The sequence below is a fragment of the Melospiza georgiana genome, chromosome 5 (assembly GCF_028018845.1).
Source record: "Melospiza georgiana isolate bMelGeo1 chromosome 5, bMelGeo1.pri, whole genome shotgun sequence".
Classification (NCBI taxonomy): Eukaryota; Metazoa; Chordata; class Aves; order Passeriformes; family Passerellidae; genus Melospiza; species Melospiza georgiana.
The window spans coordinates 3672501-3904008 of NC_080434.1; the positions used below are offsets into that span (position 1 = coordinate 3672501).

A 231508-nucleotide genomic window follows, 5' to 3' on the forward strand; every position below is an offset into this window, starting at 1 on the left:
TTTACCCTCTGACTATTTATAAACTGACTGTGGAGATATTTGGCAACTTTTTCATTTGTTAAAAACGAACGAAAAGTGTACTGGTAATGTTCATCACCAGACTGATTCTTGCAAGTTGTATGTAATTTGACAGGATATTTATTGCTATGGTAGTAGTATCTTAGGGTCTAATTTTGCCAGTGTTAATATTGTTGTAGATCATTTATGAAGAAAGGAATTATGCAAAGTAAGAAAATTTGGCAAAATCTGAAGGCACTTATGGGAGTATTTTTTGCCTCAAAGGAACATGTTGATGAGGTAGCATCAGGAAACAGCAATGACAGAGTAAATCATGCTTGCTTAATTGGAACATGTAAAACTTGTAGTTTACATACTTAAAGTGTCTCTTTGCAGTTTGCAAAAGAGCTAAAATAAAATCCCCATCACTGCATCATATAGCTTGTGGACATCAGTGCAAAACTTAGACAAGGAAAGAAAGTTGCTGAATTTTGGGAGGAAAAAAATCCAGATCACCAGAATCCACAAGAAATCCAACTGAAGTTCTGGAATTTCTCTCCTGGACTGCTCCTTTCTTCTCCCTTCACCTCTGGCAGCATTTTAAAAGCTAACATTAGTTTTTTTATGATGTCAGGGTTGTCATCATTGTAATGGGATGAGCATGAAGCTGAAGTTAAAGCTGTATAAAGCAATATAGTAACTTTATTAGATGTTACGGATCAGGTTGGAAGGAAGCAATCTTCAGTGAAGAGAAACTCACAGCCAAAATCTCTCAGCAAGACCAATGTGTTTTCACACTCAGATCTTTCCTTCATTACCTTCTTTTCCTTTGCTCATTCCATGACCCTCTGCTCAGAAAAGAGGCCACACCCATCTGTTATGAAGGGACCATGTGTATTGCAGGATGTTAGCCTACTAGTGGCTACATCCTAAAATTAGATCACCTTTGAGCACTGGCATTTTTAAGGAATAAACATTCCTTTGAGTTTTCAAGGAAAGGTCTCTGCAAGGTGCAAATCTCTGCAAGATTTGGCAGATTTTGCTGGATTTAGTACATGTTTTACCAAAAAAGTTCCTTCTGAAGATTTTTTTAATCTTGCCCTTATCCTTTCCTTTCTTAAAGTAATCAGTATTTTCTCTGATTACTTCATGAACATGTTTTTTATAGACCATTTCAAACATAAGGAGCAGGACAGGAGGCACAATGTGATTGATATTTCTGAGAGAAGCCCAGAGAGACCAGGAGAGTCTTAGAAAACAAGGGCAATGACAGTACAGCATGAATTTACATATTATGATGAAGGTATCATAGTTTATCTACATCTGTTGGTGCAACTTTTGTCTCATTTTGAGATTTCAAAAGAGGAGTTCTTTTAGTCTTCCCAGCTTCATCTTTACTTTTTTCCCAGGTTTTGCTCACAGAATCAGCTCATTAGTCACATTACTAAAGCATTCTAAACTTCTACACTCCTTCTAAACCTCAAGCAAGTTTCTAGTGGGACCTGAACCATTTGTGGGTCTCATGATGGTCTTTTTCTAAATAGCTGTTAAATTTCTTCCCTATTAAGATGAAAATACTTTAAAGGGGTGCTGTTGTGTATTTGATTTTGCTTAAAAGTCATGAAGTCATGCTTACTCTGCACATGCAAGATTTCTAGAAGGAAATTTCTATTACTTTGATTACATTAATAAAGAAATGTGGAAAGACCACAGCATTAGGCATTTTTAAATTTTTTCTGTGTTGTGCATAACTGAATGACCATTTCAAAGACATTTTATTACCAAAAAAAAAAAAAAAAAAAAAAAAAGATACTGAAAGCAATGGCTAACAAGCAAGACAGAGAAAGTTATATTCAAGTTACTTTGTGTCCTCTGTCCCTGTGACCTTACTGTGCTGAGCCATTAGTATCCTGTCCATTTTATTTACTACTGGAGGGTAAAAAACCAAATCCTTTTGTGTTCTTGGAATGGTTCCAAAACAGAGCACATATTGCCTCCTGAAGGTGACCTGTTTTAGGGCTGTTTACCCTTGCTAGATTCTGGTTTCCATTATTAAAATGCCACAGTGAACCATTTACTAGCTTTGTCCCTATATTTACAATACCTTTTGACAGAGATGTCTAAGAGCTTTAAACATATGCTTTAAACAGTGGATGGTTGGCTCTGACATTTGTTACAAATCTTTTCAGAGGGCCATGTGGAACTGTTCTAATCCAAGAAGAGCCACTGACTCGCTGTGTGATCTGACAGAGTGACATATCACTTGACCTCAGTCACAGCAGCTGTAAAATGGATTGAAAATACCGGGAGAAAAACGAAGGATGCCCTTTGGCAGAGCTTTCTTGAGCAAATAGGGTTCAAACCTGTGGCTTTGCTTCTTTCTTATTCCTCCAAAAGTTTGTCATTAGTTTTAGATCAGGACTAAGTTTTCCAACATTTATTTGTAATTCCTTTTGACAGTGGCAGTATTCCTTGTGCAGTCACCTCATCCTGCGTGCTCTGGGTGGGAATAGCTGCTGGAGCCTGGGGTGTACAGACGGTCTAATGAAGGCCTCTCGCGGTGGGCCAGTTTTGCAGGACACCAGCAGAAACGTTTCACACACAAATCTTCCTCCCTTCCTGCCGGGGCACAGCGGTGACCGCCACCGGCGCCTGGGCCCGGCAGCGCCGCGGAGGAGCGGCCCGCGCCGGGGCCTGCAGGGGGCGCAGCGGCGCCGCTCCGCCGGCACGGCACGGCTCGGCACGGCCCGGTACGGCACGGCACGGCCCGGTACGGCACGGCACGGCACGGCACGGCACGGCTCGGCACGGCCCGGCCAGGCACGGCACGGCCCGGCCAGGCACTGCACGGCACTGCACGGCACGGCACGGCACGGCACGGCACGGCCCGGCACGGCACGGCACGGCACGGCTCGGCACGGCACGGCACGGCTCGGCACGGCTCGGCACGGCACGGCACGGCACGGCACGGCGTGGCCCTGCAGGGCGGGACAGCGGGCGCTCTGCTCCCGGAGCCCCCCAGACCCGTGATCCCGCACCTCTGCACTCCGGGACACCCCACCCCTGCTTTCTCGGGGACCCCAGAACCATCGGCCCCCGCAATCCCGAACCCCTGGCTCCTGCACCTCTGGGACCTGCACCTCTGTGTCCCCGGGACCCTCCCCTCTGTACTCGGGGACTGAAGAGCGAGAGGAGGAAGGAAATAGTTTTGGTTTGATAAGCACTTCGTGAAGTTAGAAAGAAACACTTCAGCTTTCCCCCTGCATTTTGTGGGGGAATACAGTGTTTGGTTTGGGGGGTTTTGTGCATCTGTGGGAGTTATTTTGTTTGTGGAGTTATTGTTTGTTTGGATTTTAGTAGGGTTCATGTTTTTGTTTTTTATTTCATGTTTTTGTTGGTTGGTTATTGTGGGAGTGCTGGAAAAGTTTGAAAATCGCAGCCGATGCAGAAGGCCGTGTTTTCTGTGAGATAGCTGTGGATGCTTTAAACAGCAGCTGAAACTCGATCCCGTTCAGTTCAGACGACTCCAGGTATGGGAGCTCAGTAGAAATCCCATGCTTGGGGCAACAAGGCTTTCCCCTGACCAGCTTTGTGACCAGCATTCAGATCTCATCTAGCACGTGTCTGAGGATAACCTTATGCCAGAGCCTGTTGCTGCCTGTTCAGTACACTCATTTTTATGCTTAGATTTGCTGCTATTTATTTGTGTCAAACTTCCCCACCATAGCTGTTCTTCCTACAGTTGGGTAAATCTTGAATTAACAAACATCTGGAAAGGTGCTCTAGTTTGCATCTGGAAGTCCCTCCTCTGCAAAGAAATTGTTGGGCAGAATGCTTGTGCTGGTGGAACTCCTCTCAGGGGGAACTGGGCTCTAGTGAGCCTTGTTTTGGAGTGTGACCTGCCAAAGTTGGGAGGTGGAAAAAGAGGAGGGATAGCTTTTCCAGATAATGGAACTTTTAAACAGACATAGGGCTGCTGTCAAATCTTTTAAACCCAAGCTGGTTTAAATCCCATTTTAACAGGAGACTAAGGGACAGACAGAAGGGCCCAGACCCCATCCTCAGGCATATCACATGCACAGCTGACATGAAGCAAGCTAAGCTGGAAATCAGTGCACTACAGGAAGGAGTCAGTGCAGCCTGAGCACAGTTGCTGTAGCACAGCCTCTGCTGGAGCTGCCTGGCACAGCCCCTGGAGCTGACGTCCTGCTGGAACTGTTGGGTCCCACTCGCATTCCTGAGCGTCAGACAGCAGCACGTGGATGTGCAGGCAGCAGTCAGCAGTGCATGCCTGGCAAGTCTGTTACAAAAATAGAAATACAATAGATCTTTCTCCTTGCCAGTGTGTCTTTCCCAGTCCTTACCATTTTTTACTGCCAGTGAAATACAGAGGCCTGTGAGGTGCTGTGTCCCAGCTGCACCTGACCTGTGCACATCTCAGGGTATTGTGATCTAGTTTTAGTCCATGCAAAACGAAATAATTTTATTTGAGTCTACAAAAAGGTTTAAAACAATCATTATTGTAAATGGGATGTTGGAATGGGCCTTTTCCATAATTCTGTTCATAATTTGCTTCATCTTATTCTCCTGTAAATCAAACTAGATCAGTTTGAAAGACCGAAGTGATTACAAGCCAAGGAACTTTGGCGTGGGGAGATAAGGCTGCTCCTTTGCCCAGCCATCTTACAGTGCTCTCATTGCCATTAGTGACCTGGCACACTTGGGTGCCTGATCTGCTGATTTCACCTCCATCAGCAGCTGATGCATGAGCACGAGAATCACCCTGGGCCAGGAGTACACAGTGTGCATTGCTTTCATAAGGCCGTCACTTCCTTGGGATGGTTGCACCAACTCATACAGTTTGAAATTTCCTCTATAGGAATTGCTTCAATTTCTCTGGGACTGGTAACAATTAGGTGATTGTTATTGGATGCTTCATCAGAAAACAGTAATTTAATGTGCCTTGTATGCAGAAATAATCTAGTTAATTTCTGGGTTTGATTTTCAGACACTTGCTCAAGAATAGCCAATAGACCAAGAGCAGCTGAGGTCTATAAAATCTGGTTTTCACTTTTAGTTCATAATTTCTTGCTGCTTTTTTAATGTGACTTTGAATTATCACTATAACCTCCTGTGTCTCTGTAAAGAAGGAGAAAGAACTGGTTTCCATCCCAGGGATATGTGATGTCATACCTGCTGTTTTCCTTTTTTTTCTTAGATTATCTAGAAGATGATAACAGTTCTAGGAGAAACTCTTGAATCATTAAACAAAGCACCTTGGTGTGTATTTACACTTGACTTTTGATTAACCCTTGATGTTTGCAACATCTCAGTAGTCAGGGAGACCTTGTGAAACTGTTTTCTTCCACTTAGTAGCCTCCTGTAGGATGTGAAAGAAATTATCTCGAAATTGTTTGTGTTTTTTTCCCCCGATAGCTTATAATCAGTATGAAATGTGAAAATGCCATTTCTTCTAAACAATAATATATTTGATTGTCTATAAATTATATTTTTGTATGCTTCATTCAGATCAAAGTATAAGAAACAATATATACATTGTCTGTGGAAGGGGCAGAGTTTCTCTGGAATGATACTACTTCTGTAGACTTTCTAAGTGCTCTGTGCTGATGCTATCCAGCAAAGTAATTTACTTTTTTGATTTCTTTTCCTCCGTGTCTTCCCTTTAAATTAAACCAAAGCAAATTTTGCCAGACTGCTTCCCTTGAGAAGAAGGCTACAATATGCATCTGTGCTAGCCAAACAGCTAATTCCCTGGTTCATTTCCTGAAAACACCTAAATAGGGCTGGACTGCAGGGTGTCTGGACTTCTCTCTACTGTCTGTATTGTATATATTATCTCAGACCCTGTTCACAAGACTATATGAAAGAGCAACAGCAGCTGTGACCAGCCACATAGTAAGTGGAAGTTCATCCTTCCTCCATGAACATATTTAAGCTTGTTTAGTATTATAACATTTGAAAGAAGGCCAGTCTTGTTTAATGTTGTAATATTTGAAGGAAATCCAGTCTGTATTTTTTTAAGACTAAGCAGAGTTTGAAGGAATGGATTTGTTGCTAGTTCAGCCTAGCAACATCCCCGTTTTGGGACTAGTCCCCTTTGACTTTTGACGCCGGGGACTAACACAGTGTTTCAGTTTCAGAACTTGCACATTTTGAGTGGTAGGGAAAATATAAAGGGGTCTTGAAAGTACTTGTGTGGTAGCAGCCGTCATCATAGACCAGATCCCAAAGGGCAGATTTGCATTGCACTTGCCACCTTAGTCTTTGTGTTGCTGAATGTCTGATCAGCCAAGTCAAAGTTCCTATTCTCTAGGAAGGGCTCTTTGGGTCACTTGCTGATATATTTATTAATGCAAACTATCTGTTCCACTCTGACAGGAATTTTATAGCAATGTCTTTCTTGACATTGTTCTACTTTTGCACATCTTTTTATGATCTTGTACATTTTTCTCCCTTTATCCTTTATGCTGAAAAATGCTAAAACAAGAGTTATCATACATTTAAATGGACTTTGTCTCCTTCTTATTAAGGAGAAATCTTTGGTTTTTAGTAAAATCTGTGGATCTGTTTGGGTAAGTCTTTTTTCAAGGAGACAAAAGTTTCATTGGAAAGGTAGCGTAAAACTCTGGTTTGTCTCACTTAGAAGTTACCCTTCCTTGAAAGCTAATCCAGCTGAGAAAATCTCTGGTACCATCCTTTACCTTCAGTGTTGTGAAAATGCAAGGGACTTCAACACCTTGGCTGCCTGAACTAGGATGGTGCTGAGAAGGTCTAGGCAGAATGGCTCTGTGGGTCCACATCTTAAACCAAAGGCACAATAGCAATAACAATAGTACTTGATACATCTTAAATACAAAAGCAATAGTTGTTCAGGTCTCTGATTTACATACATGAAAACAGAAGCAAACACTGTGCCTGCACTCATCCTTCAGTGCCCTGGACAGATGGTATTAGAGCACAGCCTTACTAACTCTGAGCTTAACATCCCATACTTATCCACAGCATCTCTGAAGGAAAGAGTTCTTTTAAACACAAAATGTTAGAGAAGCCAGAATTTAATAACAGTAAGCAATATAAGATATTTTTATACTTTCACTTCAGTCTTGTACTCTACATGAAAGGCTAATAAAACCTCTGATAATTTTATATCCTATAATTTGCAACCACTTCCAGTAGGACTTGGTAGTTAATGACAATGGCACTAGCTGATGGGATCCTATTCAAGACTAAGCTTCAGAGTCTGGTGGTTCCTGGAAGAATCTCCTTTTGGGGCTGGGTTGTGTTAATTCAGCTCCTTGCCCATTTAACTGTGCAGAGCCCCAGAAGCAGCAAGATGTCCCTGTTTTAGTTTGCCCTTATTTCATTTATTAGCCCTATGAATCTAGTGTCTTTGTAATCTACAGTATTGCTGCTCCCTGAAGGAGTTGTACTATCAGCTGCCAGAAAACATGAATGAATGGCAGCTGTGCATCCAGCAGGGAACAGACAGAGCAAAGGGGAAGGTCTCCTGGGCATCCCTGAGCAGCGTATGCTGGTGAGTGCTAGGACACTTTAAATCACCTTTTCCTGTGTCCTCCCTCTGGTCCTGCATGAGCCCTGCCTGCAGAAGGTCATATTTCCATTCTGGCTTGAGGCAGCCCTTTCCACTTATGTAGGTAGCCAGTTTGTTTCTCCAACAGAAGGCAGACCCACAGCCAGTTTGACTCTTCTGTGTAAAACATCAGTGAGACATTAAGCAAAACTTCTTAATTAGCAGCAAAAAAAGGATTTTTTTTTTTTTTTTATTCCGCACAATTTTGGAAGTTCATTCCACACCAGAAGTGGAAAAATTGGAACATAACACTGAAAGTATTCTACTTTCAGTTTTAATAATACTGATGGAAATACTGATATTTTATCTAATGACTGTAACACCAAAAGTGGGCAGATAAAAATGAAATTTGCCTATGAGATAAAGCTGTGAAACATTGTCAAGATGATGAAGTCAGAGACAACACAGAAGGTGAATTGGATGGTCTTGGGGACAAGAATAACACTAGATCATGGCCTTGCATACTGATAGTATTTCTCTTATGAGCTGGGACTCAATCCATTTGAAATGATGACCAAGAAGAAGCCTGGCCTGTGCTGCTTGTTTCTGATACAGCTGAATTCTCAATGCTATTTAACTCTGCTTTTCCCTCTTGCCATTTTAAAAGGCACTGTGACAGCTGATAGACGAAGAGCATAGGTCAGCAGGCTCCCTGCTTACTGTGTGTCACAGCTCTCAGTGGGCTGCAGAAGGCAAGTGGTAGTGTATCAGTGACCTGCTGGCATTCACTGTCACTGAATTCATCCTCACACATTACATTCAGGGGAGAAAGGAGGACTTTATCACTCCAGGGAGGAAACAGACTTTCTACGTGGCCTCTGTTGTGCCTGTTTTGCATGGCTTGAGAAATTGGCCCATTGAGCTTTTAATCTGAGGTGATATTTTAAATTTAGTAATATTAAAGATATTTCTTCTTTAAAATGTCCTCTATTTTTTCTTTAGTAGCCCATTCTTCAATAGGACATGATGAAGACTGGTTTTGAGAAAGGGCCTAAGTATGGCCAAGAGGAGGGAAATCCCATGTGCAAAGCAGAAGTGGATAAACCTGCCTGTCTGGCTCCAAGGTGTATCTCATGGGGCAGTTTTATGATCCCTATCATAGCTACTGATGCTTGTCCTGAAGAAAGATAATGCATTATGATCTTTCCTGACCAAACATCCACAATCCCTTTCTGGAGTTAGTAAAAAATCTTCTTTAGCAGCCAACCTATGAGTGTATCTCTGCAGAAGGACATAAACCCCAGCAGGACTCCCTTATCACATGGCATTAACTGATGTGATGCTGTCATTTTCGATATGTGTGACTTCTTGCCTCCAACCCCCATGCTGAGATCTCGTGTTCCTTTTTTCCCCAGGGTCATGTCAGACACAGAGTCCCCACTGTGGCTTTGCTCTGCTGGGTCAAGGGGAACATGACATGACAATTTACTCTTTCCTATAAATGGTTAAATGTGGACAAGAAAAAAAATGAGAGGCGTTTGTGGATTTCATCTTCAAGGCAGAATTTATAAATCAGGGAAAAATGTAAAGACAGACCCTCTCCAGGGCTTTTGACATCCTGTACCTTTAAGAGAGGAGTAGCAGGGTGGCATCTTACAGGCCCTGTAACTGTCCCAGATTTTAACTGTTTCCTCCTGAATAGCAAATATGTGATTCAAAGAGTGCAAAAGATTCTTGTATTGTAGCAGCACTGGAAAAATTTCATGTACATATAAGATCCAGCATCCATGTAGGTTGTTGTTTTCTGCAACTTTTTGTAAGTTTGGGGAAAACTTAATAAGTACTGTTTCTCTTTCTTTCTTTAAAAAAGACAGGGAGAGAAAGCCTGCATTTTCTGCCATTTCCCAAGAGGCTTTTTATCTGTTTAAACCAACTAGGGATTTTTCACATATTGACATAAGCATTCATTTGCTAATTTGCTGGACATTAAACTGCACAGCATTCTTGAATGAGACTGGAATACTTGGGTACTTAGTGCTGCTCAGACCCCGCATCATTCCCAGTACACATATGGTTTTCCTCCTCTATCTCCTAGATAAAAGTCACTGTTTGATCGCCTTAAGGAAAAGAATGAGTTAAATGGACCAATATTCTAGCCTTGGCTCTAAAACTGGGCCTTTTCAGAAACTCCTCAGCACCTGCAGCAGCTAGGTCATTTGCACATACATAAATAAATAAATTAACAATGAATAAATAATTTAATCCCACCACACAATGCCACCTTGCAGATCTGATCCTTTGCTCCCAGTGAATTTGTCCATTCCTAATTCTTTTTGATAAAGTCCTCAGATACTTGCTGACTGTCAGTCTAATTTTCTTATTGTTTTCGCTTGATTAGTTCTGTATGACCTAAGGTCGCCCTTAAAATCCACATCTCTCGTGAAGACTCCGAAAGGCCTTCTTTTTTTCAAAGGGATGGAAAGTGCCTGCCATTTCTCCGGACAAAAGCCTGGAAGGTTTTCAGTTATTAGCCTCCTGAAGCAGCCCTTTCGCTCATCCAAGCGCAAAAAAAACTCATTAGGGGGCACCTTTCTTTCTGGCTTCTTTATCTGACGCATGTCGGGTTTACGTGTCTCAAGATCTGCAGGTCTCGGGTGGATTTGGACGGCCTCGCTTTTAACCCCGCTGCACTGTGGCTGTGCCCACCGCAGACATTTGCCTCAGCTCCGTGCCCTTAACCAGCTGGAGGTGCTTGGTGGCTCTGAAAGCTGCCTTGCACCCGCTCTGCGGGGCTGCTGCGGCGCTGGGGAGGCGCGCTGCTCGGGCAGGGAAGGCAGCGTGCCTGCCAACGTGCTGTATCTGGGCATCTCGCCCTTCAGAGGGCACAGGCAAAGCTGCCAGCTCGAGGTTATAAATCAGAACAGCATCTGATCTGCTGGGTCTAAACAGTGCTGCCCAGCAACGCCACACCTGGGGTTACTTTTTAAGAATTAAAATCACTGGAAATTGTACTGGCAGGTTGTGAGAACCCAAGAAATCCCTCTGGCTGCCCTGGAGAACGCGAGACCCTGTCAGGGGGCTCAGAGACCTTGGCACAGAGCCCTAGACCCCTGTGCCTTTGATTTAGCCCTTAGAAAAAACAATTACCAACCTTATATGAAGAATTACAAGCCGCAAAAGTTTAAGTAGAATGATAGTGAATTTATCGCAAGGTGAAAAATAGATTTTTTAGAGTTTTTAGAATGGGGATTCAGAAAGCAAGATAGAAGAATCTAAGCATATTGAGCCTTTCTCCTTCTTCTTCTTGGCCTCCATCTTCTGCTGTGATGTTGGCACTTTTAGATTGGTTTAAAGTAGAAGTCACTGTCTAACATAGGTGATAAGTATTGGAAAGTGATTGTAAATATTGTACATGTACTTTTTGGTATAAAAAGATACCACCCCGGGGGCAAGCAAAGTGCCTCTGGCTGTCTTGCTGAGTGGACCTCAGCAAGTCAAGAAAAATAATTTTATAGATAAGATACAATGAACAACCTTGAGACTGAGAAATGAAGAGCTCTGACTACTTATTTAAGCACTGAGCTAAGAAAATAGACTTTCTAACATATCTCAGAGTCACTCTGACCAGCTAAATACCCCAAGAGCAGGTATTACAGTGACTAATGTTGCTCACTTGCCTAGGCTCCTGTATTTTGTTAAGGAAGGACCTCATGACTGAAGAAAGAGGAGCAAACTGATTGTTTCTCTTCCATAAAAGGGCTGCCTGGTGTCTCTGATGAGACGCCTCAGTTGAGGCTGGGATCTGAGTCTAAAGAGAAGAGTGATTCACAGAATTAGAAGGAAAATAAGCAGATCTTAAAAATGTAGAAGCCAGGAAGATAAGCCAGGGCAGGTACAGAAAAACGGATGTCTTGCTCCTGCAATGCTACTTCTTTTGGTCCTGAAGGACAGCTTGTCCTTCACTGGGTTAGAAGTGACTGATCCTTCTGGGTTAAAATTCAGTAGAAAAGCTCAGGGCTGTAGCTGAGGGCCTACTTCCAAGCATGCAGGATGGCAGTTTTGTAGCCATTAACTGTTGTCCTGGCTGTTTCCAGGGACTGAGTCCTTGTTGGGTTCCAAGAATGTACCATTATGGCCACTGATTTTTTCCAGGCCTGCCAGCTCCTATGATATTTCTGTGGTATTGACACTTCACCTCAATCTAGTTTTCCTCTGCAATCTGGTTCCTCTGAAATCTGAATGGGGCAGCACTCAGTAAAGTAATGGAAGTCATGTGCACAAGGCTGAGCTTATAAGCAAATCCTTGCAGGGTCAACGCTGCATTATCAACAATGCATAATATGCATTATTTTTTCAACTGGCGTAAATTTTGAGTAGTGATTAATTGGATATAATGTCAGATACCATGAAAACTATGGGGTCTACTCCATAGTTCAAAGTAATAGTTACATTATGGTCTGAAGAATGGCAGAAACAAGGAGAAATTAGAAATTAGAGAAGAATTTGGGACCACAATCTGGCAGTTATTTTGAAAGTATGAAATGGTTTCATTTAAAAGGAACATTAAAGATCATCTAGTTAATCTTGACTTGGGGACCTCTGCCAGTAGAGTCCTGCCTGCTCTCTTTAATGTGTCAACTGGTTAATCTCATCTCCTAGAAAACTTCAGGATGATAGTGGGTCCTGGAATGCATCATTGGGACCACATAGAAATTGTGATAATGTGATATATTGAGTCTGCTGACGCCTCTGAAGGCACCAGAAGTCAACCCACAAAGAGAAATTGTACCAATCTGGTAACAGGAAGAGTATTTTTAATAGCTTTTTTGCATTGGTTTCATTTTCTGCCTCAAGATAAGCAGGAGCATTTTAAGCTTACAGAAGAAATACTATGCAGTGATAAAGAAGGAATTTGGAGATTGAGGTGAAGGTGACTCTCAGTGTCTCCCTCAGGACACCATGTATCTTATGCCGAAGTAATAACACAATACAGCCTTGGAAATCATGGTGACAATAAGGCTGAACCATGATGATGGTGACATCTCTGGAGATCCATTAATATCCCTCATCCATAAGATCTGAGCAAGCATCATTTAGCAGTGTGGTGTGTTAGCATGTTAACTATGATCTGTAGAAAAATTTCTGAAGTTATCAATAACTTTGCTGGGAGTTTGCTGGATACGTACGCAGTTATTTGGCTAATGATTAGAATAACTTCCTGTTTTTCTTCAAAATGGTCATTGTCTATTGTTGGGGCTGTCCTGCACAGGGCCAGGAGTTGGACTTTGATGATCCTTGTATGTCCTTCCAATTCAGGACATTTTTTATTCTATAATTTAGTATCCTTACACTTTTTTAAAGTCTGATTATAATCATGACACATTCTTTTAGGGTATGTAGGGAAGGTTTGACAACCAGTCTGAAATAGCCCTGGAAATCTAGTTATAGGGACAACACGTTTTCAGGAGGTTGTGAGACATTTGACTACTCCTTGAGCTCAGCACATTTTCCCAATGCCAGGCATTGTCCACTCTGAAAAGGAGCCAATAATTTAAGATCATGAAGAAGCTCAGCTGTGATTCTGACATGCTGGTAGTCAGGTGTGGGCAAATATAATTTCTTTCAATTGGGAAAAATATAGTGGTTGTGAAACTGTGTTCTAATGCGGAACTGTTCCAAAAATGGAAAGAAACTGGATGAGTAAGGGGTTCAGCACCAAAATAGCACCTTGTCTAAGCATAATCTTTCTTTTTAAAATGTAAAAAGCACAAGCTTCAGCATCAAAACTGGTTGCTGAAGAATTCTAAATAATAATAAATTATTTTTCTAAAGATAGGTTTAAAGATTGGCTATGCTATGATGTACCTATTTGTAATGAAATGCCAACTCCTAAGAGTCATGAGAACACAGCATTATTCACTTCACTTGTGTTAGCAGCCAGAGCTGGTAAAATTTCAGTGACTGTAATGAAGGAAAAGAAAAGAGAGGAAAGGGGAAAATAATTTATTTCCATTTAAAGCAATGGAAAGCAAAATTCTCCCCTAGTATGCATGTGCTTAATAATATAAATTTTCTTATTTTACATGTAGATACTTTATACATAGAGTCCTTGAAGCCTTTGCTTCATGGTGGCAAAGGTGGCAGGGAAATAAGGTGCCTGTAATGATGCAGACTTTCAGAGCTGAACCAGTGCTGTGGAGGGGATCAAGCTTCTGAGCCTGACATTTTGACAACCAGATTATGGAGAAAGGACGCTGGCCTTCAGTGGATGGCTAACAATTTTGTTTGCAACAGTGCTTGCTGGAGGAAAATGGTAAATAACCCAGTCTTCCCCAGGTAAAATTCTTTCCATCTGGTCTGTAGTACATGCAACTAGTATGTAAAAAGTATTTGTCAACTGCACAGCTGTTTCATTTCAGTGATTGAACTTGTTACACCTTCTGACTGTATAACAAGCACACAAAATATTGCATTTTTTTAATTAAATGCAATATTTTAGCATGGAGATGTCTAGCCCTGTTTGAAATATCTGAGCAGATAAATTAGGCTACTTGCCAGGCAACAGTGAGGGTGGGATTCAGCTGCCCTGGTTTTTTCCCCTACTTGTATATCTGAATCTGACCTATTGATCCCACATTCCCTCAAAATTAAAAGGGAAAATATATATATTCCAAGGAAAATGTACTTATTTTTTAAGGGAGAAAATAAAATCAGTCTGATAAATTATCCTCAGGAGCTGCCTGTTTATTCCTCTTGACTAGAAAGATTGCTTAGAATGATTAATTCATTCTCAGACCATTTCCTTTGAGACAGTGAACAGCTCTTTCTGGGACTATAAAGCAAAGCTGACTGTAACACAGTTGTTAACTATGTGTAATATACAACAAACAAAGAAAATCAAGGAAAATTCTGCCCCTCTGCTCTGGTGATGTTGTTGTTATCTTATTGTATTTCATATTTCTAGAGTCCCATACTCTTGTTATGATATTCTTAAAGTCCATGCCTTCTAGCTCTTCCTCATAGCTGTGGCTCATTTGGAATAACTAGGACCCACTTATCCAATACATAGGACTCTCACTACATTTCCCCCTTTTCTCTATTACTAACAGATGTATTCAAATACAATATAGATATTCAAGTACAATATATTCATTTCCTTTACAATACATGTTTTATCCCAAGACTCAAAGGCCTCATACACCATACAAGTACAATACACACAATCTTCCACAGCTCTTCAGGCTGCTACAGCTCTCAGGCTGTCCTATTTTCCACAGCTCTTCAGGCTGTATACCTCCATCACGTCGGGGTCACCAATTGTTCTTGTTACCTTATTGTATTTCATATTTCTAGAGTCCCGTACTCTTGTTATGATATTCTTAAAGTCCATACCTTCTAGCTCTTCTCTGCTGTGCAGTTCCTCACAGCTGTGGCTCATTTGGAATAACTAGGACCCACTTATCCAATACATAGGACTCTCACTACATGGTGAGACACCACCTGGAGTGCTGCATCCAGTTCTGGGGTCCTTAGCACAGGAAGGAGATGAAGCTGTTGCAGCAAGTCCAGAGTGGGGACACCTAGTTAGTTAGAGAAATGGAGCACCTCTCCTAAAGGCAAAGGCTGAGAATTGGGATTTTTCAACCCGGGAAAGAGAAGGCTTTGGAGTGACCCAATTGTGGCCTTCTAATACCTGAAGGGAGCCTACAAAAAAGATGGAGAGAGACTATTTACAAGGGCATGTGGTGACAGGACAGGGAGGAATAGCTTCAGAGTGAATGTAGGTTCAAATTGGATATTTGAAAGAAACTCTTTACTGAGAGGGTGGTGAGGCACTGAAACAGGTTGCCCAGAGAAGTTGTGGATGCCACACATCACTGAGGTCTTCAATGCCAGGCTGGCTGGAGGTCTGAGCAGCCTGGTCTTCTAGTGGAAGGTGCCTCTGCCCATGACAGGGAGGTTGGAATGAGATGATCTTTAAGGTCCCTTCCAACCCAAATCATTCTGTGATTCTGTATTAATTTCCTGAAAATTTTCCTGCAGAAGATTAATTTCCTGAAAAGAAGATGCAAAGCTGCAGCGTGGAGACTTGCAAATAACTTTTGAGAAGATGCAATATTTGGTGAAGAACAGCATACCATATTGCTGCTTGAAACCTCCTCACCGTGGAAAGACCATTTGACCTCACAGAGCTGGATTAGCTCCTCCATATGCACACTGAGGGAGGCTTGCCTTTCCTTTAAGTGTAGACTGTTGTGCCCAGTCGCAGCATTTTTTCTTAGAGGAATATTTTATGCACTGAGTACCAGAGGCAAAAGGACCTGTTCTCTACATGACTTCCCTTCCATGATCAGCATAATTGTGTGTTTAAGACAAGATGAGGTTATTTTCTTCCCATGTATCTTTATAAACATGTGACTGCATAGTTGAACTAACAAAATGAGCATGAGGAGCCACTGAAATATGTATTGCTTACCTATTTGGCAAGGTCTCAAATGATGCAACTCCACTATGTCTTCTTCTTGTGGAAGCAGCTATAGCTTCATGGATGTCCAGGGATCTGCCACCTGAACTAGCTGAGGAATACAGGCAGTATATGCATATAGCTAACAAGCATGTGGGAGTCCCTTATTTGCTTTAACATACTCTCTTTTCTGCAGATGGTGCCTTGAAAACAGTGGTACCTTTATCATAATTGTATTCATTTTCCTAGATCTTTGCTGTCCAGCAGGTTTTGCATTATGCAGTAAATTATATATTCTTGTTTACACTTTTTTCCCAATTACTTTATTGCCTTTTCTAGACATCAGAGAGAATTTAAAACATTAATTACTATTACTATTATTACAGCAATAATTCTGGCAATTATTTCAGTAATAAAACTCCAAGAGTAGTTTTTCTATCATTTCTTCAAGAGAGGAGAAGGTACTGTACAAAAACAGTTTGTGGCATAGAAAAATTACTACTATATCATATGATAAAAAGGCATTTTGTAATGGAATAGGAAAGACTTGGGTTATATTGATTCCCTTTGAGCATTCCAGTGTATAATTGTGTTGGATGGGATACATACTGTCTCAGGGTTTCCTGAGGTTCTTAAAGTTTGGTTATCTGTTCTCAGTGAATGTCAGTGATCCCTGTTACACTTTTCTCAGTTTAAAGCCATGTGGTGTTGGTTTGTTCAATAGGTTTTGTTGTTATTGTTCCTTCTGCATATTCCAGTCCTGGAACCCCAGCAGCAATGTCAGTAAGGGTAAATTATTTCCATACTACCACGTTTAGGGGAAAAGTCTGTACCCTAACCTTTATTCATGACTGTAGTAGTATCACTTCTTGTAGTGAATAAGGTTGTACAGGTGTATCAAAAACCTGTCAGGGCAAACCTTGAGGTTGCCCTAGGATATATTGAAGGACATTTTAGTTTGGGGGGAAAAGTAGAAAAGACTAATCCTATATCTTAGTCATAAAAGACTGACCTTAAAAGGCTAATTTCTGTGAATTCTTCCCCTGGAATGGCACTAATGTAGCATGCATGGGAAATTGTGAGGATTGAATAAAGCCACATTTAAACAAATAACAGCCAAACCAAACTAGGAATTACTGAAAAAAGCTAAACTGAATCCAGGTGTACTATGGAAGAGGGCCTGTACAAGCTTCCTCTGTGTGTAGTACACAGTGGTATACACATGATCACATGTACCTCCAGAGGAGGAGAATGGAGGGAAAGGCAAAAGCCACAGTCTCCACTCCTCCCTAGCAGTGAGAAAGCACTGAAGCCATGTCACAGCTTCCTGCTAATGCCTCTAAACTGAACATCTCCTTCAAGCTGACAAGACCAAACCCTCCCCTGGCTGACTACCATCTGATTTCTCCTTTGAAAAGTTGTACCAGGACACAGTGGTTTCTTAAAAGAACATAGAAATTGCTTCTTAGGGGCAGAATGGTTATAAGAAGGTGCCCTCAAAGAGGAGCACAGTTTTTAGCATTCATCCTTGAGACTTCAACTTTCTGGAAGAATGTCTAAGCCTCAAGCTGGGAACTAAGGGCAGGTAGATGGAGATACAGGTTGAATTACAATGAAGGCACTTTCTGCCATGATCCTGGCCTTAAGGGCTCCAGTTGGACTGGGCCCTACTCTAAATACTTGCACCCTTTATGGGACTGAAAGCATAATTTTGGTGCTGGAATTCACAAGAGATGGAGATGAGCTCAGAGCTCAGGCACTGCCTGGTTTCCACAAAGCTAGTAGGAGACCAAGATTCTCTAAACAAGTGCTGCAGGGTTAGCTGGTGTAAATATTTCTACATGCTCTGGGGGTAAAAATAACTTCATAATGTTCACCAAAAGCATAAGAACTGAGTCACAGACCCTGTAATGAATTCCCTGTTGCCTTGAAGGACTCCCTTGTTTGAAGGGCCTCATTTTTTAATTGCACAATCATTACATCGACTAGAACTGCACTTGGAGGTGTTGTATTCTGACAGTAATTAAAAATTAAATTGCCTTTAACTTTTCAGACCATACATACTAAAGTTTAGATTTCCTGTTAGCAAAAGTGGGTTTTTTCAACCTAATTACTTGTATTACTTCTGATTAAGCATAATGCACATTAACATTCAGTTGCTGTAGCTTGAAGATAAATGTTAAACAATCTCTTTCCTGAATTTAATATTTTTTGTTTGATAAATTTCCTAATGTAATATTCTGAATTTGAATCTTACAAACTACTCCTCCTTCTTGCCATGTGATGTTTCATCCAATAGTCTTCAATGTTGCTTTTTCTCATCTTTTGAAACGAGTTTTGTTTGTTTTGATATGCCTATGTTAAATTCAGTATGCAGTATGTTGCATGGGTAGATATCCAAGTTTTAACCTTACATACATACTAAAATGACTTTTCTTGTACTTCTTTCTATAATCCCTTTTCTCTTCAAGAGAATTTAGTGTTCTTTTCCTAAAACAGCCTTCATGCACTATGCAGGAAATTTTGCTAGAAATAGACATGATGATTTCAGACTCACTCAAGGCAGGAGGCAAATCTGTGGGATCAGATGCTCAGCAAATATGGAACTGTTGGCTGGAGGGTTTCCTTCCAAAAATCTGCCTTTGCAAAAGGGTTGCTGGACAAGCCTGCAGCTGCTTCAGTAGCTATGTCTAATACACAGACTGTTCCACAGGCAAACAGAAGGTTTCCTCCTCCTTATAATTGATTCAATTTATAATGGAAAAACAATCCCTCTGGACTTCTAGGCACTATTCCATTCTCTCCAAGAATGTGGCAGGAGGGCAAGAAGCTGATCTGATTGGGGTGATCATTGTACCCTGGCACCTAAGACCCTCTGCTCTCCTAAGCACTTCTGGCATGGTCCTGGTCAAGTCATGCAGGCTACCTTTGAGCCTGGGGAATAGCAGCAGCATTCCACAGAGCTGTGGGACCACAAGACTTATAAACTGGCAGGATCTTCACCATGGGAAAGGGATCATACCCATACCACTAGGAAGCCAATTATTGTGGGCATCTCTACTGGAGCAGATCTGTAATGAAAAGCCTTTGTTGGTGCAGTTCCTTCTCTTTCCAGCAGTTGTTTCTTTTAAACTCATGGCTCAGTCCCTATAGGTGTAATGATGCAGCTCTTTGTAGTCACGGACCCAAAGTACAATAAAAATACTCTTTTCTAGTTAGCTACTGACCTGATTGATAAGATGCCCCAAGAATGACTGTGTTGTCCTGAATTCGGGGACTTTGTTCAGTGGCATCAACTCTTTTTTCCAAGGCTGGAAACTCCACAGTGTGGCACTACCAGCAAAGCCCCTAGGTCTTTGAATAATGCATTCAGACTAGTGTAAAACCATGGGAAGAAAGAAGAGTTCTGATCTGTGTTATATATGCTCAAAGTCCATAAACATTTTTTACTTATTTAAACAGGAAAAGTGAGACAGTAGAATTTCCTCCAGGCTTTGCCTGTTGCCTATTGAAAACATAAAGCTTTAAGATGGAGAGTTTATGCACAGGCTTCTTATGTCCCTTTGATCTAATTGGTGATGTTTTATTTAAATAATAATGCAAATAAATCCTTGGGATGAATTAGGGAGTTGGAGATGTTTTCAGTAATGCAATATACCAAAGATCAACATAAACTCTTCTACTGTCTGAGTAAGTAGCAAGAGAGAGTCAGTATCAGATTCAGAACTGTAAACTTACATTTTGCTGTCCTTTGATCCCAACATGATTATTTGCTCTCAACATAAAGAAATTACTGAGGTGTGACCATGCTGTACAACTATTTTCTGGGGCGAGAAGAATTGCAGTACATGTAGGACGTGGAATGTGTGAGGAAAAGAGAGGAATTCCAATAGCAGGAGGTGGAAAAGAGGGTATTAAAGGCATGGGAAAGGAAGGCAAGGCAAACTGTGGCAAAAGAGATGTGAAAGTCTAGGAATGAGAAAGATGCTAGCTGAAGGAAAGGAATAGGACATGATAGAGCAAATCATTCACCATTAAGATTTTTAGCCAAGCAGGTTCATAACACAGAATCTAGTATTTTGAGGGCTTTGGGAATTAAAGTAGTTTATTTTCAGGAACAGCTCCTCTCTCTCTATTCATTCCCTGTGCTAGCTGCTCCTGGACACCAGTAAATGTTAGTCCTATGCCAGAAAATGAGCATTGCCAGCCCAGAGAGGCACCCTACCTGGGACCAGGTACAGCCTTGATCAGGCCAGCACAGGTGTCATCCAGCTCCCACCTGCTCCCAGCAAGGTTGGAAGGTGATGCTCATGGCAGAGCTAAAATAAATCCCAGGGGGAAAAAAGGCTAAAAGTCTCTGTCTGATAGGCACAGAAATGCAAAATAAAATCAAGACAAATGAGCTGAACCTCTGTCAAAAGACAGGGGATGCCTGTCCCAAGGGAGCTCTGTACCCCACTGCCTATGCTGACCCACCTGTGTGCACAGAGCATGGTGTGCAGGTGTGGGTCTGAGCTGGGAAGGCAGCTCAGCTCCCATGCCTGCTACAGCTGACTTTAGCAAATTCCAAAATAATTTTGGGGCCAAAAGCAGGAGGGTGAGCTCAGACCCCTGAAAGAGTGGAGGGAGGGGAAACTTTTATCCTAAAGTCATTGTAAAGCCAAAGAGGGGTTTATCCTCCACAGCTAAATGAAAATGAAAAGGGAAAAAAAAAAAAAAAGAAAGAAAAAAATGCAGGATAGCAACATTGGAGAGACAAAGACTGTCATGGACCAGTGCGAGTTCGCAAAATTATATGCAAATGACCCCAGTTTTTACCATGGTGGCCCTCTGCTAATCCCACAGAGAAAATCTACTTAGCAAAGGAAAGTTTTGTTTAATTTGGTTAACAGGGACCAAAATGCTGAATATATTTATATTTTCAGGGAAATGCCATATCTTTAATGTTTCAGGCACAAAGTGGGATCACAAGAGCTTAAAGCTCACAGAATATAAGTCATATAGCATTTTGACCATATTCTGCACCCAGCGCTGATAAAAATGAGTGCTGGACATGTGTTTTCATAATAGGCACCAGCCATTCCTGCTGCTGAATGTGTTTGGTTGAGTCTGTATTGTTCTGTGTACGCTGACCAAAGGAGAAGTTCCCTCTGGATTTACCATCCTAAAGGTGTCCCGAGGAAATGGGGGTGTTTTTCTCTCCTCCCTAGCTGACTCCTCACCATCCCGCCGTGTGACCTTTTCCCCATTAATCTGGGATAGGAGCTTTTCCTGTATTTACAGGTTAAATGGAAGATACACATTCCACTTTTTACTCATTGTAATGAAGATCTTTTTGTCTGTCTCCGAATAAAGGGTCGGGTTGGTTTACAAATTGCGGGTCAGCCCATTCCGCGACCTGGGCAAACAGTCCAGGTCAAATCTCCTCAAAGCCTCCCCACCCAACTGGAATAAGTTAATTTACCCCTCGACGGCTCGGGCCCCGCCGGGCTGCCCGATTTCCAGGGGCTGTGGAACACCCGGGACGCTCGGTTCAGGCGGGGCTGGAATCGCCCCGGCGGGAGGGAGCCGTGCGCGGCTCCGCGCCAGCGGCGAGGCCGGAGGGACTCGCTCCCGGAGCTTCCATTGGTTTTATTCTCAGCGCCTGCCCTCCCCGCCCCGTCCTGCGCCTTCACCGTAATTCATCCTCCTCTGAACGAGCTGCGCCGCAGAGAAATTCTCTGAGAGAGCCCACGGGAGATGCGGTTCGGACGCGTGCCCCTGGAGCACCCCTCCACGGGCGCGTGGGAGGGCAGCACCCGCAGGGCTTGGAGCGAGGGCGGCATCCGCCACCTCCGGCGTGCGCCGGGGCTCCCTCCCAGCCCCCGGCGGCGGCCTGCGAGCAGGGGCCGGGCGGCACCGACACCCCGCCCGCCACGTCCTGCCCCGCCTGTCCGGAGCGTGCCGCAAGCTCCCGGGCCCTCGCTGACCGCGTCTCGCTCGTCTCTTTGCCCTGGTGGCTACGTGGGGAGACTCCCACCGCCACCCGAGGAAGCTCCCTCACGGAAACAAAAAGCAGCGGCGGGTATAAACTTTTATTCCGAGGCATCACTTGTACAGGCACTGGACCCCGAGGTGGGAAGACGAGCGGGTGGGGGCAGCTTCAGGCCCTCGGAGAGGGCGGGCGGGGGCAGATCCGGGCCCCCGGGGGCTCCTCCTCGCCATCCGGGACCCCTGCGCCTCTCCCTGCCCCCGGCAGCCTCCCCGTGCGCCCGGGTGTGACCCGCAGTGTCCGCGGTCATAAATAGGCGTTCTTTCAGGTGGGACGAGTCTCTATAGCATGGAGGGGGGCTGGCCCGGGGGCAGCCCGAACGCGTTGGGGTGGGAATGGCCGAGGAGGTTGAGGTAGTGGCGGTCCAGCCCCTGCACGGAGGAGAGGAAAGTGCTGCGCTGCTGGCCGGGGCTGGCGAGGGGTACGGCGGCGCCGGGCAAGTGGTAGGGCAGGGAGGGGCTGCGGGCGGCGCCGTGCCAGGGGAATGGCCCCCCCGAGGGCGGCTGGAGCACGCCCTCGGCGGGACTGTGGACGTGCCCGGGGCACTCGGGCCCGGGATGCAGCGGGTAGGAAAAGTCCGGCTCCGGGAGGGAGCCCAGGGACGTGAAGAGAGGCTCAGTAACGAAGCGTGCTTTGGACTGGAGAAAGGCCAGGATGCGGGCGTACTTGGTGTCTTTGGTCTCCATCCTCTCCACCGTTGTCAGGTAGTGGACCAGGTTCTTCATGCACTCGTGGTAGCCGTAGTGGAAATAATTGGCGAACTCGGAGAGCAGCTCTGCTGGAAAGGAAAGGGAAGGGAATCGAGCTCCTCAGGGTCGGGAGAGGAGCGGGGAAAGCCGCCTCCACGCCACGGGTGACCCGGCGGGGGCCGCGGGAGGTCGCTCCCGCCCACCTACCCTTCTCCCGGCTGCGGGGAAAGTCCGCCGAGTGCAGGGCCCGCAGGTACTGCACCGTCATCTCCAGGATCTCCGCTTTCTCCAGCTTCCCCGAGCTCTGCAACGGGCAGGGCAGGTGGGCATCACCTCTCCCCTGAGACTGCTCTGCGTTCCACTGGGCCGCCCCCTAGCCCCGCCGTATGGGGGGATATCGCGGCGCACCGGGGAGAAAAGGGCGTAGGGGCCGCTCCCCCTCGCCTACCTGCTTGGCCAGAGCCATGGGCACCGTCTTCCCCAGCTCGGTGAGGCAGCGGTTGATGCGGTCCCTCCTCCGCTTCTCAATCACTTTGTGGGAAACCGGCGTCCTCTGCAAAACATATGGGGCGCGTTAGTGGGGGAAGAGAAAACAGACGGATCCAGTCTCGCTGTGACAGCTGCCCCTGGCCCCGGTCTCGACCCCTCCAGGGAAGGCGGTCCCCAACCCCGCTCCGAGCAGCGGTGCCGGGCGCGACGCGGTCTCGGGGAGGATGATGATGCTCCGGTGGCCGGTCCTCTCCGCGCGACCCTGGTGGCTCCCCGACCGCGCGGACGGCCCTGGCAGGGCAGCCTGTTTCTGTGAGGGGGCTGTGGTTGTTTTTTGTGGGGGGGCTTTTCAAAGGGAAAGGCGGCGAAGGGCTCTGGGCTAGGCCGGCTTGGCGGCCCCGCAGACCCGTGCGCGCAAGGCGGGCGACGACTCACCCTCCGCTCCTTGAGCTTGGAGGCCATGGTGGGCTCTGCATCCCCTCTCTCTCCGGCCCCCTTATAAAGCCATCACTACTTGGGGGGGACCCCGGGGGGCCTCCACGGGCCCGCTGATCCCATAGGATTACGGGAGAGCGGCGCCGAGGGAGTGTATGCATTAAAGATCAGGGTGGAAGGGGGCGAGGGGATGAGGGGCTTTTTTTCTTCTCTCTTCTTCCTTTCCCCCCCTCCTCGCCCCCGTCCACGCAGCCGGGGGCGGCCCAGCTGTGTCGCCCCACGTGGACCTCGGGGACACACGTGACTGTCCCACAATAGCGGCGGGGACGGGGCCGGGATGCGGCGAGCGGGGCGCAGGATGCGGTATCGCGCCCTGCGCCCCGCTCGCCACATCCCCGGCCCCGTCCCCGCCGCCAGCCTTCAAATCCCCGGCACCCCCTACCCCTCCCCTTAGCCCCGGAGCTGACTGCATTTTAAAGCCTGTCCAGAGTCATTAAAGTAATTAAGTAAGCCCTTAATAGGCTGTTCCGCCCAGTTCAAGGGAGAACCCTTGGAGACGGAGTGGCCCCGTTTGTTCTCAGGCTTTTCTCACACGACTTGGTGACACGTCCATCTTTATAAGAGATGGCAGCGAGGATTTTTTTGTTTACACCGCTTTATGCGCCGGGGACACCCCGGCAGGTGTGGGACCGGGGGGCTGGCACACGATATCCCCCCCCATCACCCCCCCCCTTTTCTTTTTCCGTCGGCCCGGGGAGGCTCTCGCCAGCCTTTGGCACACGACGCTCCTTTTTTGTGTGGTGTGCGCGTCTGTGCGTTGTTGTTTTACCCCCCCTGCTCTCCCCCTCTCCTTTGGAGAGGCTCAATTTGTAGCCTATTATCCTATAGGAAAATGTCCCATTGAAAAGTATGAATAGTTTCATTGGGCCTAAATTTTAATAATGCGGGTCAAAGAAAAGAGGGGCAAATAAAGAGGGGATCGCAGCTGGTCCGAGAGTGCATTATTCGGTGTCACCTGCGAGCGGGATCGCCGACAGACCCCCTATTCATTTGCCTAATTTTGGTCAATTTAACAAACTTCAGGAGAAATTATTGTGGCATTGTTAAGGAGGGTAAAGCTTTCTGATCGAATTAACAGCATGTTTTGATCCGGTAAATGTCATTAAAAAGAAAGAAACAATCGCGTTTAAAGGGGGGCTCCGAGTTAAACGCGCCAAGTGGAGACGCCGGAGCGCAAAGCTCACAAAGGGAGCAAGTAACTGCCACAGGGGAACTTTTGTACGCTCACATTGCTGAGGTTTTTTACACAAAAAGGCATTATTTCATACTTGAATACGTTTAATCCAACAATTGTCTATTTTCTGCAAACATATTTTCACAGCATTGTTAGCTTTCCTCTCCGCGGCCCTCCGCCCGGGCAGCCGCGCTCCTCGCCTGGCGAGCGCACCGAGCCCCCGGCCCGCCCCGCACGGCCCCGCACGGCCCCGCACCGCCCCCGCCGGGGCCGCCCCGCCGCGCCGGGGGGGCCGCCCGCCCCCGCCGCCCGCCGCCCCCCCGACAGCGCGGCGGCGGCCGCGGCCCCCCCGGGCCTCTCCACGGCCGGCGGTGCGCCTCCGAGCCCGGCACGGACCGCGGGGCCGCCCGCCCGTCCGACCCCCCCGGCTCCGCCACAGCCCCCGGGCCGGCTCTGCCGCGGGGCTCCACCACCCCCGAGGGGGAGGGAAAAGCCGAGAGCGGCCGGGCCGGCGGCGGGGCCGCCCGGAGCCCGGCTGTGCCCTCACGGGCCACGCCACCGAGCCCCGGGCAGGGCTGCGGTAAACAGCCACATCCCCGCCGTGTGAGCTCGGGCAGTTGTTCTCTCGGAAACTCCCACGTCCTCTCCCGTATTCCGCGTTTTTCCACCCTTTTCCCTTGGCGATTTAAAATTGGGAAACCATCCCTACCACATGTGCCCGGGTGAGCACGGCGGGTGGCACCGCCGCTCTCGCCTGTTCGTTTTCCCCAGAAGCGGCCGGAGGATAGGCGAGGTGCCGGCCCTCGCCCCACTGTCCCGGGATGGTTCCCACCTCTCCGGGCCGGTCGGGAGCGCCGAACGACTCGGCGGGAGGAGGCGGTGGCAGCCCCGGGGCGCGTCTACCCCGGTCGGCGGGACGGAGCGGGCAAGGCCGGCTGCCCGCCTGGGCACCCCTGCGTGCCATGCCGCCGGCCGCATTATTCTTCCAGGAGCCTTGTAGGTTTCAGTATATTCATTCTCGTACAATGGGATTAAACACTAACCGTTATCATCCAAATTAACTAAGTTCTGAATAGCAAATGAGGGGGCTTTTATTTTTTTTCTTCCTCTTTTTGCTGCACTGGCGGAGATGGAGTTGATCCTCTTACTGTCTGTGTTAACCGCCAGCTGCAGGCACCTGCAAGGCAACTTCTTACACGAGGGAAGTTGTTTATTTGCTCGCTGGCTGCTCCCCTCGTCGGTGCCCCCGCGGGCCGGGCTGCCCGGGTCAGCGGCGGGGGGCGCGGGGTGGCCGTGGCATCCCCGTGTGTACCGAGGCCTCGTCCTCGGAGGGCTTCGGCGGAGCTGGGGCCAGAGAGAGATCACCCGACACTGCTGCTGTCGGACTGCCACCCTTGTAGGGAAGCCAGGAGAAGAGAATACTCAGCTTTGAGTATTTTTTAGTTTTTAGTTTCCCTCGAGCGACTGTTGGCTCTCCTTGCGGGACGCGCGTGCACGGCTCTTTGGCAACCCGCGGGCGACACCCGCGTCCCCATCACCGTCCGGCGGTTGTCGCCTGTCGCCCAGGAGCCCCGGGGGCCGCAGCCCTCTCCCCAGGCAAGGCGCTGGCCGGCGGCCGGGGCGCACAGCCCTGCCCGCTACGCGCGGAGCGGGAGCAGCTCGCCCTTGCCCCGGAGGCTGCAGGAGGACGGGCGGCAGGGCCAGCACTGCCCCGGAGGCTGCAGGAGGATGGGAGGCAGGGCCAGCACTGCCCCGGAGGCTGCAGGAGGACGGGCGGCCGGGCCAGCACTGCCCCGGAGGCTGCAGGAGGACGGGCGGCCGGGGCAGCACCGCCTGCCTCTCCCTGCGACTCTCTCCCCCTCCCCGCGGCCGGCCCGGGGGTCCCCGCCTGGAGGGGCTGCGCCCCGAGGGAGCGACCCGGCTCAGCCCCCCGGTTCGCCGCCGAGGTGCGCAAGGGTGCCGCGTCTCAGCGGCGTGTGGCCCCTGCGCCCTGGGCACTGGCGCTGCCGACATCTGCCAGACATGGGCTCTGACAGGGAGGTGGAGATCCTCTGGAAGTCGTCAAGCTGCTTTGAATTGGCATCTAGGTTTGCCTTTTTTGTGAAAACAGATCGTCTTCCCTCTGTTTCTTCACCCTCTCTTTTCTTTTTTGATTCCTATGTAATGTTGAGGTTACCTGCAATTACTTCACCAAGTAATCAAAACTGTGGACATTAGATTTGACAAGAATTGTCGCTGTGTGCAAGCAAGAAATCAGATAACCAGTCTCCCATGGAAAGAGCTGTCCATGCAACTGGTGAATCAAGTGCAAAGTCCTTGTTTGGCTAGGGCTGGGGTTGGCCCTGCCAGCATGGTTCAGCCCCATACTGGAGATCCTGCTGTGTGATGTGGAGAGGCACTCACACTTCTGGATGATCTCGTGGCTGCTAGGGAATGGGAGAACACACAAGGTGCAAAAGGTCCTACTTATAGAAGTGATAGCTTCATTACTTGGCAATCCTGCATCTGGAAAGAACCAGTGAACTCCACTCAAGAGAAAGCATTTTGTTTAGGGGCTTAACCCTCAGCTGTATATAGTCCATCTCGTGGTGCCAGCTTTTGCTGTGAGTTAGTTTACTCTTGCACTCTGAGCGAGGCTAGGCTAGGTTAGCAAGTTGCCAGTCTTTTCATAGCTCTTAATGCACTCTGCCTCTGTGCATGCTTGGTCTGTGTCCTGCTCCTCAGGTGCAGAGGTATTCCTTACCTCAATGACACTGCTTGTTCCAGCTGTACTCCACATCCGTGTCTTCCTTCCTAATGGAAGCACCACGCTCCTCTGTTTGCTCACCTGCCACAAACAGCGGTGTCAGCAGGGGGGAGGTGATAACATGATAACATGATAGGTGATAACATGATAACATGATAGGTCGTGGGACTCCATGTCGATATGGTCCTTCACAGAAGAAGCCATTCTTGTAACTATGAGTCTCTTGTATTGTTGGGTAGATTCAGAGTCAAAATCCCAGAGTGCTCAAAGAGGTGCTGTTTGTGCTGCAGGAGATGATGCTCTTCTCATTCTGTGAGATATGGTAATATGCCCACAAGCCAAACTTTGATCCTAAAATCTCTAAAACTTTGATCTTTGTCATAGGAATTTGTCAAGTATCTCTGTGGTGGAAGACAGGACTTCCAGGTCAGTAGTGCTCCTGAGTGCTGCTATGTGCTTGTAAAATTCCATGTCTGAAGAGGCACAGTTTACTGTAAGTATGTTTTGTGGTGTAATTTCAATATAACATACTCTGTTCTTCATGATTAAAAGCTTTTCAGGAATGTAAACTCTGATATGGATTACTTTTAGATTACTCTTTGTGCAAACTTTTTTGAGTACGGATTGCTTGAAAGTAATTTTCGTATGTTCCTGTCATTTGTAATATTTCCTTTGTTGACTTTTTTCCCCCAGATACAAGATTTTAAGCTTATGTTTAGATTTATATGTAGTATAGCTAATGTATTCAGAATTACATTGGGTAAAATGTTTCACTGATTAAAATCAGGTGTAGTTATATATGTTATAGCCATTTACAGGGGCTGATTTACATCAACAGAAGACCTGATAGAGCTTTTGTCCATCAAATGTGTGTACATGGCAAAACTTAAGACTGTTCACTGCGTGTTTGTACAAGGTGAGTCCCCCCAAGACAGCAGATAGAAGTTTGCAGTTTTCCCAGTGACAGCTATCTTCTCAGCCACCTCACTATTGAGACAGAATATGTTGCTCTTTAAATGACAGCCTGTCAGAATGAGAACAGAGTGCTAAAATTAATTTCACTGGGATTTAGGTAATCATGAATCAGTGGGGAGGTGTACATTAAATTGCTTGTGACCAAGGTGTTCTAAATAGCTAAATAGGTAGATCAGTGACTGGCACAAATAAAGGCAGAAAATACAAGGACTTTTTCTGCAATGACATGTCTAATGCTGAAAAATGTCTAGCCCCTCCTCTCCAGTCTTAGTAAAAACTAAAACCAAACAAGTGTAAAAACTTTTGCTCAGCATGGCTTTACAGAGGTGAAGTTACACTTAATCCACCCAATAATCTTCTATGATGAAGTGACTGGCTTGGTGGATAAGGAAAGAGCAGTGGATACTCTGAAGAAGAGAAGGCTTCAGGGTGACCTTATTACAGCTTTTCTGTACCAGAAAAGAAACTAACAGGAAAATGGAGAGGGACTTTTTACAGGGGCACATAGTGACAGTACATGGGGTAGAGGCTTTAAACTGAAATAAAGTAGGTTTACATTAGTTATTTGAAAGAAATTCTTTACTGTGACGTTGGCACTGGAACAGGCTGCTCCGAGAATTTGTGGATGCCTCATCCCTGGAAGTGTTGAAGGCCGGATTGGATGAGGCTCTGAGCAACTTGGTCTAGTGGGAGGTGTCCCTGACCACAGCAGGAGGGTTGGAACAAGGTGATCTTTAAGATCCCCAAGCTATTCTATGGTTCTGTGGTCTGCTTGGCTTTTGATATTGTCTCCTGTAACATCCTTGAAGAGAAGCCAATGACGTGCAGGCTGGATGAGCAGAACTTAAACTGGCTGAATTGCCCAGTTCAGAGAGGGATGATCTGTGGCACAAAATCTAGTGTCTAGAACTCCTGGAGTACCCTGGGGTTCAGAATTTGGTCTAGGCATGTTTAACATCCTCATTAATGATCTGGAACGTACCCTCAGCAAGTTCACGGATGACACAAAACTGTGAGGAGCAGCTGATACACCAGAGAATCATTCTGATCAGTCATCCAGAAGGGTCTCAACAGGCTGATGAAATGGCCTGTGAGGAATGACATGAAATTCAGCAAAGGGAAACCAAAGTCCTGCACCTGGGAAGAAACAACCCCCTGCACCAGTACCTGCTGGAGGGCTGATTGACTGGAAAGCTGCTCTGTGGAGAGAGGCCTGGGCGTCCTTGTGGACATCAAGCTGAACATGAGCCAGCTGTGTGCCCCAAGAAGGCCAGTGGTGTCCTGGGGGTCATTGGGAGGATTATTGCCAGCAAATTGTGGGAGGTGACCCTGCCCCTTGACTCAGCACTGGGCGAGTCCACATCTGGAGTTGTGGATCCAGTTCTGGGCTCTTTAGTACAAGAGAGAGATGGCCACACTGAAGGGGCTCCAGGAAAGGGCCATGAGGATGATCAGGGGATTGGAGCACCTCATGTAGGAGGAGAGGCTGAAGGAGCTGGCAGTGCTCAGCATAAGGAAGAAAAGGCTCAGGAAAAGTTTACTACTGTGTTCAAATACCTGAAAGAAGGGTGTAAAGAAGTTGGAGCCAGGCTGTTTTCAGTGGTTCTTAGTCATGGGAACAGAGGCAATATGCACAAACGAAAACACAGGAGTTTCTGTCTGTAATAGAAAACAACTTTTCTGCTGTGAGGATGGTTAATCACTGACACAAGTTGCCCACAGATTTTGTGGGGTCTGGATGTGGTCCTGGGCAGCTGCCTCTAGGTGGCCGTGCTTGAGCAGGGAGGCTGGACCAGATGACCTCCAGAGATGTCTGCCAACCTCAACCAAGTTCTGTGCACTTCCTGTGTGAACATTTAGTTTTGGTGTAATTCAGCCCCACTTTGGTTTGGCATAGAAGAAATGTATTTTTTCTTACTCTACACAGCAGCTTGAGCTCTTTTACTCTGTTCTCAACAGGACAATTATTTTAGATTCAGGGTTTCTACACCTGTGTCAAGCAGAATAAATGGGAGGGAAGCACAGTCTTTCTGTTAATTGTACTTCACTACGTGTTGTATTGCAACTTGGCCCATTAAAGACTCATTAACATCCATTATACTTATGACTGCTTTGTAAACAATGCTAATTCAATAGGACTTCAGAGCTTAATTCCCTCTAGAGTCCTTTGTAACTCCTAGCCATTACTTTCTTTCTAGTTGAAGTGGAAAAGGGGACCCCTGTGAGAGATTTATGGACTCTGCAAAGCCTATTAATTTAGTAATGCCATAGTTCAAGCATCTTATTATTATGAACCCTCAGTACTGAGCTTATTGAGTGGACTGGGGACTTATAGGACTTTTCAGCAAAGCAGTATTCTTTGGTTCAGCCCAGCTTTGCTCTGATTCCCCAGAGATTGAGTGGACCAAACACTAGTCCCTGCTACATTGGCTTCTAGAGAATTATTTCTGAAATGTGCCCTTGTTGCTAAACCAGAGAATTAGGATGCTGCATTATGCACAGGCTGTGCCAAGCTTTTTAGGTTTAAGGTTGCCCTGTATAACAAGGAGGTGATATCAATGCTGCACTGGTGGCTGGCTTTTGTGAGGTTAATCCAGTGTTAGCATATGGCAAGCAGCATCAGTCTGAAATCTCAGAGACTTTGTGAAGGCAGATAATATAAAGTTTATACTGTGAAATAAAAAAATAGAGAGGGACTGATGCCTCAGTGCTCCTGCAGAGTCTGCCTGCCTTCTAGACAAGAACTGCAGTTCCATCCACTTCCTTTTGCAGCTTCATTTTTGCTGTGCAGGTGGGGTGGCCAGCCTCCTGCTGGCTCTCTATCATGGATGCTGAGTGGTCTCTGTGGCTGAAGGCTGACTCTGCATTTGTTTCTCTGTATCCCATAGCAGCTTTGAGTTATCTAGAGGCTTGCTTGTCTCCTTTATAAAAAGAGAGGAGAGATGGATACAGCCAGGAAGGGAGGAAGATGCAGCTTGGAGGCCCTGTTCTGTCTCCTGCTGGAAAAAGGTACATTTCAAGAGTTAAAGGCTTTCCATTGCAATCTGACTTTTTGTTCTGTGAAAGTCTTACCCTTCTGACTGAGCACTGAAAAATGTTCTGCTTCTGGAAAGTTTAGGTTGCTTTTCTTCAAGTAAAGTTCTTTGTCTTGCACACTGCCAATAGCCCTCGCCTCTTTCTGAACTCCAAAAGGTTACAATAACATGTGAAGATCCCACAAATTCCTCAAAAATAAGTATGACATTTGCTTGCATGTCCTGGCTTTAAAATGATCACTTCTTGCATAAGTATACCTTTGGTGATAGCAGAGGGAGATCTCTTCTGCTAGACAAACAAAACATGACTGTTAAATGCAAACACTTTCTTTAAAAGCTGTCAAAGTATTCTGGGCAAGCATCATCCCCTGCTCGCCCTGTTCTTTGACTCTTTCTTAGTGCATGTCTATCTAATGTCTGAGAGAGAATAACATACCTTGTAGGGACATTCTTCTGCCAAAACTGTGTATATCTGACACAGGGATAGCAGATGGTGACCAAACATTTTTGCAACTCTCCCTTTCTGGGTAAAATTAAGAGCATATTGAAATCCTAGCATTCATAAGTCATGAGCCCCCAAACTCTTAAGATAAGTGAAAAGTCAGGAACTTAAAATTGTCAGCAATAACAACAAGCTGGTTAGTTAGAAGGTTGGTTATTTCTGCATTATGCATAACCATTAGAATAGAAAAGTAATTTTTATGAAATCCTTGATCCTGAAATGGAAATGTAAAGCACAACTATAATTAGATTTTCTAAGTGAAAACATAACAGTTTTAGGAATACTAGAAAGTGTATTTAGTGCTAGATATGGTGCCACCCATTTTTCATTTAATCTGGCTCATTTTTAAATTAATTATAGCAGACAGGGAAGAAGTACCCATGTCCCCTCTGGCTTTAATGCCATGTCCATTTTGATGGAAAGCTACTTTACATGTCATGAGCGTGTATAACCATCTTGTGCATGGTCTGAGGTCCCATTCTTCCTTCACATTCATATCCCACCCTCTTGATGGCACAGATAGGAGTGTGTCTGGGCACTCAGCCTGTTGGGGTGCTTTGAACATTAGTTACTGCTTTTTCTAATAAATTTGGTTTGGTTGTGGGGCAGGGGAAAATAGAACATGAAAGTGTCAATGCTAGGAAGGAGAACTGGGAAGAGTTTCTCAGTGACAAGCATTGGAATCACTTACTCCATTCTACTGATTTAGCATTGTTTCACCCAATATACGTATGTACATGAAAATACCACATAAATGGCAGTGATATACAGGACACTAACTTCTGCACTGTTACATGAATATGTGAAGATCCATATTAAATGCTGATTGGAATGTCACTGTGCCCCATGGCACATGGGGCTGACAAGCTAGGAGGGAGTGGAGAATAAGCCCCACAGTTTGCTCCCGGCATTTGCAAGGTGGGAACATCCAAATTCTTCTTCCCCAGCCCATCTGTGGTGCTGAAGATAGGCACCACTAGATAAAGAAACGACATTGCCTGTATTACTTGTCACCACGCACTTTTAGCAAATAGCTTAATGTCGAGCAGCGTTAACCCTCGTGGCAAACAGGCAGGGTTTTCTTCCATCTCACCAGCATCGTCACCGGGAGGAGGATGCTCCGCTCGCTCCCCTGTGGAATCCCACAAAGATTTGTGGAAAACTGGGGGAGCATTAGGGGTTGGCTACTGCCCTCTAGTGATCGTCACCAGCGCCTGAGGTCTCTAACTCGCCTTTTATTTTCTAGTCAAATTGCTAAAAATAAGCTTTGTGCGTGTTCAGATGCATGAAATTCAGTATTATGAAACAGTGCGTGATTCATCAGATCTCAGAATTTACACCAGATGATGAAATGTTGCTAGCATGGACACCAGCTGATACAGCTCTAAAAATACAGTTAATGCAATCCGAGAATGTTGTTAGGCATTTATATTATCACCTAAGTTAATATTTCCCAATTCTTAAGAAACTGATTTACCTTGGTTAGACTAAGCTTATTAATAGAATTTTTGCCTAAATAAAAACATTGCTGCATTTTAAATACAGCCTTTCAATAATAAGCAAGTCACCCTTCTTTCAAAGAAACCCTCAACATAAACAAACAATGACTATGGGAAGCTTTATAAAACATAAATTATTGAGAAACAGAGTATATGGTTCAAGTCATGGTTTATCTGAATTTGTGAGTAGCACTAGACACCTCTCTCCATTTTTCTTTTTTTTTTTTTCCTCTGTGCTAAAATGATCAAATATCTGCTAGTTAAGAAGTAGGATGATGTGTGGTTCTTTGCTCTAGTTATTGATGCAAAGTGCTCAGCTCCCCAGTTGAGTTCTCAGCAAATGTTACCTGATGGAAGGGCTGCTTGAGCAGAATTCTGATGCTGGCATTAGAGGGCAGCCTTGAGGATTTATTTGATTTTGTTTTAAAATATATCAGTCTGGCTAGGATCTAATTTAAAGCAGCTTGAGGCTATTTTTGCTCTAAAGGCAGAACAGTCATTTAAAACCCCCTTTGTCATTAAGTCCAGCACCCAGCTGTGCTGCTCACTGCTGAACATCAACCAGCCGGGTTGGGAGCAGCCCGAGTGCTCTGCAGGTGCAACAGCTGCAATTTCCAGATCCTCAGAGCAACAAGTGTGGATCTGATTGGCCTGTGCATGAAACACACCAGGCAAGGGAGTCACCTTTGCTTTTATCCTGCAGGAGTAATTGAGTGGCTCTGACTTCTTCTCAGGCCAAGCCTTTTGGCCTCTTGCTTCCATGAGCGCTGCTTACCATCATCTGCAGGTACCACGTCTTCTCATTTCACTGCTTATCCTTCAGACTTATGTAGGGCAAAGGTTACAAAAGTTCTTGGCATCTGCCATATCATGTAGGAGGAAAGCTGCATCAGCAGAGAGTCTCTTGTGTAATCTACTGATATTTTTGGAGATATGTTTGGGTAATAAGATGTTCACTTTGTCTGCTGGTCAGGCTGCCTTCTATACAGTAAAAATTGTGTGTTGTACAAAGATGTCCTTAAGGAAGCTTTATAAAATAAAACCTTACAAAGGCATGAGAACAATTTACAAAGGCCAGATTTATATTACTTATAAGGAAAGGTTCTGGAGCAAATAATCTTCAATTAACATCGGACTGTCAGAAGATAATGATTCATACATCAGCTGAGGGCAGGGAAAGGTTAAAAAAATGTGTGGAAAAAATTATGAGCTAGAGGAGAACGTATTTCAGATCATGAATCACCTCTGCATAAACCATGTTGATAGCTATCTGTTTCTTGATGGTTGTTCCAAATTCAGCAGTCACTTGTCTTGAAATGATCTTGAATGGTCCTAAAAATAGCTTGATACTGGAGATGCCAATTTTTCCAGTAATTTCCCCAAAATGACAGCAGAATTATTGGTTATGTAAAACAATACTCTGTCTTCATCACTATGGGAAGATGATGTTTGTCTGCTGCAATACACTACTTTCCAAAACAGCATCCTCTCAATTCCTATGGGTTTCGTTGTGTCCTAGATACCTTTGAAGATAACCCCATTTATGGCTGACAACTGCAAAGGCAGGAAAGTCTCATGTTCCCTGAGCTGGTACCTGGGCCATTTAAAAAGGTGAACAGGGATCTCACCAGGTTCTTTGCTAACAGATTTTTCCAGGTAGTGAGGTAAACCAGAAAATTTTTAGGGTAGCTTCATGTTCTCTAAAAACTAGCTAAACTTGAGTCAGGCCGATTTTTGCCCCTTGGTCTCCTGAAAACCTTTTTCCCCTGCTGCTGCATACATCTATGCAGAAGAAGCTTGCTAGGAGTTTTTCCCACTCTTATCAGAGTCATACTGATTCCAGCAAAAGCTAGGAATTTGGAAAGACTTGATTTCCACTAAAATCAGCCTACAGCAATGCCTTTTGATACTAGATACAGAGGAATCTCTTAAGTATCATTAGGAGTTCAGCATTTGAAATGTGAAAATCCTGACCATCTCATATGGTTCATTGCTCCAGGTGCATCAGTCAGCTTGCAGTAAGCGTGCTTGGAAAACAGCCAGAAAGTCCACAGGAGAATGGTTCCAAATCTTTGAAAACTTAATAAACAGCAGCTCAATGAAGCAATAGACTCTGCTGCTGCTTGAGCACATCCCACACTGCTGTTTCAGTGGAGGCACTTGCAGATGTTTGGCCTACAAGTCACACTTACATGACCAATATCTTACAGCATAGAAGCACAGAATATCCTGAGCTGGAAGGGACCCACAAGGATCATCAAGTCCAGCTCCTGATATTGCACAGGACACTGCAAGAGTCACATCAGGTGCCTCTTGAGAGGCACTGAGAGTGCTGGTCCAAACACTTCTTGAACTCTGTCAGGTTGGTGCTGTGACCACTTCCCTGGGAAGCCTGTTCCAGTGCCCAACCACCCTTTGGGTGAAGACCGTTTTCCTCATATCCCACCTAAACCTCCCCTGGCACAGCTTCAGGCCATTCCCTCAGCTCCTGTCACTGGTCACCACAGAGAAGACACCAGTGCCTGCCCCTCCTCTTTCCCTCATGAGGAAGTTGAGACCACAATGAGGTCTCCCCTCAGTCTTCTCCAGGAGGAACAGACCAAGTGACCTCAGCTGCTTCTCATACAGCTTTCCCTCAAGGCCCTTCACCATCTTCCTTGCCCTCCCTTGGATGCTCTCTAACAGCCTTATCTCATTCTTACATTGTGGCACCCAAACTGCTCCCAGCCCAGTGCAGAGCAGAGCAGGGCAATCCCTCCCTTGCCTGCCTGGCCATGCTGGGCCTGGGGCACCCCAGGATGCAGTTGCCCCTCCTGGCTGCCAGGGCACTGCTGACTCATGTTCAACCTGCCATCAACCAGCACCCCCTGGTCCCTTCCCATGGCACTGCTTTCCAGCATTCTCATTCCCCAGTCTGTATTTTCAGGGTTTCTCTGTCCCAGGTGCAGAATCCAGCACTTTTCCGTGTTGAACTCCATGTACTTGGTGATTTCCCAGCTCTCTAATTGGTTGAGGTCTCTCTACAGGGCCTGTCTGATTTTGAGGGAGTCAACAGCTCCCTAGTTAGTATTATCAGCAAATTTAGACTACCTCTCAATCTTGTATTCAAGTTGTTTATCAAGATAGTGAGGAGAACTGGCCCTAAAATGGAATCCTGTGGAACCCTACTAGCGACTGATCACCAGCCAGAATATGTGCTGTCACCTAAAACCACACAGTGGAAGAAGAAAAATAATTCACCCCAGGGAACAGCATCTCAGTAGCTTTCTCCAATGTTATAACTGGCCTCCTCCCTTTGGAGATGGTGGTCTGCAGAGCCCTATCTTTCTTCAGGCTGTCCTTCCTTCTGACCTGCTCCTGGTTGCCAACACGCAGCTCCTGGGAAGAGAGAACCCTATGCATATTAGCAAGTGATAATAAGTGACTTTAATCCCTGCACCTGAATTGTCACAAGTTATTCTATCTGTCTGGTTTGATACCTGGCAATCCCATGTGAAACAACTCGTGTGGGGACAGAGTCCTGTCCCAGCAGATCTGACTCAGGGGCTGGGCTGGGTTGCACAAGGGAGGCCCAGGGAAGCTGCCAGCAGCCTGCCCCACTGCTCTGCTCAGCTAACTGAATAACAAGGGAGGAGGATGATGAAAGATAAAAATTAAAGCTGGGGGAGTAACTGGTGTTTAAACATTGGAAGTTTTTCTCTGGTATCTGTTGCTCAGGCCTGCATAAAGCTGTTTGTATGCAAATAGTGGACTTGCCCATGCTAACAGCTGCTCAGAATCTCTTAGCACAAAGCCCCAGTCTGAGGAAACTACCACAACACTGCAGATCAGCAGGAAGGAAATACAGCCTTTTATTAATGAGGCATCCAGGAGAATTTTGACAACCATTTAATATTGATGTAATAAATAATGTTTAGCACCACTGACATAATACATCGGATACTCAGTGGCAGTTGGATAATAGATAGACTGGGAGAAAAGATCATCAAGATTATAAAGTTTATTTTCCCAGATTTTTTCTGTCATCTTTCATTACTTCTTTTTCTCTCTTTTGTGCTTTGGAATCCCTTCCTCTACTGTCCATCTGTTTCCGTGTGGCCAGGATATACACAGTCAGTCTTCTGCATATTGCTATTTCCTCTTACCAGTGTTTTTGTGGCAGTGAAAGCCACAGCCTCCCCCATTTGTGTTGGACCTGTGATCAAAAACCTACAGGAAACATGAGTTACTTGACAATTTGAGATGAAGATTGTCCAAAGATAATCTCACAGACACAGGTTATTAATTCAGCATGTGTGCAGGTTGTTTAGAGTATGTTATGCTCTATCTGTCTGAAAGAATTTGGTTTGAAATAATTAGAGGGGAAAAGTGGCTGTCTTGCTCTGATGGTACTCAAGGGCAAATGTGCAGTGAAGAGCACTGCCAAGCAGAACACACAGCGCTGCAAGAAATGCATTTCAGTACATTTGTTGTATAAAACACAAACACCACTTATGGCTTTGATCCTGTTCTTCATACTGCTAAACTAAACAGATTTACCTAAAATCAGAAGGGGCACGTGAAGTGATGTTGCTATGGTCTGCCTTTTTGAGATATATCAGTGGCATGCATCAGCAGATTGTTCTCATAAACCTTCAAACTGGCTTGAAAGCTAAAAGCACTAATAAATCTGGAAGTGAAATTAGGTGAGTACAGGTTTTTTTGTTGCTTTTTTTTTTTGTACCTCCATATTTTAAAAAAGTATCTTTATTTAAAATGTCATATTAGCCAGATGAAATTGCTCTGCAGGATGGGAAGGAGACTGCCAAGAAATATGTTGATGAACTAATAGACTGATGAACACTGAGGGGCTGTTTGAACACTAAGGGGCTGTTTTAATATTAATTTTATATTCCCATCAAGGTAAGAAGTCTGAGCTGTCCTCTTGACCATTATGACAGAAATGGGGGACATTCTTGACAAGTTGGTCAAGAATGTCTATGAGATGCTGGATGCACACAACTGTGCCTGCTGGCACTGGGAACAGGATTGTTTAATTCTGAAGTACAAGGATGCTATTTTTATTAAGCAATGATTTTTATCCACAGCTTTGTAAGCCCCTGCATTGCAAGTTCTGTTACTTGGATCCTCACCTAACATTGGCTTATAGATATTTTCCTTTATATATGGTAAACACAAATGATACCATATGTGTAGACTACTTACACTAACCAAGTCATTTTGCCACAGATGTCAGCACTAGAGCCTTTAGGCACAGTTTCTGGTCTTTATTTACTTATTTCTTCCTCTTTCTGTGTGAGCTGGCCTTGCTACTGCTTGCATCTCAAACCATTCCCATTCTGTGGTGGAGGAGGTCTTGGAAGTCACCCTAGTCATGGCAATGTAAGTGTTTGGGGTATTGTTATATTATTATTTTAGGCCTTCTCCCTTTGGCAGTGTTGCCTGGGTGCCTCTCAGCTCTCTGCAGAGGAGTGCTGAGGCTCAGCAGCTGGGACTGCAGGCACTGACTGCACAGTGCAGGGCAATGAGCAAAGGAGGAAAGGGGCTATGGCTCCTGCCACTCTTGATTTTGAGTCTTTTCTTCCAGACCAAAAGTAATTTTATTTCACTGCTATTGGGCCTCTTGACTCCAAAACGGTCTTTGTGAAACTATTGGAGTAATTCCATTAACACCAGAGGGCATTAAATTATGGCTCTGATGGCACTGGAAACTTCTATTTTCACTTGTTAACAGTTTCAGCCTACTTATTATTTTTAAACTTGCATGTTCATCTTGGTCATTTTCTAAACATGGAGTTAAAACACTGAAGTGTCAGTTCATGCTTTCTGTGGTAATGATACTACTGATTTTTGCACTGAATATTTATTTCCGTGAAAAATACAACTTTATTTTTAAGGCAGGTAATGTCTGAAGAAGTCTGTGGTTTTTCAGATATGTGTGGATAAAAAGATTTTATTTACCTCTGTTATATTGCTGCTGAACTCAGTGAATTTACATTAGTGTTAAATTTGAGCAACAACTGTCTTTCCAGACAACTGTCAATCTGCTCTAGTCTTTAACCTCACTGTTAAAAAAACCTCTTAAAGAGGTTTTGGAGATGTGTTTGGTTAAGAGAGAGAGATATTTCTCCTTTATTCCCAAATAGGGAATATATAACATAAAAGAGCACTTGAGCTGCAAAAATGTCTTGTAATGTTGATGTTCAAGCACAAGCAATTACAGGATGGGTGCCAGGAGAAGAAAGATCTGTAAGGAAATGAAAAGCCCCAGAATGTGTCCCATGCAGCAGGACATGGTGCAGGGAGCCCACAACTAGCACTAGCAAAATCTATGAGAGTCCAGAAAAAGAAAAAAAAGCAGGTTTCATTCATAGTTTTTATACAGACTCTTGTTACTGGAAGTTGGGGCACACCTTCTTTTTCATTCAAAACACTTTTTTATGTGCCACTGTTGTGTTATCAAAGTGATAAATTGTGGTCTCAGGCAAAACAGTTAAAGGGAGAAGGAGGATGACATTAAAAGAAAATTTAGGAAGAAAACCAGACTAATTTTCTTGATTTGATCTATTATACTAAGGCATAATCTTTCAAAGTTGCATTAGCAGTAATCTTTAAATGTCCTGGGCAGAAAGCTCAGGGGAACACCGTAGGGAATTTTCCAGCCCTGGTAAAAGGGAGAAATAAATTGCTTAATAAGCTATTCTCCATTTGTAATCCTTATTACATTTCACCCTAATCACTGGGCATTAACAGCAACGGCTGTGATAGCAGAAGTCATACATTTCAGATCAGACAGTTTTCCCTCTTTTTCTGAGAAATTCATTTTCCAGTACTATTTTGGGGTTTGGGGGGCTTTATTTAGCAGTGTAATTTTTAGTTTCCAGAAGCACAGAAGCTGATTTTGTAATAAACTTGCTGAAGGCAAATTGCTGATAGTCAGTATCAATGAGATGCATTGTCAAGAAGTTTAAGATTTTTAGAAATTTAAAGGGCCAGATAAGCTCAGGTGCTTCAAGTATTTTGCTAAATAAGATTATATTTAAGACTGCTTCTTTTCCAGTGGAATTTGTACTCTTCAGTCAGTGTGAAAGGTTTGTCAATTGAGGGCTTAACCCGATAAGCAAAGAGTCAAATACCTAAATCAGCTCTTGCTAAGGGGGTGTTGTTTTCCTGTGGTTCTGGGAAAACATACATGAAAGGTGATACAATTTGACCTCCAAACATGCTGCAAAGATTGGTAAACAATCCAGGCCATCTCCTACAGACTGAGGAAAGCTCTTCCAACAGATAAAGATTTGTTGCAGCAATACTAGGTTTAGATTAAACAGTGGATTTGAAATTTTCTACTATTTGACCTAATTTTTGTTGTTCTGGTAGAAAGTAGTGTTTTCTCTCTCTGACCTTTCTGGCATTTGTGAGCTGCGTTTGGAAATGAGCCTTGAGCCTCACCCCAGGTATCCCACTGGAGAAATGGAGACCTGACCCTTGAGTTAATCCCAGGGATGTCCTGTGCAATGCTGGAGATATCAAACATCCCTCAAAGCAGCACCCAGAGTTGAGCTTGCCAGGCACATGGGAGACAGCACTTACCTTCCTGCCACCAATGCACCCATGCCTGCTTCCCCTTGGGAGGTTTTTCCCACATTTTTCTTTTGTTTTCTCTGTTGGGTATGTTTGCTCATGCAGCACCATTAATGTCATTTTCCAGATGAAACATTTCGTTGAGGTTTTGTAAGCTCTTCACAGTTGCCATTCAACTTTTTCTAATGCAAGGAGTTATCTCCCTGATTCCCTCAAATGGAACCTGGGTTAAATCTGAGGGTTCTTCTTTAGATCTGTAATAAGGTCACAAAAGTACTGGTCTGGCTATCCCATGCAAGGACATTTGACAGTTTTATTCAGAATTTGGTCCATGACACAGCTGCAGTTCACAGTCCATGAGAGACCAAACAGTGTGTATTTGACTTGGACTGACATGTCAGCTCAGCTCAGGATTTTGCCCTTCACCAGTCTTCCATTCTGCATGTTTTACAGTTTTGCAGTCTAAATCACAAGTAATCCATTTGGGGATTAAAAAAGTCAACATTTTTCAAAGGAGCAGGGGAAGAGGGAGATCCTTTCAGCAGCAGCTTGGCATGATAAGAACAGAGCAATGCTGACATATATCTCCTCTAGACACATTTAAAGTCCACATGGATGTGACCCTGTGTGGCCTACTCTGAGTGAACCTGCATTGGCAAAGGGGTTAAGAGAGCCAGAGAGCCCTCCTAACCACAACCATTGTGTGATTCTATGATGAAGTATAGAAAAAACTTCAGCACTGAATGTCTTTCCAGAGTATTCTCTGATTTCATGTGGATTTTGGCACTGCTGTCCTTCATGGCTCTGATTCACATGTGCTTTCATCTGCTGCTTCAGATCTGTGCTCACAGTACCAGAGCACTGCCATAGGTCAGTGTGATGGCTGTGCCTTTCTTTGGCCACCAAATTCTCTTTGCTTTGTCCAAAGTTAATTCTGAATCTCCCTGTACTATTTTGTTAAACACTTCTTGTCCCAAGTATAATTATGTCTCTTGTTAAAAATTCACCAAACTTCTTAGTGACAGATCTGCTTGCTGTTTCCTCTTTCTTTAAACTATACTGCTTACATGTGTCAACTTTATAAGGCACCTTACTCTTCATTCTTTTTATAATCTTTCACAGTTAAGTCCATTTTCTTTGGTCAGCTGGAAGCTCTTACAAAGTAGTTTTGAGATGCCTATTCCTAGAAATTAGACTTATTTCTGATTGTTTTCCTTTCTGCTGGGACTCAGGGCTTGTAGGTAAAACATAGGTTGTCTTGTCTGAGGTGATTCTCCTGGTTTCTTTTCCTGGGTGCAGTATACACTAGGAGTTGTGACTCTGATGGAGATCTGTCTTTTGGGTGATTCTCCTGGTTTCTTTTCCTGGGTTCAGTATACACTAGGAGTTGTGACTCTGATGGAGATCTGTCTTTGGGTGTCTGAGCTCTACCTGTGCAGCACTAGGACTAATTTCGCAGCAGTTTTGTAAAGGTCTTTTTCCCTGCGAGCATGGCGTGCTGCTACCCTCCCACTCTGCACATGGATATGATGGACACCTCAATGAGGACTGGAGAAAAAACAAGAGATGGGATGGCTTAAGAGGAATTGAGCTATGGAGGAAGTGTGGCTGGACTGATGTATTTTATTTGGTAAAAAGGTGAGCTGACCAGCCCCTGGAAGATGTTGATGGAACTGGTAGATGTTTTTAGTGGGACAGCACATTTTATTCAGGAGGATCCCCAAGGAGCAAAGCTGAATTGTTTTGACAAGGTAGCATTGAAAAAGAATATTGATCCACCTGGTAATCATACCTCCTTATTCTGTTTCTCTTATGCCTCAGATGTTTTTTTTTCTTTTGTGAGTGTGATAGGAAAGAGTACTAACCTAAAATATAGTGTAAACATAACATCTTAGGAACTACTTGAGGTGGGATGCCTAGAAGAAGTATTGCGACTGAATTTTCTGACAGGTGTTTCTTTTGCATTATGCCTTTCAGCTAGAGACTCCTTGGTAAGAAAGGTGGTGAACCTCAGAGCAGTTTGTTTACTTGATTTGAAAGTAGCTTTTAAGCTAGGTACTTAATCCTCTTCTGTTACTCAAGAAACTATCACTGAGACCAGGAGTTTCAGCTGAATCATTGCCATGATTGAGTCTGTCTGCACTTTGTATTTTAGATAAAATTGAAACATCTTAAGATGAAATTTTTACTAGTAAGTCTTTAAATGTAATAAAGTATTTTAAAAACAAATGGATATTTGTAAATATTAAATATATATAAAGAAAAAGTTATTTTAAAATGCCATTATGATTGGCGCTAAAACAGCCTTGGGACACCTCTGTCTGCATACTCTCCTGGAAAAGTGTGAATCTCTGTTTTATATGAAATGGCAACATTATTTACAGAGTTTTTACAAATAATAGAAGACAAATAATCTTTACAAGCAGTAGACATGTATGATGTATTTCAAAAGGATAACTGGTTTGAAATTGTATTGTGAAGTGATGCAACATGCACAGCTTCCATCAGCAATACATTGAGAACATTTTGTGACTTGGGAAAAAGGCTCTTAGAAGTATTTGAGTGGGACCAAAGAGTTGCTTTGTCTGCCAACCAGTTGTGCAGGGGCTCCTTCAGTCTTTAGCCAGGTTGTGCAAATCCAGTCTAATCTGGTTAGTCTTGAGATATACGGGTCCACCTATAAAATACAGCATATATAATCATGTTTATGTGGGCTCTGGGCCAACAGTGAGGAGCATGGGTGAATTAGCATATTGAAATGCACAGATGTGGATATTAATATGCAAGATCATGAATGTTTTTGTTTCAGATTATCTCATTAAAAACTGTGTTCTGTATTTTGGGAGACTGAAGGGTTTTTGTTTGTTGTTTGGGTTTTTTAATGCAGAATCACTTGATGGGCATACTGTGCAGGTTGTACAATCATTGTGAAAATGAGAGTCGGCCTTTTGTAACCTCCTCCCTTCTTCATTAGGTTATCTCTTGCCTCAGTGATTCTCTCCTAATGAATTCTAATTCTCTGTAGCAATGGGAGCAGTTTGATCCTATTTTGCCCCCTCAGGGCACCTCAGCATATGTGAATGGTTAACTCTGATCTCAGATAACTGGTTGCATTCTTTCGGGAAGCCCAAGCCAGTGACATTATTTTAACCTTTTACCTACTTAACTTTTCCCTAACAACTGTAGTTCCCTCTGCTCTACCTACCTTGCACAGCCAGCAAAAGGCTCAGTTATTCAGAGAAAATACATAACAAATAATATATAATGATGCAAACACATATGCTTGTAACTTGCAAAATGCTAACATTCTACTCCATGTTATTGTCCAGTCTTGGCTGCTGAAGGAACTGCAGGGATGACCATTTTAAATAGTTTTTCAGTTGGAATTGTGCATGTCTCTCCAATGTGCAGTGTCACAACGGGGTTGGCAAAGACAGCCTGAAAGCCAGCATGGGCCCAAGTTGCTACAACAGGCTGATGAAATGCTGTGGAAAAAGCAGTGTTGCAAGTCAGGCAGAGGTGAGCAGCAGGCACGGGGGGGTCTGGGAGTGTGGAGAGCCCAGACTCCAGGAAAGCCAGTCTGCTGAAGCCCCAGAAGGTGCAGGGGCCATGCACTCAGCCTCCAGTGGGGAAGCTGCCTCTTGCCCAAGGGTCACAATGGTGCTGAGGACCTGGGGAAGGAAGCCAGCTCAGCCTGGCTGTGCAGATGTAATGTGATCTGCAAGGTCAGGATGCACCTTAGATGTCTTTTGCTCTTTGGTATGTTTAAAATACAGCTTGCACCCATGCCAAAGTTCATGGATCTGACCTTGTTGGCTCACAGAAGCTCTGCAGAGGATGATGGGTGATCATGGGCACCTGGAATATCTTGGCTGCAGCACGCCCAGATCATAGGGATGTGGCCATAGGGTTTGCAGGGATGTTCCCCAAGAAATCTGCCTGCACAGCTCTGTGCAGAAACAGTTCTTGGGCAAAAAGCCCAAGGCTGTGCTTTGATGGAGCCACCAAGGTGTGCTGAAGAGGTAGAGGACCATTCAGTTATCTGCAGGGGCATTCTTGTGGCAATGGCATCAGTAATGTTCATGGTTTTTTCAACACTGGAAACCTGGAGAAGATAATGCCCTATCCAGACTAAGGCAGTTGCTTGCAAATTACAGTTTTACTAATAACAATATTTGGGTTAGTAAAAATGCGAGAAAAACTGGAGACACAGAAGTAAGTTTTTTCTCCCCTCTTCTTTCTTTTTTTTTTCCCTGAAACATCCCACAAATCTCCACTGGTCCAGGATAAAAACTCAAAGAAATGTTCCTTTTTGTTTTCTATTTATTTTTAAATTAAATTTGGGTTGAAAGAGCAATTTGAAATGACAGGCTGAACTTTTGTATTGAAAATGTCAAAAGGAAAAAATAAAATGTAGTGGTGAGTAAATGGTGAGGTGGAAGCCTGAAACTGTTGATATAAATTTATGACTAGTTTTGAGCTGCAGGGAAAAACACAGTGACCTGCAGATCATGGGTTTGAAATCTCTGTGTACTGGGCCAGGGATTAAAACAATAATTGTTGAGACACAATTATTTTCAGCCTGAAGGCAGTTGTCTTCAAGGAACACTGCCATTCTGCTTATTCATCTTGAGATTTCTGTGCAGTGTCCTCCTTTTCCCCCACTTTGCCTGAGGACCAGTAAGGCAGCTGAGTAAAACATACTTGAAAACAAAATAGGAGGGAAATATCTCCGTAAATAAAGTTGTCAAGCATGGAAATGTTCTGCCATAGGTGTCTGAATTGTTGTTATTGATTGCCAGAGCATAGAAGATTGCTTTTGGACTGAGTGCTAACAGATTCTGAGCAAACAAATGTTCCTACCCCGAGGAGCTCGGTCTGTGTCAAAGCCCACCCTGAGGAGCTTAGTCTGGGTCAGAGGCTAAAGGCATTTTGGCAGGATAGGAGGAAGCTGAGAAGCTGCAGTACAGCCTGATAGACAACAATGCCAGCAGATCTCTTCTAATGGTCTTCCTGAAGGCCTTCTTAGTGAAGCAGGGCTCTAAAAAAGCATTAAGATGGAAGGAAAGCATGGAAGCACCTCGGAAAGGCAGTGACTGAGGGTGGATGTCAATAGCTGGGAGAGGCTTTTAGCTTTGCACTGCAGGAAGAATGGCAGGCTAGGTCCAGGGAGAGGGGAGGGGATGGGCACAGGTGTGAGTTACATCCATCTGGATGGGATCACCATGCACTGAGAAGTTGAAGAGCAGTGTAATAGGGAGAAAATGCTTTTAAGGATGTAAGGGAGCAGCTAGCCCTGTGCCAAACAGGTGTTGGAAGTAAGCCCAGGAATATGATCCCCAGCTGATATATTGGGCCCCAGTACAAGAGGAGCAGGTAGGATTTGAGGCTTTTCTTAGAGCTGCTTGCTTGCCCAAGGAAGAACTCTGGAGAAGAATTGCATTTGTAGCTAATGGTTCACCTCACCACTGAGGCTTACTTGGAAAGAATGCTGAGGTATTTTGTTCAGGAACTGAATGCTCTTTATACTCTCTTGCTTATGAAATAAGCTCTGGCTGACAGAGTTTGTCTTCTTGGTTTCTTTCGTTTTGCTATTTTTTTTTGGGGGGGGGGGGGGGGTTGGTTGTTGTAGTGGGAATTGTTTTGTTTATTTTGTTCTGTTGTAGTGGCAATGGCATTTGTTGTCCCAGGCTGGAAGCAAGATCAGCCCCTGTGAACATGAAAAATTCTAATCTGGTGATATGGAAGGATTAAAGGAGTTGTGGGAAAATTAGTATGGTCAATTTTTAAATAGATTAAATCAGCAGCAACTTGTGCAAAGAAAACTGGTGGGAGGATGTAATGTTAGAGGCAGGAGCCAAACTGTAACAAGGGGATGGTGTTTCTGAAATAGGACAGAACACTGTTGTGATAAGGAAGACCATCCTTCCTGCAGGATATCTCTCAGAGATGAGCTATAGTATCAACCCAGGTGACAGGTGTTGATAAACTAGTAGGAGAAGTCGTGATGGATGAAAATGGGAATTAAACATAGAAGAGGATATGGAATGGTGAGAAATAATACTGTGCTAATGGATAAGAGAAGGTGAAACCAAGAAGGAAGGGCCAAAGTATAACAATTCCTTGCAAACCACATCTCAGAGGATGGAGTGTCTTGGGGAAAAGCTTAGGGAGCTGGTGACCAAAGAACAGCTATACATTAAATGAGGAAATGGAGGTGAACCGTTGGCAAAAAACATCTTAATGCAAGACCCTTCTTTTGAATGGAAGTAAAAAGGGCTGTGAATTTCATGAAGCTGTGATAATGATAAAACATACAACTGAGGGATGGAATGGTTCCTTGAGAAGAAAATGGAATTACCGTGGATGAATGTGACAAATTGAGAAAACAGAGGAAGAAAAGTCTTGAATCAGAAGGCTGATGGAAAATACCTAGTTGAAGTTCAGGTAATAACATGACAGAGAAGAGACTGTACAGGGTTGGATGAGAATGATAGAGATGGTGGAAATTGTAAACAGCAGCAATACAACAGGAACTACCCACCTCCTGAAGTCTGTTCTCCTCCCTTTCTTGGGATTGATCAAAGATGAGAAGGATGAGAAAAAGCAGATACTCTACTGGATTGTCAGGTCAGGGTATATTTGCCTTTGCAAGTCTATCTGTAGGGCTTGAAGGCAGAAGCCTTGAGTTTGATTAAGCATCCCTTTCTTGACTTATTTTGAAATGCAGGGATTGTCTTTCAGCCAGAGTGGGTGGGGGTTTGGCATAATTTGGGATCACTTTGAACTTTAACTGCAAACCAAACAATGGCTGGCTTCCATTGACCTCACAATTCATATGATAGTTTTACTTACTCTAAAGTTTTTCCTGTGCACTTTTGAATCATAAACAGAACAGATATTTTCTCTTTGTCTCTCTGAAACCATTCTCTTGTGATTGTTTGGGAAATAAAGTAAGAATCTAGATGCTAGCTGTGAGATAAAGCATATCTATGGTGACATGTAAGAGCTCTAGTGTTGAGAACACATACACTGGTGTGTTACACTCATCTTTCTTTGGAACCAAACTAAACAAATAAGATCATGCAGTGAATTAGAATTAGTTTTGCAAGAATACCCATATAACCATTCCATAAACCAACTTAACAATGCAAGAAAGATGCAGAGAATGATAATAGCCAGCACTCCCTTGGCCTTCTCTTACTCAATTTCTCTTGAGATGAAATCTGATTTAATAAAATAGTATCTGCAAATACATAAGAGCTCAACAACAGCTCTTCCTCTGAGCATATACTCTGCTGTTACTGTATGTGATGCCAGCCTAAGTGTTCTTATACTTTTACTAATATCCTCACAGGAGGGTTGTACAGATTTGTAAAATGAAACCACTTTGAAAACTATTGTGGTCTAATTAATTGGAATTCTTAGTGCTGACAAACTCTCAGTTTTCATATAGTGACATGTCTGCACCATACTCAGTCAAAATGCTCTGAGAGTGGTGAGTACAAATACATGTAAGCATAACATTAATGTCACACCCAACCAACTACAATTAATCAGGGAACATGACCCCTTTTGAAGGTCAGACAAAATTCAGGGTGCTTCTGTGGACTGTGACACCAGTTCAAGGGACTACCTCATCACTGTTAGGTAGTATGGGCACAGTAGCCTGCGAAGGAGAACTTGCTTGTTACTCCAATTTAGAGCAGGGGAAACCTGACTGTCTCAGGAGCTCTGAGATAACCCTGGGTCTCAAGGTCATACCTGAATTTCTGTGTCTTCATATGTTAAACTACTTGGTAGCATCTAAATTTGACATTAGATTGTAAGCAAAGTTGACTGTTGCTCCAGAGTAGACAGACATGCGTGGAAAAATGATGTCCTGACAAAGGAGTTGGGGTGGAAATAACACGCCAAGTAGTTTTCCACCTTCTTCTCCCCTGGTCAGCTGTACCATATATATGTATTTCAGATGTGATGGGGTGCAGAACCGAAAAAAAGCTGAGTACTGCAGGCATTTATGTGTGCAAAGAGCTAAACTAGACTGTGGCCTCCTTTCTGTGATCAGGGAGCTCACCCAGCTCTCGTACCATGAACCTCTCTGAGGCAGTCCTGTCAGAGCCCTTTTGCCACCGCTGTTCAGTTGAATTTTGACTTGTCCAAAAGCAAGAGCAAAGTGTGCCCTTCTGCTTCATCCTCAGAGCAAGCATGGCTCAACTTTGCCTAGACTGCTGAGAAGTGCTGAGCGTGCAGATCTGACCCCCTGAGATTGGTACAATGGGGCTGCCAGAGCAAAGTCAAATCTCTGACTACACGGAAGAAGGAAACAGAAACCTTTGGACTTGAAATAGTGGACTTCAACGCTGTTAATTTGGTGTAATAGACTACAGACCTAAGCTGGCAGAAAATCCATTACAAGCTTGGTGAGCAGAAGAAATAAACCATGCTTTGAGAGGCATTGCATTTAAGAATGTTTGCAATGCCTTATTCTGTGTGTTTCAAAAGATAGTCAAAGCATTTAAATGAAATATTTAAATTTTTCTGATGGTATTCAGGATCAAAAAGAAGCCATGAAGCAGTAAATTATCTTCATAAACAAAATATTCCTAGGAGGTATGCAGCATAATATAAAAACGTATGACTCTGTGTCACATGCAGGTTTTCAATAACTGACCATCTTCAGAAATTTAGCATTCTCTTCACAACAAAAAGAATCCCTCTCAACACAAACAGATCTCAGGACAATGTAAACAAATTTCATGACAGCAATAGATCAGGAATAGAGGCAATTTCATCTATTCCTCTGAGGATGTTACATCATTGTGCCTAGGATGAGAGAGTTAATGTCTTTGCAAGTGGTCCATGGTTCATTTTATCTACCATTAGTTGATCCCTGCCATCCATTGACAAACCTGTGCCACTCTAATGCAGAGAGGATCAGGAGAGTCTGGCATCCCATGGCAGCTGAACTCTGCTAGACTACAGAGTCGTGTGGTCACCCCACCCATTTCACTCCTCACCTGGAGCTGAAGGCAGAAGAATTTGAAAAATCTGCACGATGGATTTCATGACCTGGATGGAGTATAGCACATCTATGCATAAGATCCATGGATTCTGGTGGTTCTGTAACAAGAGAAAGTGGCTTATAGATAAAATACACCAAATAAGAGATGTGCTGGAGAGGTTCCATCCAGAAGTCTCCTCAAAGGCTGTAAGATTGTTCTCTGAGATCAGGGCTAGCTGTAGGTAAGAGTATCCTGCCTGGGTAGCAGCAGAAGGATCACTGAGGGGCTTCAGGTCTTGGAGGCATAACTTTTTCTCATCCAGCTCTTTTAGAGCTGTCTTGTCCTTCCTGCAGACTCTTCTCTTCCTGATGGCTGAGGGGACAAGGTGAGATCCAAGAGCTGACAGCTGTAAAGAGCTTCTGAGAGCCAAGTTGTCAGACCTTGACTGCTGTGAAATAACTCCATTTGGGGTTGTAATGGACTCTCTTCAGTACTCAAAAGCCATGAGGGCCTGCATGATCACTTCAGTATTTCTGTAGTAGCTGCAAGTGATCCAAAAGACAGCTGGGTAAAACTGTAACTATGAAATTGCCCACGACTTGCTAAGTATGGACTGGCACAGACAAAAGGCTTCAACACAATGCATAAATATCTCTCAGTCATGTTTAAGCTTTGGTGAGTAAAACTGCCATGATCCCTACCAATTTTGAGAGCCTCCAAGCTTGGAACAAGAGAACCTAAAGGCAAATGGTCTTTCCATGTTAATTTGAAATTACTTGTGTTACATCTGGTCTAAAAGCTGTATTTTGGTCATTTAAGTTATACCAAGAAATCTTGCAATTAAGTACATTTTCTAGAACAAATAGGTATTAGAACACTTGTGAGGAGTTTAAGAAAGAGTGGCTTTCTTGAAATTCAGACTTAAGATTCAGTTCACATTGTTGGTGGTTCTGTGGGAGGGAGAAAGGGAAAGGGTGTGTGTGAGACAGGCTTGATCAGATTTGTATTCAAATCAGATAACAGCCCTGGTGGCAGTGCCCTGTGTCAGTGACCATGGCTTCCCACAGGCTGTGGGGAAGGCATGCACAGCAGTTCAGTGTGGCTCAGGCACAGGAACAGCAGCACACAGACCAGCTGAGGACAGGCAGCTGCATTTTCATCCAGTGCCCTGGAACAGCTGACATGGAGTCCATGACATCCATGCTCTGATGTCAGTGTGACAGAGGTGACCTGAGCTAGCCCAAGGCCTGCCAGGACAGTGTTAACTTCTCACAGTTTCTCAGAGAAATCTAAGTTAGCACACCTGAGGCTTCTGCCATCTGATAGGAGATCATTTTTAATTGAATAGCAGGAGTTGTGAAACTCAGTTTATTGTTGTGAAACCACTACCATGTCTATACAGTCATATCTAGGGTGGTGACAAGCTGCTCTTACGAAAAGCTTTTGAATACTCTGTATGGAAAAAAATATGGGATCAGTGCAGAGAAAGTGTTCTTGCAACTGCTGGGGCTGCTTCTCCAGTCTTGCTGGGCACAAAGGGCAGATGCTCAGATACATGCAGGCCTGGGTAGGAATGGAGGGGTCTCCTTGTGTGTCCCAGGAACCAAGATGGCTAAATATTTTTCAGGGAGTCTTTTACAGCTGTGCAGATTCTGCGTTTTAATTGCCTGTGATTTCCAGGGTTAGAACCTGGACTGTGTTCTTGCTGACTTCAGAGAGAGCATGACCACAATAATTCACCAAGAGCAGCAGCCCTGGAGAGCTCCCTGTGCTACAGCCACAAGAGTAGTAGAGGTCTACATGTCACCTGGATTTTAAATAAGGATCTGTTCTGCACTGACTGTGTAGAAACCTATGTGTCAGATAAGATTATGAGATGATTGAAAGGCTGCAGTGCAGGAAGGCAGAGGAAAAAGAAGGTTAGACCTGAACTTACTCTATCTTTAGGAGCCAGGAGGTTTAAATTGCATCTAATACTGGCAAATAATTTATTTTAAATGGCACTCTCTGTGACCTGTAGTATATGAAAGAAGCATAGCTCACTCAAATGGCAGAGTATAATTTTGAATTCAATATTGAGCAATTTTATCAAAAATAAAGTCCAAGGGCATGTAAGGGGTGTGGAGTGTATGTGGTGTGTGGAGTGCACTTGTATGCATGGACATTCCTGTGCTGGGAATGGAGAGGACAGCAAGGAGCAGGGAGGGGTAGGCTTGATTGGATGTGAATAATGGGCTTGATTTCCAGGCTTTTCATCATGAAGCCTCTTCCAGACTGAAAACTTTCCTGTTCTTCCTGTCTTAAAGCAGATTTCATGGCAAAACAATTCCAAGACTTTGGCGGTCGTCCAAACATACTTGGAGCTGTAGTATTTTAACTGATCAGCAGGCTCCTTTAATTTTTTCTGTCAGGCTGCCAAGATCTTGCTGTATAAAGATAATCCCCAGTTCAGCTTTACCATCTGAAAATACTTACTACTTAGGAAGCAGTGTTGTAGGAAAAGTAGTGTTTGGCCTTAGTGAATCTGGGACATTACAGACACACAATTCTGATTTTTTATATATTTCAGCTTATTTGTGTATGACTCTTAAAAGGAGTTTAACAAATTGATAGTAAGTTCTGCCTAAAAATAGTGGGTGACTGATATTTACATCAATTTCTGTAGCCAGTGGGTATGGAGACTCTTCCTTGTATTTTTAAAAAGTCTTATTTATTAAATCATAGATTATTATACACCTTCATCGTAGGCAATGCTAATGTGGATTTGTGGAAAGAAAAGTCATCTGATAACAAATTATGTGAAATGGAGTTGCAAATTGTACTGTCACCTAACTTTTTAATTCAGACTGCATGAGTCTTGAATTCTTTCTCCTTAAGGGCAAGATTCTGAAGTCTTTATTCATAAGAAGTAACCTGATTGCAGGCAACAGGATTGCTCCTCATAAGCTATATTACCTGCAAGGGCATGATTCACATATCCTGAAATTACAACAGATTAGTTGGATGATAATGTATAGGAGAGTAAATTTTGAGGTTATGCATGTCTTCTTAATTTGTTTTTGATCCATGAAGCTCAGTTCCCTTGTTCTCCATCATTAAAAGGCAGGGAGGAGACAGCATGATGAGTGAGCACAGCCTGGCAGGGCAGGGTGCTGGGGGCTGTGCCTATGGACTGTGCAAGCTTGGACCACCCTGACAGTGCTGGGCAAATGCTAGATGCTTGCAGAGAAAAGAGAAAATTTCCAATATTTTTATTTTCTTTTTTTTTTTTTTTTTGGATGGGTGATGGCAGGAGGGGAGCTCATGTCACTAAAACAAACAATAGTTTAAAAGGATTTGAAATCACTTGATGCATGCCTTATTCTGGGTGTGGATTTTTACCCCTACTCTAACCACACTGCTCAGAATCTCAGTGAGCTTTTGTGTCTGTTTTGGTTATTTTGCAAGGCCTTGGGCTTTAATGGTCAATGCATGTTGCAGAAAGCAGCAATAATTGAGCAGTTGTAGTGATCTTTATTACAGGCATCTACATTTTGACAGCTACTATATTATATAAGTCCCTACATGGTTTCTGTCCTTTTCAATGACTGGCTATGGGGAGACTACATTGCCTTCAATAGGGAGGCTACATTTTTTTGCATAGCAGTAAAATTGGATTATGTTCATGTCCAAAATTCCTTTGGGCTATCTTTTTTACAGTCCTAGGATAATTGTGTGCTTGCTCTAATGTTTCCTGATGGATTGTACCAACATGGCTTTATAAATGGCATTTGGACATTTGGAAGGTACTGGGTTTTTTTTCCTTTTTATTTTTTTCCTCATCTGGCCATAACTGTGTCACATTCAAAAGAGGGCTTTCCAAGAAGAGCAAGGTTCCCACTGTGCACACTTAACAGGGTGACATTTTAGTGCTTACTTTTTAGCAGTGTTGTTACTTTGCAGGTTTTGTAAACAGTGAATATCAAGTATGTGAGGAAATGCTGACAGTGGCATTGTAGTAACTTGGAGGAATTTTTACCACCTCTGAAGAATATAAACTTTTCATTCATGATCTTTTCATTCATTAGAAAGTTTCTATGTTTTTAGAAAAATAATACTTCTGTTTAAAGTGAACATGACTCCTATTCTTCTAGTGAGAAAACTGGCTCAGGAATCCTCACTGCATGTATAAACTAAGTTTACTTTTACTTTTACTTCACATCCTATGGGCTGTGTTTGGCTTTCTTCCCATTTTCTTGCTCATCCTCCCCCTGTGTTTTTCAGGTAGATCTCAAATCTGACACGTTTTTCCCAGAATCTTGTTCTACTGATCATCTCTGCTGTTCTTATAGTGTGCAGCCCAGTAAAGTCTCAGGTCTGTTCCTGCTGTTAAGGAATCCTCAACAAAGTAGTTGAACAAATGTTCAGGGAATGCCATGTAAGATGTGGAGAACATCTTATCATTCCAGTGATACCTGAGTTTTTATCCAGATCTTGCATCTGTGGGTCCTTTTACTACTGTTTTCATCTTGGCTTTATGTGGTATTCACTACATCTTCTTGCAGGACTCTGTTGCCATTAGTGGATCACTAAAGAAAAATCATGCTCTTATTTATCCTTCTATAATTTACTCTCCCTCAAACTGCAGAAAGGAGTTTGTCCATAGTGGATCAATGTAGGATGGAGGCTTTACCCTGAAAAGCCACTAATTTGAACAAGTTTCCAATATATCTCAAGGTATTCAAATGACCTTAAATTCCTTTAAAAAAATCAGCACAAGTGACATCCCTGCATTTACCATAAAAGTAGTTTATGGAAAGACAAATGTACACAAAAGTACATGCCAATGCTGAACGTCCAGATTTCTGTTCAGCAGTTTGAAGAAAGAGTATTTCTTGGAGTTTACTGCTATTACACAGGAGGTTTATAGTCTCAAGGGGTAATCTGAGAATGAACTTCAAAATGTGCTTCTTATCACTCAATTTTCACTACTTCTGGAGAATTTTTCTGTATTTATGCCACTGCATCTGACAGATCCTAACACTAGCTCTTATTGTTACCCCTTCCCCAGCAGTGTGCATTCAGACAGCAGAAAAGAGAGTTTCCCCCTCCTCAGATAAACTCTGACCCAATTTGGGCTAATCTTGGGAAGGGCAAGTGCTGCCAAAAGCTGCTGGAGAGCTTCAAGAGGAAGAGGACACAGAAGAACTTTCCATGACATTTCAATATAAGTCAAAGCTTAGTCACTTATTAGCTCAGCATTGATGACATTAGCCACTCTACATTCAACCTCAGCCTCATTTCTTCAGAGGTTTTATTGTTATGGAAGGTTTTTTAATGGAGAAAGATATGATAAAACATCAGCTTCAGCACATAATTATCCTTAAAGTAATGAAAAATACCCAGAGTATAAATTTCTGTCCTACCATAGCTTTTGTCTGAGCAGGAATATTGTAGAACTTTTTCTTGAAAGTTCAGAGAATGAATTTCTATTTGTTTCCATTTGTTATGATCATCATATAGAGCTGAATGAACATGATCCTTTTCTGACTCAAGATATCCTGTGGGAATCCTGGGAGGTTGTAGAGGGCACAAAGCACCAAAAATAATTTTAGAAACAAGAGGGAAATGATTTGGTCTCAATGCTGATTTCTTTCCCTACTTACTAAAGCAGGGAAAACCCAAGGGTTAAGTTTATGACGTTGCTGTGCACTTGAATGTGAGATATGCTAGCTTTGATGCTGTCAACAGTGTGATTCAAGATGTGGTGTTCCTGCATAATTTTTGAGGATATCTGCAAGAGGAGAAATTCAGGAATTTGCCAAGCTGTGAGCAAGAAGAGCCTAAAAAAAGTGAGTGCTATGGTTGGAACAGGAAGAACTAGTTTTTATTGACTCCTGTTGCAATCATCTTAGATACTGAATACCTTCTATACCATTTAAAAACTCAAAACTGGCAATTACAAAGTAAACTAGAATACTGACATTCTGCTTTGAAAAATGTTTTATCACTTCTTATGTTCTTTAAGAAAAGTACTTGATATTGAGAAATGTGTAAAAGAGAACATACATAGAATGGGTGGGGTTTTCTCTGGTTTTTTTTCAGCTACCACTCAAGAAGTGACTTTAGCACTAAAGGGAGTTGTGGAAACTTCAGCTGCAGCAGTTCCATCCTGAGTGGAGCAGCACAGCCAAAGCTGGTGAAGGAGTGTGTTGTCGGGGCCCTTAATAACCAGAGCAGACATGGTAAGACTCCCTATTTTTCTGGATGAAATAAACCATGCCAGTTCTTTCGAGTCATTGTGTTGTCACCAGGGGCCCTTACCAAACTGTTGATAAGGGATTTTATCTTTTGCCACCTTTCCCTGAATTACATCTGAGAAGTTTTGCAACTTATATCTGATCTGTTTAATGCAAAATAAAAGTAAAGATCTTCTTTTTTTTTTCCCAGGTTTATTCTCTAATGAGCACACAACAGAGTAACAGTGAACAAACACATACTTTTATCTTGCCACTTTTCATTGAAGTCTTAGTAGTAGGTGTAGAGGGAGAAACATTTGGAGGTTAAGAATATCTTATTCTTGATATTCATTTTGCTGTGTTGGCAAATCAGTGCATTTCTCTTTGCCCTTCTTTCTCAATCTGTGAAACAGAGATACTTCTGCTCTGAGAGTTGAGATGGCTGGGCAGTGCCATTGTGGTCTAAATCCCAAAGCAGTTTCAGAAACCTGAAGGAATCAGCATCACTGTGACTTAGTTGGGAACAATCCTGGTTTGGTCTAGGTATGTGTCAGCAGAAAAATTGACCTCAGGAGGGTAAGACTGAAACTGTGACTTTTCTACTAGTGATGATAATGCTGTGAAATGCAAGGAAAGATCCACACTGTTGAAGGAGACGTGCTGTTGGTACATTCAAAGATGTAAGTGTCTTGTGGTTACTTCTGTGGTAGCTGTAGGCCTGGAAGGAAATTAGGAAATGTGATTGTGAAAGAAAAAAATATGTTGACTGGAGCACTAGGAGAGAATTACCCTCTCTGCTATAGGATAACAGGAATTGACTACTTTCTTTTATGATTGGATAAAAGAGATATTCTGTTCCAAAGAGACTTCTTGAAAGGCTGGCTCTGTTAGTTATAGCAACCTCCCTTCAGTCACACTCCAGCCTGCCCTCTGGGCAGCCCTGTAATGTGTCCATGGTTTGTTTATAGTCTCACTGCCCCTTATTTAAGGCTTGGAGGATATGCTCAGAGGAAAAATGTCAGGCTGTACCTGTGCTGTGGGAAATTGTCTTTCTGCCACACTAGAGGCTCTTAAACCCTTGTACTATTGCTCTTGTTCCTTTCTGCTTTGAAGAGAACAAAATGACACCACTTCAGGTTGTAATGCCGATTGTATTTTGTTGTTTGGTCGATTTTTTTTTCAAAATTGCCCTAGCAGCAAAAAGAGATCACCCAAAATCTCTGCAGAGGAGGTTTAATGTACTGTAGGGCTCTTGCCTAATTTGACATGTTACCTGAAAAGTAAAATCCCAGAGAACACTGATTGGAATGACAGGAGACTGGTGTCTTCACAAGCCCTTGTTTCTGGCTCTCCATTCCCCATGCAGGCCCTGCAATGACTCCATGCCAGAGCTTTTGCTGCATTGCTGCTAGCTGATGTAGCTGGTACATTCTTATTTCTCTCTGGGAGGTGTTTGGGGTAGGTAGGAGTCATCAGAGAACTGATGCATACAAAGAGTGAAATCACAGTTGAATATGGTCACCTCCCAATTTCACACCGTTAGGATTTGCAGGACCCCATTAATCACAGTTGTCTGGCTGCTCAGCCTCCAGGAAGTTTCTTAACACACCAGAAACTTGTGCTGACACAAAACGGGCCAGGACTTCCTCTTCTCTCTGACTGCATCACATGCATAGGAGCCTGATGATGCCTTGCAGCATGCAGTGGAAGCAGGTGGCTTTCCTGGAAGGGGCTGTTGCAGATGTGTGTCTGGAAGTTAGTCCCAGAGATACTCCTGTGGCATGCCCTCTGTGCTAATCTGGAGTGGGAAGGGAACTGGGGGTCTTTTTTAAGGGTGTTACTACTCCCCTCTCTATGTTTGGACTTCTGCTTAGAGCAGCAGAAAAATTGTGTTGCCAAGTTTGTGGGTTGTCTTTTTGAAACTGGGGAGTGTTGACCATGCTGATGCTGTGCCTGTAAGAAGAGTTGGGTGTGGGAAGGAAGGCTGGGGTATGTGCTGGTGTGAGCTGACTGCCATTTCTGAGGGAGAGCAAGCAAAAAAACTACTGCCAGGAGAGAGGAAGTGTGTGCCTTGGGAGAAATGGCAAGGAGGAGGGACCACTTACCAAGAGAGGAGACTATAGCAGGGAGCACTTGGTGTAGAAACAGTATTTGTGATCACTGATCAGTCATAGCACCTTGGAGTAAGAGATTAAAAAGCTCTCTGCTGACAAAGAGCCGGATTGGAAAAATGAGTGCAGGCTCCACAGTCAGGCGGTTTGTGCTCACAGGCATGGTGGGGCTCAGGGGAAAGCCAGACTATTTCTCTTCTGCTCTCTGACCATTGGCCAAACTACATATTTGGAACAAATAATATTTAAGTGAGCACCAAGTTTTACAGCCTAGATTTATGCAAGGGTCAAATACTACCCTATCTCCCAGATTCCTGATTTCTGCATCAGGTGTTATTTCTGTTCCTGTTTCAAAACTATGACCAATACTTTAAGAAAGAGACTCTCTGTAATTGTTCTTCAGACGTGTCTGAACGTTTCTGACCTTACTGTAGCACATAGGTGCCTTTTGCTTCTTACTCTGTTTGTCCTTCTCTGATGATATTGGAAACTTTCTCCCTTCCTCCCCCACTCATGTAAATTAGCTGTGCTTATCAGAGTGCTTGAAGCATAGGCAGGGTGGTTTGAGCTCAGGATTGCAGCAGCACTGCTTAATCAGGTCAGACCTCTGATTCTCCCCACCTTGCACCACACGAGCTCTCTGAAGCAGAAGGGGTTCCTCCTCAAAGGCAGCTGCAGTATTAGGATACCTTCATGTCACAGAGGACAGCTCAGGAGCTCTTGTTTCTTTAACACATCCTTAAACAAATATGCCAGTGCATGTATAAACCTGAGTAAATACTATTTTTCTTGGACTTTCATAGGGAGCATGGAGGAATGTGTGGCTCAAGCACTCACTATATCAGACTGTTCTGGCATAAAGTGCTTCATAGCAGCATGGCCATAAAGCAGCAAAGCTATAAAACATCACTGCAGAGAGAGGTGGTGAGTTCATAACTCAGCTGCTCCATCCTGTCTGAAGAGGTGTCTGCTCTATAAGTGAACCTTTCAGTGCTAAATTCCTCTCTCCAGACAGGAGAAGCAGGGAATAGCCCAGCTGGAAACAAACTAACCCTAACAACATTTCCCTTCCCAACTTATTAACATATAAAATCCTTGAACTGACCCTAGGGTAGATTTTAACCCAGAAGTGAGGGCAGGTGCCAAGGGATTAGTGGACTTTTACCACTATTGTTGGATTAATGTGGGAAATGATCTGGTGTAGATGGCAGTGATCTGTGGTGCAGAAATAGGAAGAGGGCTGCTTTTGCAGATAGTGGCGTGGAGTTGTGGGCTGGTGGAGTTCCACCCACCACGTGCACCTGTGTTAGGGAGAAAGGAAGCAAGAAGTATGTACTTATGAGAGGGTCTGCAGTTAGAAAATAATTTCCTGCCCATCCATCATCTTTAAATTACTTTGTAAGCTTTGCAAGTTCCCAACTCTGCTGTCTGTAGACACCACACCTGTACAGTGTGGATGTGAGTGGGTAACCCCACTAATGTAGAATTAGCAATCCGCATTGAATAAAAGGATGAAGTTAATCCAAGGGAGCAGCAGCTATTTGAATACCTTCTTTCAAGATATTACTGTAGCCAACCTTTTCTTTGGGTAGTCAGGGAGTTTTTGCTCCTAGCTGAGCTAGTCAGAAGGAAAGAGACAGACGACTGTGTGCTATGTGAGAAGGTAAGTCAGAGTTGTGCTTACTGCCTATGGAGACCAATGGCTTGTTTAGAGATGTAGTTATGACTGTTTTCACTGTTGTGCTCCTCTCCTGTTGTGGCCTGACTAATTGTGTGTAGTGGGCTATGTCACAGATCTTAAAACAGTTCTTTCCATCTCTTTGTGGGTATTCTCTCTGGTTTTATGTGTTTGCAGTGCTGTGTGCCTCAAGGGGTAAATGATCGAGCACTCTGCTACTGTTGTGCCACAACTAGCTGAAAAATCAGTCTTGCTTTTAATTTTATCCATCTCAGCCAAGCCTCCAGTGCCCTTCTTCCTGTGCACTGGAGATTTTTAACTTGTTTTATTTAAAGTGATAAAGCCTTCATAACAAAATCCAGGCTTGCGTTTTTACCTGCCATAGAAACGAAACCTAAATAACTGTTAAGATTGTTAATGGTTTGCTTAAATGTAACACTTCCAGATGAGCCCTTCTTATCAGTCAGAAGTTTCTGGGACCTTCTGTGTTCAGTTCCAGCCTAGCACTCCTGTCTCATTGAGGGCTTATTATTAATGCTTGTAAATAGCTCTGATGGTAACAGACTGCAGATGTTTGAGATATGGATATCAATATTGTACTCAGAATTTATCAATCAACCTATCTGTAGATGCTTTGTACTATTTATCTCCTAATGAAAATGGAAGTGCAACTCCTGGAAAATGGTAGGGGACTTGAAATAAGGAAGCTTGCCAGCAATCCTTGTGAGCCCAGGGTTGTTGAGCCTTACACTGTGTAATAGAAATTGATGCTGGTTTTAGATGTGAAAGTGAACATGATGTTTCACTGGAGATATGAGGAACACAAGGTAGCAAAATAAAAAGATTCAGGTAAGGTGTTATTACAACACTTCCACCAAAAAAACACTCAGATGCTTGGTCTTTCAACAGGGGATGTCTGCAAGCAGCACAGTGCACTTGTGCATGTCTGAGGTTTCAAAGTTTAGTTGCTGGGTAAGTGAAGTTGGGTAGGGGGCTGGAGAAGAGTAGCTGGTTACAGCAAAGTGTGATTTCATATGTCTTTGGAAGCCTGGAGGTGATTAAGTTTTGCTTTGGGCTCAGCTCATTACACAGAAGAGAAGATTGCTAGAAAGAACAATTATTGATCTTAATTTCTTCTAGAACTTAAAGGTTAAAGGAGAAGTTTAGTCTGTCTTCACATAAATGAAGATTGCAAGCTTTTTAAGGAGAAAATGGTGTGCATTCTTGAAGGAATTGTAGAGGAGTCAAATGCAGTGACACACAGTATTTGGCACTTGACTACTCCTGAAGTCACTGCAAGGTGTGGGATGCTGCACAGGGCAGACAGAGTTGGAAGAATTCCCTGGAATTAGAAACACTTCTGCTTTTCCCTTCCTGCAGGACATAGGGTAACCTACTTCTCATCTTCTAATGACCACAAAAGATAACGAACAGCCCTCTATGGCTGTGCAGTGGCACTGGCTTGGAACTCAAAGTGTTCCTTTTATTGCTGCTGTTGTTGCCTTGAAAATGATCCACACTGAGTTTTGTGAAGCCTGCTGTGAGGACTCTTGGATCCTCTGTAATGGAGGGGAATAAAGCTAAAGCACAGACTGGGGCACAGTATGAAGAGCTGCACTGTGCTGTTTTCTGCTGTAACAATGAGATGAATGTCCACTGATGGCTGGGCCTCTCTAACTCCCAGTGACTGCAGAGAGGGAGCTGCATTTGTTGCACTTCTCAGGTTCTGCTTGCTCTATGCAACCATGATGGATAATGAGCTGTTCAAAGCCATTTGGACTCATTTGTCTAAGTAGAGTGTCAGCTCCAGGCTAATCCTGTGAATTATTTAATAATCTTCTACCCTGAGAGCACAAGTGCGGAGATATCTCTGGAGCACTTAATCATTTGCATGGTGTTTACTCAGTTTATACCTATGCTTCCATTTTTTTGCTGTACTGTGTGAAGATGCATATGAGCTGCCTGCAGGGCCTGGGTGAACTGAAGGGAAAGGTCCTGCAAGCCTTCCCTTCCCTGGGGTTTTGCACCCAAGGTGTGGGGGGGAGGCTTCATCCATGAGAATGATGATTTTCCCCTAGTTTGAGAAAAGCTTCTTGGTTTTCTTTCTTTGTAACCATGCTTAACCCATCAGCTGCTTGTGAATGTTTTAATTCCTGATTTATCTGTATCACAGTCATGCTCTTGATTGGAGCTGATTCCCAACCTAGATGTGATGGTAGCTTTCTGCAGAGAGAGAAGCAGAGCATAGAGATGCTTCTAAGTAACCCAGTGATGCTGGTTTCAGAACTCCTTGCTGGTTTGCTCTGTTTATGCAGCCTGGGATTTGGATTACCTAACAGTGTATGTGTCAGCTCAACCCTGTGACTGGTTACACACCAGGGTCCCCGACAGGAACCCCAGACAAATGTTGTTTTAAACACTGCATCTTTCAACTTGGTCCACAATCTGCCAGTGTTATACATCGCCTGTGTAAAACTGTTCATTTCTAATCCTTTAAAATAATTTTTGATGCCTAGAGTGACCTGTTGTCCTGGTGTGGGACTTGTGGAATAACTGTGTGGGGTAGCAGTGTAGTGGAGGAAAGGAAAAATGAGATCATGGTGTGACAACAGCATGCAGACTGTCAATCCAGAGATTCACAACTGAACAAAAATTTTGGAAGTAATGATTAAGGTATGAAAACAAATTTTCATCAAGTAAAATTGCTTACCTTGATGATTTCTTCTTCCTAACCACGATCCAAAGATTTTGCTGTTGCTGTTGATTTTATCTGGAGAGCACTGTCAGTATTATCATGACAATTAGCCTGCTGAAATTTATGATGGATATACCATTCTGTGCCTGGTGCTTTAGTTAGTGAATACTTACTACATCCTGTGCTTATTTGCAAGCCCATTCACTCAAGGCAAGATGCCAGTTGCATGCTTCTTCATTGGGTAGAGATCTTTTGATTAGTTATGTCTCATAATCTTTTTGAATTTCACTTGTACGAGGTATTTTCAGATGCTGTGCATATAAATGAGAATATTTTCCACTTTGTTGGTCCCTTGACAAATGTAGATATTGGCTGAACAATTCTTTTGCTTTCCACTTAACCCAGGTATTCTTGTGAAATTTGTAGCAAGTCTTATATCACTGTACACATGTAATTTTTGAAGTCTATTTCAACTGTATGCACACAAAATGTGTATGAACAAAACAGATAAGGAAGTTGAAATTCTCAAGATCACATCATGTTGAAAATGAATGTTTCATAACCATTCTGAAACAAAGTGTATGAGTTCTGGACATTGCAAACAGGAAAGAGAAGAACTTATCCTGACTAATGTCTCCAGGCAAGTGATTTTCTATGACCTGAAGGACTGAAATTTTTTTTTTTTTTTTTTTTTTTTTTTTTGCTTGCCTTGGAAAAGAATCCATTTTTCTGCATTGAAGGAAGCAGGACAGAAATGTGGCTCCTGAGGAAGAAAGGGGAATTTATCAGCGGTGAAATCCCTTTGGTTCTTCCCACTGATCACATATTCTCACTCTTGATCCTCTTCCTGCTTAAAAGCCCCAGGTCCTAATAGAAGTTTTTTAAAAGAACCCTCACACTTTCCCTAACTGAGAAGCTGAAAAGCTGAAACACTTTTATGCTAGAAGGTTACTGAATAAGCAAGTGTACACTGAGCTGAGCAAGAATGACTGAGGAAGAACAAACTCTTTTAAAGTTTCTTTTATTAGGGATTTAGGTCTGAATTTAGAGTTGCTGATTTAAAAAGGAAATATTAGGTAAGTTGGTGATGACCTTCTTTTTACCAGATCATATCATGTGGAAAGCCAGGGGAATCTTATCCTAGATTTCAGTGGAAGTAGGGCTGAGAGTCCCTCAGCATCAATGATAACTTGTTTCTGTTGGACTGGGAGTTATTCACAAGAATTTTGATGCAGAAAAATAATCACATAAATCTTTAATCTGGAGTATTATCTGAAAGACATTAGTAGCTTCTTATTAATGAAAATAGTATTTTTGACCTTCCACTTTGAATTTGTTTCATGTTTTTATTTCTAAAGGGTAATGAACAAATTACTTTCACAGTTGTTTCAAAAGACTTAAAAGGTGTTGCTTCCGAAAAAAAGATACCTTGAGTATACCTGCTTCTGCAAATTCAGACTGCTCTTTTTCAAACCAGGATCTGTGGTTGCGCATCTCCACAACTGCATTTTGGTGAGGAGGCCCATCCATACTTTCCTCTCCTGCAGAAAAGACCCTTCTTAGTGGGAGGGTGCTGCTGCTCTGTCAACATGCCACATGCACTATCAGTGGAAAAGCTCAGTAAAGGTTCTTTCTTCAGAGATACATTTGATACCATGAAGAGTTTAGATACTTAAAGTTTTAAAATTTTCAGAGACACTTTGGTCAAAGCCATTTGCATTGGGACTGTAATACTCTTTGGGAATCATTTGTGGGTGATTAAGTGAATTTTTTACTTGCTGGAGAACTTGCACTTTAAGATATGCAAATTCTGTAAATTGTATGTGCATTTAAAATCTGAGTGTACCAAGGGTAAATAAAACTGTGAAAAGCCAGTGCCATTTTACTATAGATAAAAACTCACTAGGCAGCAATAGATCTTCTAGGCAGTACTCAGTGTATAATTAATAGCCTAATCTAGATTCTGCTGAAGCTAGGGGAAAGATTTTCACCAACTCCAGAAGAAGTTAAATAAGGTTATTAGCTGACCACAGTGTTCATGTGTCCATGTAATCATGCTAAAAGACTTAAAAAAATTCAGTGCTGCCTTATTAGTTACTATAGTGATAAGGACGAGACCATTACTGAACATTGGCCTATTTGGACTAGTTGAAAAATGGTTGAAGATGATTTCTGCATTCCTTCTGCTCCCTTTGTATTTCTATTTCAAAATTCTTATTGAATTAATGTCACAAATGTCCCTGTGGTTCACCACCCTATGCTGCATAAGGTGATAACATATGTCAGGATCCATCTGTTGATGTGCTTCAGTTGGGTGCTTTTCCTGAAGTTTAGATTTATGCAGCTTTCACTCTGCATTCTCAAGGATTGTCAGCACCCAGCTGGACACCAACACACCATCATGGCATTCCAGGCAAGCTCAAACCCCTTCTCATGGGAGGGATAACTCCTTCTGCATGGGGCAAAGCCATGCCCTCCACTGCTTTCTGGGAAGATGATGAAGGTCCTTTCATCCCTGTGGAAGGAAGATCTCGGATAACTCAGCATAGTTTGGGACTGTGGCTGCTCAGCGTTTATAGTGTGAGCTTTGAAAGTTCTTTTTCTCTGCTCGGTGGGGTAGACAACAGTTGAGTGGAAGTTGCATTCAACAAGTGTTTGAAGGTAAAAAGAAAATATTGAATGTATTGAAGGAAACGGAATGAACCTGTATTTTTAAAAAGCTAAAAGCTTTCAGCTTCATCACTTACCATCAACAATCCAAGATTAGTGTGTCCTTACTAAGAAGGACATGCTACTAGACACACCTGGTGTTGTTTTCTTTGCTTTCTTTCTGAAGGGGGTACAGCATATGGGGATCATGCACCCTGCAGCCTTGTCCAAGGAGGCCACAGGCCAGCTGCAGGCAGAGCAGTGCCATTATGGACAATAAGGCACTTGCCATGGAGGTGAAAATATTATCCCACTTTCTGGAAAGGTTATTAGCCTTTGGAAATATTTTTGTTTTGTTTTTGTTAATTTTAATTTGAAATTTCTAATTTCTCTAATTTGTTACCAGCTAATCTCTAAATTGTTATTGAAAAGTTACCTCTGCTTCATGTTGCCAGTTCAGGTGTGTTAGCCAAAGAGAGAAGAGGGAAGTTTGGATTTGTCCTCTTGGAATGGGAAAGAGCCTATGTAAGCTGCACATTTGCAATCCATTTAATGTCAAAACCTGAAGGGGAATAATGGGGTAAGGAATTCTGGAGTTTGTGGTTTCACTCTAGGACACCCTGGGCTGTATTTAACCTTGTAGGCATCCAGTTAACAACTTAAGAACAAATACAAGAAGCAAAGGCTTCCTTCTATGGGCTTATGAAATAATTTTCAGCTTGTTGTTAACTCTGTCAAGCCAAACAGATATCTGTTAGTCTTCAATAATTTGTGCCAAATCATATGTTTCAACCCATAGTAATTTCATCTAGGAGTGTGTTTCAATCTTACTTTGGGTTTTGTTGTTGGCTTTTTTTTTTCTTTAATGTACTCAGTGCTCAAAGCTCATATCCCTGGGTCATCATTCTCCATAGTCACATCAGGAAATTAAAATTTGAAAAAAAAAAAGAACTGCCCTAAATGTGTGGGTTTTTTAAAGTTCTGTCAGTAAACGCTTATGTAATGGAAACTTCATGTGTAACTACAGCAGTACCTGCTGCCATGCAGGTGAACTGGGAACATGAAGTCAGTTTTCCTTCCTGGGCAGCTGGAAGGCACGGGCTTCTCCATGACCTTGGGGTGAGCCTTGCCACCTGTTGCCCTTTTTATACCAAAGCAGCCTGTGCCAGCCAGCAAGGGCAAGCACTGACCTCGCTGGGAGAAGCAAGAAGAGCTCAGGAGGGCAGTGCAGCAGCTTGGCAGAACAGTCTGGTTTGGAGCACGTGAAACGCTTGTGAGTGGGACGAGAGCCCCAGGCCTCGCGTGCTGCCAGCTCTGCTCCTGCCCGCTGGCCCTGCCAGCACCTGCACCTGGCACTGCCACTACCATGGCCACATACAGCAGGCACTGCTGGCTGCTGCTGCAGGGAGCCCGGCTTAAAATTACTCTTTCAAAATGATTGAGCGTATCATCTCTCTCCAGGCATCTTTGTAATAGTAATAATTTCAAAAAACAATTAAGGGAGGATCAGATAGGAAAAGAAGCCATAAAATGTTTATATAACTTCACATAAAATAATTGCCTTTAGTTTGGCTAATCTAAAGTTTGGCTAGATCAGCTTAAATAATTTTTATTTAAAATTAAGCTTGAAGTCTGAACTTAAAATCTTTGCTCTCTTCATCCATCATATTCACCTATCAATTTCTTAGCTTCTAACTGTTTACAGCTCTCCTGCATATCTATATGCTGCCTTTGCCTTGTGGAGAAAAAGAGTCATTATCTAAATAGTGACCCAGCTACTGGGTTTTCTGCTTATATATCAGCATTCAGGCTGGTAGTGATTCAAGGCTCAAAATGCATGTGAGATGTGGTCGGATAAAATTTGCATTATCACACAGAGGTTAAACAACCTTGTAGTAGGATCTGTCACTACTACATAGAAAAAAATATAAGAAAGAAACTTGATGTATTAATTTTTGGGACAGATAAAGTTGGGGGATTTTCTGTCTGGTAAATTTTTGTTTCTGCTAGATACTTCTAGACAGAGATTTTGAAAAATCAGTTTTCTAAAATACCAATATGTAGGTGTCCATGAATGTTATGTAAAAATAAAGCAAAGCATTTCAAATAATAATTTTTAGTACCATTAGGTGGTTTGTTACAAGAAGCAGCAGTCAAATATTCCTACAGGCCCATCTCTATATAAAGAAATGGGAATTTCATTACCAGGATGCATAATAAAAGATATATTTCCAAAAATAAATAAATGCGTTCTCATCACTCTAGGAGTTCTGCATCTGAAAATATAAGAAAATAAAACAGAGAACGAACTCTGCTCCAGCTGGGCTGTGGTGTTGCATGGGGCAATGGAGGGTTGGATGGATGGCAGGCCATGGCTGGAACAAGGAAAGATCAGGCTTATGATAAAGTGAGATCTCTCCAATAGGTAATTGGAGTGGTAGGTGTTGTAAGTGGGATGTGCTGGGGAAGCAGAAGTGATGGCCTGAACAGTTCATGCTGTTCAGGAATAGGATAGGGAAGCATCATTTCCAAGAACTACTTGGTGTCCCAACTCTAAAAGTTTCTTGGGTCCATGCATGGTGGCAGAGTTCATGCTAGCCAGCACTCACCTGCAGGGAAACAGTGCCAATACCTGGTACCTGTTTTGTGTAGACAACTGGATACATGTGCTACAGATAACTTGATTTATGGTGGTTCCTTATACCACAAACATGGCCAAAAAATGCTTATTTTCCTCTTATAACCAATGTTTAACTAAGGAGAGGCATATTTAGTCTGTTTTTCATGTGTATTTCCCATAAACACAAGTTTGGGTAGGCAAGTTTGCTATTCACAAGCCAGACCTACTTTTTTTCCTTGCAGCAACTCTGTGAATCACCCCATTGCAGTGGAGGCAGGAGGGTGGAATTGTTTCCACACATTTTCAGAGACAATGCAGGTGATTGATGATGAAGGGCATTGACAGGTTGTTCACTTAATCCCTGGATTGGCTTTTATCCCAAATGAAGATGTAGTTTACTGACATACCTTGCTGTGGAATACTTTCATGAGCTGTATGATGATCTTATCCATATCCCTCAAGCCTTTTATTGAAAGTATTCCCAGGACTTTTCTTCACCACAACATTGACTCGTGAGCTGGCTCTATCTCTCTCCATGTCTAAACACTGCTTTGCACTGAAGCGGGAAGGAGTGTGCAGCCTCAGCTTTGTAGGTGTGAAGGAGCATGAACCAATACCTGAGCTACTCCAGCTGCCAGCCTGAGCTCCCTGCACTTAGTCCCCTGTTCCCACAGAAGCTCAGCACTGGAATGGGGCTTGCCACACATGGGAACTGTAAGTTTTTTCCAGAAGCCTGTGCTTTGGCACCTGTTTGTGCTTACAGGGGTGGCTCCTGTGCATCCTCTCCATCCATTTAAGGCAGGCAGCTGATAACTTCCAATGCCTGCTTGTCCATTGTTTTGGTCTGGCATCTGCAGGCTTGATTTGTTTGGCATTTGATGGCCTGGGGCAGATGAGATGTGGGGTCAACCTTTCAAAAATAGAGTTCTGTTTATGCACGATTTAAGTATTGTGACATAAGTGTTACATGAAAATGCAAGTGACAGGATTAATGTACATGTTCCAGTCTGCAGATGAGTTTTGTAAGAAATAAGAGGCTTTTTGGAATGCTAGGCACTAATTTAAAATCAGAGCCTCAAAATCACTATGTACAAGCTCTTTGGCTTTGGGAGAAAGATTGGGGCTCATGAATTCATTCTCTTTTCCCTTTCTGTCTCCTGTAGGCACTAGCATTGAGTTGGAGGAGTCCAAATGAATCCTTGCAAAGGTGGAGCATGCTTTTTAGCTGACAGCTTTGGGGAGGTGAGCAGACTCAGGTTGAGACATGCTGTAAAGGAGATGTTCCTTACCATGACATCTGGCCTGCTCCTGGGGCTGAACTTGGCTTGTGCATCAATTCTCATTAGAGATAGTTGCAAGGAGGTGTGGGTATGTGAAGAATGTGAGAACATGTTGTGCATTTAGAGGTCATTGCTGGTGAGGGATATTCAATATACTGTAGTCTGGCACAATCTGGGGTTCTCCTGTTTGGTTTTGTGTCAAACATGGGTAAATTCTACTGAATAGAACAACTTACTCCTTTTGTCAGCCAGAAAAGACTGTGATCAGGATATGTTTCAGCAGAATAGATGGTATTTTATTTTTCATACACTTTGCTTCTTAGTTGGAGTCTAAACATAATAAATATTTAACTTCTGAGCTTTCTTGCTCTGATTATTTCTGTGTAATATTTTACTTGATATTCAGTTAAGCAGATGAAACATTATTGTTGGTTCATCTGTTTTAGCAATATAGCTTTATACATTTCAATATCTGTTCTCAAGTAGTTATTAGAAGTAAAGACCATATACTTTATCTCTTTTGTGTGATGCCTTTAACCCTCAAAAAGATTGATACAGAGAGGAATAGTGATTGGGGAAAATTTTTGCAACAGAAAAAGTGAACAAGTCAGATCGTTCATATTGCATTGTCATAAACAACCAGCAGAACATTCTTGTTATATTTGTCGTTTCAGTTAACTAACTTTCAAATTTGAAAAGCTTTCTGTTGTTCATTTTGATGAGGTAAGTAGTAAACTTGCTAGTAAACTTGCACCTGTGTACAGCTTAGAGGAGGAAAGAGGTGTTCTTTCTCTGAACTGTGAACCAAAGTTCAGAGAAAGAAGAAGCACTGGCAGTAAATGAACTGGCACAATTTAGTCTGTTGCTGTTTAGGCTGACTTTTCCAGTCCTGTGTCATTACATAGGCACCTTGTCATTTGAGGAAATAACATTTTTGTTAGCCTGACATAAGCAAGCTGAATCAGTTATGACCAGATTGTCCTGTTTTTACTGGACAGAATACTGTTTCCATGGAACTCCTCTGTCTCCTTCATATCTTCTGGGATTCAAACTGACACCTTAATGCTGTGCAAAGGGCACTTCCTGTGTGCTGAGTGTGAGCTAAACAGAGACCTTTTCCAGTGGAATTCAGAAGTTCCTCAGATCCCAAACCATAAGATACACATTTCTATTATAGAGGGTAGGGAGCAAGAGATGGAGAAATATTTGATAAACAGAAGCAGCAATAGAAAGTGGAAAGAGTAGTAAACATAGATGAAAAATCCTTCCTGTATTCAAAAAAAAAAAACCTGCAAAGTCTTCAAAACCCAACAAAGTCATTACATGCTTAAAAACATGGAATTGCTATTTAAATTTGCTTTGTAATTTCTTTCCTTTTTTTTTTTTTTTTCTGAAAAACTCTCTAGATATCTTTTTGTATGTATGTATCTGTGTGTATATATATATCGGGTCTCCTTTCTGGTGTGCCATAGAAATGTCACAATTTTTTTATCTGTGCCTTTATACAGAGGATTTTTAAACATTTTATTATTCTGGTTAGGTATCTCATTGTTCAGAAGACTTAATACTCAACACACTCATGACTTCCTTACTTCTGTCTTTCTAAGCTGAAGAACTATTTAAGGCAACATACTGAGGATGAGTGAAGCAAGCTTTAGGCTGGCACTGCACAGACCTTTATCTAGGGCCCTGCCAGTACAGCTCATTCATTAACTCAGTTTGTCTGAGTTTGTTTTCATCCATTTGAAAGGAAGGCAGGTGACTGTAGTCTGTGGGAATCCCTTAACATATATTTTTCATCTCTGACCTAGGACAGAGTTTCTTACTTCTGGGTCTCTCTTACCTTTGGGACGTTTGGTGCAGTGCCCAATATGATATGTTGTTTCTTAGATGAAACTGCATTTGTATGATGATGACATAGATCAGGAGAAAAAAAGGGTGTAGAGATAACCAAATTCAGTTGTCCTCAACAAACCAGTTCATCTGTTGCAAGCCTACAGTATCTTATTCCAGTATCTTCTTCACAGACTACCTTTTTATCCCAGCTCTAGTTGTCATAGAATCGTGGAGTCATTTAGTTTGGAAAAGAGCTCTGAGGTGAAATCCAACCATTATGTAACTGTCATATAACCTCAAACTTAGGTCCCCATGTCACCATTGTCTTTCGATATGTGGCAGGAATATTATGTGCACTTGCAGCCCAGAAAGCTGACCACACCCTGGGCTGCATCAAAAGAAGAGTGGCCAGCAGGTCAAGGGAGGTGACATATGTCCTAGTCTTGTCCTTAGTCCTAGTGTTGGTTCCTGCTGTTCCCCACTGCGCCTCCACATAGACCCCAGACATGACTTGTCACCTGAAATTGCCCAAGGCTGTTGGTTAAACTGCTTGGTATCACCTGTCGGGGTGCCCTGGGGGACAGCAGAGCTCCTGGGGAAAAGCATCTCTTCTGCTGGAGTTGTCCTCAGGTCCTGCTGGTTCCTGACTCTGGAGGGACTTTCCTGCTCCCTGGCGTTTCCTGTCAGTACTGGGATTCCATTTCTCAGGTGTATGAAATTTACACATGCAAAACAAGCATTATTCCATTTCTCACTAGGAAGAGGGTTGTCAAGATAGAAGCAACTATTCCTGCTCCATAGACCCAGTAGCTCATGTGTTTTAGTTGCTATATGTGTTAGACATTTTGAAGTGCTTATTTATATAACATTTCTTTGGTTTTCTTCTCTTGAGATTGCACCCAAGTGTTAGCAGATGCAGATACAGTATGGTAGAAGGCTAAACAGTCTGTTTTGTGTAAAACTGATACACTTGGGATGGGTCTGAGATTATACACTTAGGATTACCCAATTCAGTAGAGTGATCTGCATACCCTGTAGAGAAAAATAAAAAGACTACAATTAAATAAAAAGAAAAGAGTAATGACAAACAGTACATATATATAAGAACAGTACTCTGATATCAATATTACAGGGAAAAATTACCAAGCTGAAAATTCTATAATGTTCATATGCTGAAATGGAAATCCTTTGTTTTGGGTAATCTCTTTATGGGATAATTATTAACAGCTGTTAACATTGTGTTACTATTATGGTCCTGGAGAAAGAAGAGATCCAAGAAAATGGATTGATTTTTCTAAGGATCACCTTCTCCAAGCTCAAGAGTAGTCCATCCTCACATGCAGTGAAGCAGAGATGATCATCCCCCTCTACTCAGCACTGGGGAGGCCACAGCTGGAGCACTGCCCACTCTGGTCTCCTCCATACAAAAGAAACATGGAATACTGGAAAGAGTCAAGTGAAGGGCCATGACTATGGTAAAGGGACTGGAGTTTTTGTTATATGAGGTGAGGTTAAACTTCAAGAAGGAAAAACCTGGGCCTAGGGGAGGATCTTGCTGGTGTGTAAATATCTATTTTACAGGGAAAGATGGAGGCAGACCCTTCTTGATGAAAGGACAAGAGGCTGTGGACACAGACTGGAATACAGGGAACTTCCTTTAAACAAGAAAGCCAGAATCTCCTTTTGGATGTCTTTATTTACTTATTTGGTGTATCTGATGTACTTAAAGAGCTGATTTCCATAATGAAATAGGTTCAGAGCCTGTATGCCCTGTACACCAATAAAAAGAGTCGGTGAAACCTCAAATATAGTTAAAATGTGTATGTAATTGCTAAAGGGTCCTAGACCTTCCTGATCCAGAGGAACACCAGGTTCCTTTGTTCCCCTGTGTAAGACAGTCCAATATTTTCATTGTAGATTTTATGCTCCTACTTCTGTGTTACCTGTGTTTTTCCTACACAGTTTGGTTGACACTGGGTTCCTGTCTTTTCTGATCAGCTGGCAAAAAGCTGATTTCAGAGAATAGTCCCTGGATGTATAATGTGGTGAGCATCAAGGGGCATCAGAGGAATGATACCTGGCACTACTGAGGTACCTATTTAAATATTGTGTTGCTGAGACTTTTGCAATTTCATGTTGCTGACAGAATTCATTAAAAGGTACAAGACATAGAAAGAGAGAGAGATTTTTTTAGAAACTCTCTTTCCAGTGAAATACAAGACAAAACCAGTTCACTAAAGTTTCTTGGAAGAAGCACTAAAATGTGGTTTATGGCCTTTAGAAACTCAGATATGGAGAAACATGCTAATAAAGGATTAACTAGCATAGTAGATAAAATAACAGTAAGCTTTGGTGTTTGGCAGATGGAACATAAACACATTCAGGACAAAGCATGAAATCACCTGTGCCTGAGATATGTATGCAACTCTATCTCACTTGTTTCTTTCATCCAAAATTGTGGACAAAATGCAAAAATCATATGGCAGAGTCTGGCTGTGTCTACATGAGCACAAAGTATGGTGCAATGTTGCAGAAAGAGCCATTTGTCGGGGATGAGCCATTTGTCAGGTGCAGGGAAAACTCGGACACTCAATATGAGTGTTCAGCAAGTTCTGTTTATTGAAGAGAGCATCAGACACTTATACAGCAGGTAATAAGCTCATGAATATTCTGTAATTTACACTGTCTATTGGCCCCACCACAACATCAGCTCTTCCCCATTCCTTAGGGGTTACATCTCTCTTTTCTCATGTCTCTTTCACTATTTGTTATTATATTCTAGCTAGGCCCAAGGACACGCCATCTTGCAGGTGCAGGACTTGGAATTAGCCACAGCCTTGTGCTTTTCTAATCTCTAGTCAGCTAAATTCCCAACAGTGCAATAGGAGGGAAGCAGGACAGCCTACCCATGGCGGAGCAGCTGGTGTCCATGCTGCTTGTGCTCTGGGGCTTTCCTCAAGGAGCTTTCGTGTGGTACTAGAGACTCTGTGCCCATTAGCAACAGCAGTCAGTGAGTTGCACTCTTGGATTAAATGCTTTCACTTCCTTTCCTGGGAAAGCAATTTATTTTGAATTTCTGAGTCACTCCATAGCGTGAACCAAGTGCAGTTACGTGGGGACTATCAGCAGCTTCACAATTGCCCTCCTCCTTTGTGCTAAAGAGTGAATATAGGCTCCTTCCTTTCTTAAAATGCTGTTCTGTGGGAAGTCCTTTGCCTGGTTTATACTCCAGTATAAACTGAAGCATTAGGAGACTCTAGTTGCCTTTATGTAAAACAAAAGTACCTCCAGTAATTTATAGAATACTATATATATTTGTGTGTGTGTGTGTATGTGTGTGTATCTCTGTATGAAAGTGTACAGCCTTAACACCCATACGCACACTTAAAATAAAGAATAACCAGGAAACATAGGGAAATTATGGCAATGAAGAATGTGCATCATAGTGGGACTTTGACATGTGAGATGATGATTTACATGTCTAATGGACCAATGCAGCACACAGCCAAACCGAAAACAGTTGAGGTAACTTAACTGCCATCCAGAGGGGCCTGGACAGACCTGAGGTGGAGCCATGACCCTCAGAGAGCTCAACAAGGCCAAGTGCAAGGTCCTACATCTGGGTTGGGGCGATGCCAAGCATGAATACAGGCTGGGCAGAGAACAGATTGAGGTGTAGCCCTGGGCAGAAAGACTTGGGGGTGTTGGTGAATGAGAGGCTGGACGTGAGCCAGCAAATGTGCACTTGCAGCCTAGAAAGCCAAATGTGTCCTGGGCTGCATCAAAAGGAGTGTAGCCAGCAGGGTGTGGGACAGGATTCTGCTCCTGCACTGCTCTCATGAGACGCCATCTGAATACTACATCCAGCTCTGGGGTCCCAAGCACACGATGGACATGGACACCCTCAAGCAGGCCCAGAAAAGGGCCATGAAGATGATCAGGAGCACCTCTCCTGTGAAGACAGGCAGAAGGAGCTGGGGTTGTTTAGCCTACAGAAAGCTCTGGAGAAAAAGTACAGCAGCCTTCTAGTATCCGAAGGGAGGATGTGGGGTCTGCAGGACAGCTGGAGAGGGTCTTTTTCACGGGCATTTAGTGATAGGAAAATAGGTTATGGATTATAAAATGAAAGCGGGTGGGTTTAGATTAGATCTGAACAAAAAATTCTTCGCTACGAGAGTTCAAAGACACCAGAACAGGTTGCCTGGCGAAGCTGCGGATTCTATATCCCTGGAAATGTTCAAGGCCAGGTTGGATGAGGCTTTGAGCAGCCTGGTGTATGCAGGCAGAAGTTCCAGTGGCAGAAGTTCCAGTGGCAGAAGCATTGGAACTAGCCGATTGTTAAGGTTCCTTCCAACGCAAAACATTCTGTGATTCTATGATAACTACCAGGGTCCTGATCAAGCCCCAGCCACCTCAACATGCCCCTCAAATTCACAGCACCTCACAAAAAAAGTTTGGCAGAGGTAAGCAACAAATTGCAACAAGGTCGTTGTCCTCTTCCAACACCTTCATACTTCAAGTTATGTCCGTTTAGCATATTCATACTGGATGAAGATGTCCTTTCGGGAGCCGTAAGAAAGCCCTTGCTTTGCAAGCTGTCACATCAGACCTGAAAGGTGTTAAGTGGCAGTAGTGCCAGTGCTCCCCTCAGCTCCCTGGCCATCTCTGTCATTTGTGCCCGCCCAGTACAACATTTCCACCGCCCTCCCGGCGGGTTTGTGCGAGTTACTGTGGGCAGGGGCAAGGGGAGGGGCAGGGCCGCGAGACAGACACGGGCAAGGCCGAGTGGCAGCCCCCGCCGGGCGGCGCGGACGGGAGGAGGCGGAGGAGGCGGCGGCGGAGGCGGGCCCGGCACACGCACACGCCGATCCCGCCGTGCAAGGCTTAAAAAGGGCGGCGCCGAGGCCGCGCGTACAGCCGTGGTCGCAGCTGCTGCCGGGAGGTGAGCGGGACTCGGGGGCTCTGCTGCCGTCGGGGCCGGGGGCCGTCAGGGACGCGCCGCTGAGGGAGGCGGCCGGGCCTGCCGGAGCGGCCGCCGCGGGGCCGGGGTGGTCTGCGCGGCTGCTGTCACCGCGGGGCCCGGCGGTCCCTGTAGGCTGTCTTTGCGGGGCCGCGGGGCTTTCCTCCCGGCCCTCAGTGGGATCAGCGTCCCCCGGAGCCGGCTGGGCTTCCCCTCGCACAAAAGCCTTCAGGAAAGCGTAGCTGTCTGTCTCCGGCCTCCCCCCGGCGCTGCGGCAGCTCGGGCTGGCCGGGCATTGTTCGGCGCCGGCGTTGCCCCCCGGCCGGGCTCGGCTCGACCTGGCACGGGGTGAGCGGCTCGGCCGGGCCGAGCCGCAGGTAGCGGGCAGGGCAGCGCGGTGCTGCCCGCTGGCCCCGCGGCTTCGCGTTCCTTTAGCTGCCGGACTTTGCCTTCGAGTACGGTGTCTTTCGGGCGTGAATGCAGCGTGTACTTGATACAGCTTTTTTTTCTTCTTCCTTTAAAGCAGTTTAGAGTACGTGTGGAAATGCAGCGTGAGGCAAACTGGCCTAAAATGGAAGGTTGAGTGGCTTTGACTTTGCAGGCCTCCTCTGCTGCTAGGTAGGACTTGCAGTGCTACAGCACAGAGATTTAGCCTGGTTTCCCGACGCTTTTGTTCTAGGATGCATACGTTTCTTGTTCCTGTTGAACAGGAATTGCAACACTTGAAGCCTTCTAAATTTCTAAACGGCATGTCTGTGAGCTGTCTGGAGTATTACGGACACCCTCCTGGACTATGTAATCTAAACATATGCCTCACTTGGGTTAGCGTCCAAGGTATGATTGTCAGGTTCTTGATAGGAAAGAACAGACCTCATCCATGTGGTGTTAATAGATTTCCTTTTTCATCTGCATTGCTTTACAGGGAATCATGCACTCTCCTGAGCCTGGTCAGGAAAGTTTATTATTGCCTCTTTGCTTTGGAACGTGCTCTCAAACTCACAAGCTGAGATTTCTCAGCACCAGGATTTGGATCAGATTTCTTGCATCAAGAAATTGAATATAAGAGGGCATCTAGTTTACTGAAAAATACCTTTCTTTTCCTCTTGCAACAATAGCAGTGTTAATAATGCAAAAACTGATACATAGAGTTCCTCATGGCCTCTTGCTGTTACTGCCTTTTTAAAGTTTAAGGATATGTAGCTTGTCTGTATTGGGATGGGGAAATGTTTAAAAGATGGCTGATGGGAAAAATCTAAAGCTTGTCATTCCAAGTAGCTGTTATGTGTAGTGTTATCAATTCAAGGTCTTAAGCAAACAGCCTTAGCCTAGTGTGAGGACTGCATGATTACAATGAATTTACAAAGGTAGCTTCTAAATTTGGTAGATGTTGTTTTACAACTACAACTTGAGCAACATGAGTTTGGAAATAAGTTTTCAGTTTTTGAGAAGGAGACACCTAAGCAGCTTTTTGCTTCAAGGACAAGTACAAGGTTGATATTGGTAGAAAAAACAAACCCAGCAATTTATAGTAGATGGTAAGACAACTTTGAAATATTTTTGTGGGTAAGTGACTTGCCTGTCTTTTGAGCGAAGTCCGTGTAGCTGGCTCTCCTATCTCCTTGCTCCACTAGAAAGGAATACTTCATGGGATTTTTGGGAGGAGGCAGAGGTGGGTTGTACCTTCCCTGTTTTGTGCCCCTCCAGTGGGGCAGAGTAAAATGTTTCCATTCCCTTTCTTATCCTTCCAAGAAAACAGCACTTTTACTAAAGTGAACAACAGAAGGTAAAAATAGATTTTTGTGTATTGTTTTTCTTGCTAATAGGGCTGATGGAATTGGGTAGACTGAAGAAAATTAATAGCAGGAAATTTTTTGAATGTGCAGCAGAGACAAGAGAGATGTTCTGGCCCAAGGGATAATTGCTTGATAAATTTGGCTTCTGGTGGTCTTATGAACAGACTGCCTGCCATGTCCTGCTTCCCTGCTCTGCTAAATTAAAAGTTCAGATATGTTAAACCTTTCACTATGGTAAATATAACCAGCAGTAACTCCCTAGAAATCCTCACCAGTAAGAGGGGTGCTGGTTTATGCATTGGTGCCTGGTTTTGTGGGGGAGTTTACAGTGCTGTGTGGCTCAGGGAAGCTCTGCTGTGCGGCGTTGACCTTTCCAGGCTGTAGGCTGAGCCCTGGCAGCGGATGTGGGGCTTGCGTTTCCGCAGATCCCACCTGACTGCTGCAACAAGGACACTTGATAGTATGAGGCTTCTGCTCTCTTGCTGCCTTTTGTGTTGAGAGTTACTCATCTACACAGAGTAAAATATGATTTCCTACCCCTGGCAGGGAGTTTGGAGGTAGATAATCTTTAAGGTATTTTTCAAACCAAACCATTCTGTGATAGTAATTTTTTTTTTGTTAGGATTTGAACCTTAGTAGTACTGGTAGTTTGCTCAAGACTGATTGAAAACAGCTTGCATGATTTTATAGAGGTGTAGAGGAAAAATGGATTTTGCTTTTGTAGTTGAGCCATTTAAGTGCTATACCAGAGGTGCATGATGTTGTATTTCCAGAAGAGGATTTCACCTTTTTTTATGAATTATTGTTCTTGAACCCATAACTCTTAAGCTTTTTAGTTTGATACTGCATGTGCCATGTTTTGGAAATTTGGCTTCTGCAGTCAGACTGCAATAATAGCCTAGTAAGGTTGAATTAATTTCCTAGGAAAGCAAGACAAAGATGCTTACTATCACTGACTCAGAGTAGATGCAGGCATACTTTAATACCTGTGGTCAGAAGATTGTTCTGTTTGTCATACTATTTTTTGGGCTGCTGGTGTTGGGAGGTCACTCAGTGAGCCAATTGCTTCTCCTAAGTGCTTACTGATCTTGCAGTCTCAGTGTGTGAAGGGATTTGATTTTTTGTAACAACCTGCTGGATGTAAACCCTATCTAGTGCAGTGTGGTGGGGCAGGTTGCCTTCAGCAGGAGTTCAGATATCCGAAGTATGAGTGAGAAACTCCTTCTCACAGAGTCTCAAGTGAGCACTTAAACCATGTGTTAGCTTGATACTGCATACTGGGCTTTGTGAATGGTAACCTTTTCCTGGGAGGAGTAGAATGAGTAAGTTGGTATGATCTACTCACCTTGAGTATGGTCTACTCAGCTTGAGTAGATCATACCAGGAAAAAGCTGTTTGGTTCTATATGGTGGTTTTCATCTAAATGGTGTTTGGAATGAGCTAGATTGACAGAGTAGTGCCATGCAAATCAGAGTTGCAGGAATGCAGTTCTAGTGGATAGCAGCGTAGGCTGAAAAATAAATATTTGCAGGCATCTTATCTGGTTTTTGGAGATGAGAAACCAGCAAGATTGCTCAGTGCCATGATGTGTATGTACAGGCATGGATTAAAGGTAACTCAAAGCAATCATTCTCTGAAAGGTTTTAGTGGTAAGTGTTGATTTTCCTTCATACACAGGGTTACCAAATGTTGTTGGAGGACTGTAATTGCACAAAAGGCATTGAGCAGATTCTTGTCACGTGTTTCAACTCCTGAACTGGAATAAACTCCAGTGACCTCACCAGTGTGCACTCAAATTACTTACTGGACCTCACTGAGAGGCAAGAATCCAGGTGGAGTTCCACTTGATTGCAAGGGGACTGAGGCCAAATGTCTGAGGACAGGCCTGTGACTTTCCTTGTTGGTGTGAACAGAACCTTGACCCATTTCAGATTTAGTGCCCCTTAAAGGTTGCAGCCTTAACTTTGATTGCACTTTATGAGTAAGTCAGTGTCTTAACTTATGGGTCTGAATCCAGCTTGTAGGGTGTTTCTCTCCAGTTCTGCCTTGTCCCAAATGCAGGAAGAGAATCTGAACCAGCAGAGGGAACGAACCTAAACCCCAGTACGTGATGCCCCATGGTTGCTGAGAGCCTGACTTAGGGAGCTGAAGAGGAGTTGGATGTGAGGTGTGCATATTAAGGACCTGGTGGTTCCTCCTGCCTGGGATGTGTTCCTAGTTCTCTAGTTCTTTCCTCTTCACTCTTGCAGGAAGGTAAATAGGTCAGTTACTGCTTTAAAAGAAGGGTTTATAGCTCTCAAGCTTGGCTGGATAAACTAGGTGATTTCTGGGTAAGATTTTTTAAAAAGAAAAGTTGGGGAGGTGCCGAGGGATGAGGCAGAGGAGTGGATTAGACAGTTCAATGTGTTTGGGGTTTTTTCAGGCAAATTTTCTCTGCCTGAGGAGTCATATATGACTCCTCGTATATGACATGACAGGCTGCACCACAGTAGGCATCTTGCTGTCTTGTTTGTTATACAGAGCTTAAACTAGGATTTCTCCTTCAGGTCTCAAATACCAAAGCTCCTTTGCTGTGTCTTGAAGGTGGTTGTGGTTTGCTTGCTGGTTAGTTTGGCTATGTTACAGGTGTTTGCAAGAGCTCAGTCAGATTCCCTCTGACTGCAGGACAGGCAGAAAATCCTGGGAGGATTTGTAAGCAGTGTTTACAGTTTTGTGCCTGATGTGTAGTATTACAGTAGTTCACCCTCTTCCCCAGCTGTGCTGTTGTTTTCTTCTGGGAGCTAATGGCTATCTGGTCATTGAAATGAGAGTTGATCTAGTTGAGAACTTGCATCAGGAATAGTATAGAAAGATTGTTTGCCAGATCACCTCCCTTGTGACTGCCTGGCTAGTGTGGAAAGGGTTGTGGCAGCATCTTACCTAGGACAGGGTGGACTGACTCAAATTTAAGGTGATTATAAATGCAATCTGAGATGAGGATTATGTATTCTGTTCAGACAAAAGGATTTCTTGGGTTAATAGCCAAAGCTGTTTGTTCTACCTGGTTTTTTATACATAATAAAGGGGCTAGAACATGATTCTGCACTTGGTCTTTCAAAGGCTGAGGGGAGAAAGGCTTAAGAAAAGAAGATCCATGGGAGCTGAGCAGTGTAACCTGTAAGAGTAAGTAAAGAAAAACAGACTGCAGTGGCAGGTAGCTGTCAGGACAACTCAAAGGTATGTGGGTGGCTGGTTCCCTGTTTCAGCACATGATAATGAAAACATCATAATGCTATATTGCTCATAATAAGAGGCGGCGTGTCTTGTAGATTTCTCCTCCCTGCAAGAGGCTGCAGAAATAACACAGCCTGTTCTTTTACACCATGTGACGGACCTGCCTTTATGGCAGTGCTAGTGTGTTGTTTATCTAAATATTAGCACAGAGAGAAAGACAGGCCATTGGTTGTTGGGGTTGTTTTCTCTGCGCTGCAGAAGCCGATGGCTGCTCTCCTGTTCTCTTCCGCTGCGCTCGGCCCATGCCTGGCTGTGGGCAGACAATGGGCAGGCTGCTGCCCACTGTAAATAGCCCATTGTACGCCCGGAGTGGGGGCAGCAGAGAGCGCCTGAGCCCTGCCAACTTGGGTCGCTGCCTTGAGATACTGGCTGTGCTGTAAGGAACGAGTCTTGGGTGCTGCAGGGCGGGTGGGTGTGTGTGAGCAGAGAGCTGCCTTTGTCTGAAACTTACAGAGCTCCTTAGCCAAATTGATACGGTGAGTGCTGAGGGGTGCCTTTTTGGGCTGCACTGGGGGAATTGTTTCTTTGGAGGTGGTCAAGACAGATAATTGTCTCTGAGGCAGTTTTGGCTCATTACCCAAACTTCTTTCCCTCTGGTCTTTAAAAAAAAATAGCATGGTCTATTGATGGCATTGAGAAAAAAGTGCTTTTGACCTCAGATGTTGATTCTGCTCTTCCCTCCCCTACATGTAGCAATCTGAGTATTACAGACTGGTACTTTCCATCTGGCATCTCCTTCCTTTTGGTCTTCAGCTGTGTCTCACACTGGGGCTTTGTTTGAGTCTGTCCTGTGGGATCTCAGCACCTCAGGACTGATGTGCAGAGTGGCCGAGACCACCCTTGGGGGGCTTGGGAGTCCTGGGATGTTGCCAGAAGTGTCTGGTGGCTGCACTTTGATCCTACACAGGAGACGACACCTGTATGAGGATGGGAGGATTTCACTGGGGTAAATGGTGAAGGGATAAGTTAGAGTGTAAAACACAGGGTTTAGGATTTCTGTACAGGGGGGTCTAAAGAAGTAAGATGGAGGAATTGGGGCGTGTCCTTCTTCTTCTTCTTCTTCTTGGCCTCCATCTTCTGTGGTGATGTTGGCACTTTGGGATTGGTTATTACTAAAAGTGCACTGGTTAATAAGGGTAAAAGGTATTGGGGAAAATTGATAAATATTGTATACGTAATTTTGAGTATAAAGATAGGTGACCGCCCCGGGGGCTCTCAGTGTGCTCATGGCTGGCTGCTGTGCAGACCTCTGTCGGGCTGAGAGAAAATCTTTTAGATAAACCCTGAAGCCTCTTCTCGTCCTTTGGAGCGCGGGCTGCCCAAGGCCACCCCGGGCCTTTCCAGGTCTTTAAAACAGCTGAGAAACCAACATGTCCCTTGTGTTCCAGATCCTGCTTGGTAAGAAAGAATTGCAGGACAAGAATTTGTGAAGAGAGCGTGGCTTTTTTTACTTGCCTTGAGTGAGCAAACTTAGCTGGGCCCTTCCTTGAGGAAAACAACTGAAAGCTAGAAGCAAGCTCCACTTTGAGGATCTTTGTATCTCAGTGTGAGGACTCTAAACCATTCTCCTTGGTCATGATAAAAACCCAGGGTGTCTGATGATGTTTGGAGCGTGAGCCAGCTAGATACTGAGATGACTTGAAGGCTGGGAGGCATTGAAGCCACTTTTCTTGATGGGGTATATTTGGATGCATGTGTTAAGAATGTGAATTTATTGTCTTGGTTACAGTTGGCTTTGCCCTAAATGCAGAAGATGAGCTCATATGACTTAACAGATAGTGTTAAAGCTTGCAATGACTTAGTCTTGCAGAAAACTGTGTCCTGGTCTTTTGTGTGGATGAGGCAGGAGATACAGTAAGATATTATCTCAATATAAACATAAGCAGCAAAATGTATCATTGGATATCTGATGGTATAACTTGTGGTATAACTGCTCAAGAACAGTTTTATGTTGCAGGCTTCCCTAGAAAGAGCTGGGCAAGGAAATGAAAAGCAGAGGTGTTTCTCTTCTCTTCACCCAGGCTGAAATCATAGCCAGTCCTTGACTACAATGGGACTGTTGTGTGAATTAAATGATGTTTGTTTCTGTTCTTGTTACCTGTAAAGGCATCACAGCCTTTTGAGTAATTCAAATTGCATTGCATTCCTAAATCATAGTGTGTGTGCAGGACACCTCATGACTAATACAGACAGGAAAACAGTTCTAAAAGTCAAAGGTGCTCATTGTGGAGCTTGCTCTTAGCCATTACCCATATCATAGACCCCCTTGTCTAGTTTTATGATGTGGTGTCTGTGATAAATGTGAAATTAACTTTTAAGTCCAGACTTCCTAGTTGGTGAAGAGGTTTTTTTATTCTTACTGTTCATCTGTGTATAGTAAAACTTAAGTAGTAGTTTTCACACCTGTAATGCTAATGAACATGATTAGGGGTGTAAAGAGCAACTGCATGGTGATCATAACTGTTAAATCAAGAACTGATTCCTTTTTTAAAAAAGGAAATTAAGAGCTTGTTTATATATTCAGTTCATCTCTACCTTCAATTGTTACAGCCTGATGTGTTGTGGATTTTGATGATAGTCTGCTGTGTATCCCTGCGCAGATAACAAGAAGACATTTCTGTAGTGGCCCTGCAGTGCCTGCCAGGGTGATGCAGCCCTGTGCCCTAAGGCTGGGCCAGAAGAGAAGGGTGTGTGGAGAGAGCAGTGCCTGCTGCCTGGGGATTGTCTATGGGTCTAGGGCTCTTCCAGAGATGGAACTTGACTCCATCCCAGCTGCCCCCATCCGTGACCTTGCTTCAGCCTGCCCTGTTAACATTGTGAAAGCATGGGCCCTTTGAACCAATTTTATTACTATTTTGCTGTCTCTAGCAAATCTTGTCCAAATACTGGTTAGACTTTTTGTGAACTAGACCTCATTTCTGTTGTCTGGCTGAATAACTGATTGCAGCAGTAACGATCTCAAGGTCAGACTGTAAACTAGAAATTTTCCTGTAGAAATATGAAATGTTAACCGGGTATACTTGGTCTTAAAACGTCTAAACATAATTCGGCACGTTTGGGTGTCAGTCTCATGTGTCACCCTCCTGCAGCGGTGGCTCCTTACACATTGACTGTAGCTGTTAGCTACCTCTTTGACATTCTCTAGGACATTTGTTTCATTCCGTTGTCCGTAGGACATGGCTAGGACCTAAATTACCTAAGTAAATCCATGTCTTTGTTCTTGAAGCCGGCGGGGCAGCGCTGAGCCGTGCCGGGGCCGGTGCCGGTGGGGTGAGCGCTGCCCGCTGCCATTGGCCCCGCGCGGGCCGGCCGCTCCCGCTCACCTCTCCCCTAGTGGGCACCGGCCGGCCCCTCGCCATGTGACACGCGTCCCGGGAGACCTTGGCTGTGCAGGAGAGCACCAGCTGAGCGGACTGCAATCCCTTTTTTTTTTTCTGCAGCTGGTTCTTGCTGTGGAATATCCGTGTCAGTGAGTGCTGGCAGGGAGCAGCTTCTTCCAGCTCTTCTTCTGTGCGAACGTGACAAATCAAATGTGCTTCCTGTGCTTGATTGTATTGCTGCGTGCTGCTGCCGTGGGCCTCATTTGCCACTGCCTCGGTCTGCCTCATGACCAGAGATAAATTACTGCATGGTGCTGGGAGAAATAGGAAACTTGCTAAGTACCATGGGGGAGCTATGGGAGGATATTGGCTTTGAAAACAGCTTGCTATACTGACCTTTCTGTGCATGTCTGAAGGGAGAGTAGAAAAGAGTTTATTTTACTGGAATTAGGACGGGAAAAATCTGCTCCTGCTATGCTGCTATAGGATTGGGATACTCTGTTACATGCAGGCAGGATAACATATGTCCCTGCCCTTCATTTCCCAGACTTCCCTGCTTGATGACTAACTGTTTAAACAGTCTTACAATACATCTGCTCTACAAATAACTATTTTACCTTTGTGAAATTCTCTCCTTTAACAAAAGGTCATCTTTTTTAAAAAATGAGTGCGGTCTCTGCTGAAAGCAATACTAAAAGCCTGAAGAAATTCCCTCTTCTCAGCCCCATCTATTTTTCTGGAATATCAACTAAAAATTGCTTGCTTAATTGCAGCACAGATTTCTAAAGATATTGCCTGCCTAGTGGTGGGTCAGGTTATTTTGACAGTGGGAAGCCAGTAGGACAAAGCATCCATCACTGCCCTATAGCAACAGCGAATCCAAAGCGCATTTCAGATTTTTTTGTGCAACTTTTTTTCGTACCGACAGATTCCAGCAGTGAAACAACTGCAGTGAAGCACCATGCAAGCACACGAGCTGTTCAGATACCTACGGATGCCCGAGCTGGGGGATGTCAGGCAGTACGTGCGCACCCTTCCGACAAACACCCTGATGGGCTTCGGTGCCTTTGCGGCCCTCACGACCTACTGGTATGCAACAAGACCCAAGGCAATCAAACCACCGTGTGATTTAGCAATGCAGTCTGTGGAAGTGGAGGTAAGTGCCACTTGATGGATGCTGTAGTTCGCTGACGTTTGAACCATAATGCAGCACTGAGAGAGACCGAGCACTTGATTTACATTAGGGTGTTTCTAAACCTGTAATGTGGGAAAAATACATTTCTGAAATGTGGCTTGAACTCATTATTTTGGCTTGCTGAATATGAAAACCAGCTTGAGGCCTGAGGAAATAACTTCTCACAGGAGAAGATTCTGCTGAGACAACTGAGCTTCTGATCTCACTAGTGACAAAACTTGTTCATATTACAATTGGCAGAATGTAGTTCTCAATTTCTGGCCGCATGATGACCTATTAAATTAGGTCTTGGGGTCAGAGTATGTATACTGGTATATACTGATTAGGCTAATAACTCTTCTGCTATTTTTAGTGTATAATAGCTGACACATGACACTTTATATTGTGTTACAAGCATCAGGAGAGTACTAATTGTCCTCAGATGATCTGTGGAAAGAAATACTAGTCTGCCAAGATCCCAGCCACAGAGTTAGTTGAAATTAAACCAGCCACCTGCTAAACTCTGGATGTTAGCTTAGCTTTTGTCTTACACTTTTTAGAAACAGTTACTTTTAGGTGGTGGCTTTTAAAAAGTGTAGTCAAATAGTCTGAGTGGGAGAAACTGTTGCTTTGTGAGCAAATACAGACAGCAGATTGCAAGGCTGGTTTTTTGGTTGTTGTGGTTTTATTGATTCTCTTGCTCACTACAGAGTCAAATAATAATTCTTTCAAGAGTGTTCTCTTTCTTCAGGAGAGACAAGGTGTTTTCTCCTTTTGAAGGCAGGGGAGTTTTGGAAGGTTGTGATCTTTCAGGGAGATAAATAGAAAATGTAGAATTATAAAGCTGACAGTTTCTTGGTTTACTGATGATAGAGATTACTACTATAGATTTTTATACATATGTACTTGGCACTGAAGTCTCCCTTTACACTACATTCTTCTGCATGGATAGACTGCATCTAGTTGTCCTGTATCAAATTGAATTAACATGACTTTTGTGCTTAAGACCAGATATGATTACAAACTGATGTAAACAAATGTGGCAGAGTAGGTCAACTCATGAACTCTAGGAAACTCCTGTCCTTACTTCAAATTGGGCACTTTCTTCAGTGTTTTATTGTTTTGAAATTGAAGAATGACACATTAGTTGGCCCCTCCATTCACAGTTTATTTCCTGATCTTCTCAGTGGAGCATGCAGCAAGTGTAGGGACACATCATGTTACTGTAGCACACAATGGTCTGCCATGAGAGGTACACAAAAGGGAAACAAAAAATGCAGTTGCAATGTGATAATTACCAGAAAACACCTAAGTTCAAGCAATGTGTAGAGTGAGGATCTAGGAGTTAGATCTCACTTTGTGGTGAGATTTTCCAGGTCTGTCAGCAGACGTGTAGACGACAGGTAGAATAGTCTTGTAAACCAGCACATCTTGGTTGCTGGAATGAGCTAGCAGTGCAAGTTTTCCAGCTGGGGAGTGCCTCATTAGGCAGTGTAGACTTCAGCAGATTTTTGGGGGGCATTGCATTTTAAGATGGTAAGACAGTAGCTTTTAGCTGGCCATAAATCCCATGACAAATGCTTATTTGCTTGAGACTCTTGACAGCAGTCTCAGTTCACTGCCTTTACTTCTTCAAGTTAAATTACTTGTCACTGTTGGATTCTGAGATTGAAATCATTGTTTGGCAGTATGAGACTTCACTAAGCTACTTAATGCATCATTGATCCAATTACACTAATTGGCTCTCTGATCAGAGCAAGATAGGTATAACAGTATTATTTTTCACTGCCTCTTTAGAAAATGTGTTTTAATGGGCTAAATACTAGTTGGACTTAAATGAAGAACACCTGAATGTGTTAGCATGTTGCAGTGATAAGAGCTCAAACTTAGAGAATATCTTGAAATGAGTTATGATCTGTCCAATTTTGTTTTCATTAATAATGAACTATTAATAATGTTTAAAATGGTAATCAAATGAGAATGTATGCTTTGAATCAAGTTTCAAGTGTATGTTGGAGTTACTGCTCCTATAACAGTGAAAAGACTTTATTACAGTGCTCAGGATTCAGGTTCTCACTACATTTTGCTTAAAATTTAACTTCATATACTCAATTTTCTTATGTATATGTTGAGATGGGTTGTCTTCTACAGGGGGAAAAAAAAATCAAAATACTGCTCTGAAATTGTCTAAACTTTTTTTTTCTGCCTGAACAATAGGATTTTAAAAGGCCTGAGCAGTTGCTCCAAAAAAGACATGTCAGAAGGCAATGCCTCTTTGCTACTGTTTTACTGTCCAGTCTACTTGTTCATTTACAGAAAGAAATTTGAAGTAGACATAAGCTTCTACATAATTCTTACTTGACTTAACTTTGTTAGATGCCAAGGAAATAAAAGTGAGGTCAGTGACTGGAGTAGGGTTTCTACATGTTTTGATATTTTACCTTCATAACTTCATATGGGAGAAAGAAGATCCTATTTACTGTTCAGGTCACTTCCTATCTCTCCAAAACTTTGATTTGGTAGGCCAGCACTGTATGACCCATTATAACAATCCCTTGATGAGCAAAAAGATTGTACACGTAGTTGAAAATGAGTGCAAAGAGTTACTGAAGGGGCAGGGGTTCCCCAGAGCCCCTGTCAGCCTGGCCTTCAACACTTCCAGGGATGTCATCCTCATCTGGACCTGTCTGCCTGTAGATTGCTTCCCTTCCACTGCTGACTAACAGCTGAGTAACTTTGGCTGCTGATTTTGTGTGCAGGTGTATGGCTGTCAAATATATTAAATCTTGCTTTAAAAACTTTTATTTGTTCCAACTTATGCTATGTAGAAAAATAGGATAGAAATAAATATTAGGATGTCAGTATTTTCTAGGAGTAAGACTGGATTTGACTGGCTTTTTTGTTCCCTTAAGAAAAAAAATTCAAATATGGAGAGAAGTATTCAACTCATGAAAACTTTTTAAGTCTTCTTATGTTTTTCTGATTCATTGCCAGAATTCTAGCATGCCTTGTCTTTCAAGAATCACTTGATTACACATGTGCTTATCTCCCTATGAATGATCAGTTTTAGGTGCTGTATGCTTTCTTAGGGAATAACATACTTAGAACTAAATGGCTAGTTTGAAAACTCTGGTTTGTACTACTTGCTGCTCAGAATAAGTATGTTGGTGACCTAAGCACCACTTGCTAGTATATTTTCCCTCCCAGGTAAAGGGAAATTTCTCTCATCCCTGAGGCATGGTGGAGTCTTCAGCATGCCTTCAACATTACTGCTAATCCTAAGAACCCTGTGTCAAGTCCATGGCTTGAACAAAAGCAGTTATTTTATATGACCTGAATAGGCCTTGATAGAGTAATATATACTCTGTTGTAGAATAAATCTGTTTCCTTCAGATGCTGCTATTTTTAACCAATGCCAAGGTTTTACTTAATGACTAGCACTTGATGTGCAGTAGGGTAATTTCCTGCAAGTCCCTGAGCTGCTGCAAGGGCTGCTTTACATAAGTTACTAGAATGTGTTCTCAAATTTATCAGATTTTACTGCCTGGCTATTTTAAGGACAGTTATTAAAACTGGCAACCCTTTTGACTGCTTATCTTTTTACTGGATAAACCTATTCAAACTAACCTGTGTGAAGTCAGCCAAACATTCCAGTCCTAGGATTCAGATACCTGATGGTAATGACCAGTGATTTTTTTAAAAAGTTTGCTGCAAACAGAACTTTCCCTCATATTGCACAAACATTCTGGATAAAGGACTGTTTGGACTAGATCTTAAAACAGTAGTTCTTGCTGCTTTCAAGCAAAATGTAGATGAGATCTGTTGCTTAGTGGATGAGTCAGTTTAGATCTTGCATTATGCTCCTGGTTTGACCTTCAACATACCTGGGAGTATTTCACTGCATCACTGATGTTGAACTCCTTATGGCCTTCATACAAGGAGATGGATGTTTTTCTGAAAAACTTTTATTCTAAGACTGTTGAAAATCTAGTTAATTCTCCTTTACTATAAGAAAAAGAACAAAGTAAGCAAAACTGAAAGGTGATTGTTTCCCCTTACTGAAAACTTATAAGAACCAATGGCAACTTTTCAACAGCAGTCTGTTAGAGAGTTCCTCTTTTTTCAGGACAGTGCCATCAGTCTTGTATCTCAGCAGTGTACTGTCTGATAACTCATATTCAAATTTGGTTAGTGCCTCAGGCCCTGGAAAAGTTGCTTTTGTGGTGCTGTGTAATAGGGTGTGTAAACAAAACAATAGTAGCCACATGAGGAGAAGCAAATACTTCTTGACTCCTCTTGCTGAGGAATGGCTTAGGCTATTGTATTTCACCTGATGAGGGAATTATAGCACGTCAGATGTGGCACATGTGATACACTGCACTTGTTGATGTTACCCGTGGCCATGGCAACAAACTATATTGTGTGATCTTTCTTAGATTAGCTCCAGAGTGGCAACACTGGGAAAATCTATAAGATGACCTTGATTATCCAAGATCTGAGAACCCAGTGAAATGAAGCAAGCAGTCTTGCTTTTCTTTCCGGGCAGAGACATGTGCTAGTCGTCTGTTAATTTCCTGTAGAGTAGATGTTGGTTTGAGAGCAAGCAGGCTCTTGAATTTCTAATGTTACGAATTTTTAGAGGTAAGCTGCTCATTAAGTTGTTCTGGGTCATGTTCACAGTGTACGTTTCTGCTTGCTGTCAAAGGAGTGGCAAGCTCTGCATTACTCATACTGTTTTGCTAAAACAAGTTAGGCTTGTTTTAGTGTAAAAATATTTTTCCTCTCTGTGCCTTTTGTGTGCTAGCTGATTTCTACAGACATGGGTGATATGACATCTTCTGTACACAAACTTGGATTTATCTAGCTTATACATGAACAGAGGGTGTCTGGTCTTCCAGAATACTTTGAAAACAGGAGAAGAATCTATGACTGCATATGAAGAGATTTGAGTTGTGGAGGATAGACTAACTAAATCTGTGCCTGAATTGTCTAGGGTTTGACTTTCTGAAAGAGCCAGAAATTTATTACACTGATAGAGAAAATCTTATGCAGTGTTTACTCAAGATCCTCTGTTTAACCAGCTGGGCTGTTCCTGATAAAAACTTGCTTGTAGGTGTCTGTCATCATAACAGGACTAATTAAGAACTGTGGCCTAATAGTAATTGCATAATTGTAGTTTGTGAAACTTGATTGCTCTCTATAAAATGAGGTTATTTAATCAGTCACTCTAAAAAAGGCAGTGTTATATCGGAATTATTAGATTCTTGTGTTGACTTCCAATTTTAGCTTCTCTAAGTGCTCAACAACTAAAAAAAAATGGTGATTTCAATTTTCAAGATAGTATTGTCTTGACTGCATTTAAATAAATCTTTTTTGTAAGATGCAACTTTTAATTGGATTAAAGGACTCTATCTGGAACAGAGTATTTTGCTTATGAGAACACTTGTTTAGAGTATTGGTGGCCATGCTTAAAATCATTTAGTGTTTGAAACCACATACTGAAGTGTGATTATGTTCTGTCGTCTTAATTAGAAAAATATATTGGGATTGCACCATTAATATTCTGTCTAGACTGCTCTGAGACTGGATTTAGGAAGCTGGATGAAATTAATTATGGCCTATATTGCACTAATGGAGTAAAATATTTCTTAAGAAAGTGCTTTTGACAAAATGCCCCTTCTTAGACTTTACTATTCTCATTTGTTCTGTGCTATCATAGGTAGCTGGGGAATAAGATTTTGGCAGGTTTTTAGTAATGTAGGGAGCAGTTTGACTCTTAAAACAATGTCCTGGAAAACCTTGCATAGTTCTCAAGCTCTCTCAAGAAGAATATTCCTCCCAGCCCCCAAGGGTGTCTGACCTTTCTGCTTGCCTTTCTTAGGGTGGTGAGCGTGCTCGAAGGTCTGCTCTTCTCAGCAGCGACCAACTGCTGTCCTACTACTATGATGATGTGAGAACAGTTTATGATATTTTCCAAAGGGGTGTACAAGTATCAAGTAAGTCTAAAATTAAAGATAATATTTTAAATATGTCAGGAACTACGTATTTGAACTCTTTTGAAATGCAGCTGGGCATAGGGGGTCTCAGTCTAGCAGTATGATGGATGTATTGGATGTGAATTTTCTTGAGGACAAAGGAAATGCTATTTTGTGAAAGAGTTCTGTGAATAAAGTCAGTGCTGTATTCCTTGGCCTAAACTTTGTAGCTTTTGTCATTCTCAGCTTCCTTCCCTGAAAAAAACCCATTTTTCATCTGAAAGTGTCTGCTGAGAATCTAGGGGCTTAACACCAAGAGTGGTATCAGGACAGAGGAGTTGGAGTTGAATTTTGAGGGACTATTTCTTTTTTTTTTTTTAGATAATGGTCCATGTCTTGGGTTTAGAAAACCAAACCAGCCATATGAATGGATCTCCTATAAAGAGGTAAGTAGTCTTTTAGTGCTAGACTTGCTTTTGTTTGCTGAGACCATTGATACAACATCCAGTAATGTGATATAACAAATTTGAATTATTTATATGTTTTCAAGTAGTAGCAGAATATTACAGAAAGTTGCTAGTTCCTATTACAGTGTCTTAAAGGAACAGCCTTAAACATGTGCAAGGGAGAGAAAGAAGAGCACCTCCTGCACCTGTTTTGTGAACCCCGAACAATTCTGAAATAAAACTTATCTTGGCATCTCAATGCTGAATTGTTTAGAACTTGGGCGAAGCTCAGCTCTGAAGTAATGTTCAGGGGCTCAGACTGTGCTTGCTTCCAGGAGGCTCACTTTACAGGAGTTCTGTCTACAGGTGATGTTTGGGCTTCCTGACACCTTGTCTCCATAGTCTGAATGACAGCTGTGTAGGGTGCTAGCAGATGTGCTTCTAACTAGCAGCATTCTGCTTCTTGATCCCTGAAAATATCTGCATGCAAATCTCCATTAACAGCTGTGCACACTTAGGTTGTTCCTGATTTAATCAGTTGGTCTTCAAATTTGCATAAACCTTGCCTATTGCATACTGTTAACGTCATTAAACACCTTCTGTGTACAACAGACCTCACTTTTTTCCCAAGGTGACTTTGCTGGGAATTTGTTAGGCATACCTCTTTTATTAAAGCTTTGCTTTTGGGGTCTTGTGACTAATATGGTTTCAGGTCATGTGCTATACAAAAAGAATTTCGAAAATTGCCTTCCCAAGCTTTGTTAATAGAACTAAGTGGGTTTTGGCTCCTTGTTCTATTGTTTTTTCAAGGGAGAAATGCTACTCTCATAGGCACAAATGAAGTAAAAGAAGGGTGAATGTAATGCCTGTGATTAAACAGAAATATTATGTATAATCATTCCAGGGTGACTTCTTGGGTTTAACAAACATACAGCAAAACAGCCTTTTCTGTGTTTGTGTGCTGAACCTCTAAACTTATACTTAACACTTTCAAGTTTGACTGGATCAAGTGTTTCTTCTGCTGCATATTGAGTGCAAGTGTAGTAATTACAGTCAGTGCCATGTAATGGCACTGCAATGTTTAGGTTATCAGAGCCACAGAGGGCATCCAAAATAACCTCAAAAACTTCTCTCTCATTCATACCAATTAATTGTTGAGGAGAGTTAGCAATTATGAGCTTGCTCTTATTTTTTTTTGTTCCTCCTCTTTTTTTGCTCCTCCAGGCTTCAGACAGAGCTGAGTATGTGGGTTCTGCATTACTGCACCGAGGCTTCAAACCATCTCATGTTCAGTACATAGGAATCTTTTCACAAAACAGACCTGAGGTAATTAAACTAACATTTTGTGTATTTGTGGTCTGACCATTACTAAAAGGGCCTACTCCTTTGTCTCTTGTCAGTGTACTTCCTACTGAGAGCCTATTTGGTGTTAGGAAAAGCCTAAAGGCTGACATTGTAGACCCATGAGCTATAGACATGGCACCTTTTACCTAAGAACCAAAACTAGTAGTTGACATAATGTCATATGTGGTTGTGTTTTCGTTGGGGTATTTTTTGGTTTTTTGCCCCTAGAGCTAAATGCAGAAAACTAGAGAGCAGAAAAAAAAAATCAGGGAATTCAGAAGAACCTAATTACCTTGTTTCCATGTTATAGAGGTGGCTTGTTTAATAGGAAGTGAATGTAGTTCTTAGTGAATGTAAACACTGCTTAGTTTCTCTTTAAAAAGTAACATTGGACAACCTAGACAGTTGTAAGTGACAGGAAATCACAAGGAGGTGTTTAAACTTAAAACACCAAGGAAGAGTTATTGATTAAATATTTGGACAAAAATGTGTTAAGGTGATAATTCTTGCTTCTGCCAGAGGCCCTGGGAACAAAGATTCTGGAAGGGGAAAACTGCTGAAGGCAAAAATTGGAAATTAATTTAATAAAAATGGGTAGAAAGACTGAAAGTGACACAATGAAAAATCACCTGAGACAGCCATGGGGATATTCAGCTTGATAGTGCCTATCCATTTTAACCCATAAAGTGGTTCTAGATTGCCCTTTCTAAAAAAATTATGAAATATTCAGTAAATATATGTTCTCTAGACTTATTTATTAAATCTGTTTTATAGGACTGAATTTTTCTAACCTAGATTTGTGTTTAGTAGTTTGAGCTAGTACTTGCTGCACTGAGCTAGTTCAGTGTAAACCTCTATTAAGACAGGGGACTGCTTCTTACCCTTTATCAAAAGGATACTGTCCCTCTTGATTAAACACTCCTGTTTGTGTTTGCCATCATCAAAGGACATCCACAGTTCTGACAGGGTTAGAAGTTCTATCAGTGTCTCAGTCTCTTGTTGTCACTAAAATGCAAGCTGCATGACAAGTGACTGTGGCTTCCTTCTTCCTCTCTCAGGCTACACCCTGAGAAACTCCCGAGCTCTAAAGGAATTCTATTTCTAACACCTGTAGATTTATTTCTGTAATTAAGAAGGCTGGAATGTATTCAGTTAGGAAGCTGTTAAATTATATGGAGTTACAGACTTCACAGTTCAGCTTCCTGTGCATACAACATGATGAACCAGAAGTAAAAAAGGGAGACATGTTTTTGTTGTGCCCATTTGAATCGTTTCTCTAGAGAGCTAAGTGTGCATGGTCTCTGCTGGGTTAGGGTATTTCTGAAGGAGAGCATGGAGTTTTGCTCTCTCTGATTATAAAAATAAAATGCTTAAGTTGTATTGCTTTGAGTTAGGTCAGGAATGAGATTAAAAGATTTTTTTTTTTTTTTTTAACCAGCAATTTCAAATCTGGGATTTTCCCAGCTCAAAACTACTGGATGGGTGTTGTGACTTACCAGTCATAATTACTAATCCAGACAGGAGAATATGTGAAGTTTTCTTTTTTGGTGTGAAATTACTCACATTTGTTATTTCAGGGAACAGCTGCTGGGGAAATCCCCTAATGGGGAAAATCCTGGCAAAACCAAAACTTGGATTTGTAAATACAAGTATTACTTTGAGTTCCTGGAAAAAAAAAGAGCCATCTCTTCTGGAAGTGGAGAGGTTTTGTTTTGATGGAGAGAAAACACAACAATGAAGTATGGTTTTCCTAACAGAAGATCAGAACTATGTCAGAAAAGAAACTAAAAGTCTGACTGTCTATATTTAGTACTAGTTGCTTGCTTGGGCTTTGAGAGAACTTGAGTGTCATGGTTTGATATTTACATTTGCTCATAATTTTAGATGCAAAATGGAAAAAAGTGTCTTGGTAGCCCAGAAAATAAAGATGCTGGTTGTACTGTTGAGAATGATGTGCAAGAGTTGTTGGAGGCTGCAACAAGAAGCTTTTATGGCTGTGTGCCACATCTGAAGTCTTTGTAGTAGACCCCCCCCTATTAAAATAACCTCTAAACTTGTGGCTGCTGAACAGCAGCTCAGTTGTTCCTTTTTTACATGTCCTGGAGGATGCCATTTAACAAGAACTACTCAGCAGACCCTTTTCATGGCTATTATGAATGTGCCTGCTTAGACTTACCAGTATGTGTAATGTCTTAATGAAAGTCTAGTTACCTGCTAGCTGGCATTGCACTAGTTTTACAAGAAGTCTTTTTGGACAAGAGGTGTACAACTTGCCCATTGCATGAATGCTGTCAGAAAAATTTGCTGTGTTTAAGGCTGGCTGAATCAATAGAGTACTTTGGGAAACTGAGCCCTAATAAACTGTTTGTGAAACTGAGATTTGGCAACTTTGACATAGTCTCTATTAGATATTTTATGGAATAATCAGCTGAATCATGTTTAAACTTGTCATCATGAGGGGGTGAGGTAGCTGCTAGTCCTGAAAAGCCCTGGAAAGTGTAACAGTTTGAGGGAGGGTAAAGGAAACACCCTTGTTAATGCAAGTCTTGTTGAATTTTAAGTTCTGGTGAGTTTTAAAGATGCCTGCTGTTTTCTTCCTGTCATTGGAACTGACTAAAAGTACTGAGAGTTTTTGTCAGTATTTGATGGGAAAATCAGAAATGTTTTAGTTCTGCTCACCTTTTCATGTGTCTGGAGATTCCTATTTGAGAAGTTGCATGCTATTCTGTATTTTGGTGTAGCTAGTTGGTTACAAACTACACCCAAGAGTTACTATCAGAAAAAAGGAATTGCATTACTGTCTTACCTTGATGATACTTTGGATGAAAATAGGCTGGCTGTAAAGCATGACTCTCATAACACATCATAAGGCTGCAATATTCATTATGTTTATTGAGTACTATACTTGTTAGCAGGTAAATCCTTCTTACTGCAGCTTGCAGGGATGTAATTGCATTTTTTTACTAGAAGTCTTCCTATAAAGAAGAATGGTTAGTCTTGAGAAATGCTGAGAAATGCTGGGAAACTTTCTGGGGGTGACTCTCCAAAGGACTTTTACTTTATTTGCATGTGTTGCATGTCTGACCATCAAATGAGATGTGCATAATGTAAGGGTAAGAATACTGTGTACATAAATTTAATGTGGGGTCAAGACATAAGTGAGTCCTTCATTGATCCATGCTAATAAGGGAAATTGAAAGCTTTGCCTACCTCAATAACATAAACCCAATAAAAAGTGCAGTACTCTTGCTCAAAGTCTTTGTTAGTAGGTAAATTAAGGAGACAGTTAATATTAACTGCTTTTTTCAAAAGTACTTAATATCACTTTTAGGGATAGGGTTGAATTTTATTGGATTCTTTCCTAGAGCTCTTTATTATTTGGGGATTTTTTCTTCCTTCCACAAATAAAAACTGAGTAGATATTCAAAGTGAAAAAACAATAAAAACTGCCACTTTCTAAAAGGACTTGTCCATGTGAGCTGTGTCCTAATATCTTCCTTGTTAGATTCTTTAAAATGAATCATTCTTGGAGGTCTGTTACAATAAACAAAACGTAGTGACTTTCATCTCTCCTCCTTGTGCAGTGGGTCATCATTGAGCAGGCATGCTATGCATTCTCCATGGTGGTGGTGCCCCTCTATGATACACTGGGAGCTGAAGCTATTACATACATTGTGAACAAAGGTAGGACACTTTCAGTAGCTCAGCAACTGAATATAGGATGGCAGAGCTGAGTGAGGGCAGAACTGTAGCCTTCTTCAGAAAAGCCTTCCATTGCAACATACTGAAGTACATATGGATCTAGTCTAAGCTGCACTTGTCATGTTGATAATATAGTTCTTTTTCATCAGCTGACTTGTCATTGGTTTTCTGTGACAAACCTGACAAGGCCAGACTTCTGCTAGCCAGTGTGGAAAAGGGAGAAACTCCAATACTCAACACCATTGTTATCATGGACTCTTTTGAAGTGGATCTTGTGGAACGTGGTAAAAAGTGTGGTGTGGAAGTCTTCAGCATGAGACAAATAGAGGTAAGAATGCTTAACTGTTTTAATCCTGTTTGCTTGCCATGGATGAGTTTCAAAATCCTTAACTATCTCTTGGATTGAAGTTTACTCAAAAATATAAAAAATAATAGGAGAACAACTTGCTAATGGTATTTCACAATGCTCAAAGTATAGAAGTGGATATACCAAGATGACAGCGTGGAAGCTTGTTAACATAGTCCAAGACTGAAGACTAGATCTCAGTGTTAAGGCTTGCCCATGTGAAGCATAATGTGATAATTATATGCTGTGACTAATATTTCAGAAATGCTTATTTCAAGGAGAGCCTGTGTGGGTTTTGGTCTTGTGAAAAATGGCACTTTTCCCTGTACACTGAATCTACAAGATGTTTTCTGAGGGAGAAGGAACATGTCAGTCAGCCTCTTACAGGATAAGGTTATGGTGATATAGGGGAATGAACTTTCAGGCTTTGAAAGTAGCAATCATTTTAATTAACCACCTGATGTCAAGTCTTGGTTTTGCATGTAGTTTTTGTGTGCGTAGATCTCTTATGCAAGTTTATTTCATAACTTCACTCGTTTGGAGAACCTTCTTCCAGGATCAAATTGCATGAGGTATATGTTTGCTCTGAGATGATGAAATTGGGTTTAGCCTGGTTTCAGATGTAGTTCTGATGAAGGCTTGGCTCACTAGGCTTTGACTATCTCCAGATAAATGTTCTTGTCTTGTGCAGGTGTCAGTAGCCAGCGTGAAATGCCTCATTTCACTGAACTTGTTTTCATAGCAGTTAAGACAGCTATGTTAATAGGGCCACCTTCTGGTAAAGATACAAAAATGTCAGCTCACCTTCTTTCAAAAGACTGACTAGCAAACTGGCCTCATTAAGAGTGCCAGGTTGAAACAGGGCTAAAAACATGAAGTAGGGCTAGAGTTAAATGGCTTACAGTTCACTGGCCAAAGGGTTGGGTTAAACTTAGAAAAAGAGTGGTCCAACTGTAAGTTGTTATAATAAAATGAGATACTTTCCTTGAGCTGAACTGCAGTTTTTGACAGAGGAAGATGCTTTCCACTGGATCTTCCAGCTATGGAAAAACAAAACTGAGGGTAAATGTTGCCTTTACAGAAGATGTTTGTATGCGTAAGTAGTGATGTTCAGTAGTAGTATATAGCTCTTATTTCATTAATGCAAACATCAAGTGTTAAGTAAATAGGTGTTCCAAGAGCCTTTTTTTTAAATCTCTGGCAAGAAGTTAGAGGCAAGCTTAAGTAATTGTAGTCCTTCAGTGAGCAGGAAAGTTTTCTCACTTTTTTTTTAAGAGGTTGGAGACTTAGAGTGTCTCTTGAAAGGTAACTGTGAGCTGTTTAGGGGCTTAGACTAGAATGACTATTTCTAGCTTTGAGTAGTTGTTTTCTGGATTTCTGGCTTGAGTTTCTTGCTCAGCTGTGCATGGGTTATGTGAACTGTTCTGCTGTGTATGCCCTAGAAGCCATCAGCTTAGTTTCTGATGCCCAATGTGTATCATGTGGTTACTTGTAGCTGAGTAAATAAATGGCTCTTTAATGGGAAGAGATGGTGGAGTTTTGTTGTAAGAGATCATAACAAGTGTCTGGAGACTTCAGCTGTATATTCAGTAAATCCCAGATTTTACTCAAAGCAGGTTATAGGGAGGTACTGAGCTTGTCAGTGGTACATCAAGTGGAGGTGCTGTTTTGAGCAGACAGCTGTGTTGCCATAGTGGTAAATCTTTGCATAATGAACTCTTTCAAAAAGGCAAGCCTACAGGTATGGGAATGTTCACTGTCTTTCCAGACATTCCCTTTGTCTTAAACCTCATTGGGTAAATCTTAGAGGTACATGATACTAAAGAACTCTAGGGTTTGAAGGAATGAACGTGCTGTTATTGTGCAATTGGAATGTAAAGGCAATGGTGAAGTTCATGTCTGTCCTCAAAGCTACCCTTCTTCCAAGGATACACTTAACAGAAGGACCTCTTTAACTTGCATAAGCCCTTAAGGTAGTTTTGTTTCTAGTTTTAAATAGGCATGACAACAGTAGTAAGTCTTGGTTTGAAACTTTAAAGCTCATAGATACTAAACATTGACTTGCAAATGTCTCCTTTTTTTTGCTATACCCTTGGTGGTAAAAGGATTGTTTTGGTATTCCTTCCCTTCTGCCTAAAGAACCCTAACATCAGTGGTCAGGCCTGAATAACTAAGGAGGAAGAATGGTTCTGGATGAGTTTTTCCTGTATAGGAGTTCAAACCACCAATGAAATGATCTTCCTTCATTTAACCAATAATTGTTGGTGGCACATCTTCTCCATGAGGTATAGGATTGATTGATTGTCTTATCATAACCTTGGGCTTCCCTAGTGACTTCTAGTTTATTAGCCAGAAAAGCCTTGTCAGTTTTAGATAACTTACCACTTTTTCATTTGTAGAACATGGTAGTTATTCTATGTATTTTTGAAATGTGCTTTAAAGCTTTTGTTACTCTTACATTAACCAGAGAATCACAGAATGCTTTGGTTGGAAGGAACCTTAAAGATCTGGTTCCCATCCACCCTCCAGCCATGGGTAGGAATTGCTGCACTGGGTTGCTATACAAGTTAAAATGCCTTAGCAGAGAGTCTAAATAATGAAGTATTAAGGTATTTAATAAAGTTTGGTAAATTTAAAACAAGAAAGCTACATGTTTATGTCTACACTTTCTCTCTTCTCCTTTCTGCAGGAGCTAGGAAGAGCACACAGGCAAAAACCTATGGTAAGTGTGAACTTGGTTCAAGTGACAATGTGAAGCTGGTTAGCATTCTTTAGATCAAGCTAGCAAATCTCCCATAGCTCAGAAATAACACTAGTACCCTGATGTTTTGTCCAGGAAAATATTTTCCCTTGCTGTCTTAACCATACTAATACTTTCTTAACTCTTGTAGCCTCCAAAGCCAGAAGATCTAGCAGTCATCTGTTTCACCAGTGGAACAACAGGTACACCTCATTACATTACATGGAATTTATTATTCTGCATGTGCAAAATTAATTCAGAAGCCCTCCTACTTCCCCTCCAAGATTTCCCCTGCTGCTGCACCTTTTTGGCAAGTAGTAGCTGGGGTAGTGTTACAGTAAAGTTCCCTTGGATTTTTAATTTTTTTTCCTGTTTATTAATACAGAGTTACAGTATTAGGGCGTGGAGGTGTTAATGTTTTTGAGTTTAGAAACAAATAATGAATTTATATTCACATAACAATAAGGGCTCTGCATCAGACTTCAGACTATCAATTCTTCCCTAGTGTTTTTTTGTACTTTATCAGCAACATTGTTCCATAGGTCTAAGAACCTTGCTGTAAGACCAAAACAGACTGTCTAGATGTCACTCACTTGACATTTGTGAAATTCATATCCACTGGCATGGAGCATAAGGAAAGAATACAGCAGCAAGCTATATTTTTAAAACAGATGTGAGAACAGAAATTAATCTGGATTTGATAGCTGCATCTTCACAGAAGAGTTGAATTTTGAGTGAGAGACATATCAAAAAATATGATGATTTCTTAAAGTTTTGGGCTCCTTAAAAAGTTATAAGACTTCATCATAAACTGATTACTTAACTGGTGCCAGCTGTTCTTGACAGGGTTTTATTTATTTGATACACAAAGAAATGTATTAGTATCAAAGAATGCTATCACATTAGTTTTGCCACTGCTACTTCAAGGATCTGAATTTCACTGTTGAATCCTGATGTGCTTCTTCCTTAGGAAACCCTAAAGGAGCTATGCTCACTCATCAAAACATTGTCAGCAATGCTTCAGCTTTTATGAAATCTACAGAGGTAAACTGAAAATATAAACATTGTGGACTTTCTTGAAGGGAAATAATCTCATGAGTAAAACAAACATTGAAATCTCTAACTTTGGTCTTAAGCTGTAGTAAGATCCAAGTGAAAATGTTACTTGACAGGACTCTGTGTCCACTAGTCAGAAGTCAGTGTGTATTGGCTATTCTGCCAGGGTCAAGAACCCAACAGATTTCCAATCTGTTCTGCTGTAACCAAAGTGATACAATGATCCTGATGTGAATGTAGATTATGTTCTGCCATGGGCTTACAATGTTTCTCATTAGTGCAAGGAGTACTGTTTCTAAATTAAGCAACTGGTCTCACAGTTAGCTCATGTAAGGTACTTTTGATATTGACCTTGGGGTAAATAAGGTAAACAAACTTCCTAATCTTAGATGAAAGTATATTTTTTCAAACCAATGCTATTTTAATCTCTATTGTTCCCCTACTCTCAATATATGTAGTGGAACTCTGTGGTTTATATCAGAATTTATTTCTTCTCAGAATTCTATGAATGATAAATTGTAATAATCTGGTCACTATACTCAACTCTAAAAGATTATTTTTTCTGCTGTGTGTCTTTACTCATGCTAGAAAGTCATTACTGTAGTCCTTAATAAAAAAAAACAATGCAGCTTCATTACAAGCAAAACTAAAGCAGGGGCTGTGTTCTAGAGTTTAGATGCTAGATTTTACTGTTGTGTTTAACTTAGGCAAAATAGACTCAATGAGAATTAAACTTTTGCTAACACTTCCAGAAATCATTTGTACCTTCTTCTGATGATGTGCTGATATCATTCCTGCCCCTGGCTCATATGTTTGAGAGAGTTGTTGAGGTAAGCATCTGTTTGTTGTACTAAATTACTGAGAAGCTTACTTCTCCTACAGAGTGCATCCAGGTGAAATATGCTCTTCCTTCTTGACTCTTGTAAATGTGTGTGAAAGCTTGAAATAAGGTTCAGGAAAGCAGTGTCCCATAAACAGTACATGATGAGCTCTAGGCAATTGGTTTTCATGCCAGAATATAAACATTAACCTTAGAGCTAGGGTTAATTAGAAACTGGTTTACTAGAACATGAGGCAATCCCTTAGCACATGTACACTGCCTAGAAATTCCCTCCAGTGTAATTAATGCATTATTAAAAATCCATGCCATTCTTTAGTCTGCAAACTTCAAAAATGTATATTATAAGGAGGCATTCTGTTTGCTTACACAAAACTAATTTTAATTCACCATTGCTTCCAAGAAATTTCAGTAAAGAGGAAGGGATTTTGTTTCAGGGTAATTTTCTTCTGGGAAATGGAAGTGGCTTTTAAGGCCATGTCAATGACAAACTTTGAAGTTCTCTTGGATCACTTGTTTTACTGTGTAGCAAAATCTGAGGCCTAATTTTTGAGAATGAAATGGCTGCAGTTGTCTTAATGCTGGCAGTCTTGAAGACCTCTGGGCCCCTTTTGGGTGCTATTCATTATTGAATGGATGCAATTCCTGCAGTTGTGCCTCTACAGGATATAAGAAGTTGATGTATTAATTACTGTGCTTACTGAAGTTGAATTAACACCTCTTCCTCAGGTGAGATTGCAAATACATATGTTGAAATTTTATAGAAGGAGCATCCATGCAAGCATGAAAAATGCATATGAAGCTAGAAATTGTTGTATGACTTCCATTAGGAATCCTAAGTTTTCTGTAGAAGGTCTCTGTGTATACATATATATGCAAAAATGTCTATATTCACATGTGTGCATATATATATGTGTCTGTGTGTGTTTGTATGCCACAAAGATTTGGGATAGTACACAACTGAGGTCTACAGGTGCCTTTGGGCATTCAGCACTTTTTCTTCCTGGTCACCTTGATATCAGTTACACCTCCATGTCTGTTCTACTCCCCTGTCTTGCACCAGAACATACAAACAGCTCTGCTCTTGATTAGACAGTAGAAACAGGATGGGAACTTTCATTTTAAAAGAAAAAATTAAAAGTGTTTGGATTGCAGTATTCCTCTGCCTGTACAAAATAGGTGGCATAATTACATAAGGAAATTAACCAATACATTATTGGTAGAATGTAGAAAAGAATTCTTGCTCTTTGGGGTAGATATGAACACAGGCTCTGTTCTTTACAGTCCTGTTTTAAAGTTGATTTTTCCTTGCTTTTGGCATCATGTGGAAGTTAGAGGGTCAGTGAGCTTGGCTTGACAATTATACTGTTCCTGCTTAGTAAAGGCAGTTGCTGCTCAGTCCATAAGGACTGGTATTTGCTGCTTTTAGCAGATGGTGGTAAAATATAGGTAGAGGGGGAAAGTGACACTTTAGCGTGTCTCATGCAGTAAATAAGAGGATGGATAGTAGGGAATGAAGGAAAAGCAGATAGGTATAAACACAAGGGAGAGGAGAGATGTTAAACACTGAAAAAGTGGGAAAATAAAGTGAGGTGTGTAAAGTAGGTGGTGAAACTCCTAGTCTTCTGGTTTCTAGATAGAAAATGTCAAACACAACAGGATTTAGTCTGCCTACCTTTATGTGGGTCTGAAGTGATACAGAAATAAGCTCTGGCTCTGCTAGAATCTTCTGAAGAGCATCTTGATCAACAATAAGTCCTCTGCTCACATCAGTCCTGTGAAATGAGAAGGAAAACCAGAGTGCAAGGATTGGAAATGAAGTAGCAAGTAAGCAGAAATCCTCACTGGCCAAGTAAAATAGCATGTGTGGACTATAAATGCAGAATTTCTAGGTATAAAGCAGGGGACAAACAAGTCTAATATTTTAAAATAAGCTTGCTAATTATTTCAAATGGAGAAGTTCTCCTTTTCAGTCTTTTGCTAGCTCTTGAGTCACTTGACCAACTGCCCTTTTTGGATAGAGACTTTTGTGCTAAGCTTGAAAGTGTGGTTTGTGTACACCAGATGTGTCTTGCTACTTGATCTTTCTAGTGCTGTCTTAGTGTGAGAATGCTACAAAACTAGTCCAGAAGTTGAGAGGGTTTAAGGTCAATCCACACTGCATAGGACTGTCCTACATACAGAGCTGGAACACATTGTACCTCCTGTGTTTTCAGAGTGTTTACTTTTTTCTAACAGTGTGTGGTTCTGTGCCATGGAGCCCGGATAGGATTCTTTCAAGGGGATATCAGACTACTCATGGATGACCTAAAAACACTGCAGCCAACTGTATTTCCTGTAGTACCAAGACTGCTGAACAGAATGTTTGACAAGGTAAGTCTACAGGCATGAGTGCAGGCTTTTAAAAGACTCCTTAAAGTTTCTGCTGCCAGAGTAAGAGTAACTGCTGTGTCTGGGATATTAAATTGGCGTGCTAACAAATGTGTGCATCTCTTTCTAAAAGAGAGCTGAAAATGCAGGGAATAGTACTCGTTGCATTAAAACACTTTCAGGCAGCAAATACTAGTGTTGAAAAGTCTGACTAGGGGACTTGGTTCCCTCTGTGTTAATTCATGACTTAATGTTTGCTCTGAGCAAGTTATTTAAGTCTAGTCTACAACACGTAAATGAGGCTTGGCATCTGCATGCCACACTTTTAGCATCTGACTCATGGAGTGGAATTTGCAAAGCAAGGTCAGGTGTTTGCCTGTGTTTGCTGGACACAGACAAATTTCCTACATGGCAGCCAGAGTGTGTTCTAGCTGGGAGAACTGTAAACCAGCCAGTTGGGAGTGCTGGGGAGGTGTCTGTAGCCTCACTCTCCTGTGTGTGCTGTGTGCCTGCTCACAGTTAACTGAGATGGGAATTTGAAAGTAGATTCTTTCCTGAGCTTCAGATTTTAACTGGCCTTTTGCATATGAGTGACTGACTCCTTTTAGGGTACAGCCAGGGGAGCTAAAGGATATAATAAATCCTATGACTGCTAAAGAAATGGCAGAGTTGTCTATGCTGTCTTAGCCAGGAAATTTCTCTGATCATGAGGCTAGAGAAACACCAAGTAACACAAGGTGCTGTTTGGCTTTGGAATCCATTTGGAGGGGAAGAAAACCTGAGACTAGCTTTTAGCACTTAAAATGTAGCTCCTTATTCTGCCTACACATTCTGTACTGGAATTTGAGAAGCACAGTCAAAGCTTGGGACTTTGTTCTCATGATTTCCTCTTGCTTCTTTAGTCTGAGGCTTCCACCTCACCCACCCTTGCAGTGACCTAGCATGTGAACCCAGCAGGTTGGGGACTTGCCATAGCGGGGGGCATAATGCTGCATTCTGCATGCTTTCAGTCATAATGCTGAGTCTTCCTCTTTCCAAATGAATGTACTAATGGTTGGCTTGCTGTTGAGCCTGCTCTCTGCCTTCCTAAGAACAACTAGAAGGAGACTTTTCAAAGTGATCTAAAGGGCAAATTTGTATATGCAAGACAGATCTCCATTTGGTATTTCTGAAGTGACCTGCATCTCCTCACAACACCATGTTTTGCATTATGTATTATGGTAGGATTCTTTTCAGAAAAAGCTGAGGATTATGCTTAATTTGGATTTTGATGATCCTAGAAAAGAGAAGTAAACCATCCCTTTTCATTCATACGTGTTAATGAAGAAATTATGCATTGAAACAACATCACACAGTTTGATGGATATCAAGAATTAAGTGCTGATTTCAACTCTTGAACTGAGGTCAAAATAAAAATTCACAAATATTTCTTACTACAATTAAGATGCCTATCAATAAAGGTTGTTTTCATTTATTTGGTTTTCACTGTTAAGAGTCTCTATGCATGCATATGTAAGAAAAAGGGAATGGTAATCTATGAGAATTCTAACCATAGTTGATCTTTCTTAATAGATTTTTGGGCAGGCAGATTCTTCAATAAAGAGGTGGCTGTTGGACTTTGCTTCCAAGAGGAAAGAAGCAGAACTCAGAAGTGGCATAGTTAGAAATAACAGTTTCTGGGATAAAGTCATTTTCCGTAAAATACAGGTATGCTTGAAAGCCTCTGAGTTAAACTTTGCAATTGTTGGATTTCATACCAATACTTATAATTTGGTATGGCTTTTTCACTAAGTTAAGACTACCTGACTACTCAGAGTAAAAACCAAAGCTGGCTTTTTATTTTCACCCTCATTTTTTCAATTCCCTTCGTTGTTGTAGTATCAGCTAACTGTATTAAGGAAGTCACTCTGAAGCAGTCTGGTGCTTCTCTCTTACTGCTTTGAAAGCAAACATTGTCCTTCTGAAGGAAGAATGCTAAGTATGATACAGTGCCACCTGGAACTCCCACTGTCTTCTCCCTGTTTGTCATGCCTGCTGTTATATCTGACACTCACTTGATATGGCCTTAACCTTGGCAGTACAACGTGCTCATGTTGCTGCTTTTTGTAGCATTCAGGGTGTATGAGAAACTGACACAAGGCAGTTAAATATAAAGCCATCACTGTAAGACCATGGCTTAAGCTCCTTTTTGCAGGGTCTGCATTGCAGTGACACCATGTACAGATACTTTGAGATTCTGTATCTTCCAGCCAATAATGAGACTAGAAACACTGCAAGAAAAACAGCTTGCAATAGCAGGACTACACTTTTACTCTCTACCATTTGTGGGTGGCACTGTATGTCAACAGTGGCTAAGGGTGTCATAGAAGATGACTCTGGAAATATTTCTGAAATGCTTTTGGTGTCCACAGTATCTTGTGTCTGTTGTAGGCAAGTTTGGGAGGAAGAGTAAAGCTGATGATCACAGGAGCAGCACCTGTGTCTGCAAGTGTACTGACCTTCTTGAGAGCAGCTCTTGGTTGTCAGGTGAGTTGCCTGGCCTTAAGTCCCAAACCCTAAATATTTTAACACCTGGCTCCTGGAGTGTTTAACATCTCTACTCTCCCTTAGAGAGCTCCCTTGTTAGAGCTTTTCTAGCAGTCTGATTATATGGATAACTCTTTCTAGTATTCTTGGAGATGATACAAGTGCATGCTCTTTTCCTGAGTTTCTCTCAGTCCCCTGAAATTTCTGTATTCATCCCAAAGTCTTTTAACTGAAGTAACTAGCTGACCTGTCTTAGGAAAGACTTTTTTTGTGGGCTGCAGTAAGTAATAAATTACCTACTTTATTTAATTTTCTGGAGTTTGCCTTGTTTACAGAAATATTTTTAACTACTGTAGAAAATCTAATAATCAGTGTAGTAATATTGTAGTGTTGCTGTTTTGAACATGAGGTGAATCAAATTGCACATGTTGCATTTATCTTCAGAACATCTTCAAAGTATAAGCTTCTGGAGGTAAAATTTAACAGCAATGGCATAAAATAGAACAAATGTGTTGAAATTAAATAAATTCAATTAAAATTAAATTTCAAGGATAGAAAGCAAAATCATCTAAAATGTCAGGCTTCCATAATTTCCTGAAGTTTTTTAGTGGTGTGCTGGTGTAACAATGCATTTTACATAGAAAAGGGAAGCCTGTCATGTGTATAGCAATCACAGAACTGTCATGGGGCATAGGGATTCCATTTCTGGCTGTCTCAGACAAGCCTATTTTTAAATTATGTGAATGAAGTCACTGCTAGTGCTATGGTTCTTCACTTCTTTCCTGCTTCTTCTGCTGTTTTCTGTTTTAGTCTACACAGGTGTCACATGCTGTGTGAAACTTTGGAGTATATATTGGAACTGAAGGTGGAATATTAGCATTTAAAACTGTATTGTGATAAAACTAATATTTCAGGGGTTTTTTTTAGAAGGTGCTGAGGGTTTTGGTACACTCAAATTTAAACAATTAGAAGAAAAACATAATATTAATTGCATTTTAATGAAGAAACTGTGTTGAAAAGTAATGGTCTTTAGATTATATTTTGATTTCACCTTCTAGTTCTATGAAGGTTATGGACAGACTGAATGCACAGCTGGATGCTCCCTGTCATTGCCTGGTGACTGGACTGCAGGTATGATGTTCAGCTGTGTACCTGTCTGTTAAATTTTAGGATTAGTGAAATTTTTAGAGGTCCCTGATCACTTTATTTATTCTTCACCTATCATGAGTGATAAGATTGGTTTTCTTCAAGTGAAATAAAAATAATTGAAGAGATCGCTTGACATTTCTACCCTAAATAGCTATGAATGTTCAGTAATTCAAACTTCTAGGATTTGTTCTTGTAAGCTGAAGTAGCTTTAGGAGAGGGGAGGTCACAGTATTAACCCTTGTAGTTTATATCAAGCAAAAATCTTCTGTGTATAATGGCACTTGAGGAAATACAAATGGCATTTTTTGGTGTTTGGAATCAAGCGTGTGCACTTCCCTGAGCTGTTACATCTCTAGCTCCCTAACTGATACAATATTGCTAATGGAAACTGTATGGGACTTCTGCTACTTAAATATGTCTGTAGAGTGAGGATCCTGATTATAAGAAAAAGCAAGCTTGTATACATGGTTCAGCTTGTAACATTCTTAGGGATATCTGAGAATTTAATGTTGCAGTCCTGGCAAATTTAAGCTACCAGCAATCAGTTTTCCATCTTTCTTCAGTGTGTAAGCAGCTTATTTTTTTCAGAATCTGACTAAAAAGCATCAGGCTATTGAAGTGTTACTGTATTTAATAGGTCATGTTGGAGCACCAATGGCATGCAATATCATCAAGCTTGTTGATGTACAAGAAATGAATTACTTGGCTGCCAAAGGAGAGGGTGAGGTAAGTAAGAAAGGCAATATGACCCTCTTGGGAATTTTTGGAATTTTTTTTTTTTTTTGTTCCTGAAATAACTGAGTTTAGTAAAAGTGCTAAACATGGCCTGCTACATGAAATCTAAGATGCCTGCGTACCATATTTATTAATGATTCACAGAAACAAATCAGGAAATATAAATGGGGGGAGGGAAAAGAGCTTACATAGCAATGTTATCCCACAGGTTAACAGATGGTTTTATGACCATACATAAGGCTGTTTGACAAGGCAACATCTTCCAGCTGTGGAATAGCTGGGAAGTGTGGCCACCTCATGGTGCAGCTACGTTTCAGCAGAATGCTGGCAGAGGGCTTCCCTCCCACCCTGCTGCCAAGAGAGCAGCTGATGCATACAGCCAGTTACCCAGCTTGGGGAAAAGTAAATTACTACATGAACATCTCTGCAAAGTAGATACAAAGTTAAGAGATGAGATGAGGTCACTTAAAGCGGCTGGGAACTTCTGAGAAATGGACATCAAGTGCCATGAAGGTTGCTGGTGATTTGTGATGCCTGCCTGCACATTTTTCTGAACTTTGTTATGCAATCTGCACAAATTGAACACGTATGTTTTACAAATTGCATTTTGAGGACTCAGCTTTCCATGTGATGCTATATGCTGTCTTCTAAAATATTTTTTCAAAATTAAGTGTATACAGATTTAACTTTTGTATCTACTTTGAAGAGATATTCATGTAGTAATTTATTTTTCCCAAGCTTTGAAAGCAGATTAACTGTGGTGTCTTTCATATGCTTTCAAGAGGCTCTGGGGGCAACTGGGGGAGTGAGAAATTAAAAGTAGCTTAAGCAAGTAACTGATCTGTGGCTAGGATTTATAATATTTATAAGGATTTATAATATTCATTTGTTTTGGTTGTGATTCGTATGAGACTAGAAATAAATCATTGATCTTTAACTCCCAGAAATACTCAAGGATTTTGTTGGTCTTTGTGGTGGGAAACTGCTTGCAAGTGAAGAACAATGTCAAAAGTCTTCTGTCTTGCATATGACTCCATATGTAGTCTTCAACAGCAAGTTTTGCTTCACTTTCAGTATGTTCTTAGAGATTGGTTTGCTAGAGGAACTGAGTATAAATTCTTATAATGATAAATAGTTAAATAGTTTTTAAAAATCTCCTAAGTGTTTTGCTTTCACTTAATGTGAAAATATGCTGCATTAGGAATTACTTGGACTTGAATAAAAATGGTAGCTCCTTAATGTATCAGCTGCCCTCTTAGTCTTTCAGGCCTAATTTCCTCAGTATAAACTATTCTGAATATAACAAAAAAGTATTGTAACTTGCTTCACAGAACTCAAAGCCCATTGCTTTTGAATTGGCACTCCTTATGCATTTGCCTAAAAGAAATATTCTTCCTTATTTTCTGTTTTTTATCTGGGTTAAATATTTCTACTCCCTTTCTCTGAGAGTAAGCTTGCAATATTCTCTGCTCTGTCAGCCTTGATTTTCACTTTTGCCAGTCAAGAAGAATAAATATGTGAATAGAATTATATATGAGCATATGCAGAAGAGGTCTCAGTGCCAGCTAGCAGGATACAGATAAATGGTTGGCTGTCTCTACTGGGAAAAGCTGTGACCTGCTGTGATCTCAGGGGCTGTGAAAAATTAACATTTGATTATTCAGTCTTTGACTTGACTGGAACATGTAGAGTCCTCTTTTATTTGTATCCTTCCAGATAAGGTCTATTTTAGAACAGAAGTTAGTTGCTTTGCAAATATTACTTTAGTTTGGTCCCAAGTTTGTTACTGTCTCCATAAGGTCATGAGAACCCTCACTAATACTCTGATCTCCCTCCTACTGACAACATCTCATGTTCATTATATTGTAGCTCACCAGCATACTGGGTAGGCACTGAACATTTTTCAAAAATTGATTGCTGTGCCACATTAGTAATTCCTTCTAGCCTAGTTTTTGGGCAACAAATGCCATTTGCTTGATACCCAACTGGTTTGTTCTCCATTAGTTTTAACACAATGCCCCTGCTGTTTACCAAAGCTGAAATGAAAATGTTGCCAGGCTGAGAGATCGTATTTCTGGATGCAGCAGAATTTTTTCACATAAATAAAACCAAATTTCTTCTGATAGGTTCCAATTATTCAAATAGTGGGTAGGAAGACTACTGCTGGACTGGAAGAGATCAGATCCTTCCAATTGCTTCTTACTCAATTTCATACCAATGGAAAACATTAGGTCTCCAAAAACCATGAGTAGAAATTCCTGTACAAACACAAATTTCCTCTTGCCTTTTTAATGGTCATTAAGAATCATTGGAGGATGAATTTTTTTATAGTGGTGATTGCTAACTTTCCTTCATTGTGGCACATATTAACAAATGGCTCTTTTCAGGTGTGTATTAAAGGGGTAAATGTGTTTCGTGGCTATTTAAAAGATCCGGAAAAAACAGCAGAGGCTCTGGACAAAGATGGCTGGCTTCACACAGGAGATATTGGCAAGTGGCTACCAGTAAGTTAACTTACATAGCTGCAATAATACTTTCATAGTAACTGGCAGAAATTTAATAAATATATTAGAAAACATTTGCTATTGAACAGAATTAGTTAGATGAAAGACAAGAATTTGTGGATAATCACTGTTGTAGCTGAATCTGTATGCCTGGGCCTAAAAAAGTATTGACAGTGCCAGTTCTGAGGAAATTTCCTTTTCCTCTGAAAAGAGGCTTTCCCCACTTTAGATTAGATGGATACATAACCTATTTTCTTCTAACACTAGTTTGACTATTCTCTGATTTTAACACAGTTTCATTGTGCCAGTGTGGCATGCCTATGGTGTGTAGATTGGTTTTTCACTTGAAGTGCCTCCTCCGAGTAAAAGTTATTTCTGCCAACAGAATGGTACATTGAAGATCATTGACCGGAAAAAACACATATTTAAACTAGCCCAGGGAGAGTACATAGCACCAGAGAAAATAGAGAATGTGTATCTGAGATGTGAAGCTGTTGCACAGGTGTTTGTCCATGGAGAGAGCTTGCAGGTAAGCATTTTTCAGGTAATTTTTAAAATTATTGCAAAGGAAGACTGCAGCAAAGTTTTCCTTTCTTCCTTCTCCTCACCCCAAATTTTGGGACTGAAATTTAAATTTTTATTGTAAACTATTATCATTATGCATTTTGGTTCTGATTGGATTCCAGCAGGTACATAGCATGTTTCTGGATTTAGTTTCACACCAGGTAGTGGAACTAAACTAATTTGCATATTAATGATTGTATATAAATTGCTAACAGTGTGCAGTGGGAAAAACCCAAAAAACAAAACAGAAAAACCCTTGCATACCAAGAAAGAACCTGGATATCTTGGGGGTTTTCAAATATGAAGAAAAATGTGGATCTTAATTCTTTCAGTTCAGCTGAACTGAACTGCACTTGCTGTGTTCAGGTAGGTATCAGAGAAAGCTGTTGACTTTACAGCAGGATCAGAAATGCTCCCCAGTGAAATGTGTAGGAACTGAAGTGTTGACTTGGGAATTTTTGTCAAGCTTTTCTCTTTTTTTTTTTTAGGCCTTCTTAGTAGGTGTTGTGGTACCTGATCCTGATACTCTGAACAGCTGGGCCAAGAAAAGGGGATGTGAAGGCTCCTATCAAGAGCTATGCAGAAACAAGGTAAGGGGCATGTCTAGCTGAACTGTTAAATGTTCTGCATCAGCTTTTTCAAGTTGCTGCTTATGGAAGCATGAAGCTATATAACATATTTCTGTATCCACAGGATGTAAAAAAATATATTCTGGAGGACATATTGAGAATTGGGAAAGAATCTGGTTTGAAGTCATTTGAACAGGTATGATGCTTATGAGAACCAAATACCTAATTTTTTAAACTTGTCAACACCAATATGATCTGATTCTCCAAACACTGCTTTTAATTTGTGTCTGGAAAACTTTTCAAGTGATGAGCTTTGGTGAGATGTTTGGGCAAGTTTGTAATAGTCTTGTCTATTTCAAGGAATACAGCTTGGCTAGTAACTTTTTATTTTCCAGGTGAAAGACATTGTTCTGCACACTGAAATGTTTTCTATTGAAAATGGCCTGTTGACACCAACACTGAAGGCGAAGAGACCAGAACTGCGAAAATACTTCCAGTCACAGATAGATGAACTCTATGCTAATGCCAAAATGTAACTGCAAATGGAATGAGAAAAATGGCACATGTCTGTCTACTGTTGGCCTTTGCATCTGTATTTTGACTACAGCAAAAATAGGGAAGGAAACTGTGCAATCATTAACTTGTACAAAAATGGGTACTTGCCATAGGAACATTGAAGAAATGGAACACTGCCTTACTGTCAAGTCGTGTTGCATACTGTTTTTATGGTGACCTACAATTTCCAAAAAGAGCCTTAACTGTAAATGGTAACTATATGTAAGTTATTTAATATTTCCTTGGTCAAAAATGGGACTCACCTTCACCAAGGAGCTAAGGTTTTATTGCCAGCATGTTTGCTGTCTGCAGTGTGTTTTGCAGTTGTCAATTCCACAAAGGATTTGGCAGCTTTGAAAATGCCTCTAAGTATCCTGCATTCTCAGAAAAATTACTTAAGCTGTTCAAAACCACCCCACCCACCCAACCACCAAAAAAACCCAAACCCTTACAGTTTGCATGGCTGGTATCACATCTTTTGTTAGTCCCAATGTTAACTGGGGCAAGACATCTGAGCTGTATCTCCCCTCTACATCTGCAGCCAGTTATGGGATGTACTTCTATAAGGTAGAAGTCAGCACTCCACACAAAGAAGATTGATGAATAGGAGTTCCTCAGAGTCTGCATAGGGTGGTTCTGCACTGTGTGGATGCAGTTCTTTCAGCAAGTGTAGCCCCTGCTACATTAGCATGGTTCTGGAGTGGTGCCAGCCCTGCAAATGAGCAGATCCCAACTCTGGCAAGAACACTAGAGACCTAAAAACCAAATCAGAAGGCTGGGCTATGCTAACAGTCAGGGTAAACATTGCACCTGTACCAGACACTTGTTGCCCTGTAATGAACTTGTATTTAAAATGTGTTTTTATAAAAATGTGCCAGGCCCTCTCTAAGTGGAAGACTTCTGACATAACCTGTTTCCTGTGCTTTATGTATGAGCCACTGAGTACCCTTCACTGAATAGCAAAATAGGTCAGGTAGAATGTTTTTGCCTGATGCTTTGCAGCAATTGGAATGATTTATACATGCCAACAGAATTGTGTGTTGGCCCAGGATAGGTATTTGTTCAGGGATAAAAACCTAATTCCCAGATAAATTGCAAAATAAAAACTAGTTATTACCTTTTGTTTGAAAAATCAGCAGAAATAAGCCTTATTCCAGCATAAGTCTTTTGCTATCCTTAACAGAGTTGGTTTTGCATTAACATTCATTGCTGTTTTTTGAAAACATGGATATATGTAAAATACAAGCACAACAAGGTTTGCACTAAGATTTGTGTGTGATTGTAATGCACTACTCTGTAGCATAATTTCGTATGTGTATACAATTCAGGTACACAAATCCAAGTCAACTGTTAGAGCAGTAGTTTTACATTGAAATTCAAATGTTTGGTTAGTGTTGGCTATTTCTATGTTTTATAAAACCAAAACAATTTTCAAAACCAATGAAGGAAACCAAAATAAATATTTCTGCATTTCAATGCTGTGATGCGTTTATTTATCAAGGAAAAATGCTGCTGACTAACAAGCCCAGGTGTAATATTCTAACTGACAAGGTGTGAAACTCCACTGCTAAAGACATACTGAATACATTATAAAGGCTGGTTGTTTACACTTTTGCTTTTGGAAAGTAACTTTTTATGTTTAAGGTGTTGGCCAATATTTGTAGGAAAAGAATGCTCTTGTATGTAACTTGCTCTTTCAGTACTTTATGAAACAAGCAAATATTTTATTTTTGTCTTTTTCCTGGCAGTTGTGTTCTTACCATCACCTCAGATGACTTAAGTGAAAGGTGGAGTTTTTGCCTGGGTGGTAGTGGGTTTCCTTAATCCTGCCCTCATACTGCATTTGGCTTCAATCCAGGGGGTATGGTTTGAGAGATTTCAGGGCTGGAGTTACCAGAGCAGGGTAGAGGAAGCACCACCACCCACACATTATTTAAAGCTCCATGAGAATATAGATGTCAGTGCAAGATGCTAAGCAAATTTCTGCTCCTACTCACTGTAGAGTTTCTCCTCTCAAGTAATTTTCTATTTTCTTCTATGCATTTCTTCCATACTGAAGGAAACCTAAACCAGATTTGTCACTTACTGAATAACATACTCAAATCTGTGTGTATGCTGCTTGGAAAGGCAGGGAAGTGTCACCACACGTCACCTACTGGAGATAGCTGAGCAATGGTTGATAATCGGATCCAAGGTTTATGTTCTTAACAACGTTCTATTGAAGAAACCTTTCTGGAAAGGCATCTATCACTGCAGATACAAATTTGTACTGTATTATTTGTGGCTCATGGGCCTAGGTGCTATAGCCAGCAAAATAGAAGTCTACAGAGAGCTTACCGCCTCTTAAGCCTAAAGTGTGTGTTTCACTGTTTTAGTTTGCCTGGCTAAAGCCAAAGGGGTGTGTGTGGGTGTCACCACTGCCAGTGGATACAGAGGTGTGGCAGTCCCTCCGACTGACGGGACGTGACGTATTGCTAAATCTCCTCTTAACACTTTAATTGCCACAGATGGAATTTTATATTTTCAAGCTAAAGCCTACTTTTTTGGCGCTGTTTAAATAAATTTCTGAACTGTTTGTGACCGTATCTTTATAGAAGCGATCTCTTTGACTCGCTTTTCCAGATGCACAGCGTCAGTTTAGGGAAAAGGGAGGGGAGGAAAAAAACGGGACGTTCTTGTGGTTTATTTTTTGTACTTAATCAGAGTCATTGACAGAAAACTGCGGAGGAGAGTGGGGTTAGGTGAATCCTCCCGGCGGAGCGGGGCTGCGGCGGCGCCGTTCCGCGTCCCGCTTCCCTTTCCGGCCGGCCGCTCCTCCCCTTCCTGCGCGCGCGTTCCGAAAGCGGCGGGAGGCTGCCCTGAGGGGCCGGGCCGGCGGGACCGCCTTGTACCGCTTCTGGAGTGAGCTGAGCCCAATAGCCTGAAGGAACAAAGGATAGCTTGAGGTAACAAAGACACCCCGTTCTCTCCCAAGTGCCCACACTGAGAAAGCTGAGTTCCATCGGGGACAATTTCTCACTAACTTCATCCTCGCTTTTGTATTCAGCAGTGTTTACTGAACAGCGAAATGTCCTCAAAGAAGAAAATAAAGAAGAATGGTACCAGCAATAAGCCAGAGGTAAGTTTCGCTAGGCAGGACAGAATTCAGACAGCCGGTGTGTCGGTTGTGCAGTGTTCAGAGGCGGGCAAGGTGGCGGGCCCTGAGGGGAAGCCGTGTGAGGGGTGGCTGAGGTCTCGGTCCGCTCAGCTGGACACTGAGGGGAGCCCTCAGCGTGGGCTCAGCTTCCTCACCAAGGGATTGCGGGGACAGACGCTGACCTCTCCTCTCTGGGGACCGGCCAGGGGACCAAGGGGAGCGGCCTCGAAGGTTGAGGTTGGATATTAGTTGTTTTTCACCCAGAGGGTGGTTGGACACTGGCCCAGGCTCCCCAGGGGAGTGGTCGCAGCACCAAGCCTGACAGAATTCAAGGACTGTGTGGACAGTGCTCTTGGGCACAGGGTGTGGCTCGTGGGGTATCCTGTGCAAGGCCTTGCGGGTCCCTTCCAGTGCAGGATATTCTGTGGTTCTGTGTTTGTCACTGTGCCGTTATGTTATGTTGTGGCATTGTCCCCAGAGGCGGATGCACAGGGGTTAATGCAGGGCTTGCTTTGCACTGGGAACTGCTGGGGTGGGCTTGGGCTGCTGCTGTGGAGTTTTCTTTTTTCCTTTTAGGTGTAGCACAAAATGGATCGTTGACTTTCAAACAGAAAAAAAGTTTATAAACAATCTCATAAAAGAAGATTTGTAGAGAAAGTAGTTGATGTGTATATTTGGTACTATAATAATTGGTAACATTAAAAAGCTCCAGAGGTCAGTCTTTTCTGGTTATAATTCACCCTCCAGGTACACACAGAAATTAGTGAGGAAAGTCACTTGTGCATTTTGTGAATGGCATACAACTGTTTCATTAACTAGTGTCATTCTCCCTTACCTTTCTGCTTTACAGAAGTGTCTCTGTAATCTTTGATTTGTAAATTCCACCAATTTTTTATAAGAAGTTGCTCTATAGCTTTTCAGTTTCTTAAGATGAAAATAATTAAATTGGACAGGGTGGAAATTTATGTGGTATAGAAATGAAAGAAAAAATATTTTAATGCCTGAAAAGAAAGACTACATGTCATAGAAACCAGGTATTAGAGTGTTATAAGATTTCTAAGCTTGTATACGTTTATGAAATAAGACAAAGCCTGCAGCAGAATACAGTAATACAGTATCAAACAGCAGAACATAAACATTTTATTTTTAGCGGAAAAACCCCACAGCCTGAGACAAAAATATGCTTCAAATCCTTGTGTCATAGCTTAGGAGTCAATATGGTTCTGGTTAAGTGTATTCCTAGCCAAATGTTCTTGAAATGTATTGTCACATTTCATCTGCTGTACATTCAGAGAGCTGGGTAAAGTGGCTGTTAATTCATCCCCATCCAGGAGCACAAAGCCAACTCCAATCTTCGTGTGAAATCTCTTCTGCTTGAGGAACCAGATGTCTCAAGGATATTGAAGGTAGCAGACGCAAACCAACTTGATGAGCTTGATGATTCCTTTGGTTAGTATTATCTTGAGTGTCATTTAATGCATGTTTTCACAAACCAACCACGTGGACAAAATACTTCAGGTGCTTACCTAGGAAAAGGTTTTGGTTCTTTGCAAGAGAAAGTAATGGAGAGGAAAGACAGATGGGATTTTTTGTTATTTTCTGTAATTTAGGAAGTAACAGGAATAAAGCTGTAGTATGTGCAAATAAAAGTCAATGGGAAAATACTGGCTATTTCACCTTTATAGTCTGAATGGTAGAATTTCACACATCATAGCATTGCAGTTGTGTAAGGACTCACAGTTAAAAACCAAAGTTAACTTATTCTTTATTAAATTACACAAATTATGAAGTGACATTTTTCCCATTGTAAGAATATTCATGGTAGTAGACCTGGACATTTGCAGGGGTGTTTTTCTGCTGCTCTCAGGTGTTACTTAAAGAAATTACATAAAGCCATACAATTAGTGGTGAAGGATTAAAACCACTTCCATGCTTTATATTTGACTTGTGTAATGAGTCCTCAATACACAGGAAGAGAATCAGTTTAGATGGGGTAGGTGCTCTTCTGTGTGGAGTCCTGTTACAGCTATCTGTATTTTTTTTTTAAGAGCTGTTTCTCAACTGTAATAGTTATTACTCTGAGCAAACCACAAAATATAAATGCAACTTAGGAACAGCATTGACAATGAGCTATAAAAAACTATTTAGCAAAAGGGTTGTTTGTAAGGCAGGGCTGCAAAATGAAAAGCTGTTGTTTCTGTGGCATGTATTTAGACTGCCAAAAGAATGCCCACTGACACTTATGTAAACCAACACAAAAGTTTTGTGGCAGTGTGCTTGAAAAAGAAATTTATACTGTGGAAGGCATGCTGAAACCTAAATTTTTCAGAGTTCTAATCTATTTTGGTAGCTACCGTCAAGAATTTTACATTTACTAAAATTTATTTAAAAAAAAAAGAAAGTAATTGTTTAAATGTCTAGAAGGCTCACATATGCCATAGCAAGGAAGAACTTGAATTAAACTGTACCAAGTATTTTACTTGTTCTGTGCCATGTGTACATGCTAAGCTTGGTTTGGGTTCATAAAGAAATAGCAGGTGGATGGGTACAGAAACCATGAAACCTTTCACTCTATATCTTTTCATAATACTCAAATAATACTTGTAACAAGAACTTCCTTTATATTAGTTAGCAAACCACAAATATTCTAACTAAATGCTTAATGGCTGGCAGTGCTCTTTGCCTTAACAGATGGGAGCAGTGCTCACACAGTTTATTTTTTGTTCTTTATAGATCACCCTTTGCACAGTACTGCTGTGGATGCTTATGGAGAGGAACAGTCACAAAACCAGGCACTCGGTCATGTTTCAGCAGCACAAAGGCAAAATACAGGCACACGGTCTGTTGGAAAACAATAAAACTGTCAGCATTTAATTTAATCTTTAGGTATTTAGATTTGAAGGGAAAAGTGTTCTACTTCAATGATAAGTAACAAAGAAAATTATTATCCAAAATATTTGAATTAAAATTTTAGTATATTTCTAATATGTATAATCCAGTTTGGTTTAAATCTGAAATTGTCTTGCTAATGAATTCAAGTAAAACTTTAATAGTACTTGTATGAGATGCAGCTGTACAAATTGTTCCCCAGAACACAGGGTTTTGTGTATGTGTGTGGCTCATCCTTCCTCAGAGGGTAGTAGTGAATGTTTTTCTTTTCCCAGTAAAAAACGGCGTCACTCAAAGCCCTGCAGTGGTGATGCTCAGGAATCCAACACAGCTGATGCTGGAGAGGAGCCCCTTAAGGAGACTGTGGTACCAAAAAAGTTTCATGATTATTTTCAGTCAATTTCATTTTAGTTTATTTCATGCCATGCCTGCATTAGAGGGTGGAGGAAGAGAAAGACCTTCCATTTGTTTCTTAGTACTTAATTGTATCCCAAATAATCAGTCCTCAGAGTATTCCAGGGAGGTGGCCAAGTGAAATGCCCAAAGCTACAAGTCATCACATCAACAAGGAATAGAATAGCCAGGTGTTCCTGGATCCTGTAGCCTTTTCTCTTGCTGGTTTGGGAGTATATGCTTTCCTTTTTTCAGTTTTCTTCTTTGTATCTGGAATATATGTTCTCGAGGAATGGCATACTAGATGGAACATGAATCCTTTGTACTTGTTTGGTATTGAAGCGAAACAGATTTATGGGAAAAAGAATATTGATAAAATTAATTTTGAATGTGTGTTAGAATGAAAAGCCATTCAGTTTTGAATGAGTGTTTTGGAACACTTGCTCCACTCCCTGCTGCCTGGCCATGGGCTGGAGGATCAGTGGCCAGGGCAGTCAGGCAGCCTCTGTCCTGCAGCAGGGTGACACTGGGCTGGGACTGGTGGGACAGGCCAAAGGAGGTGTTACTGGTGCTTCAGTCAGGGACTGCTTTCTGCATGCTGCCTGATTGTCATCTCTCAGGAGTTCAGATGAGTAAACCTAGGGTTTCTTCTGGAAGTTAATCTGCTTTTCGTGTCACAGAACACTCTGAATACCAAATTCCAGGAAGAAAAGGAGCAGCCTTCAGAGGAGAACACATCAGATCCTTCTGGTAAAGTACACTTTTCAGAACTCCCATATATCTTTTCTTCATTCATTTCTTCATTCAAAGTTTTTCAATAGTTTTCATTTCTGGAATGTAGCAACACAGTGCTTCTAGAAATGGGAAGTTTCAGTTTCAGTTTTGGTACAGACCCCCATTTAATCCCCATGGTTTGCATCCCTGGATGTGGCTGTTCCTCTCCTGAAGGGGTAAGGCAGAGGTGTGCATTACACCTCTAAGTGAGCCTGGTTTCCTTTGGAGGGAAGCCTGGAATTATGGCTGTGGGGCTGTAGGAGGTGTCAGTACATCCCTTGGCCTGCAGCCTGGAGCAGCAGCTGTGGGGCAGAGCTTGGAGCACCCCTGGCTGCAGTGCAGGAGCAGCTGTTGATGTAAAGTCCCCTGAGACAGGGAGCTCCAAGACAGTGGCATTTTTCAGTGGGAAGAAACTGTCCCTTGGGTCATCCTGCTTCCTTGGAACAGGACCCCATCACATTTTAGTACTGGATTTACACTGGGGAGTGTGTGAAGAAACATGGTTTAACTTTTTGTGGAATTGGTTTATAATGCTATTTCAAAGTTTAAAGAAATGCATTTGTGTGTAGTGGAGTTTTTGGAGCATATGTGGTATTAATAAAAGAATGTATGCAAATATAAAAGCTTGTGATTCTTTGAGTAATGCAAGTTGCAAATTCAGGCTAATGGTTTTTTAACACAAAAAATCACATCTACATACACTGTGTAGTTTATTACTCAGTTTACTGATGTGTTCCTGGGCTTGCTTGAATCAATAAATAATAAGAATTAAGTTACATGTCATTGATCATCCCAGTTCTAAGGTGTTCCCAGGTAAATCTATCACAGTTGCACAAGCAAAGACAGGTGAAATAATTAGAATATTCCTCTTCTCACATTTCATGTTAAAATACTCATAACTTTTGGATGGTTATTTTGATGGTGGGCATCAGAGTTTTTGTGTTGTTTTACAATGTGCACCAGAATTGTGCAATGCTTATGTTCATTCTGTTGTTCCAGTGGATAACCCACATTCTGTACAGGTTTGGTGTCCCAAAGAGCTGAAAAGATCTCCTAGAGATATTACAGAACTGGATGTTGTTCTGGCTGAAGTAGAGAAGATAGCAGCAAATTACAGGTAAATATTCTGCTTTTCCATGAGTGGATATTCAAAGTTTTCAAAGGAAATAGCTGTGGTTTTGGTAATGGGCTCTCCTTTAGGGAATCAGTGCTGCATGGTTACATTCTGATGTTAAGGATTATTAACTATCTATGATACAAATGTTTCTTCACATGTAATCTTGACATGGTCTCCAGGGATTTGATACTTTTCCAAACATGAACAGCACATCTCAGCTGCTGTTTTTCAAGGCAGAAATAAAGCTATTGCTAGTATATGAAAGATCTTCCTTTGTCTATCTGCTTAACTTTGGGTTATTTGTTACTCAAAGGAAGGATTTTGGATGAGATTTCCCCTTTACTAAACCAAATATGTTTTGTCCCTCTGACTTCTCCAGACAAAGCATAGAATCAAACATTTGCAGAAAGGCTATCAGTGACTTTTCTTCTGCTTTCAAGGATCAAATCACTGATTTTGTAAGTACACCAGAGATGAAATCAGTTCTGTGGTCAAAATACCTATGGTTTTATATTGCCCTTTACACATTCATTTTACAAGCTGTAAAAGTTTCCAGTCTCTTGTCAGTATAAGTAATATGAAAACACAATTTGTTGTGTGCAGGTTAGAATTGGCTGCCTCTGTGCAGGTTTTCACAATAACTGCCTCTAGACACAACACTGGGGTCATGCAAGTACTTTGCCAAATTGTCACCTTTTGAGAGTAGGGAAGCATCCAGTAATCCTGAAGTGTTGGTGATATTTAAATCATTATGTGGTAAAACTGTGAGCTGCATCATTTAGATGAGCATACAGCTGTGTCAAACACTGTTTTCAAAGCTCGTTGACTAGAGGTTTAAAAGGTGGGTTTAATTTTTGTGTTGTCTCAGTGACTTCTTAGTAAGACCTCTAACATATTCCAGGGAAAATCATCCTTTTTTAATTAACATTTTGAACATAACTGTAAGATATTCAAGAGCCATCTGGACACAATCCTGTGCCACGTGCTCTAGGATGACCCTGCTTGAGCAGGGAGGTTGGACCAGGTGACCACTGTGGTCCCTTCCAGCTTGAGCCATTCTGTGATTTATTGGCAGGAAAGATCAAGGTGATCCTGATGAGTAAAATGAACTCAGAACTTTGCAGCACTTGTGCCAAGTACTAAAGCTGTAGTTCTGAGTGGTTCATTAGCAGTAACAAATGTTGGGATTACCAGATTTATACATCTATATAAAGATATAGAAAAAAAGGAAGGTAATATTACAAGAATTGGTACAAGGAGTATTATTTGCACAAGCTCCTTTTGTGCAACAGTTTTCCTCTGGCATGAGGAGAAAGAGTCAATACACAACTGGTGATGTCCCATTGAACCAGGGTTGGTTGGTTTTTTAAAAAATAAAAGAACAATTTTTTATGATATTCCAAAGTAATTATTGCAGCCATATTTTTAGGAGGATAGTGATGACCTGTCAACCTGTAATTCTTCTCTGTAGATAGCAGGAGTCCAGGAATTAAAGAATATGAAGAAGAAAAATGCTAAGGTAAGCACGTACATATCACTAGATTGTAGAGCATACAGCTGTGGGCATTGAAATGTTGAGAACTTGACTGGAAGAGACAAAATAATTTCCAGAACGGTGTACTGTACTCAGAATCAACTGCACAAACAGAGGTTAGGGAACCACAGGAGGTTTTTTGGAAAAGATCTGAGTAAATGTGGTGGATTGCAAACTCCAGATGTATACTGCAATATGGTGTAAAAACAATGAGTGCACATTAGGATGGGTAAGATCTGTGCATGTTAATTACTCTTTTGTCTTTTTGGTTTGTTTTTTTTTTTTTAATGAGTGAGGCCTCTGGAGAGCCAGTTAAATAATAAGAGCTAACCTTAAAGAAACATGAATGAATATAAAACCTAGGAGAGCAGCAGAGATAGAAACCTGTGAGGATAGAATGGGATTGCTTCATTTAAAGAAGGGAAGACTCAGGCAGCTGCATTCCCTAAATAGATGCAGAATTTCTGTTCAGAGGAAGACAGTTCCTCTCTTTTTTTTTAATTATTTATTTATAGCAAGTAGGAATTTGCTGAAAATGCAATAGGAATGTTGTCAGAAGGAGGCACTAGTGTAAGGGCAGAAAAATATTGCAGTGGTTTCATCAGGGATAGGTGAATGCCCTACAGAAGAGAGATTTAAGAGCAGCTTAGGCACTGTCTGGATTTCTGCCCAAATTAACATCCTCTACAAAATGTTCAATGGCAAAATAGCTTTAACAAAGAGTCAAGATAAAGCTTATCCTGGGAAGTAGCAATTAATGTGCTAAAGTCTTGTTGACTTGGGGTGGTATGGTAAACTGCTCTGCATGTGAAATGAAAATCTTAATACACACCTAGCATTCACAGCCACTCAGATTTATCCTTAGTTTGCTTCTTAGACGTTTGTTTAAAATTAAAGTTTTAGTTGCTAAATTTAAATTATGAGTTTTGGGTGTTGCTTTTTTTTTTAATTGCATGTTATATTAAAGAAAGCTTACTTAGTTATGGCAATCATGCTGGACACACATTTGCATTAATTTTCATCTTTAAACCTAAAACCTCCTAGAGTTCTTAATGTTTGAAATGAAGAAGTCACAAACTCCTTTTGTATGCTTGTAAATCCAATGTTTCTTAAGAAAACTTTTGGATGGAGATTAGAGTTTGACATTTTAAACAGCTTTGAATTTTTTCAAATACAGTTATAACTTATGGCACTTTATCTTACAATTTTCCACAATGACAATCAGCATAAAACTTCAGAGGAAAAAAAAGGCAATGAAATTTGAGTTGTTTACCTTTGAAGTTTTAGAAACTGTTTCACAGACTTTGCTCACTGTTTGTTTCAGGCAATAACCAACATCAAAAAGAAAAGGCAGCAACTGGTGCAAGTCAGAGAAGAGCTGATTGGGTGTGTATCTAACAATGGACAATAATAGCCTGAAGAACTTAGAGTCTGGTATTTTGTAACTCGGAAGGGAAAGTAACTTCTTTTGTTCTCTCATTTTATTTTGATGAAATTGCCACTTTGCTTTTTCTTTTTGCATAAGCTCGTGATAACCTCTCCTTTACATATTTCAGTTGCCTAGGCAGTCATTCTTGCAAGCTCTCTTAGCTGACTAGTTACTGGGAGGGTGTTTCTCACCATATGTTGATAGGAAGAACACCAGTGTCAGGATTTGAATTGCAGAGGTGCTGGATCATAAATTACAAAGGTCATACAGAGGACTTCTTTGGTTTTGAGGTGGGAGAGTGTATTTCAGCTCTGCAGGTGGGCAGGGGCTGCTCTTAGTACATGGCTGATTTCCTTCTGATGTGGCCACACAATTCCCCCTCTCTAACTTGGCATATTAATCTGAAGTGTCATTTAGATACCCAGCACAGGAATTATGTGGTTGGAAGAACCATTAGACTTCCCCAAAGCCCTGGGGTTGCTGGTGCCAAGCTTTGTACTGAAGCTGCATTTAACACACCCCCTGTAAGGTAACTCTAGGGAACCACGGGCTTGGATCTGCAATAACAGGGCAAAAACCTTTTCTCTATGGCCATGAGAGGTGCTTTTCTTTGTGGTCCTATGGACAAACTTTTCTCAAAGAACTATTTGAAGCCCCTGAAAGCTGTCTGCACATTTTTATATGTTGTGTTTTAATCCTTTGATCTTTTTAGTTTTTTTATTCCTGCAGCCCTGTTATAGGAAAATCACTGTTGGTGCTCAGTTCTTGGAGTGCTGCTTTAACGGATTAAGCACTGCAGTTTATTTAGCAGAGGTGGAGGTAGTTTGTAGATCCTGAATATGCTTCAGCATAAGCACTGACCAACAGCTTTGCAGGCAGGGGTGTGCAGAAGCAGAACACCTTGTATTTAAGAAACTACAAAAACATAAATGCTTAAGAAAAGAGTGGCAGACTCAAAAAAGAGGTTTGGGTCTTTTTGGTGTATTTGGACTCGTGCCCCTGTTTAAGGACTATGCTTTTTCTGCCTAAGCACTATTCTATAGTAAGCTGTGTTTTGTGTTTCTGACCAACCTTTTAAGAATTCCTTCAAAGGAAATAGGGTCACAGTTATTCATGCAATAAATATGCAGATGTAAGCATCAAAGTCTCGATCTTCTTTCAGAGCTGAACCGCAACTGACGCAACTACAAAGAGAATTTGCTGAGTTACAGGAAAGGAAATCTTCCTTGAGGCAAACAATTGAATTAATTACTGATTTAAAGGAGCTACAGCAAGACTGTTTGGATTATAGAGAAGAAAACCCCCAAAAAAAAGTGGTAGTAAGTACATATTCTGCATGTGTTTCAGTTTTTTAAGTGTTTTTATTTTAATTTATGACATTTATTTATTAACATCTCTTAAGTAGTAGTATTATGTTAATTGTCTTTGTGGAAGCAGCTTGAGAATCACTGCTGAACTTTACTGTAGTATCTCACTTGTTTTTTTCATCTCATATTAGAAGCTGGAGTATTTCAGAGCAGATTCTGCTGCCTTGCTCTCAGTATCCAGGAATTCAAAGGACACAGACATAAAACAGTTGTCCTTAGTTGTCTTTTTTTTTTATAGAAATTGAAGATTAACAGTGAGTTAATCTTCAATCAAGAAGTAATTAATTAATTTCTTTAATCAAGAAGTAATGAATTTTTGGTGTTGTTGTTCAGAAGCAGGGAAAGCTCTGGCACTTCCATGTAAGATATTTAATGCTGAGAACAGTGCTGGTGTGTCATGACCAGAGGAACTTCTCATGTAGCCTTAGGATCCATCCCTGTTGTACCCAGGACCTGGCGTGGTATTTTCTGTGGAGAAGGCTTACACACTTGCCCTGTGCAAGGGAAATCCTCACATTTCACAAGGCACTCTAATTTTGGCTGTTCACTTTTAAAGGTCATCTTGCACCACTTTAGAGGAAAAATAAATACTGATATGTAAGTGATCTTTCCAAGAGTTAAAAATGTTGCCTTGTAATTTTATTTCCTTACCAACAGTATGGAACTTCCAGCCTCCCTGCTCTTCTGGTGGAGTCTCGGAGAATTCTAGGAGCAGAAGGGCACTTTAAGAGTATCAATATGAAACTTGAAGAGGCTCTGGCTGCACAAAAAGAGCAGAAATCAAAGAAAAATTAAATGGCCTTTTAAGACTTTCAGATATTCAGTAGGAACAGTTATTAGAATTGTCAGTGCTTAAAGCTTGTTTAAACATTGTTACTCTATTTTGTTTCAGTGTTTAAAAGAAGTCAGCAACTTTTTATTGTCAAATAGTCTCACAATATCAATGAAAGGAAATAGTGATCACAGTTAATAAAACACTTCTGTACTCTGAACAATGTTGGGTGTTAATCTTGTCCTATTAAAGTAGTCTTGAGAAGACTATATTCATAAAGAGAACACAGACTCTGGTTCAACAAAGATGAATAAACAAATATTTTTATTAAATTTGCATTTGATAAATAATTTAATCTTTTTTTATGGAAATAAGGCTTTGTTGGCTTCTCAATAAAACTTGGACATACAACTAACAAAACAGAAACTGTGCAGCAAAGAGCATTAAAAGTGCTGAGCTTGGAGCAGCATTCACAATGAGTATTCTAGTCCTGTTCTCTTCAGCCCCCACATAGCCTTCCATGATCTCCTCACTTCACCAGGCACTCCATTCTTTGTCCTGCAGCTCTGGAGTGGTGCCTGTGACCTTTCACACCAGCATGAGCCACACAAGTGTCATTCACTGCTGGCCAGGCCTGTGCTTAGCTGCCTTCTTTAGCGTGGAGGTCTTCTTTCCCTAAAGCTTCCAAAAGAACTTCATCTGGGATTTCTTCCATGCCATAATTCACACTGTCATCTGCAGCTTCAGCTAGTTCCACATCTTCAGCAGCTTCTAGGAAACAGGCATCATCACTTGTGTTTTCCCACTCACTGTCTGACAACAGGAAGTCCTGAGACCAGCTGGTCTCTGGAGATACTGAGCTTTTTGACAAGTCTGACACATGAGAATGTGGATGTACTTTTCCTTCTGTGTGCCCCCTGTCATCCATTAGCATGGACTCTTCTTCCTTTGAGAAAAAAGAACACTACTCATTTCATATGCAAATACTCTTGATACCTTCAACTGCTCTGCAAGTTTGGAGTTTGTGCTGTCACACAGACTGGACACTGCAGAAAGCTGGCCAACACTACAAGACTTCCCAGCATATTATAGATAGCCACATTAACCAGTGGAAGCCTATTTTAATAGGAGTAGAAATCCACTGTTTTTCTAGCACCCTACAAGCAGCCTGTTGAATACAGCTTCATAAAATAATACAAGGTTAAGACTAACTTAAGTGTCTGTTCAAAGATACTGTCAGGACCTGCAAATACAGTTAAATGACACTTTCTGAAAATGAATAGCTATTGATGAGCTGCCTGAGTAGAGCTTAAGGTGCCATTCTGCTGTATGATATTTAGAGCTGTATAGTTAAATTTAAAAGTTGAAAAAATACCAATTGTTATTGCCTAAGCACTGGAAAAAACTTGTCTGTTCAGGGAGTTCACCTAGAGTCCAGGTGCAGGATCAGGTCAGTTTAAATATTCTGCCTGTCTGGGGAAGTGTGCTGCTTTAGCACACAACAGTGGAGATAAATGAATTTCAGAAATGAGGGTCACTGCCTTCATTTGGCTCTGACTGACTCCAGTGTTCCAGAACCAGTTCTGTTCTATTTTGCATGAAGTCAGACATGCACAGCACAGCTAAACTTGGGCAGTTTCTCTGTTCTGCACCTGGAGCAACCTTGTGGCTTAGACATTGGGAACTGCTGCTCACATCAGAACAGAAAGTCTTGAGTCCCAGGGGAAGTCAGACAATTCCAGTAACTTAGCATTGCTGCAGAACTTAAAAATGAATATATGGAGCTACCACACCAGCACAGCTGCTCTGGGAATCTCTTCTATACCACTGGAACAATGTGCAGGGCTCTCCCAATAGACTGGGAGGGCTCCAGAGCCTAACAAGAACTTGAGCATCTCACCAGGACAAAAACATACCTCTTTGAAAAGAGACAGGAGGCATATCCCAGGTGGCAATGGGAAACCTAAATCAAATATAAGACATTCATTAAAGTTAACATTCCAAAATGTATGAAGTATAATTGAGATCACAGGCTACATACTTTGTGATTTGAAGTTTTGTTCTCTGCAGACAGGATCGTGACACTTTTGATACCAGACTTCATTCTTTAGATCTACCAGAATCCTAAGAAGGAAATTATTTTGTTTTTTAGTATCAGTACATACAGGAAGTGAATTCATATGGTAGGAAACTCTAACACTAAATGAACAGGTTTTGTTTGTCCTCAGCTAGGGACATTGCTTTCATAGTCTTGGCATACTTACTATGTACTTGTTCTGTACAATTTTTAGTAAACTTCAGATTTCTTAAGTTTGAAGAAATAAATTTTTAAGACCAACATCTGAAAGTGAAATTTAGTCAATGCCATTACATTAAGCTTGGAGAGAAAGTCATCAAATTAAGATTAGCATATAGGACTTGACTGTAAGATAAGATTTTGTTGCTGCTGCTGCTGTTACAGATAATGAAATTATAAAAGCCACATGAAATCACTATTTTCTGTCAGCTGATAGGCCACCCAGCTTTTTCAACTGTGCTTTAGAAACACCAAACTTCAAGCAACTCACTTGAGAAACAGCAACTTCATCCAGCTGTGGGGTTTTTTGAATATCTTTGTTTCTCAGAAACACATTCCTTATGTTTCAGTGATTTTAACTGTTACATAAAATTATTTCTAAGTTAAAATATTTATACTAATTATATACCGTAATTCTAATATAATCTAATAATAATCTAATAATCTGTTTTTCTAAAACTATAGGAAGCCTGAGTCCTTGTAGAGTAACTAGCAAAACTCATCTTGATTCATGTGGCAGGAATTACCATTCTAAAATAGCAATTCTCAATTGTTAAAATGATAGAGTCATTTTAATAATGTAAGAATGTAATGTAAGAAGCGCTGTAAATTAATTTAAAAGCAATCTGCTTGCTTTCTTATTTTTCAGCTTCCTAGCTGGGAAGTATCAAAACATAGTATTGTTTAATAGCTTTAATATACTCTGACTTTTATGTTAGCATCTTTGGGCCCATATTTTAAATACCATGAAGATTACTGCAAAGAATTAGTGGAAATAAAAGTCCAGTTATCACAAAGTAAACTTTGGGAGGGCATAAATAGTTTCTTTGGTTTTGTGGGGTTTTTTTGTAATTAAAACATTGTATCCCCACAGAGCAAGACAGCAGAAGTTGTAACAGTTGCTGATTCTATCCATAAGAGTTTTTTCAGCATTTCTAGAGAATAACAGTTGCTCAGGAAAATAAATAAAGCTGTTTAAAACTGAAGAGTTGAAGAACGTACATTATATTGTTACTTTTGTGAGCTCTTCCAATATTTTCACACCAACGGTAACCATAAATATCATAAATAAGTAGTTCTTTGAGAGAGAAGTAACTCCATTGTCTTATCCCTGAGGAAAAAAACCAAAATCTTTAAATTCTTTAGAAATAGTGCTGCAGAAGGGTCATTTATAAATGTAAGGTGGTCTCTTTACCTCCCTGTAGCCCATCTTTATTAACCAAGGAACGAACAAAATTATCAATTTCTGGATATGGTGAACCCTGGTAACCTTCCATGGGATCTGTAAAACCAAAAGCCACAAGCACACACTGTTAGAGGGTTCCCCACTGTAATATGACATTGGAACACTTACACTTTATACAGACCACAGGCAGAAAATGTACATGAATCACATCACCCTCCTAAATAAAACCAGGGAGAAAGCCACTGTTGCTTTCTTGTAGGTCTTTAAAGTGCCACCCCCATGCCCAAGGTGCAGAGGGAGCTGGGACAAAGCAGGACAGCTGTGGTACAGGAGGGAGGGGCAGTGGCATTCCATCCTTCAGCGCAGGTGGGCTCTGCCTCCTGCACAAAGGCCCTCCCAGAAATTACCAGGTGTACAAGTCACACAGCATCTACATTAAGAGTATTTTTTTCCATGCAGTAGAAAAGGCTTGAGGTACCTCTGCTGCTTCTGGTAGTTTTACTGTTTAAAAAAGCAGACATTTTTCTCTCCTCCTCTGAAAAGCCAGATGACAGAACTTTTATGTCATCACTCGCTCTAAAGGAAGGGGAGAACACAAAGAGTGAGATTCTTACAGCATACACAGTACAATCTAACTCCCTGTAACATCCCACAGGGTAGAACATGACACAGCTCTGGGCCCAGGGATGAGCCAGGAGACCCCCAGGGGTCCCTGCCCACCTTGGCCAGCCTGTGATTCACTGTGCACCTCTCCCTGTTCCTGGAGCACTTTGCCTTCTGGCCTTGGCAGTTTCCCTGACTCCCACCACAGGACAGGGGTTCCTCCTCCCCAGCAGCAACATTTGGTTCCTGGCCAGAGTCCCAGGACCCACCCATTTAGCAACTGCTGGTGCACACCCCTACAGCAGGATGTGCTCTAGATGTAGGATTGATGCAAATATACACTTTGGAAGGTTTCTTTTTTTTTCCCTCTCTGCCATATTGCTAACTGGAAGCCAGATGATAACAAGTCTGAATTCAACACAGCAGAATTTCTCATCTGTATTTATGGTGGATTCAGCTGATGCCTGTGATCAGAATACACTGTGTGCTTTACTGGCATCAGTTCAGCATAATGAACACTTCAGGATATAAAACCTGAAGTCACAACAAATACATGTTTTCAATAAATATATCAATACTATTTTAACCTTTCTGCTACAGCAGTGATTAGGATCTTTTTAAGATAAGGTATGACATATCAGAGATTTAGATACAGAAAACTTGATTATTGTCTGTACAAGTACCCAGCCTACGGAGGGGTCTGCATCAACTGGGAAATCTGGTATGCAAAAAAACACAGACAGAAACCCTTTTATTTTTTATCTTACTTTGAAAAATATTCAGAATTCTCATATTTAACTGACTAGAAATCTGTTAAGTTTTGCTTCCAGAACTACACAGAATCTGACCAACTTAACAATGGTTATGTTTTGGCATTTTGAGTGTGTATAGAGAAATGAGGCAATTCAGAGGCTGTAACAGATTTGAAGGCAGGTTTAACAAAATAACTGCCAAGAAATTTTTTTCTTCAAAACCAATAAATTCTACTGGGAACTCCCAAATTACACTGTAACAATGTTAATTGAATAACTGCTTATTTATAATAGTTATTTGTAACTGCTACAGGAGAATTATCATTAAAATAGATATTTAAAAATACTGTACATTTGACTGGAATTAAGTAATTACCCAATGTTGCAGATTAAAGAGGAAAGAAAATATGCTTCTTCCAAGGAAACATCCTTTTCACAGTTGGGGATAAACTTATTATCCTCTGCTATCTTCAGAATCACATTTTTTCCTGCTTTTGATGACTTATACATCCGGAAATTTCTATTCTTTGTATAAACTCCTACAGGAAAAAAGATATTTCTTAACACAGCAGTGCTGGCTAGGAATTAAGATATTGAACACTTGTAAATTAAACCATTTTCCTTAGGCCCAGCTAAGAGTCTAATGAATGGACAAAAACTGACTAGCTCACATCCCATAGAAGAAATGCAACACAGCAAGATCATGCACACAAGTGCACTTTTATGTTACAGAATAATTAAGGCAAATGCTCAACACCTCTACATTGGCATTTCAATCATTCTGACATTAGAATTGTTAAAAGTTTCCCTTCAGTACAACAAATTGGTCCTTTCACAATAACTTTGTGAAATACAACTGAGCCCAAAAAGCTGCACAATTATTTTAACCAGAAAGAACTTAATCAACCTTTCTGTTTTCTGTGGACTTCTTCCCAGCTTTTCTGAGACATGTATAAGGAAAGCTTAATTCCAATCTCAAAAACAAACAACAAAACAACAATCAAGTACCCTAACATTGCATAATCTATCTAGTAATTAATTGAGAAGGTGAATTTTATTTGCAGATTGCATTTGACTTTCATTAAGAGAAAAGCACTTACAGAGCTCATACAAGAAGAACATCACAAAGCTTTCTGTCACTGCAGCCTCATGATATAATGCAGTAGTTCAGCAATTTTGACTTTAGCTTTCCAATTCTGAGGCAATGTGCATAACATAAATACTGAGGATGGTTAATTATGGGAAACTAACATCAAATTCTTAAAAAGTGAGAAAGGAAACAAATTGTTTTGATTTAAATTCCATTTACAAATATGCTTGAAGGAATTTTGAACAGTAGGTGAAAGTAACCTTTCTGACTCAGTACAGAGAAGCCAACTTTGGGATTACATTTCAAAAGATCAGACATACTGAAGAGGCCCACAATAAAAGTGATCCTGAATTCCATGAGAAGAATTTGAAGGAATGGAAGTTCTTCAGAAGAGTCTGAATAAAAAACCCAAGGTAAAGTCCTGAAATGTGTAACACACTGCTGTGCAAAAGTGTGCTAAGCTATTTTCATTTCCCTGAGATAAGGCAAAAAGCAAAAAAACCCAGATATGGAGTTAAAGAAGAATGGAACTTTCAAACTCTAGTTTGACTATGGGAGTTATGCTCCTGGAGATTTGTAACATTTTAATACCATGAACAGGCTATGCCCAGGTGGGCCATGAAGTGCCCAATCCAAAATTTCTATTATTTCATCACTGAAAGCTAACAGCTGCCATTCCAAACAGGGAAAGAAGACTCAATTCATACATGTAGAAGAATACAGAAAGCCAAGCCTGTAAGACTTCTTCTTTTATTAAGCAGCTTCTAATTCAACTGAAATAACAAAAATGCAATATATGCTATCCTCTTTCAATCAAATGGGAGCACTAAGCCCTTAAGGGAAAAAAAAATTGTCTTGTGTGGAAAGAACTACTTTAAACTTCAGAACAAAGTAATTAAATGTAGTAATATAAGAAGTTCCACAGACCCATGAATCTAAGGCTCCTTTAAAGCACAGGACTTATGATGGCAGTTTCAGCATGTATTTAAAGTCTGACCATAGGGACAACATTAATCAAAGATAAAGCAACATTTCATTCTTGACCTTTGTTGCATCCCAAAGGGGTTTAAAAACACTTATACTTACCTAGATCCACAAAAAGCTGCTTGTTGCCTTCTTTATCGTTTACTATTAGGAAGGAAAAATCCAAATTTTCTCCCTGGTGTGGCATTTCCACATCCTTTGTTTCATGAGCAATGGCTGGCCTGTCTTTAGAATCATCTTCAACAGCTGGGAGGTTTGTAAGAGAACCATCTAATACAGCTCCTGCAGAACACTGGAAAACATTCTCTGCTTCTTCTGTTGGAATGACAGCAGCCCTACTCTGCAATAATCTTATGGCAGGCTGCAAAATGGTTCTCACAAAGTTACCTTAAAAACAACCAAAAAGGCCACAAGCAGAAGTCATTTATGAGTCAAGAAAGAACTTAGAGAGTTTCTGTGCAAACATTTTTCAAAACAGCCAAGATGGAAGTGGTTGAAGTTCAGGGATTTTTTAGCCCTTCTGGATTTTTAAAAAGAAATCTTTTGACTAGCCCACCGTATAAAATGATTCTGGCCAGTGACTGAGAAACCAATGCCTCACAAGAATTTGTACTAAACAGCTTAAAAACCCCCAAAACTTAAATACTAACAAGCTCAGATTTAGGATTCTAAAAAGCTTGTGACTGTCCCCTCACTACTACTTTCCCTAATTTCACTTTCAGAATGATTGAAATGTTGTATTTACTGATGTAAGAGATTGACCAAAGCTTACTCAAACAAAAAATTACTTTTACAGAAGTATTTTGTAATGACTTTTCAAACTCCCAGTATTGTAATTCGACTCCCATTGTAAGTCCAGGCTCTGCTAGATGGAAACCAAAGACAGACAAATAAAAACCATGGCCAAATGAGTTCTAGGGAGAAAGCAAGAGAAGATAATAAATACAGATGTACAGGGGAAAAAACTATGAAGTGGAAGGAATACTGGCAAGGATGATTCTGCACTGTTGGATGAAGCTTCCATGGGGAACATGAATGAAGATGAAATACTGTTCCTCCCATGCTACATCTCAGCAGAATGACTCAGCATATCAAGCATCAAAATCATCTTCCTCATAATTCATTACAGGACTACTGGGCCACACAAATGAGTCAAGACAACCCTAAACTGGCAATTCTCTGTGTTGGAGTTTCCATATCTGAGAAATCCTGACTCATGTAAACAATTAAAATTGCTTTCAGCTTTCTCTTAAGCAGGTTTATGCACAGGTGGCTTGAAATCATCTTTGTCCTGCCTTTTTGACAAAGTGCTGAGCAGAAATTAACTGTATTTAGAGCAAAAACCAGCAGCTTTAATTGTTAAGACTGACATTAATCTGAAAATTAAGGAGCCATAGACTTGCCAGTTTCATAGAAATCAGTATTTTTGTAAATAAAACATACAGGCACAAAAAGGTTACAGTTTTGTAAACACATGCTAATTATAGGAAAAGAAAGTAGAAGATGAGAAAAAATGAGGCTTAATTACTCCTATAGAGTAATTATGTGTATGTTTGGAATACACATTTGTTTCCACATACCATTCCATTAAAAGAAATACTTGTATGGGAGTTGTCACAGTATAAAGTCAAAAGCTCACCTTTTATTTCTAGGTGTAAGAGAAAAGAACACACTTACCAATATGAGTGTTATCCTTAAACACAGTCTTTTGGGGCAGAAAAATTAAGTGCCGACTAAATTTTTCATCAGTACTGGAATCCAAGTTCAAGACATCTTCTGATGAACAATTTACATCATAAAATTCTTTTAATTTTTGGCTGACAAGCTGAAATTATAAACATTAATTATGTTGTTTTACTCTAGTAATTGTATCTACAAAACCTAATACAAATTCAGATTCTACATTTTTCTCAAGTTCTTTTTTTTTCCCTCATTTTGAGCATACAAATAATTTAATTCAAACTAACCTATATCAAGTTTTAACCAAGTCTGACACCGACTTTATTCCTTAAACATGCAAGTCACTTAACACGTAACTAACAGTGATAAGCTGATAAGACTTGCAGTTTCTCAGGTCAAAGTCTGGTGAGGAGGCTTTACCCTGCAGGTGGTTTTCCACCACCACCAAGCAGTTCACACCCACAGTGACAATGTTTGCAATGCAGACTCACAGGATGGAGGCTGTCATGATACACAGCACTGGTGAGCTAATTCACTGTGATGATTTAGCTAATTCATTGGTACCACCCAGTGAACAACAACTAAGCAGAAAACAGATTTCACTCTAGATTAGCTCTAAAAAAACCTTTTATAAATCAAGCTACTGATTACTTATGTTTAGGACTTGGACTCAGAACCTAAAGATCTGGAAGCTTTGGGTTTCAGCAGCTCAGATCCTCCACCCAGCAAATCCAAAATCCTCTTCTTAACCTGAGGAACCTCTACATTTCAGAGCAGAAATCCACAATGGATAAACCCCTCCAGATTCTGTATCAATTAAGGGTTATTTATGAAGGAATTACCTCAGTAATCTTTTACTTTTGTTCACTTCTAGCTAGAGACATGTAGGTGACAGAAGTCTCACAAACAGACATCCACTCACAATTGGATCTTATTAAAACAGAAGATATTCTTCTAAAAATATACAAATGCCATATTGAACTTGCAGAGAGCCCATTTACAAAAAAAAATTGCAATAAAATGGAAACTGCGCTATTTATTAAAAACTGATAATTAGCAAAGGTATTTAATTTTAGGTACCAAATTGGTACATGCAGTCACATGATGCTCTCTACATAATCATTTAACTAACTTTCAGGAGAGATTCACCTAAGCCTTGATACAGGACTGCACCATTAGGCAAAGGGAATGAACTGAGGAATATAGGAATGGAACTTTTATTGATGCTACTTTAAAGAGTACCTAAACATTCCTCCAGTTTTACAGCTTTGAAGTGGCAGAGCACATAACACAATCTTCAAAAGTAAACCTACCATGTCAGTAAACCCACCATGAATACAAACAGTCCAACAGCCATCATTCTTTATTTTTGTCTTTCAGTTAAATTTTTGTCTCTCTTAGATCAAACCCTTCCTTTATTTAAAACAGGATTTTTACTTAATTGAAAATAATCACGGTGTCTGCCATTCTTTTAATTTTACTATAGCATAATCAATATAAAGTGATAAATACTTTTGTTTCTTATTATATTAACAACAAATTCATATTCATCCACAGCATGACTTTGCTCCAGTTTACCTCAATTAACTTCATGACCATACTCTTGCCATCTGCATCAGGATTTGCTGGTTTGTAAAACTCCAAATCAAAATAAAGTTTGCAAGCTTCTTTTTCAGGAATTACTTCATAGCAATGCATAAGACTTGTTTTGCAACCTTGACTAAGGAGAAACACAAACAAATCACAACCTCTCATGATAAACATTATGAGCATGATAAACATGCTTATCAGTTGCAAACAAGGATCTCCCATATTTTATTCTGCAATCAACCATCCATATTGAAAAATGTAGTAGCCTAAAAGTGCTTTGAAAAATTTGTAACTAACACCAGCATCAAGTGTCAGCAAAGACTGTCTGGCCTAGAATTTAATTTTGTAGAGTACTCTCCTCCCCATGCCTCCCCAGTCTTACAACACATACAGAAATGTTGAGAATTCAAGGAACTATGAAAACTACAGTAAAAAAAACTTAGGTTATCACTCATATGTCTTTAGCACAAACAGATTATATGGAGTTTTTTCTAATTAAATTAAAAAATAATCCCATCATCAGTTTCAGAAAAAGAATCAAGCTTTATATGTAAAAGATTGAGTCGTATTTCTTTCACTTCACAGCCAAATGTTTTATTGTAAAAGAAACAAATGGGGGGGAAAGTTCAGTACACAACTGAATTGTCAATACTTGGAACTCCATCATGCAAATGCAAACCCATAAATCAGTTTCCAGACACCTGCATTAACGCTCACTGAAACTGGTGTGTGACTAGTCACAGAAGTATGTTTTGTCATGTGTTGGCATGATCCCCTGAGGAAAGCTGACAGCAAAAGCAAACCTACTCTTAATAAATTTCAGTTCAACATACAGAGTACTTAATTCACAGGAAATAATGGCAACCTGCTACTCAAAAGAAAGGTGAAACCCACTATAGAATATATTGTTTTGTCCTTGTAAAGATTTTTCCCATTTCCAAGATGAAACCTCAGGTAACCCAGTCCAGCTCTGTGCTACTCAGAGCAGCAGATGGCTCCTGGGAATACTGACAGCTCTTACTAGGTAGGATATCCAGTGTACCACTAACTTTTAGTAACATACAGGGCACCTGCTCGAATACTCACGTGTAATAAAACCAAAGCTCTTCATATGTTGTCACAAGGTAAAACCTCTGTCCACTCTGTGTGTTCTTTTCCAAAGCAAATACATGAACATCCTTTTGAAGTAAAAACATTGACATTTTTTTGTTAGTTTTATTCAAAAAACCAGTTTAAATCTTCCTAAGTTCCTACTTGGTATCAGTTAAAGGTTAGTAAATACTAGAGAACTATAAACAGATCACTTATCCTTTTCCACACTCAGTAGCATCTAGTTTTAATTTAGAACATCATTCTGATTTCTGTTACATGGGTAAATCTTTGAAGCTTTTCTTTGCTGTGCAGTAATTTAAACTGTTTTCTCTTTAAACTCTTGTATTTTCTGATCAGTATCAGGTGGATCTAAAGGGAGCAGGAACAATGTCTTGAAAGGAGCAGCCTCATGGACATGATGGCAGTATAAGCTTTATGGGCAAATATTCTTCAGTCATTGTGTTGTTTAGATCAAAAAATGGAAATCTGAGAAGAAAATAGAAAAAAACTACGCCCAAGCCAATGAGAACCCATTTTGGAAAACAGGCTGTTAGGATTACCTGAATACCTGAAACAAGTATGGAGAAAAACACAATACTTTCTTTAAAAATAGCAATCAATTTACAAAGTGTTAAACTGAAAGCAGAGAATACCTTTCACACAATATTTATTTGGCTAATCACTTCTAATCATCTGAACTTGCTACTCGGATGCCACTGGAGAGTTGCATTGTTTTTATTTAGTCTCTGCCTCTTCTTTATCTCTTTTTCTTCCTCATTTTTTCCCTTCTCTTTCTTCCTACTCAATGCTCACTAACCTTCCCATTCTCCTGCCCACCCTGACAGCTTGTTCATCTTGAGAAGGAGCAAATTTATCACTACAATGTTCCCAAAAAGCACTTTTACTGTTCAAAGTTAACACCACATATCAGCTTGTATGTCAGAACAGAACTAGTACTTCAACTTAGAGAGACCTCCAGTGCAACCTGACCTACAAGGACAAAAAAACCAAAACTTGCAGTTTCAGGATTAGGAGGAAAAAGATCTTGCAAATTGAGAAAGACTTCACTTGCCAGCAGCAATTTTAAATGATGTTCAGTCTTATGATGCAGTATATAAAGAGTAGAGACATTTCCCAAACACCTAACATACCTCTTCACAGGCTTTTACATAATTAAATGCTTCAGCCTGTCGAGAAAATATTTTCCAAACAGAGGATGGCATAGAGGGTTTGGACAGTCTTGGTCTATAAACTGTAGGAAGAGGATTTCTTTCATAGTGAGATGCTAGTTCTTCCACTTTCTTCAGTCTTTCTTGCCATTTTCTCTTCATTTCTTCTAAAGCAATTACAGAGAGTCACATCAGTATTAATCCATTTGCAAGGCAATTTAATTTGAACATATCCTGTGCTCCTCACTGCTTTTGATTCTGGTTTTGTTGAATGTAATTTTTTAATTAACTGGGAGTAGCCAATATTCCAAATCAACACCCAACCTTGCTATGATATTCATTTTAATATTACACGTCTCTACACTGTTTTGGAAGTACAAGAGCTTCATATTAACACTATCAAAGATAAACACAACAGAATAAAGACAGTGAAAGAAGGCCTAGGAATTTTAATTTTTGTCTACAGAATGGTATTACACTCCTCAGAAAGTATACAAACTGTTGGCTAGGCACATTATATCAGTCAGGAGTAAAAAAATACTAAGAGTAAAAGTAAAAAAATGCTAAGAGTAGAAAAATATTTTTTCCTTTGTGGTTGGGGAGACAAATGAGATAATTAATTGTATGGGAAGTACAATATTTGAGTTCATAGGAGGAGTTAAGACTTCAGGACTTTAGCTCTGAGCTCTGTATCTTGAAGTAAAAGAACTGAAATCAAAAATGAGGGCTCCATTCTCCACTGCTGACCTTTGCTATTGATCACTCATACCTTCACCTGCTTTAAAAGCTCATGTATTTTTCACAACCTTAAAACAGCAATCTTATCTCTTTCCAAGAAATAGAACCATGCAGTAAGTCTTGCTATCTTGTAACCTTTAAGCTTCTAGTCCCATAAAGGAATCCAAATGTTGCAGAGTAATGTAGTAAAGCATAAACACACACATGTACAATTATCTGTAAGTGGAACACCTGCAAATCAGTAAAAAGCACTGCCAGGAAATTGTGAAACAGAGGAAGAGAGGCAAGAAGTAACAGAAGTAAACATGAAGGGGAATCTTCTTGTTCTGCCCAGCACAACCACCTGGTTCTCCTAACAGCCCCTGGGTTGCAGTGAAAGATAAAAATGAAAATGAGCATACTCAAAAATATTCAAACCTTTAACAAGCTGGATCCACAAGGCAAATTTAAGTACTTAAATATTCTTGTGGAGCCCCAAAGCCCAAAGTTTAGATTCTCTCATTTCCCCCTCACAGCAGAAGTTTCTGGACACTGACATTTCTGCCCACTGTTCTAGGCCCGCCAATGTCTCGACAGTCAGTGCCTGCATCAAGTCTAAAACCAGAATGTTTTTTCTGCAACAGGGGTCAAACATTACCTCTATCCCCCTTGTCCATCTTCTGACCTGTGCATTTTCTTCACTCCTTTTTTGTGCTCTTAGTTTCTTCTCTGGGAATGAAAAGTCAGATTATAGGCACTTGGCATTTCTCAGAAATGCTAACAAAACTTTCAGTTTCATTTTGATATTGCTGGCTGTAAATTAACTGGGTGGGTGAAAAAGACATCCCTACATCAGCATTTTCCCACAAGGTGACCAATAAAAAAGGAAAGCAAAGGAGAAGCCCCATAATTCTTTATTAATTTTACACTTCCTAGTTATATTAGGCCTGATTTTTACAGAAACACAGCTGGGAGGATACCTGAATCTGGCAGAAGGGCAGTGACCCTTACTTTAAACTGAAACCTATCATGGTTCTTGCAGTCCAAACACTTGGTCTCTCAAGAGTCCAACATGTCAAGCCTTTTCAAGGCAATTTCAATTCCTGTGTGAACCACACCACAACACATCTGTTCAGAGCTCATACAATGAACACTTACAGACCAGCCTTCTGCGTTCACTGGGAAATTCTCACTTCATCCTCCTCTCCTATGTCCCACCAGAAGTAAGGGCAGTACTTATTTGTGTTTGACTTGACTGAAAGAAATTTTGTCACCAACGTGTTTGGACTTCAGTGTTAGTGACTCAGCAGGATGACTGCATGGAGAGTCTGGAAAAATGTCTCCTGAGCAATGACTTAAAGAACTTGCTATTTCATTTTCTCTTTTTATGGAAGACTACTTCTCCCTTTACTTCTCATGATAATGACAAAACATATTACCCACACCTGCTGACAACTGAAGCTGAGACATGCAAATCAGCTGCTACTCAAAATAACATTACACTTGTTTCATGGTGTGTATCATGCAACATAGTTCTATGGCAGAATTCATGTCCTTGACACAAATAAATCCATGAGATTTTCTCCCAGCTACTGATTCAGCCTTAGAAGAACACATTAAATTCCTTAACAATAGTGAAAATTAGCCTAGCTATCCTTAGGTTGAGCTGACGAGTGGCACATTAACAAAAACTACTCATCTTCCCAACAACAAATGTTCATCTTGCCCTCCTAGCAGAGGAAGGGGCCTCTACAATTACAGAATCATGGAATGGCTCAGGCTGGAAGGGACCACAGTGGTCACCTGGTCCAACCTTTCTGCTCAAGCAGGGTCATCCTAGAGCACGTGGCACAGGATTGTGTCCAGTCAGTTCCTGAGTATCTCCAGTGGAAGAGACCCCACAACTCCTCTGGACAACCTGTTCCTCAAATTAGGATTGCAAGTGCAAAACTCCGTACATCAGACCTGGTGATAAGACCTGCAAAAGTAGGTTAGTACCTGCTATGAGAAGCTGCAATACAGAGCTTCCAGTGTTATCTGACTTCTGCTACTGAAGGTCGATGTACAAATATGAAACCAACTGACCTGAAAGCTGGTGATGGAGCCAGAGTCAGCCCTCAGTGCCAGAGCGCCGTTGCGCAAGGCAGGTCTGTGGGCAGCCAGGGACAGTCACCATGCAGGTGGGCAAAACCCTGTCCGAGGGTGGTCCTGCCGTGGGACACGCCAGCTCACCCACGGGGATCTCGCTCACTCAGGTCAAGAGGGAGGGTGCTCATTTAGGAGTTATCCCCACTGATTACTCTAGATGGCCAGTTCCTTTACAAACCACCATTTTTTCCGAATCACAGAATATTCTGAGTTGGAAGGATCATCTCTAATCCAACTCCCAGCTCTACACATGACCACCTCCAAGAGTCACCATGTATACCAGGTACACAACAATGTTGTCCAAATGCCTCTTGAGCTCTGTCAGGTTGGTGCTGGGAAGGCAGTGCCCAAGCACTCCCTGGGTGAAGAACCTTCTCCTAATATTCAACCTCAACCTTCCCTGACACAGCTTCAGGCCATTCCCTTGGGTCCTGCCACTGGTTACCACAGAGATCAGTACCTGTCCCTCCTCTTCTCCTCACAAGGATGCTGAACACCACAAGGAGATCTCCCCTTAGCCTCTTCTCATCTTGATCTGTTCATCTTCCCCAGACTGAACAGACCAAGTGACCTCAGCTGCTCCTCATATGGCTTCCTTCCCCCTAAAGCCCTTCACCATCCTCACTGTGCCCAGAACTGCACACTGCATTTAACGTGAGGCCGCACAAACATAGTGTAAATGTACCAGAACGGCACATTTGTTTCAGCAGGGAGAGGAACTCAAGCAACAGCGCAAACCTGACAAGGTTTGGGTTACACCATTCACACCCAGGAGCAGCAAGGACAGCCCTACCCAGCTCAGCGCCCAGAGCCCGCAGGGCGCGGCGGCTCAGTGTTCCGCCATAGGGCCCGGCTCGGCGAGCTCCGGGAGAGCAGGGAAGAGCAGGGGACAGCAGGGGAGAGCAGAGCAGCCACCCCGCGCCTCCTCAGCCGGGCCTCGCACGCCTCTCTCGGCGCCGGGAGGGCCCAGAGGCCGGGCCCGCCTCATCCGCGCCGCTCCCGCCGGCACGGACTCACCGCTGCCGCCCGCGCCCGCCGCCATGGAGCGGGCTGCCCGCCCTGCGCGGGGCGGGGCCAGGGGGCACCGGGCGGGCGGCGGCGGCGGGGCTTTTTCCGCGCCGAGCAGCGCTCAGCTAAGCCAGGCTCGGGAAAACGCGGTCGGAGCGCAGCGGGCAGGCGGCGAAGCTGGTGGGTGGCGGCGATGCCGGGGTGCGGGCCGGGGCTGGAGCCGGGATGCGGGCGCGGCGGCGGGGCCGAACAAAGCGTGGGGGGTGGGCCAGGCTGTGGCTCTCCAGGTCCGCGTGGCCGCCCGCGTCTCTCCGGAGCAAGTCGGCTGAGGGGAGCAGGAGGGGAGCAGCGTCTCGCCCGGGGAGGGCCTGGCTGAGAACGCCGCTCCCCCGGCTGCCCGCGGGGCTCCCGCAGGCCCGGCGATCCGTCGGTCGGTCGGTCGGTGGCGGGGGCGGATGAGAGTGAGCGCCGGCCTTGCCCGCGGGCCGGGCAGGAGAGAGTGGCCCGGTGCCAGCCCAGCTCCCGCCGCTTCCCCTGCCCGGGGGCAGAGCCGTGGCCTCAAGGTGTTAGCTTTGCAGACCCTTACGGTAGCTAGCTTGTGCCCCTTCAGCCTGTCTCTGTGGAGAAGCTGTTGAAACAGAGCGCAGAAAGAAGGAAAAGCAAAGCAAGGCGCTGTAATTCCGAGCTGCTCTCTGGTGACCCCATTGACCGGAAACACGGGGTCGGGAGCTGTATTTGGGTCTCCCAGAGCAAAGCGTGTTAAACCCCGCCTGTCCTGACGAAAAGCGTGCTTGGGGCCCTGGCAGGCACCCTGGCCGACTTTTGATGGCATGGAAAAGGCCCTGCCCGAGGCGGGCTGTTCCTGTCTGTTCCCTCTGGGCTGGGGGATCGGGCTGGCCATCTGTAGTCCTTTACCCTGTAACTCACGGTTCTTCTTTCAGGTGTCTGCTTGCCAGGTGGTAGGTTTAGAACTAGCACACCGTGCCCTTCTTGCTAAGGAACACGATGTGGCTATTGCTTATAGCGGTGGTGATGTGACTTATAGCTACAGGTGAATTAGTAACTCAAGGGTCCCAGCTACACTCAGAGTAATTCAGCTGATGTTACAGCTTCATGCTGGGTTTTGGAAGATCAGCATGCTGGCCCAGTGTCAGGGCTTTCCGGCAGCTGCATCTAGACCAGAAGCAATGGGAAGAGCGGTCTCAGCCTGCTTCCGTCTGGGGTAGCAGTATTTAGTAGGGGGATAGTGTCACACAAAAAATGTAATGGTGTATTTCAAATGTTTTTCCTTTTTTCATATAGTCTGCATCTATATTTTCCTTCTGTTATTAGTCAGATAATTGTTGTTTAGTGTTATACATTGTAGAGGGGAAAATTTTTAATGTGCATGTCTGCATTAGTATCATATGTCTTGTATGCATTCATGTACAAAAAATACTTCTTTGAATGCTTGACATTTTCTTTTGCAGTCATGTGATGTAGAAAACTGCTCTTTTCCTATCTTTAGGGAGATGTTTTACATTGCTGATGTCTGTTTTGAACATGTGTTTTAATAGTGCTGTACTCATTGCTTTGTAGCAGCAGATAGATACTAAATATGTGTTGTCTCCATATTTCAGGATCCAGTTGGTAACTAAAGACAGTTTAGTTATTTGCTTTCTCCCATCTCAGAAGCTCTGGTATTATTTTTGGCACTATACCATTCATTTCTGTCGATGAGAATCAAGTCTCATTTCAAATAACTGTTGCTTTAAAAAGAAACCTGGTGGTTCTTATGGCAGTGGTGACACATGATGATATGAATTTATTCTCCTTAGGTCCAGGCAGAATTAGTAAATCCAGGCTGGGATGGAGTAAAAAGTTGTTTTATTTATTGCTTTCTCTTATCAAAAGAAAAGCATTAGAACAACTGCATTTATGTCGGGAAAATATTTTTGCCATTTTTGCTGTACAGAGAGACATTGGTCATTTTTGGTAGCTTACATAGCTTTGGACCTTTTAGAGCCACTTTATTTCTTACTACTTAGTATATGTAAAGATCATTGTAGCATCACCTTTATATTTGCTGTCTCTGTCTCATGGTTTTTGGGTTTTTTTTTTAATTGTGTTTTTTTTCAGATACAATACTATAAAATAAGCTTCTTAAAATCTACAGAATATATTTTGCTAGATTATAAAAATGCTGTTGTTCTTTTCAAGAACTTTTTTTTTTATATTTCCTTACAGTTGAAACCTCATTTTATCTAAGCTTTCAGAGCAAATAATATCAAAGAGCAGAATAAAAATCTGTAATAAATTTTTAAAGCACTGCCATGATTTCTTCCCACCACCAGGATGAGATCATCCTCCGCAGGGAGATGCACGGCATCACTGCATTAGCTGAAGCAAGATGAGGCAATTCTTAGTGCCTGTCAGCATCAGCACCATCCTGCAGAGAGCATTGCTGTTACCCCGACCTGTGCTTGAGAGCACAGAGCACCCTGCTGGCTCAAACACACCTTTGAGTGCCGAGCAACAAAAGGGAAATCTTTGTGGGTGTCTTTTGCTCTTTAAAGAGTGCAGGTGACCTGGTGCCTGAGGGTGCTCAGGAGCTGCTGGATATTAAAAGTGAGTTACAGATTCTGTTCTGAAGATAAACCATGTGCATTTCAAGTACTCAAGGTGTTACAGCCAGTTTTTCTAGACGGTCCCTATAGCTTCTGTGAAGTCTCTCACACAAGCTCCAGTTGTGATGAAGCAGAGTGCTGGAAGCTCTAACACTTCACTGAACAATTGGAACTGTAGGCTGTCAACTAGGCTCCCAGAGGCCTTAGTAAGAAATATTTTTATGATACAGTATTGCAAGCTGTGTTTTAAATTTTTCAAAAATAAACTAATATAGTTTGTTGTAATTGTAGGTTTTGCTAGCTACTTCCAATTTCTTTGTTTCTTTGGTGCTGGATCAAGGACAGCAGTTTGAGAGCTCTAAAATTTAAGGTTGCTAAAGTGTCAAAGACGTAAGCCTTATTTTAAGGTCACTTAAATGTTGAATATTTCTCTTAGTGTTTGCATCCTGCCTTAGCATTTATGTTGTGAGAAGCATTCAGTGCTGTCAGGGTTCTGCAGTTTGCTTAGTTCAGCAGTTTGGTTGATGTGAATGAATGCAGGAGAGCCCCATAACCACTCAGCCTCCCTCCAGATTCCAAGGGCTTATCTGTTGGCCAGAGTGTGTTGGCCTTCCCTGTGCTTTGGCTGAGCCTTTCTTCAAGGAGCTCTTGCTGTGTGGCTCATCTGAGAAACAGGAGCCAGCCACAGCTTATGGAGGCACATATTTACTAGTTCACCCTCTCTCCTTCATGGACTTGCAGCCCTGGCACTGCAGAACTTCACAGTGCCAGGCAGCTGGGATCAGCACCTGGGGTTGAGCAGAAGTTGATTTCTGTGCTGACGTGGCTGCTCTGCTGTCTGTGCACCTGCTAGCTGGTTTTGATACTGGAGTTGGCACATGATGCTGTGCTTTTTTATTTGGTTTGGCTGTTTGTTACTGTTGTTAGCCAAAGGACAGATGAAGGAAGTTAATAATTTCCCTATCTCTTATTAATCCCAGCCACACTGAAGGGTGTGGGCTGTGCTCGTGCACCTAGTTCTTCTCCAGGACAAGGAAGAGTATGAGTGGCATCAGAATGGTGGGTCAGTCTGCTTGGATGTTTCCCTACAAATTCTGCTCAGGCTGAGACCTCAGGAAGCTGAGACCCAAACCAAAGGATATTGTAGTAGGGATGGTTGAAAAAGTCATAGAAACTCCTGAGGCTGGGCTGTGCTGGAGCAGAACTTTGAAGCATCCTTGTCAATGAGAGGTGTTCTTTTCAATTGCTGGGGATCAGAAGCTCTGCCCTTCAGTTAGAGCTGGGTGCACACACCAGTTGTCACTCTAGACTAGACTTTGCTGGCAGTGCTGATGTTCCCTGCTCTCCAGGGCAGAGGGTTGGATCTCTGTCATGCCACAGGTCATAAATATTTGAATTGCCCTTTGGAGTTTCTTGCCTTTTTCTTCCCACAGGGTACTTATAATTAATTAGACTTTGAAGTTAGGATGGATGAATCCAGATCAAGAGGCTAGGCAGTCTAGTTCAGCATTGTAGATTTAGTTCCTACCCTATGATACTGTCTTTAAAGTAAATATCTAAAATATAATGATAAAGTGTATTTCAGGCATTATATTTCTAAAATACTAAGCTTATTTTGTATTTTGGTAATTTGATTTTCAGGAAATTTCCTGTTTCCTGCATTACATAATACAGTTGTCAAATCTGGAACAATTTGGTGAAGAAGAAGACTTAATTACATCAGTGTTCTGAAATAATATTCAGAGCAACACAGAAGATCTTTTGAAGCCACTAAAAATGTAAGTAAATGTCTTCCTAGAAACAGGTTAAGAATGCAGATTCTGCATAACCAAATTATTGCTTCTGGTGCATCAGTAATTGTTGCCACAAAAAGGGGTGTTTGTGTTGTACTAACAAGAGTACAGATACAAAGTTGAGATTTAATACAATAATAATAATATCATTATGTAAGATGGCAAATATAGTTTGCCCCAAAGAACTTAAGCCTTAAATAAGAATCTTCATCATATCTGACCAGCAAATCTTGCTACTTGGTCTGGTTACTCATACTTTCTTATTCACCATAAATATATCTGCTGAAGTAAGTTTTTTTTAAATTCTTGCCTTATAATGCCTTGTTTGACCTTCGTGAGGTCTCAGCACTACTAAGCAATTATTACTCTGTCCTATCTGGTGGTTTAAATTTGATTCATAATTGTTTTCTGACACTTGAGTTTAAGGTAACTTTTGGTAATATGTTCCATGAGTATACACAGAGTAACCGTGGAGGAAGTTTAATGCTTTTAAATTGATTTCTGATTTGGTATCAGTTATAATTTATTGGCCAGTATTCTCATAAAAGTAAGTAGCCCACAGCATAGGGGTCATTCCATCAAATGATTTAAGTTATATTGTTGTGGTTTTATTTTACTACCATTGCAATTGCCTTCACATACACCAGTTAGAAAGGGATGCAGTGGTGTTTCATTTGAAATGGAATGCAGAGAAATTACTCATTTCTCAAACTAGTATGACCTAATTTCTAATCTGTGTTAGTCTTTGCACATATCTAATAACTTGTATTGCTTAATTTTTGGTTCTTAATTTCTAATGCATCTAGGGACATTACATTGTTTTAAAGATTGTTTTTGATTTGTTTCTCTCTTACCTTGCTTTTTATAGATTTTTTGAAAGATTTGGTCATAGGAATCTGCAGACTTTTTCCCAGAGCTCTTTTAGAAGGCAATAATGTTCTTCTTTCAAAAATAAAATGTGTAGAGATTACTCAGAAAGCTTTTTTTTTTTTTTGCCTACTAATATCCTAGGCTAAAGTTATTCTGTGAACTGTCATAATACTTCTATTTTCTTGCATTTTCAAGCTGATAATTGAAAGCAATAATGACAGAAATGGGAGATGGACCGCATCTGGGGGAAGATCAGGCAGATGCAAAATCTATTCCAGGTTTTAAAGGGTAAGTGAGGTACTTTTGGTTTAAGTCTTCAGTTGAAGTCTGCTCAGCAGCTTATGTCTAAGGGATTATATATGCACAATCAATCCTTGGTATCACTGAGCTAAGATTTTAAAGTTTAGCATGCTACCAATTACTTACCAAGAAGCTGTTGTGGCAAGGGTGTCTCAGCCTCGAGGAGTAACTGAGAGAGGCATCTCTGCTCCAGGGAGATCCTGGTGTGCAGCCTGCTCTCTGTGGAGGAGGAGAAGTGACTTGCAGTCCAACTTGCATATGAGCCATGCTTTGGGATGGTGCATGCTCAGCCAGCCCTGACATGTTGAGGAAGACTTATGGCTCTTAGCCATGGTGTTAGCTGTCTCCCAAAGTCCAGCTTCATCGAGGGGTAGCCATCATGCTGGCAGCTATTGCTTAAGCAGAAAGGAGCACACATCTGCCACGTGTCTTTAGATTTTGAATGTGGAAACTCAATGAAAATAACTCCTGTTTAGAATTCAGAACAGATTTGCTTTCTCAGAGCTGACCTTTCCTCCAGGTATATCGATTTCAAAATATGATAGTAAAAAAGCCCAACTGATTTCTTGTTGATACAGTAATTGGCATCCTTAAACTAAGTTTTCATAGTTTTCATATTCTCCTACACAGAGGCATTACAATTTTAAACACAGTTCTTCCTTGATTGTTTTAATTTCAAACTTGTTGCTAGTTCCGCAGAAGGTTGCTACAAATGCAACCTCACCAGTTCCATTGGGGTTGCTAAAATAGCCTATTGTTGTCATTACTTTGAAAAGAGAGATCAGAAATTAACACCTACATTTTGTCTGCTTTCTCTACAGAAAGAGCCTACCTGCTAGCAAGTCTATGGACTCTGGAATTCTGCCAGACTACAGTTACAGAATGGATTATCCAGAGATGGGGGAATGTGTAATAATAAACAATAAGAACTTCCAGCCACATACCAGTACCACTCACAAGTTTTTTTACTTTTTTCCTTAATTTAGATAAATTTGTGCTGTGTGTTACTCTTCAAAATTAAATATGCAGACCAGTTTTGATTGCACTCTAAAATTAAGTCATGGGTGTGATTAATTTCAGTCCATTCTCCCAAATATGCATAGAGGGAACACATTAAGGTGTAGCAGTAATGAGGAGGAAAACTGATCTGCAGTACAAGTCTCTCTTACCTTTTGTAAATGAAATTCTTATGTCCTTAAATAGGGGAGTAGATATAAAAATAAGATGCAGATAAATCTACAATAGGTAGAGAGGGTGGGAGATGATATGCCCATGTAACAGTGCAATGTTGTCTCTGCTAGAGTGGGTCTGGAATAATGGAATATTTCAGACTGATACAGCTATAAACAAGAAAAATGATTTGTCTCAATCAGGCCATGCTATCTATATAATATGAAAAAATAACACATTTCTCTTGTGTATAGGGATGTCATCCCGTTCAGGTACAGATGCAGATGCTGCAAGTGTCAGAGAAGTTTTTATGAATTTGAAATACAAAGTAAAGATCAACAATGATCTTTCATGTGGGAACATTTATAAACTATTGAAAAAGAGTAAGTTATTATATGTTGTGTGTGTGCATTAAGTCAACTACTGTTTGCAAATACATCTCTTGCCCTCACATCTCTTCTTTCTGGGTTCTTTTAGATGCTTTTTCACACCTTCTGGTGATTTATTGCTAAGGATAACATGTGCATCATAGTTTCTATGTTTATTCATCTTAGCTGTCTCTCCATCTTTTGTGCCATGACTGTTGTATCCGTATCCTTTCTCATCTTCTAAAGAAGGATGGAAAAAAGGCTGAAACTTAAATGCAGACTGATTTATATTCTGATCCTGGGATCACTGAAGCTCTGTGAGTTGGAAAGAAAGCTGCTAGATTGGGTGGAGGGGTTCTGTGCTTAATGGTGTGGCCCAAAGAGGGGTTCTGATTGAGGGACCAGAACTGCAGGTGTGTAGACTGAATTTTCTTTTGGATAAACAACTCACATTTTGTTTACCTTGTGAAACAAAGCACCCTTCTTTCAAGTGAGAGCTTTATACTGCTGTGTCAGTTCTGCTTGCTTTGGACTTGGCTGCATCTAGACCCACACATTAAATGGTATTGGTGCCCTGGAACACAGGCCATTCCAGTTAACTGGTGCAAGGTTCTCTGCCATGACTGGGCCTCCTGCCCACTAGTGCTCTCCCACACTGTCCCAGGTCATTCTGAAACACTGAAAGTGTTCCAGTGATTATTCCCAACAGCAGTTAGCCTGCAGCGATTCTGGTCTCAGGTTTTGTGTTTGGTTTTGTTTGGGGTTTTCTTGTTTGTTTGTTTGTTTTTTAATGGAAGTGTTTGCTAACATTGATGTAGGTCTTTAGTGCCAGTTAATATTTATGCCAGAAAATGTTCCCAGACATGGTTAATTCATTAGTATTGTTGTAGCTGGTCTGTTGAAAGTAGCTGAAAATGTGACTCTTCTAAATGTAGTGATTGTCCATAATTGTAGAAATGCCTGAGTGTACATCACTTGAGTAAAGTTGAAACAATTAATTTCTTCCAGAACAGAAATTTAGTGTTTTGTTAAGCACAAAACAGTAAGACTTCAGATTTAGGGACTGTTTTTATTTTTCATCTAGAAACTCTTAGGTCTTTTTGAGTTACCACTCATAATTTCTTTTGGATCCTTTCTTTTAACCTTGTTTGTATCTTTTCATAAATTTGAAAAAGTCATCTTGGTCCTCAAGTACATTTCCCCCAATGTCAGGCAGGAAAAGACATTGGAGAATATAGATTCTGTGCTATTTGTATACCGCAAGATAAAAAAAAGTATAAAACTACAAACACTTTATATCAAGCTTAAATAACTGTAAGTACAAAATTAAGAGGATTCAGAAATCTCTCTGGACCTCAGCACAGGTAAAAAGTGAGAGACAAGTGTAGTGCTAGAACCTGCAGGAGCAGCAGCAGCCATGGTCATGCTACATTTAGTTCCCTTGTAATCCAAGTAGTTTTCCCAGTTGGAAAGAGAGGAAGGACTTCTCCTTTCTTTCCCAAAACCCAGGGTATTCCATCAGCCCAATCCCAGATCACAAGGCTGACCATCATTGCATGAATGAGCTATATCATTCCAGCTTGGAGACACTGTGGGAATACCCTTTTTGTCTCCTGACTATTCCTGGCCTAGCTCTGTGGCCATGTCTTGCAGTGGGGAGGGTTGGACCTTAATTTGGGGTTTCCTGTGCCCAACCTCCTGAAGTAAAGTAGGCGGGCTTCTTGTGTTCAGAAGTGAAAACTCTTTGGAGGTTTCTAAACATGCTAATTAGTTCTTAAAAACTTCTGTGACCTAGGAAGGATCAAATGCTCCAAATTTTTACAGAGTACAGGAAGTTAAGATAATTCTCTTTTTTTATTTCAAGTTTCTGAAGATGATCACAGCAAGCGAAGCAGTTTTGTTTGTGTCTTGCTGAGCCATGGCGACGAAGGATTGATCTATGGTACAGATGGGCCTCTTGAACTGAAAGCACTAACAAGCCTTTTCAGAGGTGACAGGTGCAGAAGCTTAGCAGGAAAACCCAAGCTCTTTTTCATTCAGGTGATGTACAGCTGAACAATGATGATCAAATCAGCCAGATAGTTTAAAAAAAAAACAACATTTCCCACTAATTATTAGTGCAAAAAGTTAATCCTTTCTAAAATAGATTTAAATGTAATTACTTTCAGAGTAAGATTCTGTTCAGATCTAAAGTGGCACAATTTTCCCTGTTAGGTAGGCTGTATTTATAACAGCTGGCATTGTGTTGATTCTATGTATTAAATAAAATATTAGGTAATATTTTAATGAGTTTTTGAGTGCACTTTTGAATGAATACTCAAATTGTGTGTTGATTTAAATAAATGTTAGTTATCTTCTGAGTCTGTCTAATGGAAATGTGACACATAAATTCTTGTTATTTTTGCAGTTTTTTAATCATGATATAATTTTTAAAACACAAAATATCATTTTTTTATAATTCACTGCCTTTACTTTTCTATTTTAACATTATTTTACTTTTCTATTTTAACATTATTTTACTTTTCTATTTTAACATTATTTTACTTTTCTATTTTAACATTTTTTCCATTCTTCTTTCTACCAAATAGGCTTGTAGAGGGACAGAATTAGATGCTGGTATTGAGACAGACAGTGGATCAGAAGAAACAATGTGTCAGAAAATACCTGTAGAGGCAGACTTCCTGTATGCCTACTCTACAGCTCCAGGTGAGGCACTATGCTGTAAATTACAGCTTGGAGTGGCACCCAGCCAGTGGGTGAATTCACTTGTGTGCAATGTCCTTTGGTCACTTTGGGTCAGCTGTCCTGTTGTGTCCCCTCACAGGCTCTTGTCCAGTCCCAGCCCCTCGGTGGGGGAATGCTGGGGAGGCTGTGCTGCTCCCAAATGTGCTGATAACAGCCCAAGGCACTGGGGTGTTATCAGCACATTTCCAGCTGCCAGTGCAGAGCACAGCACTGTGAGGGCTGCTGTAGGAAAATGAACTCTTCCTCCTCTGCCAGACCAAATACAGTCCTTCATGGAAATAAATATTTACTTCCCTCAATCACTTTTTTAGTTTGACTTGATTTCTTGTTGAAGTAGTTACTATTCTCAGCTCCTACAAAACCCTTACCAAACCCTGAATATATCCTTCTCACTAGCAAACCCTCAAATGTTCGTCTGCTGGAAATTCAGTTAATTGGAGTTGTGCAAACAATTTACAGCAAGAGGAAAAGATATTATTCTCAGAGAACAAAATAATCAGATGTGCAGAAGTGGATGATAAGTACCAGCATATTACTTGTCTATTGACTGTATTTGTATTGCATCCTTAAGCAAAATTGGTAGTGGCAGAGCCCTTCATATGTCCTATTTCTACTTAGCAGAGATAGGTTCAGTCTTTAATTCTGCACGTATTTGTGAAATTAATGACACTGAAACCCATTTTCCATCTGTACTGTCACCTCTTTGTATTCGTCTACCCCATGAAAAGTAGTAAGTGATTAATGACTAAGATTGCTGCAGCAGAAGATAACTTTCCTGACTTTTGATTTTCTTCCTACTTAAGGTTTTCTTAGATTATAAAAGATGACAGGATTAGAAAAAAAAACTCAATTGGAATTTGTGGAGATTATAAAATCTAAATGTTGTTGGTTGGTGGATTTGAGTTATTTAAAATATTGGTTGCCATTGGAAACAATGCATTGTTCTCCTAATTGCTGACCTGTCCTGTATCAAAGGCTGCTCCCTCTCACCACTTTGACGTTGCTCTCTTCCACAGGCTATTACTCCTGGAGGAATGCAGTTCAAGGCTCGTGGTTTATTCAGTCACTGTGTGAAATGCTGAAGAAACATGCAGGGAAACTTGAACTCATGCAGATTTTAACTCGTGTCAATCGCAAAGTGGCAGAGTATGAGTCCTGCTCAACTCAACAGGATTTTAATGCAAAGAAACAGATTCCATGTATTGTCTCTATGCTCACCAAAGAATTTTATTTCCCTTCCTAAAATAATTTTTCAGTTCATGCTATTTATCTGCATTTTATATGCAATATTAGTACAAAATACCACTTTTAAATCTGAATAACTGTTCACTACTGTGTGTGGCACAATGAAGTGTCTCAAAGTTAGATATATGTCTGTTGTTAGAGATAAAACATAGTATCTATGGGTGTGTAGAAATGCAAAGCTCTTTAGCTTGCATTAAGTAGCTGAAGCAGATTTGAAAGTAGTGCTCTGAGTATTGCAGAAAATGAGGAAAGGGAGACTGAAGAAAGATCAGATTGTTTATTGGAGCAATTTGGTGCTACATTTCACTTTGCCGAAGGGGCACAGAAAATAAACAGCTCTTGTAAATAGTTTGGTTTCAAATCTTACCAAGAGGATTCAGAATGTCATTGCTGGTAATATGATGGTGGTGTCATCACACATTTCTTCTTAACTCAAGTTCTTAAAGTTTAGGTTAGTTTATAACCTAAACTATTTTTACACTTTTGGGCATAAATTGTGGAAAACAGCCATTTCATATTTTTGCATACAATTATGAAGCATGTCTAGAAGTACAGTCAGTTTTTCCTGATAATTTGTGATAATTTACTAACTTTGTGTATGGAATATTAGATAAAACAATTATATCGGCATGGAAGCTGTTTCAAAATAAATTTTGTATTCTGACCTTGAAGCTGAGTGCCCAAGGGACCAGTCTTCCAAAATGTCTTTTTCTGCAGCTCTCTAAGGGTGAGCTGTTGGGGCATCTTTGGGGCTATAAGAACTAGTGCAAAAGGAAGTCTGCATTCTGAGCAGTCTGCTTTCCTCTAGTTAGCCTTAAATGAGAATGGGTTGGCTCTGTGTATGTCACATGTAATCTGTGTGAAAACCTAGATTTGTGGTACTGGAGAAATTTCACTTCATAATGGTAATTCCATGTGTTAACAAATAGTAAATTTATATCTCTTGACTCTGAATTTTGTGAGACAGACTTCTACAAAATTGCAAAACATTTTTGCTGATATTTCAACTTGTAGCAGTCTTTTTAAGATCCGTGGAAGACAGAATATGGAATTATTATAGGTGCTTGCGAAACAAGACTTGAAACCCTTTTAAAATTCTGTAGCAAAAACAATGCTGGAAAATTGATGTCCACTTCAAGAGGCATTTTGTATGTGTTTTTTTAAATTAAATACTGTTTCCTGAATTGTATCATGCTTTTCTATGTGTGTTATTTGTTTAGGATTGATAGCTTTTGCAGATTAATTTTAACTTTAATTCTTTCCTTTCCTCAAATTACTATTGTCCTTTTTCTCCCTCATTGGCCTTATCACCCAAAATTGAAAAGAATCTCCTTTAAAGCATTGTATACCATTGTACAGCCAGGTGGTAGAGCAGTGACTTGAGGCATGGGAAATGCAGGTTCAAAAGGGATGCAGAGGAGGCAGTTTTAAATGCTGTAGATGAGTTCCTTGATGACTGCCTGCTGGATAGGAGCAATTCTCTCTCTCATAGAAATGTTCCGTAGGTCTATTTTAACTCCTTGAAATTTCACTTCTGGTCAGATTCTTACCCATGCTCCTGTTGCAAAATTAAATAGGCCTCTTCTCATAGGTTATGAATTACAACAAGCATTTGCAAGGTTTTATGTTGTAAATAACTGACAGGACTTCTCTTAATCTGCTTCAGAGTAATGGGGCAGAGGGATGTTCCTTGAGTTATTAGTTATTTTGCTGTGAAAAACTCCTGTCACAGAGTTTACTCTTCTCTTAGATTTAATAAGTTCTGGTCTGAATTTGTCTTGGTCCTTTAAAGGAAAATTACTGTACAGCTTTTCCAATGGTCCTTAAAACAGAGCCAAGCCAAACCTAGGCTGGGCTACAATGAGTAGCCAGTTGGAGGAATGAGGCCTGCAGCCATGAGATACACTGAGGCCTATGTGGAAAAGGGATTTCCTGAGGTGTGCCATGAGCTCTGGTGCTGCAGGGATTACAGTGGGCATGCTGGCCTGGTGGTGGGGGACAGGGCTTCTCATTGATCTCACCTTAGCTCTGCAGCTGGCCACATGGAAGGGAAGAGAGAGTGACACTGCATGTTCTACCCTGGGCATGACCCACAGTCTCTGTAGTTTCTGTAACTCTCTCCATGTCCCTCTTATGTATAAAAGTGGCTGGGCCACCCCAGTGTTCATGATGACAATAACAGGATACTTGACTACAGTCTCACTTTCACTTCTCCAGAAAGTATTTGACATCTTCTATGGCAGAGGATGGGAATGTGACTACCATGCAGACAAGGTGATGGGCTTGCTCCCGTCTCCTCCTAAAGCAGGGATGTCTCCAGTGAGATTTCTACCTGTACCAGAGCATGCCTGGAAACACTTGTGCATAGTGCTGTGCTCTCAGATCAAGTAGGTCTAGTGAATTTATCACTGGCAATCCAACAAGAATCTGTTAGATTGCTTGTTGCTCCAGTTTACTGCACTATTTGTTAATGTGTGGTCATGAATGAGCCCAGACTTAGACCATAGCCCACATTGTGCATCTGAGATCTTACTGAACACAGCCAGACTTACAGTGCTGAATTGGTTATAATCAGAAATTTGATTAGCCCCATCCAGCTTCTCTGAGGACTAGTTGGAAAGCAGGGGAGCTTATTTTCTGATGAATTTCTATACTCTAAGCACCAATCATTTAGCAGAGGTAGGGCTTGGGAAATCAAGTCCTTTCAGGACAGGAGCCACGTTTCACTCCAAGGCAGTAGATTCCTTACAGTGCCAAGGAGGCACGTAGCTACTTCTGAGGGATGATGTTCCAGTCTATAGGACTTGCTTGTAGAGACAGAGCCTGTTGGAGAAGGCAGAGGGAGAGGTGATAACATCATTTTTTCTCACATCTTACTTGTCTCTCCTATTTTTCTCATGTCTCTCCTAAACACTCTATTTGTAAAAATTCATCTCACTGCCTCCTACCCAAATTGAACATTCTTACTAGATCACATTTTCCTAGTTATCCATGAGCTCAGTAGCTCACCACCTCCTTGCCAAGCCAGGTCAGGTGAAAGGCTGGATGAAAGCACTTCCATGAAGGTGAATTTACCACCCAGGTGGGAGCAGTTCACTTCCACGAGGGAGCCCTTTCATGCCAGCCATGGCTGCAGTTTCCAAGCTGAGCTGGAAAGTGAACAACTGTTTCCACCTGAAGGTCTGTGACTATCTGGATTGTAAAGTCCAGTTAAATCATGTCCAGAAGGCTTTTAAGAATTCTGACATTAGTATTTTGCTGACTTGAAAAGCCAACAGAGCCACAAACTTTTCAAAAATTAGTTAAGAGGTTAAAAAAGATGGCATGTGAGATACCTAAGAACTTACACTGTTTTCTAGTAAAACAAAACAAACAAAATACCAAACCAATAAGACCAGCACCAATTTCTTTTCTGAATAAACACTTTTAATGTTAAGTAATGGAAGGAGGAAGAAAGTAAAGACCCAGGCTTAAACTGGGGATGTAACTCATGCTGCCTGGTTTACAGCAGGTCAAATACTCCCTTGGCTAAGCAAATCCTTATTTTGAATGCAGTCAGTCTGCCTTCTTCCTCTAACGGTCCCTGTGAGTACCCATTTCAAATATGAGTTTGTTAAAAGAAAAGAAGATGAGTCAGACACTAATGCTGGTAAGCCCCATGGAAACAGTCTTTCCTTGAGAACAAAATCCACACTTTTAGTACTCTGCTCCATAAGAAAACCCATGGAACTTATTTAAAATACAAATTTGGTGCTGCTCAGTCTAGGGAAGAGATGGCTCCAGGGAGCCCTTAGAGCAGCATGTCAGTATCTGAAGGGGGGTAGGGACAGTTTTTAGCAGGGCCTGTTGGAACAGGACAAGGGATTGTGGTTTTAAACTAAAAGAGGGTAGATTCAAATTAAATTTGAGGAAGAAGTTATTTTATTATGAGGTGGTGAAGCACAGGAACAGGTTGCCCAGTAAATGCCCCATCCCTGGAAATGCTGAAGGTTGGGTTGGACAGGATCTGAGCAACCTGGTCTAGTGGAAGGTATCCCTGCTTGCTGCAGGAGGGTGGACAGGATGGCCTTTAAAGGTCCCTTCCAACACAAATCACTCTTTGCTTCTATGATGATATGGTTCTTAACATGTACTGGGTCTCCTTCTGTGCTTGATGCATTGCTCTTGGAAGTTTCTGTGGTTTCTCCTTGAATTTTAAATTGCATTACTATACATTCACTGGATTACAATACAATCACATGCATATCAGTTAGTTTTTGCTAAACCCAGGCAGTATGCATATGAAATCACATCTAGTGATTAGAAATATTAGCAGTATGAATAATAACAGCTAAATTAAGACTTGTCACCTCATATTCTGTAAGGAATGGTACTCATTACCAGGAAAAACAACCTTTCAGCTGTGTATTTCCTCCTGCTCTTGATTGCAGACAGCAGAACAGTCACAGAACTCTGCCTTTCTGAGGGACCAGAGGTAAACAACTGCTTCATCACCACCGGGTGTCACTGCAGATAGCACAATAATCTCCAAAGCCCACATCAATGACTCATGCAAAATGAAATCCAAAGCCTGCTGAATGAAGCAATGCTTTCACAGCTGTCACTGGTTGGTTGCTGTCAGCTGGAGTGTTTATTACATCCTGGGGCTTGCATCCCGAAGTATGGGAGAACACTGGATTGCTGTTTCCCAAGAAAGCCACACTGCCTTTTTGCATGTCAGAGTAAACAAGAATTGGCTGATTTTGGGGCAAAAAGGGTTGTCTTTGCTGTCCTAGACCTACACAGAGAATGCTTCCAACTGTGGAGCATGTCCCCTTGCAGATCCCTGTCATGCCACTGATAGTCCTGTTACATTTAATTCAAAAATCCACAGCACACCCCCAAAACAGGTTTCTGCTCTATCTGTGGTGATGGTCTTCAAACACGACTGGTGCAATAGTTTGCTTTGCCTCCATCATGACAATTAGTGGAAACAGAGAGAACAAAACCTTGTAAGCTCTTAATTTTAATTTTATGTCTTTGAAACAAATTCTGAAGTTCAGATTTTCCTGGATAATCACAAACCAAAAACTTAGGACTTGTCTTCTCTTAACAAATGAAGCAATGTTCTTTTCTTCCTAGGGACCAAGATGTTCTGTCATGAAGATGGTTGTGTAATTAAAGGGTCTCAACAGAAAGCAAAATGCAGAGCAGTCATTTTCCAAATGTGATTTTGCTTAATGTTTGCAGCAAGATTTGCCATCAGGTTAAATAACTCACCAGTGCTACCCCCACTGTCAAAGGACTGGCAATGATGCTCCACCTTTGCTTCTGAGCACAAGACCAGAATATTTCTCCCTGGTTGAACATGGTGATCTTTACAGGGACTTACCTATGAAATTCCATAGGATGGGGTGTTAGGAGACCAACCTGGATGATCTAATCAGTCCTCCTGGTTTCAAATGGTATACAGAGGGGTACCATGCAAGTCTGTCTCATGACCTCTGAAGGATGAGCAGTAATAGGTTTTCCAGAATGAACATAAAGCAGTAGTAATATTGTCTGAGTGGTTTGGGAGTATCTGATGCAAAGATGTACCAACCACAGTACTCCGTGACCATTAAAAATTGTTGGTTCTCTTTATTTAACCACAAGACATTACAAAGAGTAGTGGAAAGAGCCATCACTGTGCAATTTACCAACTGCATAAAAACATGATTAATAGTAAACACTAACAGGGTGATTTAAATTTGTAAAATCCTCCTCAGCAGACACAAGCATTTCCTCTTTCTATTTCAGATACTGAACACAAGAACACTTTGTGTTCCCTTTTATTCCATTCAGCTACAAGCCACTTCCTCAAACGCACAGCCCACACCTCTCCTGCCTGGTGCAATGCAAGCAGCTGGTTGAAGGCAGGAGTAACCTTCTCTGCACTGAGTGCTTTTCCTGCTGAGCCTCTTCACTCTTCTTTGCCTCCTCATCCTCAGCTGGCTCCCAGTGCCCAGCACACTCCTACCTCACCTCAGCTGAGGCTATGAGCTTTCTGGATGAGGGATGACCTTTAGGTGATGGGGATGCTCTGGCTGCAGGAGGTCCTGAGCCTGGGCATGCACTCAGGAGACTGTGGCTTCCCCACCTGCCATGTGGTCCCATTGCAACTGGTGACCCCACAGGTGTTGCTTTCTTCAGTCAGCCTGCCTGTTATTAAGACCTCAGGAACACCCCAAGTGGGCTTTGATCTCACTGCTCTTCAGGCTTGACCTTTAAGGCCAAGAGTCCATAATTCTTGGTTAACCTTTTCTTTCCCAGGATGTGTTCTATACAAGAATGCATGCACTGTTGTGATAAAATTGTCTCCTGAGACCTGTGGAAGATGGGAGAAGCATCAGAAGACAAATCCAGCTTTACTGAGCACAGCAGGAGCTCAACTCTATGTTTGGTAGCTCTTGCTTGCTGAAATGCTGCTGGGTGAAAGCACAGACTGACAGAATGTTTGGGCTTGGAGGGGACCTTAGGGACTGTCTAGTTTCAACACCTCCTGCCACAGGCCTGGGCAGCTTCCACCACACTGCATTGCTCAAAGCCCCATCCAACCTGCCCTTGAACACTTCCAGGGATGGCACATCCACAGCTTCTCTGGGCAGTTGGGAATTTCTTCCTATTATCTGATCTAAATTTATCCTCTTTCCATTTGAAGCCATTTTCCTGCGTCCTATCGATACATGCCCTTGTAAAAAGTCCCTCTTCAGCTTTTTTAGAACCCCTCAGGTATTAAATGGCTGCAGTAAGGTCATTCCAAAGCCTTCCCTCCACCAGGGTGACCAACCCACATCCAAAGGCAAAAGGAAAACCAGATTCTTCCATCCCTTTCACTAGTTCCTGTATTTGATGCCTGTATGTGATGTGTAAGCCTCCCTGGATAGCATCCTGCTCCAGTGGGGCTTCCTTTAGACCACATCTGAGGGCCAGTGGTGCACAGGGCTTGGTGTCCACAGCACCTCAGGTTTCTGTAGGGAAGCCCAAAGGCTGGCACTGACCAGTGAGTCACAAAAGAATACTGGGGGTTTGGGTCATACTGAAAGCAGCTCAAAAACAAGAGGTGCCCTAGCTGCCCCAAGTGACCTGGCTCTGTGGTGATGGGCAGCAGGGAGGGACAGCAGCAGGGCAAGCAATGGAATCTGTGTCACCAGCTGGGTGCTTCAAGGCTGTGTCCCCTCAGGACAGAGGCTGGATCAGCTGGGGAGGCCCTGCTGGGGAATATGGAATGCAGGCTTTACCCTCTGGGCCATGCCAACACAGGCATGTTTGATCAGCTTTTCTCAAAGGCACCACTGTGAGAGGCAGGGGAGGGCAGGGGAAGCAAGGAGGGCAGCAGTGAGGTGGCACCCCTGATCAGGAGGTCAGAAGGTGGCACCTCTGACTGCAGCCTTGAACTGCTGACCAGCAGCTCTGGAAACCTCTGGGAGGAAAGAGGCTGTGCAGCTACACTGAGTCTTTTAACTTGGATGTTGACCTCAGGAATGTAATCAGAGAGCTGATTATAAATAGTTTGTGCAGTTGTTGATGAGACTAAAATGTGTTGCCACACAGGCAGCATAGGCAGCTGGAAGCAGAGGGTTACTCCAGTGTCTGCTAAAGATGCTGAACCTCTGTCATCTATGGCTGCACAGCAAGTCTGAAAAAGAAAAGTGCTAAAAAAATACTCAAAAAATGGTCCCAGGGAGAGGGGGAAGAGGAAGCAGCCTGCCTTACAAAACTGGGCGTGAGGGACAAGGGGAACAAGGCAGGGGGCAGAGAAAATTAAGAAGGGAGGACAGTCACTGTGAGGGACCCCAGGCCAGGCATGGGCCAGGCTTACCTCAGAGTTAAAACACAACAACGACCTGCAATAAAAAAGACTAAACCAGCATAACCCAAAAGTGAGGGAATGCCCTAAATATTGGAAGTAAAAACCTCCAGGTAAACCATCAGGGCTAATTGAGTTCAGGTGGAAGCATTTCATGGCGCTTGGCAGAAAGAGAGGGCAAAGGAGGCAGGGGAGGAGAAGTGAGAGCTGTGAGTGCCCAGCAGCTTGAGGCACCTGCTCCAGCTGAGGGTCGTGCCCAGCCCTGTGAGGGGGGCACAGAATGTACCCAGGAGCAGCTGATTCTGTCAGCCACGAGTTTGAGCAGCAGGGCTGCCAGACCTGTGCTGCTTCAGAGAGCTGAGGAAAGCTCCAGGAAAGCTCCCTGGAAAGGCCCAGACTTTGCAGCCTCAAACTTTAGATTCATCCAGCTCAAACTCCTCAGCTTTGGAGTCATCATCCCTGGAGATGCTCGAGATAAGATTGAACATGGTGTTTAGTGCTGTGATCCAGTTGACAAGATGGTAATCAGCCAAGAATTGGTCTTGATTATCTTAAAAGTCTGTTCCACCCTAAATGATTCTGTGATTCTGTGACTTGGCAAGCAAAGGATACAGCAGGCAGGACCAGTGGGGCAGAAAAGGAGGCAAGGAAATGATGCCAGGCAGTGTAGAAAGGGACCTGCTGTGGGTTTTTCTAAGTTAGCATAGAGGAATTTTAAGGAGTGCCTGGAGAGATGCCAGGAAAATTGCAGGATTCAGCTCTAGAGCATCATCCAAACGGGAGTGGCAACTGGGAAGAAAGTGGAGCAGCACTTGCTGGGCAGTGGGGAAAGGATGGCTTTGGGGGGCATGGGGTCCAGGAAAGGCCTTGAAAACAGACCAGCAAGCTGTGTCAAAAAGCTGTGCTTGGAAAGAGCAATGAAGCAGCAGGATTAGAGCAATGGCCAGGGGTGGGCTGGGAAAAGGAGCAGCACAGCCACCTCCTGGAAGGTGTCCCTGGGAAAGGCACCTGGGGAAGGCCCAGCAAAGCTCTGGCAGCAGCCAAGCTGTGGAGCTCTTGAGCAAGGGCTGGAGCTGTGAGGACGCCCTGCAAACACCAGGTCAAGGATCCTCTGCAGTGAGTGTGCAGGGAAGGTGGGCTCTGCTGGTGTCCATCACAGGCTGCTTCCCCCTTTGGAAAGGTGCTGAGGTCTCCCTGTGCTGCTTCCCTGCCAGCTCACAGAGCAGGCAGAGCGATAGAGACAGAGATTATTCAGGACTGACTGACCTGGAAGCTTCAGCTTTCGCTCTGTCCTGCCCCTGAGTACAGCCTGGGTTTCAGTTTGACAGGATCACGGGTCAGCAGCACACAGGAGGGAAGGGAGTTTGTGTCTGTGAATGAAGAAAGCCCTGAGGAGAGGTGAGTCAGGGCAAAAGGAGGGGAAAAGTATGGAGTGTTCCTCATTTACTGCTGAAAGTTGGAAGTATTTGGGAGTAAAACAGCTCATCTATGAAATTCATAGATTGGAGGATTTTGCTGAGAGAAGCGGAAAAAGAGGTGTTGTGAAGGATTAAAAAGAGTGCTCGGAGAGAGCTACAAAGCACATACCTTTTTCCCCCTTACTTCAAAACAAAATAGTAATTATCAGCCTTGTCCTAGTGACTGAAACAAGTCCTGCAACTGAAGGCTGTCTTATTACTGACACTGAGTGCATGCTCAAGTGACAGCAGCAACATTCACAGGTGCCAAGCTCTACAAACCCATTTAAATCAATACAATATCCCCATTGATACAGTCTTCACACGTTCTGGCTGAAGCTGTGTTCCTGTGGCTGGGTTTCAGCATCTCCTGGTGTGAATCCTTAGAGCTTGGTATTACCAGGGTGTAACACTACAGGAGGCAGAACAAAAAGCAATCCATAACCTAAAGGGATAACACCTTGGATATGCTTCTTACCCAAGGTCTAAACAGAGTGAGAAAGCAAACGTTCCTTACTGACATAAGACATAGCCATAGAACCAGAAAAAACCCCAAACCCTATGAGCAGAGAAACTTCAGTTGTCAAATTTCCTGTGGCTTTTGCTTCCTGTTTATGTTCCTTTCATGCCACACATACGAAGGGGTGAGGTCTCATCAGGGTTTTCTGGGTGCCTGTGGCTGTGGCAAAGGACTCCTGTGCATGTTTCTCCATCAGGGAGAAGGTGAGTGACAGCTGCTGAGGGTGATTTGTTCTTGCACTGATCATCACAAGCGTCTACAGTGGCCCAGAGACTAACAGGGTGTTGAAACCTGTGTGCAGCTGAGCAGAATGAAAGCAGTGCAAAGACATTGTGACCTTCTACTATTCCTTCATTTTGATGATGGAGGTGATTTAAAAAGAATCTACATTTCACAGGACCGATAAGTACCCCATTAAACTTGCCACTATCTTGCATTAGGTTCCAAGTATGAAGCTTTGGGGAGATTTGCTGGGAGCCAGTTCACTCACTGGCCTTACCCTGGATTTGAGCTCTAAGCCGTGTCCCTTGGAGTCACACCTGCAGGTGAATCGTGATAGCAGGGAAAAAAAATCCCATGGTGGTGTCACACGTGCTGGGAAATGAGATTCCAGCATGGATGTACGTGTAGATGTGGCGCGGAGCAACAAGATATTTCTGGGCAAAGGCCCCACAAAAGATTGGAGGAAAATGCCATGAACCTCTGCAACCCAAAGAGCTGAGAAAGTGTAAAAACACAGAGGCAAGCTTCCTCCACTTCAGGCTTCTTTTTTCAACCGTGTCCTGATCACTCCATAACTGCAAGAGATAAGGTATCTGTAGTGGAGTTCACCATCTACCTCCTTTCTAAAACAGAGGGTCGTTTGTTTTGCCATCTTGAAAAATATTGCAAAACACTCCAAACACTGATTGCAGGCATAAGTCAACAGCACTGCAGGTGCTGCCCGTGGCCAGGCTGGTTTTGCTCCCTGTACATGGGACACAGCAGCACAGCCACAGCCAAACTCTGCAGCTCAGCTCCCTGGGGTCTCGTGGGCATTTGGGCTGGGAAATGGGAACGCTGAAACTCATATCTAATGAGATAAAGTGAGGTCCTGAGTGGGGCTGGGAGGGGATGGGAGAAAAGGCATTTTAAGGCCCAGGCAGCCCTGCCAGCCGCATGGGCACAGTGTTGGGCAGCGAGGAGAGGCCTTTCCTGAGGTCTTACCTGTGTGCCCCCCTGACTGCTGCGGTACCTGGCAGTGCACCAAGTCCTGCTGTCTTACAGAAGTTTAACTTCCAGCAGGGATTAGCTGGCTTTGGCCTGCTAAAATCCAGACAGCCACATTGGGTCAGGTGGGCTGGGGGCTGTGCATCCACTATTCCCAGTTTTCCACAATCGTGGAATAACAAAGACAGGTGGACAGCAGTCCTGTGATAATGCACACTCAATGAACCCTCCAAGCCCTGTGGGTTTTGTCCTTTGTGCATCTCCTTTAAGTTAACAAAATAACCAGCCTTAGTGTGCAAGCAACAGTGTTGAAGTTCTGGCACAAAGTGGGAGATGAGGATCTGAAGAGCACTGGGTTTTAGGGAGAGATCGTGTTTTCTCCAGATCCATGAACAAAGCGGGACAAAGGGGCATTTTGAGCAACCTGTCCTTTTTTACCTTCCTCATGTCTTCAGCTCATTAGGGCTGTGACAACTACTGCACCAAAGCAGTGTGGCCAGCAGGTCAGGGGAGGTCACTCTGCCCTCTGTCCCACTCTGCTGACACCCCCACATGGAGTATTGAGTCCAGCTCTGGGGTCCTCAGCACAGGAAGGACATGGACCTGTTGGAGTGAATCTATAAGAGACACACCGGGATGTTTAGAGTGATGGAACGCTTGTCCTATGAGGAAAGGCTGAGAGAATTTGGGTTGTTCAGCCTGGAGAAGAGAAGGCTTTGGTGTGACCTATCTGAGGCCTTCCAGCCCCTGAAGATAACCTACAGGACAGATAGAGAGAGACCATTTACAAGGACATGTAGTGACAGGACAAGAAGGAATGGCTTCAAACTGAAAGAAGGCAGGTTTAGATTAGATGGTATGAAGAGATTCTTTACTCTGAGGGTGCTGAGGCACTGGAACATGTTGCCCTAAGCAGTTGTGGATGGTCCATCCCTGGAGGTGCTCAAGGCCAGATTGTTTAAGGCTCTGAGCAATCTGGTCTAAGGACAGGTGCCCCTGCCCATGGCAAGTGTGTTGGAACTAGATGATCTGTAGGGTCCCTTCCAACCCAAGCCATTCTATTGATTTTATTAATCCAGACCTGTGACTTAAGGAGAAAAAACAATAGTGTATCTTGATCAGTTCTGGTTGGTGTTATAGTTTAGCTGTGCTGTCGAACTGAGGGACAGGAAAGCAACATTATGGCTGAAGTTATTGACATGAGCAATCAGATGTGATGATAGGCCATGTAGTGAAGCTCTTCTCACAGCTATCTTCCATGTCTGCTCCCTTTTGCACATGAAACCATTTAATGCACTGGTATTTGGCTCTGGCCAAGGGAGAGAAGTCATTGGCTGGACAGGCTGTGAATTCTCAACTGGTGAAGTGAAATGTTGCTACTGAGAGTGCCAGGTGCTAAAAGTCACACTGCTTTGGGCAACTGGTCATGAACCAGTACCAGCAGATGAGCAAGTACTTGTAGATGAGCTGAAATGTTCTTCTTTCAAGAAGAAGAACAAGATTCCCCAGGTTGGGAAGAAAGGGGAGAGAATGTGATGAAAACCTTAAATGCACAGTTCAGTTGGAAAAGAGTGGAGAAGTCTGCACAAACACTGCTGGCAGATCTAACAGCTTTTGTGTGAATGTTCTCTGCAGCTACTCCACAAACTATTTACAACAGGTTTATGTGCATTAAGATTTAGCTTTCCAAGCAGTGAAACACTACCCTTCCTTTGAAGCTGATTGGGCACTATTAGCATCTGCTTATTGGACTTTTACGAATCCAGCCCAAGGTATAATTTTATGAGGCCTTCCCATCCAGAGAGCTCTTGACTCTTCAGCCAGATCCATTCCACCAGTGAAATGGCAGTGCAGGAGGAAAAGGAATACACTGAAATTATACATAATTACTTTTTCTCCACCTCTATTATACAGGGAGCTGGTGAGTCAGCATTCCCATGGAACTACTTTACTGCGAAAGAAGGAACTCTGCCTCAGCATACTAAAGCTTTCCTGCAGGGTTGGTTACTGCTTATAAGCATCATAACATGCATACCTGTGGAGTATTCCTTTCATTAGAAGGAGGATTTGCCACCCCACATGTAATTACTGAAAGCAGGGTGCAAATAGTGACCACAAGCACCTGAATTATGTTTTTCAAAATAGTCCCACTGTCATAATGTACTACTGAAATCCAGTTGGGTTCATGGGTCCAGGTGTCATGCCATGACTTACAGAGCTAAGGAATGAACCTTTTTCCTAGATTTACACTGCCTACATTGTTGCTTCTGATTGTAGTTGATTTATTTGAAATTCTAAAAACACAAGCACAAATTAACTGTGCTACTGGAGAACCACCATACAAAGCAATGGTATTCCTTGCAGCACTGCACAAGAGCAGGATTCCTGAGACAGAGACACTTTTGTACCAGACACTGTAGCACTGAGTAAGAAGAGACAGCTGTTATCTCTGGGAACTTATCCTCCACACCCTCTGAGAGAAATAAAGGTAATGAGGAAAACTCACAGCAGACAGGTAAGACTGGGAAGGTAACTTAAATTTCCTGAGTCTGAGCTGGCACTGACTCCACTAGCCTACCTTAAGAGACAGTACCTCTGAAGATCAAGGTTGATGGAGCTCCTGGTTATTTTTTAATTTGGGCATTTTAGCTTGGCCTATTCAAACCTCCCCTGTATGGCAATGGTCATTCATCTGTCTGCCTCTCTCTGATCTGTGCTTGGGAAGTCAGCAGGTAGAGTGCATCACGAGCCTTCCTCTGCATTGCATGTCACTAATTAAAGAAGCCATTCGAAACAAAGCTCCTACTCATGCTCTCTATTAATAGCCAGGACTTTTCCTCCACCCTACCCTCCCACGACCTCCTTCTTTTAAAGTGATAAAGCAGCCCTGCCCATGGTTTTTAGACCCCTTGCACTCAGATACCAACTCAGCATTTTCCCAGCTGCATTACAGCAGTTCTCTGAAGAACTCAAGGCATTTTCCTCAAAAATATGCCACATAACACCCCTGTAACCCTATCAAGATATCAGTAGTAATGGAAGATTCTGGGAATAGATTACCTGAAATTGATGTCAGCTTTTACTATGCCATGAAAGGCTTCTTATTCAGACCCTGACACTCATTATCCACTCACTTCTGAAAGCCTCAGTTCTGTGGGCTTAGCAAACCTGAGAGCAGGGCAACGGCCAGAGTGGCAGAAATGACTTGTCAGAAAAGAAATGCAGCAAGATGGGCTACAGGAGACATGAGTCATGGATGAGCTGCACTCCAGAAACAGCTCAGCAGGGCCAGCTGCTGCCTTTCAGAAAATGAACTGGCTGGACTCGACAAGCCAGCACTGGAGGTGCAGCAGAGGAGCTCAGTACAGTGCATCCAAGAGATGCTGTATCTGCTCTTGCTTTGAGAGGATGGTCAGGTGGATGTGCAGAGGGTATGGAAAAGCACTCTGGAGATCAGTGTTGCCAGGCCACATACATGAAGGCAGTCAGCAGACAGGGCATGTTATCCAAAAATTACCCTTTTGTTAATGATTAAACACTGATTAGAAAAGGTGAAAGAGCCAAAGCTTTAAAGAGAGTGGTGAGTTGGAAACAAATTTGTAACTCGTAGTGACCATTTTAACTTCAGATAGAAAAGCCTTAAATTTACTGTTTATAACTGGGTCCCTCTTTTTTATTTTCTCTTTTTGTGGTCACGTTGGGTGGTGTTGCAGCATGAACTGGAGAGTGCACCAAGGAGGAAAGGCTATATTTAAATAACCCCCCAAAGTTGTAGCATAGGAGGCTGCTGCAGGGGCTGACAAGCTGGGGGGCGCACAGAGAATTTCCTGTTTTGTCAGCAGGAAACCTCCAGAGGAGGAGCCCCCTTTTTGACCCCCCTATGCCTCCTTCACCATGGAGAGGGGAGGGAGGTGCCATCCCAGCGCCTCTTGCCTCTCCTTCTGAGATGGGCAGTGTCCCTGACAGCCCCCAGTGCCCAGCAAAGGGATGCACTGGCACGGGCCATGGCAAGTGGGGATGGGGGCTGGGATGCTGGCTGTCCATCTGTCAGGGCAGGCCCAGCACAGTCTGGGGTGAGTCCAGTGCTTGGCTTGGCTCCCTCTGTCCTCCTGTCCTCCAGTTTTGGATGGGAGGAAAACACCCTTGTCACGGGGTGGAACTTTTCTCCCCACAAAGCCATGGGACCATGGCAGGATTTAAGGAAGAATATCATCTGTTTGGGACAGTGATTGATGGGGCAATGTGCCTGGTGAACACTTCTGCAATGCATATCCTTGCAAAGTCTCCTTTTAATGTGAAAATCCGCTACAAACAGGAAGGAGAAAAGAGAAAAGTGTCTTCCCCCTCTACAAAGAGAATTGAGCTATTTTAAACAGTAAATACATTTTGAATTAATAAATCGAAGGATGTGTTCATACATGTGGAGAAGCAAAGCTCCTAATACCTGATTATTATCCTGAAGAAACATATTCATTCTGCTTTGTCAAGCCAATAGACAACATATCACTTCTCTTTATATTCTACCTCAGCTTCACTGGGAAAATTGCCATAAAACTTCCACTACAGTGAAACACTCTATTGAAGCAGGGCTAAGCAGGGTCACTTTCAGGTGTGATCTGCTGAAGCTGTCTGCCTCCCACCCAGGCTTTCTCTGCCAAACTCCACTCCAGCCCTGAAATGTCAAGATGCTGTCATGTGTTTTTAAAGGACTTCTTTCCTCCCTAAATTTTGCTGTGTGGGCCAGGAGATGTGAGTAACCAAAACCATCTCACAATGCTGTTAAGCAAATTCCTGGCTCCCTTTCTTCTCTCCTATTAAACAAAGTGAATTGTGTCCAGCAGCTGAGCTGGCAGAGCCATGGGCTGAAGTAGTGCAGCCAAATAAAAGCAGTGACAAGTAATATGAACAGGCACTACAGTCCTCAAGAGTGTTCTGCTATGTCATGTGTTTGCTCTGGGTTCAGGAGACAGGCTCTTCACAGTTACCTGCCCTCCTGCAGCACCTGGCTGCAGCCAGACCATTGTGATTGGGAAGGCATAACAATTTCTTAGTAGAATAATGTCTGTCACAGGTTATTGCCTTATCTCTTGGCTCTTTCTGACCAAATTTGCTAAGGGCTGGATAAAACAACACCTTTGTGAAGACACTTGGCTTTCCTGAAAGCACAAGAGGCTTTGAATTGCAACAGAAAAGTTCTATTTTGCAGTTTAGAGAAGCTACTCTTTAGGAGATCTGGTCTGAGCAAATAGATTTTTCCATCTGGAACATGTAATTATTACCTATAAAAACAAAGCCCCACTCCCACCATCTCACTTCTCAGCAATCAGAAGAACAGCACAGCTGGAATGTGAGAGCTGAGAAGTACTCACTAGTTTAGACACCCTGTTAAGCCTCTCATAGGTGGGTGTTGGGCCCAGCCCAACCAAAACCAAAGGAAATATCCCATGGGTGCATTTGCTCCAAAACGTAGGCACTCAGGAAGATGTGGGGAATACTATTAAAGTAAGAATTATATAACTCTTGTAATTGATTTATTTTCTTGGTATAATTGATTTATTTTCTTGATACTGTCCTGTAACATAAATTAGCTCTCCCACTTTAATGTATCAGAAAAATAAACAGGTCAGCTGTGAGTAGGTGAGCTTGAGTCCCAGTTCCATGAGAAAATTCACCTTCTCTAATTCTACCTATGAATAGTCCCAATGCCTGTGACAGTGATTTTAAGAACAAAACCGATGGTATAGTCAGCTCCATGTAAAGACAGGGTAAAACCCACAAGAAAAGCACCAGAAAGGGAAGATGTAATGTTATTAAGCTTTTCAAAAATACTATTAAACTTCCAAAACAAAACAATCAAAACAAAAACAAACAAAAACCCACACCAAAATGGCTGGCATATTGTGTATTTATTTGCCTTCTGGAACTTAAGGGATTCCCAGTCTGAAATTTTTTCTCACGGAAATGAACTCCAGGCCAGAAAAAGAGACTAATTTGTGAAGTAAAAGCAGGATGCTAATGCAAGCAACTAATTCCAGCAGCCAGATCCCTAAAGAAGGTTGTTAAAAGAATAAGTTGCAAACTTTGGCAGTTCTGCAGAAGAAAGGCAGTGGATATGTGATGCTTCTGGGTTAAATTCTCTGATTTTAAGCTGCCATATCTCACTGAAACAGCAAAGTCACAAGAGGTTAAAGTCTCTTTGTGGAGGCAATGAGTCACAGCTGAAAGTTAAGTTTAGAAAACTAAAGCTGCCCATTCTCATTACCTTTCAGCATTAAAAAAAGGAATCACAACTGAAGATTTAACTTCTGGTATAACTTCTGATTTTGTGGTGCTAGGAGCTGTGTAGGGGAAGGCCTTTGTCAATGCACAAAATGCATCAAGATCTTGAATGTGCTCCACTGAGATCAGGTGAAGGTGGTCGGAGGAGATGGCAAGAGCGAGCTGCAAATTCTGCCCAATGGCTTGGCTGGTGTGTCTCAGGGAAGCTCACTGTTCCCTTTGACCAAAGCCAACTCATGTAATTCACAGCAATGACACTTAGTGTCCACTGAATGAGACATTAAAGTATTAAAATGACAGTATTTTTTCTACACAATATTTACTGATACATAAACTACAGTATTTTGCACAGCTGGCTCATTCTGCAAACAAATTAAAAGCTCATACTAGAAAAAATAGCGACTACTGAGTACTGCAAAAGCCAGCCCAAGTCACTGTACTCTTTGCTTGGAGGGAGGTGTTGGACTAGCATTCCTGCCCTGAACCATTTGCAGGCATTTCTATTCAGGCAGGACTTTTTGAAGGGTACCAAAGAGGTTCTAGCCCCTAGAAATTGGTGCCTTTGGGGGCTGTCTGAGGCAGAGTTGGTGTCTTTGCATTTAAGAGACCTCGTGGAGTTTTTTTGTTCTGTGAATGTGTGCAGGTGCTTTTTTGGGATCCCCTGTGAACTACTGGCACCTCAAAGGAGGATGTCCTTCTGTCTAATTACCTACTGCATGAAGATCCACCTCCTTCTGTTTGCTTTAAATTGGCCACCTGCTAGTTTCACTTGATGCTCTCTAGTTCTTATATTAGAAAAGAAAGCAAATAATCCACCCCTACTCCTCTCTACTCATTATTCTCTCTGGTCTGACTGTTTTCTGTTATCACCTCTTCATCATGTATAATCTTGGTCACTTAAATCCTTGTATCACTCTAACATCAGGGTGGCTCCCTGTTTGTTGCTTTTCTCTGGATCTTTGCTGTTCCTGTTACACATGAGCAACGGAGGCATGTTGCAGCCCTCCCCATTCTGTTCTTTGCATTTCATCCTGCCATCTTCCACCAGCTTTGGGACAGCTTCTGAGTGCTGAACCAATTCTTCCATGAGTTATTGCAACTGTTAGATCTTATTTCTGAGTGGGAACAAGTTGGTTAGAAATTTCTCATTTTCCATCATTTTACTCCTCTCTAATCCAACCTGGTCATAGTTACCATCTCTGGCCTGGTCAGAGGGCACTAATACCCTACTGTTATCCTAGCTGGACCTTCAGTCTGTGAAAATTTGCCTTTAGTTATTGGAGATTGCTGATTTTGCTGTTATTTTGTCATGGAGTTCATAGCCCCTTGCCCTATAGCCACAGCCTGGTCTGACCCTCCTTCATAAGCTGTGGTCTGTCACTACCATGCCTTGCTGAATATTTCTTTTCCCTGCACATCTATTCAGTCAACATGCCAATCTGAGCCAGGTGTCCCATAACCCTCACTCTCATTCCACTGTGGCTCCATGGAAATCAGTCTCTTCTGGAAGTGTCTGGGAGTATCAGCCATGTGAGTAGAACCTTTCTTGCTTCTCTTGTGCCCCTGCTCTGGGAACCTGTGTCCCTCCACATGAATGTGGATCTCTCCTTACTGCTGGGAATGTTTCTAGAGAAGTTCAGAAGGAGATGCTTGATTTTACTGTTCTACCTGGCATGCTGTCTTACTTCCTAAACCTCCTCCTTGACCTTTCCTACTTCACTGGTGCGCATGTGGACCACAGCCACCTTCTAGGCCGCAGTGGTTTTTTGGGAGGTGGTAGATTGCTGACATCCATGGTCTCGCCAGCCTAATTTGTTTTGTGATTATGTTCTCAGTGCAAGGAAAGCCTTTTCACAACAGGAGGTCTCATCACCCACAAGGGTGGACTCCCTATCTCATTGTTAGCTCGGTGTCCTCTGCACGTCCAGGGATGCTGCCACAAAGGATCCTCAGTGCCCACAGCACCTGGAGAACAGCTCCCCCTCCATTTGCTGCGCAGCTGGAGAGCACACAGCTCCTGAACCACTCCTCTATGCCACTCCTCACACAACCCCCGGTGTCCCGGCACTTCTCCCACCCCGTGCATCGTGTGCAGCACACGGAGCTGCACCGCTTGGCTGCCTGAGTGCCCTGGATGTTTGTGCATACAGCACACACATAGATGGATATGTGTGCGAGGGAGATATATACACCTCTCTGTCTCCGTATACAGCCCTTTGGAATGGCTACATTTCATATCTCCGCCAGCCTCCAAGTGCTCTTTTCCTTTCTCATTTATGGCTAGGGCTAGGAATGGCACATTGCAACCTCAGTGGATTTTATTTACTGTAGTTTGAATCGGGATTATCAAAACCCTGTAGAAAGCTTTGGTGTCTACATTGACTCCACAGCTAACGGCAGTTTGTAAAATCGTTGAAATCCAAGAGCTCTCTCGCAGTAAGCCAGCCGCTTGAGCCTCGCTGGGTTCAAAGGATCTGGTCTGTAATTGTCCTCGTTGTGGAACTACGACGTTGTACTTTTCCAAAGGCAATGACAGCTCTCGCATGCGCGTGTACCAGACCGAAACCAAGACTCCCACCTCAGCAGAGGGGCTGGAGACGCAAGGAGCGATTCAGTCCGCGCTGGTGGAACTGAGCGGCAGGGATTCCTCTCTGGTCCCCGGGAAAACCTGCTTTGAGCGCTGGGTTTGTGCGTCCCAGAGCAGCGCTCCTCGGGGCTGGCTCCGGCTCTCGGTGCGGCTCTGCGTGTTGCGGGAGGTCGAGGATCAGCGGGAGCTGGTGCCGGGCGGGGGAGTCCCGTGCTGTGCCGTGCCCCGGCGCTGCGCCGTGCCGTGCTGTGCCGTGCCGTGCCGTGCTGTGCCGTGCCGTGCCGTGCTGCGCCGTGCCGTGCTGAGCCGTGCCGTGCCGTGCCGTCCCGTGCTGTGCCGTGCTGTGCCGTGCCCGGCGCGGCGGTGACGGGCTCAGCGCTTCCGCGCCCGCCGCCGCAGCCCTGCCCCCGCCGCCTGCGCGGCCGGCCCGGCCCGGCGGAGAGGCGGGGGGATTTCCAAGCGCCGGCGGCCTCGCCGCTTCCTCTCCTTGTTTTGCTTTCGATCTGGCCCTCTCTCCGCCCGGGCGGAGGCACTGAACTTTTAGTTTTGCTCCCGCGATTATTCAGCGCCTGTTTTCATTTCCATTTCGTGTCCCCTGGCAACGGAGGTAACCTTGAGGAATTATATAAGGGCCGCGAAAACGGGCCGGCAAGGTAATTTCGAATTATTTTCTAATTTTTTCCCTATTTATTCTTTTCTTCGCGTTTAATTTTCATTTTATTTTTCCGCATTGCTGCCGTTTCCGTGTGCGGGGCAGCGGGGGCTCCCGGGCAGATGCGCATCGGGTTTAAAAACAAAAGGTCGGGCTGCAGCTACCGGGGCCGAGCCCGATTCCGCCGCTGCGTTTGAGAACTGGGGGGGAAGGGAAGAGGCGGCCGCGGCGGAGATGGAGCGGCCGGGGGGTACCCGGGTGGGGAGGCAGCCCGGGCGCACGGACAAAGGCGGGGGCGCAGGGTCGGGAGGGCCGCGGGCCGGGCCAGGCCGGGCCGGGGGGCCCGCACTTGTTGCGGGGCCGGGGCGCGGTGGCTCCGGTGAGGGCAGGGCAGGGCAGGGGAGCGGCGGCGGCGCGGGCGGAGGGGCCGCGGGCGGGGGTCGGTGTGCGGGGGGGGGGCGCTGCCCCCGCGGGCCGGGGGCGGGAAGGGGCGGGGCCCGGCCCGCCTCGCCGAGCGCCCGTTACACAAGCGCGGGGCGGAGCCGCCCCCCGGCCCTCAGCGCCGCCGCCCGCCGGGCCCGGGAGGCGGCGGGGCCCGGGATCCCCGCCTGGCGAGGGCACGGCCGTGGCAGGGCGAGGGGCAGAGGCGGCGGGGCCCGGGCAGGCGCGTTCCGCGGCAGCGGCGGAAGGAGGAAGTGGCGCTCGGCTCCCGGCGGGAAGGGCCTCCCGTGCGGGCACGGCGGCGCGGCCGCCTCGGCTGGCGCTGTCCTGCCCCACGCCGGCGAGCGGAGCCCAGCGCTGCCGTGTAACGGCAGAGGGAAGTTAGGAACAAGGATTTCCTTTGTGCGCAGTACGCAGGGTCAAATGTCCAGCGTCTTGCCATGGCTGGGATCGAATTTGCAAGTACCTGAAGGGTTGGATCCCTCGGCCCAGATTCCCAGAGGTACTTAGGTCTTTAACTCTCGTTTTGATTAGTGTGAGCTCCTAAGCAGCAGAGTCTGTGTCTTAACCTTTATTCTTTAGAGACAGAGCTCAGATAAAGGAATTCCGGAGTGCAGAACTTTCCTTCCGGTGAGTGTACGGTTGTAATTTATAGCTCACCTTACCGTGCTCAGGTCTTGCAGACAGGATTCTCTTGAAGGTATGAGCAGTTGTAAAAGATAACCTCAGTTTCTGGAGATGAAATACAACGTGTTTAAGTTTACAGTTATTTTATTTAAGTCTTAACAATCTTTGCAGAATGCCCGTGTTAGTACCATAAAAAGGGAATGGAGCAGCAACATTTAAATTCACCCTAACACAGAGACAGTCACACAAAAGCAGCAGAACTGATCTCTGAGCAGATGGTCTCAGTCTGAATCGCAGTCTTTCTTTGCTGCCAGCCCCTTCAGATGCATCAGTGTCCTTCTTTGGCCCTGTTGGTAACATCCTGCCAGGGAATTACTTCATGTGCCCCTTTCTTTTTGCTGGTAAGCCATGATGAAAGGTGTGAGAGCTCCAGCTCCTCAGGCACAGCATCACTTCATGTGCCACCCAGCAGCTCTTCAGTGAGGTACAGGCACGGCAAGGTGCCAGCCTGTGAGCCTGTGTTACCTCCCTGAGGCTGGGGGTCCCAGCAGGTTGGCAGAGGCAGGTAGAGCAGCCAGTCACTGTCATCGTTTGGCACATGTATTAGCACTGCTAGCCAGTTACTTGCTGATGACAGAAGTGACAGATTTTAGGGGCTGTCAAGTCAGTCTCTAGAGAAGAGCTGCTCATCACAGGCCGTGCTGTGTGGAAATGGGTAGCCAAGAGGTATGAGAAGTAACATGCAGGCTGTTAGGAAGGAGGGGTTAAAGGCCCCTTTCTCCATTGAGGAAAGGTTCTAAATGTGTGGGACCAAGTGGAGTTAGGGGCAGTTTTAATACAGAGTTGAGAAAATGATGAAGAAAAAACTGCTAAAATTCAAGAGAAAATAAAAATCTTTATTTGAATAAATAGAGTCTACATTAGAAGAATAGGCTTTATGTAAATAAATTTGCAGCCAGGTTATGTATGCCTTCAATGAAAACACGTTCTTATATGTACGGTATATATAATAATATATGTTCAAAAACCAAACAGTGGGAAAAAGCTGATGGATAAGGATTGTAAGGTTTGCCATGATACTCTCTCTTGAAGTGCTGCATCACCTTCATGGTGTTAAAACATCTTCATGGTAGAATACTTGGAATACCAAAACTTTGTGGATGCATGGAGACTGAGTAGGACTGAGTAGCTTGCACACGCATAATGTGGGAAACTTTTTGTTAAAGAGGAAATGACTGTTTGGGGAAGTAACACAGGGTCCCATGCCCTGATGTCCTAGGCCTGTGTAGGAAGAGCAGAGAGATTAGGGCTATGTGACTGCCCAACCTAGATGTTGACAATAAATGTCATATATTAAAGGAGTGTAGAGAAGCTCCAAGAGTAGAAAATGTGATTGTCAATGAGGGGCCACAGTTGCCCCTGTGTAGATTATGTCATGGTCCAACATGAAATTTGCCCAGGTGCCAAAAACCCTGCTTTCTGGCTGTAGCTTGTACAGATACACTGGGAGAAACAACTCTGGACGAGATACTGGCCAGCAAGAATTAAATTCAGAATTTTCATTCAAAATCCCAGCAAGTTCTGACATGACCCTGGTCATAATGTCCTTAAAATCAATGTTGTTTCAGGAGCTGCAAAGGCAAGGATTGTTGTGGCAGTGTTTACTCTTCCAAAGTAGTTCTTCATATAGGGAGGAAAGAAGTTAATCAAATGGTGAGAGGCAGCCAAAAGTGTAAAATTGTTGCAAGTGGCATGTAATTCTTCAAAGACACTCAGAGTAAAGGCTCAAAGCAATTGTGTGTCAGCTGTCAAAAATACCAAAAAAGCCGAGCAGGCTGACAAGCAAAGCAGCTCAGTACAAGTATAAAGACCTCTTTCAAATGTTAAGATTTTGTTTTCAAATCGGAAAGGTGGAAAAGAACATAACAAATGTGCCAAACACAGTTAGATAACCCAAAGAGTCATGCAGCTAAAGGCATGAGAACAATTAGAATATACTCTTTGCAGCTCATCAAACCCAGGAAGCTTGCTGATAAGTTATCCATGTGTAGAAGGAGTGCCCAAGGAAGATAAAGTCAGTGTAAGAGTGAAACAGATTCTCTGAGCCTTGCTTCACCAAGAAAGAGTTTAAAGAGATTCTTTTGCAAGAGGCTTTCTCTTTTTTTAAAGGAGTGAACACGTCGGGGAGCTCTCCAAAGTCAAGCGTCGGTGAGAGAGGGTATGGGAACAAACCATTGGGAAGGATGAAGCAGAGGGCAGGAGGTGATACTTGTTGCAGAGTTTTGAAACAACTCGAAATGGAAAGTTGCTGAAATGTTGCCTCCTGTGTGTAACTCCTTGTGTAGGCCTGCTATGGTGCTCCAGAAATAGAATGTAACAAATGAGCTGTCCCTTTTCCAGGGTTTCTCTGGAGACCCAGAACTCGAGGATGGGCATTTTTGTTTGGTTGGTTGGGTGCCAAGGGTTAGTGAATGGGACTAGTGGACATGGGTATAAATGTGAAACAGTGACAAAGACTAGGCCTGGCTTATGTTGCCAGGGGGGTGAGTGTCATGACTCTTGTGGCATTCTCTGAAGGCGTTACTGAGCTGTTGTCTGGTTGATGCAGGGCCAGTTTCAAGGTGGGATCAGTTTGCTTTGGGCTGTGTAGTCACGGCCAGTTTGCTCATTGAAAAGAGTTTGTACCCCTCACCCCAGGTCTGCCCAGGGCCTGTGCGACTCAAGGGATGCAGGAAGAGACAGGTGGGAATGTGGCAAATTTTCCAGTATTATTAACTCATTTGGAGCATGAAAATCCCAAAGGCTGAACCACAAAGTCTGCAGAAAAATCTTATTTTGAAAGTGTGGGTGTAAGTTTGCAGATGAAGTTCAGTACAGACCAATTTCAATGTAATACATGTGGAATGGAATGCAATCCTAATTTTTCTGTACACAAAAATGAAGCATGAACTGACTTTCTACTCAGGAAAAAAAATCATACAGCTTGTAAAATCCAATGAAAATATAAGCTCTGTGCCAAGATGTGGCTGGTAAAGGACAGGACAGGTAAGGAGTTATTAGGAAGGAGTTAAAAAAAGAAATAAAAAGCACCATCGTGCCACTACAAATGCATGTTACTCCCCTCTCCTGATTGAGGAAGTAGTGAAATTTGCTGAACTACAGAGGAGGATGTCAAAGATGATGAAGGGTAGCAATGAGCTTTTGTGAAAGAGCAAGTAGCTTGGAAAAGAAGTGACTGAAGGGACCGTGGGGATATTCTTCAAAATCATTAGTGTCATGAAGAAAGTGAAGAGGCAAGATAAATGAGACCCAAATAAAACAATTGGGAGGCAACTTCAAAAAACCAGATGCTTGTCCTGCAATAGGTAAATTGTGGTGCTCACAACCACTGCGTGTTTGTCAGGGGTTTACTCGGGTTCACGAGTGATTAGTCAGTCTTTTGGAGAGAAACTTGCTGTGCAACTTAGCAGTCAGGACAGTTCAGTATCAAATTTTGGGCACTGACTGCTGACAGAGAATTGCTGAAAACTGCTAGTAGAAATTTCCACTGAGAAGCATAAGCTACCATCCGTTTGCAGATAGCAGAGAGAAGCAAGGCCTTTTATTGCCCTTTGTTTTGTGAAACTTGTGACATAAGATTTTACCAAACTTCTAGGGAAAAAAAATAGCCTATGCTGATCCTGTTTAAGGTGGGCTTGCTACCCCAGCCCTTGTTAAGCTGACACCAGTTTCAGTCAGGTAAAGTGTATCCTGTGTGCATTCAACACTGCATTGGAGCAGTACCCCTGCAAAATCCCTCTGACATTTGCAGGATTAGAACCTCAGCTTGTCTTTTGTGCATCACGTATTAAATTCATGGTCTGTTTCTAGGTAAAGATACAACACTAATCACGTGTTACTCTTGCTTATCTCCATGTCTCAGTTGTAAAGATTGTTCTTTTGAAGCCTGATTCTTCAAAGGCCTGCAATGATTGTGATATTGAGGACATAAACCATGAGACGGTGTTTACAGAAGTTTTATTGTAGCTAGTGCTGCTACTAACTGTGATTAGTGCAAAACATTTTCTGGCTTGTCCTTTGAGATCTCAAGTGCAAAACAAAAGAATGAGTAAGCTTAAAAGATTCTGGATACAGTGAATGAGAGGAACAAATTTGTTAAGGTGCATATTCCTCATGTACAAATAGCATTATGCAAAATATTATTCCGTTTAATTAAATAAGTTCCTCTTGGTGTTTTTTGGTTTTGTTTTGGTTTCATTTTTTACAGAAGTTTTATTGGAATGTATGAAGGTTCTTTTTTGTATTGAGTATGTGTAAACTCTTGTGTTATGATTAAAATAGCCACTAAAAAAACTGAAATCAACAATTAACAGTTAGTGGAATGGAATCTATGAGAAGAGTTTAGAGTTTAATATCAACCTATGTGTATGTAAATCTATACATATACAGATGTACATATCTATGTATCTACATATATATCAAATTAAGATAGTTTGTATATAGCATAAATAATACATTTTACAGCACATACTTCTTATTAATAAACTGTGAAAAGGTTTTAAAATTTGCTCTTACAGTTAGTGCTGGATATGTTTGCAATTTCTTGGAAGCTCATGTAAAATTTCTGTTTTTTTGAATGACCCAGAGAAGAAAGGAAGAAGTGGTAAGCAGTACAGTAATGTTTGATTTCTTAATTTGTAATACATTGCAAGCCCAGCTTTCTGTATGCCGGAAATCTTCTGATCCCTTTGTTTGCTTGGGAGCAGATTGCATTAGATCAAGTACAGCAGTCTTTAGGACAAAGCAAACATTTTATCTTGTTGCAGCTTGGACACACATCCAGGAGCAAATCTGCCTGCATGTGGCATATTGTTTCACCCCAGGTGCAGAATTTAAATTTTAACTCTTAAGTTATTTTAACATTCAGTTGTTGCTATATAGGTTGCTATCTTTCAAGATAAGCTTGGAAGTAATAATTTTCATATTCCTGTCTATTAAAGAGGAGGGCAGATTTGGTGGTTTTTCAGCTAACGTTGACAGGCTTGGTTTGTAGCTTCCAGCATATTTCTGTGTTAGGAATGGCATTAAGGTGTGTCAAAACTAGTTAAATTTTTCCTTTGTTCTGAACTGCACGTGACAGTGGATGTTGTCCAACCATTTCCCTTTTGCTGTAAAATTATTTTAAGTACTTTTAAAAGACTTAGATGCTTAAGATTAATGCAGCACAAAAGAAGGAAGGGTTGCTTACGCATTTGGTTTTGAAAAGTGTGACCTGTGGTAAAGTTCTGCTTTCTCATACATATGGAGGGATATATGTGACTTGAAGGGCCTGATAAGGGCACAGAAGGCAAAGCCTGGACTGTGATATTTCTGTTGATATTGCATGTTGCTTGACAGCATTCCAGGCAAGCCTCTTACAGCTTTATCTAAGCAAGACACTGCCTTTGTTGGTTAATAAATTAAGGTAGCAATAAATTCAGCTCTTTATGTGCATTTCATACATATATGTATAACACATTTCATGCCTGGTGTGGGCTTTTGTGCATTTGGTGTACTGGCTGTCTTCTAAGGTGTTTTGTTGACTCCTGTATTCAGGACTTTATATGCAACTGAGACATGAATCAAGTGGAAAATAGTGAAGTATTTAATTGGATGAGGCATATAAATCTGTAAAATCAAAACTAAACAGCTCTGCCGCAAAACACTTTCTAAAATTGTGACAGCATCTTAAAAAGTTTATCTAAGGTAAAAATAATTCTGCAATAAGAAAACAGACAGGATAGGAGAGCAGTGTTTTTAAATTACTGAGAGTTTGCCTGCAGCATTTGAAATCCCGACAGTGTTACATGAAAAAGATGAAAGCAAAACTTGAGGATAAAATTGAAACCAAATATAAACAAAAGTGAAACCGACTCCGTTGGTTTTCATTTCCCAGTTGGCAAAAATGAAATAAGCACAGAGCAAAGAAGCATGAGAGCTTGAAAAATTAGTTCAGTTTTACCATTTATTTAATCTGTCATCTAAATTAGACTGCTGCATGGCAGCACTCCCTTAGCAAACTACAGAATGGAGGGTAGGGGCTGCACTCCTGGTTTATCCAGGTACCATTCTCACAGCCAGAGGTCTGGGCAAAGGCCCTGCAATATGGGAAGTGCTGTCTTCCCCAGTAACAGAAGTGCTGTTTTGAAATTGTGGCAAACATGTACACGGAGTACAGTGGAAGTGATGACATCCAGGACGATGAAAGGGAGTCAGTAACTCAGCTGGCCAGAGCACTCGAGCTTTAGTCTTGTTGAGGTTTGAGTTGCTAATAAAATTGGGTATAAAATACATGGTTGGCTTTTTTTTTTTTTTTTTTTTTTTTTTTTTAATTTCACCTTTGAGGTCGTCCACTTAGACCAGGGCCAGATCAACGGTAACCAAAAGATGTAATCCAGTATCAGTTTTGCTGATGATATGAAATGACTGTGAATGGTTTCACTCAATTTCCACAGATCAGTCAACAGCTAGAATGTACTTTGTGACATTGAGAACTACCTGGTGAATTAGTCAGAAGATGGACAAACGTTGGATGGCTGTGTAATCTCAAATACATTAATTTGAGATTTATTTCTCCTTCTCCTATTTAGATTTGAGATTTCATTTCTCCTTCTCCTATTTAGAGATGCATGCTCCTGGGCTGTATTGAAAAAAAGGTTGGGTGTTGATGAGAAGCTTGGACAATCTCTGCTCTGCTAATGCTGTGCTGGGGTGAAATGAAAAGCTTTATTTCCAGAGGTCCAGTTCTCACACATTTGAACACATTGCATTCAAGCATACAAAACAAATTTTTTTTGGATGCCAGAACAATTCTCAGATTTGAGATTGATGAGAGAATATGAAGAAGTCTAACTTTGTTTAGTTTAATAATATTTATGCAGCTTAGATGAGAAATGAAGATGAGTTGAGTTGCCTCACTCTAGCTCAGTAGTATTTTAGGAAACTTCCAAGATGGAAATAGCTGCTGCAGATCACAAAGTGAGGCTAATTGCTGTTGGTCTGCGGTCAACACAAAACTTTTAAATTAAAAGCATTTGTAACCAATGCTATTAGCTATTCATATCCTGTGTGTCCTGTGGCATAGGAAAGAGTAGCACTTCTAGAAAAAAGAGCATTAGGTCATATCATTTCAACAAGCATAAGTACAAGCATTTAATGCTTAGTACACTTTAAGTGCACTTCTTTCAGCTGTGTGTACAAGAGAAAGATATTTCTTTCTTAAATTCTCCAGTGTCCAGCAGAATCTCTGTAATAACTAATTCAATTTCTTTTTTGTGCTCAACACATCTGTGTCTTTCATGGTGCTATTTTTGTAACTGTAAATAAGTTCATGTGACAGACATGTTTCCAGCTCACAGTGGGTGATTCAGAGGATCTCAACCTCCAAGTATGTGCCTGCCATGATCTGTCTGTAAAGAAAGTGTCTAAGTAATCATAAGAGTATTTTTTACAAATCTGAAATAGTGTATACTTTTCTTGAATACCTTTTCTTAGAAGTATTGGAGAAATTGCTTTGTTGAAAGGGCTGCTTTTGCTTCTCTCAGTGAAGTTAGGCAGAGGCAGTTTATGCCTTTTGCTGCTGGATCTGGGTGCTGTGCTAACAATTACAACTTTGGATAGCAGAGGTAGAGTTGTGGGTTAGCTATTAACTTCAGTGGTAGAAACTGCCCTTGCCCAGACAATAAAATGAAAGCTTTAAGCAAATATTAAATCACACTTTAGTGTAGTGTGCAAATAGTTCTTGCTGCGTGTTGCAGAACAGTATGTTATACAAACAAAGGTAGCTGTGGGAAGCAAGCCCAGTCCAAGCAAGGTGGATTATATCAGGTGCAGGTCATGGCCAGTGAATGTGAAAACTCTTCCTTGAACACATTTCTCAGTGTTTGCTGTCAGGAATAATTTTTCTCTGCATCCATGAGTGCCTCCAAAATATCATTGACTTCTTGCAATCCTGTCTGAGCCTCACAAGCCATCAGTGTGGGAACAATGAGATTGAGCACTTTTCTTTTACAATGGCTCTTTTCTAATGTACAGCACCCTATAAGGCACTCACGCTGTACTTAGCACAGGAATGTTAGGGAGGACACTGAGATAAAGTCCAGCTTTAAAAGGTACTCTCAGTTTAAGTTCTGATCCTGCAGGTATGTGCATGCACAATTTCCCACTGCTTTCAGAGGGATCCAAGTAGTAAAAGTGCTTGTTAAGAGTTTTAGGGGTGTCTCCTGTAAACTTAGTCACGGAGCTCATGAGAATGCAGGGGTCTAACAGAACCATGTCATCGAGTTGCATCAGTGAAGTGATTGTTTATAATTGCTTGAGCTTTAATAGCCTTCTAGTTTTCACCTTGGTGGAAAATTCTTTATGAATCAGGCGTCAAGTGCTGAGTTTTCCTGAGCTTTAAAGAACACACAGAGTTTGTTTTCCATGGATTCCAAATGACAGCTGAGCAGGAGCAGCAATTACCTGTGGGTATTCAGGAGTGGATTCACATGTGAGTGCTTAATTCCAGACTAAAATTGATTATTTTGAGGATAACTACTCTCCAATGCAAGGAATTAATTACTCCCTGACAACCATGACAACAAATCTCTTCCTGTAAACTAGTCCCTCCCAAACTTGTCTGAGTGAAGTACAGAAAAGTCACCATCTCTCTTTTAGGCAGCGTTTGAGAGAAAAATATTTAGAAATCCCAGATACTGAGGACAAATCATGGTCAATCGTCAGATGTAACGCAAAGCTTAAGAAGAAAACTAATCAGATATTGGACTGATTATAAATAATCGATTTATGACTGCTTTTGAGACTCCTGGAGGAGCTGGCAAGATGTGTTGTCATCCTGATGCCAGCAGATTCTGGCATCTCCTATCTTCACTCCCTGAACACCTGAGGAAAAAAAATGAAAGAAACCTCCAGGAAACAAAGTATTCTTGTAAAGCTGAAAGGAAAGCAATTGTTTTGTATTGTCACCAGACTAGCAGACATTCATGCTTGTGTAGATGAGCATTGTGGCAAGGATACTGTGGAGATGATCTTTAGCACTCTGTTAAAAGCCTGGCCCAAATTCCCAGCTGATGTAGGCTGCTGCAGTGCCAGAGAAGTGGATGTGCTCAGCCACAGACATTGTGTTCTTCAAGTGTTGTGATAGGTAGAGCCATCACAAGGGAAATTTCATTGTGGGGATTGAGAGGCTGGAGCCTTGCTTCATCATGGCTTAGTCCAGAAGCAAAAAAAGAGCAACCTTCTGGGTTTATTGTATTAAAATAAGATGGATTTTCCTCGGTGAACTTCTAGTCTGCAAATCCAAGGGCTAACTTTAATGAAGCCTGAGATCACTGCAAAGTAACAACTCATGTCTTTGCTGCTGAGGGAGAATAAGCTGTGCATGGAAACCAAAGGAAAGAGTGTGTTTTGATGTGTAACATTTGAATCGCAGCCAGGGCATGTTAACACCCTTTGGGTGGAACAGAAATGCTATAGGGCTGATGAAACACACTCCATATACAGTAGGAGTTCTCACAGAACGTTTTCCTGGGCGTGTTTAACGTGCAGTCTGTAATGCTGATTTCAGTACATGTTTAAGTTACTTTTGCCTTTGTTTTCTTTGGTTTTTGTTTTGTTTTCAGGGAAAGACAGGTTGGTTGTTTTTTGCCCTCTGTTGCTTGAGGATAAAAGTGCTTTTCTTCATTCTACTTTATGTATTGTTCTTGGGTACAGCAGCAGGAGAGGAGTCCATGCTGAATGCCTTCCTCCATCTGCCTTGCAATGAGGTGGGCACAACCTGGACACTGCATTGCAGGGCCTTGGAAGGTTGGGTAGCTGTTGCTAGCATGAATCTGTCATGGAGAGCTCGATTTCCCAGGTTTTCTTTCACCCCACAAAGCTTTCCCCTTAGCAGCTGTAGTCCTGTTGTAGCCCTGTCATGTTTTGTTTGGGAATCTAGGGAAGCAGGTGAAGTATTGCCTGGTGGCTGCCTGTACAGGTTCTTCTTAATGGCCAGGCCATGCCTTACACCATTCTGCCCAGGACCTGTGCTCTCCCATCCTGCCTGCTCTCCAATTCTTGGCTTTCTAGCCTTTCTTGATGAAGTTATGTCCTTCCTGCAGGCACCAGAGTAAATAAGGTACCACCTTTCCTGGCTGCAGTGAACTCTTTCTTGGTGAAGGACAGGAAGGACACAGTCTTTTCTGCTGCCACCAAAACGTTAGGAAAAGCAGGAAAGATATTGCTGTGGCTACAATATGCATCAAGGTGTTACAGCCAACACAGGAACTGGGTCTGTGGAGCAGACTGGCCATGGTGAACACTCTAATGGAGCTCACAGCAAGAGGTGCTTAGTGAGAAACAAATCTGCCAATGTTGTCTCCCCATCTCTCCCTGTTCATCAGGCATCACTGACAGAATAATGGTGAAGAAAAAAGAGGCACCATTACATGCAGTTAAAAGACCAGAGAGTGTAGGTTTTGCTTTCTAACTAGCTATGAGTCCAGAATGTCTATTACTGGTTTTTATGGGTTTTCTTGCTTCATTTCTAAGTGAGGATTTCACTTTGAACCTGTAACCCTTGTACCTCTAAGAATGGCAATGCCCACTTTTCCTCATTTACTTCTCTTTAATGAAGTGTTTTGCCATTGGTTCCAAAAACAGATGTAGGATAATTTGGTATTATCAGAAAGAAGGCATGTTCTGCAGCACCTGTGGTAAGAGCCTCCTCCACCTCATGGCAGATAGGAAAGGTACCAGGCAGAGGTCTTGTCTCCCCACACACTGCAGGCAGGGGGAATTCAGGTGTCCACATCAAAGCAACTGAGTAAAGTGCATTTCTGCTTTCCTTTCAGTGTCAGTCTCACATTTCTGAAGTATTTCTGGGCAGATGAGTATAACAGGTTTTTTACCTGAGAGAAGGCTCTATCCCTCTGGTGAGTTTGACTTCTAAGCAGGGCTTTTCTCAGAGTACAGATGGTGAAATGTTTGAAAATGGTATTCACAGCAGAATAGCTGAAAAAGGTGGTCATATTGCAAAATCCTATATGAAAGCAGAGTTCAGTCTGTGACCAAAGAGCAGAATTTTGCTCCAAGTACTGTTCTTTAAAAAAGATCATGTTTCCATGTATGCTGGAACAGTCTTGGCAGAGACACAAATACAGAACCCAGTTCTCTGAATCCTAAATTTAGCATATGGTCTCATTTCAGCATATCTCTTTGGTCACACGGGGTGATTGATGCTTTTCTTGACTGCATCAGCCTTAGTAAACAAAGGGAATAGTTTAAAAGTTTATCAGCAAAGCACAAGTAAAGATAGCTTCTCAAAAAAATAGTATTACCCGTTCTGTATTTGCAGAGAAAAGATAAATTGATACCATGCAATGTTCTGCACATATCCTCTGAGGAACAGATGTTTTTCCACAGCTTTGAGCAGAGGCTGTGTCCTGCTTCACAAATGTGCCTCCAAGATCTTGTCCCACCATAACTTTTCACAGCTGTTAAGAATATTTCCATATACTGACAAATCTTTTAACTGGGTACCTTATGATAGGGAAAGAAGAGCTGCTTTTCCAGAGGTTTTTTGGTTTTGGTTTTTTTTTTTTTTTTGTTCCATAGGAATATACTTTTAAGAAAGTACCCACAGATACAGATTAGTTTGTGGTTTTGGGATAACCTTTGTGCCTTTTCAGTTATCCAGATGCTACCAGAGTGAAACTGAAGGAAAGAGAACATTGTGTACTGCTCAGATGTAATGCCTGCCATGCCATTGCTTTCACTTTCTGTCTACAGCTGCTGTAATTCTAGTGAAGAGCTCTTCATTCTCAAAGGTTACACTTTCTGTATGGCAGGAGTGTTATCTCTGTGAAGGAAAAAACAAGTCAGACTTACTAGAATGTTCTTGTGGTGAGTAGGGAGGGACTGCAAGCTCTTTATCAATCATTATGGAGTGAAAATATGTGTATATGCATATTACAACCAGTTTATACCTTGTTGGGGAGTAGCCTTCACCATGTTCTTGAAGTTTCTCATTGCAAAAAATAGGCTGAACTGACCACTGGACTAGCAGGAATAGTGCAGTAACTAAAGCTTCAGAGAACATCAAAATAATCCCTCCATAAACTGTGATGGCAGCCAATCCATGGGCCATGCTTCTTGTGTGGGAATGGCTCTTCACAGGTTCCCAGTGGGCTCCCCCTCTATGCAAATCCCAGTGAGCTGGGGCTGATGTCTTGCCCACTTGTCACTGGTTTGGGAATAATTTTATTGATGTCTTCATGTCCATCGATGTATTTAAGCTCCCATCTCTGAAACAGCAAATGCCCCTGACTGTGGTCCCCTCTAATATTAAGACAAGTGGTTAAAATAGAGCAAGAAAAGGAAATTAATTTCTGGAGCTACCAGTCTTAATACATTTGTAGGAGGCACAATTAAAAATGCTGATTTTTGAAGACTGGCTGTCATTACTAAGAATGTCTTACTAAGAATTGTAGAGTGATATCCTAGCAGGTAGTCTTACTTACAGTGCTTAAATGAGCTCCTCTTTTCAGATAGAGTGAAAAAAAGCTTTCTAAGGTCCCATCTGCAGTTAACTGTGTTTCTTGGTGATTAGTCTTCCTTTCCTCCACCATGAGAAACCAGAAGAAAAAACAAACAGGAATTATTATCAACATAGTGCCAGAAAGACTTCAAGTTTGGGTCTCTGGGAATATTAATAATTTTCCTGTGAAGCCTGCAAAGTTCCTGGACTTGTTCAGAAGGCTGACAAGGTAAAGAGTATCATTAGCATGCAGCAAAACTGGGATGGGACTGAAGGGTGATGGATATAAGGTGCTTCTTTGCCACTGGAGGAGCAGCACCTCCCCTCTGCTCCTTCCTTCCTCCCAGCCGGCTCTGCTCCTCTCCCTGCCTCCATCCATGGTCTCTGCGGAGTGGAGGAGGATGGTGCCAAGTGACCCAAGGCAGACATTAGCCCATTTCTCTCCTAGTTAACCAGAGGGTGAAGGTTCAGGCAGCCAAAAGTAACCAGGCTTCTGGAGAGGTTGGCTTGGGCCAGCAGATGGGTACCCACAGGAGATTACAGCAGTGAAGCCAGTGGGACCTGGATGCCTTGGCATCTCTGAAAATATTGTTAGGCATGCACTTGGCCCAGGTACAAAAATTTCCAACAGATGTATGTAACTTCTTCCAAGTGTGAATGTGCAGGGGAACTGCACCATTGAGGCTGACCAGGAGTGGGAGATAGGTGGGTAAGTGCTTCTGGTTTTACAGCCAGCTCCAGATTATACTTGTTGATGCTTTGTTGTCATTAAAAGGATTGACTGTTTCTACCTTTTTTCTTTCAGCTGGGTAAACACTGGAGAGAGAGGCTGGCAAGAAACTTGGCATACCTGCTGTTTTGTAGGGCCTACCTTAGTTTCTGACTTTGTAGGTTTGTTTAATAATTGATATATCCTGATGGATGGTGAAGCTGGCGTGGTGTTAGGCAATGGCCTCTGAAACTTTACATGTATTTGCTGCCTATTTTGGAGCATTTCAAATGTCTTTACAAACTGGAATGATTCTTAAAGTCAGGTGATTTAATCTGTACTCACTGAAAGATGGACTCCAGATCCTCCCACCTGGAGTCAGTGAAATAAGGCTTCAAGTGCACCAGTAATGCCATTTATGGACAGACAGGAGCTTCTTTTAAGGGACTGCAGATGCTGATGTTTCTTTCTGTACAAATAAATCATGCAGTTGACAGCCCTGGATGGAGATAAGGCACCTTCATTTCCCACAGGCAATTACTGGGTAGAGTTGACTTGGTATTTTCATCAAAAGAATCTTGTTAACATGCAACTGGTAAAAACCCTGCTACATTTTAGCACCATTGTGGTCATTGCTGTCCTGAGGCAGATAGGTCTGGGAATGTCTTCTGATGCCATCCAGCTTTATTTTCATCAGCATGTGCTCTTAAAGGAGCATGGGTTAGGGAATGTGTTTTGATGAGCAGAAGCACAGCTCTGCTTGCTCCTTTGTGAAGGATGTAACTCCAGAAGATTCTCACTGTTCCCTCCAGCTGAACATCATTGTGGATTATTTTTACCTGGGTTTGAATTTACTTTCAGATGAACAGGTCTTGGGAGCCATTCCTCTCTTCTCACAAGCCAGACTTCTCCCCTGATTACCTGGGATTAATTTGTCTTGGTGTGGGTGATGGATGGAAAGGTGTGTGTTGACAGCTGCAGTTGCTAATCCCAGAGGAACCCTAGGGTGACAAAAAGGAGATGAGCACCTCTCAGCAGCATCTAGAGAGGAGCAGCTGGGGAAGCCCGCAGGGATGTGGGAGGGAAAAGACAGGTTGGCTCAACTCTGCCATTTTGGGCAAGACTGGCTTCCTTGTGGTAGCAATTGTTGGCAGCTTTCTCATTTCCTGAGATGTATTGCTTTTGTGCAAAGGCAGCTTCTTTTTCTTCCATGTTGTCTGTCCCAAGTGGGATCCATTGCTGCTGCTTTCAAGATGACTTTTTTGCCTTCTGTCTAAGTTGTTCGTTCAGATGGGCTTGAAATTTGTCTTAGGGGCTCATTACCCAGAAGATGAGTCTGACTGCTAAATGGGAACATTTATATTGGGTGTTGAACCTCATGCACAGTGTTTCCAGGAATTGTCTCAAAGTGCACGCATACTCAAAGATACCTTACAAAGAAATGCATCTGTTGTAGATAATTGTTTCTGCCTTGTCAGACAAATAAAAATTTGCTCATGTTTTTAGTACATTGCCATTTTCATTTTTCAGCTTTGACTCAAACTGTAGTAGGGGAAGATGGTAGAGATCTCCTGAGCACATTCTGCAACCTGGATGAGGATTGTTGGTTCCAAGGGGAGGGGGTTGCAGTGGCTGTTTGCCACCATCCTGGGGGCTAAAAAAGTTGAACCCACATCACCCTTTTCCAGAAAAGAGCTTCCCTCTTACACAGAGAGGGGATATGCACAAGGGCTTGTCTGCTGTTGGATTCCTGGGGCTGGCTGTTTTTTCATATCTGAAGCGAACCTGAAAGGGAGCTGAGCAGTTGCAGCCGTTTTCTGAGCTATTTTAGAAATTGGTAGTTTACTGCAAGAGGCTGCAGCTGAAGCATGAGTGACCAGCTCCACAGAGTAGTAAACAAAATACTAATATGTTGGCTGAGAGATTAGTGTGAGCATGGCTGCTGGTAAATTCTCTGAACACATCAAAGAACCTTATTGTTACATTCAGATTTTAATTCCTTATTAGTTTCAAGGAAATACATGTCCTCAGAGCAATGAGAGGAAACTTTGAACGTTTTTCTTCCTCTTGTGCTGGGTGTGGGCTTGGTACTGCCTAATTGTTAGTCTGTCCCATGCCCGTACTCCCATAGGAAGCGAGAACAAACCCATTTACATTTGTGCCATTCCTGTGTGCTTTCAAATTTTTCTTTCTCTTTTTTATTTTTAAGATCAAAGGTGACAAGAACAGTGGAGCAGAGAAGTTACAAATGATGCAGAGAACACAGATGTGAAGAGCAAAAGAGAGAGGAAGGAGCTGAGCCCAGTGCAGAGGGGGCAAGGAGAAGCAGCAGCCTAAATGCAAGTACTTGAATGTGGAAATGATGGGTTCCAGGGTGCTTAACAGGCATTTAATGTGGTGCTTTAATCTGCACCTAGTGCCAGTTGGTTAATGTTTTTAAAATTTTCTTCCTCGGGTTCAAGACTTTGGACTCTTATGTCAATAATTTACAGCTCTAAACAGGGAAGTGGCATTGAGGTCATGTGTGCATGTGTGTGAGAGAGAGAGAGACAGAAAAAGAAGTCAGTTTAAGTCTTAACTGGATAATAAAAGGTGGCATAGTGTAGTTGAGGGTGTGTGAAGAGCTCACTTCATAGCTGAACAGCATTGAAATGTAAAATAACAGCTAAAAATCAGTGAGTGGATTGATCAGAGAAAGCTGGATGGAGGGTGTCAAACTACTCAGCTAGAATCAAAGTGGTCTGCTAAATTGCTGTGATGTAAAATGTACCTTTATTAATTCCAGTCAAGTTCATGGGACTTAAACTGCCATTTGAAAGCCCTTTCATTAGCAGAAGCATCATTTTAGCTAGTACAATGATGCCTCCTGCATGTGTTATTTCTTTCGTTACATATTTTTTCCTTGGCAAAATAAGGTCTGCAAATGCAGGTATGTGGACTGAAAAGAGGTGTCTCCAAGAGTGTAAGTGTTTTTCTTTGTGACTTCTGGTATCCCACCTGTATCAGCAGACAAACTTTTGCTGATATTCTATGTCATCTTCAGATGAAGGTTCTCCTAATACAAGTGTACCAGAAGAATATTTTCTGCCATAAAGGACACTTCATCTAAGTTGCTTTTAGGGGAGGCTCACACACAGAGCTACGATAATGTTTACATTTACCATCTCTCAGTGCCTGCAAAGCTGTAATAAGTGTAGTGTGCAGAGGTGGGGGAGCTGCCTGGGAGCTCTGCCTGGCAAACAGTAACCTTGTCCCTTGTTCCCTGCAGCTCCTTCCCAGGTGGGTGACAATGCCTGTCGAAAGGATGCGGATGCGGCCCTGGCTGGAAGAACAAATCAACTCCAACAGAATACCGGGGCTGAAATGGCTGAATAAGGTAAGGGGGGGTGCATGCATGTGCTGAAGGGGAACTTGATAGCAGTGGCTGAGGTCTGCACAGGTAAATGAGCTCATTCCTGGTTTTCAAAGGGGTGACTGGGAGGAAGGGCAAAGCTGAATGCTTCCTGCTGAACCTGTTCCTCCAGTCTCGCCTGCCAGATCTGAAGCGTCGTCCTGCTTTGGCCTGGTGGATTTGTGGCTCATTTAAAAGCATTTTCCAACTCTTTGTTGTTGAAGTGAGTGTTTCTGGAGGCTCTGCTTGGACTTTATTTTTAACCTGGGAACACATTGTTCAACGAGTAGCATCAGAGGGATGTGTTCAAAATACTCTTCTGTGTTAGACTCTGAGTTGAATTAACTGCTGTTTCAGACTTGTGTGGCTTCTCTGACACTTCTCAACTCGAGAGAAAATAGGGTGACTTTTCCCCTGTCTGACTCAAACCTAATATCTCTGGTCCTGAGCTCTTACTAAGTGCTCAAGACACTTTGAGAGTGCAATCAAGAACTCAAAAATGTCAGTGCCCAATTTGAATTTATTATGATTGGTTGACTAATATCTAGGAGTGTATTTGAGACTTTGAATAGTAATGAATTGTGGAAATGTGGCATGCTTTCTGCACTGTGCAGGAGAGTAATTCACCACACTGAAAAGCATGAAGTTGTTTTTGCTACAGAGGCTACTTTATTATCAGAATGGGTGGAAATGCACAAAATCAGGGGCAGAAACATAGGAACTGCCTGTCTGGTTAAGTGACTAGGACAAATAGTCTGGTATCCTCCCTATAGCAGTAGTAGCTATGGTACTCAGGTGCTCATTTTTAAAGTTGAAGAATGACAATTGAAATTGCTACCTTTTCTTTCATCTTTCAAAGCTAGAAATGCTCATGACTGCAATGACAAGGAGTGCTTTAAATTTCATCTATGAACCTTGTTTCTCAGTAATTTCCTGCATCAGTGAGTCTCATGCTGTGGCTGGGTAAATAAATATTGCTTTATCCATTCCCTAGTTAGCTGCACTGTGAATTTGAGTAGGTCCTTGATCTTGCATAATGGGGTCATAGCTGAAGAGGAGACAGGTTTTTACTGTTGTCTTTGTAATTTGAGTGCCATGTTCGGGTCCTTCTCCTTGAATATCTCTATTTTGGTGTTAAGTTTCCTACTGAGAGTCTGTGTCTGCTGTCCTTTGCTGGGTGTTCTTGCCTAATCCTGAAATAATTTCTCTGCCTTGAGGTTTATTAAACTCTGATTCTCCACTTCTACCCTCTGATTTGGCATCAGCCTGGATTGTCTTTACTATGCTCAACAAGAAAATTGCCCTCTTGAGCATTTCTGTTAAAAAATGTTTGCACATTCATTCCAACAACGGATCATTAAACCAAAAATATTTATATTTTTGCTTTAAATCCTGACCATAAACAAAGCTGTGCATGGAATCAATGAAGTGTCACGTGTATCACAGCCTGTTCTGTACTCACAGAATCCACTTCATAGGCTGTAGTATTTTAATCAGAGTTTGGTAAAGGATAGTTCACAGTTTAGATAAGAAGGTGTGTCAGACAATCAAGAGAATGAAACTCATGTGTGTGCACAGCTTTTAAGGAAATAAGGTTTAAATATGAAAGAAATTATTACCATTCTGGGTTGGCATTGGCTGTCTGTTCTTGGGGACTTTTTCTGAACTGAAGAAAGAATTAAACCTCTCTCAATTAGAAATGACAAATCATGTACAGGTGACACATAATTCTTTCCCCTACTGTCAGTTCATCATTATACCTCCAGAACAAGCCCCTCCTTACAGGGCTTAAAGCATAAATACTTATGGACCTCTTTGGTGAAATTGTTATCCTTCTGAGTGGCATGAAGGAGGAAGGGAATTTCTTTACTTTCCCAGAGAGACAAAACTGGGAGCTGTGAGTGAAACAACATCGTTCAGCAGAAGGGATGTGAGGAGGGGGAGTGTGAGAGGTCAGTGTTCCTCTGAACACTGGAAACAGAAACACCTGAGCTGTCACAGAGTATGTGACAGAATAAAATGTGTATTATAAAATTGTAATACACATAGCTTCTGTGATTTTGTAATTTGTGTTATAATTTCATATAATTATTGTGCTTCAATACATCTGGGATTGGGAAGAACTTTCTGTAATGAGCAGAAGCACTGTAATGGCCACTTAGACTGCTGTTGAGTGTTCTTGCAGCTTCTTTTGAAGCAGTGAGTACAGTTGATGATGACAGGATGCTATGTCTGGAGTCTTGTTCAGTCTGCTAGGTTTTGAATTATCATATGATCTATTTTAATCTGATCTATTCTTAAAGTTCTTGTTGATAGAAACTGTTTTCTGTTGAAGTGATGATTTTTTTTTCCCATGCTTATTATAGTCTATGAAGAGTAAAGGCAGGGAAGCTTATTCTAGGTCTGATGAATGCAGTAGTGTTGTGGACCCCAAACAGTAGCTTTGAGGCTCTCTTTTGACTGCTTTGAGTTGGGAAAAGAAGTATCTGTGTTGATGATTTACTTATACGTAGAGGGAAGAGTAAAGAGGCAAAAGACATGTGACAGAAGTAATGTAACTACATTAAGAGGAATATTGAGTGTGAGGTCTTGAGGGGAATGAGGAACGTGTTAAATAATTGTTTGCACCAAATTAAAGATGAAGCCAAGCAAGAAGGGAAAAATGCAATTCTGAACAAGCAAATATGACAGAAAGGATTATAGACGAGTTGAAGGACAAAAGGCAGGCTCAGGAGAAGAAAAGATCACATGGAAGGAAGGGAAATAAACCTAGCCTTGGCATGAGTGAAATATTAACCAGACAGTCAGGAAAGAAAAGTGGTTGTTGGGGGAAGGGGAAAGATTCATCTCACCCAGCCAGATATCTACAATGCAGTCATTTAAGTGAGAGCTGCCTGTCTAGAGTTGTATGTAGTCAGTAGAGAGAAATAAGTTCTTTTAGGGTGAAATTCAGGCAGCATAGCTTAGGTGGCTGCTGCAGGAGGAGGGTGCATTTTGCCCTGGAAGTACTTTTCTCTTCAGAGACTGATAATTGGATGTGAACCTGCAGTGACAGTTTATAGTGCAAGATGTCTGCATGTGAAGCCAGATAAGTATTCTTCCCAACAGGGGATTAAAAAACAAGTGCTGTGGAACAAGCTCAGTTTGTATGGCTTTGCAGAAAAAAGCATGAAGAGTTCTGAAGCAGCCCTCTAGTCAGGACAAAGGAATTCATTACCATGTTGTATGACATAAAAGCACATCTGATCCAGCATCCTTTGGCCCAGTATCCTGTGTGCTAAGTGCTTGTGGAAGGAGTGTAGGAAACACGTTATTCAAGCTCTGAAAGTCATTGGGCCCCCAGAGCTGGAGCTACATGCTCAAACTATCATCTTTAATAGTTGCCAGGGATCTTCCATGATCCTTGAGGAATGATTTTACTGACACCATGTAAGGCATGCCCTGATTTAGCTGTGTGTTAAAAAAACAAATTTTTACAAAACCTTCCTTTGCATTTCTTTAAGTGCACTTTTCTTTGGTCTAAAGTTTCTGAACTAAAATGTGTTTAGGTATCTTCAATGCACTTCTTCATGAGTGTCACTTCACATGAATGTCTGTTTTTTTATCCTCACTGGAGAGATGTCTACTGCTGATATATTCTTTTTCTTGGCACACAAATTTGCAAGACCTCTTTTCTTTACCATACTAGTATTTATTGGCTGAATTCTAAATCCTTGATTTTGCTCTGTTCCTATGGTTGTTTTGTTTCAGATCTATTTTTGCTAACCATAAAAGTGTCTGTGCTGACAAAACTACCCTTTGTATGAAAGCTTAGAAATATGTAGCACTGCATGTTTGTTCCATGTGTCAGCTCGGAAAGCTGCCCGGCTCGTCTTCTGTGGAGTGGCTTCTGAGTATTTCATACACTTGGACTCTGTTCTGCTTTGGTGATGCCAGTGGATATTTTCCTGCTGATTTCAGTGATACTAGAAGGGAGCAAAACACTTGGAGATGCTGAAACTGTGCTTATAAATTAGTGACTTAAAATCATCAGAAGATTCCTCAAGTCTATCAGTGTTGGCATTTCCTGTTTGTTTTCCCTTCCAGGAGAAGAAGATTTTTCAGATTCCCTGGATGCATGCTGCAAGACATGGTTGGGATGTTGAAAAAGATGCTCCCTTATTTAGAAACTGGGCAATTCACACAGGTATTGGAACTCTCTTTTTACAGAACAGATTTTCACATTGTTTTCCCTTTTAAAGTTACATTTTCCTTCTTTCTTGTCTTTGCTTTTATTAACACAGAGAGTGAACTTAAGTTTCCAAATTTGTGGGAGGCTAAGTGTTTTTTCAAGGCCTATGATACTCTCTAGCTTAATTGAAGTGCCATAACTCATTTGCATTGAGGAACACAGTAAAACTTAATTGATTTAAATGTTAGCAATTGGGTTCAAAACTGTCAGGAGTAGAGCACAGTCAGCACTTTGTAGACATAGGCCTTTAGGCATTTTATGCCTTTCTATGGATTTGAACCTGACATAATAAAGGTAAATGCTGTGCAAGCTTTTCCATGTTGTTATGGAGTCACATCAGATCTGCAGTGCCCTGGGTCTTTCTTGAGCACAAACCATTCATCATCTGTTCTAGAAATGTGCATGAGAATGAGATCACAGCACTCTCTTGCAACCTCAGCTATTGTTAGAATGCTTGCCATGGGAACCAAAGGCTGATACCTTGAAGCTAACCTGCGCTGTTATTAATTTGCCTCAAATCTTGAATCACATGTCATATGTGCCTAACTTTTCTTTTCTTGCTCAGGGAAATACCAGTCAGGAGTAGATAAACCTGATCCAAAGACATGGAAGGCAAACTTCCGCTGTGCTATGAACTCCCTGCCTGACATAGAAGAAGTGAAGGACAAAAGCATAAAGAAAGGAAACAATGCCTTCAGGGTGTACCGGATGCTGCCCTTATCTGAAAGACCTTCCAAAAAAGGTACAGGGGAGAGCTTGTCAACATGAAATGCTCTTGAGGGCATTGTGTTGAGAAAAACACCTACTGCAGGTAGCTCAGTATGCAACAAGCCACCAATGCAAGCTGCACATGGTGCCCTGGCTGGCTGGGAAATGACTGGAACTTAGGAACACCTGTATGAAAAATGGGCTGCATTCAGAAGAGAGGATCAATGAGATGTGATACCCCCAAGCTGTTGATATTTGTCTGTTAAAGCTGCTGGAGTTGTGTTCAGAATTTAGTCCCAGGTCTCCTTCAGTCAAGGAATGTGATTAGAGTGTATTAGAGCTCAACACATTGAACTCAGTAGGGGTCATTCAAAATATGGTGGCAGACATTTTGGTATCTTTTTTCAAGCAAGGGTACAATTAAACTGGCTCTGTCTTGAGAGCAGTACACTCACTCAGAACACTAAAGCACGAAACCACATTGTTAGTTACAAAGACCATGGAAAACCAAGCCACAGAGCACAATAATGGTGAAATGGGAAATCATCTGAATCCCCAAATTTAGGAATTAAATCTCCTGCCTGCCAGGAGAAGGCCTAACCACCAGGTCAATCTCATGAGTATTTGGTTTCTTTCAAAGTAGAAACATTGCTGCTTGATTTAGGTCTCATTAGTTTTCATATGGCTTCCTTACTGGTTTATGCAGTAGAACAATGATTTCCTTAGTCCTCTGGTATCCTCTGTTGTCTAGAATTTTGGATTAAAAGATAACCTGCAAACCAGACACAAAGTGTTCGTCTAAATTCCAATTCAGTTCACCTGTAGCTACAGTTTGCTACTTCCTTAGATTGAGAAGTGAAAGGCAGATTTTTAGTTTAAAGTCAGTGCGACTGGAAATTATGAACCATGGCATTTTTGGGGCAGAATCATTCTGTGAAAGGAAGATCAATGTGCAAAAGGTAGAACATTTATCTTGAAACTGTTTCCAGTCTCTTGTCAATAGTGTATTTTATATGTTTAAACACATTCCGCTGGACCATAACATGTCTCTTGGCAGTAGATTCCTGCAGGAGCTACAAAAGTTCATCTTTAAAGCTGAGATTCTGGGAACAGGGGCTGTAGCAGGAGAAGATTCTGCAGAAAGTCCAGTTACTCTAAAACCCTGAGATAGTTTGGACCTCACATATATTTTCACATGCCCTTTTTTTGTGTCATGTGGCTAAACATTTGTGGGAGCAAAAGAATCTGGCTGCAAACGTTTCTAATTTTCTGTGGTATCATGTAGTAGAGATGGGAGAAGCTCCTGGGATATGTCTGTGCTGACACTGGGGGACAGCTGAGCTTGCACCAGCAAGTCTGAGCTTCTGCATCAGATCAGAGCAGGGGCAGCAGCACTAGGGTCTTCCAAGGTGCATGACATTTTGTGAAGGTCACATGCAGTATGGTTTTTGGGATTCCCAAGCCCATCATGATTGCATACACCACTCTTGCATGAATTGTATTTCCTTACTAGGTTGCAACTATTTACAAAAATATTGGTTGAAGTTTATTGTGATCTCTTTTCACATTAAATCAATTAACAATCTCCCTTTTCCTGTAGCTACAGAGAGAGCATCAGAAATGTGATGAGGCATATATTTTGATTTTTCTTCCCTTTAAGAATATTTTTCTCCCCTCACTTTTTTTTAAACAGGTCTTGTGTTTTAATTTGTCATTCTTCCATATCCACTTTGATTTTTTGACTGCTGTTGCTTTCCTGGGTCCCATAGTGGTTCTCTTTTGTAGCCTTTTAAAAAAGAAACACAAAGCCAGCAATTCAAGGTGAATTTTTTGCCGCCCGGGCCTTAAGAGAAGGGTAAAATTAGGCAAAATGTGTTCTCCCTTAACTAGGAAGTCCTGCTATTTTGAGGCTCATTTTGGGGCTATTTGTTGGTGAATATAGAAAGTGTGAAGGATAACTCATGGCACACAGGACTTGATGAAATCTCCCTTCTGTTGCAGGAAAAAAGACGAAATCTGAGAAGGATGACAAATTCAAACAGATTAAGGTAAGAAGTGTCTGTTTAATGGTGCAAGTGCTTGTGAATACAATCTGTTGCAGATATTTTTTAACAGCCCCAACAGTATATTGTGGTGGGTACTTGCAAATGCTTGTGGTTTGGTTAAGTAACTACAGTTACCCGGGATGTTTGGGGTTGTTTTTTTTGAAATGTGAAGGCTGTTAAAGCCGTCACTTACGTCATCAATGGATACAGCCCTTGTGTTACAATGCCTGGAGGTTGGAAAACTGGCAGTCTCAGCAATACATTTGCCATTTGTTTGTCTCTGTAAGGAGAAATATAGTAATTAGGGAAGGAATGCTTCTGAACCATAGAGCTACCTTTTGGAGCAATTCATTTCTGTGTGTAAGCACTGGAAATGTATTTTCATTTAGGCAAGGGTCAGAGCTGCACCTTGTGCTCATGTTTTGTCAGTTAGAAGGCCTCAGCTGTAAAGCTCTTCAGTTGCAGCCTGAGATTTCTGCTCGTGCTGAGCGTGGGCCCAGACTGATGTCTGCCCTCCCTGTGAGGCATGGTGTTTCCTAGCTTGCACACCTCTGCCAAGGGCCTCTGAAAGGTGGTCAGTATTACACAGCAGCAGGAGCTAGTCCACCTTCAAATTTGTAACAAAAAGCAAATCTCAGAGATTTCAGACTCTCAGCTTTCAGTAAAATTGGTGTCCTTGGGCTGTGTGTAGCAGCTGTGTCTACAGTGCAAGGGCAGCTTGGTCCCCTGCTGCTCTCCTGTGAAGGGCTGTGCCACCCATGCCTGGGTTCAGGCTCTGCAGGCTCTGGCCAGGAGATTCTCTGGGCCAGGTGAACCCAGAAATGTGGTGAAAAGTCCTCCACCGAAAGGGTTTGGAAAGCAGGTGCTGCCACAGCAGTTGTGACTTGTGCACTTACATGTCAGAATGCTATGACTTTTAAATTGTCATAAAAGAACCACTTTGTAACTATCCTGTTCCTGTGTGGCTCTTGCAGCCACATGTGCTTGTTATCAAGTGACTCTGATGGTAGCTGATGTTCAGAGGGAGGCAGTAAAACTGCTTTGGTCAGAGCAGAGCAGTGTGCCAGCACATACACCTACCTACCAGTGACACCTCCTGCTAGTTCCTGTGCTCTGAGCTGGGGCCAGGTAGTATTCCTGTCTGTTCCCCCATTGTGACAGAAGTGTGCAGTGACTAGTTTGGATATGAAGAGGTGCTCTTCCTGTTCTCAGCCACTCTTAGGCTGACTGTTGGATGTTGAAAGCTCTAGTAGTGAAGAAGGGTAGTAGGTGAATTAAAGCAAATGCACATTTCTGAGCATGAAAGCTTTGCTTGGTGATGAGAATTCCTGAGATCCAAGTTGTATGTTTTGAATCGAATGCCTTACAGTTACCCTGAAAATTTTTTTTTAGTGGAGCCCAGTGGGAGGTTACTCCACACTTTGCCTGGGAACTGCAGGGGGGTGATAGCAGCAGAAGCTGAGAATCTGAGCACAGATCTGCAAAGGGACTTCAGCATTGCAAGAGCCTTGCAGTGAGCTTCCCATTGTTGCCACTGCTGGACCCTGTGGGCACCCACAGCAATTGCTGGTGGGCTGAGCTTGAGCACAGTGCTCAGGGCAGTCACTGCTTATCCCTATGCACATGAGAGTGTTGAGCCTTACCAAATCCCTGCTCCACCTTAGCAAAGGGGCAAGAAAATCTCCCACCCCACAGGTAGATCTGTCACTGCACTTTTGGGCAAACAGAGTCTGTCATTGCAATTCATTAAATTCTTTTAAAATGAATTCTCAACAATGGGAAGGAAAGGGAAATGTCAGAGCAGCCCAGATAAAACCAGTCTCTTTTGAAACAAAGAACTGAACTGAGGCTTAATTTCTACCTTATCCTAGATGTATCCTTTAGACCATGCAGTTCCACATTGAGAGTTATTTTTAAAATCCTAGTGACAGCTTTCTCCATGCATCTGGCTTAGGGTAGACATCTGAACACTCAAAATTTAGGTGATTTAACACCAACTGTGCCAGTATCCAAGTCTCTTTGTGGATCTGGCACCATCACCTGTGTTCTAAGATGCATATTTGTTTTCTAAGATGCATATTTGTTTCTGAAGCTTGAAAGGGGCTACTAAATAAACTTGTCAGTAATCAAGCCTCAGTAAAGCTGAGCAAGTGCTGCCTGCACAGTGTTTCCATGGGGGCTGCTGAGTTTGCTGTGAATTAAAGCAAACAGCACCAGATATTCAGGGCTCCAGAGTGCAGCAATCTTTGCAGTTGTGACCCTCAATGGATCAATAGCAGCTAATTTTATCTTTTCAAGCTCTCCAAGTCTTTGACCTGTAGGGCAGCAGAACTGGTGCATCTCATCAAAGACCTAGTTGCCATTAACACTTAACTCTCCACCCTTCTGATGTGCCAGGAATGCTGTGACAGGGTGCTGTTTGCCTTGCTTTAGTGTCTGGGGAGGTGCTTGTGTGGAAGTGACAATTCTTTTTGAGTAGATCACCATCACAGCATGTGACATCCAGGAAAAAACCTACCACAGTGCCCCCAGTATTTTGTCCCAAGGATAACAGTTCAGCAGTACTGGGATGGGCTGGCACTGCAGGTCCTGAGGCTCACCTTTGCCTGCCTTTGCTGAAATGCTTTAGAGCAGTGAAAATGAGCACGGTGTGGACAGCTCTGTGAGTCCTCTCTGTGAGTCCTCAGCAAGCAGGGGACAACTTGCAGCCTTGCAGGGCTGGTAGAGTAAGAACAGAAGACTTTAGACATTGTAACCAATAAACCTGTGAGAGAGTCAATAGTGGGGAAGAAGTTGCACGTGTAGAATAATCCTTTTAAAGAAATCCTGATTTAATGGAATTAATTTTTTGGTGTCTACCCTGAAGGGATTTTTTTAGATTCCCACTTGAGTGTATCAGGCTTACAGAGAGGCATCTTGTGGAAAGCTCAGTCTGGGTAGAACAGGTGGTGTTTTCCAAATGCTGTTGCCCTGTGATAATGTTTATGATGTGATCTAAAAGGCTGTATTTAGTGTAAACACTTTGGTTTGCTTTCAGGCTTGCTGTAGAGAAAATTAAGGCTAGAATTTACTAATTGCTGTACAGAAACTAAGACTTCCTTTGAGAGAGTGCAAAGAGAGCATATTTGGAAGGGACTGAGGATGAATATTAAATAGAGTACTGTTTTAAAGCAATGTTTCTTCCTTGTTTGTTTCAAATGTTAATCTCTTGTAGTAAATAGCTTGCTGCTTCCTTGCTCTCTGAAGGCTTACTCTAAATTTGAAGATTAAAAATAGCTTTTCTTTCAAAGCACAAGATTTGGAAATGAATTAGTCCCAGTCTTCTCCTCAGAGAAATATTTGTTCTAAGACAGTGTCCTGCAGAGAGCAGGGGGTATATGGCAGGCAGAAGTGGTGGGATTTATTACCATCTCAGAACAAAGAGATAAGCTATCTCCTAAAATAAAGTAGTCCTGACCCAACTGTACTGTTTTCATTCTAGCAAGAGCCAGTTGAATCATCTTTTGGGATGAATGGGCTAAATGCTGTCACTTCTGACTATTTCCTGTCCTCCAGTATAAAAAATGAAGTTGACAGCACAGTGAACTTTGTAGGTAAGTACTCCTATGCTTTTTTACATACTAAGTACACAGATGACTTCAAAAACCCTTCTGGTCTGCCAGACTTATCTTTCCATCAGCATTTTGCACTTCAGGGAATGCCACAGTTGCAGTCAGGTAGATCCATTTCTCAGCAGCCTAGGCCACGCAAGATTGTGGTTGCAGGCCAGCCCCACCATTTGCAGAGACAGTGAGCAGTACTGTGCCACTGGGAGGGTTCCCTTGAGAGTAAAGCACTTTCAGGCACTCTTAGCTGGCTTCTCATGGTGGGGACTTATTCCACAGGGTAGTCCTGAGCCATGAAGAGGCTGTAGCCAATGTCACATGGGACTTAAATTGTAATCAGATGGCAGTTCCCCATTGCTTAAAGCAGAGGTTTGTATAGAATACCATTTTATTTGGGTGTTCAAACCAGCAGTCAAAATGTAGAAACTTGGTTCTTTTCACTGATACCTCAGTAGCAGAGATAGTTCTTAACATCACTGAGCTAATGAAAAGGATCATCTAAGGCTGCATTTAGAAACCAGTACATTAGAAATTAACTGTCATCTCAGCATGTGAATAATTGGTCCTCAGTAGAATAATTGGACTGGGCTTTTGACAGCTCTTTTTTGGCTAAGGTTGTCATTGCAGCAAGAGCTCCTAACAGTATGACCCACATACCATTTTGTCTAGAATTCCATTTTTAAATATGACAAATATGTTAGTATTCTGCTTGGAAAGACGGCAGAAATCATGTGCAGTGACTATTTTTGATCCCCATTTCTTAGGTCACAGGGCTTTGCATAGTCATTCCCCTGAAGTACTTGTGTGGCTGAGGAGTTTGTGAGTAGTTTTGCTCTCTTTATGGCAGTTCATTTAAGCAGCTGTTGCTTTGTAAGAGTATTAGAACATGCTCCTACTGTTATAGCTTGAAGGAGTAGCACCATAGTGCTATTAGTGCTTCCTGTTCACTGACTGAGGATCAGGTAGGAAACTGTCACCCAGTGTTGTTTAATTATTGAGATGTGAGCTGTGCTGCTTATCCAGACTGGAGAAAGAAGCTGTTATTTAGGATTGCAGGAAGGATTTTAATGTAAACAGAGAGGAAAAGGTAAAATAGAATTGTTCTGCAGAAAGACAGGAAATCAGCCAGAGTGGATGAAAGGCAAACAGCACCTGCAGAGTTTCTGCCATAGGTGCAGCTCACTGGAAACTGTGGCAATATTGCTCAAGTGAGCAGTAGTTTTTGCTGTGCATTTTATCTCTCAGGGTGGGTAAGAATTTGTCAGGTATTGAGGAAAGAGATAAAACAGTGCAGATGGCCTGCTCATTCCCTGAGTGGCTTGCGCAATATCAGTCTCTCCGAGATAAAAAATTAACTGTGTGTGCTCTTGCACCACTCTCACCACACTTAATAAAAGCTGATTGTTTCAGAACCAGGAAAGGTGAAATAAAGGTGAAACAAAATATCTGAAACATAATTATACTAATTGTAATGATCAACTTTTAAAAAGTCTATCCAGTATGTATGTAATTTTCTTTATGCTGGCTTTGTTTCTTAAAATACACATCTAAGTTTTGAAGGTTTTCCAGTGGTAACCTGGCACTTCACAAAGCAAACTAATATTCAGCTTTTCCCTGGGAAAAATACCTGTCACTTTTCTTTTTCAAAAAGCCCTGTCTAAAGATAGAATGCCATAGTGGATTGTGTGTATAGACATGTGCATTCATGTTTATTTATCTCAGTTCATCAAGGAATAGATACTATCTTTTGACTTTTTCAAATTTAATAATTAATATATTCAGGTTACTTAACTGAAAACTTGCAAGATCTGTTGTATTTCATTGCCTATGTGTTTTTCCCCTCATGGGTCAAGGAAAAAAATGGACTGTTTGAACAACACAGTGTTGTGTTTGTACAGAATTTAGCCTTTTGTTCCTTGTGAAGCTTTATGTTCAGTGAAAGAATATCACTAGTCTTTCTCTTGGGTAACCGTGGTTTCAGGTTAGCCATCCTCTGAGATGGCTCCATCCCTGTGCATTCTTCTGATCTAACTCGTTGGCTTTCAGTTCTGTGCTGGATTAATGCATTTGTCATGTGCTCATACAGCTGGGATTAAAGGAGGAGTTGTACATGACAGGAAATTCTGTCAAAGCAGCTTCAGACAAATGGGATTCTGGCTTTTACCATACTTTTGCTTTGCTCAGTAACTTCTTGGTACCTTGGTTTGTCAACCTTTTTCAAAAGGTTGTAGTGTAGAACAACTAATATCTGCAAAGCATTTCAGGACACTTGGAAAGCATCCATGGTTGCTTCACTTTGTAGAAATACGTAACACTCCTTTGATATTAAATTTCATGTGCTCTTTTGGTAATAAATATCATGTGCCTGGGGGAATAGGAAACCCCTCAGTTAATATCTAACCATACTGTAGCTTTCTGCCACAAACTGTGGGGATTGCAGGTACACATTTCTTTTCTGCATACCATCGATAGTATTGTGAGGGTCAGTGACAGTAGCCATCTAACTGGAGCAGAAATTTTCCATAGATTCATGTCACATATACATCAGAGTTCCACAGTGTTTTGCTTGACCCCATGCAAGGTTTTTGCATGCTAGTTCTGGTCTTCTGTTGTAAAGTTTACCTTAGAGCATTCAGAGACCATGGTTTACAGCTTGCTTGTTGAGGATCACAGATTTCCTTTAGAACTCTCACTGAAGCTTATATCCCCTGAAAGCAGGTGGTGGGCATGGAAAAAAGAGCTGAGACTGTTGAAGACTCAGATACCAAGCAGGGTCTTAGAGGTTCAACAGAGTTGAGATGTTGTCAGTAATCAATTTTTTTGTTTCTAATCCCAAGTTGTAGGACAGCCACACCTTGATGGCAGCAGTGAGGAGCAGGTGATAGTTGCCAACCCTCCTGATGTTTGTCAGGTGGTAGAGGTGACAACAGAAAGTGATGAACAGCCCCTCAGCATGAGCCAGCTGTACCCTCTACAGATCTCCCCTGTTTCATCCTATGCAGGTAAGCATCTTGGTGTTTCTTTGCACTCCCTTTTCTGGAAATGTTGGGAAGACCCTGGGGGAAAGAGGGCTCTTCCAGGCTAGCTAATGAAGATTCAGAAATGTGTACCCATCTGCCTTCTGAATTGTTAATGAAACTCAAAAATGCACAGTCCTCTGCTCATTTCCTTGGGAAACAACTTGACAGATCCCAGTTTGGAAATGTGAGCTGCAGGTTTTAGCTTGTGAGTAATGGAAAAAGAGCATTAGGTATAATGCAGAGATCTTTTAAAGGGGGATTTTTGGTACAAATGACATGCCCCCTGCTTTACTAAAGGTCAAAAGTCTTTTTTGCTCTCTGTTTACTCAGTGTCTAGCACAGTGTGCAGTGCTAAGGGCTGCACTGATGGTATATATGCAGATATGGAGCTGAGGGCCTGGGGGGAGTGGGTTTGTCTTGCTGCAGACTAGAAGAGCCATGCAGTGACTGATAAGAAGTGATCTTTCAAGCAACAGAGCTGTGGACATCTGGCTCCCAACGTCTGCCTGCCATCTGGATTCTCTGATACCTAAAAAGAGGATGAGATAACAGGCTTCCCCTACTCCCTGTGAGAGTGGTTATGGTTTCCCTTTTCATCTGGCCCCTTATTTTCTTATAACTCTTAGGAAGTCTCTGGCACTCATTTATCCCTTATCCAAGTCTAACAGTGTGTTCAGAAGTTTCTAGGGGTGAACAGACACAAATGTTTGTTGTGGACATGCTGTGTAGAATTCCCACAATCATATAAGTCTTATTTCATAGGAATGTGAAAAAAACAAATGTGACAAAGCCACATTTGAAAGTAAAAAGGTTTCAGATCCAAACTGTCCTTTCTGTTTTAACATGGTACTAATTTGCAAGCCTTAGGAGACTGGGTAGAAACACAAATGTCAGCTTTTAAGGCAAATTTAAGTATAAATAGTTCTCCATGCATTTTATTATTTTACACATGGTTTTGCCTTTGACTTATTAGGCTGAAATTCCTTCCAGACACATTTTTGTTAAGTATGTATTTAGTAATTTTTATCTTTGAGCCCTAGTGAATTGTATGATGTTCCTTTGGATTGTGTCCACCGTTAGTCTCACATATGTTGACAAACAATTATGCTTTCCAATGTGTTTAGTCTGCAGTGACCAAAGCATGTAGAAGACCTTTGCAAAGCATAAGGCAGGGAGATAGGAGAGTGCCTAAATTTATTAGCAGGAGGGAGACAAGGGCCTTTGAAACATCTTTCCTCTTTACAAATGTGTCTTGGAAAACTTTTCCATCTCTGCAAACATGGCAATGATGCAATCTTTTATCTTCAGCTACAGGATGTAAATTCATGAAATGCAGACAGAAGTCACTGTCTTGGTTTGGAAGTCGTGGTGGTTTCTTGGACTGGAATGATAGAGATGGGTGGTCTGGTGACCACCTTGACATGAGCAAATCATGACCTACCTGCCCTTAGGTCATTGCAATCAGCCTGCAAAAGGAAAAAGATTGAAGTACTTCTGCTATCCCCTTACTTACGCTGTCTTAGTACCTTGGTGGCCTTCAGTTGTCTTAACTTATACCTGGACCTGCTAGCCCAAAACTCAAAAGCATTTCACTGGCATGCTTTTGAGCACATTTCCAGGCAGCTCTTGATGATCCTGACTACTGTAGCTAGAGGCCAGTAAGAAGTGAAGTACTGCAAGGGTCTGTCCTGGAGGAAGTCTTATTTAATATATCAATGAGCAGAAGATAATGTTGGAGACACGTTTGTGAGCTTCACAGGTGACACCAAATAGGGTGCATGAGTTTGTTTGAGGGCAGAGCCATCATCCAGAGTCCTGGAGAGATTGCAGGAATGGGTCAGCAGAAACCTTATGAAATTGAGCAAGGGCACATGTGGAGTCCTGTGCATTGGAAGGAAGAGATCTTTACAGCAATAGCAGGGGCTGATGGTATGGACAGTAGCTCTGCAGAAAGGTGGGTAGGCAGTGAGCTGAGTGCAAGACACCAGAGCACCTCAGGCACAGAGAAAGGCACCAGTTTTCAGGAGCATGGCCAGTAGGTTAGGGGAGTGATTATCCTCCTCTGCTCCACGCTGGTTGCACTACTTTAAAAGTACTGCATCCAGGCTTGAGCTCCCCTGTCCAAGCAACAAACAAACTGGAGCAAGGGCAGAGAAGGGCTATTCAGGGTATGGCTTCTCACTCTGTGAGAAGACACAGGGACTGGGGCTTGCTCAACCTGGAGAAGAGATGGTTTTGAGGACTTCATAGCAGCTGCCTCTACTGCAGGGATGTTCCTGAGAAGGCAGAGCCAGGCTCTTCACAGCAGTGCATGGTAATAGGATGAGAAACAGCAGGCTAAATTGAAACAAAAAATATGGTCCAGCTGAATATAAGAACAAGTATCACCTGTTTCACCACAAGGACAGTCAGGCAGTGGAGCAGGATACCCAGAAAGATTGTGCTGCCTCCATCCTCAGAAGTTTTCAAGACCTGAAGGGATAAGGCCCCAAGCAGTCCAATCTAGTCCTGTAGCTGGCCCTGCTTTGAGCAAGAGGTGGGGCTGTAGATTACCTGAGGCCCCTTCCAACCTGAATTGTTTTATGAACCAGTGTTTTTTTAAGGATGTATTTGCTCTTGAGGCTGGAGCAAGGACAGAAGTCTGTGTGTTAGAACCCTAAAATTTCTAGGACACTCTTGTGACTATTTCTGCTTTGTCTTGCTGCACACAGACCTGTATAGAACCACAGGAACTTTGGCCCTGTGCTTGTGGTTTGCTCTGTCAGGTGCTACTGGCTGAATGGCAGGAAAGAGTATGACCATAACAGCTGTGCAGGAACAGTTAGTTGAGCTCTTCTAAAACAACAACCAAAAAAAGTAGCCAGATATGTCAGCTGTCCTACATAAATCTGGTTTATTTCAAAACACCCCTGGTTCCTTTCTGAGGTAACTCAGGCAAATGACGTGAGTTACCCATGTGAGTTTTTTCATATATCCACTGATGTCTATGAAATCCTTTTGGTTCTTATAACCCAGGCTGTTGTCAATGTTTGACACTGATTCAAATACCCTTCTTGAAAGAAATAACCTCTCTAACTTTCCATGCCTGTGTGGCCAGCTTCCCTGGCTTTGCTAACTATAGTGCTATCTCTTACTCAGCATTTTGTTATGTATAAACACCAAGAGTGGATTCCTTTTCAACTGCATCACTCTGTTTTTGTTGTGACATGCTTCTTCATGTCCAGGAATATCTGTTACTTGTCTCTATGTGGATTCCTTCAATTGATTCTGTCTTCTTTGTGTGAATTAATTTTTCCTCTCCTCCCCCCAGTATGGCTTAATTAGCCAGCTTAGTCACATTGGCACATCTTTCTCTGCCTGGGCCAGGGAAGGAGAAGCCCTGCAGTGCATGGGCATTGCAGCTTGGTTTAATGTTTTGGACTGCTCCTCTGCTTCCTGCACACTGTGGTGGAGACTCTGGCACAGGAGAGGTGCTGGCTTTGGAAGCAGCAGTCTGGAGTAGCTGGGCTGGACTAAAAGGACTTTGGGTACAGTTTAGATCCTGGGGGAACAGTGGTTCAGCCCATTGGTTTGCAGTCTCCTGCCTAAATCTAATGCTTAGCCAGGCCTTGAGAGGATGGCAAGGTACTGCCAGTCTCTCTGAAGGTGTGCAGGGGCACAATCCATGAGGCATGATCCATGCACTCTTAGCACTCATGTTATGTCCAGTGCAGAGCATGAGACTGGGCTCTGGGAAGGCAGAGTTGCAGGGGCTGTGCAAAGCAGTTTGCACAGACTGAAATGCATAACACAGAGCTGTGGGTGAAAATTGGGGCTTCAGAGCTCTCTGCCTTCTATGATAATTCATCACATCCTTCCCTGAATTGTGGGATTTCTGTGTTCTTTGGGGATGAGCCCTGTCTGTGCAGGGCTCAGGGGGTTGGAGTGCTGGTACCCTGATAGATGCCATGGGTTATCCTCCCAGGAAACAGGACACAGTGTTTCAAAACCCCACAAGCTGAAGAAAACCTGCAGTCCAGGCCTCCACTGGATTAGTCTGGGACCCAGTGGCTGTGCTGAAGGCAGCAGCCATCACTGCAGACTGAAAAGAGGGGTCTCTGCCCTGTCTCAGAGGTGTCTGAGGCACAGCAGTCTCAACCACTCATGGGCCAGGAGCCTGACCTTAGGAGACATGTCTTCAGTCACACACAGGCTTGAAAACACAAATTCCTGCATTTCAGGCCCTTCTGCAAGGGAGGGCTGCAGCTGCAGGAGGATGGCAGTTCCACTGGAACTGTGCTCCTGTGTTTGTGCTCTGGTTCAAGTGATGAGGGTGAGGGAGGCCATGACCAGTGGGGACAGGTGATGGGGCTGGAGACTGTGGTATTGCCACTTGCTCGAGTGAGGGGTGAAGGGCTGAGAAAAGCTGGGGAGTGGTAGCAAAAGCAAAACTATATCAACTGTACCAGAGTATGTCAATAGTAATAAAGCCCCAGAAGTGACAGCAAGCCCTTGAGGTGGCAGGCTGAGATAACAGTTAATGAAACAAAACCACATTTATCTCCTCTAGGATGGAGTTGTTACTGATTTTGCCAGGAGATAAAGATTTGGACAGAACTTTGTTGCAGGGCTTGGAGTGGCTGTAGAGGGACAAGGGAGAGGGGGCACCCCCTGCTTGCTGGAGATTCTTCCCAGAAAGCACATATCTACTTCTTCCCTCTCTATTGCTGTCTTTTCCACAATATAGACATGTTGACTGTGATAGCCATGTGAATTTACCCCAGTTGTTCAAGGCAGCTGTGCTGTCTAGCCCTGCTGTGGCAGGGTCTCCATGCTTCTCCATTGTTCTCTGGTTGTTTGACTTGACTCTGTTTGCTTCCATTTGTTGGACACTCATCAGGCCTCCTGAGCTGGAATTTGTTACTATAGATAGAACAGCATGAGTTTCATTTTTGTTTCTATTTTGTTTGACAGAAAGTGAAACAACTGACAGCGTTCCAAGCGATGAAGAAAATGCAGAGGTAAGTGCTTTCTGGATTTTTAGCAGTTTGGACCAAGGTCTCAAGATCCATGCCCTGAGATATTTTTGCCCCTTCTCTACTGCAGCTCTGTCTACCAGTGGAATATTCATTTTGGTAATAGCTAGGGGAGAAAAGCAGACCAGGAAGGTTCAGGGGATACAGACATTTGGATGATTGTCACAGAATTAGAATCTCTACAAATTAAATTCTCCTTATCTGTCCAAACAACAAGATTAGTTTGCACAATAAGGTGTTCTGCAGTGCCATCACCAGAGCCAGCTAATATGTTAACATGATGCATTGACCTTGCTGGGTAGTGAGTATTTTATCTTGGTTGAAAGCTTGCTCACTTTGTTTTCCTTAAATGGCATCTGAACTCATACAACTGGAGGAAATGCTTACACTTATGACTGAAATTAAGCTAGAATGTTTGAGGTAGGTGGGGCAGAAAGCTTTCCTGAGCAGTCATTTGGGTATTGCTGAGTGAAAGGAATCCATGGGGAGAATAACCTAAGCTGCACGTATACAAAAACACCACTTGCCTTTTATTTTGGGGCTGCCATCAAGGTACCAGACCTTGTACCAGACCTGTACCATGTGTACTTAAAGGCCAAGTGAAGCTCACTGAGGGCTCTTGGATGCCCTGTGCTCCAGCTGTATTTTTGCATAAGGCCTTTTGCAAAGCTCTCTCCTGCTGTGTCCCTCACCAAAGGCTCTCTGAATCCTCCTTCTTGGAGGACCACCAGTTGTATAACAACACAGCTAACCCACCTGGTCTCTGGTGCCAGGAGTGACTCCACAGACCTCCTCCAACAGAACATGCCATTGCTGCATCTGTGGTGGGCAAACAAGTGGATGCTCATCCTCCCTTGATGAACTTCTTCCCTGTGATGAGGGATGCACTGTCAGTGACAGTGATTTCCCAGCAGCCCCACCTGTATTGCTAGTTTGGGTAGTGTTGGGTCTCTGTGCCTGCCTCTTGACAGGAAGATGCTCTCTCTGGTAACAGAGGAGACACGACCATTTGGAGTTCTAAATGTCTGTATCCATTTTTGTCTCTGGCATCCTGGGAATAAGGCCTTTATTTTCCATTCAGAAGAGCAGATAGTGCCTCTTGAGTGCTGGAGAGCCAACAAAATTTAAGCACATGACTTCAGAAAAGGAGAAATGGCTGAGAGACATCCTAAGCCGGTGGCTAGAGGCTCAGGCTCCTAGAGGCAGGATAATTCCTGTGCAATATGTGGATATTTCTGTCTTCATCTTGTTACTTGGAGTACTTCACAAAGTTGTATTCACTTACATGGTCTTCCTTTCTTTCTTTCTTCCCCCATTTCTAGGGACGACTTCATTGGCAGAAAAAAAACATTGAGGGCAAACAGTATCTCAGCAATCTAGGAATGAGGAACACTTCTCATATGCTTCCCAGCATGGCAACTTTTGTAGCCAACAAGCCTGACCTCCAAGTCACCGTCAAAGAAGAAAGCTGCCCACTGCCTTACAACAGCTCCTGGCCTCCTTTCCCAGACATCCCTCTGCCACAAGTCGTGTCCACAGCCTCCACAAGCAGCAGCCAGCCAGACCGTGAGGCACGGGCCAGCGTCATCAAGAAAACGTCAGACATCACTCAGTCAAGAGTCAAGAGCTGCTAAGCCTTTGACAGTGTGGTTTTTTAGCTTTGTTTTGTTTGGTTTTGTATTTTACGTTTCTCTGAGAGAGGTTCATCCCTTGACGCACACGAGACAAGCCCTAAGGTAAAGCCTTGGCAATAGAAAACATTGCAGTGTCTGACTCCAGTGCCGGAGTGGTTTTAACTCAGGACTCCAGCAGTCAGTGTGTAGACCTGAACCCATCTTTCCAAGGTTGCTACATAGGAAAAGAACCCAAGAACTTTGGCCCACTCACAGGTTCCAGTGTTTCATAAGAGGACCAACCCACCACAAGGGAAGTGGTGCTGCTGCGCTTCTTGCTGTCAAGGCTGTGATGGAACTGAAAGCCTCAGAATGGGAGAGAAAATGTGAACTAGCTGGAATATTTTTAAATAAAGAAAAATCTATTGTGAATATTGTATATAGTGCAGTACTAGCAAAGTTGCAGTCTGCTTCTGCACCTTATTAAGAAAGCACTTACAAAAGGCCTTTTATTACCTTGCTCTACTTAATGGCATATTGAAGGTCCCTCTCCACCTGTATTCTTTTCCAAGGCTATTCTTGCTAAAGTGTCTTTAAAGAATAGAGGAAGGGAAAGGAAACTAAAACTTTCCATGTGGATTTCATATGTTCTGAGACTGCTTTCATCATGTTTGTTTCTAATCTGCTATGCTTGAATGCCGCGTGGTACAATAGAAAAAAGAAAAGAAACTTATTACAGAGATATTATGCAAATTCCCAGATTTAAAAAAGAAGAAAAATACTCTAATTCTAACCAGAGCAAGCTTTTTTATTTTTTATACAGGGGAATATTTTATTCAAAGTAAAATTCTAAAGTGAATATAATTTTTTTTAATCTTTTCTACAGCAAAATTTATAATTTTAAGATTCAGTCCTTGGTTATCAGCAGTTATGACATCCTTGTGGCACATTTTTTTTTAATTTTGTAAAGGTGAAATAGCTTTTATGAGCTCATGTAGCAATCAGATTATCCTGTGGATTGATAATAAATATGGTATATAGTTAAATTTTTAATAATCCTCTTGTTTGTCTCTCATTTTTAATCTTTCAGAAGCCCCAGATGGTATGGGTTTGATAGGTGAATGTGACCTGTCAGAGTGAGCAATTGGCATAAGCTGCCTGTGCAATTTCTGCAGCACCCATCCAACAGGATAGGAAGTGCTGTGCTTGAGGCAGCTCAAGGTGGAAAGAGCAACTAGAACTCAAAGGTGATTTATTCAAGTTTGGCCTCAAATGTAGAGGTTGGGAGCTGGGCACCTCTTCAGCTGTTTCTCCATGGCTGTGCTTTGAACAAGTTACCTCATGGAAGGGATCGTGTCAAAATCCATCCCCCACCCAATGCAAGCCCAGCTGTTCCTCACAGATCCCCACATGGCTTGCTTGCAGTTTCCTTGTCTGGAAAAATCTCATTTTGCAGCTTCAACCAATTAATAGAATTAATCAGAAATCAAGTTAGCATTGACCAGGGCTTTCAACGTTGCTGCATGATGGCAAGTTGTGATTCCTGGAAAGCTGTAGTGTATCTCAGTAAGGGTGCACATGGTTGTGGCAGTGGGCAGGCTGTGCCCGTTGCAAAGCACTGTGCACTTTGGGCTGGCATGGACAGAAAGAAGTTGAGAGCACTCACTCTTTTGCAGTTTTTTAAGCTGTTGGGTGTGACACAGTTTGATTCAGATACATAAAATACACGGACAGAGTGCCCTTCAGATGTGATTACCATTCTCTACCAGCCTGACAGGTGTGTGAGCTGAGAGCAGAGTGTATTGGGCTGATGAGCAATAACAAGCACAGCAATGGCTGTGTCACAGAGAGAGAGGCTAGCTGGCTACTGAAAAAGGAAACTAAACAGAAATGTTTGCTGTGTTCTTAACCTGATCCTACAGTTCCAAGTTTCTTCATAGGTCCGTGTCAAACTTGTAATTTTGTCACCCACTGCCTGGTGGCCTGGGAAGACAAGGTTAAGAGCTTTGGTTGGAGTTGGGAGTAAGAGGAATGTCCAAGCTGTACTTGGAACGGATCTAAAAACTTGCAAGGGTTAAAATTATGTATGTAAACTTCCTATTTTCTGTCCTTTTCATTTGGTCATTCATTTACCTTTCCAGTTTCTTAGTTTCTAAGGCTGATTCAGCTGCCTACATAGAGCCTGACCCCCAACAGGGCTGCCAGAGCAGAGTGAGGGCTGAGCTGTCTTTTCTGTGTGTCCTGCCTGACTTGCCTTCAGTAAGCCTGGCTGGTCAGTGGGGTGAGAAGATGGTTGCCCAAGGGCTGCCCTGGGCTATACAAATGCTTGTTTGCAAAGTAAGAGCTACCGCTTGCCAGGAGAAGGATTTGCTGCTCTTAGCATCACCTATCTGAAACTCAGGAGTAGGCAGCAGGGAAAGGCAGGCACCCTCAGCTTAACCCATGAGTTAACTTTGACATAGCTGAAGGAAGTTAAGACGTCACATCTCCACTTTGACCATTCCATGTGAGAGCTGCCACCAGCATGCAGATGGCCAGGCAGCCTGGCTTGGTCTCCTCTAGATCCTGCAAGGAGGGCAGCTGAGTTGCAAAACCACTGACCCCCACCCTGCTCCAGAAGTGAGCAATAGGAGACACACACCCCCCCCTCTGGGAGCAGTGTGTGTGCTTGGCAAAGTCCCCTCTTGCCAGGGCTTGTATGTCTGAAACATTCCCAGGAGCTATCCAAGCATGGGAGTTGGAGTGTGCATCCATAACCTGGTCCATCAAAGGCATCACACACCTTGCAGAGACAGTGACACCTCTGCAGTGTGCTCAGACCAAATGCACGGTGGGGTGATGGAATGCAACAGAGGGTTTCTCTGGGCTGGGACATCAGACATTCATTCTGAAATCCAGGGTTCAGTGGTGTTTGTTACCCGTGTGCACAAAGCCATAAAAGCCAGCCAGCCTTTCCCAGCAGTTAAAGTGCTATTTGACCTGCCAGTTCAGCTCTGAAGCACTGGGAGCCAGGTGCCTGTCCACGAGCACCACCAGCAATACCAAGTTAATCTTGTGCCATGCTGTGATGTGCTCAGCCAACAGGCCTGCAGGCATCTCTGATGGGAGGCTGGCAGGGAGGTAAGGGCCAGGCTCTCCCTGTGCAGCTACACAGTGGCCAAGGCACTGCCCATGCTTGGGACACCCATGTCACTTCCTTAGATGTTTTCCCTAATCTCAGGGGAACACTCCCTACCCCTGTGCCCCTCTGGCATCATCCCACCTGGTGGTGCAGGTGGCAGGCCAGGTTGGCTTCATTCCTGCTGCTTTTGCAGTCTGTCTGTTAATTACTTTTGTCAACTGGATTTATTACAAGGGGCTAGTGAGGGGACTGCTGGCACATGTGTGGGTGTTTTTTTAAGCCAGAGAGGGTGCATTGTCTCCCTGCTGATGCTACAGCAGAAGAAACAGCTCAATGACACTTCTGGTGAGTGCTTTGAGGGGGATTTCCACCTCTGCAGTAACAGCAGCAGGTGCACAATGTTTCTGTCAACAACAATGAAAATAGTAGTGGGGAGGAAGGAAACCATGGGGACCACAAATAGTGCTTTGCCCAAGACCCCAGACTTTCTGAGGAGGCAAAGGCAGTTGCACAAAGGCTTGGGATGCACGAAATTCAGCTATGGTACATTACAGCTTTTCAAATGAGCTTTTCCTCTGTGTGTGGCAGCTTTAAATCACTCAGCAAAGGCACAGAAAGCCCTGTCAAAGTTTGGTGTATTACTTTTTGATGAGTAGATGATGATAGGTAGCTCCTTTGGGCTTGTCCTGTCTCAGTTACCCACCCATGGTCTAAATAATTCATCAGCAGCTAAAAGGTGTGCTGCCAAGCTTCTCACCACTGCAACTCAAGCACTGCCCAGCCTTCTTGGTGAATTTTTGTTCAGAGCTAATTTTGGACTGGTGTCAGAAGGTTAAATGTCAGTGGAAATAGCTCCTTGTTTTATTCAAGCTAATACTGGTGTAGAGACAGTGGAGAAGAATCTGAGTCACTGATTTTATTTTAATTTTGTGAGGAGCCCCTCTCTCAGACCTCTGAGCTGTGGCTGTTCTCTGGAGAGCCCCTGATAGCACCTGCTGTGGCACTGCCTTCCTTCCCTCTGCTCTTTTGAGGTACGGTTTCTCAGCTGACTTTTACACCTCATCCTGCCCTTCAAGGTTAATGCCTTTGTATATGTTTCTCCAGACCGTTTCTTAGGAAAAGGTGAATTTTAAGGTGTCCAAACCCAGGCAGCAGGATGGGGATGTGCCAAGGTGCTGCATTATTAACCCCTGACAGTTTGTGCCCTGAGAGGTGGGGGAGCAGCAGGAAGTTGGGCGGCTGCTCTGTGCCCGTTTTGAGATGTTATCTCTCAGAGTCACTGGTGTAAAGTTTCAGTTTTCGGTAGTATTTTTACTCTCGGGTAATTTCTTTTTTTTTTCCTGCCCCCCCCCCTTTTTTTTTTTTTTTAAAGAACTTTAAAAATTACTGTCACACAAGCCACTGTAATATTTTAAAGGCCACTTTTTTTTCCTGTTGCACATGACAAGGCACAGGTCTGTCAGATACAGCAGCTGAGATACTTTTCTGAATATAGTTCTCTTGAGGGCAAGAAAATATAGAGATATAAACATATAAACAGGGGTGTGGGCTTGTTTCTAGTGCAAGCCCTGAAGAGCTGACGGCTGTTAAAGTGTGTTTTAGTGCCTGGGGTGGGGTCAGTCTCAGTGCCCCCAGAGGCTGTGTCAAGCTTCCAGGTGGTCGTGGCATTCGTGTGCACACTCAGCCACCTGGGTATTTATCTGTGGGGCTGCTGCAGCCCAGCCCTGCTCCTCCTGCCTTCATTTTTGTTTTCCATTTGTTTTCCTTTCACATCTTCGGTTCCTTTAGCCAGGTTTCACACGTGCACTGTGTGACTCCTGCAGCTGGAGTCTGCCTCATATCCTTTCCAGTCTGCTCCTCCTTTGTCCCTCCTGCCTGGCTGCCTTCCTGCCCTCCTCCCCCAGCAGTCTGTAGGGCCCTGCCAACCCCCCCACCCAGAGCTTTGACTTGGTGCTTTCATCCTCTCCTAAGAAGCCTCCAGCAATGCTCTGGGCACCTGCAGGGAATATTTCCATCCTTTACCACCCTTGGGGCAGTGTGCTGGTTTTGGCTGGCACCAAAGTCTTGGACTAAATGAACATAATGGACATTCTGTGGACACTTTATGGACATTTTATGGACATTTTATGGACATTTTATGGACATTTTTCAGGGGTGGTCCCAAGGGAATGATATCTGTATATCTTTCAAAGGATGGGATGGGGATGGTGGTTAATTAGGATTTATTGGATACTGTGGGACCTAAGAATGGCATAAATTGTGTGGGATGAGGAGTGGAGAATGTGCTGGTTTGGGCTGGGGTAGAGTTGATTTTCTTCACAGTACTAGGAGGAGGCTGTGTTTTGGATTTTGAATCAGAATTGCCCACTGTGCCACCGAAGCCTTTTTGCCTCCAGCCACATGATGGAAGAGGGTAAACCAATTACAGGGATTGCATGAAACATGGCATGAGGCAGCTCTGAGGTGAACTCACCAGTGTGGGGCTTTCCCTGCCCCAAACCCCTGCCCCGCTCCTCCCAATGCTGCTCATGGAGCCCAGCTGGGGGGCGTGCACCCCCCACCACCCTGACAGCCCCAGGGGTGCCTTTGGGGGGCTGTGGTACCCACTGAGCACAGCCCCATCCCTGCTGGCCCAGCACAGAGGCCCTGCAGGCGAGCCCATCCAAGGTGCTTTCCCTAAGAGCCATTTCCCCAAAGGCTTCCGCTGCCCCCGCACACGCGGCGTGACTCATCTCGTGTTTGAACTTTCTGCAGCTTCCTTTGGCATTTGCCATACTTTGCTGGGAAAATGAGACAATTCCTGTTTTGCTGGAAGGCCTTACAGTGCCATGGCTCAGTGCATTTTGGGATAATATTGCTTCTCCCATTTGGAGTTTCTTGGTATCACAGAGAGACTTTGTGAGCATTTGATGGTTATTGGTAGTGGAAAATTTACAGAGAAAATGTAAATGATTGATATGACCAAAGCTGATACAAGACCTCTTCATGAGCATTTCAAAGGGTTCTTCTAAAATGAATTTTATAAAATTAATTCTATAGAGTAATAGAATCTCCTGAGGCTGATTCAAAATCCAACTCCTGGCCCTGCACAGGACAACCCCAAGGGTCACACCATGTGGTGAGAGCATTGTCCAAACACTTCTTGAACTCTGTCAGGTTGGTGCTGTGATCACTTCCCTGGAGATCCTGTTCCAGCGCCCAACCACTTCTTGGGTGAAGAACCTGATATGAAGAACCTGATATTCCATGTAAACCTTCCCTGGCACAGCCTCCTGCCCCTTCTGTTAGTCCTGTCACTGGTCACCACAGAGAAGACATCACTGCCTGACTCTGCTGCCCCTCACAAGGAAGATGTAGACCATGGTAAGATCTCCCCTCAGTCTCCATCTGAACACACCAAGTTCAGCCAGACCTCAGCCACTCCTCACAGCTTCCCCTCAAGGCCTTTCTAACAGAATGAATACTTCTAAAATGAATTGTGTGTAGATGGGGCACTTAGAGATGTTGTTAAATGGTGAGCTTGGCAGTGTTAGGTTAATGGTTGTACTTGATGATCTAGGAGTAAATGATTCTATGACTAAAATATCAGTGCAACGTTTCTGAAAGAGAAAAAAAAAAGAAATATCAGTTTAGAATCAGTTACCTAGAGATGAACAACCCACTCTGCCATGCCTGGCCCCTCAGCTGTTTGGGGGAGTCTGCCTGGGCACTTGCATGCCCTGTGCCAGGCTGAGTACACCCTCCCTTGGGGAATGCACCCACATGTCCCAGGCAGCCCCTGCCACAGCTGGAGTCAATGTCCTCACAGCTGGCACAGGTAACCGTGAGCTGGGGAGCTCACAGCACTGGGACAGCAGGGCTTCCTTCACACAGCCAAGTGGACACCTCTGCCGAGGCTATCCTCACCTGAGCTTGTTCATTTTAGGGTTTTATACTTTCATATTCCAGATGGGATAGAAGAAAAGCAAAACCAGAGCAGCACAATAAATAGCAAGGAATTACATTTACAGCAAGTCTGCATTTATTCATGGAAATCTGGTTAACTGGGTTCTAAATAGTTTTACTTAAATCTCTTAAGTTTCCATCTGAACAAGGTCCTTAAAAGCAGCCAGATGATAATAAATCAAGTTCACCGCAGGCTTAGCTGCAGGGACAAATCATCCCATTCCACTGATCCACTTTGACTGCAGCAAATGCTAATTTGAGGTAACATAGCCTCGATGAAGGGAAAAAAAGGGATTAGCTAAAGGAACATCCATCCCAGTAAGTCAGGGTGATGTGATTTTTATTTAGATGCTTTACTTAACCAAACACCATCTTCTTGTGTAAAGAAGCTTCTCGCTGCTCTGTGGGACTTGGAGCACTCAGGCGGAGGACAGCGGTATCCGAGCCCCCTTCATCAGAGTTACTGCCCCTCTCACTCCCTGTGCACGCAATCACCACAGTCCCACCAAGCTGAAACAATGTCCCAGCTGAAACAATATCCCCAGGTGAGGCAGCAGGATGTGCACTGCCTTCCCTTCCCTTGGCAGCTGCACAAACGTCCCCAGCCGGGCGTGGTGCCTGCGGCCAGAGGCAGGCTGTCCAACAGCGCTGGCACCCTCCAGACAAGAGCTGCTTCTTCTTCTCCTGAGCTAAATGGCTCACAATGCCAAGCCATTCTGTTACCTTACAAAAGAAAGACTGGTTTCATCAGGCATGAAGCTGCCTGGGTTATTTTGGTCCTCCTACGGATGTTGCTTCACGTGCAAACTTGAAGTAAGTTGTTACAAAGATAGGCTTCAGCTTCAAAGAGCGGTGTGAGGAAGAGCAAGCTGCCTGGCCCAAGCCACTTGCCCCCAGTGGAGGAGGTGAGGGGGCAGGTATGGCTGTCAGGTCATCAGGAACCACCCCAAAGCCCCCAGATAAATCTGTACCCGGCTGGAGACCAGGCATGGAGGAAAAGTGTGCTTGAGGGTTTCTAGAGAACTGCTGTCATGGGATCTGAGGAGGGACCTCCTGCCCAGCACCTCTGTCACTTTTTCCAATGGCTTTTGTTGATCTGGAGACAAGAACATGGTTTGTCCCTCAGAGCTACAACAGCTGTCATGTTGTATGTCCCTTAATATGTGCAGAGTGACCCCTGAAGTTCCTTGCTAGGACAGAGACAGCAACCATATCCTCCAGGATACCCTCCAGGATATCCCCACATCAGCTCAGATGCTGGGGTGCCTCTGCATCTGGGGTGCAGGGCCTGGATGGCCAGACCTTGATGTCCATGGCTGTGGGAACTGCTGTAACTCACAAGCCAAATGCATTTATCCTAGACACCTCTCCTTGCAGCAAACCAGGTCTGCTTGGCCAAAGCTCAGGTTACCCTTCTGGATGCTGTGTCAGTTTGGAAAGAGTGGGGACCCTCTTTTTTGGAAGGGTAAATCATGCTCTTGAAGAAAAATTTGTGCCAAATTTATGCTGAGAATTTTATCTGCCTAAAAAAATTTATATGCATTGGCTGAGGCCAGTTCTTCTGGATTTTTGGCAGAGGCCAGATTGATGGAGACCTTACTCTTAGTGGTGTCCATGACCTTCAGCTTCATCTGAAGATATTTTACATGCTCCTTATTGTAGCAGCAGCACCTTTCACAAAGTTCAGAGTCCTGTGTTCAGGCAGTAATGTCCTTCAGCTGACAATCTGCACACCTTCTTATGCATCCAGAAAATTCCTGTAGCTGCTTTTGCTGCAGTGCTGCCCTGAAAACTCACACTTGGTTGTTTCTCCAATGGAAATCCCACACTGCCTATCACCTCTGCTTCCCAGGATCCAGGGAAGAGCCTGCCCACCCTGTTCCCAAGCTGCCTACCTTCATGCTTACAAAAAAACCCAGTATAAATACTTCAGAAACTCTTTAAAAAATGAAATATTATTCTGCTTTGACCCCATTTCTATTTAAAATCCTGCCAAACTGGTTGTCTCCTGTAAATATGGGTGCAGTTACTGTCAGATGGGCAGTCCTGCCCAACAACATTGAGCTCAGCTCCATTTTTGTCACAACTGGGCTGCAGTTTCGCAAAAGTCCAACCGTATCTTCCACTGAGACCACACCCTCATTCTGCTTTTGTGAATCTCTGGTAGGTGTTTCTGCTGTGCTTGGAGTCAAACTCCTTTCCCTGACTGAGTAAATATGTACTCAGTGCCATGACATTGTTCTTTGGGCTTGGGCTCTTTCCAGATGATTAATTATTACAGCCATTCCGTAGCTTTTACAACAGGAGGACGGGGATGTGCGTCAGATTTCTGGCCTGAATGGACCGGTATCCTGTCCCCAAGATTTTGGATAAGTATTTGGACAAGATTATTGGAGCCAGGGCAAGTGAATTTGTCCTTGGTAAATCCCCCTGCCATTTGCTAATCAGCATTTTGAAGAGTTTGTGAGCTGGAGGTTGTATCCAAATGATTATTTAATCCAAATGGACACACCTTGCACAGATGGGCACTCTGATGTTCCCTGACAATGAGTTTCTTCATCCAGATATACATTGTGTAAAAAAGTATTGCTCTTCAACTGCTTCAGAGCAATTGCCTGACAATTCAACCATCAAACAAGCACTCTGATTTTGTCAGATATACAGGCTAGGAAAGTGATGACATGCCTGTATGTTCACATTTCCCAGATGGGTGGCACACAGCCGCTGTGTCACCCATCCCTGCTGCTCTGGAAGCATTCTGGAGCTGCCTGCCATTGAGCTCCCTGCCCGACCATGGGCTAGGGCGCTCTGCAAAGAGACAGTGCATGCAAATGTCTTGTACATCTGTATTTCCACCTATGCAAAGAAAATAGCCCATTGTGTGCGATCAACAAACCTATATTTGAGGTTTTTGAAAAAGCTTTTCTTTCAGACCGCTGTCTGGTTTTCACTGACGAGTGTTACTTTCTTTCAAAGAGGAAGCAGGTGCTTAGAAAGGATTTGTTTTTGCAGTGAGGGGGAATTGCAGGAACATTGGGACATAGCTCAGCCCCACTTTGCCTGATTCAGAAAGCCTTCAGCAGAGCTGTGTGTGCTGAACACCCCTCTTCTCAGGATCTTTTGCTGGTCACCATGACCCCAAGAATACTAAAAGTCTCTTTTCCCACCCCGAGTGCTTGAAGAAAAAGTCAGACCTCTTCATTTCTCAGTCTCAAGGTTGTTTATTGTATCTTATCTATAAAAATTTTTCTCCTGCCCTGCCCAGGTCCGTCCAGCAGGGCAGTTCCAGGCACTCTGGCTGCCCCGGGGGCAATGTTTTGTCTTTATACTAAAAACTACATATAACATGTTTACAATTACTTTCCAATACCTACCACCTATGTTAGACAGTGAGCTTCTACTCTAAACCAATCCAAAAGTGCCAACAACACAGCAGAAGATGGAGGCCAAGAAGAAGAAGAAGGAGCAAAACTGGACACGCCCAGATCCCTCCATTTTGTCCCCTGAACCCCCATTCTAGAAACCCAAAAATCTACTTTTTCACCTTGTGATAACTTCACTAATATTCTACTTAAACTGTTGTGGCTTGCTGATCTTCATATCAGGGTGGTAATTTGATCATAATCAAAACCACAGGTGGTTTGGGCTCTGTGCCAGGGCTTTGAGCCCCCTGGCAGGGGTCTTGGCCATGCTGGCCAGCCAGAGGGATGTGCTGGGCTCCGACAGCCTCCCAGCCTGCGGGCTGGCAGCAGGAGCAGCCCCTTCCCTGGCAGCCCAGGGCGAGGGGCACAGTGTGTGCCCGTGCCCTCGTGTCCCTGCACACAGGCTCCCCTGCCCCGGGAAGGGCAGCAGGCTCTCCTCACCCTGCCTGATAGAAAACAGAGATAAAAGAGACATTTCTGTGGTGACAAAACGGGCCTGGAAACAAGTGTCACTGTCAGTCACGGGCTGTACATGGCACCCTGTACTTGGGGAGTCCCACAAGATTTATCCAAAAGTCTAGACTTGACTGGGATGGGAAGGGGGAGGAGAGGAGAGGACGGTAATACTGACTTGTTTCTCTGTCCTTTTCTTTGGTTACCCTTTCTTTCCTACTTGAGTGACAGTGGCCACTGGGTTGAGAAGATTTTGGCGGGATTTACTAACTGCTATGCCACCTGCTTCTCCACAAATCTGGCAGAATACATTTATTTTTTCTTCTTATTCACAGGCTTTTCAAAGAAATAAAGACAGGTGATCAGTTTTAACCAGAGATTTATTTCATCTCACTGTCCCACCAATACTTTGACCATTTCAGAGCAGCTGTGGATGAAATGCTGCTTCCCCACACAGGAATTACTCCCAAACATGGGGAGAGGTCCCACTGCCCACCCTCACCCTCCGTGACAGTGGTTTGTGTGTGTGCTGAGCCAGGGTGTCCGTGGTGTCTGTGCCCACATGGATGCTCTATTCCGTGCGGCCTTGGGAAGGAGCACCCTGACCAGCAGCTATTCCCAGGCTGTCTGTGCCAAGTGACCCTCGGGGCAAGGCCAGCACGGGGTGAGGAGCGGGGCTTGGCTCCCTCTGAGCCCCCCAGGGCTGGAATTGCTCGGTGCCAGGGCAGCCCGGGCATGGCTGGCACAGGCACGGCCTGCTCGCCCTCCTTCCCCTCCTGCAGGCCCTGCACAGGCCTCTGAATGGAAGGGAGGAGGGAAGAGAAACAGGAACTCCTCTTTGGAATCACATCAGCCCAAAACTGAGAGCAGAAGCGAAAGTTAAATTAAAGGGACTGTTTTTGACAGAGGCTGTTGAACTTCCTAACCTCACAGCGAGTAGTTCCTATGCTACAGTCCTTGGAGGCATGGCTTAATTCAGTGCAACATTTCCAGCTCCATATTTCCTGTCACTAATCTGTGTTAATTACCAGCTGGCATTATATGAAACATTCTCTTGTGTCTTCCGATTCAGAGGGAAATCTCAGACTATCTCTAGAGTGAAATTTAGCAAAAAGTACTAAAGTCTCAGTTTCTGAGTTACTAGGGAAGCATTGGATGAAAGTAGGAGCAGCTTTCTACACCCACTGTGGTTTGCATGACATATCACATCCTTAGCTCAGCCCAAAAAAGAAACAGCACCTTGGCTATTCCTCAGTGCCTGCATCTCTCACAAAACTCTGGCACAGGAGAAGCGTGGGCCTGATCTTCAGATGAATGGTTCATACAATTTTCAGTTCTGAAGGCTGAGAGCAGCAGAGTGGGAGCTCAACCCAGTGGGACTTTCAAAAGTGGGTGGTAAGGTTGAATGGCAGGTCAGGAAGTTTTTAGCATCAACTCTAGTGCAAATCTAGCTTGTAATCCTATTAAACTCTAGGAAGACAACATGTTAGCAGGTACCAGTGACCCCACAGGTATCACCAGGCACTTGCCAACTCTGCTCCAGTGTGAAAAGGACCCTGACATTTCTTCTTGTTTCATCACTGCATGTTCCAGATGTGGTCAAAACCAGTTTTGATCAAAAGAGGTAACCTTTTATTTCAGATTGCAAAGGAAAAAAAATGGGATAACCACAAGCATTGTTCTGTAATGTATATGACTAAGCCATGAAATATGTACAGATTTACAATTTCCATGGGAAAATAAATGAAAACTATGGCATGCTCCCCCACAACTTCCATAAAGTAAAACTTCATTGTGATCCAGGGATCAAAAAGCAATGTCTCCTCTCAGAGAGACTCAGGATAAAGAGTTTCTTGAAATATCATTGAAAAATACTGTACTGGGCACTTGATAAGCTTCCCATCCTTAAGATGATATTCACATCTGTTACTCTAGGAATGAGAAAACATTTCCTATTTCTTAGACAAAACTAGGCTAAGATGGAATTATAGCTGGAAGCAGATTAATAAACTCCAAAAGTAAAATATACTACATGACTAGCAATTATCTATCAAAACAAAGTATGTTAAAACTCCAGAAAAATCAGACTTGCAGGTAAATTTAAATAGAAATGTAAACACATGAACACAGAGAGACATAGGCAGCCAAGCATGGCAGGGATGATGGTGGCTCTGTGAGCATGGTGTCAGTCCAATCCCACAATTTTGGGGCAGCACCTGCTTCATCTGGTGTGCTCAGCTGAGGGCCCTGGGGCCTTGTTCTTACACAGTTTTACCTCCATTTAAATGAAAGTATACGTGAAAAATGCTGCTGATTTGTTTTCATCAGGTCCAGACATTATCCTGGAGCATTTACCCCTTAGTTGGTACAGACATTAGAGTATGTCAGTCCAAAAACCCCAATTTTATTATTAGCTCTATGGAAGGTCATACCACCATAAGACCCTGCCTTACCCCATCTTTAGCTTTCCAAGCCTGCTGCCACATTGACTTTTTATACATTTTTAAAGCAGTAATACCATCTCTTCATTTTAAAAAGCATTTATATCCCCCTGGCATTCATGGGAAGTTAGACACCAAATCTCTCATTTTCTGTTGTCCAGACCCAGCCTATGACTGGTTAGATGGCATGCCTAGTTATAGCTCCCTCACCCAAATATTTCCTCTTGGCTCTAGTTACCAACAGCAACCCCACCTAGTTCAAACCTCAGGAGCCAGAACCATCAGCCATGCCCCAGCTCCAGTTCTGCCTGCTGGCTGAGGAATACCCTTTCCCCCTCACAGAGAGATTTCTTTAAACCCAAGCCTGTAAATAAACTACTTTGAGGTTGCAGTTTCGTGTCATTTTTAGGGCAGACTGAAAAATGCTTCCAGTAGCAATACAAAAACTCCCCACCCTCCTTTCATTTCAGCTAAGTTTAAAAGAGATCTCATCCAAGCTGATGGTGTAAAACACCTCTCACTCCCTCTCTCAAGTGGTTTGATGGGGTTTTACATCTCTGTCTGATCTGCAGGGATTTTTTCCGGGCGTGTGCAAAGCGCCTGCTGTCCCTGGGGCCAGAAAGCAGAGCTGCTTCTTCACTCTTGGGCTTCGCTTCAGCTCCTTTCTTAGAAAGTACAAGCCACGCAGAAAACCGTGCTGAGAAGTCACTGCGTGCCCGAGAAAGTGAGAAGCTCTTGGGCAGCCCTGAAGGCCTGACTGTGGGCGCCGAAAGCTCGGGGGCGAGGCAGCTCCGCAGCCCTTGGGAGGCAGGGGGGATGCAGGGGGGATGCAGGAGGGATGCAGGGGGGATGCAGGGGGGAGGCAGGGGGGATGCAGGGGGGATGCAGGGGGGATGCAGGGGGGATGCAGGGGGGATGCAGGGGGGATGCAGGGGGATGCAGGGGGGCAGAAGCTCCAGGGCCACCCCGTGACCTCCTGTGCCATCACCCCGAGCAATCAGGGAGGAGCCATCGTGCAGTTTAGTCTCATATTACGTTATGCAGCAGAGACAGTTTAAAAATAGGTTTCTTGGTGCCAGCCCAAGCTTTCCATCCCCTGGTGTGTGTCTGAGTCTGGCTGTGATGGCCATGGAGGCAAGAGCTTTGCTCAGTAGAACACGAACTGAGCAACCTTTTCTAGCTCGCTTCTGCAGATACTTTGGAGGGCGCCAGTGAAGTTGTTGCTGGGGTTTTGTTTTGTCTATATTTTGGAACTGAAATTTATCTCTAACAAAAGGGTAGAGGGAAGAAGAAACACTGGGATCTCCACTATTGCAAGCTCTTTGACAAAGTGGACTTGGATGCAAATTAGGTGTGCCACAGCCTGGACCAGAGTATACAGAAATGAAAGTGACACTGATGAGCAGAGACGGCGCCAGCAGCAACAGCTCCTCCACAGGAGTGCTTGGATGAGGTGTAAGGAAGAATCAGGTACAGCTGTCCTGAGGTGGGGGCATTTCCATCCCCCTCTCCACCAAAGCATTTTCACCACTTCTGTTTTCAGGCTGTGCTGCTCGAACTTTTGCAGAAACCAAGTCACTGTCCCATAGCCCAAGGCTGTCTTACTGTTCCCTAGCAGGCTGAGAGTGTTAAGATCATTTTTGCAGTGCATGTCCCCATGGGAAGGTTATCAGAGAGTACTTGTTTTGCCAGGGCAGTGTGAGACTACCCCGTGACCCACTGGCATCCACCAAAGCCAGTACATACTTTGGAAAAACTGAACTTTGCATCAGACTGACTTGAATTAGATATTTTTAATGAGAACGACTCACAGACACCGCCTGTTCTTTCAATCTTCCATATCACATAGAGGTTTGCAGATGGTTTATGAGATGTGATGGTCTGAGCTCTGACAGCTGCAAGATGTTCAGGTTGTTTATAGAGACTAGCAGAGAAAAAATTCAGCCTTGGCCCTTTCCCCACCTACATGTGAAGCTATACGTGGAACAAAGTGTCCAATGTTTGCACTGAACCTCGCTGTCACTTGCAGAGCTGAAGACAGGAGGAAACAAGAGCAGAAGACTGCAGGACCTGAACACAATCACAGACATTCACTTGAGGCTTCTTTCAACACTCCACTCTGCAATGCAGCTTTAATCTTTTCGCTGTTATTCGGATCAATACTTCTTTCTGATATGATTTTACTGGGGGAAAAGGTGCTTCCTGAGGGGATCTACAGCTGTGCACTCACAGCAGACACACTAAAGTATCTGTAACCTCAACATGACAGGAGAAAACTTTACTCTGCCAACAGCAGCCCTTCTCGGGCTTGTCATCACTTGGCAATTTTTGGTGTTCAGACATGCTGCTGACAGAAATTGTGTGAGTTGCTTAAACAGGAGAATCTGTGCTCTGGATAATGCCAGTGAATCATCATCAAACTTGTGGGAAAAGGTTTTCACCAAGGTTAGCCAACAGAGCTGTAAAGTCACCTACCTCAGAGAGAAATGTCACACTTCGAGTGGCAGGGGGGAAAAGTCTTGGCTAAGGGAGGGAAAGGCTTAAGAATTGACATTACTCTCTGAGGGAATGGAAAACTGCCATGTGCACTTTTATTTGCTGTGAAATAAATCAGACACAGCAAACAGTAGCATTTACAGAGAATTCTGCCTGGTCCTGCAACAGCTATGGAACCCAAGACTACCAGAAAAGCAAAATCTGGAGCTTTTGCTCAGTGTGTCTTGAAGGGGCTGCTCCAAGCTGCTGTCTCTGATGGGTCAGCCTTTCCCTGCCCCACAGTGTGCCAGAAGCTGACCCTGCATTGTGAGGCTGGTGTGGCTGAGGAGCTTCATCTGCACTGAGAGGGTGACCTGGCTGTCTGAAGGAAGAGCAGTGACCCCTGAAGGTTTCATGCTCCCAGGAGAGGGGCTGTGGTGACCAGGAGCCTGCCCCAGGCTGTCTTGCTCTGAAGCAGGTTTCTCACAGCACAGTGGGACGTGTCATTAGACAGAAAGCCCGGGGAGAATTCTCACTCTTGGATTAAAAGAAAAAATTATTTTCACAGTTTCCAGGAATTAATGGTGAATGGCAAGATCAGCTAGGCTGATTTTCGTGAACATTATGTTAAGGATATCTGAGAAGAGCAAAATGTGATTGAAGACACATCAAAAGAGTGGCCTGCTCAGGATTTTGTAGGGGCACAGCTTCTCTTGCAACTCTGACAGCAAAATAAATATGAAATGTAGCAAACCAGGACCCCATCTGACTCCAGAGCAACTGAAAGGACCGTATGGAATTTTGAACCACAGAGGTCAGAGACAGATTTCAGGGCACTATATAACTGAAGCCATGAAAAAGTGTTACGTTAAAGAGACTGCAGAGCACAATACCACTGCCCAAGGAAGGGATCATGCTGCAGAGATCAGGAATGGCAGAACAGGCAATGGGCTAAGGCCTAAAGCTTTGCCTTTGTGGGTTCTTAACTCAAAACAAGCGCAGCTCCTGGATTCCGGAAAAAGAATGGGCGGGAAGGAAGGGGAGGGGAAGGGGGAGGGAAGGGGAGGATTTAAAATCTAACTGAAGGAAATCCTATGTACTTGTAGTGAGTTAAAAGCTTAAAAAGGTACAGTCACTATAGCCACAAAGGCACTATCTTTGTGCTGTTTGACTGGGGACCCCCAGAAATTCCGATGCACGAGGCTCCTGTTTCTGTGTCACAGTGAATATTGCTATGAACCACGAATATTTTGTTCATTTGGCACTGGGAAGATGGCAAGAAACTGGAAGGGATTCAAACAACAGTAGACATGATTTAGGAGACACTGGAAGAACTGGCTTGAGAAACAAGCAAACAAATGTAAAATGATGAGCAATGTGCTAGAGCTCTTTAGAGACTATAAAACCACTGAGAGAGGAACTATTTAGTTTTATAGAACAGAATATAAACAAAATGAATGTGCCATGAGTAACAAAGAGCTCTGCAAAATTAACTCTTGCTGGTCTCACTGCCCTGATTTAAGTTACCAGTCCTTTTTCTTGCACCCCAGCTACACCAGGGGCAGCAGCAAGACAGGCAGGGCAGCCTCTCCTCCACTGGCACCCCCTGCACGGAGGATTTAAACCCTCACTTCTTCCAGGCTAGAAGGGCACGCCAAACTTGGCTGAGCTTGGGTGGCCAGTGCACTCTGCTGCCATTGTTCCTGCCCCAATATCTCCAGGGATGAAGGGGAAACAGTGGTTGGCAATTTCCACAGCCACCCCAGCAAGAGCTTCTTGTTGCTGTGAGTAACCCCCAGCAGCAGCTTCTCCGTGGGGGTCTTCAATAAATCTGTATGGAGGTGAGGTAATAAAAGCAAACTCCTTGATGTGGTGCCCCACACCAGAACCCCTCTTTTGAGTACTGCCAGCCCCAGTGTGGACTGCACAGGGTTTCACCTGCTCCCTCCAGCTGCCTGAGCAGCAGCTGCTGGGCACTGCTTCCCTCCTTGGCCGCATTGCCTGCAGTGCATCAGCAGAGCAGCGAGCCCCAACAGCTTCAGAAGATCTCTCCCACTCCTCCCCAAGCCCTGTGCACACCAGCAGAGAGCACCAACAGGATGGCTGGGCTGCCTCTTCAGAGTAGCTCACCCCTTGAGCTCCTGAGTGCCTGCCTGTGTTTTGTCACCTTCATGACCTACACATGCACGGAGAGCTGGCAGCATGTCGAGCATCCTTGCAGCTCCACCCCCTCCCTTTCCAGCACTCATCCCTACTTCTAAAGCAGGCATGAAGCTGCAGATGCCCATACTGAGCTCATGCAAAATATTCCGGCCCGTTCACATCAGACTTTTGCTGTGAGGCATGGCTTGCTCGCAGCTGGTGGCTCTTTGTGGGATGCTCATGCCTGCAAGTGACCAGAAGGGTGCTGTGCCCCCAGTGGGATGCCTGCCCTTGCATCCATGCACTCCCACCCCATGCACTCATGCAGCAGTGCATTCATGCACCTGCACACCCATGCACCCACCTTCCCCTGCACCAGGACTCCGTGTGCCCAGGAAGCCACAGCAGCTCCTGCCAGCCCTGCAGCAGCTCTGCCAGCCCTGCAGCATCTCCTGCCAGCCCTGCAGCATCTCTGCCAGCCCTGCAGAATCTCCTGCCCACCCTGCAGCATCTCCTGCCAGCCCTGCAGAATCTCCTGCCAGCCCTGCAGCATCTCTGCCAGCCCTGCAGCATCTCTGCCATCCCTGCAGCATCTCTGCCAGCCCTGCAGCATCTCTGCCATCCCTGCAGCATCTCTGCCATCCCTGCAGCATCTCTGCCATCCCTGCAGCAGCTCTACCATCCCTGCAGAATCTCCTGCCATCCCTGCAGCAGCTCTGCCAGCCCTGCAGCATCTCCTGCCAGCCCTGCAGCAGCTCTGCCAGCCCTGCAGCATCTCCTGCCAGCCCTGCAGCAGCTCTGCCATCCCTGCAGCATCTCTGCCAGCCCTGCAGCAGCTCCTGACAGCCCTGCAGCATCTCTGCCATCCCTGCAGCATCTCTGCCATCCCTGCAGCATCTCCTGCCAGCCCTGCAGCAGCTCTGCCAGCCC

The 231508-nt window shown here is 42.7% G+C and overlaps 6 protein-coding genes across 18 annotated transcripts; 4 read left to right on the forward strand and 2 right to left on the reverse strand.

Moving 5' to 3' along the window:
- Positions 1-22079: 22079 nt before the first annotated feature.
- On the reverse strand, positions 22080-23817 carry HELT (helt bHLH transcription factor). 3 transcript variants are annotated; one of them, XM_058023834.1, is made up of 5 exons: positions 23658-23817; positions 23182-23286; positions 22941-23037; positions 22711-22822; positions 22080-22415 (listed from the first exon to the last, which is right to left on the reverse strand). In XM_058023834.1, the coding sequence occupies exons 1-5, from the start codon at positions 23682-23684 to the stop codon at positions 22088-22090; spliced, it is 669 nt and encodes a 222-aa protein (XP_057879817.1). In that variant the 5' UTR covers positions 23685-23817; the 3' UTR covers positions 22080-22087. The 3 variants fall into 3 exon arrangements, with proteins under 3 accessions (XP_057879817.1, XP_057879816.1, XP_057879815.1); XM_058023833.1 differs by having other exon boundaries at positions 22224-22819; XM_058023832.1 differs by having other exon boundaries at positions 22224-22822.
- Positions 23818-28035: 4218 nt separating this feature from the next.
- ACSL1 (acyl-CoA synthetase long chain family member 1) lies at positions 28036-114736 on the forward strand. 3 transcript variants are annotated; one of them, XM_058023829.1, is made up of 22 exons: positions 28036-28130; positions 56319-56458; positions 85596-85823; positions 91723-91837; positions 92198-92262; positions 93487-93588; positions 97191-97290; positions 97458-97636; positions 100344-100376; positions 100546-100597; positions 101365-101438; positions 102203-102280; positions 104527-104661; positions 106231-106365; positions 107089-107184; positions 108243-108315; positions 108971-109059; positions 111456-111572; positions 111958-112101; positions 112625-112726; positions 112830-112901; positions 113101-114736. In XM_058023829.1, exons 3-22 carry the CDS (start codon positions 85629-85631, stop codon positions 113239-113241), a joined length of 2097 nt encoding a protein of 698 aa, XP_057879812.1. In that variant the 5' UTR covers positions 28036-28130; positions 56319-56458; positions 85596-85628; the 3' UTR covers positions 113242-114736. The 3 variants fall into 3 exon arrangements, with proteins under 3 accessions (XP_057879812.1, XP_057879811.1, XP_057879814.1); XM_058023828.1 differs by lacking the exons at positions 28036-28130; positions 56319-56458 and adding an exon at positions 76170-76263; XM_058023831.1 differs by lacking the exons at positions 28036-28130; positions 56319-56458 and adding an exon at positions 76809-76899.
- Positions 114737-116097: 1361 nt separating this feature from the next.
- On the forward strand, positions 116098-126891 carry CENPU (centromere protein U). 2 transcript variants are annotated; one of them, XM_058025054.1, is made up of 12 exons: positions 116098-116205; positions 116307-116378; positions 117728-117845; positions 119130-119235; positions 119561-119651; positions 120359-120428; positions 121452-121569; positions 121949-122027; positions 123041-123088; positions 124428-124489; positions 125695-125851; positions 126557-126891. In XM_058025054.1, the coding sequence occupies exons 2-12, from the start codon at positions 116328-116330 to the stop codon at positions 126692-126694; spliced, it is 1038 nt and encodes a 345-aa protein (XP_057881037.1). In that variant the 5' UTR covers positions 116098-116205; positions 116307-116327; the 3' UTR covers positions 126695-126891. The 2 variants fall into 2 exon arrangements, with proteins under 2 accessions (XP_057881037.1, XP_057881038.1); XM_058025055.1 differs by having other exon boundaries at positions 116310-116378.
- A 325-nt stretch (positions 126892-127216) lies between these two features.
- On the reverse strand, positions 127217-143029 carry PRIMPOL (primase and DNA directed polymerase). 5 transcript variants are annotated; one of them, XM_058025058.1, is made up of 14 exons: positions 142996-143029; positions 140489-140559; positions 139096-139280; positions 137939-138030; positions 136841-136982; positions 135260-135407; positions 133685-133969; positions 131885-132047; positions 130632-130729; positions 130163-130249; positions 129970-130078; positions 128713-128795; positions 128588-128634; positions 127217-127617 (listed from the first exon to the last, which is right to left on the reverse strand). In XM_058025058.1, exons 2-14 carry the CDS (start codon positions 140505-140507, stop codon positions 127312-127314), a joined length of 1764 nt encoding a protein of 587 aa, XP_057881041.1. In that variant the 5' UTR covers positions 140508-140559; positions 142996-143029; the 3' UTR covers positions 127217-127311. The 5 variants fall into 5 exon arrangements, with proteins under 5 accessions (XP_057881041.1, XP_057881040.1, XP_057881039.1 ...); XM_058025057.1 differs by lacking the exon at positions 142996-143029 and adding an exon at positions 142772-142891; XM_058025056.1 differs by lacking the exon at positions 142996-143029 and adding an exon at positions 141916-142891.
- A 33-nt stretch (positions 143030-143062) lies between these two features.
- On the forward strand, positions 143063-155269 carry CASP3 (caspase 3). Of its 2 annotated transcripts, none has more exons than XM_058024868.1 (8): positions 143063-143166; positions 147234-147370; positions 148451-148543; positions 149377-149501; positions 149980-150108; positions 151958-152133; positions 152682-152799; positions 153855-155269. In XM_058024868.1, exons 3-8 carry the CDS (start codon positions 148470-148472, stop codon positions 154079-154081), a joined length of 849 nt encoding a protein of 282 aa, XP_057880851.1. In that variant the 5' UTR covers positions 143063-143166; positions 147234-147370; positions 148451-148469; the 3' UTR covers positions 154082-155269. The 2 variants fall into 2 exon arrangements, with proteins under 2 accessions (XP_057880851.1, XP_057880852.1); XM_058024869.1 differs by lacking the exon at positions 143063-143166 and adding an exon at positions 145890-145982.
- Positions 155270-174413: 19144 nt separating this feature from the next.
- Positions 174414-213635, forward strand: IRF2 (interferon regulatory factor 2). 3 transcript variants are annotated; one of them, XM_058024246.1, is made up of 10 exons: positions 174414-174616; positions 191161-191290; positions 192220-192327; positions 196429-196528; positions 197139-197315; positions 199283-199329; positions 202808-202919; positions 205769-205933; positions 210905-210951; positions 212289-213635. In XM_058024246.1, the coding sequence occupies exons 3-10, from the start codon at positions 192241-192243 to the stop codon at positions 212598-212600; spliced, it is 1047 nt and encodes a 348-aa protein (XP_057880229.1). In that variant the 5' UTR covers positions 174414-174616; positions 191161-191290; positions 192220-192240; the 3' UTR covers positions 212601-213635. The 3 variants fall into 3 exon arrangements, with proteins under 3 accessions (XP_057880229.1, XP_057880230.1, XP_057880231.1); XM_058024247.1 differs by lacking the exon at positions 174414-174616 and adding an exon at positions 175485-175558; XM_058024248.1 differs by lacking the exon at positions 174414-174616 and adding an exon at positions 175587-175686.
- The last annotated feature ends 17873 nt before the right edge of the window (positions 213636-231508 follow it).

Bases quoted from the DNA above. Each gene is read 5' to 3' on its own strand.
- HELT (XM_058023832.1), bottom strand. From the start codon at position 23,684: ATGGCCTCCAAGCTCAAGGAGCGGAGG. The intron at 23,038-23,181 runs GTAGGCGAGGGG...TGCCCGTTGCAG, and splicing joins CCATGGCTCTGGCCAAGCAG to AGCTCGGGGAAGCTGGAGAA. The intron at 22,823-22,940 runs GTAGGTGGGCGG...TTTCCTTTCCAG, and splicing joins TCCCCGCAGCCGGGAGAAGG to CAGAGCTGCTCTCCGAGTTC.
- ACSL1 (XM_058023829.1), top strand. From the start codon at position 85,629: ATGCAAGCACACGAGCTGTTCAGATACCTACGGATGCCCGAGCTGGGG. The intron at 93,589-97,190 runs GTAATTAAACTA...CTCCTTGTGCAG, and splicing joins TTTCACAAAACAGACCTGAG to TGGGTCATCATTGAGCAGGC. The intron at 100,598-101,364 runs GTACACCTCATT...CTTCTTCCTTAG, and splicing joins TTTCACCAGTGGAACAACAG to GAAACCCTAAAGGAGCTATG.
- CENPU (XM_058025054.1), top strand. From the start codon at position 116,328: ATGTCCTCAAAGAAGAAAATAAAGAAGAATGGTACCAGCAATAAGCCA. The intron at 117,846-119,129 runs GTTAGTATTATC...TGTTCTTTATAG, and splicing joins TGAGCTTGATGATTCCTTTG to ATCACCCTTTGCACAGTACT. The intron at 122,028-123,040 runs GTAAGTACACCA...TCTTCTCTGTAG, and splicing joins AGGATCAAATCACTGATTTT to ATAGCAGGAGTCCAGGAATT.
- PRIMPOL (XM_058025058.1), bottom strand. The intron at 138,031-139,095 runs GTATGTTAGGTG...TTACTTCAAAAG, and splicing joins ATGTAAAAGCCTGTGAAGAG to GATGTTCATGTATTTGCTTT. The intron at 128,796-129,969 runs GTACGTTCTTCA...TTTCCTTCTTAG, and splicing joins CACAAAAGTAACAATATAAT to GATTCTGGTAGATCTAAAGA.
- CASP3 (XM_058024868.1), top strand. From the start codon at position 148,470: ATGACAGAAATGGGAGATGGACCGCATCTGGGGGAAGATCAGGCAGAT. The intron at 148,544-149,376 runs GTAAGTGAGGTA...CTTTCTCTACAG, and splicing joins TCTATTCCAGGTTTTAAAGG to AAAGAGCCTACCTGCTAGCA. The intron at 152,134-152,681 runs GTGATGTACAGC...TCTACCAAATAG, and splicing joins CCAAGCTCTTTTTCATTCAG to GCTTGTAGAGGGACAGAATT.
- IRF2 (XM_058024246.1), top strand. From the start codon at position 192,241: ATGCCTGTCGAAAGGATGCGGATGCGGCCCTGGCTGGAAGAACAAATC. The intron at 192,328-196,428 runs GTAAGGGGGGGT...TTTCCCTTCCAG, and splicing joins GGCTGAAATGGCTGAATAAG to GAGAAGAAGATTTTTCAGAT. The intron at 210,952-212,288 runs GTAAGTGCTTTC...CCCCATTTCTAG, and splicing joins GCGATGAAGAAAATGCAGAG to GGACGACTTCATTGGCAGAA.